The 288,358-nt window shown below is 34.0% G+C and overlaps 2 protein-coding genes across 2 annotated transcripts; one reads left to right on the top strand and one right to left on the bottom strand.

The window, feature by feature from the left end:
- Positions 1–66,655: 66,655 nt before the first annotated feature.
- Positions 66,656–198,881, top strand: LOC128216824 (voltage-dependent calcium channel subunit alpha-2/delta-3-like). The gene is made up of 34 exons (XM_052923505.1): positions 66,656–67,315; positions 136,565–136,646; positions 141,624–141,728; positions 142,928–142,987; positions 144,706–144,901; positions 145,185–145,316; positions 159,510–159,727; positions 160,835–161,002; positions 162,127–162,243; positions 163,896–163,974; positions 164,351–164,400; positions 164,520–164,624; positions 165,647–165,703; positions 167,679–167,759; positions 168,537–168,629; positions 171,796–171,879; positions 172,619–172,693; positions 173,163–173,224; positions 173,562–173,635; positions 174,121–174,169; positions 175,571–175,659; positions 176,212–176,308; positions 177,426–177,500; positions 178,049–178,173; positions 179,184–179,401; positions 181,319–181,455; positions 184,428–184,509; positions 185,965–186,017; positions 188,055–188,104; positions 189,168–189,441; positions 191,292–191,359; positions 191,962–192,101; positions 194,821–194,907; positions 196,914–198,881. The coding sequence occupies exons 1-34, from the start codon at positions 67,185–67,187 to the stop codon at positions 197,007–197,009; spliced, it is 3,609 nt and encodes a 1,202-aa protein (XP_052779465.1). The 5' UTR covers positions 66,656–67,184; the 3' UTR covers positions 197,010–198,881.
- A 69,353-nt stretch (positions 198,882–268,234) lies between these two features.
- LOC128218419 (uncharacterized) lies at positions 268,235–283,555 on the bottom strand. The gene is made up of 6 exons (XM_052926084.1): positions 283,291–283,555; positions 281,994–282,066; positions 281,611–281,790; positions 281,153–281,275; positions 269,777–269,894; positions 268,235–268,681 (listed from the first exon to the last, which is right to left on the bottom strand). The coding sequence occupies exons 1-6, from the start codon at positions 283,546–283,548 to the stop codon at positions 268,429–268,431; spliced, it is 1,005 nt and encodes a 334-aa protein (XP_052782044.1). The 5' UTR covers positions 283,549–283,555; the 3' UTR covers positions 268,235–268,428.
- Between the last annotated feature and the right edge of the window lie 4,803 nt (positions 283,556–288,358).

Genomic DNA, 288,358 nt, shown 5'->3' with positions numbered 1-288,358 from the left:
TTTCTATTTTTAGTCACATTGAACTTAGTTTAATGTTAGGATTTTCATCCCTTAACCGTTTAATGCAATGTCTAAAAGTTATCATTAAACATAGTTGATTTTCAAATGTTTCTATTTTCGGCTGCATTTGATAGTGTTTCTTGGATTTTAGAGATTTCCAATTTCCGCATTTAACAGCTAAGGGTTTATCTGAAGATGTGATTTAAATGCATTTTCTGCATGCATTTTAAGACGGTCTTACTGTAAAACACCACTAAATTTTCGGCCAAAGAGGAATCTTTCATTGGTTTATTAACCAAATTATTTTATTGCCTGAATCAAACTCTTATGACCCGGAGCCGAGTTCTCCTAAAATATTCCTTCCGTCTTCAGGGAATCATGGAACAATTTTTTATGTTTCTATATTATCAAACCAGTCTATTTTTTGTGATACTCTTTAGTCGCAGGCGATGTCAATTACGACCTTGGGAAATAGATGTTCATGTGCGTCCATTGAAGCAATATAGCATATCATACTGGAAAAAATAGCTGGGTAAGGGAAACAGTAATTTTGAAATAGTTCATTCCAAGTTTAGAATAGCATATTTATGCTAGAACAAAATAGCTGTGAAAAAGGAACTCATTTTTATTGCAAAATAGGTCATTCTGAATAATATATATCATGTTTATCCTGAAATAAACAAGAGCATTTAAAGAGCATTCTAAATATAGAATAACATGTTTAGGCTGAATAAAAACAAAAAACATTGGTCATTATAGTGTTCTTTCTCATTATGGGATACATATAATGATAAAGCCCTTATTCATAATTAATCATAATTGTTTGATATTATTATTTTAGTGCTGCTATTTAAAGTGACATTCTTATTCAAAATCAATACATACACATGTTAAACAGACATAAATTTTGACTGATAAACCTTTAACTTCTTACTAAATGATGCATTTATGGAAAATATTAATTACTGATAACAAGATTGCAACTGTGTATCTTAACGCTGAAATCGCAAAAATATTAAATGATTGGTAAATGCTAAAATATTTACTGTGATCTACTATCATCTCGTACACACATTTCTTTCAAACTAAAACTCGGTTTCCCTCATAAGAACCTTTGTTTTTTGATATTTTTTCATCCATTTTGGTATATTAAAATAATTGTATTAATGGTGGTAAATCTTATTTGTGAGTAAGAGTGCATCTTTAAGTCTAGAGAATAACAACTCAAAGCAATTAAGGAATATATCGTACCACCCATGAATTGCTTCTTTCTGTATTATTGTGATAGATTATAAGTATGCATGAACACACAATAAGGTCCATTTATTTGGTAAATAAATAGTTAAAACCCTTAAAATAGCTAAGTGTTCGAGATTAAATTTTGTCTACCCTACAGCCTCTGCTAAAATATACCATTCCACTTGATTAAAATCGATAACGATTATACCAAAATAAAGGTGCGGCAGATATTCAAAATATAATCCCATACCATTCGACAGTATAAAACTTCGAACGCTATGTGAATTTTAGAACGGGAACATCTCCAGCAGACCAAAATCACATATACGCGTATATTGGGTGTTTTGTTTATATACCTTTGTAGAATGGATGCATCAAATGCTGCTTCATTATGCAGATGTGGACCGACATATGTCAGTTTATTAGGGTCCAACAATGCTGTTCCATAAATAATTTATTTACTATAAAACATTGTCATTGTATTGGCTGTTTAGTTGTCAAATTAGCACAGAGGGATCGTTCTGAATAATTAATATGTTTCGAAGCTTTTTCTCAAATTAGGTATTGAAAAAGCCTTCTTCAGCTGAATTTCATCAATTAGGAGAAATGAAAGTAATAATCAATCCAACAAAATATGGGAATGTTATGGTATGTTTTAATTTTACGTGTGTAAAATCTAACTTTGAAACTATCTTTTAAACGATAAAAAATGCGACGACGAGTTCATGTTTTGGTTAAAGTTTGTGTATATACTAACACAAATAAATGGATAGATGAGACACTCAGTACATGCTTACAATCGTTATGATTTTAGCGGTCCATGTAATACTTTGTTTACTTTTCACTAACTGGGCACTGCCAATATTTTATCTATCGCTTTTATTATAAAAAATGATAAAAGCTGAATTCTGATTTAGTGGAATTAATGTATTGGAAGACTTGAGAACTACTGCCTGATTATTGGAAATTATAATGTTGACCACTAACTTGTGTCAAACTAACTTCGAAATTTTCAAATACCTACAGCAACTTTCATTAGCTTAGCTTACAACTTTTCAGCGATTTCGCTGTTGCGTGAATAGTTGATTGTCATTAACACGCGATAATATTTTTTTTTGTTTTAATGTCAAACTATCCATCTCTGTTGTTTAAGTCCTTATGGACTTTTGTTGTTAAAGGTGTTGTTTTTTTGGGAGGGGGGGGGGTTCTAGATTATACCGGCGTTTGTTCGCACCCCACTTATACCTTGCATACCCATTCATTCTTCGTGAACATGTGTTTGATTTTTGAACCATTCTTCTTGAACATGTGTATATGTTTTCGTATTCGTAAGACCCATAATTCGTAAACATGATATTGTGTTGTTTTTTTAGAAGCATTATTCGTGAACATGTGTGTTTGTTTTTCTGAAGACATACAACAACAACAGTTATTAGAATGGGGATGTCGTTTGGATGGGCTGACGTCAAATATTGGTCTCCGCTTAATAACTAAGCTAACATTGATGGATAGTAATGAAAGTTGTGTGTAGGTAGGCTATGTGAGGAGCTAGAATTGTGTTGCTTTTAGTAGAGGTAGGGTTAAGTTCAAAAGTACAATGAGAGAAAGAGGGACTTAACCAATAGTCACAAATTCAAACAAAAACAAACCTGTTTAGGGGCACAAGGCAAGGTACCAAAAGACCAGGTAACAGTAAGTTGAAATAGAAAATGGTTTCCATCCAATACATTAAGTAAGAATTGATGGATAGTGATGAAAGTTGCCGTGTAGTTAGTTTATGTAAAAAGATAGTTTGGGATTTCTTTTTTAAGGGGGAATCGAAATCAAAGTAGCTGTTAGTAAAATAGATTCTGCCCAATAACTTAAGTTAATAGTGATTGAAACTTTAAACATGAGATACATAACTAGATAATTTTTCAGTTACGTCCCTTCTTGGTATAGTTACGATAATTTAAGGCTGTTACTTTTTTAAACTAATACAAAAAATATGTGGCATTAATTTCTGATTGCCAATATTAAGAAAGGAACTCGACGCATCGCGGGGCTTTCACTGTAGGAAATTAATGCATCACTCTGTGCCTTGGATACTAAGTTTTTCATCATATTTATATTTTCTCATTGATTGTTCACATAGAGTTTGAAAACAATACCATCCTATTGATTTAAGTTTAATGCACAATAACAATTCCTCGTTTTCCTAAAATTTGATTTTGCCATACACATACAAACGTATACACACATGTATATGTCTAACAAAATTCAATGTATTATGAAATGTTCGTTGCCATATTGCATTCTATAAAATACTATATATAGGTTACTTTAGTATTGCACTCCATAATTCTGATTTTAAAACCATGTCACAGACATCTCCATAAGCTAAATACCAGAAGTTTTAATGCTTTCCTCACAGATTTTATTTAAAGGGAGTTGTATATGTTCTTACATTGCATTAAGTTGTCATACATTAGCTGTATAAAACACACTGATACTAGTATTTGAGCCCCTGAGAAGAAATAACAATCTCTGAGAGTTCCCTTCAATCACATTAGAAATGGATCCCTAATAAAGTTTCCAAATAGAGAGCAAATGATGTATTCAAAGGGAAATAATCCTGTTATAAGGACAGTCCAATGGATTCGCTGCATAACAACCATTATTGATACAAATAGTTGAGACTCTGAGAAGAAATTACAATCTCTTGAATATTTCTCTTTAATCAGATTTAAGAATGGATCTCTGATTACTGCTCGTCAGCTATTCTTGTTCCTCATTGGAAACTATTGCAGGGGGCGGAAGCGGTAAGGATGTAACACCTTCTTTTACGTATGTCACTTAAAACCCTTTCCTTTTAACCCTCGTGGTGCTGCTAGAAAAATTGATAGAGTCGACCGAGATTGATCCCTTGGCCCTAATTGACTATCGGCAAAATCAGAAAATCAGTCAAATGTTGATTTCTTGTTTGAATTTTCTTTGACAATTAGAGAGTCTGTGTTCCCTTGATAGTGCTCAAATGCCATGTGTACGCTCTTAATTATGTAATACATTGTGACAATATACTATCAAAAAAGTTTTAATATTGGTTAATAAACCAACATTCCATGTAAATAGATTATAAACAAAGGTAAATCTCTGACTATTGACCGAAAAAACATTTAATAAATGTATATTTGGGTTTCTGCAGGTAGCATGGACAAATATTTTTGACTATTGACCGACAAGCCGTTCAATAAGTGTATAAGTATGTATGCCCAGGCAAAAAAGGTCACATTCAACGTTCATAAGCGCCATTCACTCTGCAGTCGTATTGCATGTTTCACTTGAAATAGTTCATCAACTCTTGATTACCATTCCATCTACTTTTTCCTAATCAGGCAGGGGATATCAATTCAAGAAATTTGCGTGTTCTCCGTATAATTCCGCTAAGTAGACTAATGCGTTAACATAATCTAGGTTTTGTAATGAATTATATTAATTCTTGTCTTAACTATTAAATATAACATTCAAACTTAAGAAACACAATTTTAATTGTCTCTTTCCTAAAACATAAATATGTTTCCTAACGGTTTAAAATACTCATTCAATGTTTTCAGTTTGGACGCCGCTTTGATGGACTATTTTTAAAGACACGAACTATTTCCGGGCTCTTATCCGTTTTATAGTGTTCCAATTGTGTTTATACAAATCTGTGTCTTAACAACTTGTCTATTTGTCCCAGTGTGATTTATATCCACTTATTGCTGTCTTAGCAATTCACCTAGCTGAATCAGACTGTTTGAACTGTTTGAACTGAACTAATTGTATAAAAAAAGACATAATTGAGCCAATTTTACCCGAGATTACCTTTTACCTCTGCGACAACTTTGCAATTGAATTATTTTTCAGGACACCACAACTTTTGATGTAAGTCATGAATATTTTGGAAGAATACATGCCCTTCTTTGCCGTATTCGATATCCGATTCTTTCTCCAAAGGCCATACGCTGTTTTCCTCCAAAATAGAACATCTGAAATTTCCAAAATCTCACAAAAAATAATTGATGAATATGATTTATTAGGATTTTACTACATTTTATCCCAAAATAATTAAAAATGTATTACAATAGCTGATACACATACCCTGGTATATATCTTGTTTTTACAGTTCCAACAAGTCAGAACCAGACATTATACTCAATAAAATGTATAAAAAAGTAGTTGATACAACTTTTATCATCTTACAAAGTCTATCAAAAAGATTTCTTATAATTCCGCAAAAATACCCAACTGAAAAAGGAAGAGTTTACAATAAAATTGCAGATGCGTTTCGGAGTTAAATTACGTCATGTGTAACTATGGTCAAATGATTGTAAAAGTTGGTTATGGATAATTTTCATTTTTTCTGAAATATTGTTTATCTCGTCCGCCGCAATAAGTCCCATGAGGAAAAAGAGATATTTCCAATTGTTTTGCATCATTTCAGAGTTCATTTCAAATTGTCTCTTGTTGTGTTTTCAATCCAATTACATAGATAACTTTTGAGTTTGGCAGTTTTTCAAAAAAAGAAGAAGGTTTTGTCATATCATTGGTTTCAACTTTTGTGGCCGTGTTTGCGTGCAACCTGTGTTTAACCTTGGCCATTCAAATGAAACTTGGTATATATGTTGCCAGGGACAGAACATATTACATATGTTACCATAGACAATACATACCATTACACATATTGTCAGAGAAAATATCTGCACATTACACATGTTGCCAGAGACAAAACATACACATTAAAGATGTTGCCAGAGACAATACCCACACATTTAACATATAGCCATACACATTGCACACGCATACACATTACACATGTCGCTTGAGGTAAAACATACACATGTACAACAACGTAATGCTGGTTTAAATAATATATTGCATATTTCTCGACTAAAACAATAGACAGCCGGAAAGTTACTACAACAGCCAAATATTACTAAATATCTTGATACTATATAATTTTATCCACTGTGTTATTTGATTGATGTATTATCTATACTCCAACAGTTATTTCTACCAAAACCTAAGAAAATTGAACTGTACTGTAAAAGCCTTTAAAAATATTTTTTCATATACCTCCAACATTATCAAAATCTGTAATATATTACTGGTTTGAGCCAGTTACACAGATTTAAAGTATATTGTTTGTGATTATGTGTTTAGCCATTGAGTATTATCTCATAATTGATGTATCAGATTAGCCTCAGTATCCGAATTAAGATTGTTAACAACGCATTATGAGCGGGTGTTTCAATGAAATTAAAAGTGATCATTTTAGGTGTTTTTTACGGTTATGAAGATAAGAAAGGAGCAGTCTTTAATTTATAGAAGTTGATGTTTGCTTGCTCACCTTTTTACACTCAGTTGACGCTGGTTCTATATAAGGTCCTAATGGGCGAAAAATTAAGCATGATTACTTGATGTTTATTACTAATCCATTTAAGCTGATGGGTATAATTTTGATTATAAATACATTCACACCGTAGGCAGACATTTCGATTATTGTATGTTCCTTTGATGAGTCATCCCTTTGATAAAGATCAAGGGAAATAAGACAATATTCAGCCTTTTATAACTGAATATAATTGGGGAGTTTGTCGGCATCTGATTTTTCTCCGGAACGTCCATTCTAAACAAAGGCGTTCTCCACAAATGTGGAAGAAGCCTTAAAGTAATGTAAGTTTCCATGCTTATTTTCCTCGTAAAATTGAAGGCATATTCCCTTCAACTTAAGAAGCATTGTGTAATACATGAAAAAATGTACTTCATTTCAGTAATAACTATGGAATGCGTATAGTATCATATTTCGGTGGCATTTCATTACATTGCTCAGTGATGCAATATTCACTGCATATCATGGAATGTTCCTCATTTTCTATCCTGAAGATCAATCATTTGTTTACTTGCAAATCGGTTACCGAATCTTCGCGCCTGCTAAACACCAGCTCCACCACTTATTGGCGCAGCACAGCAAATCGTCTGTCGACAATTTCTCGTGCAACTGTGCACTTTATGTGCCCTACCATAAGTGTATATGTAAACATGTCATCTATGACGGCCATATTTGAAATTTTACTTGACTGTTTTGCTTTGAAAGAGGGAGACAAGGAGATGGTTAAGATATATTTCTTTGAGCTTAAGTATACAACATATCAATATCATTAAATAATCAATACAATATTAGGACAGTGCCAGGTATTAGCCGCATTCCACCCATTGCTGATACAAATATTTGAGCCACTCAAAATAAAAGACAATCTCTGAGATATTTCCCTAAATCAGATTTGAAAATTGATCTGTGATTGCTGCTTGTCAAGTACTCTTGTTCCTCGTTGGAAACAAATGGAGGATTGGAAGCGGTACGGTTATAACTCTTTCTATGTCTTATGCCATTTTTTCAATTGTTTCGCTCTCACTCTCGTGTTGCTGCTATAAAAATTGATGAAGTCTGACCTAGATTGTTCCCTTGGCCCTAATTGACAATCGACAGTCATTCAATTGTTGATTTCATTTTCGAAGTTTCCTCTGGTTGGAGAGGCTTTATGCTCATCAGAGTGCATGAGAAATCTTAAGCATTTATGCACACATTTAAAGAATGTGCTAGGGCGTTCGGAAAGTTTTTGGACATTTTCTATCATATTTTTATTTCTTGACATTTTTGTGTCATCTTTTCATTCAAATTATGCATACACTTATTCTTTCAACTGACATCCGGCATATTCAGGCAGTCGTTCAATTTTTTCCTCTGGTAAGGGAGAGCCTGAATCTTTTTAAGAGTGTTTCAGAAATAAAGCATATACGTTTATAGCTATAGAATGTATTAAAACTTAAGCAGATTAAAATGTCTTGAATAAATCACGCTCTCTTTATTTTGTAATACATTGTAAATACGGAGTTAAAAAATGCTTCAAAATAAAATATAATGATATTGTGATAAAATAACATGTGATGGAAACAATAGTAAAATTTGAACTATTGACTGAATCTTGTATTGTATATTGACACGGATACCCTGGTAGGAATGGGTCCCTATAACCTCTTTGGTGAGAGGCAGACATCTTAACCACTGTACTCCCGACAAAAAGCATGGATGTTTGTCCTCGACAAACTGTAATCGTCACTTGTAAGCTAAATAAACTGTTTCAACAAGGCCAGAGAAAACTAGAATTTGTGTAAGCAGGGAAACAATTTTACAAGTACATGGCTCATTATTACGAATATTTTTCGAGTCAAAGTCTGGATTCAGGCTCAGAAAAAACAGTTTTAATTAAGGTTTGAAATATTGGTTTGAATGAAAATGCAAAAATAATGTTATTAATTGTTCAATATCAAACAATAATGAAATTCAGCAATTACTTATCAAAATTTCTCATCACAAGAAGAAAAATTACAACGATATAAAGTTTTGCATTTGATACTGATTTCGGCCTTGAGACTGAACTCATGACTCCGGGCTTACTGTGTTTGGCCAATTTGGACATCAGTTGTCATATCAATCATTGGTACATATTGTTTAGTCAAAACTGATGCTCTTAATTGCATGGTAAGAATCGTTATAAGAAGAGCTTGATTCTTTTAAATCATTTTATTAATGTGTTATACAGAACACATTTTACAGATGTGTACAAAATAAACTATATTGAAAATATTCTGTTATAGTCTAAGTCTCAAACAGATTGTGGTCAAAACGTTCGTCTTCAGTGTTAGTTTGAGTTTCAAAAAGCAAAACTGCTTATCTTCAAATTATTATCTTCGGGCATGGTGTTCTGTACCCTACGCTATGATAAAATTTGTCAACATTTTAAAAGGAGGAGAAAATGCTCCCAACAAAACAACAGAAAGTCGGCCGTGTGTGCCAGTGTCATACACTCTGAGATAGCATTTCTGGTAAATCCTTTAGAAGATGTGTCATGCGCATGAATTTTTTTATCTTCGAGAATGTATTCGCTTTGTTAAAGATGTATTTTTTTCAAGACAACCAGCCCTCATCTGGTCTTTTGTCTGTCCAAAAATGTGCCAATACAACAAGGGGAATAACTCGCCTTTTTATGTTTCATTAGCCAGTGTTGTTCCAACCTTCCTATACATGCGCATATTGTATGTTGAAACATGTGTAATAAGTTTCATATGAAAATCTTGAACAAGTTGAGTTATGGCCAAGCTTAAATGTATTTTCTTCAACACCAGGAATTCCTCGGTAAAAACAGATATATTAAAGTTTCAACATTTTTGTCGTATCATAGGTTATATCAGCAATTTTGTAAGAAATGATGGTAAAAGCTTTGTCTCTTGGTGGTCTCATAAGGGTTTGAAAGTGTATACATGATATATCATTAAAGGATTAATTTATGATGATGTATTGTTTTCTTAAAGCAATTTATGCCTTTTAGTTTCGTAACGCCGAAAACAAAACTATTCTGTTTCAGGCAGCGGTCTCAAATATACTAGGTGAGGTAAGTGTCATTTTTGTTATGTTTTGAACCATGTCAAAACTGGAAAGCAAGACTCGAATACTCACCATTTCATTTCGGAACATTGTATAATTATAAATAAGTACCGATTTTTATTGTAATGAACGCAAAAGGTGAACAATAACTAAAAATTGGATATCAGAGTTTATATTTTATCTAGGTTCGAAAAACCCCTTTAGAGAAAGGTGTTTGACGATGTATGTTCTAAGATTACTCAAATTGGACTGGCGTGAACAAAAAAGGTCCAGACCGGTAAATTGTAACTTTTTAGAAACCGTTGGTTCCAAGCCCACTCTCGCACGTTATTAATTAATATTACATCGAGTAGCAAAGCTAAAGTAGTTCTGTTCACTAGTCTTAGTGTCAACACTAAAGACTAAATTAAAACTTGCTGCATCGACATCTTCCATCACGCACGTAAGCAACAAATCAACTATATATATATACAAACAATGCATATGTACATGACATGATCACTATAAAGTGGAACACAAAGATCTCATGCTAGCCATTATTGTATAAAGCCAATATTAAAGGCTGTTAAGAAATGTATATATTTCCTTTTCCTATATACTGTTGTAAATGTTTCATATTTCGTGCGATCACTTTTTTGTAGTCTTTTTTAATTGAGTTTATTCTAGTTTATAATTCTCCAAATATTCGGGAAAATAAATATTTTTGCAATGATTTTATTTCATGTCTTGATAGATTCGTGAACTATTGTGAACTATTGTGAATGTATACAATCCTTTGAAAATTACAGGGATATGCCCAATGGTCAAACAATGAAACACGGGCCCTGTTTTAAGACACACGGTCCTACACTATCGTTCATCGAAATTTTTAATTTGTTTTTGATTATGTTTGTTTGGATTTTAAAATGTAGTTTAAAAAAACTTTTAATATTTTTACGAAGGATACTTTGACAAGATTTTCAAACAATCTAAGCAAACGTTCTTACAAAAAGCCTGCTAAAATAAGAAAAGCCTTTCTACTCTATATGTTTTTGGGCATGGTACCACCAGACCGCACAAAACAAGTGCTTTGCCTTATCAATAAATGTTTGGCTAGCCGCCTTGTAACGGTCTAACAGGAGCTTACTTGGGCTTTATACATAGTTTATGCGTACACAACCTCACACTTGTCTCAACAGTTATCAGTGACTGAAAAAATAAAGATATAAGCCTAATAGGAAAATCTTCGCTAAGTTTAATGAATCTACAGCTACTGCCTGAGAAATTCAATGTGGTATCTGGATATGGCAGCATGACATGAGACAGACGTAGTGTTATGACAGGCCTGGTAATTACATGAATGTTGATAATGTCAATGCCTGTCTAGGAACGTCCAGCAGGGATTGAAAAAGGTTTCTCGTTGATGATTTTTTTCTTGAAATAAGACCAAAATACAATCTTGGAAGAAGTTTAGACATAATAATGCTATAGTGTTTGACATAAAATAGGTGAGGTATAATGTCACGTTAATGATGTCTGTTAAGCCATTGGCCGGTTGCCATAGCAATTATTTCAACTTGTTGTGGCATCTTGGTGAGAGTTTTCTGTTAATCCATCGGATAATTCAACAATGTGTTATTTGTTTACAAAATATATTTCTATTATTATACAAATCATTACTTATTTGACGGGTAGCGACCGATCAATATTCTTGATGCAATTCACTACATAACAAAGGTTTTTCTACTGAAGCCTGATTCATATAAGTTTAAATATGTCTTCACACTGGTTTGGATGTGTTGACTGGTCTGTTTTCGAAGGAATAAATTTAAGAAATTGTCGGCCTCAAATGTCGTCTGCACTTGGCAATAATTCAACATCAATTTACAATATTTAAATGAAACAGATTGCAAGATACAATACAATGCGAACATGTACAGCAAGGCGTATTACTCTTGTTGTAATAACTATTAAGTTAAGCAACTTTGTTGACTTTTTTTGCTTTGGGCTTGGTTTAAGGTATCTGTTATACAAATAAGATTGTCATTTTAGAGATATGGGCGGTGATGTTAAATGTGGATGCTTGGTAAAATGTGTATTTTATGATTCGAACGGGTATTGCTTGTTAATCACAAATATGTTTAATAAATGACCAAACACAAGTATTCTGCTGCAATACCTTACACCATTTTTAAGGATCCCTAATAGTGTAAAGTAACAAGACTTGCGTTAAAATTACTTATTCAAAGTTAGTGTTCTGTTGCAGGAGCTGGTTGAGTTAATTCGAGTCATGAAAGCCGCCCAAGATGCAGCAAAGGCTGCAAAGTAAGCCCATCTTACTGCGGACATGTACACGACCAACTCCTGGCAAGAATTGCGCGAACTCATTTTCCTCAGCGCGACTCATTTTCCCTGTCGATGTCACCATAATGCAACCATATGTTTATACATGTTTGATTTATATCGTAGTCTTACCAAAATCATTTGTGAACCATGATTAAAGTTTTGGTCTTAGATATTTTCATACGATTTCCTTGAGTTTGTATTTTCTTTTCTTCCATTTAACCACATATGTTCACAAATCCTGTAAATCTGAATGAGAAACAGGCAGAGTTTTCTGAGTTTCCCCCAGAAGGAGATTTTATCTCAGTTTTTCCTATGCCAGTCGACCAAGCTCCTTTTTTGTCAAGCATGTTGTTAGCTTGATATGATTTGCTTATGCAGCAAGTTCATGCTATTATGTTAATCAGTTTCCCAAGTTCTTCTCTGAGACTTCCCTAAAAATAATACTGAAAATAATTGATTTTGTTGTTTTCAAGAGGAGGTTATAGAATGGTCTCGAGGGAAGCTGACTATTATAAAATTTAGACTTTGAAACGAAACTTTTGTAAAATAATTTTTTGACAATTTGTAACAACTACCTTATCCAAGATTTTTTATAAATACACTAATAGATGGAACAACTTGACCTGATGAGGCTTATATATTTAAATTTAGTTATTACTGATAAATGATGGAACAAGTGTGAGGACATCGCCATGATACATTGAATAAGCATTCAGTAGACTCCAGCACCAGATATGCTTTTATCACATGCTTACCCTTGTTTTCCGTGTAATAAACCCATTACGGATATTTTTATCTCACACATGTGTAAGATAACATATCAGATATTTCTATTGGCTAGACTTAACACACGCGACCTAGATATCCGTCCGCATTATTTGTAAACGAAATGGTTTAAACGCCAACAAAACCTTACCTCAATAATGAAGCTTTAGGACTTCCGGGAGACAAATGGCTAACGAATCATAGTGCCAGAAAGCATCCTTTTCGAAAACTTTCTGATAACAATGTTTCGCCAACCAGATAATGCAGATCACTAGTCACAGAAATATCCAGTCAGTCAACAAATACAGCCACAAACAACACGAGAACATTTCAGACATCTCCATCTTGACACAGGCAATATCTGCTAGCTGTGGTTGTGGACTTGCCCGACTACCATTCCATATAGGTAACCAGCCAGTAAAACTCATTAAAGCATCCGAAAAAAGAAAGAAAAGTAGGCCCCAAGTGGTCAATGCGTTAATTTTGCCGGTCAGCCGGGCAGCTAGAAGAGTTTACCGGACGAAGAAGGATTTTCGGGCCGGATATTTTTTTTCCGGACGAAGGAATATATAATTTTACAGAATATTTGTTGTATTGCCAGAGGAATATGTTATTCGGCGGAATATTTTTTCCTGGCCTTTGGTATATTTTATTTGGCTGGATTTTATTTTCTGGCCGGAGGTATAAACTTAAAACATCCGGATTGTTTTTTGGCCCCAACTATTTATTTATTTCCAAGCCGTTTACCTGCCAAGTCTGGTACTTACTAGAGTGGAGTAGGCGGAGAACCACCCAGTATGTGTCACCAAACTGGAAAAACTTTTGAACACATTTAAAGCACATCCAAATATAGCCCAGAATTATTGCATGTGAATGTGGTTTTAACGAGTTAGCGTATTGTGCCCGTATGATGACCTTTATGGGATGGTGGGTGTATGTGTCCCCTACAACTCCTTCTAAGAGCACCTCCGCCTTCTTCACTCTAGTGAGTGCTCAACCCAGCCCGAAAACAGTTTTTGTGATGATTGTTGTGGAAGTGGTTCGAGTTTTGGAAGTGGTTTAAACGAGTTAACGAGTTTTTTTTTCAGTACGGTGGCCTATATGTGATGGAATGTGTAGGTGTCTCCTACAACACCTGTTTGGTAAGAGTTACTCTGATTGTTCAGATTGCTATTAAATATATCATAGACAGCGCGCGTTTGTCTGACACGCGTCTCTTGTTATATTCAATAGCCATATGATGCAAATATTACCTTCTATTTCTAATATTGTTTGAAACTACAAAGGTTTCATGCTCCTGGCTGGTATATATAGGAAAGGCCGTGATTGGTAAGTACAGATACGGCGTTTCGGAAATTCGAAATGATCTACATTTTAAAAGGTCATGAAACCTTGTATAAATACTCAAAGGAACCTTTATTAAGCATCATATCTGTTTCTATATCGAGAATTGGAGACATTCTAAGGAATCTCTATAGATTTAAAATCTGGGTTTTGAACCGACGCGTGTATTGATAAATTTACTTTGAGCGATTGTTTTGAATGTGTGTAACAGTAGACTAGTAGAATTGTGTTTTAACATAAACATATGTACGGCAAGTGTGATTATCACAACGAACACATTGAGGCAGGATACAAACATCCAGGTGATTTGAGCTGCAATGTCTGGTTACTCAGTTGGTAAAACACCTGGCATAAATGCAGGTAACATTAAAGTAAGTGATTGAATTGCAGTTGTCTGGTAACTCAGTTGGAAGAACACCTGGCCAGCAAGTAGGTTATATCATAGCGATGTAAACTGCACGGGTCTGGTAGCTCAAATGGTAAGACCATTGATCATCAAGCAGTTTAGATCTAGGTGTTGTTCAGAGCTACAAAGGCCTGGTAGAGCAGCTGATAGATGAACTTGACTGCAAGAAAATTTGATCCAAGTGTATTGAGATGGAAGTAGGATCCAGGTGAATTTGTAGCACAGTGGCCTGAAAGAAGGTTAGACCCTAGTGTTGAAGCCAAGTGCTATTATCTGCACGCGTCTAGTTACTCAGTCGGTTGAACACTTGGCCTGTCATCAGGTTTGATCCAAGTTTTTGTAGTTGGATGGATCTTGTATTTCAGTTGGTAGAACACATCGCTAGGTTTAATCAGGTCTGATCCAAGTGTTGTAAGTGATGTAAGTTGCACGGTACTTGTTGCTCAGTCGGTAGAACACCAGATCTGCATGCGGATTTGATCCAAGTGCTAAAAGCTGCACGGGACTGGTAACTCAGCCAAAAGAACACATGGCTTGGAAGCACGTTTGATCCGAGTAATGTGATCTGCACGTTACTGGTAGTACAGTTGATTAAATACATGTCTTGCAAGCAGATTAGTTTCCAGTGCTTTAAGCTTCACGGAACTTTAAGCTCCGTTCGTAAGGCCTTTGTTCGGCAAGCATTAATATCCACGTGCTGTACGCATTACGACACTAGTATATCAGCTAAAAGAGTGTCTGATCTACCAGCAGGTTTGATCCAAGTATAAAAAGCTGCAGGTTTGATCCCAGTGTATTGGTAGCACAATCTCCTGGCCTGCATGTAGGTTAGACCCACGTGCTATAAACTGCACATGACTATTAGCTCGGCTGAGAGCGAACCTGATATGCAATCACGTTTGGTCCAAGTGATGTAAGCTTCAGGTGTCTGGTAGCTTAGTTGTTAGATCACCTGGCCTGCATGCAGTTTAGTGTTATTAGCTTTACAATCTGGTAGCGCAGTTGGTAGAACGCCTGCCATGCGTTCAGTAAACGCGTTTGCGACGAACGTTTTCTGTTTGGTTCCCCGCTTGCACTGTATGCGCTGGGTTGCAGCAGAGATACAAAACAACACGCTCGGCCTACTGAACGCATTACAGGTCAGCAAACAGGTAAGAAAAAAAGATCTGCACAAGACTGTTAGCTCAGTTGATTGAACACAAGACATGTTAGCAGTTGTAATTCATGTACTTTTGGCTGCACGTGACTGGTAGCTCAGCTGATGGAACACCTGGCCTACAGGCAGGTCTGATCCAATTGGTATGAGCTGCATGGGACTGGAAGCTTAGCTGAAAGAGCACCTGGTATGCAAGCAGGGCAGGTCAAAGAGCTATGAGATGTATTGGACTGGCAGCTTAACTGGTTAGGCCCTTGATATGCAATTATTTTAGATTCAAGTGTGGGGTAGCTGAACGGGACTCATAGCTTAGTTAATGACCTACACGCAGGATACATCTAAGTGATATGAGCACACTTATGAACACAATGATTTCACCCTCATACCATATTGTATATATATGCTTCGACGTACAAATGTGTGTTCGGCTCAAGATTTGTTTTTGTCTCGTTCACGTGCAGTGCTTTAAAGTATTGATCTTTCTGCTATGGTATTAATTTAACTAGTTTAATTGTTTTCTTTTTTCTATTATTGGCATAACTTTACTTTGTACTGCGGGTTCGGATGTTTCTATTTTGTGACATATGTACTGCGTGTCTAGATGTATCGATTGTTTGAGCTTCAACTGTGTACTGATTTAGTTTTCGTCTTTATATTTGGCTTAATTAAACCGAGCACTGCTACTTCGGGCTTAATCAAACTGTGTGATATGGTTTTTTTCTTGTTTAAAATTTGGGCTTAATAAGCTGTGTGCATTGTATTTTTTTTCTATTTTGAACTAAATAAACTGTGTGCTATGTTACTTATCTTGTTTTTTTTTCTTAAATTGTAAACTCGTGTCTTATTACTGACCACTTGTTGACACGTTCTGCGTAAGCTTAACTGTATTTTGCAGAAGTATCCATATGTTTCTAAGTGAGCACAGTTTAATGTTACCTGTACTTTATAATTGATTTCTTTATGAACGCAAATAATTGCGTTAGTTTCCGGATGTTTCTATTTTTGGTCCCAATGAACTTAGTTTAATGTTAGGATTTTCATCCCTTAACCGTTTAATGCAATGTCTAAAAGTTATCATTAAACATAGTTGATTTTCAAATGTTTCTATTTTCGGCTGCATTTGATAGTGTTTCTTGGATTTTCGAGATTTCCAATTTCCGCATTTAACAGCTAAGGGTTTATCTGAAGATGTGATTTAAATGCATTTTCTGCATGCATTTTAAGACGGTCTTACTGTAAAACACCACTTAATTTTCGGCCAAAGAGGAATCTTTCATTGGTTTATTAACCAAATTATTTTATTGCCTGAATCAAACTCTTATGACCCGGAGCCGAGTTCTCCTAAAATATTCCTTCCGTCTTCAGGGAATCATGGAACAATTTTTTATGTTTCTATATTATCAAACCAGTCTATTTTCTGTGATACTCTTTAGTCGCAGGCGATTTCAATTACGACCCTGGGAAATAGATGTTCATGTGCGTCCATTGAAGCAATATAGCATATCATACTGAAAAAATAGCTGAGTAAGGGAAACAGTAATTTTGAAATAGTTCATTCCAAGTTTAGAATAGCATATTTATGCTTGAACAAAATAGCTGTGAAAAAGGAACTCATTTTTTATTGCAAAATAGGTCATTCTAAATAATATATATCATGTTTATCCTGAAATAAACAGGAGCATTAAAAGAGCATTCTAAATATAGAATAACATGTTTAGGCTGAATAATAAAAAAAACATTGGTCATTATAGTGTTCTTTCTCATTATGGGATACATATAATGATTAAGCCACTTATTCATAATTAATCATAATTGTTTGATATTATTATTTTAGTGCTGCTATTTAAGTCTAGAGAATAACAACTCAAAGCAATTAAGGAATATATCGTACCACCCATGGATTGCTTCTTTCTGTATTATTGTGATAGATTATAAGTATGCATGAACACACAATAAGGTCCATTTATTTGGTAAATAAATAGTTAAAACCCTTAAAATAGCTAAGTGTTCGAGATTAAATTTTGTCTACCCTACAGCCTCTGCTAAAATATACCATTCCACTTGATTAAAATCGATAACGATTATACCAAAATAAAGGTGCGGCAGATATTTAAAATATAATCCCATACCATTCGACAGTATAAAACTTCGAACGCTATGTGAATTTTAGAACGGGAACATCTCCAGCAGACCAAAATCACACATACGCGTATATTGGGTGTTTTGTTTATATACCTTTGTAGAATGGATGCATCAAATGCTGCTTCATTATGCAGATGTGGACCGACATATGTCAGTTTATCAGGGTCCAACAATGCTCTTCCATAAATAATTTATTTACTATAAAACATTGTCATTGTATTGGCTGTTTAGTTGTCAAATTAGCACAGAGGGGTCGTTCTGAATAATTAATATGTTTCGAAGCTTTTTCTCAAATTAGGTATTGGAAAAGCCTTCTTCAGCTGAATTTCATCAATTGGGAGAAATGAAAGTAATAATCAATCCAACAAAATATGGGAATGTTATGGTATATTTTAATTTTACGTGTGTAAAAACTAACTTTGAAACTATCTTTAAAACGATAAAAAAGGCGACGGCGAGTTCATGTTTTGGTTAAAGTTTGTGTATATACTAACACAAATAAATGGATAGATGAGACACTCAGTACATGCTTACAATCGTTATGATTTTAGTGGTCCATGTAATATTTTGTTTACTTTTCACTAACTGGGCACTGCCAATATTTTATCTATCGCTTTTCATTATAAAAAATGATAAAAGCTGAATTCTGATTTAGTGGAATTAATGTATTGGAAGACTTGAGAACTACTGCCTGATCATTGGAAATTATAATGTTGACCACTAACTTGTGTCAAACTAGCTTCGAAATTTTCAAATACCTACAGCAACTTTCATTAGCTTAGCTTACAACTTTTCAGCGATTTCGCTGTTGCGTGAATGGTTGATTGTCATTATCACGCGATAATATTTTTTTTTGTTTTAATGTCAAACTATCCACCTCTGTTGTTTAAGTCCTTATGGACTTTTGTTGTTAAAGGTGTTGTTTTTTTGGGAGGGGGGGGGGTTCTAGATTATACCGGCGTTTGTTCGCACCCCACCTATACCTTTTTTTTCTTGCAATTTCGCTGTCATAGAGTACAAAAATGATTAATTAAGTGTTTTTAGATACTTAACGGGAAAACTTTTTTGGTCGAAAAATATGAGCGGAACCTTTAGGGGCTTAGTATTTAATACGGAAAAATGTAAGTACGTTTATAACTATGGTAGAGACTCAGCTAATATCTGATAAAACCCGGAGGTCCACACGATGCATAATTAAAAACAAACGTTATCCGATACCGACGAAATCCCTAACTCTACCACTCACTCACTCTACGCAAATATGCTAATAAAGAAGTTTGGGGAACATAGCACTTTGCCAAAAGTACCTGAGCAGACTCATTTTTGACGTTTTAGACTTGAAAAATAAATAAATAAATACTGAAATTTTCAAATGAAATTTCAAAGGAAGAAAGTTTTTGTTTTTTATTTAAATGTGATGCGAATGTAAAAATGTCAATGTTGTTTTGTGAAAAATCGCCGATTCCATGTGTCAATACTTGCTGTCTTATAACCTCCCTTTTCTTCACTTGAATATAATTATAGCTTTAAATCGAAATATGTTATGCGTAAATATTATTATTTTTTTAAAAGAATATTTAAATCAATAACTTGTTACTAAAATAATGATAATCATTAGGATTCCAAAGGAACAGAGATTTTTTGCATTAAGAAAGTCACGTGATATGGAAATTTCGGATTGACGTAGTGCGCACTAAAATAAGATTATTATTTCAGGACTGTGGCATGATTGTGATTGCGATTAATGCATCTGTTTTCATCAAACTTGGGGTTAACAAATGTCAAGAAGGAAAGATATACAAACGAATAAGTAAGTTAACATTTCTAAAACATACTGGATCTTTAAACAGATAGAAAATCCAACTATTTCATTTATTTTTGAAAACAACTTCCATTTAGTCATAAATTGGTTGTACATGTATTTAATAAGAGAGTTACTGAAAAGCCCACCTATGCGCACCAAGAAGGCTTATAAAAGGCATTCGAGCAGCACATGGCGGATCCAACGTTTAGTGGTAACATACTTGACTGTCAATCAAGGGGTCGCAGGTTCGATTCCCTGCCGCACCCCTAAAAATACTAATCGTCTTCCGGGCTGTAAGTTAATTGGGGGTCCCGTGTGACAGTGCTATACACTGGTGCACGTTAAAAAACCAGGGTAGCCATAACTAGGGTTACATTCTGTCTGTGCACTATGCTCAAAAATCCTACAATCTTATCGAAGCACTCGCCGAAAGGGCAAGGCCCGAGTGCGAGAATAAATGAGCTAAAACACACACTATTACACTAAACATTACGCCCGGCATGCCGGCTTAATTATTCAACATACCAAAAATTAACATAAACTGTTACTGATCGTTCATTGTGTGTTAAATGCACGTTTTACATTTTTTATTACTTTATATGGAGTGGCAAATGATTAGGAGTGTTAAAACTAAGATACTGATGACTGGAACCCTTTAACAAATGTTGAAATGCGTTCAAACGTGTCTTTGAAATCAAGGATTTTAAAAAGTGTTCATAACGGATTCAACAGAAGGTTTAAAGGTTAATTTATCCATTGAGTTATGTATCAGTTCTTGTGGGAAAGCGCTTTTGATGTCAGTTTTCTAATTTCTTCTTGACTGTAGCGGCATGACCACATCCAGGTTTTTTATGATTTAATCGTATTGTTCCATGCATTTTCGGTATTTAAGAGTAAAATAATTATAAAATATGTGTTTTCAGATACAATATCGTGAAAACACTGGTCTAAAACAACGTGAGTGATTCCGTTTAAGGTCACACCAAAATGAATTTTTGGATATTTTGCATGTGGGTTAGAGTCTGGGCAACATCAATTACTTTAGGAGGTGTCATGTTCAATTTATCCAGTTTAAAGCAGCAACAATAAAAACACTCTGGGGGCCTTAGAATTCTTTTCTACATAACTGGTATGAGATATTTGAGACTCTTAATATAACGCCATTTTTGTCTGCGGTTACCCGATCGACACTGTTTAATTAGCTCAACTCAAACAAAGTTTGGACGGTATTTTGTTCAGAGAGGCGTTCGTAGCCAATGGACTATATTTTTTTTAAATAATGAAATCAAACACCTGATTACCAATTACCAAAATTATGGGTATGGTAACCGCAAACCATTTTGTTTAAATTGTGGCTTAATGCCAGATTAATAACTCGAATAATTGTTTGTTTTGAAAATATCATCCGAAAGAACAAATTCCACGGTACAGTTGTTTTCTTCCTCCTATTAATTTACTTATTGCGGTAAAGTTTGTTCATAAAAAACAAATTACAGTAGCATCAACAATAATGTCTTTCGAACATATGTATACTTTACATGTTATCATTGAAGTAGATAACATGTTTTGGTGATCTACATGCACGTTTATCTTGTATTTTTATCGCACCGACTTGATACTATGCATCATTATGTTTTTGTTTTGTTGTCAGGCAAAGCTAAGTGTATGCTTAAGCCAAAACGCTCATGAACGTCTGTGGACCTCGATTATAACCAACGCGTCCCATTCCCGTTAAAATTGTTTAGGTCGCGTGACTCTATTATTGTCAGTCACTTTTGTGAGAATTGCGTTGCCGAGAATTGATAGGTTGTGTTTCAATAAATTTGTCTGCCTTCAAACAGTAAATAAACATTAAGTGTGACAATCGGAACACGTCGAACATTATCCAACAGCTCGGAAATAAATAACCAAAACATACTACATAATTAATGTTTTTATCTTTAGAACACAAAATAATACAACAGCAGTTTTGGGGGAGATTCATGAGTCAAAATCTACTAGCATTTCTTTAATAAACAATTGCTATGACTTACTTTCATAGTATTTATTTCGTGCATATTTACAAGTATCAGTTTGACATGGTTACTTTTTGGAAGCTGTAGTTACAACCGTAAGTATCGCAAATCGAATCTAGTATCGCAAGATCTACTCTTTGACATAAACTGGTAAAAGGAATTAATGCACTGGTATTACACAATTGGAAAAATGTTTATTTGCAATTTGAAATTGTGCGAATTAAAATACCAATTTATTTTAATGCGTTCATACCATTGCAATGTTAATTTGAAAGCAAGCCGATCGTTTTTGAAAAAAATAATCACGCTGAGGAACCGAGGTGAATACAAACTTATAGATAATTACGTAGAAAATGAAAATGCGGTTATTTAATGAAGTGACATTACTAGTCAAAACGTCTTCAGCTAATATCGGGTTCCATATAAATAATTGGACACTAGCAAAGTTTTGCGAGATGAAAGCAATGTTCATACATCGTACATACTTATAGGTTTATTAGTTATTGTTAGAAACTAGCTAATATTATTAAAAATAAAACAATTTACATGATCTAGTTTTAGGTTTCGACAGGTACAGATGGGTTACAGTTGGAGGCCACTCAATTTGTTTTGGCTGTGAACAGAATATAAAAAATGTAAAATCACTGTTCTTGGGCTTACAGGCTTTCAACGCTTTCAGCGTATTTATTTTAAAATTATTGAGACCACCAAGAGAAACCAGCGACAACATTTATTTCATACCATTACTTTCAAAAGTAATTTCAAGATAGTCATGTAAACATTTGTAATACCTAAAACAAAGAATGCTCAAAATATTTTCTGTCATTGATGCTTGTAGTCTAGAGTGTCAAAATTATTAAATCAACATGAAATATATAGCACACTATATGAGCACTCATTATAACCAGCAACACTTTTAAAATGATTTCCACAACAGGTTATACTGTCATCCTCACAGAATAATTAATTATCCAAGATTCAACACATGTTATAGCACTGGTGAAGCTTTTATAATTTGTTAACTGTTTTAAGGCGCACAGAATAGGCTGAGGCAGAACATTTTTAATGCATTATTCTTTTAACTCTCTTGACATCTATCATCAAAACACGAAGAAGCGTTCAGCGTTTTGTTATGCATTCATATTTCCCATTAATGGCTACGTGGTCACAAATTAATATACTTGGAAAAGCGCAAAAAGTATCTGTATCAAATGCTTTTTTGTTTTAATCATTGATTAAAATGAGTTGAACATAATACTGCATTTAAATCATTAAGTATCATAATAATATTTTTATATTAAAGAAAATAATTAAAAACATTAATATTTTAGGCATCAATCTATATTGTTCGCGCCTTTAAAGACAATTTTTTATGTTGACCAAATTTCCTTATATCTTATTTGCCAAATGAGATTTTTCCAGAACACACTTATAATTCTTGAGTAACTAACTCTTTTAACCAAGGTATATCTTGTTTATTCAAAACTCCTATAAATGGAATTATTATACAATTCTAGAACAATTTACACAAGTCGAGAAAAATGCATGCTTACAATATCATAGTTTACTTTAAGGTAAGACCTCACATTCGGAACACCCCCGCAATTTCTAATCGAAAACAATTTATGTTATGAACAGTTAACAATGTCAGAAACCTTAACATCTAACTACGTCGCAAGAATCAGATAAAATTAACGACTTTACTCATTGGGATCTTAATTATTTATGCAATAAAACACTTCACTGGCAATCAGATTAAAAATAATAATACAAAATACACGTTAAAACACTGCAATTAATTATTATTTGTATGTAACATTTTACTAACTAGTTCTACTGATGTTTAGGCATACATCGAAATTTGTTTTTACGATAAAAGATAGCAGAGGTATTCTAAATGAAGCCAATCATTATTAAGATGCAAAGAAGTCTTAATACATTTGAGATCTTAACATCGTGATTATTTCTATGTCTCAATTATATTGATTTACCAATTAAATAATTTTTGCAACGATTAGATATTTTAATAACACTATAATGACACTACTGTTATGATGTGATATATTAAAGGGAGGGAATGAACTATTAGAGAACACAATTCCTTCATCATGAAAAGCTCTCGCTGAAAAAGAAAAAAGTAATCAATCTTAACATTTCGTAATTTCAAAATGATTTTTATCAATAGCAATTTCTTGTTTTGTATCTAAACCCAGATCCCAAATACACGCTTCACGACGTTATGTTATGTAAATTACGTTCTGAAATTAGGTGGACGTCACGATATGATTTTAACGAGATTAGTAATCCATTTACACTGATGGGTATTTATTTGAAGATGAACATGTTGAGACCCCAGGAAGACGTCTTGATTCTTGCCTTTCTTTGGTGATGTACTCCCCTATTTTGAGATCAAAGGAAATATGACAATATGAAGCCTTTTATTACTCTCTTTATTGGGAAAGTTTGGTGGCATCTGATTCGTCTCAGAAATTTTCATTTTATACAAAAGCGTTCTCCCCAAATGAAGATGTAGCGTTCAGGTTATGTAATTTCCAAAGCTATTTTTCCTCGTAAATTATAAGGTACATTGCCCTAGATGTTGGGCTATAGATACAATAGTGTACTTTATTTAAGAAAATATATGGAATATTAGAAATATCATCTTTCTGTTAGCATGTCATGCTATTGCTTAGTGATTTAGCCATCAATGCATATCAGGTCCATTTCTCAGTTTTTCCTGAAGATCAATAATTTGTTTACTTGCACAACAGTTGCTGCATCTTCGCGCCTACGAAACGCCAGCTCCACTACTTATTGTGGTGCCCTTTTTGTGTCCTACTATAAGTCTACATTTAAAAATAGCAACCATGACAACCGTATTAAAAAATGTCATTTAACTTTTGTTTGCTTTAAAAACATCCAATATATATTATGTCCATCCTTGCACATTTTCAAGTGTTTTTCATTAAGTGCATGATTTTCTACCAAGTTTCACAACTAGAGTTTAAATGACACATTTAAACCCGAAAGAGGGAGACAAGGAGATGGTTTTGATATATTACAATAGCATTAAATAATCAATATAAAAGTTAGTAAAGTTCCAGGTATTGGTCGCATACCAACCATTACTGATACAAATGTTTGAGTCCCTCAGAATAAAAGACAATCTCTGGGATATTTCCATAAATCAGATTTGAAAATTGATCTCTGATTTCTGCCCGTCAAGTACTCTTATTCCTCATTGAAAACTAACGGAGGATTGGAAGCGGTAATGTTATAACTCTTTCTTTACCTCATGCATTTTTTATCTTTTCGCTTTCATCCTCGTGTTGCTGCTATAAACAATTGATGAAGTATGACCTACATTGTTCCCTTGGCCTTAATTGACAATTGGCCTAATCAGAGAGTCATTCAATTGTTGATTGCTTGTTCGACTTTTCCTCTGGTTAGAGAGGATTTATGCACTTAAGAGTGCTTGAGAAATCTTAAGCATGTATGTACATATTTAAAGAATGTACGAGGGGTGTTCGGAAGTTTTTGGACAATTCCTATCATATTTGTATTGCTTAACATTTTCGTATGATTTTTTTTGTACCTATCAACTATTCATTAAAATTATGCATACACTTAAGTAGCACGGACAAATAGTTATGACCATTGATTTGCAACCCATTCAATGTTTTGTATATGCAAGCAGTATTGACTGCTGACACCTTTACCGGTGCGCAATTCTTACTCTGGTAGAGATGGGACCTAAAACCTCTTTGGTGAAAGGCAGACTTCTTAAACACTGTACTCCCGACAAAATGCATGGATGATTGTCTTCGACAAACAGTTATTGTCATTATTCTAATTATTCTTATTCACCAAATAAATTGTGTTTAGAGCATTACTCGGGATCTGCCAGAAGGAATTGATGGAAAATCAGAATAATTAAGACGGATGGTAATGCTCACTTGTGCATCTTGCAAGGAGTATTTCTCCTTAGCATATATTTCCACATTTTTCTGCACTTGTCAATTTTTAAGCATAAAGTCAATAGTTCTAGTTCAAGTTCTAGTTAAATTTTAGGCAGTATTTGTATCGCTGTATCTGTGTCTTTGCTATATCAAGTATATCAACAATGCTGTACGAGTATGTTCGATTTGAAATAATTAATAGTACTTGTTTTGATACTACTTTTTGCGCATATTTATTTTCATTAAATCATTGGAAATTTCTTGCATTGATTGCAGCTTCAAAAGCTTTCTGTAGAATTTTATTACAGTTTCAATAAGTGCCAATTTCAGGTCTTGGAAAAACTAAAACATTGTAATTTGCATTTAAATGAGGTTTTCTAATTTTCAATTAATTTATTTGTTTTATATTCCAATTACATATGTTGAAATTGAAAATGATTTGCACGACCATGCATGCATTAAAATGAAGATGATTATAGGCTGTAAGAAAGGTAAGGATATTATGCATGTTTTAATTGCTGTGCTCAAAGGTATTTTATGCGCATCTGTGTATTTGATGAAATTTACGAGATATTGTCACAATAATCGTGTTAGGCTTGTTGATACACATGCAGGAATGTTTAAACGTGTATGCTAAATGAACCTTTTCACCAAGCCCAGAATAAAACTAGAATTTCAGCAAGCACGGAAAGCATTTTACAAGTGCATGGCTCATGTTTACGAACATTCTCATGTCGAAGTCTAGACTCAGGCTCAGAAAAAATAGTTTTAATTCAGTTTTGAAAGATTGACTTTAATGAATTCGTTTTACATAAATAAATGCCATTGATTGTTCATTTTCAAACAGTAATAAAATTCAGTCATTACTTATAAGAATTACTCATCTCAAGAAAAAATATTACAATGATATGTTTTGCCAATTTTGACATCAGTTGCCATATCAGTCCTTGTTCCATGTTGTTTCGACAAAACTGATGCTCTTAATTGCTTTGTTAAAATTGTTATAAAAAGAGCTTGATTGGGTTAAATCATTTATTAATGTATTATACAGAACATATTTTACAGATGTTTACACATATTTCGTCAAAATAAACCATATCGAAAACATTCTGTTACAGTCTAAGTCTCAGACAGAATGTGGTCCCAGGGCGGCTTGTATTAAACGTTTGTCTTCAGTCTTAGTTTGTGTTTAAGACTCTAAACTGCTTATCTTCAAATATTTATCTTCGCGCAAGGTGTTCTGTGCCCAATGCTTGGGTAAAATTTGTCAAAATATTAAAAGGAGGTAAATGGGCTCCTAACAAATCAATAGAAAGTCGACCGTGTGTGCCAGTGTCATACATTCTGAGATAGCACTTCTGTTAAATCCTTTAGATATGTCATTCGATTGACAAAGTTTATATTCGAGAATGTATTCGTTTTCTTAAAGATATATTTTTTCTAGATAACTCTGTGTTGCATTTATCAGCACCACAGATGGAAAACCAGCCTTCGTCTGGGTTTTTGTCTGTTCACAAATGTGCCCATTCAACAAGAGGAATAACTCGCTTTTGAATTTTTATTAGCCAGAGTTTTTCCAATCTTTCTATACATGCGCATATTGTATGTTGGAACATGTGTAATAAGTGTCATATGAATATGAATCTTGAAAAAGCTGAATTGTGGCCAAGCTTTAATGTATTTTCTACAACACCAGAACTGCCTCCGTAAAACAAATGTTTTTATGTATCAACATTTTTTGTCGTATCATACTCCAAAGGTTATATCAGCAAGACCTTTTAGTTTCGTTACGCCGAAAACACAAATATTCTGTCTCAAATATGCAGGTGAGGTAAGTGACATTTTTTTTGTAGCAATATATATGAAAAAAGCTACAGAAAGGCGCGAATACTCACCATTTCATTTCGGAACATTGTGTAATTATAAATAAGTTCTGATTTTAAATGAACGCAAAGGGTGAACAATAATTAAAAAAATGGATATCGCACCTCTAGAATGAAGGGGTCTTGCAATGTAGGGTCTAAGATTACTCAAATTGGTCTGGCGTGAACAAAATAGGTCCAGACCGATAAATTGGGAAATATTATATTTTGCAATGATTTAATTTCAATTCTTGATAGATTCGTGAACTACTGAGAATATAAATAGTCCATTGAAACTTACAGTGACAAGCCTAATGGTCAAAAAATTAAACAAGAGCCTTGTTTTAAGGCACAGGTTAAGGTTAAGGCCTATCAAACATCTAACGAGAGGCACACGAAAGAACACTTCAGTCAACAAATGCATCAAAATAGTTTGGAACCCTACCCGTCCTACAGTATCGTTTATCGAAATATTTAATTTGTTTTTGATTTTTTTTGTTTGGATTTTAAAATGAAGTTTAAAAAAGACTTTAAATATTTTTACCGAAGGATACTTTGACAAGATTTCCAAACATTGCAAGCAAACGTTCTTACAAAAAGCCTGCTAGAATAAGAAAACCCTTTCTACTCTATATGTTTTTGGGAATGGTACCACCCTAACCGCACAAAACAAGTGTTTTGCCTTATCAATAAATGTTTGGTTAGCCGCCTTGTAACGGTCTAACAGGAGCTTACTTGGCTAAGTGAATCTACAGCACTTTGCCTGAGAAATTCAATGTGGTATCTGGATATGGCAGCATGACACGAGACAGACGTGGTGTTATGACAGGCCTGGTAATTACGTGAATCTTGATAATGTCAATGCCATTCTTGGAACGTCCTGCCGGGAGTGAAAAAGGATTGTCGTTGATGATACTGTTCTTCAAATAAGAAAATAATGACCATGCAATCTTGGAAGAAGTTTAGACATAAAAATGCAATAGTGTATGACATGAAATAGATGAGTTGTAATGTCACGGTAATGATTTCTGTTCAGCTATTGACCGGTTGCCATAGCAATTATTTCAAGGCATCTTGGCGAGAGGTTTCTGTTAATCCATGAATAATGCAACAATATGTTATTTGTTTCCAAAATATAGTGCTACCATTGGGCAAATCTTTGTCTGATTGGTAGCTAGCGACCGATCAATATTCTTGATGCAATAAACTATATTACAAACGTTGTTTAGCCTTAAGCCTGATTCATATAAGTTTCAATCTTTCTTCACACTGGTTTGCTCCTGTTGACGGGTCTGTTTTTCGAAGAAATAAAGTCAAGGAATTGCGACCTCAAATGTCGTCTACACTTGGCAATACCTCAATATCATTTTACAATATTAATATGAGATTGGTACACATATTGCAATGCGAACATGTACAGCAGGACCCAACAATCATTTAGCAATAAATATTTAGTTACACTTGGTCTGTTTGTCGACGAAATAAAATGAAGGTATTGCCAATTTCAAAAGTCCTCAACAAAGACTTCAACTTGGCAATAACTCAATATTAATCAACGATATCTAAATGAGACTTGGTACACAGATTGCAAGATACAATACAATGGGAACATGTACAGCAAGGCCTAATACTGTTACTGTTTTAAATTATTATTTAGTTATGTCACTTTTTTATAGTCATAGGTGGTGATATTAATATGGGTGTTTGGCATTAGTATTTTATTTGATTTGAAAGATAAATATTCTACCATATACCTAAAACTCTTAAAAGTATAAAGTAACCATACGTCCAACAATCACGCAATTGTTCATGGCAATGTGTGAGAGCATCCCTTGTTGATTTGAATAAATAACGTTTCCTTATGCAGTAAAGTCACGAAACAGGAAAACTTTCTCGCTTAACGAGCAAAACTGGTTCAGAATAACACCTTAAACGACACGTGCACCTACCATACCATTTAGGTCACCACTTTGGGTAAAGTCGTTCACTCGTTCATATCACTCGCAAAGTCTGTAAAACAACTGTATTCACTAGAATAAAGTAGGCGGTGTACCACTTACTACTTTTGGTAGGGGACTTGTCCAACTACCATTCCATATAGTTAACCAGCCAGGTAATGTTCATTAACGCGTGTAAAGCGATCTAAAAGTATGCCAAAAATGGTAGATGCGTTATATTAGTCTGGCATCCGGATAGCCGGACAGCCGGACAGCCGAAGAGTTTTCCCGCCGGAGAATGATTTGCGGGGTATATTTTTTCCGGCCGAAGAAATATATAACCCTATCGAACATATTTTATAGCCAGAGGGATATTTGCCGCTGATTTTGTTACTGGCCGGCTGGATTTCATTGCGTTGAATCCGGACGTATAAGATTTCCGACGAGGTGTTGTATTTTGGCCCGAACCTTTTAACAAAGTCGTTACCGGCTGAGTCTGCAACCCACAAAGGTGAAGTAGCGGAGAGCCGCTTAGTATGTGTCGCCGAGCTGGAAATACTCATGAACTCATGAAAAGCACATCCAAATATTGCCTCGATTTATCGTAAATTTTGAATGTGGTTTTAACGAGTTTGCATGTTTTGCCTGTATGAACATCTGTTTAGGATGACAGATGTTTATGTCCCCTACATTCTTACAAAAAATTCCGCCTACTTCAAATATAAGAAATAGACCCAGTCCAAAACAGGTTTTGTGATTATTTTTGTGGAAGTGCTTCGAATTTTGGATTTAACGAGACAACGAGTTTTTCCAGTTCGGTGACCTATATATGATGGAATTTGTATGTGTCTCCTACAACACCTGTGCCGTAAGTGGTACTCCGATTGTTCATATTGCAAGTAAATATATCCTTGTCAACGCGCTTGTCTTACGAACGTCTTTTATTATATTTTACCGCCATATGATGCAAATATAACCTTTCTCTCTCTAATATTGTTTGAAACTACATAGGTTTCGGGATCCTGTCTGGTAAAATTCATTAGTACAAATATGGCCTCTCTGAAATCTGCAATTATCTACATTTTAAAGGCCATGAAAGCTAATATAAATACCCCAAGGAAGCCTTATCAAGTGGAATATTTTTTCTATATCTGGATATGGAGACATTCTAAGGAATCACTATAGAGAGTTCGGATTTTAACATCAGTCTTTTAACCAAAGTTTATATTGAAAAACTTCTAACTTGGGCCAATTTTCTAATAATGTGTGAGTCAGGCTGAAACAATTGTGTTTCTTCATGAACACATTACATTACATTACATTACATTACATTATTTTTTTCAATAGTCAGTAAAAATATTTCAGTAATTAAATCATTCGATTTTAAATGTTGATTCTGTATGGCTAACATTCGGGAAAGTGCGATTTGTTTCCAGCGGTAGGAGTTAGAGTTACAATGATGGTAGTAAGTTGTATATTTCATAACGCAAATGAGAAACACATTGAAGTAAAATGCAAATAACCAAAAGCTGTGAGCTGCAAGGTTTGAAAATTCAGTTCGTAGAACACATGGCCTGCAAGCAGGGTACATACTTCTTGATTTGAGATGCAGTATTCTGGTAACTCATTTTGTAGACCACCTGGCCAGCAAGCAGGTTATATCCAAGTGAAGTGAGCTGTACAGATCTGCTTGCTCAATTGGTAAGTCCATTTATCAGCAAGCAGTTATGTTCTATGTGATGTTCAGAGCGACAGAGGCTTGGTAGCGCAGCTGATAGATGACCTGGACTGCAAGCAAAGTTGATCCAAGTCTATTGCGATGCAAGTTGGATCAAAGTGTATTGGTAGCAAAATTAGTAAAACAGTTGGTACTTATTTTGTTTCTATTTGGGCTTAATAAACCGTGTACTATGTTACTTATCTTGTTTCTTTTTTGGGCTTAATTAAATTGTGAACTCGTGCCTTATTTCTAACCACTTCTTGACACATTCTGCGTTAGTTTAACTGTAATCTGTAGAAGTATCGGTATGTTTTAAGTGAACACAGTTTAATATGACCTATGCAAAATAATTGATTTGTTTAGGAACGCAAATAACTGAGTTTCCCGATGGTTTTATTTTTGGTCACAGTTGACAGTGTTTAATGGTAGGGCCTTTATTGTCCATTAACCGTTAAATGCAATTCATAAAATTTATAATTAAACTTAGTTTCAAAACGTTTCTATTTTCGGCTGCATTTGATAGTGTTTTTTGGATTTTAGAGATTTCCTATTTCCGCATTTAATAGCGGAAGTTTTTTCTGCAGAAGTGATTTAAATGCATTGCCTGCATGCATTTTAAGACTGTCTTAATGTGTAAGAACACTTAATTTTGGGGCATAGAGGAATCTTTTATTGGTTTAACCAAAGTTATTTTATTGCCTCAAACAAGCTCCTATGACCCGGAGCCGAGTTTTCTTTTAAATATTCCTGCTGTCTTAAGGGAACCATGGAGCAAAATTATTATCTTTCTACATTATCAAACCAATCTATTTTCTGTGATACTCTTTATTCGCACGCGATGTCAATTACGACCCTGGGAAATAGATGTTCATGTGCATCCATTGAAGCAACATAGCATATTATATTGAAACGAAAGAGCTGAGCAAGGAAAACAGCCATTTTGAAATAATTCATATCAAGTTTAGAATAGCATATATTATTCTGGAACAAAATAGCTAAGAAAAAGGAACACATTGCTATTTTGAAATAATTCATTCCAAATAATGTAATTATTTCATGTTAATCATGAAAAACTGATCTTAAAAAGAGAATTTTTAATATAGAATGACATGTTTATGCTGAGTAAGGAAAACATTGTTGTTTTTAGAGTTCTTTCTAATTATGGGATGCATGTATACTAAAGCTAATTAACCATGATTGTTTGATATAGTTATTTTACACGAGCGGGTATGGTAGATGCTTTTTTTGTCCCACCTTAGTTAAACAAAATTAAGTAAAAACGTATTTTTTGCTGGAACTCTTTTGTGCGTAGTGAAAAAATGCGTATGGGCATGTGATATTTCGTGGTTGTCATGGATATGCGCACAGAGATACTGATTATGTTCTGAGGAGAATGAAACATTATTTCTTGAAAGGTGCGTGAATTTTTTTCTGGTGACATTTGAAGCGAGAAGTATTTATTTATCTTTCTAAGTATTGCCACCAGACAAGGTGTCTATGCTGCTACAGACGACAGCCTTCAAAAAGGGAGGTAATTACAATACGATAACCATTACGGGTATTTGTTTTATCTTTGCCCGTGTGCAAGATAAGAATGTCTAGCATGGTTGTTTGGGAGAAATGAAAGTATTAATCAATCCAACAAAATACGAGATTGTTATAGTATATTTTACAGTTTACATATGTGAAAACTAACTTCGAAACTTTAAAAATATATTTTAAACGATCAAATAGATGACAGTCGATTTTATGTTACGGTTAAAGTTTGTGAGAATGTACTTACGCAAGTAAATGGTTTGATGAGACACTCAGAACATGCTAACAATCGTTATGATTTAGTGCTCTATTTAATATTTTGTCAACTTTCCACTATTAGGGCCAGCCAATATTTTATCTGCAGTTTTTCATTATAATATGATAAAAGCTGACTTCTGATTTTAAATTAGTTGAATAAATGTATTGGAATACTTGAGACCTACTGCCTAATCATTGGAAAAATATAATCTTGTCCACTAACTTGTGTTTAAACTACCTTCGAAATTTTCAAAATACCTACAGCAATGTTCATTAGCGTAGTTTACAACTTATCAGCGATTTCGCTGTTGCGTGAATGGTTGATTGGCATTATCACGCGATGTTATCATTTTTTTTGTTCTAATGTCAAACTATCCATCTCTGTTGTTTAAGTCCTAATGGCCTTGTTGTTAAAGGTGTTGTTTTTTTAATGGTGTGTTGGGGGGGGGGGGGGTTCTAGACTATACCGGCGTTGGGTCGCACCCAACTTATACCGTTTTTTCCCTGCAATTTCGCTGTCATAGGGTAAAAAAAATGATTAAATAAGTGTTTTCAAGTGCATAAATGGGAATACGTTTTTGGTCCAAGAACATGAGCGAATCCCTTTAAGAGCTGAGTACCACTTAGGATTAACAAGGGGAAAATGAAAGTACGTTTACAACAATGATAGAGACTCAGCGAATGTTTGATAAAACCCGGAGGCTCACGCGATGCTTAATTGAAAATAAATGTATTGGAAATACCAACAAAATCCCTAACTCTACCATAGACTCACTATATGCAAATATACTAATGAAGAAGTTTGGGGAATATAGAGACCCATTTGTGACGTTTTAGACTTAAAAAATAACAAGAGAAATACTGAAAGATTTTTAATGAAATTTCAAAGGAAGAAAATTAAGCTTTCGTTTCTAATATAAATGTGATGCAATCATTTTCGAATGTAAAAATGTCAATGTTGTTTTGTGAAAAATCCCCGATTCCATGTGTCAATAATAGCTGTCTTGTTACCTCCCGTTTGTTTAGTTGAATATAATTATAGCTTTCAATAGAAATATGTTATGCATAAATATGACTATTTTGTTCAAAAGAATATTTACACCAATAACTTGTTACTTAAATAATGATAATTATTAGTATACAAAGGAACACCGATTTGTTTTGCATTAAGAAAGTCACGTGATTTATAAATTTCGGAATGACGTAGGGCGCACTAAAGTTAGATTATTATTTCGGTACTGTGGCATGTTTGTGATTGTGATCAATGCATTTGTCTTATCAAACTAGGGATAAACAAATGTCAAGAAGGTAAGATATAAAAACGGATAAGTAAGTTAACATTTCTCAAACAAACTGGAACTTTAAACAGATAAAAAATCCAACTATTTCAGATATTTTTGAAAACAACTTCCATTTAGTAATAAATTGGTTGTATTAAATAAGCAAGTTATTTAACAGCCCACCCATGCGCAGCAAGAAAGCTTATTAAAGAGATTCGAGCGGCATATGGCGGATCTAACGTCTAGTGCTAACATACTTGACAATCAATCCAGGAGTCGCAGGTTCAATTCCCTGCCGCACAACTAAAATACTAATCGTCTTCAGGGGTGGACGTTAAATCGCTATACACTGGTGCACGTTAAAAAAACCCAGGTTAGCTATAACTTGGTTTACATTCTGTCTGTGCACTATGCTAAAAGACCTAAATGATTTAAACAAGGCCCGAGTGCGAGAATAAATGAGCTAAAACACACCGTTCGTAACAGTTTTCTAACTTCCTCTTGACTGTACCGGCATGGTCACATTCAAGGTTTTTTTATTATTAAAATGTTTTGTTCCATGCATTTTTGGTATGAAAGAGTAAAATAATTATAATACAATGTCTATGTGTTTTCAGATGCAATATCGAGAAAACAGTAGTCTAACACATGAGTGATTCCCATTTATGTCACACCAAAATAGAGTTTTGGATAATTTGCGTGTGGGTTTGAGTCTGGGCAACATCAACTATTTTAGGAGGTGTCATGTCCAATTTATCCAATCTAAAGCAATAACAATAAAAACGCTCTGGGGGCCTTAGCTTTTTTCCACATAACAAGGAAGAGGTATTTAAGGCTGGTACTGTGAGGTCATGTTTGTCTGCGGTTAGCCGATCGACTTATAATAAGCCCAACTCAAACAAGTTTTATCCGTCTGTGGTGTTTAATGGTTTCCTGTATTTTGTTCGTAGCCAAATGGTGCATACTGGAGGGCCAAAACTATTTTTTACATCACGAAATTAAATACAAAATTTAAAATTATCTAAATTATGGTTCCATCCACTTTTTATTTACACTTGAAGTAATATTTAGATAACATGTCAATCTTAATTACTAAGAATGGGTGGATTGAGCGAAGCGAACCCTTCTTAACCATTATGATATCGCTTCAGGTACTAAATGACTTAGACTTCAACCTCACTGACACATTGGGAACGCCCATTCAGACATGGGGAGTATGTATCGGATGGGTGGCAGTAGGCGGACCTCTCAACATTAATGATATTGACCTCATTAGTCGGCACCCGAAATGCGCCGACCATATTTGACATTGTCCTAAATATAGATTTTACATAGGGACCAGATCATGAATTGCAGAAGAATGCAATTGATATTTTCCACGTTGCACCATAAAATAAGAAGTACAGTATGTTTTAAAGAATGAATACTTGAATTGATAACGAAGCCTTTAATTATAACGGCCCTGAATATTATTATTATTTAAAATATTGATTTTAAATACCATCTTTTCCCCGATTAGATAAAGGTAACATGGTACTTTAACCATTTCCTATATGTTTTCAATCTCCTACGTAGAAATCTCCCTTAACACGCAGTGATAAAAGTAGCTTTGAAAAAATGGCATTTAACTTGTTTGTTTTGCAAATGCCATTCAGAAGAATAAATTCCAGATTATTCTCTCAAAAGGTATAGTATTGTGACGTAACAGCCACAGAACTCTCTAAGTGTTCACTTAAACTGTTGGAAGTCTTTAAGTTATTAAACAACAACCGTTCGAATGTCAGTTCTTTATTGTTCAACGTTCTTTCTAAGTATAATAATCAAGTCTAAGTACAGCATGACATTTAAGGTAATCCCGCATCCTAACTGCCGTCCATTAAGGACCCAAGGCCGCGTTCCTTGCCTTGCCTAACCCTCTCTGTCTTTTTACATCCAAAATCATCTCTCTTATACTAATTTGTGGTCTGAATATGACAGCTTTACAACTCAAGCAATACACGTTTTTGTAATTAACATTTTGTACATTTGTACCAGGTCGGCTGTCAACCATTTTCATATTCAAATGACAATCAAATATGCCCTACATTACTAAACATACAGTATGTAGACACATATCCATTTAATTAAATCTTAATTATATCTTAAATATAACGTATTACGTCACATTCTATACGTAACTCTGTTACGTGACATTATTCCCCCCTCCCCCCTCATCAATTTGTTAATTGCAGTAAAGTATGTTCATAAAACAAATTACAGAAGCATTAACAATAATGTCTTTCGTACATATGTATACTTTACATGTTATCATTGAAGTAAAAAACAACCTTTTTTGGTGATCTACATGCATGTTTTCTTCTATTTTTATCGCACCTACTTGATGATATGCATCATTTTTTCTTGTTTTGTTGTCGGGCAAAGCTTAGTGTATGCTTCAGCCACGACGCTCATGAAAGTCTGTGGACCTCAATTACAATCTATTTCTTTTAAACCCGTTATAAATTGTTTAGGTCGCGTGACTCTATTATTGTATGTCACTTTTGTGAGAATTGCGTTGTCGAAAATTGATAGGTTGTATTTCAATAAATTTGTCTGCCTTTAAACAGTAACAACCATTATATGTGACAATCGGTGCACCTCGGCCATCATCCAACAGCTCGGAAAAAAAATGGGTCTTAAGAAAGTCCATCATGGCGGCAGTAACAGTGTTGTATATGTTTTATTTCCTGAATGTTTGAAGAAGGAGAAATAGTGACATATCACCAGTCCTGAAAGTTCATTTTCGAATTTTCCAAAGAATAATTAAGACATGAATGAAAATCATTTATTTCAGTATATTGTTTACGTTATCGAATGGGACTATTTAGCGTTATAATAATTGAGTTAATCACCTGCGACTTGAAGAATACCTTGGAGTTACTTTTCCTTGGAGTAACGTGAAGTTCAGCAATCAAGAAAAATATTGAAAAATGCAAAATGCTTATTTGTCAATTCCAATGATATGAGAATTATCAGCTTATGTTTTTAGATTATCTGATAAATCTTGGTAAATGACGGACACACATAATCCATTCCTAAATCGATTAAGAAATCATTGGAGTTTTGGAAAATTCTCATGAGACAAATTGATAAAAAAAATGTCCGAAAAGAGAAGCGGGAAGAAGCCTGATTTTGGCGACTAATATACATATGGAGTTGAAGGACACCAACTGATACTATTGCAAAAAAGATCATATATCAATATCAACTAGTGTTTGTTTTATTAATGATTGCTGTGACTAACTTTCAAAGTGTTTATTTTGAGCATATTTATAAGTATCAATTTGGCAGGCTACAATTGGTAACAGATCGAGGTCACTCAGAAAAAAATCTGTATTCAATTTTTATTGCCTGTACACAGAATAAAAAATGGAAAATCACGCTTCTCGCGCTAACAGCCATTCAACGCTTTCAGCGCATTAATTTTGACATTATTGAGACCACCAGGAGAAACCAGCGACAACATTAATTAAATAACATTTCATTCAAAAGTAATTTCAAGATAGTCATGTAAACATTTGATATACCCAAAATAAAGAATGCTCAAAATATTTTCTGTCATTGATGCTTGTAGTCTAGAGTGTCAAAAGTATTAAATCAACATGAAATATATAGCACACTATATGAGACTCATTAAAACCAGCAACACTTTTAGAATAGTTCCCATAACAGGTTTTGATGTCATCCTCACAGAATAATTAAATTCTATCCAAGATTTAAGACATGGTCTAGCATTGGTGATTTTTTTTATAAAGACTAGTCAGCTGTTTTAAGGCGCACAAGAGAGGTTGAAGCATGACATTTTATTCTTTTAGTTTTAATGCATCATTTTTTTTTCGACTCACTTGACATTTATCATTAAAACGAAAAAAAAACCCATATGATATGTGTACATAAGTTTTTAAAGACTTTATACGTGGTGTTTATCCATTTATAGCTACGTGGCCACAAAACGCCAAATTAAAAAGGGCAAAAAATATCTGTATACAAAGCATATCCTTTTTGTTTTAAAAAATAACTCAAATGTGTTGAAGATAATAATGCATTAAAATCAATAACTGTCATAATTATATTTGTGTATCAAATAAAATAATTATAAAAACAATACTTGTTGGCATCAACCTATATGGTTCGCGCCTTTAAAGGAACTTTTTAAATATTGCTCAAAGGTCCTTTGGTGATATTTACCAAATCCGTTTTTCCAGAACGTGCTAAAAATCTCTTCAGTTACCTTCTCTCAAATAAAAAAATCTTATTTATCAAAACGACTATAAATGGAATAAATATACAATTCGAAGACAATTTACACAGATCGAAATAAATACATGCTTTAAATTTCATAGTTAATATCGAATCAACTCCATTATGTATCATCGAAACAACCTTTTTTGAGATAAAACCCTATGGCTAATATAACTCTCAAAGCAGGTGTTTCAACTTAAATAAAATGTCATTATTTTAGGTGTTTTTTACGGTTATGAAGATAAAAGAGAGCAGTCTTTAATTTCTTGAAGTTGATGCTCGCTTACTCACCTGTTTCACCAATTATTGCATGATTTCTTGGATGATAACTGATTTTTATTACTAATCCATTTACACTGAGGGGTATAATTTTGAGGATAAAAATATGCACACCATAGGGAGACATTTAAATTCTTGCGTTTCTTTGATGATGTCCTCCTTTGTATTAAGATCAAAGGAAATATAACAATATGCAGCCTTTTATTACTGAATATAGTGGGGGAGTTTGTCGGCATCTGATTAATCTAAGAACCGTTTATTTTAAATTAAGGCGTTCTCCCCAAGGTCAGTAGTAGCCTTATGGCAATGAAATTTCCCGTGCTTATTTTCCTTGTAAAAGTAAAGGCAAATTCCCTCAAACCTAAGAAGCAATGGGCTATACATACAATAGTGTACTTCATTTTAGTAAAGCATATGGAATGTTTATAATATTATCTTTAATGTAGCATTTCATGCGATTGCCCAGTGAGTCAGTCTTAATTGCATATCAGGTCCACTTCTCATTGTTTTCCCTGAATATCAATCATGTGTTTACTTGCACATCAGTTGCCGCATCTTCGCACTTATTTAACGCCAGCTCCACCGCATATTGGTACTGCAAAGAAAATCGTCTGTCGACGTGGTCAACTGTGCCCTTTGTGTGCCCTACCAAAAGTGTATGTGTAAAAATGGTACCCGTGACGGCCATATTGTAAGATGTCACTTGACTTTTGCTGCTTTGAAAACATCCAATATATATTATATCCATCCTTGCACATTTTCAAGCTTTTTACATGAAGTGCGTGATTTTCTGCCATGTTACACTGTCCAAATGACAAAATTAATCCTGAAACGGGAGACAAGGAGATGGTTTATACATATTCTCAACTTAAGAACACAACAATACAATATCATTAAATAATCAAAACTAAAGATCGGACAGTGCCAGGTATTAGCTGCATTTCATCCATCACTGATGCATATATTTGAGCCCCTCAGAAGAAAAGACAATCACTGGGATAATTCCCTTAATCAGATTTGAAAATAGATCTCCGATTGCTGCCCGACAAGTACTCGTGTTCCTCGTTGGAAACTTATGGAGGGTAGGAAGCGGTAAGGTTATAACTCCTTCTCTATCTAATGCCTTCTAATACCTTTTAGCTTGCACCTTCGTGCTGCTGCTTGAAAAATTGATGAAGTCATAGATTGTTCCCCTGGCCATAATTCACAATCGGCTTAATCAGACAGACATTCAATTGATGATTTCTTAAATACTGAATCTCCTTAAGAGTGCTTGGGACAATTGAAGCATGTACGTTCATATTCAAAGAAAATTAAAACCTAAAGCAGATTATAATTAATTGATTACACTTTCTTTATTATGTAATACATTTTAAAATAACTCAATTAAAAATGCTTCCAAATTAGTTATAATAATATTGTGATAAATCAACTCGCCATGGAAACAGTTATTAAACAATTGGTAAATATTTGACTATTGACCAAGATTCTTTTTGTTCATTGATATATTTACAGGTCGCATGGACGTATAGCTATGAATATTGACTTGCCGGGTTTATGTTTAAACGTTTTGACACTGAGCATGTTTCTGTAGCTTTTTGCATATATATTGCGACCCATTAAATAATGTATATTTATACAGCAAGCGCAAACACTTTTAAGACTATTGACTTACAAGCCATTCAATAAGTGTATATTTATATATCACAAGGCAGCAACGGCACATATTTTTTTGACTATTGACCGAAAAGTCATTCGGTCAATGTGCACATTATTTATCTACCTACAGCCAGTGCAAATAGTTTTATCTATTGACCGGCAAGCCATTCAATAAGTTTAATTTGTGTTTGTACAGGCGGCAAGGGCAAATAGTTAGGCCTTTATAAGCCAAGCCATTTGAGAGAATGTTAATGTATCTGCTGACAACAAGGGTAAATGGTTTTGAATTTTTACTGGTAATCAATTAGTGTATATTTATTTATCTGCACGCCGCGAGTGTAATAGTTTTTACTTGTGATCGACAAGCCGTTCAATAAGTGTATATAACAGGCAGAAAAAGCCAATAAAAAAGGGAGCATAGAAAAAATGCTGAAAAGGGAGCGCCAAACCCTGGCTAAAGTTCTCATTGTATCATTCTCTACCTGGCGTGGACAGAACCAACAACCTCTCGAGTGGGAGGTAGACAACTTTACCACTGCATCAGTCTCACCCTGGTCGTGATGGGACTCAAAACCTCTTTGTTGAGATGCAGACATCTTAACCATTGTACTCTCAACAAGAAGCATGGATAGTTGTCTTCGACAAACTGTCATTGTCACTATTCTAAGTATTCCTATTCAACATACAAATTTTATTTACAGCAGAACTCGTAATCTGCCAGAAGGAATTAATTGAAAATCAGAACACTGTTATGTTCACTTGTGCATCTTGCAAGAAGTAATACCCCGGGGCACATATTTAAATATTTTCTCCACTTCCGAATTTTAAGCATAACGTCGTCAGTTTTCAATTTCTAGCTTACTTTTAGGCAGTATCTTTATCGCTGTATCTGTGTTTTTGCTATATCAACAATGCTGTACGAGTATGTTTTATTTGAAATAATTACTTGTTTCGATACTACGTTTTGCTCATATTTATTTTCTTGGTTTATTCAAAAGTTTATGCTTTAAAAGTTCTGAATAATAATTATAAATACATACTACATTTTAAACATGTTTTATCAAATTGAAAGTTGCGACATGAAATATATTAACAGGAAATCATTGGCTATTTCTGTTTGTTTGCAGCTTCGAAATGTTTCTGTAGAATTTCATAAGTGCCAATTTCATGTCTTGGAAAAATAAAACATTGTGCTTTGCATTTAAATGGGGTTTTCTTATTTGTCATGAATTCAATTTTGTATTCCAATTAAATGTTGAAATTGGAAATGATTCACACGACCATGCATGCATTAAAATTAAGAATATTAAATGTTGTAAGAAAGGCTAGAATATTATGCATGTTTCAATTGCAGTGCTTAAAGGTATTTTATGCACATCTGTGTATTTGATTTTTTTTGGAGATATTGTCACAATCTTCGAACTAGGTTTGTTGATACACATGCAGGGATGCTTAAACTTGTATTCTAACTTCACTTTTTCAACAAATACAGAGAAAACTAGAATTTGAGCAAGCACGGAAAACATTTAATAAGTACATGGCTCATTTTTACGAACATTCTCAAGTCAAAGTCAGGACTTAAATTGAACACTTAAATTGAGTTGACTGGCTTTATTTAATTCGCTTTTGATAAATGAATGCCATTAATTTTTCAATTTCAAACCGTTATAAGATTCAGCCATTACTTATTAGAATTACTAATCACAAGAAGAAAAATTATAATGATATGATGTTTTGCCTTTGAGACTGAACTCGGCCTTGAAACTGTTTGAACTCATGGCTCCGGGCCTACTGTATTTTGCCTATTTGGACATCAGTTGTAATAACATTCCTTGGTCCATTTTGTTAAGTCAAAACTGATGCTCTAAATCGCATTGTTAAAATCGCTATAAGAAGAGCTTGATTGGTTGAGTCATTTTATTTATGTGTTATACATAACGCATTTACAGATGTGTACACATATTTCGTCAAAATAAACCATACTGAAATTATTCTGTTACAGTCTAAGCCTCAGACAGAATGTGGTCCCAGGGCTCTAATAAAACGTTCATCTTCAGTGTTAGATTGTATTTAAGACTCAAAACTGCTTATCTTTAAATTATTACCTTCGCGCAAGGTGTTCTGTACCATACGCTTGGGTAAAATTTGTCAAAATTTTAAAAGGAGTGGAATGGGCCCCCATCAAATCAATAGAAAGTCGGCTGTGGGAGCCGTGACATACACTCTGAGATAGCACTTCTGTTAAATCCTTTCGAAGATGTGTCATGCGCTTGACAAAGTTTATCTTCGAGAATGTATTCGTTTTGTTCAAGATATATTTTTTTCAAGACAACTCTGTGTTGCAATTTTCAGCGCTACAGACGGAAAACCAGCCTTCATTTGGCTTTTTGTCTGTCCAAAAATGTGCCTATTCAACAAGGGGAATAACTAGTTTTTTTATTTTTTATTAGCCAGAGTTGTGAACCTTTCTATACATGCGCATATTGTATGTTGGAACATGTGTAATAAGTGACATATGAATATCTTGAACAAAGTGAGTTATGGCCAAGCACCAGGACTACCTCCGTAAAAAAGATGTATTGATGTATCAACATTTTTGTCGTACCATACTCCAAAGGTAATATCAGCAATGTTGTGAGAATTTAAACTGGAAATGATGGTAAAAGCTTTGCCTCCTAGTGGTTTCATACGGGTTTGAAAATGTAGATATGTCAGATAGAACATTAAAGGATTAATTTATGATGATGTATTATTTTCTAAAAGTAATTATGCCTTTTAGTTTCGTTACGCCGAAAACAAAAATAACGGTCTCAAATATATTAGGTGAGGTAAGTGTCATTTTTTACTGCTTTGAACCATGTCAAAACTGAAAAGCAAGTCGCGAATACTCACTATTTAATTTCGGAATATTGTGTAATTATAGATAAGTACTGATTTGAAATGAACGCAAAAGGTAAACAATAACTAAAAACTGGATATCAGAGTTTATTTTTTATCTAGGTTCGAAAAAACCTCTAGAGTGACGGTGTTTTGCCATGTAAGGTCTTAGATTACTCAAATTGGTCTGGCCTGAACAAAATAGGTCCAAAATTGGTTCCAAGCCCACAATCGTGTGTTTTTAATTAATATTACATCGAGAAGCAAAGCTAATATAGTTATGTTCACTAGTCTTAGTGTCAATATATGTATGCAAAAAGCTACAGAAACATGCTTATGCTCAACACTTGACTAAATTAAAACTTGTTGCATCAACATTTTGCATTACGCACGTTAGCAACTATATATATGCACATATATTGCATATGTACATGGCATGTTACTATAAAGTGGAACACACAATTATCCTGCTTTTCATTATTGTATAAAGCCAATATTTATGGCTGTAAATGTATCTCTTTTTGAATACTGTTGTAAATGTTTCATATTTCGAGAGATCACTTTTTCATAGCTTTTGTTTTATTTGATTTGTTTTTTTTCAATTTCGCGAATTTTAAAATTCTCTTCGCGATTGTAAAATAATTTGTAAACATTAGGAAAATACATATTTTGCAATGATTTAATTTCATTTCCTCATAGATAAGTGAACTACTGAGAATATATTCCATTGAAAAATAGTTTGAAACCCTACCCTTCATAGACAATCGTTTTATCATAATTTAAAAAAAAATGATTATTTGGGGTGGATTTTAAAATGTAGTTTTAAAAAACTTTTAAATATTTTATACCGAAGGTTACTTTGACGAGATTTCCAAACATTCCAAGCAAACGTTCTTACAAAAAGCCTACTAAAATAAGAAAAGCCTTTCTACTCTATATATTTCAGGGCATGGTACCACCCTTACCGCACAAAACAAGTGCTTTGCCTTATCAATAAATGTTTGGTTAACCGCCATGGAACGGTTTAACAGGAGTTTACTTAGGGTTTTATCTAGTTTATGCGTACACAACCTCACACTTGTCACAACAGTTATCAGTGATAAAAATAAAGATATAAGCCTAATAGGAAAACCTTCGCTAAGTTTAATGAATCTACAGTAATTTGCCTGAGAAGGTCAATGTCGTATCGGGATATGGCAGCATGACACGAGGCAGATATCGTGTTATGACAGGCCTGGTAATTGCATGAATGTTGATCATGTCAATGCCTGTTTAGGAACATCCAGCAGGGAGTGTAAAAGGTTTTTCGTTTATGATACTTTTCTTGAAATAAGGAAAATATACTCATACATTCTTGAAAGAAATTAAGACATAATAATGCAATAGTGTTTGACATTAAATAGGTGAGGTTTAATGTCACCGTAATGATGTCTGTTCAGTTATTGACCGGTTGCCATACCAATTATTTCAACTTGTTGAGGTATATTAGCGAGAGTTTTCTGTTAATCCATTGAATGATTTAACATATAGTACTATCTTTTGGCCAATATTTATTTGATTGGTAGCAAGCGACCGATCAATATTCTTGATGCAAATTAAAAAAAAAACTTGAGATGAAAGCATTGTTCATATATCGTACATACTGTTATGAATCTAGCTAATTGTATTAAAAATTTAAAATACATCTTTTTACATGATCTATTTTTAGGTTATTACAGTTACATATCAGTTACTGTTTGAGGCCACTCAAATTGTTTTGCCTGTGAACATAATATAAAAAAGTAAAATCACGCTTCTCGCGCCTACAGCCTTTTAACGCTTTCAGCGCTTTTATTTTGAAATTGTTGAGACAACCACGGGACACCAGCGACAACATTTATTTAATAACAAATTCTACAAAAGTAATTTCAAAGAAGTAGTGCATACATTTTTATACCTAAAATAAAGAATGCCAAAAATGTCTTTACTAATCCTTGTAGTCTAGATTGTCAAAATAATTTAATCCACATGAACTATTTAGCACACTATATGAGCGCTCATTAAAACCAACAACACGTTTAGAATAATTCCCATAACAGGTTATAATGCCATCCTCACAGAATAATTAAATTCTATCCAAGATTTAAGACATGTTATAGCACTGGGGAAGCTTTTATAAATTATTCACTGTTCTAGGGCGCACAATATAGGTTGGTGCAGAACATTTTTTCTTTCAGTTTTAATGCATTTTTTTTGTATTCGACCCAAATGACATTTATCGTATTTAGATAATTTTAAAAGCTTTATATATGCTGTTATACCATTTAGAGCTACGTGGCCACAAATTCCCAAATTAAAAAAGGCACAAAAGTATATATATACAAATCATATGTTTTTTGTTTAAATCATCCAATTCAAATGAGTGAAACATAATAATGCACCAGAAACAATAATTATAACTTCAAAAAAATTGCATCAAAAACAATTACTATAAATATATCAATTTTGGCATCAACCTATAAGGTTCGAGCCTTTAAAGAAACTTTTTTAATAGAGCTCAAAGGTCGTTAGATCTTATTTGCCAGATGAGATTTTTCCAGAACACACTTAAAATGTCTTTAGCAACTTACTCTCAAAAACTAGATTGTCTTGTTTATTCAAAACGTTTATGAATGAAAATAGTATACACTTCTAAAACATTTTACACAAATCCAGATAAATGCATGCTTTAAATATCATAGGGGAAACATAGTTAACTTCGGATCACTTCCACCATTTCTCAACGAAAAAATCTTATGTTATGAATGGTTTACAATGTCAGAAACCTTAACATTTTATTACGCTGCAAAATAGATCGCGTAGTAATTTCTATATATCAGTTAAACTTAAGGACTTTACGCTTGGGGATCTTAATTATTAATGCAAGAATACACTTCACTGGCAGCCAATTAAAATAAGTAATAAAAATGACGTTTAACACTACAATAGAGTATTACTTATATCTTACATTTTACGAACTAGTTTTGCATTTGATGTTCTCCTTCCAAAACATTAGTATGACTGTAAACTGTTTAAAATACACATTAAACGTTTTCGGTATGGGCGCCGCCATGATGGACTTTTTTTAAAGACCCAAAATATTTTCGAGGTCATTTCTGTTTTTGAAATGTTCCGATTGTGTCTATACAACTCTGTGTCTTAACAACTTGTCCATTTGTCCCAGAAATCAGACTCCTGAGAGATTGATATCCACTTATTACTGTCTTAACGATCAGCCTAAGTTAATCAGACTGTTTGAACTGTTTGAACTGAGCTAGTTGTATAAAAAAGATGTAACGGAGGAAATTTTATCCGAGATGTCTGTGACAACTTTGCATTTGAATTATTTATCAGGACAACCCAACTTTAGTTGTAAGTCATCAATATTTTCAAAGAATACATGCTCTTCTTTGTCGTAGCAGATACTTGCCTCTTTCCCTAAAGGCCACACACTGTTTTCTTCCAAAATAGCCTCTGAATTTCCAAAATTTCACAAACATAATTGATTAATTTACTGATTTGTTAGGTTTTTACCCCATTGGTTCCCAAAATGTTTAAAAAAAATATTACAATAATTGAAAAGGCCCAAGTCTTGTACTTGTTTTGTACACTTCCATGCAAGTTTGAACCGGAAACATCCTCAATAAAATATATAATAAAAATATATAATAAAACTAGGCAGATTATCAACTTATAAAAACTATTAAATACATACTTACAAGAGATTAAACGTGCACAAGTACAACAAGGCAATGTAGACTTAAAAAATTGTTGCGTTAGTCATCTTTTCCGCCTTTAAAGCAACAGACGACCGTTGGCGTTAATTCCAAGGCGCTTTTGAAACATTTGCTTTCATTGATGAAAGTTACCACAACAGCCAAATATCTATGAATGCCTTGATAATGTATAACTTAATCCACTGTGTAATTTTATTGATTTTTTTACGAATTTTCCAACAGTTATTTCTACCAATACACTTTTACAGTGAACTGTACTTGAAACACTTTTAAAAAAAGATATTTTCATTTACCTCCAACATTCACAAGAGCTGTAATACATTACTAGTATTTAGTCTGTAGCACAGATTTAAAGTTATTGCTTGATGATTATGTTTTCAGCAATTTAGTATTATCTAATAATTAATATATCAGGCCCCAATTTCTCGAAACTTCTTAAGCTTAACAGGCTTAAGTCGCTTATTTCAATTAGTCAAAATACATACTGAAAATGGATTTTGATAAATGAAAAATGGTTTATTCTGATAATTATACAGATTATTTCAACATAATTTCTAAAAATTCTTGAAGAAGTTAATATAACACATTTTATAGAACTACAAAAATAGTTAGATTAGCTTAATCCTGTTATAAGGGACTTAAAAAGTTTTGAGAAATTGGGGCCTGATAAGTCTATGTATCAGAATTAAGATTGTTTGAGATAACAGTCCTAATAAAATTGTCATTGCAGGTGTATTAATGCAAGTAAAGTTTGATTATGTAATGTGTTTTCTGCGGTTATGAAGATAAGAAAAGGTCAGTCTTTAATTTATTGAAGTTTGATATTTGCTTTTTCTCACTCAATTGACGCTGGCTCTATATAAGGTTCTTATGGGCGAACTATAAACATGAATGATTGGATGATACTTGATGTTTATTACTAAGCCATTAACACTGATGGGTATAATTTTTATGACAAAAAAAATCACACCATAGAGAGACATTTCGATTCTTGTGTTTCCTTTGTGATGTCCTCCCTTGGATCAAGAACAAAGGAAATATGACAAGATGCAGCCTTTTATATCTAAATATATTGGGGGAGTTTGTCGGCGTCTGATTCATCTCAGGAACAATCATTTTAAACAATGGCGTTCTCCACAAATATGGAAGTAACCAAAAGGTAATGTAATTTCCTATGCTAATGTAGCTGGAACGCAAAAATATGACAGACGTCTCAAAATTGACGTCAGTGGCATATTTTGAAAACTCGTAGATTCAAAACTGTTCCGAATATTGAAAGAGTAAAAACAGTCCCTAACTGGGCATATGCTCTTCTATTCGAATACCAATTTTCAGACAGTAACTCGAAAAAAAATTCATAGTCGCGTTGCACTTTAAATAGCACAATGTCCTTATCCTCGTAAAATTGAAGGCATATTCACTTAAACATAATAAGCTTTTGGCTATACATACACTTGTGTACTTCATTTAAGAAAAAATAATGAAGTGGTTTTAATATCATCTTTATGGTAGCATTTCATGCTATTGCTCAGTGTTTCAGTCTTCACTGCATATATGGTCCATTTCTCATTGTTTTTCCTGAAGATCAATCATTTGTTCACTTGCACATCAGTTGCCGCATCTTCGCGTCTACTAAACGCCAGTTCCACCAATTATTGATGCTGAAAATAAGCAGATGTCGAGAATTCCTTGGTGCAACTGTGCCCTTTGCGTGCCCTACCATAAGTGTGCGTTTAAAAATAGCAACCATGACCACCGTATTTAAAAATGTCACTTAACTTGTTTTTGATATTTTTCTTGCTTTAAAAACATACAATATATATTTCGTTCATCCTTGCACAATTTCAAGGGTTTTTTGCATCAAGTGCATGATTGTCTATCAGGTTGTACTACTAGAGTCCAAAAATGACACAATTTAACCTGAAACGAGAGACACGATGTTTTGACATGTTGTTGAGCTTAGGTAGACAGCATTAAAATAACATTAAATTATCAATACAAAAGATAAGTCACTGCCAGGTATAAGCAGCATTCCACCCATCTCGGTTAAACATATTCGAGCCCTTCAGAAGGAAAGACAATTCCTGGGATTTGTTCCTTAATCAGATTTAAAAATGGATCTCTGATTGCTGCTCGTCAAGTACTCTTGCTCCTCGTTGGAAAGTAGTGGAGGATATGAAGCGGTAAGGTTATTACTCCCTCTTTGTCTTATGCCTTTTTCGCTTTCACCTTCATGTTGCTGCTAGAAACATTGATGAAGTCTGACCTAGATTGTTCCCCTGTACCTAATTGACAATCGGCAAAATCAGACAGTCATTCAATTGTTGACTTCTTATTCGACTTTTCCCCTGGTTAGAGTGGTTGAATCCCATAGAGAGTGCTTGAGAAATCCTAAGCATGTGTGTACACATTCAAAAAAGTATAAAACTAATGTAAATTAAAATAAATTAATAATACTCTCTTCATTATGCTATATATTGTGAAAACTCAATTATAAATGCTTGAAAATCGATTATAATGTTTGTTTGTATATATTTATATTTGCAGGCAGCATGGACAAAAAGTTTTGACTATTGACTTGCAACTTATTCAATGTTTTGGATCTACGAACTTGAAGCGCAAACAGTTTTGACTATTAACAAGCCGTCCAATAAGTGTACAATTCGACGAATTTCTAACTGGCCATTATATAAAATATGATGCTATGCGACATTGTTAATCACTAAATCTAACTTTTGGTTAATTTTGTATTGTACATAACAATCTATCGATTTACTTAAAGAAAACTTATTCATGTACTAAATCATCCATGCGGAACGGTATGTGCAAAATAGACTATGTGCTCGAGTTTCTTGTGCACGGCATGGTAGTTGTCGAATATGGTGGGAATAAATTCATTTGGGATTGTCTTTTATGAAAAACATTAAAATATGGCGAGAATGAGCAACGCAGAACGCGCTTAAGCCGTCGGAATGATTCGTGCCGGCACACCCATTGGACGGGTATGTTACGCGTCGTTATAAAACTTGCAATATGTGGTTTTTTTGTTATTAAGTGCAAAATATTGACACTAGTTTATTATACTATTATTTTACTAGATTATATTATTCTGTAGGTGATTTTCATTTACGTAAAACAGTCGTAAACAATACCACGGGTGGTCAACAATACATTCCCTGTGTCATACCTGACTGACCAATCATACAATGAAATACATTGTATCTTATTAACTTTCACTTTTGAATCAACTCTAAGTCGATTTTATTATTTTTCAGGTTGCAAGGCTTTTTAATAGGCGACATTTCAGTATTGAAACTATTTGGGCGAAATTCGTACAAACCGGAAGTGTAGCAGATCTCCGACGACGCCCCAAAAGAAGAGTGACGACTCCCCAACAGGACATTCAAATTGTCAAAGACCACCTTCAGGATTTTTTTACCACGGCAGCGACGACGGCCCGTAATACAGTGGGCAGACACAACAGCGCAATCCACACACAGACAGTGCGCAATCGCTTAAGGGCCGTCGGCTTGCGGAGCCGTCGTACCCTGTGGGTTCCGATTCTTAACGCAAGACACACGCAGGCAAGATTATCGTGGACAAGGCGACATTTGCGATTTACAAGGGCGGACTGGGCCAATGTTTTATTTGTTGATGATACACGCATCACACTACGTTAGAATGACAACTGTCTGGTAGAATTGGATAACTTCGGGGGTGGTTCCATTATGCTGGACGCTGGAGTGTCCATGCACACGAAAACTCCAATTGTACCCATTCAAGGAAACATAAACGCGATGAGGTATAAAAATGACGTCATTCGGCCGGTTCTTCTACATCATATCCGTGCCAATCGCGGAATGATGTTGGCACAGGATAACGCACTATGTCACGCGGCTAGAAGCACACAAGTTATGTTTGTAGCAAAAAAAGTGCGAACACTCCAATGGCCTGCATAAAGTCCGGATTTAAATCCGATCGAGCACGTGTGGGACCTTTTGAAGCGCAAGGCGCGTACCCAGCCGCTGCAACCAAATCTCAGGGTGCTTACGCGTGTTATTGATCTGATTTGGGCAGCCATTCCACAACAGTATCTTCACAGATACATTATATCAATGAGGAAAAGGTGCCTCGCTGTAATTGCCGCAGCAGTTGGACATACAAAGTATTAAAACAAAATCAAATACGACGTGATTTAGTCTTGCAGTTTTTTTTGTTTTAAGGCTTTCAATGGTAATCCTCTCTGTTAAAATTGTTCCCGTGATCATATTTAAATGAAGTTTTGTTCTACGTTTAAGGAATAAATCGTATTAACCTTATAAATGGTTGTTTGTATTTTTCTCCGAATACTTTTCCTAAAATATGAAAAAAAAACTAGGTGGCCAATTAGAAATTCGTCGTTGTGTATATTTATATATCACAAGGCATCACAAATTGTTTTGGCTACTGACCAACAAGGCATTTAGTTGCTGTACATATAATGTATCTACCTGCATCAAGGGCAAATAGTTTTAACTATCGACCGACACGCGATTCAATTGATTTATGTATGATTTATGTATATACAGCCAACAAGGGCAAATAATAAGGCCTTTTGGCCGACTAGCCATTTACGGAAAGTTTATTAATCTGCAGGCAGTGAGGGTAATAATTTTGACTATTCGTTGACAAGCCGTTCAATACGTGTATATCATATATTAACAGGCAGCAAAAACCAATACAAAAGGAAGCAGAGAAAAATATGCTGAAAAAGGAGCGCAAAGCGCTAAAAACAGTTGTCAATGTATCAGTTTCTTCCTAATGAGGATAGAACCCAAAACCTCTTGGGCGGGAGGCAGACACCTTTACCAATGCACCAGTCTGACCCTGGTGGGGATGGAACCCAAAACCTCTTGGGTAGGAGGAAGACAACTTTACCACTGCACCAGTCTCTACCTGGTGGTGATAGGACCAAAAATCTCTTGTGTGGGAGGCAGACACCTTTACCACTGCACCAGTCTCTACCTGTTGGTGATAGGACCCAAAACCTATTGTGTGGGAGGCAGACACCTTTACCACTGCACCAGTCTCTACCTGTTGGTGATAGGACCCAAAATCTATTGGGTAGGAGGAAGACAACTTTACCACTGCACCAGTCTCTACCTGTTGGTGATAGGACCCAAAACCTCTTGTGTGGGAGGCAGACACCTTTACCACTGCACCAGTCTCACCCTGGTTAGGATGGAACCCAAAACCTCTTGTGTGGGAGGCAGACACCTTTACCACTGCGCTCTTTATCAAAGCATGGATAGTGTTCTTTGACACACTGTTATTGTCAATATTCCTATTATTCCTTTTCACCAAACAAATTATTTCTAGAGCAGAACTCGTGATTTGCAAGAAGGAATTGATTAAAATCAGAACACTATAGATGGATGGTATTGTGCACAAGTGCATCTTTCACGAAGTATTACTCCGGGGCACATATGTCCACAGTTTTCTCCACCTGTCAATTTTTAGCATAAAGTCCTCATTTTAAAAATTCTAGTTTATATTTAGACATTATATGTAATGTTTGTCTTTATATATCAACAATGTTGAACGAGTATGTATGACTCAACAGTAATCAGGGGTTAAAAAATTTAAAATATAAGCTTAATCGGAAAACCTCATAGTTTAATGAATCTACAGTTCTTTGCCTGAGAAATTCACGAGACAGACGTGGTGTTATGACTGGCCTGGTAATTACGTGAATCTTGATAATGTCAATGCCTGTCTAGGAACGTCCTGCAGGGAGTGAAAACGATTTCTCGTTTATGATACTTTTCTTTAAATAAGAAAAATAATAATCATTCACTCTTGGAAGAAGTTCAGACATAATAAAACAATAGTGTTTGACATGAAATAAGTCACAGTTATGATGTCTGCTTGTCGAGGCATCTTGACGAGCATTTCTGTTAATCCATTGAATTATTCAATAATCAGTTATTTGTTTAGAAAATAAAGTACTTTCATTTGGCAAATCTTCATTTGATTGGTAGTTTGCGACCGATCAATATTCTTGATGCAATTCACTGCATTTAAAGGTTGTTTCTACTTAAGCCTTATTCATATTAGTTTCGATCTGTCTTCACTCTAGTTTCCTCCTGTTTACTGGTCTGTGTTTCGATAAAAATAAACTCTAGGAGTTGTCGACCTGAAATGTCGTCTACAAAAACTTTAAACTTCGGCATCGCTCAATACCAATTTGTGATATTCCAAAGAGACTTGGTCCACATATTTCAAGATACAATCCAATGCACACATGTACGTCAAACCCATAACTCTTATAGAAATAATTATTAAGTTATGTCACTTTTTTGACTGTTTTTGTTTGCTTGGGGCTGAGTTTAAGATATCTGATATAGAAATAAGCTTGTTATCTTTAAGGACAAAGGCGGTGTTATTAAATTTGGATTCTTTGTGAAAGCTTTTTTATGATTTGAACGGGTATTGCTAGTTCATCAGAAACACTTTAAATAAATGACCAGTTTGAAAGATAAATATGCTGTCTCAATACCAGAAATCATTTTTAATGATTCCTTACTATTTAAAGGCAACCACTAAATTATTCATCTGATACGTTAACTTGCGTTAAAATAACTTTTTCATGATACGTGTTCTGTTAAAGGATCTGGTTAAGTGTTTCAAAGAACACATCTGTTTGTAATTCGTTTTTTATTAGTTGAGCTTATTGCATATAAAACATCAATTGGCAAAGTTTCTGCGAAATTGTTTGAGCCACAAAGTAACAGTTCGTAAATACATTGATGCACCAACTCGCAACTAAATTACAGAACAAATAATCAATTTTTGGCAAATAATTAGTGCATCCTATTACTAGAAATGTGCATTTGTTTGAATATAGTTTCCTTATGCAGTAAAGTCACGAAACATGAATCATACCTCGATTAACGAGTAAAACTGGTTGAGAATACCACCTACTACACCATACAGGTCGCCACTTTGGGAACAGTCGTTTACTCGTTCAAATCATTCACAAAGTCGGTCAAACAATTGCGAAAAGATCCGTTGTCCAGCAGGCTATTTTATTAACTAGCATAAAGTAGGCGGAGTACCATCTACTGGCTGTGGTAGGGGACTACAATTTCATATAGGTAACCAGCCAGGGAAAACCCATTAACGCATCCAAAGCACTCAAAAAGTAGGCCTCAAATGGTAGATGTGTTAAGAAGGGCATCCGGACAGCCGGACGGCTGGAAGAGTTTTCCTGCTGGGGATTGATTTTCGGGCCGGATACTTTGTTTTCGGTCGGAGAAATATATAACCCTACCGAGCATATAGTTTAGCCAGAGGAATATAGTTGCCGTTGATTTTTTTCTGGCCCAATGTAAAACGTATCCGGCTGGATTTTATTTTCTGGCCGGATTTCCGACCAAATGTTGTTTTGGGACCGAACTATATATTTGTTACAAAGCCGATTACCGGCCGAGTATGTAACTCACTAGAGTGAAGAAGGTGGAGAACCACCTAGTATGTGCTGTCAAGCTAGAAATACTGGTGAACGGGAGAAAAGCAATCTAAATATAGTTCCGGATTATCGCAAAATATGAAGGTGGTTTGGACGATTTTGCGTGTTTTGACTGTTTGATGATCTATATAGGATAACAGGTGTAAATGTCCTCTACATTCATACTTAGGGAAATTCCGCCTTATTCACTCTAGTGAGTACTAGACCCAGACCGAAAACAGTTTTTGTGATTATTTTTGTGGACGTGGTTCGAATTTTAGATTAAACGAGACAACGAGTTTTTCCAGTACGGTGACCTATATGTAATGGAATGTGTATGTGTCTCATACAACACCTGTGTCGTATGTGGTACTCCGATCGTTCAGATTGCTAGAAAATATATTATAGTCAACGCGTGCTTGTCTTACGGACGTTTCTTGTTACATTTAAAAGCCATATCATGTAAATATTACCTTTCTTTCTCTAATATAATTTGAAACTACAAAGGTTTCAGGATCCTGTCTAGCATAAACAGGAAAGGTCGTGATTGATTAGTACAAAATAGCGTCTCTGAAATCCGAAATGATCTACATTTTTAAAGGCCATGAAACCTTGTAAAAATACTCAAATGAACCCTTATCAAGCAGCATAACTGTTTTTATATCGGGACAGGCAGACATTCTAATGAATCACGATAGAGAGTCCGGATCTTAAAATCAGGCTTTTGAATCAAAGCCTGTATTGATAAAATTCTAACAGTAGCAAATTTTCTGAAAATTTGTGAGTAAGACTAGTTCAATTGTGTTTTAACTCTGACATTTGTATTTTCAAAAGTCAATAAAAATATTGTTTATCAGTAATCATATCATCTGATCAGTTAGAGACTTTAGATTTTAAATGCTAAAACTGTATGACTGACATACGGGAAAGTGTTATTATTTTCCAGTGGTATGAGTTTAAATGACGGTAGTAAATTTTCTGTTAAACATTATTTTCGAAACACATTCAAGCAGGTTACATATATGTAAGTGATCTGAGTTGCAATGGTCTGGTAACTCAGTTTGCAAAACACCTGGCCTGCAAGCAGGCTATATCCAAGTGATGTGAGCTACTTTGGAAAGGTAGCTCAATTGGTAAATTTTTTGATAAGCAAGCAGTTTAGATCTAGGTGTTGTTCAGAGCTACTGCGGCATGGTAGCGCAGATGTTAAACAAACTGGACTGATGAGCTATTGAGATGCAAGTTTCTAGTGTTTTGGTAACACGGTTGGTAGAACATCTGGCCTGCAATTAGGTTAGATAAGCTTGATGTGGTATGCATAGGGCTGTTAGCTCAGTTGAAAGAAGACCTGACATGTTATCAAGTTTAATCCAGGAACTTCGAGTTGCACATGGCTGGTATCTTAGGTTATAGAGCACCTGGTCTGCAGACAGGTCGGACTGGAAGCTAAGCTGATATTGCACCTGGTCTGCATGTAGGTCAGATCAAAGTGCTATGAGAAGTATAGGATTGGTAGGTCAGTAAGTAAGGCCCTTGATCTGCAAGCAGTTTGGATTCAAGTGATGGGATGCTGCACGGGACTCGTACCTTAGCTTTTCATCTCGTACAAATGTAGTGCTTTAAATTCTTGACGTTTCTGTTCTGGTCTTGATTAACTGTTAAAGTGCTTTTATTTTCTATGTATTCTATTGTTGGAATAAATTTACTATGTTCTACGTGTCTGTATATTTCAATTGTGTGACCTGTGTACAGCATGTCTAGATGTATTTATCTATGGAGCTACAGCTGCGTACTGCTTTGGTTTTCATCTATTTATTTTGGTCTTAAAATCACTGTGTGATGTGTAAGCTTTCTTATTTCTAATTTGGTCTTAATTTAACTGTGTGATCTGTTAGTGTTTTTGTTTCTATTTGGGCTTAATTTAACTGTGTGCTATGTTAGCTATCTTGTTTCTATTTTGGGCTTGATCTAGCTGTGTGATATGTTTGTTTTCTTTTATTATTTTTTATATTAGTTTAACTTTGTGCTAGTTAGTGTTCTTGTTTATACTTTGGGCATAATTTAACTGTGTGCTATGTTAGTTTTTTTGTTCATATTTTGGGCTTAAATTAATTGTATGCCATGTAAGATTTCTTGTTTATATTTTGGGCTTAAATTAAAGGTGTGCTATATTAGTTTTTTTGTTTATATTTTGGGTGTAATTAAATTGTGTACTCGTGTCTTATTTCTAACCACTTTTTGACACGTTCTGCGTTAGCTTTATTGTTATCTGCAGAAATATCCAAATGTTTCTAAGTGAACACAGTTTAATGTGACCTGTTTGTATTAATTGATTTCTTCAGGAACGCAAATAAATGTGTTAGTTTCCCGATGTTTCTATATATGGTCACAGTTAACTGTGTTTAATGTTAATATCTTTATTGTCCCTTAACCGTTTTATGCTATGTCTAAAAGTTATCATTGAACTTAGTATATTTACAAACGTTACTATTTTCGGCTGCATTTGATAGTGTTTCTTGGATTTTCGAAATTTCCTATTTCCGCATTTAACAACTGAGGTTTTGTTTGCAGATGTGATTTAAATGCATTTTGTGAATGCATTTTAAGACTGTCTTAGTGTATAAGACCACCTAATTCTCGGGCATCAAGGAATGTTTTATTGGTTTAAGCAAATTCATTTTATTGCCTAAATCCAATTCTTATGACCCGGAGCCGAGTTCTCTTAAAATATATTTTCCGTCTTCAGGGAATCATGGAACAAAATTATTTTTGTTTCTATATTATCAAACCAATCTATTTTCTGTGATACTCTTTAGTCGCACGCGATGTCAATTACGACCCTGGGAAATAGATGTCCATGTGCATCCAATGGAGCAATATAGCATGTTATACTGAATAAAAATAGCAGAGCAAGGAAAACAGCCGTTTTGAAATAGTAAATTCCAAGTTTATAATAGCATGATAATACTTACACAAAATAGCTGAAAAAGGAACATATAGTTATTTAAAATAAGTCATTCCAAATAAAAACTATCATGTGTATCCTTAAAATACAGCTATTTTAAAAGAGCATTCTAAATATCGAATTATATGTTTAGGCTTAATAAAGAAAACTTTGTTTATTTAAGAGTCATTTACAATGATAGGATACATATACTACTTTAGCCACTTAATCATGATTTTTGGATCATGTTATTTTACTGCTGTTATTTTGTTTAGTTAAATATTATCTAACACGAACATTCTGCTGAAATGACTAGCTTATAATACTTTACATACATCTATAACAATTGTTTTCGCCTCCGAATTATAAAACAATGGTTTTGACCACATACGTAAAACAAACGACGTCATATAACCGAATATGACAATGGACAATATCAACGACGTCACTTACGAAATACCATTTTTTTCATGCTTTTTGATAAAATATGGGGTTTTACAGTGAAATAACAACAGTGAAAATAACAATTTGATATTTTCACTGCAAAATAAGGAGCGAAATTATCAACTTTCAGAACCACTTTTAAAACCCTTTGTCAAACAGAACACTTCACGTTGAGCCAGAAAATGTTAGCAAAAAAATGTTTACAATTTAAAGAAATGTTTAATAAATTTAAATAAATAACGTTATATATTTGGAAATTAACAACTTACCATTTATTACCTTTTATCCCGTTTTTAAACGTTTTCTGCATCTTAAAGCTGATTGAATATTCGAACATTTGCTTTCATACCAAACAAATTACAGACGAAAACAACTGTTCGAACATAAATATAGTTTTATATCATCGTTCAAATGTAGTTTGAACTGTACGTAAAACGAGCTTCCCGGAAAGTTTACACAACAATTTACAGATAATCTGATATTTTTTTTACCCCACCCACCCCTCAAAAGTTGTCAACAAACTAACGTGGCAGTTACTCTTTACCTGGAAAACAAACCTATTTTCAAGCGAAGCAGACTGGTGTCTGACAGTAAGATGACTGAATATCCATGTATCATGAAAAACAGTCTAAAACTAAGAAAAATATTTAAAATCCAACGATTATCCGCATTTGTTTTGCTAACCCATTTGACCTTCCAAATTAAGTAATGTATTAATTTGGCTATGTATTCATGCCCCGCTTAAAATTAAAGTGTTTTCTTTATTTATTGGAACATATTTACAGTTATAAAACTTCATTGATTACGGTTCATAAAAGCTTTGCACTAAAAAACGAGCGAATAATAAACTATAAGAATAAATAGCAGAGAACTTTATATCAACAAACCGGAAATAGAAAAGTTGACAGCTATAATTTTGCATGAGGTTCGCCCCGCGGGAAGCGGTGTAAATAACACCCTTTTCAAAAAGGGGGAAATTAAGAAAAAAAATAAAATAAAAAAACTCCGAAAATAAGCATAAAAGAAACAAAAAAAATGTTTATTTTAGTGTAAGATCGTATTTAATTTAACTCGTGAACATATGTGTTTTTATGACACTCATGAAATAAAATACATTCTTACACTGAAATAAACAAATATCCTCTATATATTTCTTATGAATAAAAGAAAAAGAGAAATAAAATTTAATGCATATTTCAGTGTAAGATCTAAAAACATTTGACCGATCGTTCATCATATGTGATATTTTTGAGTTTTGGTTTCAACGAGGTCAAATGAATTACGACCTTACGCTAATGTGAATCAAAAAAGAAGATCGCCACCGCTGATACTTTACATGTTTACTTTTAACTCATGTGATAATTGTATTGTTTTTAAATCACATCGCATTTTCCATGCCTTACTCTGTTTGTATCGCCTTAACGCAAGAAAAATATAATCAATACTTTTATATCCATTTTGAATAATTATTCATTACGATTAGATAACAGCAGTATCATCTGCAGATGAATATTTGTTCTTAGGAAATGAAAACGACAGCATATTTTTGTACGAAAAAATAGCTGATTTGTGTAACGTCTTATATGATTGGTTAAATGATGTCTCCCTTATCCAATCGGAGCGTTGTAATTGAATAAACAAAGACGTCACCACTCCTTGCGTGTTATACAATATGAACGTCAAGTTTTATCTGTACTGAGTCCAGGGCGATAACTACTCATTGCAATTAAGGAATATATTGATACACCCATGAACTGTTTTCTTTCTTTGTTATTGTGAAACGTTATTAGCATGCAGTAACCAAACAAAAAAGGACCATTTTTTTTTGGTAATTCCCGACTAATAGTCCTTTGAATAGCTTAGCGTTCGATATTATTTTTGTCTACCCATCCAGCCTCTGTTTATATATACCATTCCACTTGATTCGATAACGAATATCCCAAAATAAATGTGCGGCAGATATTCAAAATATAATGCCATACCATTCGGCAAAATATAACTTCGAACATTAAATAAATTTTAGATCTCGAACATCTCCAGCAGACCGAAATCACACATGTGCATATAAAGGGTGTTTTGTTTATATAACTTTGTTGAATGGATGCATCAACAGCTGCTTCATTATGCAGATGTGAATCGACATATGTCAGTTCATTATGGTCCAGCAATGCTGAGCCATTAATAATTGATTTACTATATAACCGTTGTCACTGTTTTGACTGTTAAGTTGTCAAATTAGCAGAGAGGGGTCGTTCTGAATAATTAATATGTTTCGAAGCATTTCATCAAATAAGGCATTGAACGAGCCTTCTTCAGCTGAAATTCATTAATTTGGAGAAATGAAATATTTATCAATCCAAATTATCACGGGATTGTTATTGTATATTTTATAGTTAACATGTGTTAAAAATATCTTTCAAACCATAAAATAGACGACCGTCGATTTATAAATGCATTTTATTTATCAAACTTTGGGTTAACAAATGTCTAAAAGGTAAGATATACATACACAAAAGTAAATTTACATTACTGGGCTTTTGAACAAATAACAAATCACCATTTGTCATTTATTTATAAAAACAAGTTATATTTTAGGTATGAACGCAATTGGGCTGTTCAAAGCGTGTGGAGTCCAAATATGCGTTCATATCCCAGATAATGGCATCAGAACTGCAATTCATAACTTATATTTACACCAAAATTATTTTATTCAAGAACTGTTAAAAAATCATTTTATTCAAGAAAACCTACCAGTTATTCTTTTTACCCATTCTGAAAATAGAACGACCCTACTGCAACCGGAAATATTTTATCAAATGACGTCACAATAACGCGGGATAAGATCAACCATTTGAAATCATTTTTAAACGTAAAATTGAAACTCTTAAAGCAACAATACATTTAACATATCATAAATTAGCACATGCTAAAATGTTGATTTATATTTCACGGGACTTGCTGACACATTATGAAAAATAACAAGATCAACACTTTTCATATATATTATAATGCGATTAATTGCCATCTGAACACATCCGAAGATGTTGCGTTGATCGAATGATAACCGCAATCGACGAAAGGCAGTTCATTTAAGGAATGGAAAATGAGTTGTAAATATTTATTCATAGCTTGTTTTATTTAATGAGCCAGTGTTTGAAGAACCCACCCATGCGCACCAAAATGGCTTATAAATGGCATTCGAGCGGCATGTTGCACTGAACACCATTCCCGGCATGCCGGCTTAATCATTAAAAATACCAAACGTTAACACAAACAGTTACTGAATGTAAGTGTTTAGAAAGATAAAGATCTTTTAAGCGTCTCGTTCATTGTGTGTCAAATGTACGTTCTTTAGGTTTTTGATTACTAAATAATGTGTAGCAAATCACAAGGAGTGTTAAGACTAAGATGCTGACGACTGGAACCCTTCAAGACATGTTGATATGTGTTCAAATATTGTCTTTGAAGTCATAGAGTTTGAATAGCGTTAGTAACGGGATTCAACAAAAAAGTTAAAGGATAAATTATCCATCAGCTTATGTATAAGTCCTTGTGTGAAAGCGCTTTCGATGTCAGTTTTCTAATTTCTTCTTGACTGTACCGGCATTATCACAACCATATTTTGTATACTTTTATCAAACTGTTCCCTGCAATTTTGGTATCGAAGAGTAAAATAATTATACTATATGTGTTTTCAGACGCAATATATTGAAAACAATGGTCTAAGACATGAATTATTGCCTTTAAGGTCAAACCAAAATAAAATTTTGGATAATTTGCATGCGGGTTAGACTCTGGGCAACATCAACTACTATTGAAGGTGTCATGTTCAATTTATCCAGACTAAAACAATAACAAGAAAAACACTCTGGGGCCTTAGAATTGTTTTCTACAGATCTGGTATGAAGTATTTTAGGCTGTTACCGTAAGGCCATGTTTGTCTGCGGTTACACAATCGACTCTGTTTATTTAGCCCAACTCGAACAAAGTTTTAATGGTCTGCGGTGTTTTATGGTTTTCAGTATTTTGTTGTTGTTTTTTCTGGTGATCTACATGCATGTTTTTCTTGTATTTTTATCGTGCCGCCTTGCTGCTATGCATATTTTATTTCTTCTTTTGTTGTTGGGCAAAGCTCAGTGCATGCTTAAGCCCAGACGCTCCTGAAACTCTGTGGACCTCAATTATAACCCACGCGTCCTATACCCGTTAAAATTATTTAGATCACGTGACTCTAAATACTGTCTGTCACTTTTGTGGGAATTGCTTTGTCGAGAATTTATAGGATGTGTTTCAATAAATTTGTCTGCGTACAAGCAGAAAATAAACATTAAATGTCATTATCCATCAGCTCGGAAATAAAACGAGTCTTAAAAAAGTTCCATCATGGTGGGGTCCATATTGTAACAGTTGTGTAGGTGTTTCAGTTTGTCAACGTTTGAAGGAGGAGAAATTGTGACGTTATACCGGTCCTGAAAGTTCAATTTCGAAATTGGCGGAGCATAGTTAAGACAAAAAATTTAACAATTGAACTCAGTAAATTGGTAACGTTATGAAATGGGCCTACTTAGCGTAATGATAATTGAGTAAATCACCGGCGGCTGCACCACATTTTCGTATATCTTGAATCTTATTTACTAGTTATTTTCCGAAGCTTGCCGGAGATGGCAAAGTTGTTACAATATTATGTGAGTAGGTACAGGGCCTTTTCATCAACAAGTTTCTGAATTATTATTGAAAATTGGATAAATAGTTCAGCAAAACAGAATGGCATAAAGAGAAAAAAGTTTATTTGTCATCTCATTCGAAATGACAAATACACATCTATTTTCTGATCTTGATTTTTCGACGAACACCAAACATATTACTTAATGACATGTGTTATCTTTGGAACACAAAATAAAAGAACAACAGTGTTTGGGAAGATTTATGAAAATATGGGATTGTTTGTGTGTGTGGAAGATAAAAGAAGGCTGATTTCGGCCACGAATATACATATGAGGTTAAAGGGACTAGACACCAGATGATAAAACTGCAAAAAACGAAGATCATTTATCATTATCAACTAGTGTATTTTATAAACAAATGACTTACTTTTTTAGTGTTTATTCTGTGCATATTTGTAGGTATCAGTTTGAGAAGGTTACTTTTTGACTGGCTGAATCTACAATTGTCAGTACCGCAAATAGAAATCTGATATCACAAGATCTACTTTTTGACATGACAGGTTAAAATAATTAATACGCCGGTGTTACAAAATGTGAAGTATGTTTCAAAAAAGATATGTGGTTTAAATAGTGCGAGTTAAAAGACAACTTTATTTTAATGCCTTCATTTTATTGCAACGTTAATGTGAATTTTAAAGCAAGCCGACCTTATTTTAAATAAATCATGGCGAGGAACTGACGGGATTATATACTTACGCAGAAAATCGAAATGTGTGAACTAAAAGAAAATCTTAGCCTACGACAAAAGTCAAAGCGTCCTCAGGTTCATATATCCTACATACTTATAGGTTAATCAGTTACTGTTATAAAACTAGGTAATTGTATTAGAATACATCAATTCAACTAATCTTGTTTAAGGCAATGCCAGCCACTTTTCGATATCAACACATTTTTGCATTCGATTTGTATGGCCTGTGAACAGAATATAAAAAATCACTGTTCTTGCGCATACAGCCTTTCAACGCTTTCAGCGCTTTTATTTTGAAATTATTACCGGGTAACCAAGAGAAACCAGCAACAACATTTATTTGATAAAATTTAACAAAAGTTTTTTTCAAACAGTAATATTAAAGGGGCTGTACTCCGTATGATGAAATAGCGAAAAAAAGAGAAAATTGTCGAAAACTGACATAAACTTGGTATTGATGTGTACAATGCATTGAAACAAACTAACTTAAGTACCACATAGTTTACAATTAATTTATTTTTAGCAGTTATTTCCTATTTATCCATTTAAAATATTACTAGGTATGTCTACCTAATAGAATTCATTCCTTATGGGTGATTGGCTAGTCGATGTTATCACGTGAATTACCAAGTAAGGTATATAGCTTAAATATTTCACTAGTTTGGTGTAAGACTTTGTAAAGCACAGTGGATAACAACAGTGGACTGCAATTTTGGTGACACGGGTTCGTACCCGGTCTCCGACTCAATTTTATTTTTTCCATTTTTTTTATACAATTATGATATCAAAGAGTAAAACATTCTATTAAATAATTGTCCTGAGATTCGTTATAGAAAAAAACTGTTTTTGGTGCAAATCTGGTGTACAGTCCCTTTAAGAACATTTTTGTACCTAAAATAAAGAATGCTCAAAATATCGTCACTGATCCTTGCAGTCTAGAATGTCAAAATAATTAAATCCACATGAAATATAGAGCACACTATAAGAGCGCTCATTAAAACCAGCAACACTTAGAATACATCCCACAACAGGTTAAAATGCCATCCTCACAGAATCATTAAATTCTGTTCAGGATTTAAGACCTCTTATAGCACTTTAGTTTTAATGCATTTTGTTTGTATTCGACCCAAATGACATTTATCCTTGAAAGCTGCACTCTCACAGATTTACCGTTTTTTCCAACTTTTTTATTTTATTGGAATAAGCAAATTTTTGCGTAAATATCTGCAAACCAGTGATAAAAAATTGTTGACAAAAGATCAGATCGCATATTTTCGTATTTTCATTCCAAATGTAATGGTTTATGACTCAAACCGTTACTAACGTGTAAAGAAAAATGCATAAAACATCAATTTTGGAGCGGAAATATGAAAATCTGCGATCTGATCTTTTGTCATCAGTCTTTTATCACTTATTTATAGATATTTACGCAAAAATTTGCTCGTTCCAAGACAAACAAAAAAAGTTGTTAAATCTTTCAATCTGTGAGAGTGCAGCTTTAAACAAAAAACAACAACAACATATGCATATGATATGTTTACATAATTTTAAAAGTTTTTTTTATGGTTTTATTCCATTTATAGCTACGTGGCCACGAATTCCCAAGTTGAAAAGGCGCAAAAATATATGTATTTTAATCATATGTTTTTGTTTTTTTTGGTTTTAATCACTAAATTCAAATGAGTTGAACATAATAATGCATTAAAATCAATAACTGTGATGATAATATTTTTGTGTTATCATCTTTTTTTAAAAAATAATACTTTTGGCATTAATATTTATTGTGCTCACCTTTAAAGCTACACTCTCATAAATTGAACGTTTCTACAACTTTTTTCATTTTTTGTCATGGAACGAACCAATTTTTGCGAAAATCAATGGAAACCAGTTATATAATAAAATAGATGGTAGTTTTTTATAATTAATTTCAAAAACTGATGTTTGATGCATTTTAAAAACCGTTAGTTAAACCCTAAAACATTCATTTTCGAACGGAAATATGAAAAATTACGATCTGATATTTTGTCAGCAATCTCATATCATTGGTTTGCAGATATTTATGCAAAAATTTGCTCTTTACAAGAGAAAAAAATAAAAAAAATGTAAAAATGGTATTTATGTGAGAGTGCAGCTTTAAAGAAACTTTTTTAATATTATCCTTAGATCTTATTTGCCAAATGAGAGTTCTCCAGATATAAACACATGTACTTTACTCAACATAAATATCATACATTGCAATATTTGCCAAATTAAAAAAAGCAGAGCCCAAAACGTTTATAATGTGAGCTTTAAATGTTTATAATAGTTCACTCCGCTGCAGTTTGACGTCGTTATCAATGTTTATTTTTCACCATCTCTGACGTCTTATGCCACATATGACCCTGGTGTGCACGTAACCGATATTCAACACACCTTCGGCATTCATTCAACCATTAGAGAAATCCGAGCCCATTTGACGTCATTGACAATGCTACTGAAGCTACACAATAGACCTCCCGACAATAGACAGTATTGACGCCAAATCCGTAGGTGGCATAACATCCTGAAAGAAGTGCAAATAATGTACTGCTTATACATATGCTAATGCACCAGCCAATTGTAACCACGCCCCCACCGGGGGTAAACCGAGAATAGCGGGGGATTTGGGCCGTGTGTTTACGTTTCAGGTGGCCCCGCAGTGCCGGGTGAATGCGGTGGCTTTCTTTTCGCGCAAAAAATAACGTGGAATGGGCCTTACCTAGGATGTCCCCGGGGTGCGGGGCATTTGGCGGGGATTTTACCAGCAGGTTGTCCCCGCAGGGCGGGTTTTTACCGGGGATTGGCTGGACCGAAAGTGAAAAGCCCCCGCTATTCCCCGGACCCTGGGACTATATTATGATTGCGGGTTTATTACTCAACTCAACGTTTCTCTGGCTATCGATGACCGATCTTCCCATAATGCCATACCTCCAGCAGAGAAAGTTATAACAACATAGCCTCGTCCGAGCAGAGGCGCCAATCGTCAAAGGCTTAATTAAAAACATGTCATCATTTGTTTATTGGATTTTGTCCGCCTTATATTAAGATATAAGTGAGAGAAAAAGGGATGTTTTACGTGTAATAAAACTCATATAGAGCGCTCTGGCAGTCGAGTTGCCTGACTCTTGCAGTATCGATGCTTAGGTGGTACACATTGACATTTCATTGGAAATGTTAAGGCAAGCATTCACATATTTTGCGTATCGATAAACTAACACATTGATTTTCATTTGTTTTATTGGATAGCTTGATAGCGCGAGCGTGTGGATAAATGGAAGTCTCGCCGTTTGGTGCTGTACGTACAAACAAAACATCAATGCCCAATTATGACTGGATTCTACAGCCAATAATGGTACTGTTATGTGCTGCAATCTCGGAGTTTCTTCAATATCAGAGTGGATAAATAGTGGAGCATGGGAATATTGAAGCTCTTTACAGTGGAGAAATCATTTGCAGTAGGCTTAATCGTAGATTAGTAGTGGAATAGTCGTTGTTATATTGTGCGTATAATAGTGTCCTTGTCGGAATATACTCGCGGATCTATTCGTTATTGGCACTACAATTTCCTAGAGAAGACTCATAAGTTATTAATACAGGCATTGTTTTCCCTCGCGTTTTATGGCTTTTGTCCCACAGGTCTGACCAATTATGTAGATTCTCTGCGTTGTTTCGGAGAAATTGCTCTAAACCTTGCGAGCTAGATTATTTCAAATTGTCTTCATATGGAGTAATATTGTAGAGTGTAGAGAAAGTGCACTTATGTGTTAAGCATGCTTGGATAATTACGTGGAATTACGTGAAAGACATCAGCATTATGTCTCGTTTTCCGTTGAGGCCGGATATGTGGCTGACCGGATGTCTGGCGACCCTGCTGCTAGTGCTGGCGGCCTTCGTGGTTAGTGGCGATCTGGCCCCGGATGGCCGACCCACCATTAGTGTCCCGCAGTAAGTTTCTTGAGTGCTTGTTTATATGTTTGTACGTATGTATACATGTATAAAGGCGCAGTCTAAAGACACCTTCGAGCGTCCATATGACATGGGACCGGTCTTCATTATGTATTACTTAAGATGGAGAACGCGTCTGATCATCTCTAGTAGGGATGATATTTAATTTCTAGATAGCGACTCCAAAAGTTCTAATCTTGACTTCGATGGTTGTTTTTTTTCTGATCAGCGTTATTGATTGTAAGATATTATACAGATGTATATACTATAGGGAACTGTGAGTTGTGTATGACGAGTGAAAAATTACAAGCACAATTACATATTCAACAAACAACATTCATAAACAACGTTACTGTATGTTTTGTAAATGTCATGCTTTAGAAGAATATCACTTTATTTAAATTTGTTTTTGTTATGATTGCGCCAGAAGATAGTACCTTAAGAAATAGTGTCATGTGAGACAAAGCATATATCAGGTATTATAACTTATTGTTTTTTAATAACAAAAGTAATATATTTAAGACTCACATTTATTCACTCTTACTTAGGCCTAAAAATCTTTTGGTTCTGATTTCCCGGTCCTACGTAGTTTGTTGGTTAAACAAAAATAATGAAAAAAATAATGAAAAAATAGTGTGTGTACGTGTGTTTAAAGTTGTTTAAAATTTATTCTCACTTTTACACTGTCAAATATTGATAATAACGTTCTTACATACAGTCGAACCCCGTTGGCTCGAACTCGCTTGGCTCGAATTCCTCGTTGTTTCGAACTAGATGTAGAGGGCCGATTTATTTATACTGAAGGTTAACAATCCCGCTTGGCTCGAATTTTCCGAGGCTCAAAGTATTTTCGCCGGTCCGCGGGAGTTCGAGCCAACGGGATTCGACTGTATAGTCTTTTAAAAATGAGCCTACCTGCCCTACCTGTTTTTGGACAAGATGAAACTCTCACCATTCTTTTTTTTTTTGGCTCTTTGTTAATTCGTTAATTACAGCTCATTATCATATCGTGTATTGACGTGCAGAAACATCGCACGCCATTCTTCAGTCTGTTCAATATTCAAAATGTTCAGACTGAATTAGAAATATCCATAAATCAATATCTTACAATGCATCAGACTGAATGTGAAATGTCCATAATTCAATAAGTTAAAATTCATCGGACTGAACGCAATATGTCCGTATACTAATATGCTACAATGCATCATACTGAACGGGAAATATCCATGTTTTCATTTATTAAAACGCATCAGACTGAACGGGAAATATAAACATTTCAATATGTGAACATGCGTCAGACTGAACGGGAAATATAAACATTTCAATATGTTAAAATGCATCCGTCTGAACGGGAAATATCAACATTTCAATATTTTAAAATGCATCAGACTGAACGGGAAATATCCATATTTCAATATGTTTAAGTAATTCAGATTGGTATAGACATATCCCTATTTTAACATCTTAAAATGCATCACTCTGGACGGGAATTATTAACATTTCAATATGTTTAAGTGTATCAGACTGATATGGAAAGATCAATATTTTAATATCTTAAAATCCATCAATATAAACGGGAAAAATCAACATTTCAACATGTTTAAGTGTATCAGACTAAACGGGAAATATCAACAATTCAATATGTTAAAATGCATCAGTCTGAACGGGAAATATCAATATTTCAATATGTTCAAATGCATCGTACTGAACGGGAAATATCCATCTCTCAATATGTAAAAATGAAGCAGACTGAACAAGATTTATATATCTTTCTATATTTTAAAATGTATCAGACTGAAGGGGCAATATCTATCTTTCAATATGTTAAAATGCATCAGACTGAACGGGAATTATTTATCTTTCAATATGTTAAAATGCATCAGTCTGAACGGGAAATATCAATATACTAATATCTTATAATGCATAAATCTAAACGGGAAATATCAACTTTTCATTATGTTTAAATGTATCAGACGGAACGGTTAATATCCATAATTTCAATATGTTAAATTGCTTTATTGTCGTCTGCTAGCATGTCTGAAAATGTTATCTGCTTTTCTGAAAAAGTAAGACAACAAGACAATCAATCAATTTCAAAAAGCAATCCAAGACTGTGATGAAAACATTAAGAAAACACCATAAAAACTGTTGCTGTTGTTTGTTTTCAAATAAAATAGATCAATTTAAGTATTCTGTTATTTAGAAGCCGAGATCCTTTTAAGGGATGCTAAACAAAAGACATATATCCACGCGATAAATTACGACATACATCCAATGTATTATTGTTCAGAGAAAGCTGGAAATATAATAGCGCAAATTGTTTGTTGTAAATAGTGTTCAAAATTATATTTTGTCCAAAGGGATAGCAGTATTTTCCATATGTAATGTACATTCATTGAGTTTAACAGCAGTCAATACTTTTTTTATTTTAATCATGTGACCCGGTAGAAATAAACAGAGGCTGGACCAATTGACGAACCATGATTTTGAACACTAAACATATAAAAATGATTATTAACAAACAATACCTATACCTATGTACTGAAGCGATATGATGAAATAAACATTTCGGAATCAATGAAAAAAATGCCACCTTTTAGTACTGACAATATGTTTCTTATCTGTCATAAGTTGAATTTACTTCAAGATCAGGTCAATGAATTACCACATAATGTCCCAGGGCGGTATAAATTATCGATCTCATTTGTTTTCTAGTAATTTGACCAGTATCTTTATAAATTTAATCAATATTGTCTGGCTGGCCTTCTTCATTGCTTTGCCAATGTTGTCGGTTATAAGCTTTCATAAAGTATCAATAATTTGTATATATCCCTAATAGTATAATATAACTATTCGATTCAAACCCTGGCGTACCATTGCCGTCGGTGTTTAATAATTTAAAATTAATTTAACAATCTTTATAATGACACTTCAGGGCTTCTAGTATAAATTATAATTTTGTTTGTAATTTTCGTAATGGATTTTGCAAGCATCCATATTTGTGATAATTTTATAGTTGATAAAGTCAAAAGTCAATTAACATATCTATGATATAGTTATTAACAGAGTACCACTGAAGAGGATGCATTGGGTAGTGGTGTTCGTCCTCTATTTCTTTCAATTAACAATTTCGAACAAACCCAGATTGTTGTATGTGTACTTTTCTGACATTCCAAGGGAGTTTCCAAATACTTTAGGCATTCATAATTTATAACCACGTATTTTAATATGATGTCATAGGTTCAGCAAAAGCATTTTGCAAGTTGTTGCATTATTTGTAATTTTCTTTCAAAATATCCACTGCTGATATTGATCTTATCTAACTTTTGGTAAGCGAATTGGCAAGCTCATTGGGCAGAATCTATGCTTTTATAATGTGTTAAATTGTCATTACCATAAAGTGTCTGGCTGAGAAATGTAATTACTGTTCCTCGAATGTTCCACAACCCTTGTACTAAAGACACTAACGATGCCTATTATACAAATATTACTGTGTAACGGTATGTGATACAAATGTTTCTTTATTTAGGTAAATCGTTACATATGTTCCTTTGTTAAGGTACATCGTTACAACTGTTCCTTTGTTTAGGTACATTGTTACAGGTATTCTTTTTATTAGGTACATCGTTTCAAATGTTCCTTTGTTTAGGTACATCGTTAAAAATATTCCTTTGTTTGGGTGCATCGTTACAAATATTTCTTTGTTTAGGTACATCGTTATAATTATTCCTGTGTTTAGGTACATCGTTATAATTATTCCTTTGTTTAGGTACATTGTTACAAATATTCCTTTGTTTGGGTGCATCGTTACAAATATTTCTTTGTTTAGGTACATCGTTATAATTATTCCTGTGTTTAGGTACATCGTTATAATTATTCTTTTGTTTAGGTACATTATTACAAATATTCTTTAGTTTAGGTACATCGTTACAAATATGTCTTTGTTTAGGTACATTGTTACAAATATTCTTTTGTTTAGGTACATCGTTACAAATATTCCTTTGTTTAGGCACATCGTTACAAATATTCCTTTGTTTAGGAACATCGTTACAAAATATTCCTTTGTTTTGGCACATCGTTACAAATATTCCGTTGTTCAGGTACATCGTTACAAATGTTCCGTTGTTTAGGTACATCGTTACAAATGTTCCATTGTTTAGGTACATCGTTACAAATATTCCGTTGTTAAGGTACATCGTTACAAATGTTCCGTTGTTTAGGCACATCGCTACAAATATTCCTTTGTTTAGGTACATCGTTACAAATGTTCTGTTGTTTAGGTACATCGTTACAAATGTTACCTTATTAGAATCATTGTGCAAACTTTATGTACTTTTGTTACCTTGTCTTAAATTTATTTTGAAAAATACAAAGATGATTATAGAATCTCATAGAAATTAATGATGGAATCAAAAGAGATATTCTCTGCTGAAAACGAAATTATTTTAATTGTTTTGAAATGTTTCCTTTTAACCAAAGTTCAGAAAGTATGAGTACCACAATGTGTTTCGTAGATGCCCTTGATTTTGACGCGAAACATAATAGATCGAGTGCCCGAAACATTGTTAACGTTAACAACATTGTTAACTGGGCGTTTTTAACATTTAGATATTTAATACATTGAAACATTTATGGACACACTTTTGATATATAACACTTTTCGCAAATACTGAGACAATTTTTTGAGCTATGATTTTTCTCGTAAATATATTAATTAGCGAAACATAAAATAGTTCATCTTAAATGTTAACAAAGATGCCTTTAATAACTTTGATAACTTTAACAATAATCAGAATCATCAGCCGCATGTGTTTTTTTAAACCAAACCTTCGAAATGTTACGTAAAAAATGATAATAATTAAAAGCGCGGCTTCTTTCGTAAATAATCTTTGATGTTGTTAGGAAGAACTGTCATTAACATATGCCCATCTATCGATATATAGGTTACTCTACTTAGTCGATTTACCATTACCCTGCTATTGGAATTCTGGATTGCTTTACATCATGAATAATTGAACATAATCGAATAAGTATAGGACATATGGAAATATACAAGAGCCAGTCTGGCATTTTTTCCTGAATATTCCTAGGGCGTTTTTGTTGATACCAAACCAGTTTCAGTTTTGGTTTCTATGGTTCCTGCAGTTTCAAAACCGGTTTTGAAAGTTTTGCTTAAAGTAACAAATACATGGTTATGTAAACAGTTTCAACAACATGGCGGATTTACTACATGTAGCCATTGTTTCTAATTATTAATATTACCTCTTTCATTTAGCTTTCTCTCATTGTAAGGCATTGTTTTAAAAAAATAGTGAGTGTCAACAAACCTAGTTGATCACTTTCCGCCATGTTGTTTTCAAAGTAAACTAGTTTTCAGATGGAACGAACCATTGAAACCGCCTCCGGTAGGGGTTTCGATAATTTCAAAAACCGGTTTCGGTTTTCGTTAACAAAACGATTATTCTGGTTTTTTTTAAACTGTAACAACAAAAACACAGTTGGCAAAACCAATATAAAAACGATGTCTATCCATTATGCATTCAAATTAAGAAATGTGTTCTATTATTAGTATGAAAAGATTCGACCCACAAAGGTACCTTTTTAACACACTGTCCTCTCGCTAGCGCATACTTTATAATGGATATATATATATATGTTTATCTATCTTTAAAAATATTTTGATTTTGTAATCCGTCCAATAAATTTCTCGTAAGAAATATTGTGATTTTTGGTTTGATTACTTGTCCGCTTGTGAATGTTTAAGCTTTGAAATATGTATACTAATGGAAATAGTGTCTATATGTATTGTTAATAAACTGTATATCGTTCTTTTAATGTGCTGGGCGATCATGTTCAATCTTTTAAACTATAGTTTCATGTGTTATTGGTGAAGAGAAAAGCAAATAACGACATATGTTCGTTTCACCATGCACACATATTGAATGGCAACTGCAAGGGATTAAAAACTTTATAATCTAGTCTTGTAAATTAATAATACAATGAAAACCACAAGTAAGTCTCAAGTTTCCGACCGTTTGTGCGTTACCAAGCGATAGTACAACATTGTTTTGTCTGTGATTTAACGCTGCTCGATAGCATTTATCAACCGGTGAATGTTGTCATTGTGCAGTGTTGCTTGTAATATGTATACAAATATTTCAGTCCTTCCAATTGTATTTGTTAACATATCGCTCTCAGCTTATTTTATGTATGTTTACTATCTTGCACTGACTTGAATGTTTTCGTTAACTTTGTACATGCATTCATTATCGTGTGTATTTATATGTGCATTTCTTGACGTAATGAATAAACTTTCTATTAATTCATCGATATGCTGTATATGCATAAGCTAATAAACATTTTGTTCTGTTCTGTTCTGATAAAGTTAAGTAAGACTTGTCCATTACTTGTTTGGTTGTTATAGAGGTATGTTTAGAGGACTCAGATCAGATTCATTTTCCCATTGGCCTGTTTCCATGTAGTTCATTGATTGTAATTACAACCATTCACAGATCATTGTTTGTTGTTCACACATTGTGGGAGAAAAAGTCACACAAAGGATTACAAGAAGGTCAAGTCAAGTCCAATCAAGTCAAGTTTCCTTTATTTCATTCATTTCATTACAAGCATGGATAATGAGGTAATATAATATGATACATATCACAAAGGCAAACGAGTGAAATGCATACTAATACATATATAGATTTGAATTTTTACATTACAATAGTTGGACAGTGTATTTCATAAATATTAAATTGCCAGTGTTATCAAGTTAAATTCTTGTCACACACATAAATGATTACATGTAAATGGATACATGGAGGGTCAGAAACATATCATAGCAATAATGAAACAAAATGGCTAATATTTTGAATCTATCAACAGGCATGTGATACAACTAAGGTAATATGAAAATGATGCAATGGAGCTATTATATAAATGTCAAAAGATATATAATATTGAAAACATTTGTGAATCAACATATACTGTGCCCCTTTAAACTTTAATCAAAGAATAAGCCATGCCAACATTTTATTGTTTTGTTTCTCCATACTGTTTGTTTCTGTATTCTTTTAATGCAAATGATCAAATGAATTCAGGTGTGGATAAATAGATTAGCCTTGTAAAATTTCTCACCGACACAGTGATTTGTCGGATGGACAATTTCTCTATCAGAATTAACTTCAGTTTTTTGGTTCACCCGAGTTTCTGGTCAAAGGTCAATCTGGTCTCTACTTCACCTTTTTCTATGAAAACGTTTTAATATAGTTTGTTTGTATGATTAAAATGATTTCCTTGTATTTTAGAGAACAAAACTTTTATCTTTTAAGGCACTCAATACGTTTCTTAATGCAATGAAGTGATGAATGCATCAAGAACAAAAACAACTGATATTAACATTGTTGAAAATATAGACAGCAGTTCACTCAAACTATTTTATATTTCGGTAAGACACCATATTTGATTCCTTAAGGTTGTTTAGATTGAACGTATTGTAAATATATTTCAATTATCAGTTGTATAACTATGATTAGTGTTAACATTTTCTGATAGTTCAGAAGCGATCATGATAACTTCAACACATTATGGATTCCGCGAAAAAGGGTGATCAACTGTATTATGGACCTTGTTTTAATATTTAGTCATTAGCAACAGAATTACTAAAATTAGGTTTAACATATTCTGCAAGTTCACAAACAATATTGATAACTTAATATCAGTGAACATGTTATGTGGATAGAGCCGCTTTTTTGTACCGACATCTGATGGAAGATCTAGTGTTCTTTATTTTCATAACTTGCATTTGTTTCAGGAACATGTCAGTTCATTACCACACGCTGTCCTGGGACATATTGTTTATCGATCTCAGTTATGTTCTAAGAATTTGGCCACTATCTTTATAAGATGAAAAAGTCAGCAGAATGTTAGTGTTGAAATCGTCATTTTACTTTCCCAAGAACATGTTGTAATTACAAACTCTTGTATCGCTTGCCTTTTAGATAAATTAACCGTTGTCGTTGGTTCAGCTAATTAGATATCAATTATTTATTAGTGGTCATCGTTATATATGTAGTTATACGAAAAGACTGTATCTTTTCAAGTTTTCCAATACAATTACTTTAGTAAACCAGCAGTCAGCCGTTATTGATTTCAATCAGATAAGCAGGATCTTGGTAAAAGGTTTGGCTACTGGGTTCGTAAATGCTGATTCAATTGCGTTATAAGATAAGTTGATAATTTCATAACATTATGGACTCCGCGAAAAAAGGTGATCAAGTATATCATAGACTTGTGCTAATATTTAACCATAAGCAAAAGTACTACTATAATCAGGTTTTACATCTTCTGCTAATTCTGAAATGACATTGATAACTTAATATCAGTGAAAAGGGTGATTAACCGAGGATAGTGCCGCTTTTTTGTACCGACATCTGATGGAAGATTTTTTGTACCGACATCTGATGGAAAATCAAAAGTCTTCATTATCATCAATTGTACTTGTGTTTTAAAACAATGCCAATTTATTACCAAACTGTCCAGGGTATGTGTAGTATATCGATCTCCTTTATAGAATGTTTCCAATATCTTTATGGGATGAAAACTCAGGAGAATACTCGTTTTATAATCGTCATTTTACATTCCCCAGAACATGCTGTAACTACAAACTCATGCCTCGCTTTCCTTATCGATTAATTAACCTTTGTCCTTGTTTCAGCTAATCAAATGTTTATAATTTATTAGTGGTCAACATTATATATATTATCCAATAAAAAGGCAGAGGTTTTTTTCAAGTTTTCCAATACAATTGTTTCAGTACACTAGCAGTCAATGTTCAATTCTTAATGCTTATGTGTTGTAACTGCTTCCAATGACTTATTTTTTGTTATTTATACTTTAGCTATTATCTTAACTTTAGTGTCAAAAGAATGTATATTAATTATTGTTATACTTATTTCTGAAATGTGTCTCTGTTTGATAAAACACCATAACATGGTGTAATTAAAAAAGCAGCAGCGGTCTGGAAAACGATTGAAAGTATGTACGTACATGAAATAAATAGCCTGGCGACTGTTTCGCGTTAAACAATTTGTATTTTGTTCAAAGGATTATTTGGATTAACTAAAAACAAATGGTTTGATGCGAAGAGAAGTATAATTATTTATTTTTCAAAAAAAGTAGTCTCCATTATATTGCGTACATTATTCAGTCATTGAACAAGCCACTATTTTTACTTACCGCTTTATTTGATTAAAATTAAAAACGGCTGAATGCTGATAGACTGATATTCATGTATCTACTTTAAAACTTTAAATACTGCCTTCTCCTTGGACAAACTTTAAAGTTGACCACTAAACAGCATCTTGGTTATCGGTAATGCTACAGGGCTGATCCGAGCTGTCTCAATTGCTTTATGAAAAAATATCCTAATTGAAGTTATTGCCTTGTTACGGTCAGTGAAAGTATTTCACTGCACGAAGCAGATATTCTTTTATAAATATTCATCTGAAACTTTATCTGTGTTCACCCATTGAACACGTTTCAAAGTAAAAGCCACTACAGTTTTTATAGTATTATGTTTCCATACTGTCTGCTTCTCGTATTGTTTCAATGGAAATATTCAAATGAATTTAGGACAGATAAACAGAAAAGCCCAGCATACAACTGTCACAACCTAAGTGCTTTGTCGCACTGACAATTACTGCTATCATGATTAACGTTTTAAATGCATTATATTTTTGTTCAACCAGATTCCTATGCCGAGTTAAATAATTATGGTCTCAACTGAGTCGTTTCGATGAACATGGTTAAATATTGTTTGATCTCGTGCTCTTTTTTCATTTCAGCGCAGAAATACGATTCATTTTTAAGACACTTAATTCGTTTCTCAAAGCAATAAAGTGATGAATGCCTCCAGAACAAAAACAGAAAACAATTATTATCATACTTGAAAAAATAGACAGTAGATTACTCTGAAATCATAATGATACCCTTATAACATTATGGAATCCGCGAAAAAAGGTGTTCAGCTCTATAAGAGTCGCTGTGTTAATATTTAGTCATTAGCATCAACATTACTATAATTAGGTTTTACATTTTACGTTTTACATTACTATAATTAGGTTTTACATTTTATGCAAGTTTTGAAACGGTATTGATTAAATCATATCAGTGAAAAAAAGTTATCAACCTAGAATTGAATTGCTTTTTGTACCGCTTTCTGATTGAAGATCTAGAAATAACCATTTATAGAAACAGCCACACTTTTATCTGAAAGGGCGTGACTATAAAACATCTCTTATTAAACTTAAAGCTAACCTAAAACTTGGCCAGGCACTGTTTATACCTTTCACTTTACCTCATTAAAATCAATAACGGCTGACTATTGATTTACTGAAATAAATGTATTGAAAAACTTGAGAAATAACGACTTCTCGTTGGAAAAAATAAAACGTTGAAAACTAATCACTTTATGCCTCTAATGCATGTTCGTAAATAAGAGGAAACTGTTATCAGTAATTCCAGTTAGTTTATCAGGGTCGGTATTCAATATTGGACTTTATTGGATCCTAGAACGATGTGTGTTTCTAATCGGATCTCTTGTTATAAATAACTGACCAATAAAATGAATAAGGTCTATAACGTATAACATAGCATCACCTTCAGTTCAACAATGAATACCACAAAAGAACGCTTATTCAATTTCTTTTAAGAAAAGTGCAACCCTGAAGCAAAAACTTCATGTACGCATTTACCAACTTAGATTGGTCTAGATTGTTGCCAGCACTCGACTTTGTAAAACCAGCCTTTGTTAATTGCAGCCTTTTTATTTTGTAAATGTATAACTAAAAGTTAACAAGTTTAATTGGCAAAACAGCAGCTTGGTTTTGGCTATTCACAAATTCACCGAGATTATGAAATACCGATAATTTACAAAAACGTCGGCCTCAGTATGCTTGAAGTCGTATGATAAAAGCAAACAGAAGATTCTCTAAAGCCAGTTATCCCTTTGGACGTAGTCTGTTTCCGATAATCACTTAGTCATGTTAAATGATTCAGTATTATAAAAGTTCTAAATATAGTGTTAACTCACGTGCAACATCGATTTAGGAAATTAAGAAAACCCTGATTTTTTATAAAGCACGCGGAGAACAGCTAAGAATTAAAGATTAGGATGCGGCTAAATATACAATTAGATTTAAAGCCACCTAATTTATTATCATAATTTAATTATTTCATAAACCTACACACTTAAGTATGTTAACATTATATTTTGTCGAATGAGAAGGCAGTATTTCTCAAGTTACGCGCTAAACTACCCGATCAATTCCTCCACCTTGCCAGATAAACGTACTCAATCCATGACACGAACCTAGTGTTTTCTTTATAATGTCACACTGTTTTGTTTTATAGCATAATAGCATGATAAAGTGATCATAATAATGGAATAAAGTTAAGGAGGATATAAATTATGGCGGATACATTCAAGACCCGTTTGGCGTTTATACTGATTAATCGCAGTAAAGTAGAAGTATTGGACCAATGGAATTCTCTCTCAGACAGTCTTTCCTCAGACTTATTCTTATGTCTCATCTCCGAATATTTGCTTAGATATGTTGAGTTTCAATTAGCATTAAGAGCGATCTTATTTTTGTTTTGTTTTTACGGCCAAAGATGTATAGCCATCAATTATTAATATACATATACATGCACATATTGATTTCGATAAATGATGGAATTATTTTCTACGTGAGTGTTTTGGTTTCACTTACAAGAGCAAATTGTCAATATTTATGAACAGAAAAAAAGAACCTTTCATGATATCCAAGAAAAAGCCATGCCTATATTTGATAGTGTGTTTTTCCATACTGTCTGGTTCACGCATTCTTTTAATGCAAATATTTAAATAAATTCAGGACGGATAAACAGAAAATGCTTTGTCGGATCGACAATTCCTCAATTAGAATTCACTTTATAAATGCATTTTTTGCTCAGCCGAGTTCGTAGTCCGAGTTCATTCTAGTCTCTACTGAGCCGTCTCCTACGAACACGTTTTAATGAAGATCGCTTGGGTGGATCAAACTCTTTATTTGTATTTCAGAAAAGAAGTTTTATTCTAAGACACTGAATTCATTTCTTAAAGCAAATAAGTGATGACTAGCTTAATGACATAAACTCACAAACTGTAATTGTCATATTTAAAAACATACAAAGGAGATCACTAAAACTGTTCTATAATTTAGCAAAACTACCAATTTGTATCCTGTTTAGAAAGAGCGTATATTTAATATTTCCCCATTAGCAGCTGTAATACTGTTATTATTTTCTGGTAGTTCTGAAGATAATGATGACTTCATAACATTATGAAATCCGTAGAAAAAAGTGATATACAAAATAATAGTCTTCGTGTTGATATTTTGCCATTAGTAACAGTACTATAATTAGGTTTTACATCTCCTGCTAGTTCTGAAGCGAGATTGATAACTTCATATCCGTTAAAAAGGTGATTTAACTAGAGTAGAGCCTCTTTTGTACAGACATATGATGGATGAATATGTAAGGAGAATTTTCGTTTTAAAATTTGTATTTTTACTTTCCGCAGAATATGTTGAAATTACAAACTCTCAAGCTTGCCGTTTAGATTAATGAGTTGTTGTTGTTGTTTCAACTTATTTAATACTAATAATTCATTAGAGGTCATCATTATTTATATTATTCAATGAAAAGACTGTATGTTTATCAGTTTTCAAATTTAACTATTTAAGTTAGCCAGCAGTCAGCCGTTTTTGATTTGTATTCGATAGAGTAGGCTCATGGTAAGAAGTTTGGCTATTGGGTGTTCCCTTGCTGTCTCAATGTCTTTATAGGAAACTTTTCTTATTTTAATAACCACCTCGTAACCGTCAGTGAAAGGGTAGTTCAATGCAGGGAGCAAATATTTTGATAATTATACTTATTGAACATGTATCAAGGTAGACGCCATGCAATTATCATATATTGTTTCAAATTAAAAGCTTCTCGTGTTGTGGCAATGCAAATATTCAAAGGAATTCAGGATTGATAAACGAAAAGCTCTTTATATTACTGTCACATTCTAAGTGCTTTGTCGGGTTGACAAAATCACAATCAGAATAAATTAAATAAATGCATTTTTGTTCATTGCATAATGTTCATTATTTGGTTATAGCGACTGCTTAATTTCTTTTTCAGAAATAAATGTTTCTCTATTAAGACACTAAATGCGTTTCTTAGTTCAATTAAGTGATGAAGGTATCATGAACAAAAACTGAAAAATGCTTTTATCATACTTGGAAAATAGACAGCAGATCACTCAAACTCTTCTACATTATAGCAAAAAATACCATTTGTATCCTAAGAGTTGTTAAGAATGAGCGTGTTGTAAATTTTCCTCCATTAGCAGCTGTATTACTATGATTAGTGTTAACATTTTCTGATAGTTCTGAAGCGATAATGACAACTTCAAAACATTATGAATTCCGCGAAAAAAGGTGATCAACTTTATTATAGACTTGTGCTAATGTTTGGTTATAGCATTACTATTATAAAGTTTACCATCTTGTGCTAATTCTGAAGCGATATTGATAGTTCATTTCAGTTACAAAAGCTGATTTACCGAGAATAGAGCCCCTTTTTGTACCGACATCTGATGTAAGATTTAGTTATCCTTTTTTTTTAGATTGCACTAGTTTCAAGAGCATGCCAATTTATTACCAGACTGTGTCCCAGATCGATGTAATATATCGATCTCATCATGTTAATGACAACTTCAAAAAAATATGGATTCCGCGAAAAAAAGGGTGATCAACTGTGTTATAGACTTGTGCTAATATTAAGCAATTGGTTATAGCATTTCTATGATTAAGTTTATCATCTTCTGCTTATTCTGAAGCGATATTGATAGTTCATTTCAGTTACAAAAGCTGATTAACCGAGAATAGAGCCCCCTTTTTATACCGACATTTCATGTAAGATTTAGTTTTCCTTTTTATTTTAGATTGCACTAGTTTCAAGAACATGCCAATTTATTACCAGACTGTGTCCCAGATCGATGTAATATATCGCTCTCATCATGTTCTAAGAAAGTAGCCACTACCTTTATGGAATAAAAACTCAGAAGAATATTTGTTTAATAATCGTCATTTTACTTTTCACAGAAAATTCACAACCTCTTGTTTCGCTTGCCTTATTGATAAGTAAACCGTTGTCGTTATTTCAGCCTATGAAATGTTCATTATTTATTAGTGGTCAACATTATAGTGAAACGGTAGATATTAACAGCTGCTGGCCCAGTTAGTGGGTAGTTTACACTATATGGTATACAGTGCTCCAGTCAGAATTTGAAAAGGGTGGGCTGCTGGGTCAGAAATGACGGTAGATACTAACAGCTGCTGGCCCAGTTAGTTGGTAGTTTACACTATATGGTATACAGTGTTCCAGTTAGGATTTGAAAAGGGGTGGCTACTGGGTCAGAAAGGGCGGTAGATACAAACAGCTGCTGGCTCAGTTAGTGGTTAGTTTACACTATATGGTATACAGTCCTTCAATCAGGATTTGAAAAGGGTGGGCTGCTGTGTCAGAAAGGGCACTTTTGATGCGCATTGAATGAGGCTTTCATGGGACAGCTTCAAGGGCCAATGTTAAATTCTGAATGTGTATGTGTTGTAACTACTTTCAATACCAAAAGTCTCTCGTTAATACTTTAGCAAATCTCTTTACTCTAGTGTCAAAATGACATGTATTTATAATTTTTATACCTTTTTCTGAAATGTGTCTATGTCAAACAAAAGAACACACACTGCAGGGTGTAATTGAAAATGCAATAGCGATCCGGAAAAGGGTTAAAAAGGTGCTTGAAAAGGGCAAAAGACTGCCCCACCCTGCTTTTTAGGCCTAGCGGGAGCACTGATGTAGACGATTTAAAGCTTAACGTTTGTAAGCGTGTACTTAAACCAAATAATTGGCTTTGCGACCGTGTCGCATTAAACAATTTGTATTCTTTTCAAAAGATTGTTAGTATATACTTACAAGAAATGGGTTGATGCGAAGCAGTGGTATAACCATTTAATTTATGTAAGTACTTACAAACAATCTTTGAAATAAAATAGTCTCCATTGTATTGCGTACATTATTCACTGATTGGACCCGCCACTGTTTATATGTATTGTTTTATTTTATTAAAATTAGATACGGCTGAATGCTGATTGACTGAAATTCATGTATCGGTAAACTTGATATACTGCCTTCTCCTCGGAAACAATATAGAGTTGACCACTAAACAGGATCTTGGATAAAGGTTATGTTCCAGGGCTGATCCCTGCTGTCTCAATTGCTTTATGAGATAATTTCCTTTTGGAAGTAATTGCCTTGTTACGGCCATTGAAAGTGTATTTCAAAGCACGGTGCAGATATTCTTTTATAAATATTTATCTGAAAGTCTATCTGTTTTCACCCTTTAAACATGTTTCAAATTAAAAGCAACTACAGTTTTTTTTATAGTTTGTATTTCCATACTGTCTGGTTCTCCTATTGTTTCAATGGGAATATTCAAACGATTTCTTGACAGATCAACAGAAAAGCCCTGCATACAACTGTCACAACCTAAGTGCTTTGTCGCATTGACTATTACGCATTCAGAATTAACTTATTAAATGCATTTCATTTTTGTTTAGCCGAGTACCTAGTTCAAGGTCAATATGGCCTCAACCGAGCCGTTTTCATGAACATGTTTAAATGTTGTTTGCTCGCGTGTAACAATGTCTTTTTTATTTCTGAAAAAGCTTTCATTTTAAAGTCACTAAATTCGTTCATAAATGCAATAAACGAATGCCCCAAGAACAAAAACTGGAATCGTTATTATCATACTTGAAAAAATAGACAGCAGATCACTGAAACTCTTCTTTAATTCAGCTAAAACACTATGTTTGTACCCCAAGAGCACTCTAGAAAAAGCGTATTGTAAATATATTTCACTGATCAGATGTATTACTATGATTAGTGTTAACAATTTCTGATAGTTCAGAAGCGATAATGACGACTTCATTACATTTCGGATTCCGCGAAAAAGGTGATCAACTGTACCATAGACATTGTGTTAATATTTAGCCATGAGCAACATAATAACTATAATTAGATCTTTTGCTAATTCTAAAGCGATACTGACAGCTTCATGTTCGTGAAAAAAATATGATTAACCGAGGATAGAGCCCCATTTTTGTACCGACATCTGATATTAGATTTAGCTTTCTTTTTTAAAATCAATTGCACTTGTTTCAAGAACTTGCCAATGTATTACCAAACTGTGTCCCGGTTCGGTGTAATATATCAATCTCAGCAAGTAAGAACAAAGCCCCTATCTTTATGGAATCAAAATGTCATGAGAATATTCGTTTTATAATCGTCATTTTACTTTCCACAGAACATGCTCTAATTTCAAACTCGTGTCTAACTTGCCTTTTAAAATTAATTATTCGCTCTTGTTTTTGTCCAGCCTATTAAAAATACTAATTAATTAGTGGTCATCATAATATAAATTGTTTTACGAAAAGGCTGTATTTTCTCATGTTTTCTAATTCAATTACTTAAGTAAGCCAGCAGTCAACCGTTATTGATTTTAATCAGATAAATCAGGACCTTGGTAAAAGGTTAGGCTACTGGATTTGCCACTGCTGTTTTAATTGTTTTATAAGATAATTTCCTTATCAAAGTAACCGCCTTCACAGTAACGGTCAATAAACGTGTGCTTCATTTCACGGAGAGGATATTCAGTGATGAGTATTTATCAAAGACGTCATCTGTGTTCACTCATTAAACACGTTTCAAAGTAAAATCCATGCAATTATTTAATAGTGTCGTCTGTTCCACACTTTCTGGTTCCCGTTTTGTTACAATGTAAATATTCAAATGAATTCAGGACGGATCAACAGAAAAGCCCTGCATACAACTGTCACAACCTAAGTGCCTTGTCGCATTGACAATTTTGCATTCAGAATTAACTAAATAAATGCATTAATTTTTTGTTCAGCCGAGTACCTTGTCCATGGTCAATATGGTCTCAACTGAGTCGTTTTCATTAACATGGTTAAATGTTTCTTTGTCGCGTGAACCAATCTTTGTTTGTTTTTATATTTCAGAGCAGAAAAAGATTTTATTTTTATGAGACTAAATTCGTTTCTTTATGCACTAATGTGATGAATTCACCAATAATAAAAATTGAAAACTGTTATTATCATACTTGAAAACATAGACAGCAGATCACTCAAAATTTTCTATATTTCAGCAAAAACACCATATTTGTACCCTAAGGGCTCTTTAAAAAGAGCGTATTATAAAATGTTTTCCATTTGTAGCTGTATAACGAAGACAGCGTTCATATTTTCTGAAAATTCTGAAGCGATATTGATAACTTCATAGCATTATGGAGTCCGCGATATAAGGTGATTACCTATATAATAGTCTATGTGTTGATATTTAGTCATTAGCAACTACATAACCTTAATCAGGTTATACATTTTCTGCAAATTCTGAAATGGTACAGTATTGATAACTATGTATCAGTAAAACTTATGATTAATCTAGAACAGAACCGCTCTTTTGTACCGACATCTGATTGAAGATCTAGTTTTCTTTATTGTCAAAACTTGCACTTGTTTCAGGAACATGCCAATTTATTACCAAACTGTGTCCCAGGACGATGTTGTATATCGATCTCATTTATGTTCTAAGAATTTGGCCACTATCTTTATGGAATGTAAAAAGATGAGGAGAATATTATTTTTATAATCGTCATTTTACTTTTGTGCCGCTTGCCTTATTGATTAATTGAAGGTTTTCGTTGTTTTAGCTAATTCAATTTAAATATTGTATTTGTGGTCAAATTTTATATATTGTCCAATGAATAAAGCTTCTTTTTTCAAGTTTTCCAAAACAATTATTTCTGTTCGCCAGTGATCATCCGTTATTTGAATTGGACAATATAACACGTTGACAAATTATCTCTTTAAGCGTTTAATGCATTTTCGTAAATTCGTGGGAACTTTTTCAAATAACAATTTGACGAAAAATGGTGATAAAGATTATGTTGAAATAGTTTATCAGGGTCTATAATCAATATTGGCCTTATGGGATCTAAGAACGATGTAACTAACCGGATTACTTGTTATAAATAATTGACCAAAAGAGTGAATAAAGTCAATGATGTATAACAATTGCATTAACTTCAGTTCTATATTGTATCCAAGAACGAGTATTGGGAAGAATATATAACTGCAACCTTAAAAATAATTGACTTCATGCACGCATCTACCAACGTAGATGAGCCTTTATTGTCGCAAACTCGCGACTTGGTAAAGTCAGCCTATGTTAATTGCATTCTATTTATTTTGAAAGCGTGTTTCTAAAAGTTTACAACTTAAATTGGCAAATCAGCATCTTGGTTTGGGCCATTTACAAACTCTCTGAGAGCATGAAATACCTATAAATTAAAAAAAACCGTCGGCCTCGGTTTGTATGAAGTCGTTAGTTAAATGCAACAGAAGATTCTCCAAAGCCAGTTCCCCCTAAGGAAGCAGTATGTTTCCAATAATCACTTATTCATGTTAAATGATTCAGTATTATCGAGGTTCTAAATATAGTGTGAAGTCACGTGCCAAAATCGATTAAGGAAATTACAATAAAAAATGATTATTAATGAAGACATACTCTATCCATGATACGAACCTAATATTCTCTGTAGACTGTCAACTTGTTTTGCTTAAATGCCTTACTAAATGACTCAGTGATCATATTGGAAAAATGCAATGATATATGGCTAATATATTCAAGAGCCGGTTTGGCGTTTATTCTGATTAATCGCAGTAAAAGCAGAAGTATAGGACCAATGATATTTTCTCTCAGACACTATTTCTAAAGACTCGTTCTTATGTCTTATTTCTGATTGATTGATTAGATATTTTAAGCTGTAATCAGTTTAAATAACGATCTTATTTGTGTTAGTGCAGCCACGGAGGCAAAACCGTCCACTATTAATATACATATACATACACATATAAATGAAATTGCAAACAAGACCAGCAATTATAAATAAATTTATACATAAACATGTACGTAATATTGCAGACAAGGAGGTAAAACCATCATTTATCAATAAACATATACATGTTATTGCATACAATGAGGTAAAACCATCATTTATTAATAACATATACATGTTATTGCATACAAGGAGGTAAAACCATCATTTATTAATAAACATATACATGTTATTGCATACAAGGAGGTAAAACCATCATTTATTAATAAACATATACATGTTTTTGCATACAAGGAGGTAAAACCATCATTTATTAATAAACATATACATGTTATTGCATACAAGGAGGTAAAACCATCATTTATTTATAAACATATACATGCTATTGCATACAAGGAGGTAAAACCATCATTTATTGATAAGCATATACATGTTTCTGCAGGCAAAGCTGTAATTGCAATATTCTTTTATAAACATATACAAGTTATTACAGGCATGGAGGTAAAACTATTATTCATTAATAAACATATACATGTTATTGCAGATAAGGAGGTAAAACCATCATTCATTAATAAACATATGTACATGAAAAACAATATATTGATAAATGATGGTTTAATCTCCTTGTTATAAGAACAAGAACAAGAAACGTTCATGATATTACGTAAAAGCCATGTCATTACTTTATAGTATATTTTCCACACTGTCTGGTTCTCGTATTGTTTCAATGCAAATATTCAAATGAATTCAGTACGGATCAACAGAAAGTTTGTCAAGTAGAATTCACTTTAAAAACTCATTTTTTTGCTAAGCCGAGTTCCTGGTCCGAGTTCATTCTGGTCTCGACTGAGCCGTTTCCTATGAACACGTTTTAATGAAGATCGCTTGGGTGGATCGAACTCTTTATTTGTATTTCAGAAAAAAAGTTTGACTTCAACACTCTGAATCCATTTCTTACTGCAAATAAGTGGTGACTAGCTCAACAACATAGACTGACAAACTTTTATTGTCATAGGTGAACATATAGAAAGGAGATCACTCAAACTATTCTAGAATTAAGCAAAAAAAAATCTGTATCCTACAGGGCCCTTAACAAAAGGCGTATTATATATATTTCTCTATTAGCAGCTGTATTACTATGATTAGTTTTTTTAACATTTGCTGGTAGTTCTGAAGCGATGACGAGGACTTCAAAACATTATGGATCCTGCTGGAAAAGTGATAAACTATATTATAGAATGTGTATTGATATTTAGTCATTAGCAGCAACATTACTATAATTAGGTTTTACATTTTCTGCTAGTTCTGAATCGATATTGATACATTCATATCAGTAAAAGAGGCGATAAAACTAGAGTAGAGCATCTTTGTACTGACACCTGGTGGAAGATTGAGTTTTCTTTATTATCATAGATTCACTAGCTTCAAGAACATGCCAATTTATTACCAGGCTGTGTCCCTGGACGGTGAAATATATCGATCTCATTTATGTTCTAAGAATTGAGCCACTAGTTTTATGGGATGAGAAAGTCAGGAGAATATTAATTTTATAATTGTCTTTTTACTTTCCACAGAGCAAATTGTAATAACAAATTTTTGAATCACTTGCCTTATAGATGAATTTCCCGTTGTCGTTGTTTAAGCTTATTAACACATCTATTTATAAGTGGTCATAATTGCATGTAGTGTTATACAAAAAGGCTGTACTTTTCAAGTTTTCCATTACAATTTATTTAGTTAGCCAGAAGACAGCCGTTATTGATTTAAATCAGATAAGCTGGATCTTGTAAAAGGTTTGGCTACTGGGTTTGTCACCGCTGTTTCAACTGCTTTATTAGATAATTTCCTAATCGAGGTAACCGCCTTATATAATCAGTAAAAGTGTATTTCATTGCACGGAGCTGATATTCTGTAATGGATATTTATCTAAGACTTCGTCTGTTTTCACCCATTAAACATGTTACAGAGTACAAATACAAATAGTGGATGTCCCGTCATTTTTAATATTCTATTTTTAGGAATAGCCATGATTTTATCATAAAAATTGTCCAGAAAGATCCTGACTATCAAACTTGAATAAATAAAAAATAAAACTACCAACCAAATTGACCAGCCACTGTTTTTACCTATCGCTTCACTTGATTTGAATGAATATTAGCTGACTACTGATTTTATTGAAAAAAATGTATTGGAAAAAAATGACTTCTCGTTTGACAAAATAAAACGTGGCCAACTAATCACTGAAACGCATTTTCGTATATTAGAGGGTTCAATAATCATTTATTGTATTTCTTCGTCACACACTTATTCAAAAATATTATTTTGATAACTCGCGACTTGGTAAATAAAGTCAGCCTCTGTTAATTGCGGCCTATTTGTTTTGTAAATATATTTCTAAAAATTTACGACTTTAAATGGCAAATCTGCATGTTGGTTTATGCCATTTTCAAATTCTCCGAGAGCATGAAATACCTATAAATTACAAAAACGTCGGCCACGGTTTGTTTAAAGTCGATATATAAAAGCAACAGAAATTTCCACAAGCCAGTTCTCCCTTAGGACATTGTCTGTTTCCGATAATCACTTAGTCATGTTAAATAATTCAGTTTTATCAAGGTTATAAATGCAATGTTAAGGCACGTGCAAAATCGATTCAGGAAATTAAAATAGCATATAAAACTTACTCCATCCATGACACGAACCTAATATTTTCTATAGACTGTCAACCTGTTTCATTTTATACCCTTACTAAATGACTAAGTGATCATTATGGAATAAAATCAAGGATATGTGGCGGAAAGAATCAAGAGCCGGTTTGGCGTTTATTCTGATTAATCGCAGTAAAGTAGAATATATGGGACCAATGAAAATACCTCTTAGACACGCTTTCTATGGACTCATACTTATATCTTATTTCTAAATTATTGATTAGATGCGTTAGGTTCAAGCAGTAACAAGATAGTTTTTGTTGTATAGCAGCCAAGGAGGTAAAACCGTTATTTATTAATAAACATATACGTGTTATTGTAGAAAGGGAGGTGAGTCCCATCATCATAAACATATAAATGAACATGTTATTGCAAAAATGAGGCAAAAACTATTATCTATTAATAAATATATACATGTTTTTTGCAGAAAAGGAGGTAAAAACCATCATCCATTAATAAACATATACATGTTTTTGCAGACAAGGTGGTTAAACTATCATCTATTAATAAACATGTACATGTTATTGTAGAAAATGAGGTAAAAACCATCATCTATTAATAAACATATACCTATGTTTGCAGAAAAGGAGGTAAATACCAATATAATATTAATAAACATATACATGTTATTACAGACAAGGAAGCAAAACAGTTATTTATTAATAAACATATACATGTTATTGAAGAAAAGGAGGTAAAAACCACAATTTATTAATAAAAAATATACATGTTATTGCAGACAAGGAGGTCAAACCATCTTTTATTTATAAGCATACACATGCTTTATGTCACATCCAAGCTGATGAAACTACCATCTTTTAATTAATACATTCATCTTATTGCTGACAAGGAGGTAAAGACATCATTTATTAATAAACATTTACATGACCGTATATCAATAAATTATGTTTTTCGTCCCTTTTGACAAATCATTACAAATTGTAAATGTTTATAAACAAGAACAATTTTTTTAATGATATCGTGCTGCTTCCGAATTCAAACCAACTATAAAGTTAACTTGATTAAAAAAATGTTTTTTTCTTTTAAAATATCGTTAAAAGCAACAAGGTATAACCAAAATTGATATATGCCAATATGATTCTTACCGATATGTGCATATAAGTTATTCTATTTAATACTCCTACTATCAACCTGATTTACATTCGGAACTCCTCGGCCATTTTTTTTCAAAAACAACCTCGGATGTATGCAGGTACATCAGTTGAAGTAGTTCGTAAAATTTTGAATTATATCATTAATTAAATGTAGTGTTTCAAAGTCACAAAGTTTAACTGCTAAATAAAATTACTACGCGATCTACTTGCAGCGGACTTAAACGTACCACTTTTTGAGTATGTAAACCGTCCAAATACATCCGAGGTTGTTTTCGATAAAATGGCCGAGGAGCTCCGAATGCCTGATTTAGTGTTGTAGACATCATGCCTGACAGCGTGAATAATTGATCATACTGGAATAAGTGTTGGATACATTGAGCCTTTCAAGATCAGGCCCCAATATCACGAAAATACCCAAGTCAAATCTCAAACTCAATCTCAACTCATTTTACCATAAAACATCAAAATTTATTGAAAAAAATATATAATTTTGCACATTTTAAAACTGCATTCTATCATTGAATATGTTGATTGAAATCTTTGGTCTAGATTCCAAGGGAAAAATATTCTACAGCCAAAAATGTACTTGAGTACAATTCATTGTCTTTTAACAATTACTCAAGTATATTTTTTGTTCTAAAATTAGTTTTCTTTGAAATATTGTCAAAATATTTCGAAAACATATTCTATGAGAAAATGCATTTTCAAAAAGTATAAAAACATACAAGATTTTGAATCATTCTATGCTTTCATGTGGTAAATTGAGTTGAGATTGAGATTGCGACTTAACTTGAGCATTTTCGTGATATTGGGGCCTGGTCTGACATTTATTCTGATTACTCATAGTAAACTAGTGACAGGGGACAAATGAAAATATGACAAGAGAACAAACCTTGTACAGAATACTAAGTAAGAATGTTTTATATGCAATGAGGTTAGAGACAATGTATTAAAATTATGAAATGACGCCTACATGGGAAAGCCCAGTAAATAACAGGGGCGGATCAAGGAATTGACTTTAGGGAGGGGCTTAACATACAAGCATTTGACATGCGACCCTCTCTCAGAACTGAAAGTAATATCGTTTAAAGCGTTGGCAGTGGAGAGGTTGGGGTGTTTCGTCAAGAACATTCAAACAATTCCTGCAAAAATGGTGCATTTCTTTTTTACCTTTTTTTCCTCCGATAAATATAATCGATAAACTTCGACGGTTTAAGGATCCGCTAGTGGCTTAAAACTATTATAATTATAGGCAGCTCGGGAATCATAGCTGCGTTGTATAACGAGTTATTTAATATTTAGATGAGTTAAAATATTTATGATTAAGAAAAGGCGGACTGAGCGTAGCGAATGAGCTCTTCTGAATCAATAACATTTTAATTTAGGTCATTTAATTGACTTAGAATACAACCTCAGTGGCATTCACATTTAGAACACAAAACCTGACGCAGGGATACAATGTTCTCAATTAAGCACTAATTGATCACAAATTCGTATTTTCAATTACACAAAGCTCATATAGATACCATCATGCCATTATAAACGAATAAGATGGAAGGTGCGCTTAACTTCGAGAGGACAAAAAGGGTCTTATAAAAAGATTTTTTTTTTTTTTTAAAGTATGCTGTGCATGGAATGTGCGTTTTTTTCTGTTGTGTTGCTATGAGTTGTGATAAAGGCATGAAAGTCGGAAATGTTTCCTGGCTGTCAATCCGTAAATTGTACTTGTTTGATTTGTCAAAATTAGGCCACTTTTTGGCTATCAGCAACATACAAGGCCATCCTAAGCAGCAAACAAAGTTACAAATTGAGAGGTTCAACTAATGCACATTCCGAAAATATCATGCTTTTAAGAAAGAAATGCACTTATTCTTGTCGTAATTGAGCGCAGCGGCTCCATTATATTCAAGAACGCTATGTTTCGATTCGATAAAAACAATGCCCGCACAACGTAATAATTGATATAATAGCTATCTAATAGAGGGTCTACGTCAAGGAATTATAAATGGGATATTTAGCAGATTGTCATCAAAATGCATTTTCAATACATTCATCATTAATGCACGCAAAAGTATTACTTCTAATGGGTTTCTTTTAGAATCATTCTGATAGTGGCTCAAACACACCAATGACTTTCAGTAAACATTATCAGCAATGTTTGACATTTAGCGCGAGCATCTACATTATTGTCGCGTGGTACTACTTTAGAATTGTTATGTGATTGCATTGCCGTATTATCACGTGCTATTACAGCAGTATTGTCATGTGATAGTATTGCAGTATTGTCTTGAACGAATAGCATTTTTGTCATCTGATGAAATTGTATTATTAATAGTATTACAGTATTGTCATGTGATAGTAATTGTAGCATTGTCACCTGATAGTTTTTAGTATTACCACGTGATAATAATGTGATGTTACTAATGCTATTAAAAACTTTAAAACATTTAATAATTTAATAATAAACTGATCCATCAGGACATATCTTTAAACCCAGATTGTATTGAAAAAATAGTCAATGAATATACACTTTTCTAGAATACGAATGAAAGAAGGCAATTATGATTCACGCTATCAATCTTATATTGAGCAATATAATAGATGACATTTAGCATATCGTACTATTAAAAGAAATAAATGAGGAAAAATGATATCCTACTCTCAAAACTTAATAAAGATAGTTCAAATAAAAGATATGATACTAATAAAACGTGAGAAGGTGCGGAGGATGCCGCATACATATACATACATGCGCAATATATTTCAATTGTTTAAACTATTTTTGATATTAATTTTAGTTTTCCTGTTATTTTTAAACCATGGTAGGGTGCGGGGATAGCGGAGTATACGTGTATACCGTTAATGCTACCATACTGTATGGTTCTGCAGATGAAATATGTTCGAATAAAACGATTATCTGTTTCTGAATGTCGAGAAAATCTTTTCATTTACCTTTTTACCAAAACTATCTTTAAAAAAATGCAAAACACCCAATAATATAGATGTTGTTAAAACTTTGAAAAACCGTCAGCGAGTTAAGTCCGGTCGTTAATATGTTTTTTTCAAAAACTTTTAGAATCAAAGACACTGTTATTTGGGAGTTTGTATTCCATTCAAATGATATCAGATTCGTACCAGAATGTGTTAAACCAGATCTCGTACAATGTTACAAAACGATTCTCGAATTGTTCATCCGTAATGTGAAAAAATCACAGGGAATTTATATTTGACAGGGAATTTCCGTTTGAAAATCACGACTCTGTTGTATACCAATAAACAAACGATATGTCTTCAACACTCTGCTGGACACCTTTTAATGCAAACACTTATTGCATTTTACTGAAAAGGATTTACAACACTTAAAGATTTAGAGTTTGTTCGTAAAACTAAAATTCCACCTTCAGTTTCAGTTGCGAGGATCTATCTTTCAAAGTTATTTCCTCTAATAAAGGTCGAAAGCATACATTTTGAGTTTGCTTGGAACCCCCCTGTCAGTTTTAAATTGATTTTTATAACAAGATAAACAAATTGTATACAGTTTTATTTGCGAGTTCCTCCCCGCCCATCCCCACCCACAACACAAGACCACCATCTCGCGTCACATCGTGCCAACGCTACATATAATGTTGTAATAACCCTTTTAACAATAGTTATAAAATGAAGTTTACACTGATCGAACCTAACTCAGTTTGCCCAGAATCAACAAGATTTTGCCGACCTCCTTACAGGTCAATTCTAATGTAATGCTCCATCGACGCAACGTGAATCTAATAGCATTAATGTTTTACAGCTGCGTTCTCACAGATTGAACGTTTTGACAACTTTTTAAGTTTTTCTCTTGGAACGAGCTAATTTTTGCGAAATCCACAGAAACCAGTTATACAAGACTGGTTGCCAAAAATAAGGTAGAGATTTTTATAAGTTCAAAAATTGATGTTTTATGCATATTTCTTAAACCGTAAGTAACTGTTTAAGCCATAAAACATTATTTTTCAAACAGAAATGAGAATTTCTACGATCTAATTTTTGTCATCAATCTTATATCATTGGTTTGCAGATATTTACGCAAAAATTTGCACTTTCAATGACAAAAAATAAAAAAGTTGTAAAAATGGTAAATCTATGAGAGTGCAGCTTTAATATATTTAGCCAAGTTTGTTAAAATGCCTCTTTACAGACATCATCTATTAGATTTAAAAAATAATAGTGATAGTACACACAATGGAAATGCAGTTTAGTGTAACAACCACATTTAAAATGTTTTAGTATTTTACTGTACACAGGTTTGATGTTTGGTCAGTAAGCTTGACAAATGTTCAAACCGGATACTCCGGACCCCCCCCCCCCCACACACACCTCCCAACAACACAAAACCACATTCTCGCATCACATCGTGCCAACGAAAGTGTTTCATATAATGTTGTAATAACCTTTTTAACAATCGTTATAAAATGAAGTTTACACTGATCGAGACCTCACACAGTTCGCGACCTCCTATTGGGTCAATAATAATGTAATGCTCCATCGACGCAATGTTAATCTAACAGCATTAATGTTTTAGATGCTGACAGGGAACATACATTCTATACCGCTTTGAATCACAACCGACAATTAATTCTGGAATAATCCGTTTCCTATTACCAATCGCATTAGACCATTATAATCCAGTAGTTGATGACTCCGTATGGAATCCATTACAAGAACAAACATGAAATATCACAGTTCGTGACCAGATTCATGCTAACTTCACATTTCTGACTAGGATGTCATATTTCTATGCATAATAGCATGTGTTATTTGGTGATGTCATGTGATGCAATTATCTGAACGTTAATGACCAAGTTATTAATGAAAAATATGTTATTTTGCGGAAAATGTCTGCTGTTTGTAAATACAACTATTAGTTATAGTGTTTGCGTTTTGTTTTGTTTAAAAAAGAGCATCTTTGGTCTAAGTTGTCTTTTTATGTTTGTGCATCCATCGAAAACAGCCTCAGATGCATTTGGGCGGTTACCAGTGTCAGAACTCTTTTCATTTAACTACGCTCTCAGTAGATCTTGAAGTAATTTCAATTTAGCAGTTATTGTAAGTACTTTTCTTTTATGAACCATTTTTGTTGCAATAAAACACTTCACTGGAAATCAATTGAACAAAGTTACACAAATTATACGTTAAAACACTACAATGAATTAAAAGTATTATTAATAATTTAACGAATTGCTTCTACTGATGCACCGGCATACATCTGAGGCTGTTTTCGATAGAAGAGCTGAGGTGTTCCAATTGGTTTTGGCACAATATGCGTTCTTTTGTTTCTTTTTTCCTCCGGCATAAGGGTCATTTGAATATTTGTATAATGTGGGAATCCGACAGTCTCAGGAAAAGCGCCTTCATAACAATTGTTATTATTGATTATATTTGTACCGTTACGACAAGCAAATACAACAGAAAAGGAGAAACCAGTAACAAACTTAAAGCACCAGCAACATCTATATACTTTTTAAGTTTTAATAGTTTTACAAAAGTAATTTTAAATAAACATTAAAGTACCTAGAATAAAGAATAAAGTTCAAAGTCTAGATGTTCAGACAATTTACTAAGTCTAGATGTTCAGACAATTTAATAATCTCTATAATATCATAGCTGTTTAATAACATTTTAATTTAGTTTATTTAAATGAATCTAGGTCACCTAGCATTTTAACTAGATTTCGAAACAATGGACAGCCTGCGCTCATTTTTTTGGCAGCTTAGGCATTTTGTTGATATATGTTGGTACAAATGTTGGGTTTATTACTTACAGACTTGTTTAAGGTGATTCTAATCTTTCATACTCAAGTTGTATCATGAAACAAAGACGAACATATATAATAAACCCATTTTGCATCTCTCAAGATCCAAACAGTTTTTTTGTTATATGCTTTCTGTTCATTTTTTTAAAAATGTTTTTCACTTCTTATGTTCACGAGGTGAACTATATTGCCATCTTTTACTAAAACATACACATTTTCTTTATCATATATGCCAAAATTTGAGTTAAAGTCATTTAATTACTCTTTTCAGGAAAACGCGTCAAAATTGAAAGCTTAACGTCATTTTAAAAATTATGACCAAGCCATGTATGCACTAAGGGGTGATTTTGAACAGAAAGCGGGCTAAAATTCTAAAACAATGAAAATTATCAGCTTCACATCTGTACTATTTCAAACAGTAAAATATCAATTTTAAATCAGTTATTGAACTCTATAAACTACCGAAAAGCATATAATACTATGCGATTAAAAGGCATCAAATATCCACACAATTGTACATCAGATACCGTAACTTTGCTTTGGTTTGTGTTCATTTTCCCAAGTGAACGCGAAAAGCAATCCACTGATTTCAATTACTGCCATTGACAGAATTTGGTTGGTATCGAATTGCAGAAGGAAAGACAAGTGAATGATAAACGTGGTTTGCTATAGGAGTCTTGTATCAGCGGTGAAAGCGAATAACATAGTATTTTGCAATTCTTCGTGGTTATATAAAGTTGATTTGTATTGATCATGTATTTGTTTAGTTGTGGTACACACGAGAGAGAGAGTTTCTAAATAGTTTTAGGTAACCATCCATCATAAGATGCAAAGATGTGTTTTGGCATGTTTGATTTTAATGTCGAGATCATTTCAATAATTAATTTATATTCATTAGCAAGCTTTATTTGCACGTATTGCCTCTTTGAATATCACGATAATGACGCTACTATTACAATAAGAATATTAAAGGGAGGTAAAAAACAGAACTTTAATATGATAACATTACAATATTATCAATTCGTTTCTTAATTAACAAAATGCATAAAACAATAACTATGAAATGATACAACTATGATTCAATGGAAACTACAGAAACAACCCAGAATGGAAAAGGCTGTTAAGGGTCTAAACGACAATGAATCATAACACCACATACACAAATACAAACACCACATACACAAATACAAACACCGCATACACAAATAAAAACACCACATACACAAATACAAACACCACATACACAAATACAAACACAACATACACAAATACAAACACCACATACACAAATACAAACACCACATAAACAAATTAAAACACCACATACACAAATACAAACACCACATACACAAATACAAACACCACATACACAAATACAAACACCACATACACAAATACAAACACCACATACACAAATACAAACACCGCATACACAAATACAAACACCGCAAACACAAATACAAACACCGCAAACACAAATACAAACACCACATACACAAATACAAACACCACATACACAAATACAAACACCACAAACACAAATACAAACACCACATACACAAATACAAACACCACATACACACATACAAACACCACATACAAACACCACAAACAGACCTCAAAACATCAAAATAGGTGTACAAAAATAAATAAATAAATGGAATTATAGCCTTGGAATGGTAAATGATACACCAGTTCGATGGCATACGATTCTACTGGGTGCTTGAACTAGTTCTTATGGCGATTACCTTACACTTGTCCAACATTTATCAATAATTACTAAATCAAATATATAAGCTTCATAGTTCCAAAAGTAGCGGGGTTTTACTTTCATTTATTTCCTTGATATATCGCTTTTTCAGTAGCATTAATGTTTTGAATGGATGATTGGGAAATCAGACATTGCTTTCCAACTATTACCACAATCAACGTCTAATCCTATCATGTATAGTTTCCAATTACCAATCACATTAATGCATTAGCAGATGGCTCAATATGTATTATGGATTTTTTTATCTGAGCTGATGTCTAGCTCGATTGCAGTTTCAAATTTTGTCTTGACATAATGTGCCTAATTTGTATGCATCATTTGGTGTAATTTTATAAGTCTTACATGTGTCCTTTGGTGTCATCTTATAAAACTTACATTCTATGGAGTGACATTATTAACTTTACAGGCGTCCTATGGTGTTATCTTATTAACCTTGAATGTGTCCTATGGTGTGACCTTGATTTATGTTTAACCTTTTGTTTAGAGTAGTTTGAAGTTTGACCATGTGCATGCGTCTTGTTGTTGTTTCTAGTGTTCGTTTTACAGAAATCATTATAATACTTCGGCTATAACCAATATATCAATTATATAGATCTAGCTTGAGCGAGGTAAAGAGTAAATTCTAAGTGTTTTTGATTGGACTGTAAACATAACTGGCCGATAGACTGAATGGAATAACTTAGGTTTATCTAGGGATAGCAATACTAATAAGATTGATTTCTGTCTGTTACAGACCCTTAATGTTGGAATTGTGCATATCTGCTCACATAAGGACAACAATGGTTGTAATATACATGGTCGCCTCGTGTATGACTATACACTTAGAATAGAACATTGAATTAACAAGGAGATAAACATACTATGCCGTTAAGAAACTGTCTGACAACATGTACACTTGATCACAATTTGGCAAGAATTGGACACAAAGAACTAGAACAGACTGGCATTAATTCTGATTAATCATAGTAAACTTGTGTTGCGGGACAAATAAAACATCCTCAGATCATAATTCAGCCAGATCTTTGTTCTTCGACTTGACCTTATTTCTCAAATTCGTGCCTGAAAATATTAAGGTATCCAGTGTACACATAAGGTTGTCGATAGCTATGATTTCAAACTGTTATGCCTGGTTATCCATTCGATGTTGGTATCTTTTGAAAAGGGTTTTCTTATTAATAATTTATATGTTTCCTAATTGACCAAAACACTCCACAGCTGAAGTATTGACAACTTACATATTTTCTCATTATTGTAACTGAATTCCAACGTAAACGATATATTTTGTAATATTTAAAGGCTTAAAAAAGTTCTAAGGTTAGTTTTGGTAAAACATACTCATTTATTTTTTCTGTTCTCTTGTGTTTTGATGAGTTTTATTATATGCTTTCCTGGGGTTAATAGAGATTTATCTGTGAAATAAAAATGGTAATTTACTGTTTCAAACAATAAACAACCATTATCTTTTTTTATTTTTCACTATTTTGAAATTTCAGTCCACTCTCACTTATAACTCAAATTTAACCGCTCTTAAGGGCGGCAGTCAAGTTCAACGACGTCACTCCCGAAATGACGTTACATCCTTATACCATTTTTCGCTCTTTTTTGAAAGAAAAGCAAAATATTACCTTTCATTTCATATACTTTTAAAGGAATATAACAAAAACAAAACGTTTCAGCTTGAATTTGCAATACCTTACACCTTGTGATCTGAAAAAAACCCTATCTCTTTCGCCACACTCATAAATAAGACTTTTTTAACGAAAAGCATAGGTTCTAAAACAGTTGTGTTTGTAATGTTAGTTTTGTTATTACTATCGTTGTTAAGTAAAAGTGTATTACAACTAAGTTAGCCAACATCCTTACATTTACTTATCTCTAGCCATAGAGACAGGGCAAGACTATGGTTAATATATGTCTAACTTGGATCTAAGAGCGATGCAGCTAATCGGATTACGTATTATAAACAGCGGGCCTAAACAGTAAATGCAATCAATGATGTATAACAGTAAGATTTACTTAAGTTCCATATTAAATACTGCACCTGAACTGAACCTTTTCATTGTATCTTTAAAATGCTTTAAAGGGTTTTCGAAATAAATGTCATGGAAGTTTACTAGGCTGAAATGTAGTGTCGCAGGTTCCATGTTTAATTACACTCTATGATATTCTGATTTGCAATTGCATGCACGAGCGTTTTGTCTTTGTTGAAATGTTGATATTCGTCGTCTTGTTTTCTTTACTATTGTCATTAATGTTGTATTTCAACTATCAACTGTCCACGAACATTACTGTAGACACTAGGCCCTTATAAGACGAAATAATTACGTCAAATCAGAATCTCGTCCTCAATTCATTTTACCAAATAGCATGGAAAGTTATTAAATATCAAATATATTTTTACATCTTTTTAAAGCACATATTATTATAGAATACGTTGATAACCGCCTTTGGTCAAGATTCCAAGGGAAACAATATTCCATAGCCGGGCGTACAATCGCTTTTGTCGCTGACAATATTTTTCGCCATATTTATAATAGAAGTCTATGACTTTTGTTGTAAAGGCATGTCCGTAGGACTCAGGACGGCTCTTGGATGTTGGCATTTCCCCCTAAGGGAATTCTCTCCATGCAATCCACTGATTGTAATAACGGAAATTCACATATCACTTATTGTTGTCAACAAATTGTGTGGAAGAGATCAAGTGATGGATTATAGGAGGATGAAGTAGGACTATGTCAGCTTTGTGGGATACCATGTGACACAATCTCTCTTGGGGACCTCTAGAGCACACCTCTAGTAGAGCCTTCTTAATTAATTAAGGACATGCGGAAACTGATTTATTGTCAAATTACTTGCTGAGAATACAATATATGTTTTTTTCCCCGAAAGGATATTTTCTCTAGTAGAAGTGTTTTCTTGCGTTATTGTTGTTTTATAAACCAGGATCAAAACTTATATCTATTCTTTTATAATGAATATTTCTACGAGAAACAAGAACAATAATGACAATAAACCTTTAAGCTATGTTTAACTATGCATGGAACAATTTTATCGGTAATTCAAACATCATCCTAAGAGATCATATCTTAACTAAAAGAATATCAAATCGTTTTAATGTTATTATAATGAAAATATTTTGTTTCAATATTTTATGAAAATTTTGGACTTAGTTTTGTATTAGTCCACAGCCATTTGTATAATACTGGATAAATTGTACATGGGTGATTCTTTGTTTTATGGGTTTAGTTTTTTTTGCTTTATTTTTGAGTTAATTGAATGCTAGCCAGTATAAAAAATGAACAAAAAGTTGAGGAAATTAAAAAATCAATATGCTGCCATGTGTGACATTTATGCATATTATGAGAATTAAGGTAATTGAAAAAACGACTCAAAATCTTTATTAAATCGGCCCCTGCATTTTTAAATCAAACGTCTTTTTTGTTGATTTTATAACATTATTAACCCGAATGGCATATATCTGTGCTTCAATCGTGTCTTTGCGAGGCGCTCATGTTGACCTATATAGCTTTATGTATTGATTCTTCTTAACACTCTGCAATTATAGAGCATCATTAATACTTATTGGACATATATAGCTACAAAACTGGCATTTATTCTGATTGATCATTGTAAAAGTGTGCTTTATGTGAAATGCTTAACTCTAAAAATTGACCTTATTTCTGAAGTCGTTCCTAAGACTATTTTAGCATCGAATTGTTCACTTCAGCCATTAGGATGAAGGGGAACCAGATTGTACCGGGTCTCGATTCGATTTCTTGCTAGTTGTTGGTGTCGTTGTTGTTGTTCTGTATGACATGCATCTTAAATCAAGCGGCTGCTTTCAACTTTCGACCGTCTACAATCATACTTTGACTAACATGTGCACCTTATTTAAAATCTAGTGTAATATGAAAAAAAAGTAGAGCCTGTTTTGTGCAAATTTCTATTTCTATTGATCAACATTTTATAACGAAAACGGTTGTGTGATATGCAAGTAAGGTAATTTAGTTTGGTTGAAACAATTCTAAATATAATGTGATGGTTATTTTAGAATAAAGATCTAGATAAAGCATGTTAAACACTGAATGTGCTTCAAAAAGAGAGCAAATGTAAGATATTGAATCAGGTAGTGAAGTTGAGCTTGAGAAATACCCTGTTTTTTGTTATGAAGCAAAATAAAATGTTGTTTATTTGATGAAGAAGGTTTGAAAGATATCTAGGAGTGATTCTTATATTTAACCGTGTACTCATCGAAGGTGCAGAAATTCAAATGGAGGCACAAGTCAAGTGCCAAATCATCAATGAAATAGAGACACAAAAGTATATACACTAAATACCACAGACAGACCAATTGTGGATTTAAATACAGACAATCAACATTCTAAACCTGTTGTTCAGAAAAAAAGGTTTAAAAAGGAATGTTTTCCCCTTGACTTTGAGAAACTTTCCCCAGGGGCTTAGTGTCCATCCAATCATCGGATTGCAATTACGGTCACTTACATATCAATTATAGTCGCCAACAAATTAAGAGGAAGAGGTCAAGAGTAGGATTATAAGAGAATAAATAGGAATATGTCAGTTTTGTAGAAGGAACATGATGTGACACAATCTCTCTTGATGTCCTCTAGAGCTTACTAAATTAATGAGGAACAAATCGGGATATAGAAAACGATAAATCATCGAACTACTTATTGAAAGCAAAACATATTTTCTGTAATTCCAATAGTTCTTCGTGTGCTATTCTTGCAATTTTCTACTAGGATCAGTGCCGTCATCTAGTTTTGTGAATTATACTCCTTTATAACGATTATCACTAAAACCAAAGTAAAAAACAACAACATTAATTATGATTTAATTGTCATTGTAAGGCTAGGATTAAACTTGTTCGGGGGTCCTCGTATTAACATTGCAAAATATTTTTTCAGTCATTTGACAAAACAAAGTCTGTGCCATTGTAGGTATAGCGCATTGTTACCAGATTGAGAAAGAGAACAATGGTTCCTGTTTTTCTTCCCGATGTAGCGAAATGAATTCTTTTGTTATGTCCACCTTCTGACTGGGAAATAATTTTGTTATTGCAATAACACCAATCCTTTCAATGTTTGACAGAAAACAACGATAACATGCATACTTTTTCTGTGTTTGTGACAAGAATCGACCTTACATTAGTATACGTTTAGTTTCCAGTTACCAATTACATTAGGGCATTCCGGGTAATGATTGATAAAATGAGTTATTGTAAACAAACATTTTGTGTTGTTTGTCATTCAAACTGAAACAGCAAATAATTCATGTATTTATTTAAAATACAATTTACATGTTTTCAAATTTCTTTGCCCTAAATGTATTCGCCTTTGCGACCGAGCGTTCATTATGCATGAACGTACGAAGAGAAGAAGAAACAATAATCAAATACAAGAAGGTGGTGTGGAGTTGTATTAATAAAATCCAGTCATAGTTCTAATTAATACTTTCTCCAAATTTCAAATAGTACATATCTAAGGCATCAGTAAGATAATTAAAACAATAATGCTGGGTTTATTTTTAAGATAAAACAGAAACACAGAATGAAAATATAAAAACGTGTCCATAATGTCATTTTTAGGGTATTTGCCGGTGTTTGTCATTTAGTTTTATGTTTCATGGTGTGTCGAATTGACATGTTAATGATGCAGTCACGTCCATCTCTGAGCGGAGAGGGGGATTTTATCAGGTTTTTATCACCAATATCATCTATCTGAACGTCTTTGCAGTCTCGTTATTTTAAGTGTGTATTCCGTTTGTCGAAGTTAATCTCTAAAATGCAGAACGCATTCTACACGATCAATTTTCAGGGGAAAACGTGATTGAGATTGATAACCACAAATCGCCTAATTTCTTGCAAGTTGTTTTGTTTGTACCTTTGCATCCAATTCATCTTGATTATAAACGTATACTTAACAAAGCAATGTACGCATTCTAAATATTGTGACTGTTTCAGGGTCAACAGATGTACAGAAATCAAATATAAGTTGAAAACATACCGTAGGTATATAAAGTTGCTGATACAACTCCAGTGCTAACGTTGAAATATTTTTTAGAATCATTGTTAACTTTCCTTTCGTATAATGTGCTAAATGGCATGATTTAAAACACATTTCAAGAACACACAGCAGAACTCAAAATAAAAAAAATGTGCAATGAAATCAATTTTCATGAGAAATCTCGTTTGAGGTGGATAAGTTAAACATGCCAAATTTCTTGCATTCCCCAAGAATATTTGTGTTTACTTTAAAATCCGACACATCCGGGCCCTGAATGTGTGATTGGACACTTAATAGAAGTATCTACACCATTTCTGGACTGTTGGGCGTCAAAACAAATAGACCATTATTGTGAAACGTTCAGTATATGCTGGTTTAACCCAAGTGTTTTCTCTGATACGACAGTAGCCCCATAAACGACGTGTTGTTTTTCTGGCTATTAGCATGTATTAGTGTGCCATTCAACACAGAGTTTATCACGTATGAAAAATCGATCAAATTAATCCAATTTTAGGCCTATTCCTTAATTTTAATGATTTTTTTTTAAACACGTACTAAATGTTCTTTTAAGAATCATTTTCAATCTCGCATTTGTACTTTGTGGCTTTTGAGACAAATATCATGAACGCAATGCAATTTTGCATTCCTGACAAGATACTTAGTCTTCATTTTATCGCAAAACGTTCTTTCTCGGCATTTCCTTGGAGAATAACATATGCATCATTTGCAGAATTAATTTAATATATCTATCTGAACGATAATGGTAGGGACTCGTCTGTGAGATTTCAGTATTTACACGGGTGCGAAACAGTGGCTCCGGCTCTTTTAGCTGTGTATAAAAAAGAGCCAATGACACTTCCGAGCTAGAGCAATAGAACGGATATCATTATAAAACGTAAGTATGTCTCGTTATTTTATCTAATATCACAATTATGAGGGCTTATTTGAGAAATCGGGGAATGCAGTGTCATATAGATATGTTTAATCTTCACACGTATTTCGGTAATTTTGTAAACATATTGTTTATGGAGTTATAAAACCGATTCTCCCATCAAACGCACGAGTGTTAACAAACGGAATTAGAAATTTTCACCAATTTTCAGCTGAATTTCACTCCATAAGCTTACATTTAAGATAAAACTGGTATTATCGAGTGCTTTTATTTTGTCACGAATAAAAATGACCGCCTGTTTACCGGAATAAGCAGGTTTATACTCTTTTTCTTGGTTGAGCTGATATTAGATAAAATAACGAGACATACTTACGTTTTATGATGGTATCCGTTCTTTAGTTCTGGTGGAAGTGTCATTGGCTCTTTTTTATACACAGCTCCTAAAAGAGCTGGAGCCACTGTTTCGCAGTCGTGATTACTGAACAACTAATGATTATTTTTGTTTTGTCCCGTACTTCTTTCATTTAAGGAATGAATTGCGGGGTTGATGTTATTATCGGGGTATGAACGCAATTGGGCTGGTCAAAGTGTGTGGAGTCCGAGATAATTACCGACTATAACCGGAAGCTTTTTTTTCAAATGACGTCACAATATCGCGGGAAAAGATCAACCACTTGAAATCACATTTAAACGTAAAATTCAAACAGTTATGGCAACTATACATTTAGAATTTAAAAAATAAGACTTTCTAAAGTGTTGATTTATATTTAACGGGACCTTCTGACACAATACAAACAATAACAAGGTGAATAGCTTTCATGTATATTGTTATGCAATGAATTACGATCCGAACATATCCGAAGATGTTGCGTTCATAGATTGGTGAACGCAATTGCCAAAAGGCAGTTCATTTAAGGAATGGAAGTTGAGGTGTAAATATTGTGAAGTACATTCATTAGCTCATCTGTTTTTGGAAGAAAAAATGTATTGTCATAGCTTTGTAGTCGGCGTCGATGGCACAGTGGACAATAACATAAAACACTTGACCATAACATAAAATACCTGTTCAAGATATTCACGTGGTGAACAATGCTAAGAACATTAGGAACAAGTGTAGACAAAATACTGTAACGCTGTTTGATGTGGTCGACATGTCCGAATTCGCTGGGTAAACACTGGTTGCACGGTGTTTTTAAATGATATTATTTAGTACTTTTTTAACATATTTCTTTCACTTTGATACTAAACATGAACATTATTGCTGTATTTGAACTATAGCAGCTAACTTATTTGTAAAGTGTACCTGATGTACACATATTAATATATGCTACTTACCTTTCTCAATATAACACTCATTCCCGCAACCTTGGTCTTAATCGTTTGATCATTCAAAGTCATCGCATCATGATAAAACCAAGCAACTTTCATTTTCAAACAACGCGATGAATCACTTGACTTGAAAAGGCAAGTTTTTCTTCCGAATGCGATATCAAGTTTCAATAAAAATCAAATGAGAAACCTTTTTTTTCTAAATAATAAATCTTTACCTCGATACTTCGTAGCAGCGCAATTGTGAGTGTGAATTGTGTTGGGCGCACTATGGAAGTGTTTGGTTTCCAAGGGAATGAATTATATTTATGTTCCTTGACACTACAAACATTTGATCGCTTTTCTTAAGTATGTTTGTTGCGGTTATATTTGTTATTATATTCTCATATTAGTAAATTAAACTAGTAAAGCTCAAGTCTTATTAGAAAAAATGCAGTTGTATTTGTAGTTGTAGTTGTTAATCTTCCAGAGAATAAAATATTTAATCGTTATCAACGATGACGTAAACAACGTTATCAACGATGACGTAAACAGCGTTATCAAGGATGACGTAAACAACGTTGTTGATTGTAACAAAGTTCTGAATAATTTGCCCAATAAAAATACAGTTGAATATACATTAACAAGACCAATAGACAACCACTTAATTAAGAACCTGGTTTGAGGTACATAGTTAATGCCTTGAATACACCAAACGCTAAAAGATAACAATAACAAACTAATTTTCAATTAATGATACAATTGAGAGTATAATAATGAGCCTGAAAAGAACCTGATTAGAGAAATAACACTATAATACATATGTTACTTTATATAGTAAACAGAGACGAGCACGTACATCCCTTATGCCATTTTCGCGACATAATTATGGCCGACGGAACATTGTTAGACACGAATTCACCTTAGCAAAACATTTTTAACTATTAGTGCAATGGAAGTGCATTTAGTTTTACCATCAATGAAACCTTCAGTGTTTTAGTAACGAGTAAAAGCGGAGACCTACCCAAAGTTTTGTTGAACCGGGTCAAAACCATAAGCAGAGAGACAAAAAGTTCTTTTTTGAATTGTTTCTTTTTCTTCTGCTTAGATTTTTTTATTATTCAAGTGAAATGGCAAAGGTCATTCAAATCTTAGGCAAGTTTCTTATGAAATTGCTCCTACGCTTAATCGACCCTATCTGTGCTCACATATTTAAATGAACGTCAACAACCGATGTAAAAACAGGAAATATTTAAAGAATGGAAATATCCCAGTTGCTGGCTGAAAACACCATGTGGTCAACCATGTATCATTCTATAAATATCTTATCTTAAAGAGTCTATGATAGTGCCGTGTACGATTTGTTTTTAACAAACTACTGAACAATCGGCTCAATGGTTCAATATGTTATTGTATCTGTTTAACATCAACTTTACATCACTAAGTCCCTTTTGATGGTGTATAATACCATGTTAGCGGCGTTAAATATCAGCCAAATCCAATGAGAACTGAACATATGTATTGTCATTTCCAGTTGTCTTTAAAAATGGTTGCAACTCCTTCAAAGAGCAACCCTATTCTATTTGAACCCAATCCATAAACGTTAAAATGAAACCATATTAGCTTTGATCAAAGTAAATCACCTTTTAATAACCACAGCTAGTTTCATAATTGTTATGTGGTAAATACAAAAAGTTTACGTTCATTAAGGGCGTGTTTAAATGGTTTTAATTATTGAGACGACCATCAGTATTCGAATGTGTTAGATGATAAAACCTGCGATGGCCATTATTAAGACTTATCAAACATGTGCATGACACGAGGGGCTAATAAAAGTGTAGCTTATCTAAATAGAAACCCATTCGCGACGCAGTTGTTTTAATGAATTTCTACAATAATCAGATAAGTTCCCTTATCATCCTGCAAATCTTACATCAATGTCTATTTTCGAAATCCATAAAAATGCGTGCCAATGCATTTTAACGTCTTCCTGAGAAAATAACAATGTTATGTGTTATGTATTGATCAGTTTATTACCAGGGTTAATATAACATGTTAAGGAGCAATTACTCAACTGCGCTTGGGGAGAAGATTTAAGAGCAAAGACGGAGAGAACAGTCATTTCGCTTAAATTATGATAAGACGAGAAAACGGATGATCGTTTAATGGGTAGTGTCATTGAAAGCCATAGTTTTATTTTCTAAGATCTATGTTGTTTTTGAGTGATTTTTTTGCGGTATTTTGTTTACGGACTTAAATTTAGTAATTTGAGTGTTATAGCTGTCTGGGATAATATAATATATATAATAATATAGTACATTCGGATCACTAGTCGATCTTTTCATTAAATTACGCTTGATAAATTGACGTTAGACTCAAACGCGTTTACGACAAATTGTATTCGTATATAAGGAAGAATAATTGTTAGCTAGAAACAACATTTCTTTGGCGAAAGGATTTCTGTAAATAAGAGGCATTGCTGGTAACTTTAAATATCTTGCTTGTTTCAAAAGCAATCAGAAATGCTATTTATTTCCTGCTGTTTACCAACATTGCCCCCTCGATCTATTTATCCAACATTCACAGATATTTCTTTATACTGGCTGACATTCTTGTAACATTGTTATGTCGTATATAAAGCGGCTTAGGTTTTAAGCTGGATTACAAGTATACACCCTTTTGCTTCACTGTTGGTGATAGTTTTGAGTTATTTATACCCGAACTCGGGCAATGGCCTATCGGCGAATGCTCCGGTAAGATTGTTTGTCATATTTGTTTTTTGGGCAAACAGTCCACTGACAGAATGTAACCCTGGTTAGAGCAAACCTTGTTTAACGTGCACCAGTTTATAACATTGTCACACGTGCCCACATTTAACGTCCCTCCCCGTAGACGATTAGTATATTGTGTGTAAGTTGATGTGCGTCAAAGAATCGAGCCTGCGACCCATTGATTGACAAAATGAATATAGCCAATAGACCACGGATCCGCCACAAGGTCCCATGGTTCACAAGTAAACATCTTATTTGTAAACCGTCTTACGAGTATTTACCTTTCTGGTCCACTTGTTTACGAGAGGATATGGTAAAAGAGCTTATTGGACCATTGGTTTACGAATAGATACCGTTTTACTCCGCCGGTCTACATGGATATATCATATTTCTGATAAAATGAACCGTGCATCCTCGCACGACAAAGCACTTATATCCAGTAAATTGCCCTCCTTTGCTACAGGGCCCTAGGGATGTGTTATGTATTGATCGGTTTATTACCAGGGTTAATATAACATGTTAAGGAGCAATTACCCACCGGTGCTTGGGGAAGACGTCTTAAGACGGAGAGAACGGTCATTTCGCTTTAATAACGATATGACGTGAAAACTTATTTTCGTTTGAATGGGTAGTGTTCATTGCCAGACATAGTGTTTTTTATTAGCTATGTTTTTATTACTGATAGGTGTGTACTGTTTTTTTTTGTTAATGGACAAACATGTAACACTGAGGTGTTAAAGTTGTCTTGGATGATACAAATAGTGCATTTGGATCACTAGTTCATTATCTTCATCAAATTAAGCTTTCCCGATAGACATTAGATTCAAAAGCGTTAAAGACAAATTGTATAATTAGCTTAGAAACAATGAGCTAAAAACAACATTCTATTTGCGAAAGAATTCCTGTCATGTCAGTCGTTGCAGATAACTTGTAATATCTTGCTTTTTTCAACAGCTATCTCAAAACTATTTTTGTCTTTCTGTTTACCAGCATCGGTCTGTTCTATCGCACGTTCTCAACATTAACTCTCTATTGGCTGACATTCCTGTGACATTGTTTTGTAGGACAATAAACGGCATTTTCCCAGAAAACCATGGGAAAACTCGATACATGCTAATATAACACCAGCGGAATCGTTACACTCTATTCACGTTGTCAAAGTTACACATCGTTCCACAAGTAGCATCATTCAATATGAAATAAACTATACTATTTATAGTATATCTTGTTTTAAGAATGGAAATGCTATGGTAAACCTAACACTAAAAATATCAATTATATGAACACAATATGAGCTAGCATATTTTTACTGCAGTAGAGAAAATGGCAATTATACAGTTATGTTTATACGTGAAGATGATAGCCGAAAGTTTTAGCCATGAGTGAACTCCTAGTTCACTGATTAATGAAGGTGGTGACTCCATCATCCATCGATACATATATTTCGATGACTGTAAATAATGGCTCGTATGAATGTGTTGTTAGTATGACGTGTGTCTCGTTGGTAAATGTTTCGCTAATGGATCTGTCCCTGTAGTTTTCATTTTAGTATAAATCCCAACCCTTCCTGAACTTCATATTGTGTTTACCTCGGATAATCTCTTTGTCCATTGATGTGAAATGTGGTACATTTTGTGGTGTTTTAACAAATCGGACTTCAGTCGACCCGTTATGTCTCAAAGTTGCTTTGCTCAATTTCTATAACTTTTGGCCAACTGGTTGTAGATACCCTATTTGACCACGGGTTTACGAATATATATCCTATTCGTCCACTGGTGTTTGAATAGATATCCTATTGGGCCAGTGTTTAAAGAAACAAAGAATTCATTTTAGTCTACTTTTGTTCGAGTAAACACCCTATTGGTCCACTGGTTAACGAGTAGACACCCTTTCTGTCTTCAAAAGCTCCTTGTCAGTACGATTTAGACAGTACATATGCTAATACATATATATTTTGATATCCGAAAATATATTTCATGAAGTTGTAGAATGTGTTGTTGAAAATCTCGCTAGGATGTGTTGCATTTTCGTTTTATTGTCATGATGTACATAAATGTCAATGTAAATGTCCCCTCCACGTCGATTTCGCTTTGGTTACAGAGTGGCTTTTTCAGGCTTTTATTACCAATGTCTTCTTATTGAATTAAATGTCGTACTGGGCTCGTGATATAATGTGGTTCTAAAATATTTCGCTTGCCAAGGCGTAATCAGAAATGCAAAACATTTCTCGCCCAATATCAAGTTACAAGAAATACGACCAAGAGGAAAAGCTCTAGAACAATAACCTGATTTATATGAAGACTTTCTTTTGAATTTTAAATGCTGCTATTTTGCAGTTTTCAATGCTGGTTTTGTGAAACGGGAACATTGTTGGCTGTTTGGCATTATCGATTGAACATAAATGGATATAGATATAATACCTTAATATACTCTTAAATAAATCCAACTTTTCTCCGACCGTGTAAATGCAGTAACCTTAATAATTGACTGATGGACGAGTCGCTGCTGAAGGTTTTTGAATTTGAAATTTGTAGTGAGTGCACAGTCTCCTATTTGTCCTGACAGCAACCATCGACGGAGAAAAATTTACTCGTATATAATATTTACTGCGTATTTTTATATTCCTGATCTAAATGTGGAATATAGTTCTATTAATAAATGTTATGTTCCGTTTTAGTGCCTTTTTTTTCATCGACACATTGTTTGCTCGCAATCATAACGGGAATCAATCGTCTAGCATGTTGACTTTCAAAATGTCAAAGAGGCTGTTACACTTTGCGTCTTAAAATTAATGGTTATTTAAAAAAAAAAATGTTGACAAGTGAGACAATAAATATTTTCATATAATGAACATTGCCATATGTTTAAAGTGTAATACTAATAAAGATGCTTGTAGGATAAACTTACTGACAAATTGAATTGATATCAAAAAGAGACAAATAGTGGGTGATTTGCGTAGCAATTCTTGAAATATTAGCAGTTATGTTGATGTTGATACAATGCAAGAAAATATAACTTTTAATTTGTTCTTATGAACAATCTAAAGTTTGCTTGAACATACTTTTTCCAACAATTATCGGATATATTTAAAAAATTCATTAAGACTTTAGCACTATTTGTGGTGACATCAACGCAGGGTTTGTTACAAAATTCATTATTCATGTATATGTTGTGTTGTTTTGTAGGGTTAGTCAATTCGGAGTTCCTGGTATGCTGTTATGCATCATGCTATTACAATAGACAAATAAAGTATTCAGAATATTCTTTTTCTGTAACAGCAACAACAAAGTTACATAAAAGTTGTATAAGACCAAAGTAAAGCTACTTTCTTAAGGGCGTAAAACGGTGACAATGCATAACTAAAACACAACTGAACGATATAAATGGTAAGTATTAATTTTTATTCACGGATAATGATTTATGACATTCTATATGTGAGTTTATTTTTGTGTAGGGAATGGTTCAATAAACTATGTGTCGTGAGGCGCACACCTTTTACCGCAATACCACTCTTACCCTGCGTATTTTGTATCTTAACACAGTCTGAATAAATGTAAAACTGTACGCTTTTAGAAAATCTTGTGTAAATCGTTTTCACATAACACAGTTATTCTGCTTTCTATTGGATTCATTTCCATATTTGCCTTTAAGATACGATAATCCGAAAGTGTCAGGAAAATCATGGCATCAACTTATTGTATGGATTATATTTGTACAGTAATGCAATTGACCAACGAGATGACGCATATACTTTCCAATCTCTTTTATAATCTACTCAAAGTCAAAAAAGGGTCATTGCGCAATTTATTTAAACACAAACCTTTTTTAAATATTGATTGAAAACATATCATTTCATGTTTCATTACTGTTTCCAGTTTTCATCTTAGCTAAAAGTGATTTCGCTACAATGAGAAATTCATTTATTTGTTTTATGTTCTTGGAGTGCAAAAGTTGTAATTCAAATGTTCCCTGCATGCGGTTGAATGGCAGAGGTGCTCTCTTTATAAGGCATTAATCACTAATGTCCCCTGATTGAATTTCTTTGCAGTCTCGTTTATTTTGTTGTTTGCTTCACATCAAGTGTGTTGATTTTAGGGATGCAAGATTGTCTCTTATGTATACCCCCGCTGACTACTATTGTTTCGCAGAAAAATCGTCGGATTTCATCCATCATGATCCATTGTTTGCAATTTGAATAACATCTTTGCAATGCTGGTGTAATTGCATTTTGAATAACATCCTAGTAATGCTGGTGTAATTGCATTTTGAATAACATCCTTGAAATGTTGGAGTAATAATATGGGCAACTTAAAGAGTGACTGTTTAATCGACTTGTGATTTTTCATTTCTTGTTCATCGGGTTTAAAAAACCTTTTGAGGAAATACATCTTAATTTCAAAAATCACTTTTAGTCTTTTCTTATGTGTGTTGCTTTAACAGCAGGGTGAATTGAAACTGAATTTTAATTTTCGAGGGATTTTTTTATAATTTTTCAAGATATTGTTTAAAAATATTTTTAAAATTAAATATTTAAATAAGCATGATAATATATGATAATATATGCACATGTATATGTGTCACTACTCTTTGAATACGTAGAGAATGACTGATATTCCATTGCTTAAAATTAACGTGTACAACCAACATATCTGTCTTTACAAACTCATCAATATAAAAGTAACACTTAGAGTGCCATAGAGAATGTCTGAGAAACCGTTCATGATGGAAGCATGATATAAACATATACCTATTTTTTTGTTTTAAAAATATTTTAAGTTAATGACATATACAAAAACATAGCATGGTTCATGCTTGATGTTCTCAAATATCGAATTAGCAAAATGTTGCGAATCAGTACGTGTACGTGTGTTTTTTTTTCTGTACACTACGTCATCCAGAAATGTGTTCTTTTTACAATTTCAGAAGAATATGAACGATAGCACGAGGAAAGAAATAATTTAAATATTAGTAATCTTTCAATAATAGGTTTAAAGTGATAGATCGCAAACAACTTTTTAATCGCTGCTGCAACTTTTACATATAATGTGTAGCTACCCGTCCATGAATACATACGCATCTTGATTTACAATCACTCTATTGATAATGTTCGATACGTCTTAAATTATTTGTAACGAACATCATTGCATTGCTGTTTATTAAACCCTGAACGAGTACTTGACTTATCATGCATGTGCATATCACTCGGAATTAATAACACTTCGCCTTATCTAGAGAAAAACTCATTCGTGACGCCGTTATTTTAATGAACTTTCGCGATAATGCATGCTCCCTTATCAGGCTGCAAATTTCCCATCAATGTTTCATCTTCTTTAGAATCCTATATAAAAGCTGCTCAGCGCAGTTCAATGTCTTCCTGGTCTCATAAACTGTCTGACAACCAAATCAAATCCAGTAAGTTGCCCGCTTGTGTTACAGGGCGTTGGATATGAATTATATATTGATCCGTTTATTACCAGGTTTAATATAACATGTTAAGAAGCAATGACTAAACGGTGCTTGCTGAAAAAAACTCAGAGCAAAATGTGAGTTCGCTTTAATAATGTTAAAATGAGGAAACGATTTCTCGTTTAAAAAGTAATTATGAATAAGAGAGACAGCATTGTATTTCCTGATAGATTAGCTTTTTTACTGGAATGTAAGCGTTCTGTTTTTATTGATATTATTATATGACATAATAAATAATTCGATTTAAATATTTGACCATGTTGAAAATCCCTATCTTGCCTAATGACAATCATAATGAAGTACTCATATCAAACAGAAGTTGGAGAAAACACATGTACCATGGCCTATTGTGTAAGAAAATTAAATCTAAACGCTAGTGCAGGGCGTCCAGTGGAAACTTGGTCAACCTCGTTTTTGCAAAACATCTACGTTCGGGTTGGGATGAACATGAATTGCCACTAGGTTACGGTTAGATAACCTGTTGGTCCACTGGGTTACGGTTAGATAACCTGTTGGTCGACTGGGTTAAGGTTAGATAACCTGTTGGTCCACTGGTTTACGGTTAGATAACCTGTTGGTCCACTGGGTTACGGTTAGATAACCTGTTGGTCCACTGGGTTACGGTAAGATAACCTGTTGGTCCACTGGGTTACGGTAAGATAACCTGTTGGTCCACTGGGTTACGGTTAGATAACCTGTTGGTCAACTGGGTTACGGTTAGATAACCTGTTAGTCCACTTGGTTACGGTTAGATTACCTGTTGGTCCACTGGGTTACGGTTAGATAACCTGTTGGTCCACTTGGTTACGGTTAGATAGCCTGTTGGTCCACTGGGTTACGGTTAGATAACCTGTTGGTCCACTGGGTAACGGTTAGATAACCGGTTGGTCCACTTGGTTACGGTTAGATAACCTGTTGGTCAACTGGCTTACGAATCTATATTTTATTAGTCATCAGGTTTACAGGTAGATACCCTATGGATCTACTGTTTTACATGTAGATACCCTACCGTTCCACTGAGTCACGGATAGATATCCTTTTTGTCCACAGCTTAACGGATATATAACTGCTTTACATGTAGATACTGTACTGGTCAACTGAGTTACGGGTACATATCCTTTTGGTCCACTGCTTTACGGATGTTTACCCTATTGATCTTCTGCTTCACAAGAAGAAACCCTTTTGGTCAATTGGTAAACGGGTAGAAGCCCTATTAGTCAATTGGTAAACGGGTAGAAACCCTATTGGTCTACTGCTTTACGAGACGAAATACTATTGACCAACTGGTTTAAGAATACCCTATAAGATACCCTATTTCACCACGGGTTTACGAATATATGTCTTATTAGTCCAATGGTGTTCGAATAGATATCCTATTGGGCCAGTGTTTAAAGAAACAATGGCATTTTGGTCTACTTTTGTTCGAGTAAACACCCTATTGGTCCACTGGTTAACGAGTAGACACCCTTTCTGTCTTCAAAAGCTCGTGTCAGTACGATTTAGACAGTACATGTGCTAATACATATGTTTTTTTAATATCCAAAAATATATTTCATGAAGTTGTAGAATGTGTTGTCGGAAATCTCGCTAGGATGTTTTGCATTTTCGTTTTATTGTCATGATGTACATAAATGTCAATGTAAATGTCCCCTCCACGTCGATTTTGCTTCGGTTACAGAGTGGCTTTTTCAAGCTTTTATTACCAATGTCTTCTTATTGAATTAAATGTCGTACTGGGCCCGTAATTTAATGTGGTTCTAAAATATTTCATTTGCCAAGGCCTAATCAGAAATGCAAAACATTTCTCGCCCAATATCGAGTTACAAGAAATACGACCAAGAGGAAAAGCTCTAGAAAAATAACCTGATTTATACGAAGACTTTTTTTGCACTTTGAATGCTGCTATATTGCAGTTTTCAATGCTGGATTTGTGAAACGGGAACATTGTTGGCTGTTTGGTATTATCAATTGAACATAAATGGATATAGATATAATACCTTAACATACTCTTGAATAAATCCAATTTTTCTTTGAACGTGTAAATGCAGTAACCTTAATAATTTACTTATGGACGACTTCGAAAGTTGAAGTGAGTGCACTATTCCTTAAACATTTGTTTTCTTTAAATATATGACCTAGGAATAAACAGTCTCCTATTTGTCCTGACAGCAGCCATCGACGGAGCAAAATATACTCGTATATTATATTTACTGCGTGTTTTTATATTCCTGATCTAAATGTAGAATATAGTTCTATTAATAAATGTTATGTTCCGTTTTGGTGCCTTGTTCTTATCATCGACACCTTCTTCGCTCGCAATCTTAACGGGAACCAATGGTCTAGCATTCCTAGATATGAATGGCTGTTTGCTTTCAAAATGTCAAAGAGGCTGTTACACTTTGCGTCTTAAAATGAGTGGTTATTTAAAAACAAAAACATGTTGACAAGTGAGACAGTAAATATTTTCATATTATGAACATTGCCATATGTTTAAAGTGTAATACTAATTAAGATGCTTGTAGATGACTTTTCCCACATATTGAATTGATATAAAAAAGAGATTAATGTTGCGTGTTTTGCGTAGCACTTCTTGAAATATTAGCAGTTATGTTGATGTTGGTACAATGCAAGAAAATATAACTTTTAATTTGTTCTTATGAAAAATCTAAAGTTTGCTTGAACATACTTTTTCCAACAATTATCGGATATATTTAAAAGTTCATTAAGACTTTAGCACTATTTGCGGTGACATCAAGCAGGGTTTGTTACCAAATTCATTATTCATGTATAGGTTGTGTTGTTTTGTAGGGTTAATCAATTCGGAGTTCCTGGTATGCTGTTATGCATCATGCTATTACTATAGACAAATACAGCATTCAGAATGTTGTTTTTTCTGTAACAGCAACAACAAAGTTACATAAAAGTTGTATAAGACCGAAGTAAAACAAACCACCATCGTGCTACCCTCTTAAGGGCATAAAACGGTGACAACGCATAACTAAAACACAACTGAACGATATAAATGGTAAGTATTAATTTTAATTTACGGATAATGATTTATGACATTCTATATGTGAATTCATTTTTGTGTAGGGAATGGTTCAATAAACTATGTGTCGTGAGGCGCACACCTTTTACCGCAATACCACTCTTACCCTGCGTATTTTGTATCTTAACACAGTCTGAATAAATGTAAAACTGTACGCTTTTAGAAAATCTTGTGTAAATCGTTTAAACATAACACAGTTATTCTGCTTTCCATTGGATTCATTTCCATATTTGCCTTTAAGATACGATAATCCGAAAGTGTCAGGAAAATCATGGCATCAACTTATTGTATGGATTATATTTATACAGTAATGCAAATGACCAACGAGATGACGCATAGACTTTGGAATCTCTTTTAGAATCTACTCAAAGTCAAAAAAGGGTCATTACGCAATTTATTTAAACAAAAATATTTTTTAAATATTGATTGAAAACATATTATTTCATGTTTCATTACTGTTTCCAGTTTCCATCTTAGCTAAAAGTGATTTCGCTACAATGCGAAATTTATTTATTTGTTTTATAATCTTGGAGTGCAAAAGTTGCAATACAAATGTTCCCTGCATGCGGTTGAATGGCAGAGATGCTTTCTTTATAAGACATTAATCACTAATGTCCTATGATTGAATTTCTTTGCAGTCTCGTTTATTTTGTTGTTCACATCAATTGTGTCGATTTCAGGAATGCAATGTCTTTTCTCTTACGTATACCCCCTCTTACTGATATTGTTTCGCAAAAAATCGTCTTATTTCATCCAACATGATCCATTGTAAGAATTTTGAATAACATCCTTGCAATGTTGGTGTAATAATATGGGCCACTAAAAAAGTGACTGTTAGATTCATTGACTTCTGATTTTTTATTTCTTGTTCAACGGGTGTAAATAACCTTTTGAGGATTTACATCTTATTTTTAAATACACTTTTAGGCTTTTCTTATGTATGCTGCTTTTACAGCAGGATGAATTTAAACTGAATTTTAATTTTCGAGGGATTTTTTTTATAATTTTTCAAGATATGTTAAAAAATATTTTTAAAATTAAATATTTAAATAAGCATGATAATATATGCACATGTATATGTGTCGCTACTCTTTGAAAACGTAGAGAATGACTGATATTCCATTGCTTAAAATAAACGTGTACAATCAATATCTGTCTTTACAAACTCATCAATATAAAAGTAACACTTAGATTGCCATATAAAATGTCTGAAAAACCGTTCATATTGGAAGCATGATATAAACATATACCTATTTTTTTGTTTTAAAAATATTTAAAGTTAATGACATATACAAAAACACAGCATGGTTCATGCTTGATGTTCTCAAACATCGAATAAGCACAATCAGTACGTGTACGTGTGTTTTTTTCTGTACACTACGTCATCCGGAAATGTGTACTTTTTACAATTTCAGAAAGATATGAACGATAGCACGAGGAAAGAAATTAATTCAAATATTATTAATCCTTCAATAATAGGTTTAAAGTGATAGATCGCAAACAACTTTTTAATCACAGCTGCAACTTTTACATATAATGTGTAGCTACCCGTCCATGAATACATACGCGTCTTGATTTACAATCACTCTATTGACAGTTTTCGATACGTCTTAAATTATTTGTAACGAACATCATTGCATTTCTGTTTATTAAACCCTGAACGAGTACTTGACTTATCATGCATGTGCATAGCACTCGGGATTAATAACACTCCACCTTATCTAGAGAAAAACTCATTCGTGACGCCGTTATTTTAATGAACTTTCGCAATAATGCATGCTCCCTTATCAGGCTGCAAATTTCCCATCAATGTTTCATCTTCTTTAGAATCCTATATAAAAGCTGCTCAGCGCAGTTCAATGTCTTCCTGGTCTCATAAACTGTCTGACAAGCCAATCAAATCCAGTAAGTTGCCCGCTAGTGCTACAGGGCCTTGGATATAAATTATATATTGATCCGTTTATTACCAGGTTTAATATAACATGTTAAGAAGCAATGACTCAACGGTGCTTGCTGAAAAAAACCTCAGAGCAAACTGTGAGTTCGCTTTAATAATGTTTAATTGAGGAAACGATTTCTCGTTTAAAAAGTAATTATGAATGAGAGAGACAGCATTGTATTTCCTGATAGATGTGCTTTTTACTGGTATGTAAGCGTTCTGTTTTTATTGATGACATAAAAAATAAGTAGATTCAAATATTTCACCATGTTGAAAATCCCTATCTTGCCCAATGGCAATCATAATGATGTACCCATATAAAACAGAAGGTGGAGAAAACACATATACCATGGCCTATTGTGTAAGAAATTTTAATCTAAACGCTAGTGTAGGGTGTCCAGTGGGAACTTGGTCAACCTCTTTTTTTGCAAAACATCTACGTTCGGGTTGGGATAAACATGAACCGCCATTGATCATATTCATAATACTCATAATCTATATCCATCAAAAAATCTCTTTTTAGCTTGTCGTAATGAATAAACGTTTGGTTGTCTTGAGCATATCATATTATATAGCAGTTGTTGGATTGATTGTTTAAAAATGGTTTTGGTTTAGGATTTAGCACTGTTTTGTTTTATTGGGTCACATACCACAGGGTTTATTTCGCGAGATCATTTATTTTTATTGCGTGATGTTTACTGGAATACTGAAGACGGATTTCCTCGTCATAAATCACGATTTGTGCATTACAGTTTATTTCTTTTGTTTTTGTTGTCGTGAAAGTGTTTTCGAATAATGCTTCGTCTGTTTTACGATCTCAGTTGCTGTGAACACATAAGAGCACAAAAGTCAAACAGTTATTTCGCTTTTAAAATGTTAAGTCGAGAAAAACATTATCGTTCCAAAAGTAAGAATCAGTTTGAGAGGCAGAGTTTTTTTCACTTATCAGCGTGCGTGTTGTGAATGATGTGTGTGTTCTGTAAATGTTTATTGTCATAAATGTCGTTCTTAGGTGTTCTAGTAGTCTGGGATGTAATGGAGCATCCTAATCACTCGTCGATAGTCTTCAATCATATTCGCTGTTCCACAAGACGATAGTCTCAAAAGCCTTAGAGGCAAATTTTATCTAATTTTATTAAAAACACAACTTTCAAATTGTCCTTATTATTAACCTTAAGTTTATTTCGACTTGAAGAATATGTATCAAACTCATTATTTAATGAAGTGTAAATACCTTTAAATGGGTGCATCGTATTAAAATGGTGTGTTTTTGGCACCTCATAGGCATGAATACAAATTTTGCATGTCCTTGTATAAGACTAGCGCAACGCACTTCAGTTGACATTGGAAATAAGCTTAAGATTTCGGTATTGTCAAGAAAACCTAGGCATAAGTTTATGATATAGATTATGTGTTGTGCAACAATATTATTGACAAACGAGATGATGCGAATATTTAGGATTTCTTTTAAGAATTTTTTCAAAGTCAAATAGGTGTAACTGTGCAAACGTAAAAGAAGCTTATATCTTTATCATGCTTTCAAACAATTAAATTAATTTTGGATTTGTTTGATGTATTTTGATCGTTTTTTTTAACTAGGAGTTACTTCGTTGCAATGTAAATCTGATATTTGGTTAAGTGTAGTTGAGTGTAAAAGCTGCAATATAAATGTTCCCTGCACGTCGATTTCACCGAGGACTTAGCGGGGCTTTTATTAGGCTTTTATCTCTAATGACATCTGATTGAACATATTTGCGTCGCGTAATATGATGTGTTCCCAACATATTTTGTGTCGATTTCAGGAATGCTGGATTTTCTCTTATGCATAACACGTTCCAAATGGATTTCACGAAATTCTGTTTCGCAACTTTTTGTTTGTTTGTGAACATTTCTTTACATTCTCTGGTTTCTGTTGTTTTTTCCCAAACATTCATAAAAACAAGTACAATGTTGTAAGTTGCAACTATACAACATGAATCATTCCATATCATCAAAACCGGTTAATTTTAGACCTTTTTTACAACAAATAATGAAAAATGAATCTGAGAGAAGCACATTTTCTTAGCGTTCCTATGCACCTTGAAATATATTACTTCCCTGTGATTATCGAATTAAATAGCAGACAATCGATTTCTTTTGAATCACTTGTAAAATAGAAAAACACATCATTTTGAATGTTATCGTTATATTGAAATACCTATTATGTTTGATATTACCAAATATCTACTTTTCAGTGAATCACTACTTGAAAGGGCACGCGTGCGCGGACTATTTTGTTAACTAGTTATGTGTAGATTTTGCTTTTTCAGACACATATGTACGATATGTACGATATCACGAGGAAAAAAGTTAATACCAGTATGAGTACGAGTACATGCATACGTTTAAAAGTGAAATCCCGCAAACAACTTCTTAATTCCAGCTGCAATTTTGACATAGATATGTAGGTACACGTTCAATTATACGTACACGTTTTGCTGTGCAGCCAATCTGTTGACACTGTTCGATACGTCTTTAATAATTGGTAACGAGCATCATTGCATGGGCGTTTATTTAATTCTCAACGAGTATTTTATCAATTAAGTGCATGACACTCGGAATGAAAATAACTCTGCCTAATTTAAAAAGAAACACATTCGTGGCGCAATTATTATTATATGATTCTCTAATTATGAGACTTGATCCTGTATCATCCTTATATCCAACATCAATGGCTCATCTGCTTTGGAATCACATATAAAAGCGTGCTAGCGCATTTAAATGTTATCCTGATCTCATGACTTGTGCATCCTTGTCTTATATATAGTAAATTGCCTGTCTTTGCTGCATGGTCCCGGAGATGTCTTGAATATTGGTCCGTTTATTACTTGGGTTAATATAACATGTAAGAGAGCAATTACCCACCAGTGCTTGTTGAGGGCACCTAAGGACAATGTCGGAGAGAACGGTAAATTCACTTTGGTAACGATAAGCTGAGAAAACTTATACTCTTTTAAATTGAAAGTGTTCATTGAACAACAGAAATGTTTTTCTCATAAATCTGTTCCTGGCGCGATTTTTGCTGGTTTGTGTCAATCGGAATAGCTCGGTCATTATTCAACAAATATTACATCTGAAATAGTACATCACTTACGTTATCAGATAGGTTTACGTCTTTATATGTGTGTGTGTTGATTTATTTACAATATTGACACTTAATATCGTATTCAGGAGTTAGAATAGTCCGGGATGATGAATTTAAACTATTCTGATTGTACATCGATATTCTACACTTTACTAGGAATTTTTGGTTAACGTCGGGCATATACTGGTACTGAAATACAAGGCTAATACAAAAAGTTATTGCGAATAACAGCATGTTACAATATATGTAATAGCGTTTTTTAACTGTAGTATAAAAATCACACAAATTGTTGTGTTTTGCATGTTTACTTCCTCTGTAAATTAAGAATCTGAATCAATAATACCATGAAAACTACCGAGGCACATTCAGTAGCAAATCATCTATCAAAGATCAAAGGCACAAGGCTAAGGATGTTCAGACACTGAATTTACCACATACAGAACACATATGATTCATAATCTGTTTTTCAGTCAATGTTGAATGTCAGTTGAGTGGAAATCTTGGTATTCGATGGATATTCTGTAAATGTAGCATGTTTGTTGTACTTCAGTAGGATCTTTCTCTCAAAATGAATGTATTCCATCGGGCCAATTTCCTGTCAGCTTTCCAAAGTCCTAGTCGTTTTCTCTGACTGACCCATAAAATCGTCTAGATATATTCCATGACATGTTCTCAGTATTTACTTTATTTTGGCTAACATCCTCGTCGTATTGTCAAGTCAAATATCACATGGAATATCCTTTACCTATTTATTTTGGCAAAGGCAGCCCCGACACATTTTAATGTGACGTCGAAAGGTTTGTTGTTTGATCGTTGAAAGGGGTGAGACTTTTGCTATATCTGAATAAAGTGTTTTTTAACATGTAGGACAAATGTGACTTTGTCAAAACGCTCACATGACACCAAAGCAGGAGTTCATTCCCTTTGAACAACTCTACTTGTAACCGTTGACAGCGTTTCACCTATATTAACTGTCAATTATCAACCTAGTTCAAAAAGAAGATGCCATTTTAAGGAAACAAAGTATGCTTTGCATGCTTTCGAATGATCTTTTTTCGTTCAGAATACAATTATGATATCACAGAAACATCAAAATTAAAACTTTACTTATACAGCCATGCGAATAAGTGACAGACAAAGAACAGACAAAGTTGAAATGCCCCAAACGGTTTTACTGTCATACATTTTTGGATTTTTTTTATATTGCAACATGTGGTAGAAATCTTTGTACCCTCTGATATATATTGCGTGTTAAATGTACAAAAACAAAACCAGCATTTACAATATGTTGGCCGGATGAAGTATGTAAACCCTGAACTAACGTGATTTAAATTTCAGCGGTTTATTGGTTAACGATAGAATGTGACTTTTTTATGACTGATTTCATTCATATTTCGTCCTGCAAATTCATTAAAAACAATTGTAGTTATAAATATCATTGTACAAACTGTTCGGTCGTCTTTCTGTTTAGTCGTGTTTGTCTTTAGCACGCGAACATTTAAACTATTTTATTTTATTTATAATTTGAGCAACCAATTTCAAACTCATTTTCCATTCCCGAAGACACATGCGCATTAAATATAATTTTGTCATTTTCAATTCCCACATTGGTAAATATCTTGTATTTAAAAGTAATATTTATTATCTGTCGGATTTGTCTGGCAGTTCATTGTTTTCCTGTCAAGAGTTATGCATTGTATAATTTTCTATATAAAGCGACAGTTTAAATAAAATCATTCAAATATTAGTATGACAACAAATCCTATTAGAATCCCCGCGGAGGTTTGTTATATGTTTGATTAAATTAAAAATAATCCTTATGGCAATAAAATTACTTTTTGATGTTTGTGCTTCGGCAGATGGTTTAGGGTAAATGAAAATAAAGTAAGGTGGAAAAAAGAATTTTTGTTTCAGGTTTCATGCAAAAAAATATGGTAGGTGGCCGACACATTGTTTTCATCTTTTTATCTAAACAAATTATTTCTTGAGACTTTTCTGTTACCCAAAACTATAAATAAAATGCTTACGAACATCTGAAAATCAGTATATGCAACGTAGGTATTGTTAAAAATAAAAAATACTCCATCTTTTTACTTTTAAATGAAAAGAAATAAATCAAAATTATGAAAACAATTCAGGGCAATGCAAACTTTAGGTCGGGAAACCTGAGCCAAAATTCATCTTGTTTATGATAATGAAGGTCACATTACTAAATACTAAGAGTCACCTGTATTAATACATACTAGCAACACTCAGAATGTACCCCGTGCGTACTAAATATTCATATTAAATTTTCATATGACATGTGTTCCTACTGAAGAGTGTAAACAGAATAGATTCGGGTTAACGCTCATCATAGTATCAACATTGGCGTATAAAACACGTAAATGAATAAAAACACGTAAAAACGAGTATAAAATCCTCAACCCTTGTTTTTTCCACATGATATTTGTTCAATGCTTTGCATCGAAAGTGGGTTTACAACAACGCCCATATAATAAATAAAGAAATAACGTACGTCATTGTTACTTAAGTCACCTGTATAGGTATATAAACAAGGCCGAAAATGTCCTCACTTCGCGTTTTAATTTCTCACCATATTTTTATGAAATTTGTTGGCATTGAGCAGTTGAACATCCAAAAGTGTGTACATCACAGATACAGGTTTGCTTAAATCAAATAAATATCAATATAAATACAATCTTGTAAAAACAGTACCAAAAGGCGGTTTTCAAAGCCTATTATGTTCTCTCAGAATCATCACTCCTTTCTAAGAGTTATCAAGCGTGTAGTATCGTTCTAAGGCATTATTTGTAAAATCATTCATTCGAATTCAGCATTCGTTATGTTTTTTTCACCAAAGATAGGACAGATATATAGCCCTTTAGGATGTCACAATCGATCTCAGCTTGTATTGTTCTTGCTATTATGACATCACTTCATATTCTATTTGCTTAAAAAAGGTGTAAACATTGAAGATGTTCTATTTCATGGTGATAAAATGCAAAAACACATTCGGATAGTTGTTGCTTTGTTGGTAATATTGTTTAGTTGCTTTGTGTGTAATCCTCGTGATACAGCTTCTTGTCATTTGTTCTCTTATTGGTGTTACCGTTTCGCTTCAGACTGTAATCAATTGTTGGTTTAGTGGTGATATCCTTTTGAATCAGCTTTTTATCAATTGTTGCCTTACTGGTGATACCCTTTCGTTTCAGGTTCTGGTCATTGTTTCTTTATTAATGATATCCTTTCGCTACATGTTCTGCTCAACTGTTACTTTGTCAGCGATTTTCTTTTAGTACAGCTTCTCGTAAATTTTTGCTTTGTTAGTGGTATTAATTTGTTATGTCTTGCATAGTGTTTTTATTTGTTGAGCTTTGCAATTTGTCTTTCAATTGTGTTTCGTGTGAAACAAGATGTTGTATTAAAGTAAAAATATGTTTAACTGTTTTTATCTTCATGCATTTTTCGTCTGATCACGAAGGCTTACTGCAAAGTGAAAGCTGTCGTAACTTCTTTCCATCTCTTCTTATTGTACCCAATGTATTGCACTGTTGACCGACTATATCTCAGTTCTGTTTTGATACAATATAACTTCCAACAATTAGAACAAACAGAACGATTAGTCTGGCTCAAACAAAACTATTATAGTGAGAGTGGTCTAGTTTATAGATGTCCGCCTTTTAATTAAAAAGTTGTGGGTTCGAATCTCATCACGTAAACTTACTCATGGCCACTCTTTATATCGCACTTATTTATCGCCGCGGAAGCAAGATCGATACTGATTCATAGCAGCTTATAGATTTCTTCACATTCGAGCATAGACTGAATAAACTTAAACAAAACAATGTAGCTCTGCAATTACTTATGCTTAACATGTAAATTGATCCCTGATGAGAACATTCATTTATCTGATTTATTAATTTGGAAACGATTTCATGGACTATAAGTATCTATCATGTGTTTCCAGTACGGATAGAAAAATCCGACCCGACGGCACGCGCGTAAGCCGGTAACGAGACTTGCCAAGTTACCGGTCACGCAGCGTGCCCGAGGGTAGGATGTTTCGATCCGGACCGGAAGAACATGATTGATATTTTTTCTAGCATACCTAAAATTGTAGTTTTGACGAAAACTTGACGTAGTAAACGCACTTTTGTGCATTTCACCAAAAAGCGCGTGCGACCTTGTGTACTGACGTCATAAAGCGCAGTGATTTTAAATATTTATCGACGTCACATAGTTCCTGTAAAAATCTCGCTTTTGCGATAATTTATTTTCAAGTTTTTAATTAATAGTATTGTACACATATATATTTTTATTGCGCTTTATTGGAATTGCATTATATACTTCCTAAAAACTTCTTAGGAAGGATTTACCCCATTGCTGCTTGTTAAGATCAGTTATTTAACGTATTTTACATAGGTCAACAACAATTAGTTTTTTGAACTGGTTGAAATTAACTTGAGTTTTTTTTACTTACTTCTATAAACAAAGACCAAGCAGCAACTTACAGATATTTGTTTAAATTACATTTTATAAATCCAAGCCTAGAATAGTTCCAATTGTTGTTAGCGTTACTTATAATTTTCGGCAAAAAAGAGCATTCTCAGTCACATTTTTAAATAATGATAAACGATAGTAGATATTGGAAGTCTTATTATCGGCTTAAAATGATCATCTAAATAAGCACATGATCTCAATATGTCCGTCCAAACTACTTGATATGCATGTTTTAAACCAACACATATGTGATGGCAAATGTTGTCTTACTCAAGTAAAGAAGACGCAATTGTTCACAACCTTGCTATCAGATATGAAACGTCTCCGATATGTCTGATTGCCGAGAAAAAACCGATTTCCTACATACGCCATGATAACACTATTGGACTTCATTCGCAACATACTTGGTATAATTCTCGCCTCTATTCGTTGCGAAGACACTGTATGGTGTTCAAACACCCACTTCTTCTTGTATTGTGATTAGGAACATTTTGCAAAATATTGACAATGCTTAGAGGTAGCAGACACTTAAGTACAGAAATGTTATTGTTGATGCCATATTACTTTGGTGTCATTTAAAAGGAGTGTTTTGATAAGACATAGAATACGTCTAATGCCCAAACTTACATCTTAAACAAGAATTGTCAGTCATAAAGAAGTATATAGTCAATCACTTCACGTCTGGCTCAGTTTAAATAATAAGCGAATATTGGCTACACCAGCTGCATGCATCATGTAGCCAATCATTCATTCATTCAACATATGTTAACAGCTTAAATGGTATGTTACTCATATGGGATCCCTTGGCAACCGGATGAAATCACAAGCTTATTTAAGTGATAAGCGTTTTTAAGAGTTAAAGTTGAACCGTTGTACAAAGCTGGACCCGAAAACGATTTTTTGATTAATTTTGTACTCTGTATCTGATCTTACGTGGAACGTTTAAATTGAATGTTGATGATTTACTTTTGGATCAGATTTAATCTTTTGTTTTTCATTTTACAAGAGACAAGACGTTTTGAAGAGATGAAGCTTTATTTGCAGATTGCAATGATATCATTAAAAAGACTCGCTCATTGGATCAATTTGTCAAGGTAATGCATCTGAAAACACGTATTTCATAACTATTATACTCTTTACTTCCAAAATCACAGAAAAGAAAGTACACCTGAGATGTAAATACTATTAATCATAACCCCACAAAGACTTCTACAACAGTTGATTGATATTTTGACTTTGTTTAAATACATTGATAACATGAAGTGATAGTCCAATTGATTTATCACTCTAGAACGAATTGTTTAATCCCGATCATAACGGTATTGAAAACAATTGATCTTCAAAGACGATATTGAAAGAAATATCAGCTTTTGATGAATGATTGCAGCTGTGAATATCTAAGAATCATCACTCCTGGTGATTTTCTACATTTTATATCACAAACGGAAAGATTTTACAAAGCATAAGCAAGTCCTAATGATACCCGAGACCGAGAAAATTTAACACTAACATATACTTAGAGGCAAACAAACCAGTCTACTGCAATTTGTATTTCGTGCAATATATCGTTATGATAACGCAATTCTCGTCTACTGTCATCTTTCAAAGCTTTTAGATTTTCTTTCCTAACATGCTTATGAAAGACAGATTACGTGCTTATTCCTAGAATGTAGAAATATTCTTGATTTCATCGAGCAATGAAAAACGCCTACACTCTAACCGCTCGATGGCAAGAAAAACATGTGGCTCGCTTTACAGTATATATTTAAAGGACAACAATAAAAGCCGCTCATTGCGTGTGAATTACTCATTCCTTTATTTATTGTGGAATTATTGCTGAATCAGCGTTTTTGATTGCATGACAATTTATTTTCAAATCGTGTACTCTTTTAATGTTTGTCAGGACATATTACCATGGTAACGTCGCAATGTCTTCCGATGGACGTGAATGATATGCAAAACGCCATTTGTTCACGGACAATATGTAGGGCGGAAAATGTCCCCGAATCGTCTTGCGGTTGACTTGCATAACGTATTCTAGCAGCCTTAGTGACGGCGACATCTTACAATCCTCACTTAATACAACCTTTTATTTCATGTTTTGCTATGGAGTCTAGACTCTTAGTGGTGTTTTCACTCTCTTTTCTTTTTTGTACTAAGAAAGGTTTGATCAAGGCATTTGTCCGTCTGTTCTCATGGTTGCGTTGTTTATCTTTGTTTGGTCAATTAAAGAGAAGGAACGTCATTTGGGTAATAAGGTCGGATCGGAATTCTTATACTACCCAGCATTCTGTTTTCTGTTTATGTCATTGTTCTTTTATTGATATCTTAAACTTTAAGTATTATTCATCCTCTCAATTTGCCTGTCAGTAAATATTTGACCCCTGATCGATTTATGCTATTTGATCATCTGCTTTACAATGACTTACAATGTAGACAAATTCATGTTGAATAACAACAGCTATGACCTTTAAATTTGAATAGGACTGCATATTGTTTTACAACCCATCGTTTGTTTCTATCGTTTATTCTGCATGAATGCATTGGAGCACGCGAGTAATTGTCAAGAGGCGCGATAACACTATTGCGTTCATACAGGATAAAGGCAAGACAAAATCGATAAATGTAATTATAGTTACATTTTGAATAACTAGTGTTAGGATTAAAAGTTTGCAGTATCTTCTGCAATTGAGGATTTGTTTTTAAATGAATGTAACCGACAGCAAACGTTTGTACAAAATAATAAAAAAATATAAAAGAATAGCTGATTTTGTAATGTGGTTTATCATTGGTATAATGACGTCGTTCTTATCACTATGAAAATAATCATTGACGTTCTTACATGTTATATAATATTGCTATTTATTAGCAACGCTTTTCGAATTAAATTCTCATTAATTTATCTGATTTACTCGTACTGAAATTTGTAAAAGTGTTGATAGCACAGGTGCTGGTGTGTGCACTAACTTATTGAATATGTTTATGCTATTATTAGGTTTATATCAACATTTGCGTATCAAATACATAAACAAACACAACTCCTGTAAAATCCAGTACCAAAAGACGGTTTCATCCCAAACCCTTGTTGTTTTTCTCAGAATCACCATTCCTTTCTGAGAGTTGTCAATCGTGTAACATCGTTCTTGTCCATTATTGGTAGAATCGTAACTTCGAATTGAACATTCGATTTGTTTTGTCACCAAAGCTATATGGCCCTGTGGGAGGTTTTTATCGGTCTCATCATTTCTTTTTCGTGTAGTTGATGACTCTTCCGACATTTTATTTATTCGCTACATTTGGCTTCAGAAGAAGTGTAAATAATGATGATATTCTATTTTACCTCGGTCAAAAGCAATTACACATAATTGTTCCTTTGTTGGAAATATCCTTTTGGTATGGCTTTTTCCATTATCTGCCGATATTCTTACGCAAAAGATTCTGGTCAAATGTTTCCTTATTGGTGATATCCTTTCGTTACAGCTTCTGGCTAATGTTTCTTGGACAAATGTCTCTTTATTGGTGATATCCTTTTGTTACAACTTCTGGCTAGAGTTTTAATTATTAATGATATCCTTTTAGAACATGTTTTGGTCAATTGTTCATTCTTTGAAATATCCTTTATGGTCTAAGTTTGTTTCGTGTTATGCAATTAGCCCTTCAATTATTTGTTTAAAAATAGTTTATATCTAATTTTAAATAAAATATATTTAAAAAATGTTTTTAATCGTATGCTTCTTTTTGCTGATCATGAAACTCAATGCAAACTGCAACATTGCTGCATTTTCTCTCCACCTCCTTTAGTAGTATTCAATTATTTACATTGTTGACCGACTCTTTCTCTGTTACGTTTTGACACAACATAAATTCCAACATTTAAAACACCAAAAAATATTCATCTTGTTTATTAACAAATCGGTCAGTACCTGTTTTTAGGGCGTATAGTCAAAATACTGTTTCGGTGAGAGTGATGTAGTTGATCAAGAAGTTGTGAGGTCGATATCCACCATGGGAAGTTTTTCATGGCCTCTGTAAATAAACACTGCCTGAATTCTTGCACATGAAGTAGAAGCGAGAGAGATTTATATCAGAGTTCAGCTGCTTTCACATACAAGCTAATATCAATTAATTTAAACCAGTGCAATGATGCGTTGCAATTAATTTTCCTTGCAATATTAATTGGTCCCTGGTGTTTTCCATTAATCTGAGTTCTGGCTTTGGAAACAAATTCGTGGACAAATTGATTGGTGTGATTTATACTATTGCGTTTTTTTTTGTCTTAAAAATGCACTCTTACTTTAAGGTTTACCAAAACTTATACAATTGGTTTGATATACCAAAAAGGATGACTAAATGTCATCAATAATGTTTCCTATGGAAGATATCAAGATAAATTTGAAAGAAAGGTGCAGAAAACCTTAGTGGACTATAGTAGATCACAGTTAATCTTTTAGCCTTCACCAATCATTTAATATTTTTGCGCTTTCTGCTATTAAATACACTTGTTATCAGTAATTACGAATTTCCACAAATGCATCATTAAGTAAGTTGTTAAAGGTTAATCACATAATATTTATATTTGTTATACATTTGTATGTATTGATTTTGGGTAAGAGTGTCACTTTAAACTAATTCATGAAGTGATATGAACCCATACATACTCCTTATAAAATACATAAATTGTTTACAAAAATAAACATATAACCATCGATTACATAAAAGGTATATATGAAATTGAAACAAGAAAGAAATATACTTGTTTTCAATTGAAACAGTTATTCTTATTCCAATAGAAACACTGTTGATGTACTAACAAACTTACAATCAGGATGTAAAATAATTATGAACTATATCATTCTAAGGGATTGTCAATTATACTATATGCAATCAACCTACTTTGATGAATCTACTAAACTTACAATGTTTGGCGACGCTTTACTAAGATTTACATGAATATACTTACACAAACTAAATGCAATTCAATTCCTATAGCACCCTTAGCAACAAATAGTGCAATATAGTCCAGTATAGGAAATGGTATTGTTACAATGACAAGATAAGTCGGGCGGTTGACTTGCCTAAACGAACTCTTATAGACGTTATGATGATTGCATCGGTCATTCTAAATACCATGCATCCTTCTATTTCATGTCTTGCTATCTTGTCTAGACTTAAAGCTTTCGTTTTAATTCCCACTGCTTGTTTTTTCCCTTTTACGAAGGGAAAATGTTGTCTGGGCCGTTGCCTTCTGTTTCTCATTATTGCGTTGTTTCTCTTGATTTTGATCACATGTCCGTCATTTATAGGTTTTCTAAATATAAAAGAAGACAATTAATTAAACAAAGACTTACATCAGACTAACATCTACGCTCCTTTTGTATAGTTTAACATTTTGTTTGTATAAAACAGATAGTCAAGGGTTTATGTCACATATTGATTGTTTTTGCACTAACGGGTGTCTTTCGCTTAAGAAACTCCATCCTGCCTGCATACGACAAAAACCAAAATGATAACCCTTTTACCTAGCTTTTTTGTTGTTGATGATCCCGTTTTTGTTCCATTATTGAAAATTTAAGTAAATTGGATTATGGTTCCGATTGACTACTGATATGTACCAATGCCATATTGTTGGTCTTGAGATAGTGCAATGCAAGATAGATCATTATATGACCGATTTCTGTAGACGAAATAAAGGGCATATATACAAACTGTAATAACTTTACGTTAAAGGTATGGTCGATCCTTTTCATTTGCATAATTGTATTAATTATAATCAAGTAGTACCCTTTCAAATAAAACCAATACACATATGGTTAGAACACATCAATAACACATCACCAATAACTATTGGGCCGATTGTCTCATATGTTTGTTAAAGTTATAAACATGACAAATGACAACTTTTAAACGTGAATTATGTTAGGATGCTTTTGCATTCTTATGAGAACAGAAAATGATGCGCATCCCCGGGACTTTTGGCATAGAAGAAGCTACGCCACTGAATATGATACATCAATCCTTATTAGCACGATGAAGTCCATTAAATAGAATTTCCGGGTCTAGGAAATTAATTTCCGCATAGATGTTTGAAAAACCATAAACATAGAAGCATAACATGTGTTCCCTCTTTATACAGAAACAAATCCAGGGGCTATTTCGTTTCGTTTGCACTGTATTTTACCATATGCTTATTTTTTTAAGGCTTTCTCCATTAACCACTTTCCATCAAATAAATATCATTTACATTTCACTAATGGCACTTTTTAAATACATTAGCTGTACTGCAGAAGCAGAGATCGCGAATCGAGCGAATTTTTTTTCTCGGACCTAGGCTCTGTTTACTATGTACGAACATGCTCGTTATCACTTCATTCGCGCTGATTAAGTCTTTTATTCAATCTGCTTCTAGAATCTGAACAAATCAGCCTCAAAGGAGAGCCGATTGTGTCAACAATTCCCTTGTACGCTAATGAAGTGTCATTTATCTCTATTTGCGGCGCTGTTAGCCCTGTGACCATATATCAATGCAGTAACACGAAGACGCATATGGTCTTTGTATGTTTTATACAATGAAACTGGTTATTTTGTTCATTCCTTCTTGCGCAGACAGGTTCAATAGAACGATGGCACATTCTTACCAAGCGTAATAAGAGGTTTGGAGTGTGAAATTGATAAACGCTGCCATAGGTTGAATAAAGACATGCCCAAGCGCAAAGTGTAAAAAAATATATATCGCATTGAAACTGATTGGTATCAATTGAATCACATTGTGAAGATGAATCTTTTAATTGCTATAATTGAACCATACGAACAAAAACGTGTACGTCAACAAGTTTATAAGGTTCATGAACGAAATGTAAGGTAATTTTGATCTTGAGGATTGAATTTCATTTCTTATTAGGTGACATTATATAGATATTAATGAAAGCAATATATAAGTAAATATTTTTGAAGATGATCAATATATTATGTAAAACATGTTGAACCGCTCTTCTCCCTTTAATGTAAATATGTATGATATTTGTTTTGATTTTTTATTATTTTTATGCATTTATTTTTTGATACATACATATATGAAATTATCTATATCATGGACGATTCTCATGGGTCTTTAGTAATAAACTATGAACCTATGACGTTTATAATTATTGCTCCAACAAGATAAGGCCCCAATTTCTCGAAACTTCTTAAGCTTAACAGGCTCAAGTCCCTTATTTCAAACAGCCAAAATACATACTGAAAATTAATTTTGATAAATGAAAAATGGTTTATTCTGATAATCATACAGATTATTCCTAAATAATTTCTAAAAATTCTTGAAGAAGTAAATATAACACATTTTATAGAACAACAAAAATAGTGAGATTAGCTTAATCCTGTTATAAGGGACTTAAGAAGTTTCGAGAAATTGGGGCCAGAACTGTTTCGTTGAACAAAAGCAGAATATTTGGAAAGGTTTAGCACTGGGAAGATGAACTCATCAGCATCAAAACTTCGCTGACATTTCGACGATTCCATTGTGATCCTGACAGTTATGAGCTGTTATAAGATTAAGCTTTTAATAACGAACGACATTACACATTATTGGAAAGCTTAGGTTTTTGTCATGCGCTATCTGTACAGATTCAACATTAATACCACGTCGCATTAACTGTCGGTAATGGAATATAAAGCTGCATTGAAACTGTTCAATATGTTTGCTTTACACGTCTTCTGTTGAAAGAGTTGCTTGTCTTTCTTGTCATTAAGTTCAAAGAAAGAATGCGTCATTATAGCTTTGCGAAAGCTAGGGTAATTATCAATCCAAGAAACCTTCGTCGCTTTCATTTCATAAGGATGTATTCTTAGAAACTTAAAGTTGCAAACGGAAATTACCTTCTCACATCAATCGCTTTCACAATCAGTAAACTGCAGTAGCCTGTTTGTAATCCGCAAATTAAACTGCATGTATACACTATGACGCGTCTTCCAGGGCTTTTTGAACATATTTATTAATTACGTTTCTCCTTAAAGGTATTTCAGCGTGATTTTTCTCGTATTTGGCCTTGCCCCTTATACATTTTATACTAAAGGGCTTACATAGTAGCATTATGTGCCTCTTGATTGGTATTTGTTTAAGGAATGAATTGCAGGGTTGATGTCATTATCGCGGTATGAACGCAATTGGGTTGGTCAATGTGTGTGGAGTCAGAAGGACTCCACGCGTACTTTGACAAACCCAATTGCGTTTATATCCCCGATAATGACATCAACCCCGCAATTCATTCCTTATATTTACACCAATAGTTCATTATTTCATTCAAGAATTGTTAAAAAATACTTCATTTCATTTAAGAAAACCTTTCAGTAATCCGTTCTTACCCATTCTGTAAATAGAACGACCCGACTATAACCGGAAACATTTTTTTCAAATGACATCACAATAACGCGGGAAAAGATCAACCACTTGAAATTACTTTAAAACGTAAAATTGAAACACTTCTGGTATCAATATATTTAAAATATAATAAACTAACACTTTTAAAAATGTTGATTTATATTTTACGGGACCTGCAGACACAATACAACCAATAACTAGATCAATAGCTTTCATGTATATTGTTATGCAATGAATTGTAGCATTATGTGCCTCTTGATTGGTGTTTGTTTTGTATTGAACCTTGTGTCTTTAAACATGATCTTGATTACAATGTATGCTATGGTGCTTGTATTGTAGCATTTTGTATGTTTTGTTTGTTGTTTGTTTGGGCTTGACCCTATGCATTCAATCAGGATATTGGTTACATTTTATGCTGAGGGGCTTGTATTTCAGCAATTTGTATATATTGTTTAGTTTTTGTTAGTGCCTTTTACCGGAATCTTGGTTATATGTTAGGCTATCGGGAATTTCTCAATTGTAACTACTCGGTCCTCGTTGGCAAGCCGTTCTCTATGTGGCCCCGCTCAATAAAGATTTTATTCGATTAAAATCGTTAATTTAGATGTATAATTTATATATTATGATATTTTTTATAATTGTTACTGTTTTAAAATTATAGGCAGCTTTTAACTCCAAATCAAAGGGCTTAGACACAAATTCAACCACTTTGACGTTACGTCCGGATACATTTTTTTAAGAAGACAACAATGACCTGTCATTTTATGTACATTTAAGGCATAAAATGAAAAGGAAAAACAACGCCATGATTTTGCCCTTTATGACGTTGATAGAGATTTAAGAATATTTTAGATACGATTATTTTTTTATTGAAACGGCATAGTTATGTTTAACCCGTTTCACTGTAATTATCAAAACGAAAATAGCCTATGATGTGTGTACAGATAGAAATATAAGCGATATTTTGGCGTTTTTCAACTTGGGTATTTATGGCCACATAACTATTAATTGAAAAACATATCTATAAATAATAATAGTTTATGTCTGTATACAAATCATATGGTTTAAAATTATCCATTAAAATTAAAAATACGTTTGCATGAAATAAAATTGTGCGCCCTTTAATACTGATGCTTATTTGAGTATTATGATGCGAGCTGGAGTCTGCACGTTCTATTTTGACAGCTAAGGCGCTTTTGTTTGCTGGGCAGTCTTCTGTATTGTATACTGCGTGACAAATAGGTATATGCTATTGTTTAAGAAGATGCTACAGAGTATAATCTATGGTATTTTTGAGCGTTTCTTGTTTAAGACGGTGCCGTAAATGTTATTCTACGATTTTTAAGGTGTATTATCTTATATTACAGGGTGTTGCAATGGTCAAGGACACTAAGCATACAGCTCAAACGGCTTACAGAGGGTTCAACAGCCTTCAACAACATCAAACAGGTAATTAAGTACAGTCTTTATAATCCTAACTTTATATATAGGTGTTATTATGACAGGACAATTTTTAACGTCGAGTTAGGTGTGTAAATGCGTATTAGCCGAGACCGCGTAGCGGTCAAGATGGATGAACGTTTATACACCGAACATAATGTGATGCATGTCGACAGAAAAGCGACTTTCAGTAAAATTTCTTTCGTTATGTATCTCCTTTGGTTTCTTCCAGGTTTAAACCCATCGCTTTTTAGCTTAAACCAACAAAAGTGCACTTGCACTTTACACGACATTTCCCGGAAGTCACAATGAATAACATTAATGATTTGTTGATTGTTTGTAAACATATTAACAAATCAATGCATTTATTAACAAATATAGAACGTTTCTGAAAACGAAATGTTACAGAATAGTTATTAACTATGGTAGAACACTTGAACCAGTCTATACAGTCAATACATGCTACTATGTTGAAACGAGTTTGGAAAAAAGACACAGGCGTATATTTCAACACAGCGTGCTCTATTTTCATTGTCGGATATAACAAAATGGATAGGTAGAAAGTAAAAACAAATAGCATATACTAAGCATGAATGTGTTGCATTTATATATCGTATATATCGGACGTCCATATTGAGTTCAACTCGGCTATATTTCATCCTGTTGTCACGTCATAACAATTAAAATTGCACGATGTAAAAATGACGTCATGAAATTATGAGTCTTTTGAGTAATTTTGCAATGATGTTCATGAAAAGGGATGATTGGACTTATAGCCCTCTTAAATTATCCAGTATGTGAAGACACATATAAGCTTATGCCTCTCAAGCGATTCAGTTTCCTGGGCTCGCCCTCGAAACCGTACGTAGATCCATTTACGTTACGCAAATATTATGTTGTAGAGATTTATAACTCTTTACATATTTCTCTTGAATGTTCGTGTTTTTAAGGGCATGAACAATTTACACCAGTCTGTTACGGATGTGCAATTGAATAGTTTGGAGCACTACTTTGAACTTAAACCCCCAAGAATGTCCCGATAAAGGATCATTAGGATATTTCCAGCATTATTGATATATATATATATCCAATGTAGAAGCATTAAGACAAATTAACATTGAGATGCATCCCTGAACAACCGGATGCTCGTCCGGGGACTGAAAATTGCCAGCTTCCCTTTGTTCATATGTAAATCTATGCTGAGTAATGCGCAAATGGTCACGGGAAATCTCAAAATAAACGAGACCTAATGAGCGGAAATGGCGATAATGGATTCCGGGCAACTGGCGTCACTCGAACTCTTCCATCACTGCCTCCCATCAGGATAAGGATAATGGATGGATGTCGAACTGAATAAACGAGACGTGTCTTCCAATGACAGATGATGAGACACGAATAAGTAATAGTATCTGATGCAGACCATGTGCATGCACATTGCAATGCGAATGCGAGCAGCTCTGCGTCCGATATGTTATGCGCTAGAGTAGATGCATATTGAAATGCATATTGAAAGATAAATGAGAGCAGCGCTGCGTCCGATATATTATGCGCTAGAGTACATGCATATTGAAATGGATATTGAAAGATAAATGAGAGCAGCGCTGCGTCCGATATATTATGCGCTAGCGTACATGCATATTGAAATGCATATTGAAAGATTAATGAGAGCAGCACTGCGTCCGATATATTATGCGACTAGCGTACATGCATATTGAAATGCATATTGAAAGATAAATGAGAGCAGCGCTGCGTCCGATATATTATGCGACTAGCGTACATGCATATTGAAATGCATATTGAAAGATTAATGAGAGCACCGCTGCGTCCGATACGATGCGACTAGTGTGCATTCGTATTGAAATGCATATTAAGATGCGAATCTTAGTAGAACTGAGTCCGATATGTGATGCGACTTAAGTATATACATATTGAAATGTTTACCTCCGTATTTAACTAATATACATTAAATTGTAATTGCATTACAGAAATTTGGCATTATATAAGGTTAAGCATTATTATATATTTTAAATTTTTGTTTAATATGTTGAATAAACGGGTTCTATTTTAAAAGCAGTTTGTCAGTGAGTTTATTCCACCAACAAAATATTTTCAGATGATATAACGGTATTCGATGAAATTTTGTCGGTATTAAGAGGAACATATATGACTGAACATCAACGGCTTTAGGCATTTCAAGGAATAACTAAGCTTAAAATAATAGAAATGAAACAGAGAGCAGAGTTCAGTTCAGCCTTTAGATTAGAAGAACATTGAAAACGAACAAAAAACACGTTTACTTTATTTTAAATGGTTGTAACTTTATGAATGGAGCCAACTTATTGGCCGTACGACGAAGATATCGTAATGTCAAATATTTCAGATAAGAATGCACCAATATTTCATAATTTATATTAAAGTAAACATGCAAATTAAAATTATTTCGCTACCGTGCTCATAAAAGGAAAGGTTTCGAATTAAAAATCATTAAGATTTAGGACTATTAACTCATGCGACAATTGTGTATTTCCGTATGATCACATGACATTTCCTGTTCCGATTGTATTACAACGTTGACGTATTTTCTATCTAGTCCCTTCCCATCATAAAACCAAACGCAATACATATCGCAAAACAGGGTTGTCTGTGTTTCACTCCAGTGCAATATGGCCGTCTTGCTCTCTGCTGACATCACATCAGCGTATCATTGTGCAGTGTTATGACGGCATAAAACGAAAAATGCGTTTGAAATGACATTTATTGAAATAACAAGTGTCTTTTGAGTAATTTAACAAGTAGAACATTTAAACTGACATTCTAATTCAAAATCAATACATACGCATTTATAACAAACATAAATTTTGAATGATAAATCTTTAACTACTAACTAAAAAATGCATTTATGGAAAATATTAATTACTGATAACAAGATTGTCACAATGATTTTAAAAGCCGAAACCCAAAAATATCAATTTGATTGGTGGATGCTGAAAGATTTACACTGATCTACTATCGTTTCATATGGTACTAATACCGTGTTTCCTGCATATTTTTTCAAACTAATTTCGGTATCCTTTATAAGAACAATTGTTTCGACATTAATTTATCCTTTCTGGTATATTTAAACATTCTCATTAATTGTGGTAATTCCTATCTTTGAGTAATAATGCATCTTTTATAGAAGAATTATTAGTGCTGCGTTTTGATCTGGATTGACGTATTGGACTCTGGTGGACGTTTGCAGATTTTGAATTCACTCAGTTTGCGCCGCTCGAAAATCGAATCAGCAAAACTCCATTGGCCTCGAATAAAAGCTCCAGGTTCAAAACGCAGTCCTCATAACCATATTAATTACACTTGTGAGATATAAAAAGGAAATGACGTGATTTCGCCAAGCCTTTTTAGCCATTTTTTCAAACTTTAAATTGGAAAATCGGCGACGAATGTGTCACGTGATTAACGTAATCGTTCATGTGTTGCCATTTAATAATTATGATGAAGTGGTAAGTAAGCAATAAGCTCACTTTATATCTGTTCCGTGACAAATTCCGTATGTGTATGTATTTAAAGGCAAGACATGTAAGATCCTATTTTGAAACTCAACTTGACTGTTAAAGCTGCACTCTCACAGATTTACCATTTTTACAACTTTTTATTTTATGTCTTGGAAAGACCAAATGTTTGCGTAAATATCTGCAAACCAATGATAAAAGAATGCTGATAAAAGATCAGATCACCGATTTTCATACTTCCGTTCGAAAGTTAATGTTTTATGGCTTATACCGTTACTAACGGTTTAAGAAAAATGCATCAAACATCAATTTTTGAACTTGAATATAAAAATCTGCGACCTAATTTTTGTCAGCAGTCATATATAACTGGGTTCCATGGATTCGCGCAAAAATTGGCTCGTTCCAAGAGGAAAATTGAAAAGTTGTCAAAACATTCAATCTGAGAGAGTGCAGCTTTAAATGATTCCACTGATTAAATCTGAGTTCTGTTTCATAAAGGAGTTTGGTAACTTCATTAAATATTAAACTGAAAAATATCATAGCGTCATTTTTTTCTCTATTTTTCAACTTCAATTTCATTTGAAAAGCTGGCTTAAGTTTAATTCACTCAAATATGTAGCACAACAATGAAACAATGTCACTAAGATCATTCAAATTAACGACTTAAAGGGGTTGCACTCCGTATGATAAAATAGCGAGAAAAAAGAAAATTGTTGAAAACTGACATAAACTTGGCATCGATGTGTACAATGCTTTAACACTTACCAACTGAAGTACCACATAGTTTACAATTTATTTAAGTTTAGCAGTTATTTCGTAAGATCATTCAAATTTACGACTAAAATCGACTAAGATCTATATTGGTGGCAACAACTTCAATGTTGGCTGACACCATATCCAAGGCCTGTTGCCAAAACATTAAATGGAATCTGCATATGGAGCTCTTGTTGTCGTTATAAGCCATCTCTGATTATATTTGGGAATGACAGACAGGGAAAAGGTTCTCAACAATGGACAGGAGTCTTTTAATCCAGCGAACGACAACATGCCGTTAGATCGCGACTTTCAGAGGAACAATAAGTGAATATAAGAATATGTTTTTTAAATGTTTATCCAAAGCTAATTAGCCAACAGGTCCTTTTCAATGACCATCTTAGATACAACTTAATTTGAAAAGTGAAATCTAAATATCTTGATTTGACTGTAAAGATAACTGGCCAGTACAATGGATGGAATAAATGAAGCATATCATTGCAAGTATATGAATACGGATTTTATACTGCCCTAGAGAAGTATTTTAGCAAAACCTTTTGTTTCATAATGTACCTCATTACATCGAAGAATAATTCATTCGAATATACCAGTTAACGATTTGATCGTTGATGGAATGGCTCCAACATTCTTGCATTGTCCTGCTTTTGACTTTTCTTTTACAAAATTAAGTCACATTTAATCATATCATCGATCTATTTTGCAGCTATATCATCGCCATTCAAAGTTGGAGGTATCCGGCGGAAAAATCATCGACGAAATTGCTCAGGACATCGAACAGTTGCTCAATCATAAGGCAGAAGCCGTATGGGTAAGTTACCTAAGGGTTATCCTTTTGGGCTAGTTCGCACTCAAAAGTAAAAAACGATCATTGCATAATCATTATTGAAAAATTATTGACCAACCAAAAATGTGTTTTGGTTTCTTTAACCAAACCAAAGACTTAACCAGTGTTTTACAATTCGCTGCAACAGTTATAAGTATCAAACTTGTTATTTCTTTGGGTATGATAAAATTAGCTTAAACATGTATTTTTAGTCAATATTTATGCAATATTTTCTATCCAAATCAAATACTTTGAATGTGAAAACTTACTACCTGAGTCAATTATAATAAAACTGGATAAGTAATCCGTAGGTTATCTTTTGAATAGTTAGCACATGGAAGCAATTTAATTGGTCAGCAGTCATTATTGAAAACGTTTTGCCTGAATAACGATTTTTAACCGATCAAAGAATTAACCAATGTATACAGGGTGCTCCAGCAGCCAGAGACCAGTTGTATTACAGTGGTTATTTATTTTGTTTGATCAAAATTAATAGAAATGTTTTTATGAATTGGCCAATATTATCCCATTTTTGCCATCAGTCAACCAAATCATTGAATAACATCAACTAGCCAAAACATTACCTTTCAACGATTCAAAAGTTTATACAACTGGCTCCAATTTGTATTAATACACTAATACATGATTTGGGTCTTCTAATGGAAAATGTTTTATACCTGATTTATCAATGATTTATACCAATCATATTTTTGAAAACATATATAAAGTAAAAAGCAAAAACTTTATGTTTAAAAAAATATATAAGCATTAATAGAATATTATTTGCTAAAGTGACTAATTAAATCTCACTAGACGGCCCAGTCATGTTCCAATTTCGTATTTACCTTTTGCGTTTTATCTTTATTAAGGATTGTTGGGATAAGAGTGAGGTTTGTGCACATAAACTGGTTAAAACCCCCAGTAAATTTACATTTTACTGTCCGTTCCAAAGCGGTACCTAACAATTCTTGATAAGCATACCTATTTTTTATATATATATATAGTATGTATGCACTGTGCTGTTTGTGGAGTTTTGTGTTGTTCTTCTATGTTTCTTGTTTGTGATTTTGTGTTCTATGTCTTTGGCGTTTGCCCAGCGCCACTAAACAGGGTTAATGCTTAAACATTTTGCTACTGAACTTGTTTCTGTAGCTTTAAGCATAAATATTCAATGTCTATTGCAGGATCTGGTTAATGAAGCAGAGGGTATATACGAAAACTACACCGCCGATGATGATCTTAATGTAAGAGCATATTTTGGAAGAACTTTATTCTTGACATTCTAACTTTGGCGTTTTTGTCTCTACTGTAACCTTTCCGGTTTCTCAATGATTTAGCTTATCGGATCATCGTGGAAAACAGTGTTCGATGTATCATGTTTGCTGTGGTCATCATCACTTGTTTTTTTTTTCCGGTGCAAAACCTTTTGTGGTCTATGTATTTGGCGTTTACCCTGTGCCAGTAAACGGGATTTATGTTTAAACTTTTGGTAATTGACATCTAGTTACTAATTACTATTACTTCAGATAAACACATCAGTTCATTTTCCTTCATTTCCCTTCAAAATTATGATGGTCATGTTGTTCATAGCACGATTTAATATGTCCTTTTTACCATTATCACCATGTCCCTCTCCAGCAGCACCCTGTCATTTTCTAATAACTGGATGTAATCCTGTTATGAATGTATTGTGATGAAGCAGGGTTTTTTTCCAACAAGACATTGACATTGTGTGTATCAAGTTCCTTGAAAATGACCGACATTCATGGTTTATGAATAAAAAACGCGTTCATGAACTTAAATGACTTAAACTTTTGTTGATGTTTTTTTTGAATATTCTTTTACATATTTTTTTTTCCTAAATATCATTTCGAATGATCTGGAAATAATATGGGGTCACCTAAAATCCAGAATTTACATAATAGTCGAGAATGTGATCAGAATCTTAAGAGCCTCACAGCATTTTTTTCCGTATCTGGATGATGAATTGTTTGTTATTCAAATTAAATTCAAACATGGCTTGCATTTAGAACAGTATTACAGTATTTGCGTATTTGTAATGATGCACTGAGGATTTTCTATTAGCAATTGGCGACAGAAACGTATGCCAAGAAGCTATCGGATTAATTTCAAAAGTTAACGGTTGAAATTCTTATGATTTTTAATTAAAAAAAAACACGGGGAATAATTGGGCCATACATATCAGTGTGTATCCGTAATTGCTTATAATAATTTGCATTTAAGTTAAGCCATCCATAAATAGGATGCAAAGATATGTTTACTTAGTGGGTTTTAGATATTTGACTCGAGATTATTATATGTCTAACTTAAATTGACATACCATTATTTCATTTTCCCATGGATAACCTTTTTAAATAACACCATAATGAAGCTATGATAATGATATGATATATTAAAACGGATGATAAAACCTTTTGGCCAATGACTATAATGAATATCCATGTCTGTAAGTCCTTAATAATAAAATACATTTAAGGTCAGCCATCCATCATTAGGATTCAAATATATGTCATTGTATTTTTGATATTAGAATCAACACCATAATGAAGCTGTTATTATGATATGACAATGAAAGGGAGGTAACAAAACACATTTCATACTACTAATATAGAAATGTTATTCATTGATTCTCTAATGACAAAATGTCTATAAAAAGTAGCTATTGGTAAAAGCTATAAAATTATTAAATCTTAACATAATGTAGCTTTACCATAAAACTTTTTTCAACGATATAATTAGACATTGGATCGGCGTCAACAAGACGCATAGCCGATTTTCCCTCTTAGTTTGATAACGTAGATTGCATGTTAAGAGATAAATGTTTTCCATTCCCTTAACCGTATTCGACTTTACATATCCCTATTGCGCGATAAGATTGTCCGTCATAGTTTAGTGTTATAAGATTATTTTTGTTACGAATTTCGTTAACTATCACCCGCAGTACGAATACATGAACGCCAAGAGTGTGCGGAGCGAGGAAGAGGTCCATGTAATGTCGGACAGTGAGCACATGGGGGTGTCGGAGATGGTTCTGGAAGCCCCTACTCTCCCACTCAGTCCCGACTCCAGGTTCAATAACATGCTCGTGAACCACGAGAATAGCACAGTCCACGTGCCTACGAACGTCTATGACAAATGTAAGTGTAGTGGTTTTGAAAATTATCACTTTTTCAACAAGGGCTATTTCTTTTTATCATCATTGTGAACATTCCAATCTTAACTGGTACGGATGTTGAAGTGGTACATTTGTGATAAGAAGTGTTTCGAACCAGATTTGAGACATATGTACCTTTTAATCACGTTGTTTATATAGCCCAATGTACGGTTGAATATAAAAATGGCTTTTACTCTTTTCTAACAAACAAAACTATTATCTTGTATGTTCATTTAACTTCCAATCAACAATTCGGCTATGTTTAGTTCCACGGATCGTTAACGGCGCTTACTGGACAAGCAGGCTGGATACAACCTTTAGGGGGAACTTGCAGCGCATCCCGACCATTAAATGGCAATACTTCTGTAGCTCAGATGGCTTCTTCCGGGTGTTCCCAGGTAAGCAAAGTGTGTGTATATGAAACACAAGTTTAAAATTTCTTGAATACCATCTTAGAGGTATACTAATGCATTTAAACTTGTTGCGTACGGTGCACAACATGCTTTTCTTCCGAGTGCTTCCAAAATCTAAGTGAATTAAGGTTATGAGCAAATTTATTCGTTTCAATATTGAACAATCAAAATTGGCTGTTGGCTTAGAATCACCTTTGACTACTACAAAAATGGCATTTCATATGCCTTCATATTTCGAATAAATTCTGGTCCGGCGACACTGACGTAATGCCTTATTTTCATTTCAAAACAAGTTATTACATCATTCAAAGACTTGCTGCCAGTAAAGCAAGCAAAAACATTTAGCACTTTTAAAAGCAAAGGTTCATATTTCAAGCACTTTTAATGCAAAGGGCATTAACTAAAGTACTTGTAATGCAAAAGGACCATAATTCAAATACTTATAATGCAAATGCCAATAACTCATAACTCAAATATTTATACTGCAAATGGATATATTTCAAATACTTGTATAGCAAACGACTTTTGTACCTTTTGCATTGTTTGTATTGTTCAAATTCAAAACTTGCTGTATTTGTCTACCACGTATTTCCTATTAAAAAGCATCGGTCTATGTATCTGTATTTATCGTGTGACTATCACATGCTAAGCATACACACATGGAAACCACTATGTACTATTTTCAGCTGGTAAACTTAAATGAGACAGACACGAAATTATTTTTTTTTGATCATGTAAATTGATGAATTATCGGCCTCAAACTAGTTCTAATTGATAATTCTAGATGTTTTGATGAAATACTGTATTTGCCAATTTTGGACCACGGGTCAAGGTCGAAATATAAAAAAAAGCTTTCAACTGACTCTGGAACAGTGTTTGATATATTTTCAATTCTTTACCTAATATTGGTATTTAAATTATCAAAACAGATACGATGAGGCGTTTCTCGACATTCAAATAGCTGCAGAAATGTAATGTTAAAGTTAATTTGTAAGTGGTATTGTCTGGAAGATGACTACAAAAAATCTTTATTTTAAAATGTCAAGTATCTTCCAATAGTTCATGAAACCCGATAATATGGCATGAAAACTGCCAACAAAAGATCTCCCTGAAAATAGATTTAATATAAGGTATACTCGTGTGTGATTGTTTCTGGAATCTATATTATAGAATTGAAATACTTTGAAGTTTTGTTAACCTTTTTTCTGTAATCGAAATTAAAGAAACTGAGTTTCAAATAGAAACTATGATATTGATTAGGTAGGGGCAGTACCAGGATAGTGTTTGACTTTTTCCTACTAAACATATTAGAGAATAATTGGTATCTTAAGAGATTTTATTAAGTTGTAGTGAATCTGTACAGGGTTCTAATGGCGATAACAAACGCCAGTATTTGTTGTATATAATTAATGGTGTAACGTAACCGTGTGAATATATTCATGTACTTCTAGTTGATAACGAGTTTTGTCCCTTGTATAAAATTGGCCACTGTTGGTAATCTTTGGAATTAAACTGTTGTTTGTGAATTCGTCTCGATTCTTATTTAATGGAGTAGTGGCAGCGGTGTCAATACGGACAATCGCCTAACGAACATTTTCTTACATAATTCAGTAAATTGTGAATCCTCCAAGCATAGGAAAGACGAGGCAGTTGTTGCTTAAACTGTAAACGTAACATTCAACAGTTTTTGAAGTTCCATGAACCATGGCTATTCGTGCGCCAAAACAGTGGTCTTTAACCAAGAATGAATCTATAACATATTTTGAGTCTTGGCGTCAGAACCTTGAATACACCTTGTCACTTGACCCACATTTTGCGTAGCCTGGCAAAAAACCCCAATGCACAGCCTCTTCGTGGTTTCGAACCTGATGGTGAGAACGCACCTAAAAGACGTAAAGCTGAGCAAAAGGCAACACATCTTGACTTAATGCTGGGGCAAATTGCTATCTTTTGTCCAATTATATCTCGAAACACAAATTGTTAAAAATTCTGTCTCGGTTAAGAGCATTTGGCAATCGATCCGCCAACATTACGGATTCCAAACCTCTGGCTCTCACTTCTTAAACTTTGCTGACATTAAACTGGAGACTAACGAGCGTCCCGAACACCTTTTTCAGGGATTGACTAGTTTCGTAGAGGACAATTTATTAAAACATGATAGTGATATTCAACACCACGGTGTTGTTCCTGCCGATGATGAAGAGTTGAATCCTACCCTAGATAATTTTATTGTTTTAACCTAACCTGGCTCAAACTTATTCACCCAGGTTTGCCGGCTCTTGTAAAGTAACCGTACGGTACTGAGTTGCGTTCAAGGACAATTGCGTCCATAAAGCCTGAAATTTCTCAGGCTCTACATAGTCTGTTAGATGAGATTCACAGTGTTAGTGAGACCGAAATTTTGCGTGGTGCAGCGTTTCAACCCAAAAAGCCTGTCAAGCGCCCCGTCACGTGCCCTCTATGCAAACAGGCAGGCAGAAGTCGATATGATCACTTCTTAAGTAGTTGCAAGTTTCTGCCGGACAGTGACAAACAATGAAAGCTAAGGTTAGATCTACTGGTACTGATGACAAAGACAATTGTGGTGAACCCGACATTAGTGATGAAAGTCAGGATAACAATGATGATGAGGTGTATTCACTTCGTGTTGCCCCACTTTCTCGTCGTGTCGGTACTAAACAGTCACCTACAATGAAAGCATTCGTTGGTGCAAATGCGTTAACAGTTACACTGGATACAGGAGCTGAAATAAATATGATAAAACAATCTGTTGCTAAATTCATCAATGCTCCAATCAAGAAAAGCAACCAAAGTGCACTACAAGCAGATGGGGTCACGCCTCTTTCCATTTTGGGTGAAACGCGTATACAATTGGTGAGGAACAATGTTAATCTGGCTTTAGATGCCATCGTCGTCGACCAACTGGATGTGGATATCTTGGCCGATATGCCATTTATGGTGTCAAATGATATTTCTGTTAGACCTTCTCAGTATGAGATCAAAGTTGGTAGTTCTGAAATATTGCACTGCGGACCAAGAAATACCAACCTATCAACCAAGGTTCGTCGCGCTCAGGCCTTCGTGCTTCGTGCATCTTCACAGTCAGTGGTTGTCTGGCCAGGAGAGTCTACGGAAGTAACAGTCCCATCGGAACATGATCCCGAGGCCACATTTGCTATCGAGCCCAGACATGATCTCACACATTCTGTGGACAACTGGCCTGAACCTCAAGTAACTGAAGCTGCGTGTGGCAAGATACGCATTATGAATAACACGTCAAAACCTCAATTACTGCGAAAAAAGGCTCACGATTGCCAGGCGTACATTATCACTTCTGCTCCTACCAAACCTGCTGGTGACATACGTATACCTACAGCTTCGTGTACTCCTACTTCGAACAAATACTGTGAAAGAATTCAACTAGATCCTGACAATATCCTAGATGGGACCATACATGGAAAGTTTGTTTCATTGCCTGAGTTCAGTTCAGTGTTTGCACCTGATATTAATGGTTATAATGGGACCTTTCGAAGCAAGAGTAAACATGGGTCCAGTACAGCCTCCCTAACGTAAGGAGAGAGTACCCCAGTACAGTAAAGATAAGCTGGTTGAACTTCAACAGAAATTCGATGAGCTAGAAGCCAAAGGGGTGTTTAAACGACCTGAAGATATCGGTATTACTGTTAAGTACATTAATCCATCCTTTCTTGTGAAGAAGCCAAAAGGGGGCTACCGCCTCGTAACAGCCTTCGCGGATGTCGCTCGATAAAGCAAGCCTCAACCGTCACTTATGCCAGACGTGGACTCGACACTACGCACAATTGCCCCATGGAAGTATATTATTGTTTCTGATCTCACCAGTGCGTTCTACCAGATTCCACTTTCGAAGGATTCCATAAAGTACTGTGGAGTAGCAACTCCCTTCACACGGATCAGAGTTTACACTCGGTCTGCAATGGGTATGCCGGGGTCCGAAACTGCCCTGGAGGAGCTTATGTGCCGTGTTCTTGGTGATTACCTACAGGACGGCATTGTGGCAAAGTTAGCAGATGACTTATACTGTGGTGGAAACACTCCTCAAGAAATTTTTGATAACTGGAAACGAGTTCTCAATGCCCTTGACAAGTCTAACCTGAAACTTTCACCTACGAAAACCAATATCTGCCCCAAATCCACAACCATTCTTGGTTGGACGTGGTCTCAAGGTTACCTGTCGGCTAATCCTCACAGAGTACATTAACTTCTTGTCCACCGCCAGAAACGGTTCATGGTATGCGATCATTCATTGGTGCTTATAAAGTACTAGGCAGGGTACTTCCGGGTGCATCCAGATTCATGGCTCCCTTGGACGATGCAATAGCGGGTCGGTCTTCTCAAGAGAAAGTCAATTGGAGTGAGGAATTACTCGCTCATTTCAAGAGTGCCCAGAAGTCACTTACTAATCACCAAGCTATCTTGATACCACGGGCCTCGGATCAGTTATGGATCATTTCAGACAGGTTCGGTTGTCCAACGTGGTCTTGGTGCAACATTGTACATCATGAGAGGCGGCAAACTGTTTGTAGCTGGATTTTTTAGTGCAAAGTTGAGAAAACACCAAGTAACCTGGCTCCCATGCGAAATTGAAGCCTTAAGTATTGCCGCTGCAGTAAAACATTTTAGTCCATATATTGTCCAATCAAAAGTTCACGTTTTTGTGTTAACAGATTGTCAGCCTTGTGTCCAAGCTATTGAAAGACTGTATCGTGGGGAGTTTTCAGGCAGCCCTCGTTTGACCTCTTTTCTTGCGACAGTCAGTCGGTACAATAAAAGTGTTCGACACCTAGCTGGTTCAGCTAATGTTCCATCAGACTTTGCTAGCAGAAATGCTTCTATGTGTAATGAAGACAATTGTCAGATCTGCAAATTCATAGTGGAAGCTGAGGATTCTGTGGTAAGGTCAATACATCTGAATGATATTCTGGACAATACATCGACGTTACCATTCACAACACGGTCAGCTTGGATTGACATACAGTCTGATGATCCTGATCTTAGGAGAACACATGCTCACTTCAAACAGGGGACCAGGCCTTATAAAAAACTAACAAACATCAAAGACGTCAAACGTTACCTCTCTGTAGCGACCATCTCAAAAGATAATTTGCTTGTGGTTAAGAGAGACGATCCGTTAGTCCCCTCAACTGAACAGATTATTGTGCCTAGGTCAGTTATTGACGGCCTTGCTACATCTCTCCATATCAAGCTCAATCATCCGTCAAAACACCAACTTCTGCTTGTTATGAAGAGACATTTCTATGCCTTGGACATTAGTCGAGCAGATGAGAGAGTTAGTGAATCATGCCATACATGTGTGTCGTTGAAAACTTTCCCAGAAAGTCTCATGAAACAATCCACTGAGGATCCTCCTGAAACCGTCGGTATCTCATTTGCAGTTGACATTTTGAAACGCAATAGGCAGTTGGTTATGGTTCTAAGAGAGACTGTAAGTGCTTATACAACTGCTTGCTTTGTGGAAAATGAAATGCATGATACACTGCGAAATGCTCTGTTAAAGCTCATGTTGGAATTACATCCACTTGATGGTCTTTTCGCTTTGATTCGGTGTGATCCCGCCCCGGGCTTTGTTGCTCTTGATGACGAAACCCTTAAAAGTGTTCGCTTGACACTTGAAGTTGGTCGTATAAGAACATTAACAAAAATCCTGTAGCTGAAAAGGCTATTGCTGAGCTTGAGAATGAGTTATTGCGACTTGAACCAGGCATTGGGCCAGTTACTGAATACAGTTTGTCATTCGCTGTGTCTCGACTCAATTCGAGAATACGGAAATGTGGCTTATCCGCGCGCGAAATATTAACTCAGAGAGATCAGTTCACTCATGAACAAGTTCCTCTTTCTGATCGAAACATCATCTTAGAAAAACAAAGGTGTGACAATCATAGTTTCAGTGAAAATTCTAAACATGAATTGGCTACGTTTCGACACACTCCGGACATATGTGTGGGAGATCTTGTGCATCTATACAATGACAAAAACAAAGCTCAAAGTCGAGATAGGTACTTAGTTGTGCGAGTTGATGATAGCTGGTGTTACATTAAGAAATTTTCTGGGAATCAGTTACGATCTAATTCCTACGAGATAAAACTCTCAGAATGCTATCGTGTACCCGGTCAGGTCTTGGAACGTTTCACGCACACAGTGTGCCCATTTCACGAACACGAAAGTGATTATGATGAGGCTAAGATTACTTCAACTGAACCACCGAAGCCAGTAGCTATTCCTGATACCCTAAGACGCCCGGCATTGACACTGCATAGTCCTCCCGCTGAAGATCCTGATGACATTCCATTGTTTCTTGGTTCTATTGACAGAAGTGATGTTGAGTCTAGTGACATTCCTCACTCTGAGGTTCAGACACCGTCAGAATTTAGTTCGAACACAGAGCCTAGTGTCACAAAGAGGCCTCAGCGTGTTCGAAAACAGTCTAATTATCTAGAAGATTATGTTTGTTCATAGACAGAGATTTATGTGTGATTTATTACCTTGTTCTGTTTAAATAATTTGTTAAATGTCTCATATAAGGTTGTTCACTTGAAATTACCGTTTATTCTATAACTTTTAAAACTACTCTGTTTAAAGTTGACGAACAGTAACATCAATTGTGGAAGTATTGAGTTATCATTTATAATTAAGCCCTCCTTTGAAAAATGGACAGAAAAAGAAGAGAGGTCGCGCCAGTATTTGTTGTATATAATTAATGGTGTTACGTAATCGTGTGAATATATTCATGTACATCTAGTTGATAACGAGTTTTGTCCCTTGTTATAAGATTGGCCACTGTTGGTAATCTTTGGAATTAAACTGTTGTTTGTGAATTCGTCTCGATTCTTATTTACTGGAGAAGGGTTGAATTTCAAATGAAACGACGGTACTCTGAAAGCAAAAGTTAACCTTGAAAGTGATTGATTCTTTCCTGAGACCAATTGCAATACGAAATTAAATTTTTAACTTAAATATAAGATCAGAATGACAGTGTTTTAATTGGACAGTAGCACACATTGACAAATAGACTGAATATAATCAATGATGCATGTCTAAAGATAATGATTATATTGAATATTGGCTCTGGAAATTAAATTAGAGATTTCTGTAGTGCTGTTATGTTACTGATTTTACTGTGTAGTGATAAAAGAATCCCATTGACAACGGCTCAACATGGCCATACAGGTTCTTATTCGTTTTCAGTTCAATTACTTAAATGCTCAAATCAAATGAGATGAGGAATGTTTGGGCTGTAATATAGCTGCAATAAAATTAACGACAATTTAAATTTGTCCTGGAAGATGACAAAATTAGAACTCGATTTAATATAAGAGGTTGGATGTCTTTCGATAGTTCACCAATCCTGATTAAACGACATGAAAATTGGCTTAAGCAGATTTCGATCGATTCAAAATTATATTATAATATTGACAACTTAAGCGCATTTACTTTAAATTGCGTGGTCGTTCCTTGAAGCAATATTAAAGAATTGAAATCTTAACAGGTTTTGTTTGCTGTGTAGTTAGGTTTCTAATCACGGTAAAAGAAACTTAATATCAAATGGAACGTCAATAATGACTAATGACTGAATAAAAGCAGAACCTGGTTGGTGCTTGCCTCGTTTTTATGGCCATATTCGAAATACACCTAAAATATTAAGATAGGATTAAATGTCAGAATGCAAGTGATTTGATTGCACAATAATAAAGTAGAACAATAGACTGATTGTAATCAATGATTTAAGTCCAAAGACTGAATATCTGCCGAACGAAGCTGAATTAGAGATTTCTGTTAATCTACTATTTAAGAGTTTGTATTGTTAAGCGACAATCGAAACTGATTGTTTTTATTAAAAACGGATCAATATGACATTATAAGCATGGACATTCTAAAACGGTTCTGGTAAAGGTACTCGCACTTACAAAACAAATTGAATGAGTCATTGGCATTATAATAGCTGAAATCAAATTACAGATAGTTTGGAACTTGTTTTACTGGAAATATTACACAAATAAGTACTTCATGCATTACAAGGAGTCGAGTATCTTCAAACAGTGAACGAAACCCGAAACGACGTGTTATTTCATCGAAGTTATATGTTTTACTCTTTATGAATGATTACATAATGCTCTCCCGTCATTCAATTCCAATAAAATTTTATTATGTTGTCTGGGACGGTCTATACACTACTTAACAGTCAAGGGTTCAAGCTGATACCCAAGTTTCGTAAGGGAGAAGTTGTTCTCTAATCGTACGTGTATGTATCGAGTTAGGCATGCTATGAAAATTAAAACAAATACATAATCCTCTTAAAGATGGAAATAAAATTCTTACGTTAAAACGTGACATAATTCAATATTTTGTAGAACAGAGCTTGAAATATATACTTTCAATTGATAAACATTGGCTAGCAGAAAGTGCACTTAACTTTTAACACATTGAAAGGGCTAAACTCAAATAACGGTAATTTGGCAGACATTTAACATAGAATATGATAAAATAAGATGTTAAATCATTTAAAGAAGTCATATCACGACATGCAAAATGGCAACAAAAGTAACCGATGAACTCAAAAAAGTTTTGATATTAAGTAAGTTAACGCATAGGTATAAGATAATAGCGTAGATATTCCTAGGAGAAATATAGTTTACAACCTGGGGATTCAAACAAACGTATTTACCTGTCTTTGTTATTTTTTTCATATTGCCTGACTGGAAGTATACGCTGGTTTTAAAGCAAAGTCAGCGCCCTCTTTAAGTATGGAAGAACCTTAAACCTTAACTTATCTGTGTATCACTCAAGGGACATAATAAGAGAGAATAACAAAGAAATAAAATATTTGGTTAAAGCCGGAATTGAAATTCTAACGTAAACGATCGAATTGGGTGACAACATTCCAATGTTTGTAGAACAGAGTTTGATCTGCAGTCACATTTTTATCATTCAAATACAGTTGCAGTACATGCACTTATATCCTCCAAACAAATGAATGATACATTTCTTTCCATGTAAATTGCTACAATCAAATACAAACTAATTACTGGCAAGATGAAAAATATAAAGAACTTCATTTGTTTTAAAAATATTTTGAGACAGTTCACTTAAGCCGATTATATAACATTCAAAACTGCAACATACGATCTCGTCGGATTGATCAGTTTTAATATTGACTAGTTAAACCCTGAAGCTCAAAATGGCGTGGTTGTTCCTGGCAGCAATATTAAAGAATTGAATTTTTGTTAAGCTGTGTTGTAAAGGTTTCTTATCGTGATAATAGAAACAAATGGAAACAATCATGTTGATTGCAGAAAGAAAGCCTGGAGAGCGTTCGATTTGTTGAGATGTCTGTAAAGCTGCATTGTACTGCAAGGTCTATAAGCGATAATAGAAACTGATTTTCATTTCAAAATAACTCAAAGTAAGCTTTCATACATACTGATTTTCATTGTAGGCACTTAGATAATCCAAATACATGAGAACAGGCCTTTTTGCCATTAAATTTGCTGCAATAAACTGACAAAAAGCTTTGTAATCAGTTTACATTATGTAGTGGATAGTGCTACTATTGACTTGTTGAACTCACATGCTTGAAATTGAATAGAATTTCCTTTGAAGCAATATAGATCACTCTCTGGAAAATCAAACAGAAAGCACTTCATGTAATTCTAGAAACATGTTTTTCATTTTGTCTGGGACGAACTTAATGCTAGCTGAACATGGAATTAAAACAAAGTCATTGTCCTCTATTTCTTTGGGGGAAGTTATATGTTAATCTTGAAATTTTCTGCGTATCAATCGAGTTAGACAATCATAGAAAAGTAAAACACATAAATAAAACTGAAATGTACGTATTCAGTTTATGAGCATACTGAACAGAACATTAAATCAAATTCTAAATTTAATTAAGATGCATTCAAAACTATTCAAAATGATTGCAGTTAAATAAAAGTTCAGTTCGAATTCGTTTCACTTATAGAATGACAAAAATAACAACTTGTCTAGAAGATTAAGTTTAAGAAGTCAAATATATCCCGTTAGCTCATTAAACTCGATTGCACGACATATATATTGATAACACGACAACTCGTGTGACTCAATGAATTTTATATTGACAGGTTAAACACTCAGGCCAAGAATTGCGTGATTGTTCCTTAAATCAAAATTAAAGAATTCAAAGACCTTGGAGAGCCATTAATATTGATTTATCTGGTTAAGCTTAAAATCTAAGACACCAGTCAATTCATTTATTGCATTATTTTAATCAATGCATACTATTTAAATTAAAGGCTATTATGATATAACGTGGCCTTTTCGACGTCTAGTATCACGTCAAATTCGTTGTGTTGGCATGAATCGATTGAGGCCTACGCGGCCAGCTCGTCAGCAAAATACCCCTCTAAATATATAACTACTAATTTGTATATACTATATTAATTGCACACAATTAAATGCACGCAATTGATTGATGACGACAATTCCGGAAAAAAAAGATTCCTGGAAAGGTCGTCAAAAAGCTTTGTGAAGTTTGCAGATTTAAATAACCAGTAGCGCTTTGAAACATAGACTTAGTCATCGGAGGTACATGTTCAAAGAAATATAACGATAGGATATGAGAGACGGATGCTTTTTTGGCGACCTGCATGTATTCGTGTCGACCGTGAAGGCTATTGCGGTCTCGACAAATACCTTTTTACAAACCGAATCGACGTTACAGAAATGTAAGAAATACGTCCTTTTATATAAAATCTCTATGTTTACGTCAAAACATGACCAAATAATTATTCCAATGCCTTAAAAGTGTCGCTTATATTCGTTCAAAGTTTTGTACAATCATGTCATTTGTTTTTCTCTGGAAACAAAAACAGAACCTAAAGCACTGATTTATAAAAAATAAACCAAAACTGTTATCCAATCATTATTTAGCATTGCAACAGCTGATCTCGCTGGGTTAAATAAATTATATAATGATTGGTTACAGGCAGAACATTCATAGTGTGCGATCTGTTCCTCGAGGCCATATTAGAAATTGAAATCTAATAAGATTGCTGTAGGGCTCTATTGTATGAGTTTCTAATCGCCTTAATAGAAACTTAATTTCAATTGAAGTCGGCTAAATGTAGTCTTAAACATGGTTCCAAAAGATTTATTAGTCATAACTGTCTTTTGAGAGTGTAAAATATCAAAAAGGCCTTGCAGGAAATACGTTTAATTTATTACCAAATTATAACAAAAGCATATTCATTGTCCTCTTTCATCAGGGATTAATCTTTCACTCACGGCCATGGAATATACTTATAATCTGTTGAGTTCTTGCTTTTCTGTATATTAAATTTAAGGGTATGAACTCACACTTGAGACTGTTTATAAACATGTTCCCAGAAGATAGTTAAATTGACAGTTCAAGTTGTGACAGGTATTCTAAGGTTATCGCTGAAAATCAATATTTGACATCATTGAAATGTGAGAAGAAGGAGGTTACTATTTATCAATGTCCCAAACGTTTTGATACAGGTACCATCCTGGTACCACCAAACCAGTTTGTAGTTAGTCCAACAGTTTGTAGAAAGGGCATGATTTACATTTAGTTTGCTAAACCTTATTATGCAGCTACCGACCTTATTCCATCAAACCTGTCTAAACATTAACTGTTTGTAGACAGAGATTTATATTAAATCGTTATTATACAGCTACCGACCTGAAAATATTAAATGTCTCCCAGCATGAACTGCTTATAGACGAGTTTGATATTCAAACGTCATTATAAAGCTACCAACCTGATATCAAACCTTTTAAAACAAAAGAGATGAGGACTTTCCTGATTTTAGAATTGCTGCAATAAATAAAAGTTTGATTAGAAAGTCATTTTACTGGAAAGATATAAAACCCCTAATGATATGAAAAACTCGAATGTCTTTAGAAAGTTCACTAAACCTGATAACACAAAACGCGAAATGGAAACAATCTATCTCGTTTGACATTGGCTGTGAACCACAAAGGCTAAATATTGTGTTTTAATTAATATGTGAAGCAATAAATGAGAAGCACATGCTGATGATATTATTGAAATGCTTTATTGTGATATTTTTAATCGCTATAACGGAAACTGAATTAAACTTGAAACAGGCCTAGTGTGACCTTAAAAAGGGTCCCTCAAGATTAGGTAGTCATTAATATCCTCTGACATTACTTTGAAATTGAATGGATTTTTATAGGGAATGATTAAAGCATTATAACACAATTGTTGACTATTTATTGTTTGATAATGGCAATTATTACCCATGAAATTATGCACTATAATGACAATGCGTTTGAACAGAATTACTACATAATCGTTGTTTTAAGTTACAGTTTTAAGTAAAAAGCTTGCATTGTTCCCTGAAACAGTTTAAACAAACAAGTATGATTTCAAAATTGGTTAAACGCGAATAACAATACTACTAAAGTAACAATGCTTTAAAATCGACATGTGTACTTACTCCGGTTTGGCTTGAATGCCCATGGTCGTTGTCGACACACTTCGATTTATGTTTTTGTTTTAAAATGGACTAGCTTCAGACTATATTAATTATTTTTATTGACATAGCATATACGAGATATATCAATACATGTCTTTATGCCAATAACAGGTTTTATTTGACAAGTGTAAGATCGCAATATATTTAACCGAGTGGGCACCAAAAGATACGATTAAATCTTCATTGAAACGAACCCTGTCGTGTTAAAGATATCAAAACGTTTCTGTAATGATGACATTTGTAAAAAAAATAAAGCTCTGACTAAAGACTGAATTATAAAAATGTGGAGATTTGATGTTGTATTACTCGTTGGGTTATATCTTCCTAAAAAACTCTTAAAATTTGAACATAATTACATTTAACTTGACACTAGGGCGACGCAGTGTTAACGACGTATCGCTCTTTCACAGATGTGATTAACGGATTGCTTAAAAGGTTTGCTTGTCAAGAAAGTGCGATGCCTTTTGACAAGGAAAAAACGGATCTTATCAACGCGGGGTTTAAAATCGTTTTACTCGTATTATTGTATTTGAAATAACTTAAAATCTAAAAAGGAATGACACATTGCGCGTTTAACAATTGAATGGTAACTGTACCAAATATTAAAGAGGAGCAAAAGTTTCAAATGAAACCATGACAATATTAAAATAAAACGTTCAAAAATATGTCCACTCGGAAGGGTTATCAAAGACATTATAAATTTTGAACTAATGCAGGATATAAAAAAATGAATTATATAATAAAAATAATATATAATACCTTCATGATTCAAGTATAATACAGTATTTTTAGAGACAGTTCAATTTTACGGTGATAACGATGATATAAAGTTCAAATAATAATAATAACTATATTCTAGCTCCGTTACTCTTAATTTTTTTCAACTGCAATCTGATAAACAATGATAAATATTCTCGGAAACTATTTAACCCTTTTTTTCCGCACACACATTATTTTCAAATGGAACCAAAATAATATCGGGCTACCAGGCATCAACACTTCGCATAGTTGTGGGTCGGACTTTTCAACCCAACGTTTGGGGAAAGGGTGTGTGTGTGTTGAAAGTCTTTCTCCTACAAGTATATCAATGCACAATTCCTGCCAGACTGGAAATTCTGTCTTCATTCTATGGATGCTAACTTAGCGTCTATTTCATTTTCATCAAAAAATACATCGGATGGATATGCATTGGACGGATTTCAATGTCAGAATTCTTTTCATTTAACTACGCTGGTAGTAGACCTTGTAGACTGGTCGTTCAAATTTCGCAGTTAAAGCAAAGGACTTTATTCTTAAGTATTTATGCAAATATACACTTCACTAAGAATCAATTTTAAATTCAAAATACAAACTTATCACACTAAAAATTTTTTTTTTATTAGTATTGATTTTAAGAACTACTTATACATGTGCATCGGTAAATATCCGAGGTTGTTTTTGATGGAGACTGAGCGATGTGTGTTCGATTGACTTTTGATGTATTTGTTGCTATCTAAGTATCGTTTCTATGGAATGTATTGACGTGTTGCGTAAACTTTGTTCAACAGAAAAATACTTTAAAGTGAAGTTTCAATTTGATTTAACAAAAAGGTTATATATCATTGTTTCGTTGCACTTTCAGGAATGAAATGGCCTCGGAACAACGAGGCAAGTGGTATCGATCTATATGATTGCCGCGTACGAACGTGGTACCTTCAAGCAGCCACCTGTCCTAAGAACGTGGTCATCCTGTTGGACGCCAGCGGTAGCATGAAAGGTCAGCGCATGATCATCGCCAGCAGCACCGTGAAACACATGCTTAACACGCTGGACGACGATGACTACTTTAACATTATCCGGGTGAGTACAAGACCCATGTTAATAAAGATTATGAATGTGCATTTGAGACTCAAGACTAAACAGTACTTCTATTGTACTGTATAAATGCAACTAAGAGGGCACCTACTTCATCTATGACTCCTAATGATACATGGCTTACCATAATACTAGTTCCCGAATGTGCAGACTATTAATTATTCATTGATACAAGATACAAAACATACCTCGATGGAATATCGTATGAATCTTGATTAACCCATTTATTCAATAATATAATGGAAGGTAATGGAAACTGCTTGGACAGGCTAAACACATGAAACGAGATAACTCAACGCCATTTATAAAGAATATTATTTGTTATATCTCACCTCCTACATAAATAACGCTATCCGACTGGTCAAGAGCGATCACTTAGAGGGGATATATAATCCATACACCTCTTGTAATCAAAAGTGCTCGGTATAATGAAGATCCGCTCTCGCGTTGTATAAAACTACTTAGGGTTTATATCTGATATTTCACTATAAAAAGTTGAAGAAATTAGAAAAAACAACAACAACTTAACATGTCAATAAATAATGAATACCGGTCCTGTCATAAAAAAGATACTGTCTAAGTCATTACATCATTCGTGTATTCCAAAAACGTCTTATTGATGTTCTTCCATATGATTTTATGCGCATCGTAATGCGCAATAGTTTCTTGAATATGTCAAGCAATCGTATATTTTTATATGAAATATGTGTCTGCATGTAAAATGTAATTTACTGTCAGCTGAGAATTAACATAACTTGTGATTAAGTTACATTATAAATGTTGTTTTTGACAAAATAACGAGCATAATTACTCCAGTTTCTTATAAATGGATAATATACTGAATAGTGTCCATACTTGAGCAAATGGTTTTTTACAAAAGTGCTCCGTGTCAAAATGAGTAGTTTTTTTTTTTTAAATTGCATATTAAAGGCTTCAAGTATTTATAAAAGCATTTTCAAATATACCTTGAAAACAATAAATTTACTGGCTTGTCGTATATGTTATATTGTTAGCATTAAAAATTTATGGATTTAATATGCTCCTGAACACAAAAAGCCTTTATATAATTCTACATGAAAATTATCTTCGCAGTTCTCCGACAAAGTGGAATATGTGGACCCTTGCTTTAACGGCACCATGATGCAGGCCAATGTACGAAACAAGCGGAAATTACAGCAACTCGTGGACGAAAACACTGACACGGGAGAGAAGGCAAACTTCGGGATCGCCTTTGAGGAGGCATTCCGACTTCTCAATCAAGTAGGGATAAGCTCGTCTAATAGGAAAGAAACAAAAGCAAACAGTTAAAGAATGGCGAAGCGTTTATACGTCAAACCTTTTGCATATGATAAATCCATTTCTGATCTCAATTGACGAGCACAAAACATCTCCGCCAGCATTCAGTATTGTTCTTATCCCTTAGATACGCCTCAGTTATTCCAGTCAGGAGATTGGCCAGTTTTCTTTGCAGTCAACATTTGAAACAATACGATCATTTTTCGTCGAAAACATCCGCGGATGTATGGCGATACATCAGTAAAAGTAGTTCGTAAAATTTTATATAATAATACTAATTAACTTAAGTGATTTAACTTAAAATTATGTTGTATATCTAAGATTGCAAATGAGGTGTATTATTGTATTTACAATTGAGATTCACGAGAGGAAAGTCATAAGATTTAACTACAAAATTGAAATAACTGCGCGATCTACTTGCAGCGTAGTTAAATTGAAATATTTCTGACATTGTAAACCGTCCATATTCATCCGAAGTTGTTTTCGAGGTAAAATGCCCGAAATGTGTGCCCATATGCCCATGTGTGCAGTCCAATCAAAACGCTTGGATTCTAATATAACAGTTAATTGAAAATAAAGTGGATATTGAATACAGCTCCTGGATCCGCTAAAATATTAAGTTTAGGTACTAACACTGCGATCGACAGTGATATTTAAGAATGACTATGAGTTTTTTTTTCTTTTTTTATATCGACCATATTTATCCGTTAAATACATCGTGCTGAAATGGGGAAATAAAGAGTGTATATAAAAGAAAAAAAATCAGTACAAAGAGTCCACAATTATCTTTGTATTTGTATCACTGTGAGTTCGAATCGCAACAAACAGGAACAATTTGAATTTATATATTGGGGGCTCTGAAAGTACTTTCGCAGACATTTTTTCTGAATAATTATTAATAAAACTATCCACTTAAACACGATTATGTGTTGTTATTCCGGGACATGAAATAAATAAAAAGGACATTAGAAATTATTATTGTAAAAGGCATTTATTGTCAATATGTAAAACGTGTTATCTATTGGTTATGCTGTCAATATGTAATAATTGGTTACACAACCATTTTATATATTGTCTTATTTACATAGGAGCGCTATGAACGCGGTGGTCGGCCGCTGTGCAACAAGGCAATCCTTCTCATCACGGACGGCGTGCCAGAACATTACGCCCATGTCTTCCAGGAGAACAACTGGCCTCACAAATCGGTAAGAGATATGAAGAAATAGACCAATTTGTACTCGCTTATCCGCTGTAACAAGCAAGCGACGGATGAAACCTTTCCGTATTTTATGGTAATAATCTGTTTTAAACCGTCATTTGGCGAGATAACACGGTAAGCGACGGATTAAACTATTCCCATTTGTATTCAATATTCCGGTTTTAACCGTCAATTAGCAGGATAAAACGGTAATTAGCGGGATATAGCTATAATCCCAATGTACTCGTTAATCCGGAATTATCTGCTGTATTAAACAGTAAGGGCTGATTAATCAACTCCCAATAATACAATTAAAACTAAAGGGACCATCCCTGAAGTCAAAACATAAATATTTACACCTCAACTTCCATTCCTTAAATGAACTGCCTTTAGGCAATTGCGTTCATCAATCGATGAACGCAACATCTTCGGATATGTTCGGATCGTAATTCATTGCATAACAATATACATGAAAGCTATTGATCTTGTTATTGGTTGTATTGTGTCTGCAGGTCACGTCAAATATAGATCAACATTTTTAAAAGTGTTAGTTTATTATATCGGTACCAGAAGTGATTCAATTTTACGTTTAAAAGTGATTTCAAGTGGTTGATCTTTTCCCGCGTTATTGTGACGTCATTTGAAAAAAATGTTTCCGGTTATAGTCGGGTCGTTCTATTTACAGAATGGGTAAGAACGGATTACTGAAAGGTTTTCTTAAATGAAATGAAGTATTTTTTTACAATTCTTGAATGAAATAATGAACTATTGGTGTAAATATAAGGAATGAATTGCGGGGTTGATGTCATTATCGGGGATATGAACGCAATTGGGTTGGTCAAAGTACGCGTGGAGTCCTTCGGACTCCACACACATTGACCAACCCAATTGCGTTCATACCCCGATAATGACATCAACCCCGCAATTCATTCCTTAAATAAACCCTGTACAAGACAAAGGCCTTAACGACATTGATTAAGAGACACAAATGTAAAATAACCTCATACACAAATACATACGCAAGAACTATATCACACACGCGTCAAAATAGCATTACCGATATATGATAACCGCCACAATTCCTCGATGAAAACACTTGCAATTCAAACTAGGAAATGGCATATAGAATAATTGAGAATAATTGGTTATTTATGCAGCTTATCACGTTTCAACCGACAGTAGTTGTCAATTTAACCGCTCAATACATACGTAAGCCCATCGATACATATTATATATTATTGTAATAATTTATAATTAAGTGCAAAATAAAAAATAAGCACAATCTGTGTAAGCATCAGCTTGAATATTAATCAACTTTGTTGATATATACACATATGGGTATGATATTTTGGGTATGTAAACTTGTCACGTAGGAATTACTCACATAAAGCGAAAAACGACATTTTACTTACAAACCCTCCAGAAGGCTATAGCCCGTATTGTTAAATGCATTTATAATATAGTATTTTCAAGTAAATACAAAAAGACAAAATGCCGAATAAGCATAAACACGATGGTTAATCCAAAACTCCCGATGTAATAGCTTAATACACATATGTAAATAAAGTAAAAAGTTGTTAGTATTTCTTTTATATTTATATAAGTTTTTTCCAATTCAAAACAGTCATATTACAAGAAAATGTCAATGGATATTTTTAGACGCGGGTGTTTACATTCCTAATTGGACGAGAGGTTGGTGACGTCAGGGAGATTCGCTGGATGGCCTGTGCAAACAAGGGTAAGACCACTCGGTGTACACACGGCTGATTTAAGAAAAAAACACGGAATAATATGTAAACTACGGATATAAACAACTTGAAGATGAAAGTATAGAAATTAAATTTATCAACGTTTGGTCTTATCCGAATTATATTCATGGGCGTTTTTTCGCCCCTTATCCTATAACTAATTGTTATGACAATTTGTTTTGTTATTCTCTGAGCATATGAACAAATATGAAATTATTTAAACATAGTTTATATATCAGTACAACAATGTAGTAATAAACTGTTCGAAAACATTCAAAACATAATATCACAATGCAGAAGTTGCATTTTTTTGTCCAGCATCTGTTAAACATGTGTTTACTCCAATGTCACGATTGGTTATTTCAGGTTACTTTTCACACATTTCCACGCTGGCAGATGTTCAGGAAAACGTACAGGTTAGAATACACTCAATCTACAGGACACACGTAATAATTTTTATGTCATATTCTATAATACCTAAAAACGTATACTTAATAGTAATAAAACTGTAATTTGTATTTTTCTCTGAATCCAGAATTACATCCGCGTGCTGAGTAGACCCATGGTGATCAACCGTTACCACAACCGCATCTGGACATCCGTCTACCTGGACCACATGTCTGCTCTTAATCGGAAGGAGGTGAGAATGTTGAGGCTAAGACTTAACCATACTTGGCTAAGTTTTATCTTTTACGCTTCTACTTTTTTCCGGGATTATTTAAATAAGTGTGAGATTGAGCCCGGAAAAAAGTTGCCCCTCCCCCACAAAACAAAAAAAAATAACATCGTTTCGGTGCCAGTTCCAAGGCGGTACGAAAATAGTCCTTGATGAACATATAGGTTTCTATATTATAAATTGTGTATGTTGTTTGCGGATCTTTGTGGTGTTGTTCTGTGTCACTGGCTTTGGAACTGTGCCATTGAACGGGATTTATGTTTGAGTTTTCAACAGCTGCACAGTGTTTTATATACATATTTGTATTTGTTAAATTTGTAAGTATTGATATATGTTGGGACAAGCGTGATGTTATGGCCTTACAAACTACTTAAAGCCCGAGTGTTTCAGTGACCTCGTGTTTCATTGACCGTTCCAAGGCGAGAATCCCATCATAAATCGATAAAAAAAATTGATGCCTGTGCTATCTTTAGTTGTACTTTTATTTGTGCACGTGGTATTAACACGTTTGTGTCTTTAGTTCAGAGTCGTTTTTATAATTTCCTTGTGTCTCTAAACAGGATAATGTTTTTAAGTTTCGACCACTTGGCTTATTCCTATTGTATTCATTGCTATATTCCAAAAAGGTAATGTTAAATTGTTAAGACAGTCACAAGCTGATAAAGACGGGTTCTCTTACTTTTGTCCTGTTTAAGAGACTTCTGGTCAATTACCTTACCACAAGACGATTGTACCATGTATTTTGTCAATGATGAAGAGGAACTGTATATTTATATCTACACTTCAGAGTAGCTTTTGTGTTTTACTTGACTACGTTTCAAAGCATTCTACAAAGAATAATGATGTTCTAATTTTATAATTACTGAGAGTTTTGCTTTAAACCAGAAGAAGTTTTCATATATTTAGCATCTTTCGCTACATATTTTCACATCAATTTGAATACAACATTAAATTATTCAACGCAAAGAGTATTTGGAATTTTATAGGGCCTTCAGTTCATGACGTCCGTATCGATCCCAGTGCTGGACATGAAGAATACTACAGTAAGTAGCCTATTAGTTTATCACAATGCATTTTAATGTAGCAGGCGTAACGTTAGTAGCCTATCAGTTTTTCATTTACAATTTTAGCGTAGATGGCGTATTTTTAGAACACTGTCCCTGTATTACAAATGCAATTTAAGCGAAAGTGTAACTTTTTAATATAAGTCCGCGTACAATATAACAAGCAAGGGTTGTTTGTTGTTGTATAATGTCTACGTCTTTGTTTTTCCCCAAAACATCATTTAGCATTTTGAGCATTTTTGCGAATTTCACATTTAATAAAAACGAATCATGAGATGTATCGCAAATTTAAATAAATGAATTAGTAATTTAATAGAAATAGCTTTATTGTCTATTTGTGCGAAGGAATATCCATAGAACGTTCTTGAAAGGAATATAGTTCGGCCTCCTGGTAGTGTGAAATACATATATGCGAAAAGAATTTCGAGATTTCATCATTTTATCGTGTATCCAATCACTTTTTTTGGACACAATACTTTTCAACGAGCGTATAGTATGAAAATGTTTCGATTTATTTTATTTTCTCTATATCTTTTTTGAAACTTACATTTCTGCTTATTATGTTACACTAGATATTGTAATCAAGATCAATTTTCAACACACGCCGAATATTGATTCTAATTTCTTGATCTTACGAATATTTAAGGTACATGTACACTTGTACACTTGTACGCGTTGCTTAGATGATCCCGACCATTATACTTTGCGACCAAGTAGAAATCATAGAAAATCCTTACGGGTAATGGAATTATCGAATTTACATGTTTGATGTTGCCGACAAATTTAATTTCGTACAATAGCGTTACTAATGAACATCTTCGAATATTTTTGGAATGATCGACTGAGACTAGAATTTGTACTCTACAAACGCTGAAGAATTAAGTATTCCATGCGAACTCACAATCATTTTTAATTAATAGTCTATACCGTAAGGATTGTACACCATACATGACGAACCTGCACAAACGACTGTTAACATCGTTTAGAAGAACGTACATGGGAAGCCTCTTATATACATATATACATTTATATAATTATATGTGGGTCCACCTTGATAGTTATGTCATACTTGTGTAAACATTTGTAATAGAAATTAAAAAAAAGATAAGGACGTAATATAATAATTCAACTTATAGATGATGTCTTGATCATTTTGATATAGTTAAAATTTAACACACTTGTATGTAGAAAATTCTCTATATTTATGAAAATCTTTTGTGAGGTATGTTCCTGTGATGTGCCCCAAACCACCCATACCATAAACGTACGGGGAAATGAAAGGTCAACACACACACACACACACACACACAAAAAAAATAAAATAAAATGGGAAGCCTCTTTAATGAATGTAGTCCTCAAGTCACATTGTTGTTGGAGAAGAATAGATTGGTGTTGTAAATGTGCACATTGGTGTTGCAATTGTCATCATCGTTATGTATGCATTGGTGTTGCAATAGTACACATCGCTATGGCATACATTGCTATTGCAAGAGTAGAATTGTATATGTTAAAGTACGCATTGGTCCTGGAAAAGTACAGATAAGTGTTACAAAGTGCACATTCGTGCTGCAAGAGTACACATTGTTGATGCAAGATCCCATCAATCAAGAGTCCACATTAGTGCAACTGGAGTACACATTAAAAGAGTCCGAAAATCAAGAGTCCACACTGTTGTTGCAAGTGTAAACATTTTAAGATTCAAGCAAGAAAAGTCCACATTGATGTTGGTTGATGAAAAAAAAACACGTCTTTCTTACATTCGAGTGTTCGCTGTGCTTCCAAATGGTCGGTATTGCATCGATACCCCAAGGGAGCACATATGCTTATAATACTAATATAGTTTACCATGCCATTACGATATTATATCTCATATGTATTTTTTGTTTTCAACTAAGGAAAATGACCAACTTATATTGTAAACAACCGTATAACAGTTATATTTATTTGTTTACAGCTTGGAGAGGGTCACCTTCTTGGAGTGATGGGAACGGACATTCCGATCGCCTCCTTGAAAGACCTTGCTCCAACATACAAGGTAAGTTGCAGATAGAAGCGGCATCGTTCATTCTTTTGAACTAAAGTTATCAGAAACAAAACATTTTATAAAAAATGAACATGTAAACATTCATTATTTCTGTATTTTGTCTCACGAGGTTTATTTTAAATGCGTAAACTTTCGGTGGGAAAGCGTGATGTAGCTTTTCAATAAGATGGTGCGAAAAATCGCTTATCGTCGCCTTTCTATCGAAATAAAAAAAAAACTGCAAGAAACATAGATATTATTTTACAAAATCTGCATAAAAAAACATTGACACTTTTGCAATTGGATGATTGTTTTAACGATAAAACGCTTTGACAGAGCAACCGGTATAAATAGAGAGGTATATAAATGTTGTAGGGATTGAACAAATAATCATGCTCATCATGCAACAAAACTTTGTCACTGAATGCACTTTTTGTGTAATACATAAAACGTGAACGAAATAATCTGCAGCAGTTTTAATGATTATAAAGCTTTTATTATTGAAGTAAGTGATAAAAAGTGTTGACATCGAAACGTAAACACAAACTAAATCTACTCGACTTCCACTTACATATAAATAAAAGGTTTAATTAATAGACTAGTCTGGAAAAAACCGTTCAGAAGTAAGTGTTAGAAAGTGTTGGCGTCGAAATAGGTATATGAAACAACACTTATAACGACAAACATTTAAGCTCGGGGCAATCAAACCTTTATTACTCAAGTCAGTAATAGAAATTGTTGAGCTCGAAACTTGTTGTACTTGTACCAAAATCTCGCCTTTTACTTCAGCTAGGGGCAAACGGATACGCCTTCGTTATCAACAATAACGGCTACGTTTTGCTACACCCTGACTTTAGGCCGTACCGAAAGAGTCCCAAAACGGTAAGTTGACGCCGTAACGTACGACCATCACCTACGTTGTAAATGACAGTTTCTTGTGGTAACGTAGAACTGTCGTTCGCTTGTACGCGTCCCTGCTTTCAATGTTACATGTAGATAATACAAACTCTGTCGCCTCGTTTCGCACAAACTGTTTTAAATTCTTTGAATAATCGTGTTCAATGGCTATTGGTATAAATTATGTTCTTTCAATATCTATTCTCGTAATCAATGAAACAATAATGTTTAAACCCATTTACCAGTAATTAAAGTTTACATTTTGCCAAAAAAAAGAGTGAATTATGATTTATTTCTACTCGGTCAGAATGGCGAATAAAAACATTCTATATATTAGCTAACACAATCTCATATTGGACATTTTCAAAATTAATATCTTCTTATGTAACATATTTAGTTTTAATTGATTAAAGTTATATATGAAGAAATAATAATATATAAAAATAACAATTAATACTTCTGTCGTTTGTATGCGTTTTGATAAGGCGTAAAAAACGACCGACACTTATTTCTACACGAACCTTCATTTGTCTGCATTTTTATGGATATGTTGATTGATTTAAGTAATTTTCTCCAGTGAACATTTTACCTTTTTTTTTACTTTAAACTTTTTACAATATGTTGTCCCCTGAGAATCCCTGATAAAGAGTTTTTGGCCTACTACATGTCCTACTTTTTAGCTTGATTGGCATTTAGAGCGATAGCCTTTACCTTCTAAACACTTGCTCAGTTTAGTCTTTACGACTGGCTTGATAAATTTAATTCTGCTGATATTCTCTCCCCATAATGTACGTAGAAAGCGAACGATTTTCTACTATTTCGCTTGCTTAAGAAACGCAATACTCTCTTCTTGACGTTATAAAAACAAACAATTTTCTACTTCTTCTCTTGTAGAAAAAACCTCAAACTACATTTAATAACGTTGTCGTATTACGTATTACTCTCTCCTTTACGGATGTAGAAATGTACAGTTTCCTACTATTTCGTTGTTTAAGAAACGCTAAATTACTTTTTAATTCTGTTGCTCTACTTTTTTCTTTCCGTATGTAAGAATTCAACTACTCCTTACTCTATTGCTTTGTATGTGAACTCTATCTCTATTGTGCGCTTTCCCTAACCCAATGGCTTTCATTGTAGACGGGCTTCTTCACGGTAACTGTTACAACATTGCTGCGTACTCTTCACATTGTCTTGTTACAAACGTCTTTTTTTCCGATCAAAACAGTCGTTTTATTGTCATAGTCTTGGTGTATACGTCGGTGCCTTCGTTTTATTGCCGGCTTCGTCATGGTCCATTTTTTTTCAATAAAACTTTAAACTCGATAAAATAACTTTTTATAGACCCACAACTTGTTATAAATGTTGCTTTAAACAATTCGAAACTGTAACGATATACCCGTTACTCAACTATTCAGAATTATCGAGTTATTTCCCTTTCAGCGGGGACAAGCGTTGGCGTTCGCACGGCGGCGCTTTTGTTTGTAATAAAGTGTGGATTTAATCACTAAAATGCAGTCTAGTTTTGAATATGTATGAGACGTGTTCCAAATAAAAACTGTAACATTAAGAATATCTAACTTTTGCCGACTAGACTGCGTTTTGACTTTAACCATTGTTTTATAATGAGCATTTTAATTTGTATCAGACATTTGCTATCATTTAGATCTTTATACTAAATACTGAATAGCTTTATGCTTGCAGCATGGCATTATAATATAAAAGCAATTACAACTTTTTTGCATTAAAGTTTGCAAATATGCTTTAAAAAAAGGAAATTAATCAAAGAAAAAGAAAGGAAATCTTAAATTAAAAACATATTCAATACTGGATTTATTTGGGGTTGTATAAGCTCGCACTTTTTTACATGAGATTTAAAATATGGTTAATGTCAAATCCATGGAGTGCCAATATAAGATCACCCGCATGTCTGAATTTGCGTTGTTATTTTTATCACAGTGCGTTTCACTTATTGCAGTGGTGTGAATAAAATACCTAACACGGGTGTTTACGATGGAGAATCAGGCCGTAGTATTTACTAATACAATGTCAATTTAAAAGAAAGATAGAAATGCAATTTCAAATATATCAATAAAAACATGATAAGCTCAGAATGTATTTTGATTAAATCTTTGATTTTTATTCTTAAAGTGGCGAGGCTCCTGAAAGTCAAAAATCGTTTCTTCACATCGAGAACGAAGGAAGGGGTACGATAAACGCACCGACAGTCAATATTTTATTTTAAAGGACCCTTAAATGATTCACAGCAACAAAACAGAAACCGATTATTTATAGTTTTTAATAATGCTCGGACTCTTTTTAAAGACACATTTGTTCTCGAGTTTAAGAGCACCTGCTCCATTACATTCGTGAAAACTACGCCTCGATTCTCAATCGTGTAGACACTTCCTTTTCTTTCACAACTTTTGAACGATATAACACACAGTTCTTCTAAAATCCTTATTGACGTTTTAGTAGATGTTGCTGAAGGAGTTTGTGATACGGTAGGTAAATAGCCTCAATCATGTGATGGATTTTTAGCATATATTGAGACCTTAAACACTTTGAGCATTTACAACTTGACAGGTATGTTTGATCAGTATTTGTTGCAGATATAATTTCATGACGTTTTTTTTCTTCAAAGGTAAAATATCATGAATAACATGCAAAACATTTAATGATTATGCAATGGTGAAATCCGTGTAATCATTATATTAAATACACCGGCAGCCATTTGTATAAAACCTTTGTACGTTGTCCAAAGGTAATATTTTGCCTTGTTTGCATTTTTGAATGATTTGATTGGTTGAAAGTAATTATTGGTTGAAATTAGCTAATCAGTAAACGTTTTGGTGAACTTTGACCCAAACCAAACGAATTAACCACTTTTATACAATTGACTGTGTTATAATGCTCCCTCTGAAAGCTGACACCTCTTGTAAATAAAAATTCGTGTAGAAAAAGTTATGCATCTTTTTAGAATACACTTATGCCATAATACTACACCATTTCAGCTAGGCCTTCGCTTTCGAACTATTTTACCTCACCTATAAAAAAGGCATTTATCGAAAATATTATAGAAAAAAGGGTACTTACCACTCAACCTTAGGACTCGCATATTTATGTTACTTAGAATGAATTTTTCTTTTTTCAGAAACAAACGTTCCTTAACCCACTATACCAGAATCTTGACATACTAGAAGTGGCGAACGCCGACAACAAACAGCAGTTCAGAGACGTGAGTTAACATACTAAACATTGTGTGATAATTAGAAGTCGCATATTCCCATTAGTTATTCCTACATTTGAACCATTTACTATGCAAATACAAATACGAAACAAAACATATTTAAATTTTAATAAAATTGACATTGTATATTCAATAAAACACAAGGAAACGGAAGTGTTTTTTTTTTTGCTTAAGTAATTTGGTGACCTCATATGATTCGGAATAATTTAAAAAAAACTTTTGCTCGGTCGTTACTTTAATGTAAAGTGAATTAGCAAAAATTCATAATGGTTTTTATTGAAGTTTGCTCTTGTGTTCATTAGTTTAACTAAGGTTTGACTGGTTAATTAGAATATTTGCAATCGGTCAAGTAAAAAAAACGTATACTTTGGTACAAGTTTTATCACTACACTTCAAACCGTTTCAAAAGATATCAAATTAATATGTGGTTAACCGACATCCAAACTCCACATAAATGGACATTTGATAATTTGAGTGGCGCCCCACTCAAATGCGGAGCATCTTATGGCGTGACATTTTGTTTCTGATCATTGTAGATGCGGCTATAATGTAATTAATGTTCATGGTTTGTCTTCATTTTTTCAAGGGAACTGTAATATTTTTTGTCAATAATAATGTGTTTAGAATATATTTTGTTAATTATATTATATTATATATTAAAATATATCAAATGCATATTTGCATCGCATTATTCATTGAAATTGATTAGATTAAGGAATATTTTCAGATTGTAGTGGAGATGTTGTCCACGAAAGGTGGAAGCAGTGATGAAGTGTATATGTGGACTTTCTATGACAACATGGTGGGTGCTTGACCCTTAAAACAACTCTTTGCTAGAAATAAACGTTATTTTTAATATTTGAAACTTCTATATTTAAAGCTTTGTAAGCCATCATTGTGTGACTCTAATCTCCATGTATTTGATTTTGCGTAAGATAGTTTGCTTACCCTGATATTTTGTCATTGTTGTTGACATGGTAGTATTCATCTACATTTGTATCGCTGTGATTTACCATTATCAATAGATATCTTATAATGCACCGTTTGTTCAGAACTTTGTTAAAGTAAAGAAAAAATGTTAGCATCTATCTTAATTAAAATATGCTCATTCATTTAAATCAAACAAATTCAGGTAAATATATAAAGTAGCCTCGAACCTCATTATAAACATTGCTGATCACAAATGTGCATAAAAACATGAGAAATTTAGAATTGAAAAACGATGGCGATAACAAATTATCTTAACAATCGGTCCTATGCTTGTGTTGTAGAAACGTATGGTAAAGAGGAACTACCAAGTTTACTACAGAAAGATCGCAAATACAAACTTCAGGTAAATTCCATCTTCGGTGGATGTTTTGGTCAAATTTATGGAATGCTGATGTTGATAATCATGGACTTGACGCACACAAATGTGCCATATGTGAAATTCCAGTAAATTGAAAATAAGTAAATTAATTATAATAAAAGTCAATCCAATATGGCTATGATATAAAAAAACGCCAAGTATATGGTGAAAATCTATACGAACGTTAAGCTATTCATTTGTTAACTTTGTCATGGCAACTAAAACTGATCAACTTACATAGTCTATGTATTTTCACATATATATCGCGTTATTTCATGCTTAACTAGACCAAAAATATGAAGAAAGAATATGTTTGTTGCAGCATCGGTGTTGCTCTGCCTCCAACCAGCCTCCTTAACCTGACTCTTGGTGCCATCTCTCCGAATGCCATCCTGAGTAAATATAATTTATACTTTTGTTATGCGATTTCAAATAACAATATTGGTTCAAGTTACAGTCTCTGAAAAAAATTGTCCCTGGTTTTACCCCAGTCGGTCGATTCTTTCAGTTGAGTAGCAAGACGTTAAAAAACACGAAAAAAAAATATGGAACACCTTTTCGACAATATGTATCAAAGTAATGAATAGTTTATTTAATAGAAAACATCGAGATGGTTGGCATCGTTCGTTGTCGTCGATTTTGTGATAGAAATCTTCATTTCGACCAAAACTATTAAACCTTTTTTATATAGCAAAAACACAGGCAACATGTCACAATGTTTACTATCGAGCTGTGTCTCTTGATTGCCCGGGCCTTCTCCATTCAACCAGGGTCTTTGTTAATGTTTTACCTGCTGGGGTTGTTCTTTTAGTGTACGTCATCATTATAAAATTGGTCGAGCGTTGGATACTCAATAAATAAAGCATGTGTTTGTTTTACAGATGAATTGACAGCTTGCTTTAATGAAAACAACGTTGAGATCGCTCCATGGTAAGATAAGAATCTTTAAGTCAAAGGTCGCTATTTCGAAATTGCTGTGACCTCGGTAAATACTTCGAGATAACAAACGATATTTATAAGCGAGCAATAACACATTCAAAACAGTTTTGCAAAACCGGAACATCGTTATAAAAGAGTTCGGCATAGCGAGATTTGACTTACAATGCTTTACGTCCTGTAGTAGGATTTACAATAAGGTGTTACTCCTTTACATTTTAATTGAGAAGATAATGATTTTGCATGTATATTGATTATACTATCAGAAACCGCTAGCGATTTGATACCGTTTTCAAATTATACTACGGAACGCAAACTTTAAAGCTAGTAGTTATTTAACGAAAAAAATACTTTATATTACTTTATATTTTTTATTCATTTTGTGGCCTTCCGAAACAATATTTCCTTTATTTTTTTTTTTTTTACTTTTTGGTACAGAAAAACAGTTATATAAATGCAATTTTCAACACCCGTTACATAAACTCATTGATAACCGAACGTAAACAGCATAGATTTTTGTAAGTTAACCTTTACGTTTGAAGTTTTCAACCTATAGTGTGCCCCTTTAAAAATATCAACCAATATTGTTTCCCATTTAAAAAAGCATACCATAGTGTGCCCATTCAAACTTGAAAATTATATCGCGCCTCCCTCCGCTTTAAACCCTTGTATTTAAACTAATCTAATAACATATAGATGTTTGCAGAATCCTTTTTAATACTAAGGCTTTACTTAGTGTATTTTTTTCAGAACCTTTTCTCGTATCTATAAATTCAATTAGACCGTAAAATGGACAAGCCAGTTAGCTCAATAACGTATGTAAGATGACTAGGAAACGTTCTGTAGCTGATCTCAAACATGTCACCACTTCCTACAGATCTGGTCTCTTGAGAAATGTCGGCAAAATATCTTGCTAATTTTGTAGACAGATGTTAAACGCCTTCTATCTTCTGTACATAATTAGAAAGTTATCCATTTCAGTCTGGATAAACGGGGTGTTATTTAATTCGGGACATCTTTCTTTGTTTTATAGCCTTGTGTTTCTTGACACAGACAACTAACCAATGTTTTTTTTAATAAAATTATTGATAATTTTTGAAAGTACGGTATTTAATACTACAAAATGATTTTATTATTTTAAGGTTTTTGTTTCAAGGTTTTTACTCTGGAATATAAATATCGCACCGAGTTGCAAAATTTAGATCGCCTAGATGTCGACGCCAATGCTGGGCCGATTTTGAAATCTAGACCAACTTGAGCCTTGCGCCGATATGGATATTAATATTGATATTTTATTCGCTAACCATTTAACCTTGAAAAGTTAAACAATAACGTTATTATTTTTCAATTAAACTATCAGAAGTGTAAAGATATGTTGTTGTTTTTGTTTTTCAGGCGTTATTGTAGAGACCTTGATCCCAAACTGCAAGGCAAAGAAAGAGAACAAGCCTTGCTTAAGCTCATTGAAAAAGATATTAATCTATGTAAGTTGCTATCTTTAAATTCCTCATTCTGAAAAATGAAATTGTAGTCGTTTTTTGTTTAAAATTTTGAATAATTGTATGTGCAACTTAGATCATGTTAAACTTTATGCCCCATTGACTTCATAAACTGTAAGGTCCGTGGTTAATAACACTTGATCCCATTCGACTTATCTTTCTGAGATCTTATAAATACCACCCCATATTGTTTTCCCCAATAAGATCCTGATTGTTTCTAAATTACAAGTTTATTCTCTTTGCCTGTTGAAGACCTAGAACTGAAGTGCATACATGTAGCCCATTGACATCGAAAACAAGAAACATCTTAATGTGAACTACTGGCATTCCGCATGGCTAGGGACTTGATAAAACATTAATTATGTTTTCAAGATACACAAATGTGGCGCCTCTTCTTTTAAAATGTTAACCTATCAAAAACAAACCTATGCATTAAATCACCGCGTTAAACATACGAGATTTGATTGGTCCATATCTCGGTCAGTACCTTTTTATGCAGGTACACTCAAACACCTAAATTGAGTTGATTTTTTTCAGGTGAGATACAGCTCCTGCGCGACCTGATCTATGACTATCGAAACCTGAGAAACATAAGTCTATTATGGGGTCAGCAAGGAGTCTCCTTTCCACGAACGTAAGTAGTCAGTCATCGCTACTCATGAAATTGACAACTTGTCGAGGTTGATTTCATTGGTGGCTATTTATAGGTTCAATGATATAAATATGTTCCATTTTAGCTCGTCTGTGTCTCAAAGAAAAATGTCGAGATATTAGGAATTCCTTGACGTCTGCTTTGGCGTCAGATGCGGCATCGTTTATTTAACTTGACCAAAGCCACAACCAAAAACATTTTAAGGTATTAAAATGAAACTTGCTAAGCATGTACAGCAATGCTCATTACTCTGGCTTTAATAATTGTTGAGTTATGCCCCTCATTTGGCGAGAAAAAACAACAACAACAGACGGGTGTTAGCATAAGCATTCGGTCTGTGGCGCTTTTGTTCAATTTCCAAAATACTACGATGTAGAAGTCAGTGTGGCTACTACACAAAAAGACTTGTCGCTTGTTGGCAACCAAACAATCTATTGGACAATCATACGATGATAAATGGTAAATAACCTAAAGCGCATGGTTGCATAGTTCCCTGGAGTCAACAAAAATGTTAATGTATAATATGGCTATGTTTTTTGCAATTCATTGACCACACATTATACGTGTACATTCCAAGAATAATTCATTAAAAAAGCCTCAAACGACGGCGGCATATTAATGTTTGCATAAGATGAAAAATGTGGTTTCAATTTTTCAAAAAATAATTAGTAAGGGAGCAATAAGGTTGTTTGGGGTAATGAAAAGTTCTCGAGAGCAGCCAATTATTTAAGCAATCACCCAAAGATTTTAAGGTCAGGCAAATAATTTAGGGAGCAGCCTATGCGTTCAGAGAGCAGCCATTGATTTAACAGAGCAGCCAGGAAGCAGCCATTTATTTTAGGAGGCAGCAACTGATTAAAGCAATCAGCTAATGATTTAAGGGAGCAGGCAATGATTCTAGACAGCAGACTTTGCATCATATTATATATATTTGTGTATTTTGTGGCATATCTAAAAAACTACTTTCCCGACTACATCATGCGTGTTTTGCGTTGGTGTCTATTCCAATAATCATAAATGCTTCCCTTAGTACAAAGAGGATTTAATTTCTTTTAAATTAAAACACGAAAGGATTGAAAACACACGCTGTTAATTTCAGGAGCGGTGTCCGTCTTGTATTCATTGGAACGAAGAACGGTATGACCAAATACGTATCCAACTCACCAGGTGCCCCGTAAGTACAGGCGCATGCGCATAAATATCTGTCCCCAAGCAAGAACCCGTGTCCCTATCTCACCTTTGAAGTATTGTCACCACCCATTTAGTATTGTAAAAGGATTGTTATTTCTCAAATAGCAATTTTTAACACACCCAATCATCGATTTCTTCCGATCACAATTTATTAAAGCTCTAAACTGTGTAAAAGTACAATTTCCGCCAATTACTTTATAAAATAGTAGTCAACAAACAATACCCTTATAAATGATAGTAAAAGAAAACATACCAACCATGCTTCAAAACTTACCAAAACTGTTTCACCAATGCCTGAACAAATGACAAGCTTATTGCCCATCTTTTAGGTCCCAAAGTCCCTTGTTTTCGTAATATTTACATTGCGAAAAGATGTTGGACTTTAATAATGTATAATCTTTACAATACTTTTGATAAACACTTTTTGTTTAGTATTTTTAGAGAAAGTAGGGAAATTGACTTTGGCTTGTAACACTTTAGAACGTTTGAAAAAAGGGGCCGGGTACTTGAAGTATTTTTATTTACCAACAGTGGTTTCATTCTAAACAACACGGATACCCTGGAGGCAGTGTATTACCGGCGAGCCATCGAGGGGGTGGAGCGTATGGATAAACAGCCGCAGTACAACTTTACATACTCTGTCCCTATTGGCAAAGGTTTGTATCTGTAAAAACGGAGTGTAATATGAAATTCTCACGAAAAAATGTCCCCACTGTTTTTTTGCATATACTGATATAAAATGGCATTTTTACAATACAAACGTTTTCACTCACCGTACACGACGTGATGCAGATCACCAGAAAAGCCTGTCGTAATTTTCAATTTATCATATACCCCACTTTTTATTCCCATTTTGTGTTTCTGATTCATTTTGTTTACATTTACCGGTACCCGTTAAATGCCCATATATGGAATTGCTTACGCGTATGAATATATGACGTACTTTTGTGTATTGAAGTCACGGGGCGTTACTCCAGCGAAACAAGTCAGAAGTGACATAATTCACTTTATTGAGCAAAATAAGAAAGAAATGTTTTACCATTCAGTAGAATTGCTTATACGAAAACGTTTGTTTAATGTCACAGCACACGGTTATTTTACGAGTATAAACTAATCGTCTTTGAATGGAGACGGCCACTATCAAAAATTGGTCGGAAGTGAATGTCCAGATGACGCGAATTTGCCTCCTTTTTTCTATTGGCAAGCTGCTCATGTTCATGATTATAAGTTGTGATCTTGGAATTGGCAAAGAAATAGTTGTCTGGTTAGATCTGAAGTGTTCATTGCTTCGTGCTCATCCTCATATTTCTTTGATTACCATGTTCCTTGCTATTTACATGCTCCTTGTGACGTGAGTAAAATTAGGTTATGTTATACCGCTAAATTTACACAGGTTAACCAGTTTTGTTTTTCAAGCTATTTTAAATTACCCGAAAGTAATTCATATTCTACACACCAACGTCCTAGCATGACACGAAATCAGAAAACAACAGTATGTTAATATAGATTTTTAATTCGCCTTGCTTTTAGGCACTGTTCAATATTGAGAAAGAAGTATAGAGGCATATAATTAAACGTTATAATGTATGAAAAGCTCTCAATGACACGTTCTTACACAGGAGTGAAGACTTTATTTTCGACTGAAAAACATTCATTTTTTTTACAGTATTCAACGCATCGTTAACAAGGGTCACTGTAGCCGTCCCAATAACACGGGAGGAACAGCATCTCGTCAACAAGTTTATTGTCGCTGGGGTTGTTGGTATGCAGATGACGTATGAGCTGTTTTATGACGTAATGAATAGATCGACGTCGAGAAGTGCCTCCTCTAGATTCTGTCCTCCAGGCGCATTGGACTGCGACATTGTGGCCTGTTGGAGTGGAGTGAGTTCAGATATAAATATTTTAATATTGACTAAAATAAAACAAGGGAGACTCAGGGCATAACGAGTATACAGTTTCTGCTTGGAGACGCACGAATCGAGGCCAAGAGCACTGCAAATAAAACGTAATGGGTCAATACAAGCCTTAACACATTAATATGACCACGCTCCTGTTCAAAGCCAAAAGGGTCGAGGCGAACCAAACACCAAACAAGAGACATATAATGTTATAATACAAGTCCTATAGCGTACAATGTGGCCAAGATCCTGTTTAAGACACAAGGATCGAGGGAAATCAAACACTAATTATGAGACACATTATATTACAACACTAGCCCCATAGTGTAAACTGTAACTGAAACTTTGTTTCAGAGCACAATAATCAAGGCAAAACAAACACCAACCAAAAGACACATACTGCTATCATAACAAGCCACAAAGCATTAAATGAAATCAAGATCCTGTTAAAATGCATGAGGATCGCGTCTTATAAAAACACCAAGCACGAGACACATGATGCTACAATACAAGCACCATAGCATTAATGTAATCAAGATATTGTCTTAATGCACGATGATCGAAGCGAAACAGACAACAAACAAAGACACATAATTTCACGGTACAAGCAAGCCCCATAGCATAAATGTAATCACGATCTTGTTTAAATGCACGATGATCGATGGGAAATAAACAACAAACAAGAGACACATAATTTCACAGTACAAGCAAGCCACATATCATCAATGTAATCACGAACTTGTTAAAATGCACGATGACCGATGGGAAATAAACAACAAACAAGAGACACATAATTTCACAGTACAAGCAAGCCCCATAGCATCAATGTAATCACGATCTTGTTTAAATGCACGATGCTCGATGAGAAATAAACAACAAACAAGAGACACATAATTTCACAGTACAAGCAAGCCCCATAACATCGATGTAATCACAATCTTTTTAAAGGTACAATAATCAAAGCCTCAGAAAAGCCTTCCATGAGACACCTGGTACGATGCAAGGGCCATAGCAGAAAATGTAACCCAGATCTGGATCAAAGTCACAAGAACCAGGGCCACACAAAGTCCAAACAAGACACATATAATTATACAGTACAAACCACATAGCGTAACATGTAACCAAGATCCTGATAAAAGACAAGGATCGGGGCAAAGCAACACAAAACAAGAGACACAAAAAATACAGAAAATACCCGATACTATTAATGTAATCACCATGTTGATAAAGGCACAAAGATGATGGCCTAAGAAGGGCCAAACATGATATGCATAGTTGTCACAATACAATGCCCCTTGCATAAAATGAAACCAAAGACACACGGATCGAGGATAAACAAACACCAAACAAGACACATAATGCTACAATAGAAGCCACATAGTATAACATGTAATGAACCACATGTTTAATGTTACATGGATCGAGGCCAAATAAACACCAAACAAAAGACACATTTCACAATACAATAGAAGTGCCATAACATACAATGTGTCTAAGATTCTGTTTAAAGTCACACGGATCGCGACCAAACAAACACCAAGAGGTACATAATGCTTTTTTACAACATATATTACCCAACTTAAACGAACATTGGGTAATTAAGTCGTTTAAAATGTTAAACAATTCAATTGTATAACGTGATAGAAAGATGGTCAAATTTGTTTTAATAGATTCAAAATTCAACTTTATATATAAATATAAAAATATATACCACTTCGAGATAAAACTATATGTGTAGATATATGAAATGATAATTCGGAATTTGAATACCTGTCTTATTGCCTGAAAAGTTATAGCAGAAATTATTGTTGTCTTTTCAAAGATTTTAAAGCTAATATCTTATTTAGAATTAAAAAAAATATATCAGCCAAATAATAAATCAGCACACTTTTGTTTACAGAAATTGAAGTGTTATCTAGTTGATAACCATGGTTACGTCGTCGCCTCAAAGTCGCCCCGTGGAGAGGTTGGAAAGTTTTTTGGTGACGTTGAAAACGGCGTCATGGCAGGCCTGGTTACGCAAGGCGTGTTTTACGGGTACGTTCTGGAAATTCGTCGGTTTAATTAAAGCTGCACTCTCACAGATTGAACGTTTTGACATTTTTTTTTATTTTTTTTGTCTTGGAACGAGCCATTTTTTTGCAAAATTCCATGGAAACCAGTTATATAAGACTGCTGACAAAAAATTAGATCACAGATATTTATATCTAAGTTAAAAAATTATTGTTTTATGCATTTTTTCTTAAACCGTTAGTAACGGTGTAAGCCTAATACATTCATTTTCGAACGGAAATATGAAAATCTACGATCTGATTTTTTGTCAGCAATCTTATACCATTGGCAGATATTTATGCAAATATTTGCTCTTTCCAAGACAAAAAAATAAAAAATAAAAGCTTGTAAAATGGTAAATCTGTGAGGGTGCAGCTTTAAAGGGGCACAATAAAGATGGATGCCAAAATATGTTGTTGTTTTTAATTTTAATCCATTATTATGATTTTTATCATTTGACTATAATGACCCTATCAAAAAACAGCATTCAATATGCGTATAGATGTAGAAAGAAATTACCATAATGAATTGGATTTTCTATTTATAGTTACGTTGCTACAAATTTCCTAGTTAAAAAACGATTAAATATCGTTAAAATAATTTAATCTATGCACAAATTATATGCTTTTCTTTATTTTGATCATTTAAGTCAAATCAGTTAAACATAATAATGCAATAAACTATGATTTGCTTTTTATCAACCTAAAGTGAGTCCTTTAAAGAATACATGTTCAGACCTTTCATCGAATAAAATAATTTGTTTCAAGATACGTAAATGCATAAAAATTGAATTAATATTGAGTTATAGAATAGACGTTATATTCTTTTACTAAACCTTTATAACATAAAAACGAAACAGTGTACAAAAAGGCTAGAAGACATCAGTTGTTAACATCATTAAAAACATCATTCAATTTGATCATTGTTGCTTTTTGTCTGGTTTAATGCTTCTGCAATTGCTATGAAAATTAAAGCATCAATTATAACATGTGTTGTGTCTGGTTCCATGTTTCTGCAATTGCTATGGACATTAAAGAATCATTTTTCACATGTGTTTTGTCTTGTTCCATGCTACTGCAATTGATATGAACATTACAGCACCATTTATCACATATGAATGTGTTCTGTTCCCGGTACAATGTTTCTGATTACCAAGATTGCAATTTTCATTTACATATAGCGTCATTTACAACTTGTGTTTTAGCTCACCTTAGCACGAAGCACTCCGTGTAAGCAATTATGGCCGTCAAATGTCCGGCGTCCGACGTCGACATTTTTTTTAAAAACTCCCCTTAAATATTATGGCCAATACCAATGATACTTGGTATGCAGCCCCAGGTTGTAGTTTTTTATCAAGTGTGTTCAAATTATGTCCCTGGGGTCAACAGTAGCCGCCTCCCATATATAGTTGGTTTTTTTCAATCTTCTTCTCTAAAACCACAAAACCTTAACTCTTGATTTTGAGAATGCAGCCTCATAAAGCCTTAATCAAGATTGTTCAAATATGTCCATTGGGTTAAAAATTAGCGCGCTCCGGGGGTCGCTAGTTTTCTATATAATTATATAATACAGTTTTGAAAATCTCTTTCTTGGAAAACGCATAGCCAAGACTTTTGATATTTGCTATTTAGCCTTATCTTTTACAAATACTGTGGTGAAAGTTGGCCGAGCTCCGAGGGTCTCATTTGTCTCCTGTGACCATAAGCTATGAATAGTAAAAATCTTTGAAAGTCTTCTTTTCTGAAACCAAAAGGCACAGACCATGATCTTTGCTGTGTAGCCTCATGTAGTTGTCATATACTTTTTTGTGCAAGTTCAAACGTTTTTTGTCCGTGCATATATTCGTCGTATGCTTATTAAACATTCATGATTCTAATAATGCCCCCACAAAGTGGCGGCATATAGGGTTGCCCTTGTCCGTACGTACGTCTGTCTGTCTGTCCGTACGTACGTACGTACGTCCCGAAGATTGTTTCCGATCTAATTCTTGAAAACCGTTTGTCCAATCCTCACCAAACTTTAAACACATGTTTGTGACCATAATATCTTGATCAAGTTCGATAGTCATGGAAATCGCTTTAGTCATTTAGGAGTTACGGCCCTTTTTTGCCAAAAATACTTCAAAAATATATGTTTCCAATCTAATTCTTGAAAAGTATGTGTCCAATCCTCACCAAACTTTACATACATGATTGTGACCATAATATCTTGATCAAGTTCGATAGCCATGGAAATCGCTTTTGTCATTTAGGAGTTACGGCCCTTTATTTGCACAAAAAGACTTGAAAAATACGTCCCGAAGATTGTTTCCGATCTAATTCTTGAAAACTGTTTGTCCAATCCTCACTAAACTTTAAACACATGTTTGTGACCATAATATCTTGATCAAGTTCGATAGTCATGGAAATCGCTTTAGTCATTTAGGAGTTACGGCCCTTTTTTGCCAAAAATACTTCAAAAATCATTATGGCTTATTTTCTGTGACAAAAAACCGAAGTGGGGGCATCCGTGTCCTATGGACACATTTCTAGTTTCCATATAGTAGTGCTACAGATAATTGGTCTGAATATTAAAACAAATGCTAAGCTCTCTTAGTTAAAGCTTTGTTTGGAGTAGGGAATGTATTATCCACACTACAACTGTGTTCACATTGTCTTGAAATATAGAAGTTGGTAGGCTTAATAGAATAAAATTATTTTGTATTTTCGTATGGTTGAAACTGATAACCATATAATATACCTTCTTATCAACCATAAACTTACACGGCAGCAACCTGCTTTCCAGGCAATCAGCAATATACTTAGTAACAACTTTTAAGTACGTCATTTAAATAAGGTGAGCGTTATTTTGGCCAATTTGGCCTTCTTATTGTTTCGTTCCAGACTACAGCAGTTGTTAACCACTTTTAAGCATCAATTATTACATGTGTTTTTTTTTATTTTTTATTTTTGTTTCAGGCACAATTTTACAGATTACCAAGCTATATGTGATATTACGGCGTTTGAGACGGAATCCAGCGCCGCATCTTTATTGCTCAATGTAGGTTGTCTTGGTTCATAATTTTAGTCTTTGTTTCATTGTGTCACCCATTCATGGACATACATATTGTTTCTTCCCTGTCCGTAATTCCATCCGTACGTCACACTTAATAACTGCAGAACACTTGGAACCAGGAATTACTTGGTACCAGGCTGGTAATGACACGTAAATGACCCCCATTGGATTTGAGATCAGAAGGTCAAAGGTCAAGGTCGAGGTGACCTTTAGGTGATTAAACGGTTACCATTTAATAACTGAATATCATTTGGTTAAAGGAACTTCATACTAGATATGCGAGTTTGACATGACTAGTTTAAGATCTAGTTTAAAATCCAATTAATTTTCAGATCCGTAGGTCAAAGGTCAAGGTCGTAGTGATATTGATGTGAAAAAATATTCGTTTGCAGTGACCTTAAGCTAAATATTGTTTTCGTTTAATAACTTAAGAACGCGGGTACCCATGAACTTCATACTTGATACACCCAGGTTAAACATCAATTTAACTGTTGGTTTGTCTCTAACTCAAGAGTGCAACATCAAGTCCATCATTGATTATTTCTCATATCGAACCAAACAATGGGGGGAGACAAGTGTCCGTCTCTAACACAAAAGTTTGATAGTACCAATTTTGTGTCCATTCCCAAAAGCACACCATTACTGGTTTCTACCCGGGAAGCGGATTTGTGAGTGATTTGATATCAAATTTAAGCTGTCTTCACAATGGAGCTAAAATAAATGAGTATGAACTTAATATATTGTTTTTCAGTTGTTCGATTCCTCCCTACTGTGGGCGTGTTTTGTTCGTTTCTTAAAAATAAAATTCACTTTTGACGTTAAGCCATGTTAGTCGCGATGTTATAGTCACTAATCGTTAAAAATCTAACTGCTTACTCTTGTTTTTATTTGTTAAAGGGGCTGTACTCCGTATGATAAAATAGCGAAAAAAAAAGAAAATTGTCGAAAACTGACATAAACTTGGTATCGATGCATTGGAACTTACTAACTGAAGTACCACATAGTTTACAATTAATTTATTTTTCGCAGTTTTTTCGTATTTTTCCTTTAAAAAGATTACTAGGTATGTCTACCTAGTATAATTCCTTATGCGTGATTGGCTAGTCGATGTTATCACGTGATATTACCAAGTTAGGTATATAGCTTAAATATTCCAACCGTTTGAGTAAGCCTTCGTAGCACAAGGGATACAACACTAGCCTGCATTTTTTGCGACACGGGTTCGAACCCGGTCTCCGACTCGATTTTTTTTACATTTTTTTGTTATTTACAATTATGATATCAAAGAGTAAAACATTTTATTAAATAAATATTGTCCTGAGTTTCGTTACAGCAAAAAACATTTTTGGTGCCAATCTGGTGTAAAGTCCCTTTAAATAATCAAACCGCGTTAATGCAAATATTATACAATTATTTATTGAATTATGCTTTCTATTTCAGCCTCTTAAAGCCTTAGTGCACACAATCTCGTGGTTCGTTGTCGAGATTGTCATGTAAGTGATTTTATCTCGTATGTTTTTCTACAAAATATTATTGGTTATGTAAAGGTTTGTTGTCGTTGCCGCTGGCGTCGTCGTCAAAGTTGGAACATTATAAACCTTTGTCTAAATTAGAAAACCGTTTAATATATATTAACAACATCGGGAAGACACACTGCCAGGGACGGTACAAACATATATAGCAAGACCGATAGCTCTTGTTTTATGAATAGTCAAGTACTGAACATATATTCTTGTACTTAATTATATTGAAATATCACTGTTTACAGTAAGGAAAAAATAAATTTATCTTAAACCTATTCAAGTGTATCCTTATTGAACTTAGAAATACTTTCATTAGAATTTGTTTTATTCATTTGGCTCCTATTCAATCGTTGAGGTATCATTTATAAAGCTAAGCAGCATTTGAATTGGCTTGATTTTGATATTATTTCGTTTCAATCCAAATACTTGATCAAGTATCATTTTAACGCATAAATCCTCGTTTAATTGGTTCGTTGTCATATTTATTAAAGCAGGAGTGTCTCTCCATGATAATTATTTGTATTTCACATGCAGTTTTATTAATTTGAAATTTTAGTAACGAAATACGACGTTTCATTGATAACTGTACTCATAAGAGACTGACGATTGTGTCGTATTCAAGCTGCATTCTCACAGATATACCATTTGTACACCTCTTTTATTTTTTTGTCTTGGAAAGAGCAAATCTTTGCGTAAACATCTGCAAACCAATGATAAAAGATTGTTGACAAAAAATCAGATCGCAGATTTTCATATATCCGTTCGAAAAATCATGTTTTATGGTACTAACGGTTTAAGAAATATGCATAAACATCAATTTTTGAACTTAAATATTAAAAGCAGCGATCTATATTTTGCAGCAGTCTTGTATAACTGGTTGCCATGGATTTTAGCAAAAATTGTCTTGTTCCATGGCAAAAAAAAAAAAAAAACTGTTAAAACGTTCAATCCGAGAGAATGCAGCTTTAATGTATAATGATATTCAATCCGGATGTATTACTCGTATGTTTTTTTAAAGTTATTTGAATTCATGAAAAATATGAAAAAATATTATATATAAAGTATATTATATGCAAAGCTAACTTAAATTAAGAATTGATCCTTTTTCGTACGTTCATTCAGTATAAACGCTCCGCCGTGGTTTTGCAAATACACGGAGCGTGTTGGAAAATTCACAATATCGCGGTCGACTGCATGAACGCTCGACAAATAAAAATTAATGTTTGTACTTGCATTTCCCCCTTTTCATTATTGTTTGTGGTTATAATGATTTAGGTTTTAATAAAAAAAAAATTGCGTTTATCAAGAAAAGTAAGAGCTTTTTTATTTCTTGTTCGACATATGCATGACCCAGGTCTTTATTGCAAAACTCTGCCAACTGTGTTCACGAAAGATTGACCGGTTTATGAAAAATTAACGCAGATTTTATGGTACCAAAAATCAAGTGTGAAATAAATATAATACAATATACTCGTCTTTATTTCATGATTTTAAAAATCATTATATATGCAAAAATTCTTTTATTCAACCTATGTATGTATACAATATGTCATATCACTCATGTTGTCATGATATGCATTTACAGATTGAACTAAGAGTATTTCAGCCAAATCTTGCACGTTTAAATGATTTGATTGGATAATGGTACCTTTTGGATAACTATTGACCAATCAATAAACATATTGCCTAACTTTGATCAAAGAACAGAATAAACCCATTTTATACAATTAGCTGCTGATAGTCGGCTGATCATAATTTCTAATCCAAGCTTATAGGATTAAAAGGGAAGTTGTTTCCATTGAATTATTTCCGATAGCTTTTGTATTGTGAACTGACTGTATAAGAAGCATGTGCGGAACTAGGGGGCCAGTGGTATAAAACTCGATATTGTATCAACTCCTTATCTTTTGGTTACTTTGGAGATGCAAGTAATTTGATCTAACTGTATACAATAAGCTGCAGGCAATAAGAGATTTAAAAAAACAAACAACATATTTTATATTGCAGCATGTTTGCGGAGTTCAGTGTTAGCAACTTCTTCAGTTCTGTACACTCACGTAAGTAAACTCTTAATCTAGCACAGTCGTAGTCTAGCACAGTCAAAAAGGATGTCTCATTCTCTTTTTTTCTGATTACAGTTTATGACAATCTATCACAATACCTAGGTACATAATAAACGTTACATTGTCATTCTTTTAAAGCAAAGTTTACGTTAACGTATTGCATCTGAAAACTTAAAGTAACGTTTCCTTTTCATTCTTTTAGAGCGAGTTGTTCAACAATATATTGCTATGTCTGAATACGCTTTTAACGTTGTATATTCTATCCCGACGTCTGTTGACGTTAATCGACGTTTCATTTTATTTATTTTAGAATAAAATGTAAACCAATCTATCGCAATGCCGAAATACGAGATAAACTTTTCTCCCACGTCAGATAAGTAGATCCAAACATTTGACCATGCTAGAAATTCTTATCTTGCCCACGGGCAAATATAAAACGCCCGTATGGAACTCCTTTTTAATGATCACCACATTGTAATAACCTCCCTTGTTGAAGACTGTCGTTTGTAGCATCATAGAAACCTTGTCTTGGTGCAAAATTTAGAAAGCTTATTAATTATTTATCGCTTCAAATGTCATCATAAAAAGGTTTTCACGCACCTTTCAAGAAATAATGCTTCACTCTTCTAAGAACTATTTAAAGACCTATTTCATTATTAACATAATCTGAATCACTGCGCGCATATCCATGATAGCGACGAATTATCACATATCCATACGCATTTATTTTCACTACGCACGAAAGAGTTTCAGCAAAAACAATAGATTTTTACTAAAGTTTGTTAATCTGAGGTTGGGGAAAAAGCATCTACCATAGCCACTCGTGTTGGATATGTTCATCCTAACCCTCGCGCAGGGTGTTTTGTTGCGGAATCTCGGTAAACCTCGTTTCCGCAAAACACCCTATGCTCGGGTCGGGATGAACTTATATTACACTCTCGGCCATGGAAGATACTTATATTCATCTTCCTTCATTTGGAGCGAACAAAAAGACAATATATCGAAATATATGACAATCTATTGCAATGTATAACATTTTGTCTTTTCTTTGTAACAGAGCTAGAGGAAATGGACTATGGAGAGTTTGAACATAATTGTTCAACCTTCCAGGCTGACTACGATTACGATACTCTTCGAGGGGGCGAAAAAATCATATACAATCAGCAACTTAAGCGGCTCTGTGAGCATGGTAACACCATGGAACAGGTGGTTGGCTTTCGGCCATGTCATAAAACGTTTACTCTTTACAAGGCCAACTTGGTGGCCTTCTGGTACAGACGGAGCAAGGCGGTGTCTGGAAATGTCTCCGGCTGCTCATTCCATGAGGTTGGGTAAGTAGGCTTAGATGTAAATACATCTTATCCATGATAATCACATACTCTTCCAATGTTCCAATGTTAACAATCAAACCGGGCTTGACACCTTTGCCTTTTAACTGGATGATGGTTAAAACTTCCAACATTGATCCCTGCGCCTATCAATATGAGTATGCTGCAGACCCTGATCCTTGCGCCTGTAAGCATGGATATGTTAGACTGGCTGTTGATCCCCGTGCCTGTAATCATGGTCTTGATTCAAAGCTTCGACAGGTTGCCTGGATCTTTATACATTTAGACATGATATTGGTGAAATGCTTCGTCTCTGGCCTTGATTCTTACACTTTTTAACATTGTCTTGGTAAAATGCTTCGGCCTTGTAGAGGACACATATAATTATGATACTGGTCGTTGTGGGTGCAACATGTAACAAGTGTCAGTACGGTGACAGCCCTGACTACGACTTCCGGCTCGCCCTATGGGAAACTACTTATATCCTTTTATAACTGTAAAACACTCATTTCTGAGGTTCTAAGGCGATGTTCGGAAATATCTGGGGCTGCTCATTCCATGAGGTTGGGAACGTTGGTTAAGATATAAAGATTTCCGAGCCTTAAATAAGCCAAAACTCTAATAGATCCAATGCCAACAGTAAATCATGGTTAAATATTTCGACTGATTTTGATCCTCTCACCTGTAATCATAATATTGTTTGAATACTTTGTTTGCTAGCCTTGATGCCTGGACATGTACACACGATGGGCATGATATTTTGCTTGTAAACATGATGCTGGTGTTTTTGTTCGGCAGCTGCTTTTGATCACTGCTCCTGTAAGCGTGATATATGTTACATTATTCGGCTTTTGGCCTTGATGCATGCTCCTGTAAGCGTGATATATGTTACATTATTCGGCTGCTGGCCTTGATCCATGCTCCTGTAAACATGGTATGTGTTAGATCATTCGGCTGCTGGCCTTGATCCCTGCTCCTTTAAGGATAGAATGTGTTACATTATTCGGCTGCTGGCCTTGATCCATGCGCCTGTTATCATGAAATGTGTTACATTATTCGGCTGCTGGCCTTGATCACTGCTCCTGTAAGCGTGATATATGTTACATTATTCGGCTGCTGGCCTTGATCACTGCTCCTGTAAGAATGATATATGTTACATTATTCGGCTGCTGGCCTTTATCACTGCTCCTGTAAGAATGATATATGTTACATTATTCGGCTGCTGGCCTTGATCACTGCTTCTGTTAGCATGATATGTGATATATCATTCGGCTTCTGGCCATGATCCATGCGCCTGTTAGCATGAAATGTGTTACATTATTCGGCTGCTGGCCTTGATCACTGCTCCTGTAAGCGTGATATATGTTACATTATTCGGCTGCTGGCCTTGATCACTGCTCCTGTAAGAATGAAATATGTTACATTATTCGGCTGTTGGCCTTGATCCATGTTCCTGTAAGCATTATATGTGTTACATTATTAAGGTGCTGGCCTTGATCACTGCTCTTGTTAGCATGATATGTTTTACATTAGTCGGTTGCTTGCCTTGATCCCTGCCCCTGTTAGAATGATGTTTTACATTATTCGGTTGCTGGCCTTGATCCCTGCTCCTGTTAGAATGATGTTTACATTAGTCGGTTGCTTGCCTTGATCCCTGCTCCTGTTAGAATGATGTTTTACATTATTCGGTTGCTGGCCTTGATCCCTGCTCCTGTTAGAATGATGTTTTACATTATTCGGTTGCTGGCCTTGATCCCTGCTCCTGTAAACATGATTCTGTTAAACTAATATGGCCCTTTAACGACATCTTGTCCCTGTAATTTCAATTATTTTATTTACAAATGTGTTTTCAGGAACTGTGACTATGATCCAATGAATCCTCCTAATCCAGATGAGGAAGGATGCACCATGGTTACAAAAGGTGTGTTGCATTGTTTTGTTTCTTTTAATCAGTATTGATTCCAGAAAGCTATACATAAACCATAGAACTGATAAAAAAAGACAAAAACACTTTACAATGAGTTGAAATTTATAAATAGCAATGGATTTTTTAGAAAATAAATCGTTATGATAAAAACAAATAAGAAATGAAATAATAACTTTGTGGAATAGTATCAATTAAGATAAGATTGCTTGCAATTTAGTTAATAACAAATATGCGGAGTTACTTTGTTATAAAACACTTGTGATATACAGAAAAATGTGATGAATATATTAAAGGGGCTATAAACCGTTGGATTAAATAGCGAAAAACAAAGAAAATCGTTGAAAACTGACATTAACTTGGTATTGATGTGTACAATGCATTGAAACTTAATAACTGATGTACCACATATTTTACAATTAATTCATTTCCGCAGTTTTTTCGTAATTTTCCATTAAAAAAGATTACTAGGTATATCTACCTAGTAGAACTCATTCCTTATGATTGGCTAGTCGATGTTATCACGTGATATTACCAAGTAAGGTATATATAATTAATTAAATAAGATTAAGCACGTGATAAACGATCGTTTGTTGCAGAGTGCCTAACGAATTGGGTGGCGTCACATGTAGAGGATACAAATATGGTGCTGGTCGTTGTCGACGCCACATGTAATAAGTGCCAAGACAGCGACACTCCTGACTACGACTTCCGACTCGCCCACAGGGAAATTACTTATATCCTTTTATGACTGTAGAACACACATTTCTGTGGTTCTATGTGCATGTTGTAAACCCAAGGGACTTGTGACGTCATTTCAGGTACTGCAGCAAACACATATTTGCTCGATTCAGAACAATTATTGTACATGTAAAGAAACCTTCTCTGCACAACATTGACTATATTTCAATACAAGAGATGCAATATTGAAATAGGTCAAGTTAATTCAAAAAAATGAATCGAGTAATTATTTGCAGGTCGCAGAACCGGAAATAGACGACCTGTTGATTTAGTACACTGACGTTAGGTCAAGTTGCTATGGAGTTGATAATTGTTTCAAAAACAAAGTCGTAAATCTTACACTGCTTAAGAATTCTCGGATACATCTCTTAATTTTGTTTCGCCTATAACGGGATTACGCATTGAATATGTATGCGAAAAACTACAGAAACAAGCTCAGTAGCAAAACATTTAAAACATAAACCCGGTTTAATGGCACTGGGTAAACGCCAAAGACTTAGACTGTAATAACAAAAAAACACAAACAAGAATTTAGGAAGAACAGCACAAAACTCCACAAACAGCACAGTGCATACATACTATATATAAAAAGCTAGGTATGTTTACCAAGGATTGTTGAAATTTACAATAGTCAGTCTTACGATCTTTATTAAAATAGTGCAATGTGTTGCATGAATGATAATATCTGTCATGTGTTCCCGTTCCGGATAGAAAAATCCGACCCGAGGGCACCTGCGTTGCCAGGTAACGAGGCTTGCCGAGTTACCGGCCACGCAGCGTGCCAGAGGGTCGGATTTTTCTTTCCGGAACGGACACACATGATAGATATTTTTTCTAGCATACTTAAATTACATTTTCATATGGAGAAAATACATAAAAAAGCGCACTTTTGTACGTATCACCAAAAAGCGCGTGCGATGATGTTTACTGACGTCATGACGCGCAGTAATTTGTATTCACTGCATACGTCAAGAAGTTCCTTCAGTATCACGTCTTTTAAGGGTTATTTTGTTTTGTTTTTTAAAGTATATTTTTGTAAAGTTAATGTTAATTTAACTCATCTATTTAAATCTCATAATTATGAGTACATAAAGTGTATTATAAAAGAAATTGAAATTATTACGTCACAGCGCGTGACTCATCTGGCATGGGGGGATGCCAGATGGAGTTTTCCAGCACGGCTGAATTCACCGGAAATACCTATCCGGTGTGCTAGAATATAAATTCCAGCGTTTGAATAATTATGGGCAGTTTTTCGTTTTTATGTTCGAACACATTTATTCCCATTTAGTGCCGATTTTTTTCACTCATTTTTTGGTACATAGTATGCATTTCTTCTTTCATCAATAGTTTCAGTCGTTGAAAATTAAGAATTCACAAAATTTAAATTATTATCTTGACATGTCTTCCTATACTCGTATATGTTTAAAGGAATAACTTCAACAATTATTAATGTAGTTTATTAAGAAACATTGTAAAATGTTTAAAAATACAGGAACATTATTTCGAGACAATTTCGGTATCATTTCGTAATCATTCTTTATATTATTATTTTTTCGTTCTCCATTCGTTATTTTTTGTCATCATTCGTTATCACTTTTATTATCATTCGCTAATAATCGTAAATCATAACAATTCGTTATGATTCGTTATTCATTATCATTCTTGTTATAATTCGCAATTAATCATTAATTAAAATAATTTTCTTATTATTTGTTTTTCGTTGTTATTCGTGTAAATATTCGTAATCATTCGAACTAAATGTAGAGCAAGTTCAATAATTCGACGTTTGGATACCTGGTGACCAATTATTTTTCCGTATCATTTTGAAGGTGTTGATAATAATGTGTTTATAACGCTGCCATCACTAATGCGTATTGTTTGTTTATTGTTCAAGTAAAGGTTTATCATTGAGGTCAAGATTCACAAACGGCTATCTCTTTGAGAATCGTTCCGTATTAATCACTTTTATAATGGAACATGTGCGCTAATTTTCAACGAAAAGTAAGGAATTTTTAAGATTTTTTTTTTTTTAAAAATCCATGATGGAACAGGAATGTGCATTAAATAAACCTTTTAACTTTCACCTTTTTGCTACTGAGAATGATGTCACTGGGTCCTGAATAAATAATTCACGAACCGAAAGACGAGTAACTATTTTCGATTCTAAGGACCTTTTGACTAATTTCACAGCATAATAAATCGTTTAAGAGTTTTTAAAAATGCGTTTTAGTGCACAGCATATTTGTTAAGATAATTTAGGAAAATCAATCAAAACAAACATTTTTCTGTCGAATTTAAGCATACCTATTCCAATATGTTCATATTTTACAGTTCGATTTCCCGTCGTCTCTATTGACTCAAACCTGCCATCTTCACACAATTTTGTTTGAGCGCTCGAACAATTTGGCCTGTTCAGAGAGTTACTCTCTCTCTGTGTCAGGGTTTTCAATGTGAAAGCGCTTAAAAAAGTTGAATTTCCAAATTGCTAAGAAAATGAAATTTAAATCTGATTCTTAATGCGGTTATTTTACACTGATTTGTTGAATTTAAGGCCTATTAAAGGTATTACAAAGACACATGCCATTTGATTTTTTATTCACATTAAGGTGGTATTATTCGGAAAATTGACTCGTTTATGATAAATATTGAGCTAATAGTAATAAGTAAATAAATCACCTATACATACCAAACTTTTTCCTTGACGATTCTTACATGGCGAGGAGGAAGTGTGTTCCGAGCGGCGGCGTCGAGGGGCTCACCTTCCACACCGCGCACACACGTGCACGGATACCAGTTCAGAGGTACGCACGTGATTTTGTTAGCTTAGTAACGTACATTACATCACAGATACCAGTTCAGAGGTACGCACTTGATTTTGTTAACTTAGTAACAAACATTCCAGCACGGATACCAGTTCATAGGTATGCACATGCTTTTGTTAGCTTAGTAACGAACATGTCAGCACGGATACCAGTCCAGAGGTATGCACATGCTTGTGTAAGCTTAGTAACGAACATGTCAGGACGGACACCAGTCCAGAGGTATGCACATGCTTTTGTTAGCTTAGTAACAAACATGCCAGCACGGATACCAGTCCAGAGGTATGCACATGCTTTTGTTAGCTTAGTAACGAACATGCCAGCACGGATACCAGTCCAGATGTATGCACATGCTTTTGTTAGCTTAGTAACGAACATGCCAGCACGGATACCAGTCCAGAGGTATGCACATTGTAAGCGACATTACGCACACACGTGCTTATATAGCAGTCCAGACACAGACGTGATTTTTATTAGCTTCATTACGCACAAACGTGCAGGGATACCAGTTCAGGGGAAGAAATTTGGTTTTGATATTACCATAACGTACACAAATGCATGGATACCAGGTATGAACGTGGTTTTGTTAGTTTCATTACGCACACACGCACACGGACACCGCTTAAGAGGTAATCACATAGTTTTGTAATATCCTTTACGCACACACGCACACGGAAAACGCTTAAGAGGTAGTCACATGGTTTTGTAATATCCGTTACGCACACACGCACACGGAAAACGCTTAAGAGGTAGTCATATGGTTTTGTAATACCCATTACGTACACACGCTCACGGAAACCGCTTAAGAGGTAGTCACATGATTTTGTTATATCCATTATGCACACACGCACACGGAAAACGCTTAAGAGATAGTCACATGATTTTGTTATATCCATTATGCACACACTAACACGGAAACCGCTTAAGAGATAGTCACATGATTTTGTTATATCCCTTATGCACACACTTACACGGAAACCGCTTAAGAGGTAGTCACACGATTTTGTAATTTTCATTATGCACACACTAACACGGAAACCGCTTTAGAGATAGTCACACGATTTTGTAATATCCATTATGCACACACGCACACGGAAACCGCTTAGGAGGTAGTAACATGGTTTTATAATACCCATTACGCACACCCACACGGAAACCGCTTAAGAGGTAGTCACATGATAATGTAATACCCATTAAGCACACACGCACACGGAAACCACTTAAGAGGTAGTCACATGATTTTGTAAAACCCATTACGCACACACGCACACGGATACCGGTTCAGAGGTAGTCACATGATTTTGTAATACCCATTACGCACACACGCACACGAGTACCGGTTCTGAGGTAGTCACATAATTTTGTTATATCCATTACGCACACACGCACATGAATACCGGTTCAGAGGTAGTCACATGATTTTGTAATATCCATTACGCACACACGCACACGGTTACCGGTTCAGAGGTAGTCACATGATTTTGTTATATCCATTACGCACACACGCATACGGTTACCGGTTCTGAGGTAGTCACATAATTTTGTTATATCCATTACGCACACACGCACACGGATACCGGTTCAGAGGTAGTCACATGATTTTGTAATATCCATTACGCACACACCCATACGGTTACCGGTTCAGAGGTAGTCACATGATTTTGTTATATCCATTACGCACACACGCACACGGATACCGGTTCAGAGGTTGTCACATGTTTTTGTAATATCCATTACGCACACACGCACACGAATACCGGTTCAGAGGTAGTCACATGGTTTTGTAATACATGTATCCATTACGCACACACGCATACGGTCCCGGTTCAGAGGTAGTCACATGGTTTTGTAATATCCATTACGCACACACGCACACGGATACCGGTTCAAAGGTAGTCACATGATTTTACAACATCCATTACGCACAAAACCACCCGGACACTGCTTGGGTTGTGTAACGGCAATTAACATTGTGATTTTCATTCCAGGAGGACCGGTTAAACTGCCGGGGCTGTTTCATAGTTCCAAGTGGACATCTTTTGGTCACCATCGTTTTGTTGTCCGCCTGGCTCCAACCGCTCTAGTCCAGCCTGCAGATGATAACTAATTTTATGATAACGCTACTGCCTTGCACTTATTATGCAAAAAACCTCTTGTTATATATATCAAGGCCTTTTTCACACCTTTTCTGTCAGGAGCTGTACTCCGAATCGAAATGTACTTATCTTTGCTATAAGTAAAAGTCGAACAAGTTACATGTACAATGGATGTTTATCTCATTTTAAGTTTTATATTATATTATATTTATTGATATATTCAAGTTGTTTCGATTTTTGTTTAACTATATGTAAAATAACAAAATTTTAAAATCTTTAAATTGTTGCTTTTTTAATTATTAAAGTATAGCAGGTTTTTTCGCATTTCTTTTTGAATCGATCAGGTGGCTTTTTAGGATGATGTGAAATATATTCACCAACAGCTGTTAATGTTTGAATAATGATGTCGTGAATTTCTATCTTCGTGGAATTGGCAAAATCAAATTTTGAAAATAGTGGACCTGTACAGTGCTTATTTGAAGCAGACTGTGGTGCCAAAGGTACTCATGATCAAAATCAGGACTATTTTCGTCAGAAACTATGACTTAAGTTTTGCTATTTAATAGGTTGTAATACCTAGTGTGATGATAGGGGCGCTCCCATATATCGTAAAACCCTGGGGTGTTTCTTTATATCGTTAAACCCCGTATAATGTAAGGTGTGTTCCTACATTTAGTTAAACCCCTTATTATATAAGGGTCGCTTCTTGAAATCGTATATCTCCTTAAAATTTAAGGAGAACCCCTTAGTAACGTAAAACCCTTTATAATGTAAGAGGTGCTGCCTTTATCGGAAATCTCCTTATATTGTATGGGGCGTTCTTTCATACATTTGCTCAATAATATGTATATATTTGAAGGTATTTTGCAAATGTATATCCTTAATTTATTATTATGAAAACTAGACAATATTTTGTCTGTTTTTTCACAAAGTAAATAACGTTTTTCATAAATCGCTCTTCTTTTTGTTTAAAATATTTCTGCGTACCATTTATTTAGTTGTCATTAAAACTTTTGAAAATGTTTGTTTTTTTAAATTATATTAATGAGAAACATCATGGTTTGTTTCTAGTATTCTAAGGTTATCGATCCATCATTAATAAAAAAAAACTCGTACTGGTATCAGTTTCATTTTAAACTAAGAATATGTAAAATTTGAATATTTAAAAAAAAACAAGAACTTTTTTTTAAATAGATAATTTGATACTAAACAGAATCAAATGAATTATGTTTATTACCTCCATTTAATATATTATATCTAAAAGTAGCCTTATTAAGGTATGATTCAAAAATGTAGTTCATGCACAAAAATGGTTTATCAATATAAATTAAACATAGAAATAATCTGTATGTGAAAGGCGCACATTATAGGTTGATTTTGTTTTGAATGCTTTATCGTGTTTTACTCATTTTACTTAAATCATCGAAGCAAGATCAGTGTATGATTTAGATACAGATATAAAATGAGTAATTTCTCGGCTCTTTTTAATTGCAAAAGGCTTGTCTGTATCTTTTGAATAAACTTTCTTCCTATGATTAAATAAATAATTTGCGATATCTATACTTTTTCTGTATCTATATTTGTCACTGTTTTATCTGTATCTAATAATATGCATTTATTATCATAAAAGTCCAATCAGTTAAACATGATAATGCATCAAAATCATCAACCTGTATGTTATAAATGCCAAAATAATAAAAAGTTTAATCATTATAATATTGCATAGAACTAATCTGGACGTTAATATCGTAATGATGGATGGCTGACCTTAGGTCACATTTGTTCACTTTTTGATATCTTGTATCTAACTTGTATATGTTTGCTCACGCATGTTGATATTCAATAAACGTTATTTTCCTATATTTTCTTTGTGTATTTATAACCTTGTGTTTGTACCAAAATATGTAAATGTCGCCTGCGTTAATTGGTAGATATGGAGGGATAACTGTAGGCTTGTTTTCATAATATTTACACCTCAACATCCATTCCTTAAAAATTTACACCTCAACTTCAATTCCTTAAATGAACTGCCTTTCGGCAATTGCCTTCATCAATCGATGAACGCAACATCTTCGGATATGTTCGGATCGCAATTCATCGCATAACAATTTACATCAAAACTATTGATCTTGTTAATGTTTGTATTGTGGAAGACGGTCCCGTAAAATATAAATAAACATTTTAGAAAGTGTTAATTTATTATATTATAAATGTATTGTTGCCATTAGTGTTTCAATTTTACGTTTAAAAGTGATTTCAGGTGGTTGATCTTTTCCCGCGTTATTGTGACGTCATTTGAAAATGTTTCCGGTTACATTCGGGTCGTTATATTTACAAAATGGGTAAGAAAAGATTAGTGAAAGGTTTTTCTCAAGAGAAATGAGGTATATTTTTTAACAATTCTTGAATTAAATCATGAACTATTGGTGTAAATATAAGTTATGAATTGCGGGGTTGATGTCGTTATCGGGGATATGAACGCAATTGGATTACGTGGACGTAATCACTGCATATTTTATAATGTAATATCCGTATTTCTAAGAAACAATGACGTCATTACCCGAGATTTGAATTTTAACGACATTATCAACACACCTAGTTAGTGAGCGCGCTCAGACATACTCATGGGCATGACGTTAAAGACGCAACAAAGCTTTGTTCTTAACATTGTGCTACCACGGGAATGACAACAACAGTAAACCTGGATTAAAGGAGCGTGGTTCAGCGAAATATTCCAGAAGTACTTGGGGTTTACCTTTTCGATTTTTATCATTTGTTTTATTGATAAGTTTCCTCAAGTCAATGCATACTTTGATAAGATTTACCTTTTGCGTTTTATCTTTATTAAGAATTGTTGGGATAAAAGTGAGGTTTGTGCACTTAAACTGGTTTAAACCCCCAGTAAATTTACAATTTACTGACCGTTCCAAGGCGGTACCTAACAATTCTTGATAAACATTCCCATTATTTATATATATAATTATATAGTATCTATGCACTGTGCTGTTTGTAGAGTTTTGTGCTGTTCTATGTTTCTTGTTTGTGAATTTGTGTTCTATGTCTTTGGCGTTTGCCCATTGCCACTAAACCGGGTTTATGTTTAAACTTTTTGCTACTGAGCATGTTTCTGTAGCTTTTTGAATGTATGTGTTTAAATGGCATTAGCGTTTCAGAGACCGTAAAATTAGCGTGGATGATTTGTTAAAAACGGACCAGCCATCAAGCACTGAACGCGGAAATCACAAATGCATTTTTCCGTGTGTTCTGTTTGTCGTGTCAGTTTATGTGTATGTGGTTTCTATACGTTAGTGCCTTTAGACCATTGCAAATTAGACCCTTGCATTGTGCCTCTAAAATTTTGTTTCTAATGTTCGACTGATGGGCCTGTTCTTGCTTGTTTTCATTGTATTTTTTTTTATAAAAAATATATTGATGCATGTTTAATCTGTTATTGTTATTTTGAAATGTTTGGTGAATTTAAGACATTAATTATGTATCTTGGCAGGTTCTTTGTTAAGTGGTTGTCTACTAGTCATTTCTCTGTATTTTCCACTGTATCATTAAAAGGCCGATTATTCAGAACTGTGTTACTGTCAACAGCGTTTTAAACGTCATCTTTGTTATCATACTTTCTGCTCAGGAATGTTAATGAATACATATTTTAAGGGTAACCAAGGATGCTGTTAACCACAGTGTTGTTTTGTTTTAAAAAAGCATAACAATCGGACCAATGTGTTATTGTGTCTGTTTAACATCAACATTTAGTTCACCAAGTCCAGCCAGTGTAAAATAACATCTTAGTCGGCGCTAAATATCACCTCGATCAAATAAGTACTGAACATATATATTTCCTTTTATTGATGTCTGAAGACATGGTTTTGGTTCCACAACAATATACAACTCTATTCTACTCGAACAACATCCATAAACGTTAATATGAAACCCAACTAGCAATGATGTCGTATAAAATTATAAGCACATTTCAATATCCAAAGCTAGCAAGTTTCATAACTGGTATGTGGTTAATCCGCAATACGTTTATGTTCATTAAGGGCATTTCCTAATGGTTTTAATGATTGAGACGACCGTCAGATTTTGTAAATATTGGATGATAAAACTTGCGACGGCCATTACAAGACTTATCAAACATGTGCATGACACTCGGGGATAATAAAAGTGTGTCTTATCTAGAAAGGAACTTATTCGTGACGCCGTTGTTTTAATAAATTTCTGAAATGATTAAGCAGGTTCCATTTCCAAATCTCACATCAATGTCTTCTTGCGATACAAATGCGTGTCAGTGCAAGTTAACGTTTTCCTGATAAAATGAACAGTGTATCTTCGCATGACAAAACACTTATATCCAGTAAAATGCCGGCTTTGCTACAGGGCCCAAGAGATGTGTTATTTATTGACCAGTTTATTACTAGGATTAATATAACATGTTAAGGAGTAATTACTAAAATGCGCTTGGGGAGAAGATTTAAGAGCAAAGACGGAGAGAACAGTCATTTCGCTTAAATTATGATAAGACGAGAAAACGGATGATCGTTTAATGGGTAGTGTCATTGAAAGCCATAGATTTGATTTCTAAGATCTATGTTGTTTTTGAGTGATTTTTTTGCAGTATTTTGTTTACGGACTTAAATTTAGTAATTTAAGTGTTATAGCTGTCTGGGATAATATAATATATATAATAATATAGTACATTCGGATCACTAGTCGATCTTTTCATTAAATTACGCTTGATAAATGGACGTTAGACTCAAACGCGTTTACGACAAATTGTATTCGTATATAAGGAAGAATATGTTAGCTAGAAACAACATTCCTTTGGCAAAAGGATTTCTGTGTATAAGAGGCATTGCTGGTAACTCAAAATATCTTGCTTGTTTCAAAAGCAATCAGAAATGCTATTTATTTCCTGCTGTTTACCAACATTGCCTCCTCGATCTATTTATCCACCATTCACAGATTTTTCTTTATACTGGCTGACATTCTTGTTACATTGTTATGTCGTATATAAGGCGGCATATAATCACTATGGCATAGGCAAACACAAAACATCTTAATGGAACACCGACTGAAAAACTACTCGTGTTGTCAAAGTTACTCAACGTTCAACAAGAGGGGTTTTAATATCTAATGAATCCAACTAATTATAGTATACCATATTGTGTTTCTGGAAATACTGTGGAAAACATTACACAAAATTGGTATTAATAACCTTTGCCATTTCAATATAAGTGTGTTAGCAAATGCTTAGTTCCTGATGGCAACGTATTCGCAGTACAATGTTTCTTGCATGACTATCAAAAGATATCAATTGTGGCTTATCAGAATGATCTTGGGATAATGAATGAAAGTATGTAGATAAAAATTGATAAATTAACTGTGAACACACGACAAGAGCGACACAAAAACAGCTTTGGGTTGTAATTCTGCTTGCTTGTGTCTCCTGAAATGTGTATCAAAATACTTGATACTGAATAAAAATGTAAAAGTGTTATGTGGGAGCGGTTGATAAAAGCACGTGTTTACTTGGTTTAGGTTTTAAGCTGGATTACAAGTATACACCCAATTGCTTCACTGTTGGTGATAGTTTTGAGTTATTTATACCCGAACTCGGGCAATGGCCAATCGGCCAATGCTCCGATAAGATTGTTTATCATATTTGTTTTTTGGACAAACAGTCCACAGACAGAATGTAACCCTGGTTAGAGCAAACCTCGTTTAACGTACACCAGTTTATAACATTGTCACACGTGCCCACATTTAACGTCCTTACCCGTAGGCGATTAGTATATTGTGTGTAAGTTGGTGCGTGTCGAAGAATCGAGCCTGCGACCCATTGATTGACAAAATGAATATAGCCAATAGACCACGGATCCGCCACAAGGTCCCATGGTTCACAAGTAAACATCTTACTTGTAAACCGTCTTACGAGTATTTACCCTTCTGGTCCGCTTGTTTACGAGAGGATATGGTAAAAGAGCTTATTGGACCATTGGTTTACGAATATATACCGTTTTACTCCGCCGGTCTACATGGAGATACCATATTGGTCCACTGGTCTAATATAAGACACCCTATTGGTCGATCGGTTTACGAGAAGACACCCTATTGGTCCACCGGTACACCCTATTGGTCCACTGGTACACCCTATTGGTCCACCGGTACACTCGAAGACCCTATATCCTATTGGACAACTGGTATTCGAGATAATACCCTATAGGTCCAATGGTATACAAGTAAAAATCCTAACGGTCCACTGGTTAACGGGAAGACACCCTATTGGTCCAGTGGTTTAAAAGAAGATACCCCTTTGGTCAACTGGTTAACGAGAAAATACCTTATTGGTCCACATCAGTTCTGTGTTAGAACATTTCCGATGTAATGTGTTACTTTTTATCTTAAACTTGGTTTTCGCATATCCGACAAAAGTATAAACTTTTATACTTTTATTATGTCTTTTATGTGCTGTCGTTAACCTTTCTAGGGTTAATGTTCTCGCATTTTCTTTTTATGGTCATGATGTTAATAAATACAAAGGTGAATATCCCCTGCACGCGGAATTTGCTTCGGTTACAACGGGACTTTGATCACGCTTTTATCACCAATGTCATCTGATTGAATTGGACGTCTTTTTGGAGACTCAATATCGAGTTCCAAGAAAATAAGACCAAGTGGAACAGATGCGGCAAAAGAGCTTGGTTTTAAACTAAAACTATATTTTGCACTTGAATTTGATACATTTCAATTTCTGGTACGGGGGAATATTGGCGACAGTTTTGCAGATGAGCATTGATAGATTAAGTTGAATACCGTAAGGTACTCTTGTTTAACCCCCAATTTATTTGACGAGGTGCTGTTGTAGTTTTGACACTTTCCATTTTCATGCGTGCCTTATAAGCATTGTCATACAATGAATGTGTCAAATATAAACTTAGATGATTGTAAGATAAACTCTCTCATTTTGACACTAAATTGTGTCTCGAATATAATTTAAATAAAACAATAATAATATGTGCAGTTTTGGGATGTGCTTCTTGACATAAGTTATTGGCAGTTATGTTGATGTTGCCTACAAAATCTACACTTTTTATTTGTTTACAAAAACAACCTATAGTTTGTATTGGCTTAAACATGTTTTTTCAAACAATTATTGGATGGTGTTTAAATAGTTTCATCTTGGACTTTTTGGTAAAATAACGCGGGGTTTACTACGAAAGAAACTTCAATTGTAGGTTGTGTTGTATGGTGGGGATAAAGGGGAAACAGAAACGTAGTTCCGTGTTATAAATCCTGCCCTTTTATGCGGCTTGTACTACCAAGAACACCTGATTGATTTTATTTGCAGGTTCGTTAATGATGTTGTCTCATACACATATATATTGTCGAATCACCCCACTTAAAATTCCAAAAACTGTATTACATCGTTAACATTTTTAATAATATAGATTCTATCAATGCTGGTGTGTTTATGTGGACCGCTGGAAAAAAGTAATTTTCAATTTCATAGATTAATCAAATACATTATTGTTTTCTTTGTGTTTTCAATTGAGTCTCGTTTAAATCAAAGTTGGTTGTTGCGTCATATTGATAGGGCTGTCATAGTCGGCTGCGTTTATGGCAAGGTGAGTTATAACTAAGTTTAATAGTTTTCCGATGATGCTTTTTAATTTTATTTAAAAACGGCTTATTTTTTTACTGTCTCCTGAAATTTAAATGCACTTATATGTTGCTACACGTTCATTACGAAGATAATGAGAACCATTCAAATGCTGTTGACAATCATTTTTAAGAACTACCTGTTTCACAAACAAATCGATATGAGAGTAGTACTGGAAGTGCCATAGGGTATGTTTGAGAAACCATTGCTATTGACAACCATGTACAAGAACTGTCTTTACAATCGGATCATTATAAACATATACTTCATGTTTTTGTTTTAAAACGCTATTGAATCAATGGTGAATTAAAGCCACAGTATGTTTAATACATTATGTTGCATCAAAATAATGTTCAATAAAGTTCAAATATATCTTACTTATACTGGATGTTGCGAATCAATTATTGTGCGAGCGCTGGTGGTGATGATTTGCACTACGTCATTAAGATATGTGCATATTTCACAATTTCAATTGTAACTTTAACATGTGCAATCGCTTGACGACAGTGACACGACTAATTATAAGTTAGCCTACAAGAATATGTTTTAAAAAGAATTCCGGAAACAACTTTCAATCCAAGCTGCAACTTTGATTAAAATGTAAGGCTTCACGTACACATATGCATACACGTCTTGTTTTGCAACATCTATTTTGACATTGTTCGATACTTCTTGAATTTTTTGTAACGAGCATTATTGCTTAGCCGTTTATTTAACCCTGAACGACCTCTTTACATATCGTGCATGTGAATGGCATTTGGGATTAATAACGCTCTACCTTAACTAGAATGAACTCATTCGTGACGCATTTTTTAAATGCTTATCTGCGATAAGAAGACACATTCCATTATCATCCAACATCTTCAACATCAGTTTGGTATATTCCGTTTGGAATCCCATATTGCCTTGTTTGTCGCATCAACTGCGTATCCTGATCTGACAAGCAAATCAAAACACTTTTATCCAGTAAATTGCCTGCCTTTGATACATGGCCCTAGAAATGTCTTGTATAGTGATCTGTTTATTACCCGGTTTAATACATAATGTTAAGTATCAATTATTAACCGGTCTTTTGGGTCGGCTAATTGACATAAATGTCGGAATAAGGTGTGGTAGTAGTCTGGGGTGTTAAAGTGTATTCCGATCACTCGTCGATTTTCTTTAAAGTGAAACTCTTATTCAAAACCAATGCATACACATGTATAACAAACATCAATTTTGATTTTTTAACCTTTAACTACTTACAAAATAATAAAATATGGTAGAAATACCGTGTTTTATACTCATTTCTTTTAAATTAAACTCGGTATCCGTCATAAGAACCATTGTTTCGACATTTGTTCATCCTTTTTGGAATATTAAAACAATATTATTAATTATGGCTAATCTTATTTGGGAGTAAGAGTGCATTTTTAACCAAAATCGCTTTCACGCAAGACGATAGTCTTACAAGGATAAAGACAATTTGTATTTGATTCTATGAAATGTTTAAATTTCAGACTGTCCTTATGTTTAACCTAAAGTTTGTTTTTGTCCAGAAATATTTTAAAACAGTTGTTTGAAAGTGTAAAAATGTTTTTATTAGGAATTCCGCACTGTTTAATTTAATTGGGTCAAACATCAGGGTTTATTACGAAAAAAAAAGATCATTTTACTACTGTGTTTATTGTTGGAGATAATGGAGTCGGAGTTCCTGATCATAAATCATGATTTGTGTCTAACAGTTTATTCATTCCATATTTTTTTTGCGTTAACGTACTTTTTTAAGTGATTTAATGCCTGTTTTATGATCTTACTTGCTAAAAAACACCAGAGAGAGCGGTTGTTTCGCTTAAAATATGTGATGTCGAGGAGAAAAAATATCGTTTAAAAAGGTAAGTACCCATTAGAGAGACAGAGTTTTATTTATTCCTAAGTGTGCGTTTATTTCAATAATATGTTTTAGGTATTTTGTTTATTGACATAAATGTCGTACTAAGGTGTTTTAGTAGTCTGGGATGTTAAAGTGCATTTCAATCACTCGCCGATTTTCTTCAATCAATTTTCTAGCAAGACTATAGTCTCAGCAGTATTAAAGACGAATTGTATCTGATTTTACAATCAGGTTGTCCTAGTGACTTTAACATAATTTTGAAACAGTTGCCGGATGATATATAAAAGTTTTCATTAAAACTTTAGCACTGTTCAGTTTAATTGGGTCCCTTATCACAGGGATAATTTCGCGAAAATATATTCTACTTTTATGGTGTTTGTTGGGTATAAAGAAGTCAGATTTTATTAATTAAGAGATGTGAGATACAGTTACCCTTTTCCGTATGTGTTGTAGTGAAAGTAGATTCGAGTAATGCTGTGAATGTTCAATGATCTAGAGACGTAAGCACCATAGTGGATAATTTTTCTCTCTTCTGATACACTAATTCATTTTTTTGTAAATGTTATTGACAGTGAATATTTGAAAAAAACGGCAAAAAATCATTCGTTTTGCTCCTAAATTACGTTCAGTCATTCAACAGTGTATGGCGTTGGCGTTACTACCTTGTTTTGTTTGTACGGTTAAACTGATAACGTCATTACCCCGAAAAGTTTAGAAATAAACACAGATTGAAAATTATTTGTATAGTAACCTTATTTATTAACATTCATGTATTCGTTTCGTATTATATTATGGTCATCTGTATTGTTTTCACACCTTTTCGGACATCGATATGATACTCATGAACAAGCCATTTTTCAGGACTAGCTCGTCAATTCCATTAGAACATTGGCGAATGGATCCGACGACCTATTGGTAAGAGGCGGACACCGATACAACAAGGGTCTGTTTAAAGTGTAACTCACCCGAAATGAAAATAAAATGTCAGTTTTACCACAAGTTTATCTACAAATTAGTATTTAAAAAAATATCTGTTGTCTTCTATTTCAATGGATTCAATTTAATAAAAATGCACATTATTCCCTCTTCTCAATTTTCTTTTTCTCTCAAATAATCCCTCATAAACACACGTGTACATTTTTTTATGCAATTCAAAATAAATCGTTGCAATCTTACAATATAAATCGGTCAATCAAAACTCAGTCTTTTTATTTTTTGTGACTTGTTTTAATTATAATTGAATTAATATAGTTTGTTAAATGACAGTAACTATTATGTTTGATGCTCTCAAATATACTTTAATCAGACTTGTTGCGAATCACTTCTTAAACGGTTACGTTTACGCGCGATTCATTTTGTGAAATACGTCATCTAGGTATGAGTACATTTTTTATTTCAGAAGACATGCACAACAGCACGAGGAACGAGATTAATCCCAGTATTATTAAGCCAACAAAAATAGGCTTTAAGTAAAAGGCCGCAATTTTTTTTTAATACCAGCTGCAACTCTGACAAAAATGTGAGGCTACATGTACAATTTTACTTATAGTTATACGTCTTGTTTTGCAATCAAAAAATTGACACTTTTAAATACGTCTTGAAGAAAGTTGCATGGTCGTTTTCTTAACTCCCAACTAGTATTTGGCTTATCAAACATAGGAGAGTTGCATGATCGTTTTCTTAACTCCCAACTAGTATTTGGCTTATTAAACATAGGAAAGGTGCATGGTCGTTTTCTTAACTCCCAACTAGTATTTGGCTTATCAAACATAGGAAAGTTGCATGGTCGTTTTCTTAACTCCCAACTAGTATTTGGCTTATCAAACATAGGAAAGGTGCATGGTCGTTTTCTTAACTCCCAACTAGTATTTGGCTTATCAAACATAGGAAAGGTGCATGGTCGTTTTCTTAACTCCCAACTAGTATTTGGCTTATCAAACATAGGAAAGTTGCATGGTCGTTTTCTTAACTCCCAACTAGTATTTGGCTTATCAAACATAGGAAAGGTGCATGGTCGTTTTCTTAACTCCCAACTAGTATTTGGCTTATCAAACATAGGATAGTAGCTTGGTCGTTTTCTTAACTCCCAACTAGTATTTGGCTTATCAAACATAGGAAAGGTGCATGGTCGTTTTCTTAACTCCCAACTAGTATTTGGCTTATCAAACATAGGAAAGTTGCATGGTCGTTTTCTTAACTCCCAACTAGTATTTGGCTTATCAAACATAGGAAAGTTGCATGGTCGTTTTCTTAACTCCCAACTAGTATTTGGCTTATTAAACATAGGAAAGGTGCTTGGTCGTTTTCTTAACTCCAACTAGTATTTGGCTTATCAAACATAGGAAAGTTGCATGGTCGTTTTCTTAACTCCCAACTAATATTTGGCTTATCAAACATAGGAAAGGTGCATGGTCGTTTTCTTAACTCCCAACTAGTATTTGGCTTATCAAACATAGGAAAGTTGCATGGTCGTTTTCTTAACTCCCAACTAGTATTTGGCTTATCAAACATAGAAAAGTTGCTTGGTCGTTTTCTTAACTCCCAACTAGTATTTGGCTTATCAAACATAGGAAAGGTGCATGGTCGTTTTCTTAACTCCCAACTAGTATTTGGCTTATCAAACATAGGAAAGGTGCATGGTCGTTTTCTTAACTCCCAACTAGTATTTGGCTTATCAAACATAGGAAAGGTGCATGGTCGTTTTCTTAACTCCCAACTAGTATTTGGCTTATCAAACATAGGAAAGTTGCATGGTCGTTTTCTTAACTCCCAACTAGTATTTGGCTTATCAAACATAGGAAAGTTGCATGGTCGTTTTCTTAACTCCCAACTAGTATTTGGCTTATTAAACATAGGAAAGGTGCTTGGTCGTTTTCTTAACTCCAACTAGTATTTGGCTTATCAAACATAGGAAAGTTGCATGGTCGTTTTCTTAACTCCCAACTAATATTTGGCTTATCAAACATAGGAAAGGTGCATGGTCGTTTTCTTAACTCCCAACTAGTATTTGGCTTATCAAACATAGGAAAGTTGCATGGTCGTTTTCTTAACTCCCAACTAGTATTTGGCTTATCAAACATAGAAAAGTTGCTTGGTCGTTTTCTTAACTCCCAACTAGTATTTGGCTTATCAAACATAGGAAAGGTGCATGGTCGTTTTCTTAACTCCCAACTAGTATTTGGCTTATCAAACATAGGAAAGGTGCATGGTCGTTTTCTTAACTCCCAACTAGTATTTGGCTTATCAAACATAGGAAAGGTGCATGGTCGTTTTCTTAACTCCCAACCAGTATTTGGCTTATCAAACATAGGAAAGGTGCATGGTCGTTTTCTTAACTCCCAACTAGTATTTGGCTTATCAAACATAGGAAAGGTGCATGGTCGTTTTCTTAACTCCCAACTAGTATTTGGCTTATTAAACATAGGAAAGGCGTATGGTCGTTTTCTTAACTCCCAACTAGTATTTGGCTTATCAAACATAGGAAAGTTGCTTGGTCGTTTTCTTAACTCCCAACTATTATTTGACTTATCAAACATATGAAAAGTGCATGGTCGTTTTCTTAACTCCCATCTAGTATTTGGCTTATCAAACATAGGAAAGGTGCATGGTCGTTTTCTTAACTCCCAACTAGTATTTGGCTTATCAAACATAGGAAAGTTGCATGGTCGTTTTCTTAACTCCCAACTAGTATTTGGCTTATCAAACATAGGAAAGGTGCATGGTCGTTTTCTTAACTCCCAACTAGTATTTGGCTTATCAAACATAGGAAAGGTGCATGGTCGTTTTCTTAACTCCCAACCAGTATTTGGCTTATCAAACATAGGAAAGGTGCATGGTCGTTTTCTTAACTCCCAACTAGTATTTGGCTTATCAAACATAGGAAAGGTGCATGGTCGTTTTCTTAACTCCCAACTAGTATTTGGCTTATTAAACATATTAAAGGCGTATGGTCGTTTTCTTAACTCCCAACTAGTATTTGGCTTATCAAACATAGGAAAGTTGCTTGGTCGTTTTCTTAACTCCCAACTATTATTTGACTTATCAAACATATGAAAAGTGCATGGTCGTTTTCTTAACTCCCATCTAGTATTTGGCTTATCAAACATAGGAAAGGTGCATGGTCGTTTTCTTAACTCCCAACTAGTATTTGGCTTATCAAACATAGGAAAGTTGCATGGTCGTTTTCTTAACTCCCAACTAGTATTTGGCTTATCAAACATAGGAAAGGTGCATGGTCGTTTTCTTAACTCCCAACTAGTATTTGGCTTATCAAACATAGGATAGTAGCTTGGTCGTTTTCTTAACTCCCAACTAGTATTTGGCTTATCAAACATAGGAAAGGTGCATGGTCGTTTTCTTAACTCCCAACTAGTATTTGGCTTATCAAACATAGGAAAGGTGCATGGTCGTTTTCTTAACTCCCAACTAGTATTTGGCTTATCAAACATAGGAAAGTTGCATGGTCGTTTTCTTAACTCCCAACTAGTATTTGGCTTATCAAACATAGGAAAGGTGCATGGTCGTTTTCTTAACTCCCAACTAGTATTTGGCTTATCAAACATAGGATAGTAGCTTGGTCGTTTTCTTAACTCCCAACTAGTATTTGGCTTATCAAACATAGGAAAGGTGCATGGTCGTTTTCTTAACTCCCAACTAGTATTTGGCTTATCAAACATAGGAAAGTTGCATGGTCGTTTTCTTAACTCCCAACTAGTATTTGGCTTATCAAACATAGGAAAGTTGCATGGTCGTTTTCTTAACTCCCAACTAGTATTTGGCTTATTAAACATAGGAAAGGTGCTTGGTCGTTTTCTTAACTCCAACTAGTATTTGGCTTATCAAACATAGGAAAGTTGCATGGTCGTTTTCTTAACTCCCAACTAATATTTGGCTTATCAAACATAGGAAAGTTGCATGGTCGTTTTCTTAACTCCCAACTAATATTTGGCTTATCAAACATAGGAAAGGTGCATGGTCGTTTTCTTAACTCCCAACTAGTATTTGGCTTATCAAACATAGGAAAGTTGCATGGTCGTTTTCTTAACTCCCAACTAGTATTTGGCTTATCAAACATAGAAAAGTTGCTTGGTCGTTTTCTTAACTCCCAACTAGTATTTGGCTTATCAAACATAGGAAAGGTGCATGGTCGTTTTCTTAACTCCCAACTAGTATTTGGCTTATCAAACATAGGAAAGGTGCATGGTCGTTTTCTTAACTCCCAACTAGTATTTGGCTTATCAAACATAGGAAAGGTGCATGGTCGTTTTCTTAACTCCCAACTAGTATTTGGCTTATCAAACATAGGAAAGTTGCATGGTCGTTTTCTTAACTCCCAACTAGTATTTGGCTTATCAAACATAGGAAAGTTGCATGGTCGTTTTCTTAACTCCCAACTAGTATTTGGCTAATTAAACATAGGAAAGGTGCTTGGTCGTTTTCTTAACTCCAACTAGTATTTGGCTTATCAAACATAGGAAAGTTGCATGGTCGTTTTCTTAACTCCCAACTAATATTTGGCTTATCAAACATAGGAAAGGTGCATGGTCGTTTTCTTAACTCCCAACTAGTATTTGGCTTATCAAACATAGGAAAGTTGCATGGTCGTTTTCTTAACTCCCAACTAGTATTTGGCTTATCAAACATAGAAAAGTTGCTTGGTCGTTTTCTTAACTCCCAACTAGTATTTGGCTTATCAAACATAGGAAAGGTGCATGGTCGTTTTCTTAACTCCCAACTAGTATTTGGCTTATCAAACATAGGAAAGGTGCATGGTCGTTTTCTTAACTCCCAACTAGTATTTGGCTTATCAAACATAGGAAAGGTGCATGGTCGTTTTCTTAACTCCCAACTAGTATTTGGCTTATCAAACATAGGAAAGGTGCATGGTCGTTTTCTTAACTCCCAACTAGTATTTGGCTTATCAAACATAGGAAAGGTGCATGGTCGTTTTCTTAACTCCCAACTAGTATTTGGCTTATTAAACATAGGAAAGGCGTATGGTCGTTTTCTTAACTCCCAACTAGTATTTGGCTTATCAAACATAGGAAAGTTGCTTGGTCGTCTTCTTAACTCCCAACTATTATTTGGCTTATCAAACATATGAAAAGTGCATGGTCGTTTTCTTAACTCCCATCTAGTATTTGGCTTATCAAACATAGGAAAGGTGCATGGTCGTTTTCTTAACTCCCAACTAGTATTTGGCTTATCAAACATAGGAAAGTTGCATGGTCGTTTTCTTAACTCCCAACTAGTATTTGGCTTATCAAACATAGGAAAGGTGCATGGTCGTTTTCTTAACTCCCAACTAGTATTTGGCTTATCAAACATAGGAAAGGTGCATGGTCGTTTTCTTAACTCCCAACTAGTATTTGGCTTATCAAACATAGGAAAGTTGCATGGTCGTTTTCTTAACTCCCAACTAGTATTTGGCTTATCAAACATAGGAAAGGTGCATGGTCGTTTTCTTAACTCCCAACTAGTATTTGGCTTATCAAACATAGGATAGTAGCTTGGTCGTTTTCTTAACTCCCAACTAGTATTTGGCTTATCAAACATAGGAAAGGTGCATGGTCGTTTTCTTAACTCCCAACTAGTATTTGGCTTATCAAACATAGGAAAGTTGCATGGTCGTTTTCTTAACTCCCAACTAGTATTTGGCTTATCAAACATAGGAAAGGTGCATGGTCGTTTTCTTAACTCCCAACTAGTATTTGGCTTATTAAACATAGGAAAGGTGCTTGGTCGTTTTCTTAACTCCAACTAGTATTTGGCTTATCAAACATAGGAAAGTTGCATGGTCGTTTTCTTAACTCCCAACTAATATTTGGCTTATCAAACATAGGAAAGGTGCATGGTCGTTTTCTTAACTCCCAACTAGTATTTGGCTTATCAAACATAGGAAAGTTGCATGGTCGTTTTCTTAACTCCCAACTAGTATTTGGCTTATCAAACATAGAAAAGTTGCTTGGTCGTTTTCTTAACTCCCAACTAGTATTTGGCTTATCAAACATAGGAAAGGTGCATGGTCGTTTTCTTAACTCCCAACTAGTATTTGGCTTATCAAACATAGGAAAGGTGCATGGTCGTTTTCTTAACTCCCAACTAGTATTTGGCTTATCAAACATAGGAAAGGTGCATGGTCGTTTTCTTAACTCCCAACTAGTATTTGGCTTATCAAACATAGGAAAGTTGCATGGTCGTTTTCTTAACTCCCAACTAGTATTTGGCTTATCAAACATAGGAAAGTTGCATGGTCGTTTTCTTAACTCCCATCTAGTATTTGGCTTATTAAACATAGGAAAGGTGCTTGGTCGTTTTCTTAACTCCAACTAGTATTTGGCTTATCAAACAAAGGAAAGTTGCATGGTCGTTTTCTTAACTCCCAACTAATATTTGGCTTATCAAACATAGGAAAGGTGCATGGTCGTTTTCTTAACTCCCAACTAGTATTTGGCTTATCAAACATAGGAAAGTTGCATGGTCGTTTTCTTAACTCCCAACTAGTATTTGGCTTATCAAACATAGAAAAGTTGCTTGGTCGTTTTCTTAACTCCCAACTAGTATTTGGCTTATCAAACATAGGAAAGGTGCATGGTCGTTTTCTTAACTCCCAACTAGTATTTGGCTTATCAAACATAGGAAAGGTGCATGGTCGTTTTCTTAACTCCCAACTAGTATTTGGCTTATCAAACATAGGAAAGGTGCATGGTCGTTTTCTTAACTCCCAACTAGTATTTGGCTTATCAAACATAGGAAAGGTGCATGGTCGTTTTCTTAACTCCCAACTAGTATTTGGCTTATCAAACATAGGAAAGGTGCATGGTCGTTTTCTTAACTCCCAACTAGTATTTGGCTTATCAAACATAGGAAAGGCGTATGGTCGTTTTCTTAACTCCCAACTAGTATTTGGCTTATCAAACATAGGAAAGTTGCTCGGTCGTTTTCTTAACTCCCAACTAATATTTGGCTTATCAAACATAGGAAAGGTGCATGGTCGTTTTCTTAACTCCAAACTAGTATTTGGCTTATCAAACATAGGAAAGGTGCATGATCGTTTTCTTAACTCCCAACTAGTATTTGGCTTATCAAACATAGGAAAGTTGCATGGTCGTTTTCTTAACTCCCAACTAGTATTTGGCTTATCAAACATAGGAAAGTTGCTCGGTCGTTTTCTTAACTCCCAACTAATATTTGGCTTATCAAACATAGGAAAGGTGCATGGTCGTTTTCTTAACTCCCAACTAATATTTGGCTTATCAAACATAGAACAGTTGCTTGGTCGTTTTCTTAACTCCCAACTAGTATTTGGCTTATCAAACATAGGAAAGGTGCATGATCGTTTTCTTAACTCCCAACTAGTATTTGGCTTATCAAACATAGGAAAGTTGCTCGGTCGTTTTCTTAACTCCCAACTAGTATTCGGCTTATCAAACATAGGAAAGGTGCATGGTCGTTTTCTTAACTCCCAACTAGTATTTGGCTTATCAAACATAGGAAAGGTGCTTGGTCGTTTTCTTAACTCCCAACTAGTATTTGGCTTATCAAACATAGAAAAGTTGCTCGGTCGTTTTCTTAACTTCCAGCTAGTATTTGGCTTATCAAACATAGGAAAGGTGCATGGTCGTTTTCTTAACTCCCAACTAGTATTTGGCTTATCAAACATAGGAAAGTAGCTTGGTCGTTTTCTTAACTCCCAACTAGTATTTGGCTTATCAAACATAGAAAAGTTGCTTGGTCGTTTTCTTAACTCCAAACTAGTATTTGGCTTATCAAACATAGGAAAGGTGCATGGTCGTTTTCTTAACTCCCAACTAGTATTTGGCTTATCAAACATAGGAAAGGTGCATGGTCGTTCTCTTAACTCCCAACTAGTATTTGACTTATCAAACATAGGAAAGGTGCATGGTCGTTTTCTTAACTCCCAACTAGTATTTGGCTTATCAAACATAGGAAAGTTGCTTGATCGTTTTCTTAACTCCCAACTAGTATTTGGCTTATCAAACATAGGAAAGGTGCATGGCCGTTTTCTTAACTCCCAACTAATATTTGGCTTATCAAACATAGGAAAGTAGCTTGGTCGTTTTCTTAACTCCCAACTAGTATTTGGCTTATCAAACATAGAAAAGTAGCTTGGTCGTTTTCTTAACTCCCAACTAGTATTTGGCTTATCAAACATAGGAAAGGTGCATGGTCGTTTTCTTAACTCCAAACTAGTATTTGGCTTATCAAACATAGGAAAGGTGCTTGGTCGTTTTCTTAACTCCCAACTAATATTTGGCTTATCAAACATAGGAAAGGTGCATGGTCGTTTTCTTAACTCCCAACTAGTATTTTGCTTATCAAACATAGGAAAGTAGCTTGGTCGTTTTCTTAACTCCCAACTAGTATTTGGCTTATCAAACATAGGAAAGGTGCTTGATCGTTTTCTTAACTCCCAACTAGTATTTGGCTTATCAAACATAGGAAAGGTGCATGGCCGTTTTCTTAACTCCCAACTAGTATTTGGCTTATCAAACATAGGAAAGTAGCTTGGTCGTTTTCTTAACTCCCAACTAGTATTTGGCTTATCAAACATAGAAAAGTTGCTTGGTCGTTTTCTTAACTCCAAACTAGTATTTGGCTTATCAAACATAGGAAAGGTGCATGGTCGTTTTCTTAACTCCAAACTAGTATTTGGCTTATCAAACATAGGAAAGGTGCATGGTCGTTTTCTTAACTCCCAACAAATATTTGGCTTATCAAACATAGGAAAGGTGCATGGTCGTTTTCTTAACTCCCAACTAGTATTTGGCTTATCAAACATAGGAAAGTTGCTTGATCGTTTTCTTAACTCCCAACTAGTATTTGGCTTATCAAACATAGGAAAGGTGCATGGCCGTTTTCTTAACTCCAAACTAGTATTTGGCTTATCAAACATAGGAAAGTTGCTTGATCGTTTTCTTAACTCCCAACTAGTATTTGGCTTATCAAACATAGGAAAGGTGCATGGTCGTTTTCTTAACTCCCAACTAGTATTTGGCTTATCAAACATAGGAAAGGTGCATGGTCGTTTTCTTAACTCCCAACTAATATTTGGCTTATCAAACATAGGAAAGGTGCATGGTCGTTTTCTTAACTCCCAACTAGTATTTGGCTTATCAAACATAGGAAAGGTGCATGGTCGTTCTCTTAACTCCCAACTAGTATTTGACTTATCAAACATAGGAAAGGTGCATGGTCGTTTTCTTAACTCCCAACTAGTATTTGGCTTATCAAACATAGGAAAGTTGCTTGATCGTTTTCTTAACTCCCAACTAGTATTTGGCTTATCAAACATAGGAAAGGTGCATGGCCGTTTTCTTAACTCCCAACTAATATTTGGCTTATCAAACATAGGAAAGTAGCTTGGTCGTTTTCTTAACTCCCAACTAGTATTTGGCTTATCAAACATAGAAAAGTTGCTTGGTCGTTTTCTTAACTCCCAACTAGTATTTGGCTTATCAAACATAGGAAAGGTGCATGGTCGTTTTCTTAACTCCAAACTAGTATTTGGCTTATCAAACATAGGAAAGGTGCTTGGTCGTTTTCTTAACTCCCAACTAATATTTGGCTTATCAAACATAGGAAAGGTGCATGGTCGTTTTCTTAACTCCCAACTAGTATTTTGCTTATCAAACATAGGAAAGTAGCTTGGTCGTTTTCTTAACTCCCAACTAGTATTTGGCTTATCAAACATAGGAAAGGTGCTTGATCGTTTTCTTAACTCCCAACTAGTATTTGGCTTATCAAACATAGGAAAGGTGCATGGCCGTTTTCTTAACTCCCAACTAGTATTTGGCTTATCAAACATAGGAAAGTAGCTTGGTCGTTTTCTTAACTCCCAACTAGTATTTGGCTTATCAAACATAGAAAAGTTGCTTGGTCGTTTTCTTAACTCCAAACTAGTATTTGGCTTATCAAACATAGGAAAGGTGCATGGACGTTTTCTTAACTCCAAACTAGTATTTGGCTTATCAAACATAGGAAAGGTGCTTGGTCGTTTTCTTAACTCCCAACAAATATTTGGCTTATCAAACATAGGAAAGGTGCATGGTCGTTTTCTTAACTCCCAACTAGTATTTGGCTTATCAAACATAGGAAAGTTGCTTGATCGTTTTCTTAACTCCCAACTAGTATTTGGCTTATCAAACATAGGAAAGGTGCATGGCCGTTTTCTTAACTCCAAACTAGTATTTGGCTTATCAAACATAGGAAAGTTGCTTGATCGTTTTCTTAACTCCCAACTAGTATTTGGCTTATCAAACATAGGAAAGGTGCATGGTCGTTTTCTTAACTCCCAACTAGTATTTGGCTTATCAAACATAGGAAAGGTGCATGGTCGTTTTCTTAACTCCCAACTAATATTTGGCTTATCAAACATAGAAAAGGTGCATGGTCGTTTTCTTAACTCCCAACTAGTATTTGGCTTATCAAACATAGAAAAGGTGCATGGTCGTTTTCTTAACTCCCAACTAATATTTGGCTTATCAAACATAGAAAAGTTGCATGGTCGTTTTCTTAACTCCCAACTAATATTTGGCTTATCAAACATAGGAAAGGTGCATGATCGTTTTCTTAACTCCCAACTAGTATTTGGCTTATCAAACATAGAAAAGTTGCTTGGTCGTTTTCTTAACTCCCAACTAGTATTTGGCTTATCAAACATAGGAAAGGTGCATGGTCGTTTTCTTAACTCCCAACTAGTATTTGGCTTATCAAACATAGAAAAGTAGCTAGGTCGTTTTCTTAACTCCCAACTAGTATTTGGCTTATCAAACATAGGAAAGGTGCATGGTCGTTTTCTTAACTCCCAACTAGTATTTGGCTTATCAAACATAGGAAAGGTGCATGGTCGTTTTCTTAACTCCCAACTAGTATTTGGCTTATCAAACATAGGAAAGTTGCATGGTCGTTTTCTTAACTCCCAACTAGTATTTGGCTTATCAAACATAGGAAAGGTGCATGGTCGTTTTCTTAACTCCCAACTAGTATTTGGCTTATCAAACATAAGGAAGGTGCATGGTCGTTTTCTTAACTCCCAACTAGTATTTGGCTTATCAAACATAGGAAAGGCGTATGGTCGTTTTCTTAACTCCCAACTAGTATTTGGCTTATCAAACATAGAAAAGTAGCTTGGTCGTTTTCTTCACTCCCAACTAGTATTTGGCTTATCAAACATAGGAAAGGTGCATGGTCGTTTTCTTAACTCCCAACTAGTATTTGGCTTATCAAACATAGGAAAGGTGCATGGTCGTTTTCTTAACTCCCAACTAGTATTTGGCTTATCAAACATAGGAAAGGTGCATGGTCGTTTTCTTAACTCCCAACTATTATTTGGCTTATCAAACATAGAAAAGTAGCTTGGTCGTTTTCTTAACTCCCAACTAGTATTTGGCTTATCAAACATAGGAAAGGTGCATGGTCGTTTTCTTAACTCCAAACTAGTATTTGGCTTATCAAACATAGAAAAGTAGCTTGGTCGTTTTCTTAACTCCCAACTAGTATTTGGCTTATAAAACATAGGAAAGGTGCATGGTCGTTTTCTTAACTCCCAACTAGTATTTGGCTTATCAAACATAGAAAAGTAGCTTGGTCGTTTTCTTAACTCCCAACTAGTATTTGGCTTATCAAACATAGGAAAGGTGCTTGGTATGAAAATCACTCTGCCTTATTTAGAAAACACGCATTCGTGACGCAGCTGTTGTAATTAGATTCTAAGATGATGAAAGATGTTCCCGTATTATCGTACAAATCCCACAGAAATGTCACATTTTCTTTGGAATACCATAAAAAGAGTGCCTGAGAAGCCGAAGTTCATATCTTTCTGGTCGCATAAACAAAGCATCCTGGTCTGACACGACACTTTTATTCAGTTAATTACTCGCCTTGCTGCAAGGCCCTGGATATGTTTTTGTATATGTTTGCGTATATTACAAGGGTTAATATAACTTGTTCAGGAGTAATTACACACCGGTGCGTGTTGAGAGCCATAAGGGAAATGACGGAGAGGACAGTCATGTCTCTTTGATAACGATACGTGGACAAAACACATACTCGTTTTATGGAATCGATTAAGTCTATTGAATGACATAATTTTCTTTTCTCATCAATCTCTTTCCTTCGGATTTTGCTGGTGTGTGTCAATCGGAACACCTCGACCATTATTCAACATATATGACTTCGGAAATAATAGTTTATGAATTGTTCGACATTTTACCATATTGAAAACGTGTTGTATGTGTTTCACTATCCAAGGAGCGTACCGAATTCATTAAGTGAGAGTGTATTGATTTATATCATTATACCTGTCTTGAAATTTCATTTTCAAGAGTCCCCAAAGCGTAATAAAGGCACGAATCAAATCATTCCAATCAGTACATTGTTATTCGAATCGGTCCACTTAACGTTATGATAACTAAGTTGATCGACAGTGGCCTCGTCACATTTTCGTATATCCTAAGTCCAATTTACAAGATTTATCCCGATGCTTGCCGGAAATGGTCGAGTCGTTACTTGTTAGCGTCGGGCATAAACTGGTACAGAGAAATTACATTTTATATATTAAGAACACTTTTGAACTGCCGTACTAAAATCAAGCAAATGGAAGTGGAAAGTCAATAAACAATCTGAATCAATAACACAATGGAATTTACAGGGACACATTCAGTAGCCAAACATTCATTTAATACCCCTAGAAAAGGCATACGGCTGGGAATTAACAGAGGCTGAACGTACCACAGACAGATCACAAATGTGTCTAAATCTCTTGAGCAGTAATTTTAAGTGTAGGCGTATTGGAAGTCGATGTATGTTCTGCAGACGTAGCATGTATGTTGTACTTCTGTAGGATTTTTCTGTCAAAATGAATTGATCCCATCGGTATGTTTCCTGAAAGCTATCAGATATTCTAGTCGTAATCTACGACTTATATCTTATTAGAAGGGAAAATCAATGAGTAGAAGATCCTACATGTTATTGAACGTGATGAATCTTATTAGAAGGGAAAATCAATGAGTAGAAGATCCTACATGTTATTGAACGTGATATATCTTATTAGAAGGGACAATCAATGAGTAGAAGATCCTACATGTTATTGAACGTGATGCATCTTATTAGAAGGGACAATCAATGAGTAGAAGATCCTACATGTTATTGAACGTGATGCATCTTATAAGAAGGGACAATTAATGAGTAGAAGATCCTTCATGTTATTGAACGTGATATATCTTATTAGAAGGGACAATCAATGAGTAGAAGATCCTACATGTTATTGAACGTGATGCATCTTCTTAGAAGGGACAATCAATGAGTAGAAGATCCTACATGTTATTGAACGTGATACATCTTATAAGAAGGGACAATTAATGAGTAGAAGATCCTACATGGTATTGAACGTGATGCATCTTATAAGAAGGGACAATCAATGAGTAGAAGATCCTACATGTTATTGAACGTGATGCATCTTATTAGAAGGGACAATCAATGAGTAGAAGATCCTACATGTTATTGAATATTAGGCGTCATATTACAAAGGACAATCAACGAGTTCAGGATCCTACATTTTATTAAATGTGAGGCATAATAAAAAAGGGACATTCAATGAGTATAGGATAAAATATGATGGGATATCTGATCTTTATTTTAACAATTATGTAGTCTCGTTTTAATTCAGATTGTCAATAATTTAGCGCGAAACTTTTTTTCGGAAACAATAAATTAAAAATACATATTTCAACGGAAAAAACTTACCTTTGGTCCTCTTTTGTTAATGATTTAATGAAAAAAAGGTGAAATCCAAAAGCTGAACATGAGGCCTGTGTCACCTGAAAGATCAACACCTAACATATATTAAACAAAAATTTAACGGCGTCACAAGACAACAAACATATTACACAAAGCAATACATGTTTCGAACACCGCCTTGGCACGGTCAGTGAAAACAAAATAGTACATCATTGGTTACCCGGCTAATGAGCGTTCAGCGCCGCCGTGCGGCGAACATTTTCAATACGAGCATGGTATAAGTATATGCCTCATTCATTGTATGTCCGGTGCTAGGAACCACAGTCTTTTGAAGGGAATGTCATATGTTAAAACATAACCTGTAAAAGTTTGAGTGACGTTCAATTCGCCATCCGAGATGTTCTGACATTTCTAAACTGCAGTGTAGATGTATTATGCTTGATCGTTAGTAAGAGTGACCCCGTTAGTAAATCGGAAGAAAAAAATAAATACTTTTTGGCAAATTGTCACTTGATATTTAAAAGGTTATATGATGTCCAGGCATGAATTCATTTCCTTCAAAAGACTGTACAAGAAACCGTTGTCAGTGTTTGACATATACTTAATTATTAATTATCAGCCACAATAAAACTGATCTGTCATTTTAGAAACACGTATGTGATGCATGCTTAAAAAGGATCTCTTTCGTGAAAAAATACTCTTCATGATTTCACAGATGTGTCAAAGTTGAAATTATGTATATCATACTAAGACAGCCATAATCCTATGTGACAGACACAACAGAAAACTGTTTACGTGTCTCAAATTGTTTTACTGTTATACCTTTATGGACTTATTTACTGATATTGCAACAAGTGGGTGAACTATTTTATACTTTAGTATAATAAAATTACCTTTTAAGGTCAATAGTTTTGTCAGTCGGTCGAATTGTGTTAGCCATTAGCCAATGTGATACATATTTCAAATGATATTAAGTTAAAGGTGACTTTTTATGACTGATTCAATTTATTTGTTGGCCTAAAAATCCTTTTAAACAACTGAATTTATAAATCTCCTTATCAAACGTTTCGATCGTCGTTCGATTTCTTCATTTCTTGTCTTTAGCAAGAGAAAATGTAAATGATTAAGGCAACCTTATTTCAACTGAACCTATTTTGTTCTTCCCGAGAACACATGCGCAATAAATAACGTAGTTTTGACATTTTCCATTAGTATCATACTTTCTCTGTCGGATTTGTCTGTCAGTTCATAGTTTATTCCTGACCAATTATGATTTGTAGCATTATTCATACAAAATACCGTATGTAGACATTTTTATATCTTAGCCTAATAACAACCTACAAAAAATAACAGTTACATTTTAATATGACCATTTAGCTCATTAACAGCCACGCAAAGGTTTGATTATATATTTGATTACACTTTTAGAACAACAATCATGATGGCGATATAATCGCGACTGTATTGTTGAGCTTCGACGGCTGGTTTTGTGAAAATGCACATATACTAAGTAGAGGAATAACGTTTGTCATAGTTACATAAATCACCTCTAATAAAGATTTGCAACGCTGTGAATGTTCCTCTTAGCGTTTTAAATTATCATCAATTTTATTTTATTTGTTTGTACAAAATATTTTTCATGATTTTATTTGATAATTCAAAAATGAGTTCAATGTTTCGCGAGTGATTCAAATCCGAATTCAATTGTCTAAACCATCTAGCTCAGATCAATTACTATATACTAGATTCTGTATTTTTTCGCATAAGTAACAATATAAAAATATTTGAATTTTCATTTACGTAACTAACGTATTTCGACAGAATGGATTATTCTCGGTCACATTTATTTTGTAATAATCAACTTTGAAGTTGTAATTCCAAGTCTAGTTTTACCGTCAAAATTAGCATTTTTTCCACATGATTCACGTTGTCTTGTCATCATCTGACAATGAAACCATTTTCTTTACATCTGATACATTTTAGTTTGTAAACCCATGACCGCATAAAACGTGAATGACTCCCTTTAAGCTACTATCGTTACATGATATCCGTCCTAAATGCAGGATGTGTCTTCTTTTGAGTGAAGTGACTTGGAAAATATTTTGTGATATTCAATCAATTCCGCATTCACGACAAATGGTCACAATATTGCCGTAGACAATCCAAGTCAACTAGAACTGAATACATATGTGATGGCGAATGTTGCTTATTAAAAATGAGGTATTTATTCACAGCCTTGTTACCAAGCCTAAAATGTCTGATAGCTGCCCAGCCAAGCGATTTGAAACATACGTCATGTTGTCACCATCGCACTGTCTTCGCACTATACTTGGTATTATTCTTGTTTTCTTGAGTTGTCTAGACACTAAATGGTGATTAAACTCCCACTTTTTCTTGTTCTGTGATACGGAACATTTCGGAAAATATTGATACTTGACAATTCTTAGATTGTTTAAGGTATCAGACACACAATGCATATATGAGTGTTGTTTCCTGGTGAGCCCCATATTGTTTTTATGTCTTTGAAACGGGGTCTTTGTATAGACGTGGATTATGTACAAATTATACTCAAATTGATAATATAAACAAAACAATTGTCTTAAGCAATTGCAGAATCAGTCATTTCACGTCGGGTAAAGTTTAAATAAAATCCAAACAAATGAACTACAATAACTACATTCACAATATAACTGTAATCTCATTCGTTTAACATATGTTTGTTATCAGCTATATGGTACGACAATTATATGAGGTCACATTGCGTTAAAAGTGAAATAGTTAACAATAACCCGGTGAATTGACAACCCTATGTGTGTAATGAATGTCTTTAAGAGTTTGAAAGTGGGTACTTTGCCTACGGCTTGAACCGAAGAGCCGTTTAAGGTTCATTTTTATAACTCTATATCTTATTGTTTTCTTTAAACGTTTAAATTGAATCTTCATGATTAAGCTCTGAAACGCAGTAATTGTGTTATTCAAATTTACAAGACATGTTGAAGAGATGTAGCTTAATTTGCAGATTTAAAAAGGGACAAGTCCGGGAGAAAAATGTTTAAATACAAACCCTGTTAAGAGGTTACATTGTTCATTGTACAATTCATATTTTGATGATTGCAGTCTGCTGTCATTTTTCAAAGCTCTTAGAAATTCCAGACATTTCATGTAAGATAGATTACTTGGTCGTTGAAAGAAAATTTTCCTGGATCTCAACAAACTATAAAGACCGCCTACACTTTTAGCACTGAATGGCAAGAAGGATATGTGGTTCTACAAAAATGTAAACAGAAAAACATAAAAACCTCTCATTCCGTGTGGATTGTTTATTACTATTAGTTAATTTATCATGGAATTGATGCTGAATCAGCGTTTATCATTTCTTTTGAAAACAATTCATCAGATATCTAAGTGTTGTTATGTTTGTCAAGACAAATTACCATGGAAACGTCGCGATCTCTTTCGGTGAATGGGAAAGATATCCAAAACTCCAGTATTATTCGAGTACTTGATATTAGGCGTAAACTATTGCCGATAAGCGGACATTATACTTGTCTTAACATATTCGGGTAGCCACAATGACGACGGTATCTCATATTCTTCAAACCATATACACTAATATGTCTTGCTATAGGGTCTAAACTATTATTGTTGAATTCACTCCAATTGCTTTCTCCTAAGTTGAAAGAAAACGCATTCTTGTCCGCCGTTTTGAATATTTCGGAAAATGAGCACATTCCGTTCTTACAATTTGTTCAACAAAAACACATTTCCAGCTATTTCAGTATAGGTAAGCTGTTTATATTTGAAACCGGATTGTGCTTGAGGTCGAAGCTTTAGGCTGCGCTGCGCTGATAGGGGACGTTTTCTCCTCAATACCTATGTGAAAAAAATACAGAAACAAGCTCAGTAGCCAAATATATCTTGCTTCATAATGTTCATGTTGAGACTCTTTAGAGTATCATTTGGGTATTCTTCTGTTACCCTCGTTGTTTGGTCCATTATTGAGAATGAATGTCAATGGGGTTATATCGGACTGCTAACACACGAAAAATTGGTATTAAGATACGTGCGCATTAAATAACACACTTTTCCCCACTTATATATTTATGTCATTGTTCTTTTGTTAATTTCTTGAACTTATTATTATTCATTTTTTGCTCGATTATTTGTAAGTTAATATTTTATCCCAAAAGTACCGGCTTAAGCACTTATTGACTGTGTATATGGTATTGCGAACTACTTGGCGGTATTGATCCTCAACCCCTGATTTTTCTATCATAACATCATTCCTTCTCGAGAGATGATACATGTGTAACATCGTTCTTTATCATTATTGGAAGAATCGTTACTTTGTATTGAGCATTCGATTTGTTTTGTCACCAAAAGGACAGAGATATAGCCCTGTGGGAGGTTATTATCAGTCTCAGTATTTCTTTCTAATGTTTTAACGAACTCTCAACAAGTCCATTCATCGCTACTTTTTCTACATATTGCTTCAGAAGAAGAATAAATATTGATAATGTTCTATTTGATGTCGATCAAAAGCAAAGGCACAATTGATCCCTTGTTGCTTTGTTGGTAATATACTCTTTGTACCCCTATAGATCAATTGCTGTTTTTGTTGGTAAGATCCTTTGGTTACAGCTTATGGTCAATTGTTTCTTTATTGGTAATGTCCATTTCCGTAAAACTTTTTGCCAATTGTTGAATTGTTGGTGATATCCTTTCTGTACGGCTTTCATATTGTTTTTATTCTGTTTTGTGTTATGAAATTCGCCTTACTATTTTTTATAACTAGAGTAGTTTTAAAATCGGTTGGGTAACACCTGGTATCTTTTTGCTGAAGATGAAAAATCATTCAAACTGCAACATTGTTGCATTGACAAGTTTTACTGTTCACATCCTCTCTACCTCCATTGAGCTACCTTCAATAGATTGACATTGTTCACTGACAAGTTTCCTGTTCTGTTTTGAAACAATACGAATGCCAGCAATTAGAACACAAGGCATGTTTCATCTTGTTCGTTTTCAAATAGGTCAGTACCTGTTTCAAGTGCACTCGGTTAAAACAATGTTAGGGTGGGAGTGTGTAGTTTAAATGGTGTCACCCTTACTAACAAATAGTTGTGAGATCGATTTCTACCTTTTTATGGCCTCTTTAAATGAACACCGTGCTAACTTCTTGTACAAGAAGGTGAGTCGAGAGTGATTCATATCATATTTCAGCTGCTTTCATATACAGGCTAAAACAAATTAACATCAAACACAACTATGTTGCGTCGCAATTATTGTTCCATAACAAATTAATTTGTATCTGGTGACATTCATTAATCTGATGTTTTGCTATAGAAAACAGATTCTTGGAGAAATGGACTTGTTTCATTTATACCATTACATAATATCTTTACGGTTTACTAATGGCTTTACTTAAAGACCTTATCTCTACTCAACAAGGCACAGATCGCGAATTGAGCGGACTGTAGTTGTTTTCTCGGACCCAGGCTCTGTTTAATATGTACGAACATGCTCGTTATCACGTCATTTGTGCTGATTAAGTCCTTTATGCAATCTGCTTCTAGAATCTAAACAAATAAGCCTGAAATGAAAGCCGATTCTGTCAACAATTCCCTTGGACACCAATGAAGTTACATTTATCTCTATCTGCGACGCTTTTAGCCCTTTGACCATATATCATTGCAGTAACACGAAGATGCATATGTGCTCTGTCTGTGTTATACATTGGAGCTGGTTCTTTTGTTCATTCGATCTTGCGCAGACAGGTTCAATATTGCGATTCCACATTATTACCAAGCGTAATGAGAGGGTCGGAATCTTTGATTGATATATGATGTTCGTGGCTGAAAAGAGTCATGACGAAGAGCAAAAGCAAAAACTAAGAGTACATATCGATTTGAAATCCAACTGATTCTGTATCAGTTTTATTACATTGTGAAGATGAACTATTCAATACCTGATGAATTTATACATATATTACATAAACAAGTTTAATTATGTGACTAAAAAATGTTAAATATGTCATTTCTTGAAGATAAATTATATTTCTTGTTAAAGTAGCATTATAATGTTATTTATGAAGGCAATATAGTTTCGAAATGGACCGAAACATAAGGTAAAACGGGTAACCCTGCTCTCCCCTCTGTGATGATATGTGCGATATTTGTTCTGAATATACGAGCTATGTATTTTAAAATTAAGTATTTGGTGTATATATTATATAAATATATATGTTCATATATTAATGAACTTATGTTAATCAGTTATGGAAGCCCATGGGTCTTTTGTAATAAACTATAAAATTATAGCGCTTATAACCGTTGCTTGAATTAAATCAAAACTGTTTCGTAGAATATCAGCGGAATATCTAGATTGCTTTTTACTTGCACTGAAATATCAAATTATCAGTATCAAAACATCGCTTCCATGGTAATAGATCCTGTCAAGGATGACAAGGGTAAGCTTTCAATAACGAGCGCCATTATACATTGTCTGAAAGCTTTGGTTATTTTCATGCGCTATCTGTACGGCTGATTCAACATCAAAACCACGTCGCGTTAACTGATGGTAATGGAATAAAAAAAAACTGCATTGAAACGGTTCAATACTTTCTCTTTAGACGTATTCTGTTGGCAGAGTCGCCTGTCTTTCTTGTCATTAGGTTCAAAGAACGTAGGCATAATTATAGTTTTGTGACCGGTAGTGTTATTATCAGTCCTCGAAAACTGCGTCTTTTCAATTCCTTGAGCATATTTGAGGATGTGTTCTTAGAACCTGAAAGTTGCAGACGGAAAAAACCTTTCCACATGGATCACTTTTATGATCAGTAATTCGCAGTAGCCGGTTTGTAATCCGCAATTTAAACTCCACATCAATCACTTTTATGATCAGTAATTTGCAGTAGCCGGTTTGTAATCCGCAAATTAAACTGCATATCTTCACTACGACGCGACTTACAGGGCTTATTGAATATATATATTGAGTGCTTTTGTCATTAACGGTAATTCAGCGTTATGTGTGTCGTATTTGTCCTTGACCCTTTTGCAAGATCTTGGTTAAATTGTAAGCTATGGGTTTTGTATTGTCGCATTTAGTTTCTTGTTTGTTTTGGCTTGACCTTAGTTACATTTTGTGCTATGTGGCTTGTTTGTAGAATTAAGTTTCTCTTGTTTGTAATTAGTTTTGACTTGACCCAAAGTATCTTGGTTATATTTTGTGCTTTGGGACATGTATTGCAGCATAATTTGTCTCTGGTCTGGTGTATGTTTGGGCTTCACCCTAGTCCATCTAATCAGTATATCGCATATTTTGTATGCATGGTGTTTGGGTTGTAGTTTATGTGTCTCTTGTTTGGTGTTTGTTTGGGCTTGACCCTTACGCCATTCAACAGGATATTGTTTACATTTTGTGCTATGGGACTTGTATTTTAGCATTAACTGTCTCTTGTTTTGCTTGGGCATGATCCTTGTGCCTTTTAAAAGGATAGTTTAGTCCAATGGGATTTTTCCAATCGTAGCTACTTGGTCCTCTTCTGCAATCATATTTCTAAGTGGCCCGTTTCAATCAAGATTTAAGTCGTAAGTTGAAATTTTATTATATAAAGACACTAGCAAGTTACGGATATTTCAATAAAATGGCTACGTTTTTATTTTCGGATATGGAAAAAAACGGATAGGCATATAAAAAATATAAATATTATATACCCATCATAAATCCACACGCAATACATATCGTAAAACCCGGACGTCCGTTAAAAACGGTTGTTTTTTATCCTGTCATATCAATTATAATAGCGTTTTGTAATAGTGACGTCTTAAAATCATATGTCTTTAAGTAATTTTGTAGAAATGGTTATACAAAAGGGTTATTAGTACTGCATATTGATCCTAAATGTCCGGAATTTCATATCCGATTGTTGGGGATTTTTAGAGATTCCCTTTCAAATCAGAATCTTAAAAATCTCGATTCGAATACAACCTCCCATATCAAAATGCAGCATGTATGGCCCTCTGAAATAAACCAGTTTGTAATGATAGCTTTAAGCTGTCACCGTCTCAGTTTCTTGGTTTTACCCTAAACACATTAGTAGGCCCAAATCTCACAAATACAGCTTTTCATGTTGCAACGGATATATGATTCATGCTTGTTAAATATTGAACAACAAAACTAAATATAAAAATTGATTTTTTAAAACATTTTTAAGTTGGTCCCTCCTTTTGCATCGCTGCCGGCCCTTACGATGTATACAAGAGTTGTGTGCTTTTTGGTTCACGGCCGACTTTGTTTTGTTGCACCCGATCAATAACTTCTGTTTTGCCAGTGGTCTATATATGTACCTGACCGTTATTTGATTCTCCGTTTCGATATTTTATTGCACTGGAAAGACAACTAAATGGGCCTTTTTATACAACACTGTTGTTAGCATTGACCAAGACAACGTGTTGACGCTTATAAGTGTAAAAATGATACACTTTTCCCTAAAAATAAGTTCCGACTTACCGACCCTTTTGGAGGCATACCAACGGCCCATATACGTTATTCATATGTAATGCGGTAGAAATGTATTACTTTTTACGGATTTTTTAATGTACGTGTTTTCAATGGCATGCAAAATTTACACCAGTCTGTTTTAGTACAAGAAATGCAACATAATAGTTTGGAGCACATTTTGGAATTACCGCCAACCCTTTTACAATATTCCTTTCACTTGTCCCAGTTTAGGCATGGTGTGGTATTTCTAGAGTTAATATGTATCTAATGTCGAAACATTAAGACATATTAACATTAAGATGTATGCCTGAACAACCGGAAGCTCGCCAGGGAACTAAAAATGTTACAGTTTCTCTTGATTCATATGTAAATCTATGCTGAGTAATGCGAAAATGGTCTCGACAAATCTCAAAATATACCAGAACTAATGAGCGGAAATGTCGATAATGTATTCCGGCCGTTGACGTCACTTGAACTTACTCTTCCATCACTGCCACCCATTAGGACTGGAGTAGTGAATAGGTGTCGAGCTGAATGAACGAGTTGTGTCTGCAATGACATACGCTGAAACGCTAATTAGTACTTATTTGTGATGAAGCTCATATGCATGCATATTCAAATACAAATGAGAGCAGCGCTCCGTCCTGGCCGGTAATCGTGTCCGGGTCGCCTTGGTGAGACGCCAGTGCCCATACAACTACGCTTTACCGGTCTAACATCCCTTTGTTTGCGTCTATACATCACTTCCCACATCAGAACGGTAGTTAGTAGGCGGGGATGAGCTATTCAGCACACTATGAATCACACACAGCAGGCAATTGTATAATTTGGTTACGTTTCCAGTTATGTCAAGGTATTCCAAAGTGCTAATTGATTGGTCAATAACTATCCAATTATAACAACTAACCAATCAGATGGTTGTAATGAGTAAACTTGCCAGAATAACCTGTGGACAACTACCAAGATGTTCTACAATTTGCTGTTGATGTCAGGTAGCCGAATAACAAAAGCCTGTACTCCTACCCCAGTTCAGAAAATTCAAATTTGTTGACATGCTTGAAATCCTTATCATGCCCACGGGCAAAGATAAAAACTACCCTAATTTAACTTCTTTATTTGTTGTTATAACGAAATTACCTCCTTTGTCGAAAACCGTTGTTTGAAGCACCAGAAAAATTAATGGACATATATTTATAGGCGATTTTGTTTTGCTATACAAAAAATGATTTCCAGCGAAACAACAACAACAACATAAATACTTGATTTTGTTAAACTGAGGTGGGGAAGAACAACTACCATGACCGCTCGTGTGAGATGGGTATATCCAAACCCGGGCACAGGGTGTTATGCGGAAACGCGGTAAACCTCGATTCTGCAATACACCTTTCGCTCGGGTTGTGATTAACATATCTTACACGAGCGGTCAGACAAGATTCTTATACATTAGTGAATGACATATAGAAATCTCATCAATTTGCTTTTAAAATAACACAATTTCTATATCGAAAAGCTCTTGGTGAAAGCTTCTTAACTATTAAAACTTAACATTATGTATCTTTAAAATTAAACTTATCCCTGAAATGGGTAATTTCAACGATACAAATATACATCGGGTCGTTGTTAACGAGACCCAGCCGAATTCCCCCCCCCCCTCAGTATGATATCCTTGATTGCATATCATGGATAAACGTTTTCGATTTAATCTAAATTTAATGTAACAGCTCAATATGACATTATTTCGTGACATTCTTGCAACTGACGTAATATACAAATTGTAAAATTTACATGTTTTTAATATATATATTATGTATTGCCAACTATGTATCTTTTGTTTGGCCTATCATTTAAATTTGAGGACAAATGTTTTGGGTACTCATTAAATGAGGTTAGACCTCCAGTGATCTTCTGTCTCATTGACAGAGATGACGGCATTCATTTCTTGAAGGGAACTTGTGATGGTCATGTCTGGGTTTTTTCTAAACGTGCATGTTGCTTTGTTAATGTATTGGCTACTCTTGTTTCCATTTTATCATTACAGAGTTATACTCAGTGATATAAAAAGTTCAAATAACTGGTGTGTCTTTTTTTCTAAGTACCCAGTTTGATTCCTGGTGTCCATATGCAATGACTTTTTCAAGTAAATGGATATTGTTTGCTGATCACGTATTTGTTGAACAAGACTATCTAAATAATAGATAAAGCTTTAAACTACCGTTATTTGTTAAGTTATTTCAGCTGAATCAGACGTCAAATGACTTTTATTACGTTATCTAAGGTTCACAATAACGTGACTGTATAGTCAATGATATTTTGTTTGTGCAAAGTGTTCTGAAAATCGGCGGACATTCATGGCTTTCATTAAAAAATAACGCGTTCATGTACCTTAAAGTACAAAAAGTTTGATGTATTTATTTGCAAGATTCCTAAACAAGAAATTCCTATCCAATGTAAATGAAATAATATGAATCCGGAATTCACAAAATAGTTGAAAATTTGACCGGTTATCATAAGTATCTCACAGCGATTTTTATGTCCCTGGTTGATTATGTGATGAATGTGTTTGGTATTCAAATTAAATTCAAACTTGGTATCAGCATTATGGCATTTGGATATTTTTAAAGTGATGCCCTGCGGAATATCTCACAATTTCCATACAATTGTCGACAGAAACGTATGCAAAGAAGCTATCTGATTTGAATTTTAATTTCAAAAGTGAACAGTTAAAATGCCCAATGAATGTGAAAAGGCAAACATGGGAAATACATTTCCTTGTGTCATTACTAAATGATAATTTTCATTGAAGGGAATCCTTGATTGCATATCAGGAATAAACGTTTTCGATTTAATCTAATGAAAATGTAACAGTTCAATATGACATTATTCCGTGACATTCTGTCAACTAACGTGTTATAAAATTGTGAAATATACATGTTTAGTTATATGTGCATTGCCATCTTTGTTTCTTATGTTTGGCTTATCATTTTTTTCAAATATTTGAACAAATTGTAGGTACTCATAAAATGAGGTTAGATAATGAGGTTATAGCTCCCTTCAGTGAACTACCGTCACACTTACCGTTCTAAGGAGGTGAAGCCATCCATTTATTATAGGGAAATTGTGAGAATATGTCAGTTTTTTTACTATACGTGCATGTTGCCTTGGTAATATATTGGCTACATTTTTTTTCCGTTTTATCGTGACATAATTATTCTCAGTAATATTATTTAAATAAGTTCAAATTAATCACAAGAACCTTTTCCTTAGTTAAATATCTAATTAGTTGTACACTTGAATAACTGACATAAACATCCCAGTAAAATTCTATTGTTAAACGCATACCTCACTTTAAAATTGACTATGAAAATTTGTGGAAATAAACTCATATAATACTTAAAAATACTTAAGATGTATTATGAATATCGATTAGTTGTCAATAAAATAAACAGTTAACAAATGCTACGATTATGTTTAATAAATGTAAATAGGGTTTGGAGAGGGCTGTGAATTTTCCGATAAGCCATAATGCCAGTCCATATAAAACAAAGGGCTATAATTCAATATACCAGGGTAGAAATACTTACAATGCAAAAGGCCATAAATCACTCACTTTTAAAACTGCACTCTCACAGATTGAACGTTTTGACAACTTTTTTGTTTATTTTTTTAACGAATGGTCTGTGTTCGGGGTCTTTGGTCATCTTGCATGTATCATACCTGATACTAAACACCCCAACCAATCAAAGACAGCTTTTTTATCCCCTTTATGTATTTAGTATACTTCATGATTCATTAATTGTATGAAACAGTCTCTCATTTCCATATGAAGATCAATACAGCATACTTTGTAATATGCTTCTCCATGGTATCGTTTCCTAGGGTGTGCACTACATTTTATTAGCAATAAGTTATCACAGTGTTCATAAATCATAATTCACAACTGTATACTGACAGTTTCCTGAATTAAGAAACGGTGATATTATAAATTAGTTTTAAATTTAATTGAAGGCAAACTCAGCGTTCTTCTTTCCTATGGAAGCATTTATTTGTTTAGCGATTCTTCCCCGCGTTACAATTGAGTTTGACATCCAAAGAAAAGCTTAATCATCTAATTATTGGATAAAAACCGTAATATCAGTCAAGGTTTTCATGCAGAATTTGTCATTTCGTTCTTAATAAATATGTGTCACATCAGCGTAACAAATAAATTGTTGGTCCTTATCTCGATTCAGTGTTTGCATTTTTGTGTGGGACAATATAAATCAAGGATTTTTTTTTCATTCAATTTACCTTGATCGATTCTGACGAATGCATCGAAAAACACCAAATACGTTTGACTCAAACTTTGAAGATCGACAGGAAATTGATATTCCGTAGATCACCAACATTGAATGATAACATTTACTTGCCTAACACTCAATTCTCTGTCACAGAAACTAGAGATAAAACGTTGATCGAGTATTGTCGAAAGTCTATTATTTGTGTCCGAGGTCGGTGATAATCGATTTCATTATTCCATAATCGATTATCGCTTATGTATTTCAAAGGGAAGTAACCGTGTTGTGTATGTACTGATTTTCTTTAAAACGGGAAACGGTACGGACTTATACGGGGTTATACGGCAATTTATTCTCAATTATTTAAGAATTAAGTTATCTGCTAAAAACATTTTACTAAATTATCAATTGTAACCTGGAATGTATAACAAAACAGCATATAAAACATAACTGATTGTAATATGTTTATTCATTTAAAGACATGTATGTACATACCAATATAGTTTTTGATATATTTGTAATATATTCACTTGTTCCGTTTCGATTATATAATCGATGATTGATCGAAATGGCTCGTCCAATTATTTTCGATGATCGATTATGACTTAGGTCCGATTTTCAATCCCTAACAGAAACTATGGAATGAATTAAGCTATAACCAGAATGCCAATAACACATTTTCACGGAAAGCAAGGAACACAGTTATGTACTAATATTATAGATAACAAAATAATTTAAACAGAGGGCTTAGTCAGGTTCCCGGTTTATGTAGATGGTACATAAACAACAATTACACAACTGAAATAAATGATTTATGTGGAAGTCAAATGAACAGCAGTATAGGGAAATAACACAAACAAAACCATCACTGATTTATTAGCCAAGAGCATGGCAAGTCTACTGCCGTATGGGTAAATAACACAAAGTAAGTTGCTGTTTTTTTATTGTCTAACACAGTTATTTTGCTAAATATTTCTCTATTTCTCAAGGCATATTTACTGCAGCATAGGAAATCAGCACACAATATATATCTGAGTTATCATGAAGAACTTAATATAAGTTCCCATTAATTTTGTTAATTAGAGAAAAAAATCTAAAGGCGATTGTACTGCAGCATGTGAAAGCAGCACACAAAAAACTGCATGCAGAACAAAGTGTCCTTTCATCACAGCCGATATAGAATAAAGTTAATAAGTATTTATCTGCAATTTAAATTCCCTCCGGAAAAACAACAAAAATACTGATTTATTATGGAGAACTCAAAAGACTTCAATCGAAGTCGAGCTATTTTGAATTTAATAAATATTTCTCTGCAATGCAAATGTACCACCCTGTGGGAAATTATACAAGTAATTAATGATTTATTATGAAGAAATGAACTGTCTTTCCTCTTAAAGAAAAATAAACCGCAGTATGTGAAAATAACACACAACATAATTGATTATTAACGGAACACCAAATTGCCTTTCATCGCAGAAAACAAAGTTTAAATCGAAAATATATTTCTTGAATGCATATGTACCTACGAATTGGAAAAAAACATAAATATTTATTTATAATGAAGAACGCAGTTGTCATTATATAGTTAACTTAAAGCGATAAAACGACATGCAAAATGGCATCAAAAGATCTCGTTGGACTCAAAACATTTGACATTTACTAATTAAACGCACAGGCTTACATATGTTTTGTTGTTCATGGACTCAATAGACTAAGTATGAATTGAAATAATATGTTTGTTGTTTTTTAACTGTGTTAGCTTATAATCGCGATCGTGAAAATACAAACTAAATTGCAATTATAAAGGGTAAAATGATAGATATAACCTATATAGTGTTTGACTCTATTTGGAAGCCATATTAACAAATTGAAATATTTTGAGATTTTGTTAAAGTGTCACTCCTATTTCAAATATGCACGTACACATACATATCTAAAATACATTTTGAGTGAAAAACCTTTAACTTCTTTGTAAATAATGCATTTGTGGAAAATATTACTTAATTACTGTTAACAAGATTGTAACCGTGTATTTAATAGCATAAAACACATAAACATTAAATCATTGGTAGGTGCTAAACTATTTGAAGTGATTAACTATCGTCATAAGGTAGAAATACCATGTTTTCTGCACCTTTCGTTCAAATAAAACTCAGTATCCTTTAAAAGAACCACATATTTTTTATATTTATTCATCAGTTTCGGTATATTAAAACAATTTATTATTTGTGGTACATTTTATTTGGAAGTAATAGCAGTAACTTCTGTTTCTAGGCACAATAAAGGCAACTTAATTTCGCGTGGAAACGATAGCATCAACTCCATTAGGTTAACGTTTGCTTCTTTCCTGGTGCCGTATTAAATATCAAACTAAAATTTAACTTTGATGTAAGATCAGAATGCATGTGCTTAAATCGGGCAGTACAATATTTAACCAAACGACTGAATGTAGAAGCATGTCTAAGAATTATAATTACATTGAATATTTGCTCTGGAAGCTAAATTTCAGATTTGTAATATTTTCTGAGTTTTTCGTAGTTTTGTTTGTCAGAATTGTTATTGTAAAGTGAAAATAGAAAATGAATTCTTATTGAAAACGGAAAAAAAACATACATGTATAAGAATGCCCATAACGCTGGCCATGACTCAAAAAATGTATCTGTAATGTAGGAGTTCCAATTGTTTAACGATAATAAAAGCTGATTTATCATTGAAAAAGTCTCAATATAATTTAAACACATAGAGAGTCCAAAACGGTTCCACTACAGATACTTTAATTCTCCTAACAAATGAGTTAACAACCGTTTTGGCAATTTTAATCGCTGTTATCAAATCAAATGTAATTTGTAAGTGTATGATAGTTAACTGAAACTGATTAAACGGCAGGCAAATTGGCAAGTTGTAATATCAACTTGGAAAACGCATTGGCTTCAAATTGCGTGGAAGCAATTTAGTTTACTGTTCATCATACAGAATAATTTACTGTTGTTAACTTCTGGGAACTATGATAATAAAAACTGAATTTCATATGGAAACGATAATATTGACTTACTAACTGCAGAACCTCGATAGTGCTTGACTTTTTAATAGTGCTATAATATATATTGTACAACTAAGAGATAAACGCATAGGCTAAAAATATGCTTTTATTTTTTTCTGGACACAACAAAGTTTACTGTCTGAGTATTTATACAGAATAGTTGACCGTCCTTTAATTCTAGTATCTATTTTGTTCATATTGTCTGGCTCGGACTCAACACTGGTTTAAAATTAGATTAAAAAGTAGTCAGTGCCCTCTTTTCCTATGAGAGAAGTTGTCTGTTGAACCTTCACTATATGTGTTTCAATCGAGTTAAACACACATAAGAAGTAGAACAAGTAAATAAAATATTTGCTTGAAGCTGGAATTAAAAACGGTTGCAATGCAGGTACAAATCTTTTCCAAAGAAATTAAAATGAGACAGTTCTCTCTTTTTAATGTGCATCAATCAAAGTAAAGATAATTACTCGCAAATTAAAAAACCGAGTGTATGATGTACAGAAATGCAACAGTATATCTCGTTGAATTCAACATTTTTTTTATATTGAATAGTTAAACTGAAAAGCTTAAAATGGCGTGGTTGTTTTTGGAAGCAATATCAAAGAATTGTATTCTGATGAGATTTTGTAAAGCTTTGTTGTATTGGTTTCTCATCGCGATGATAAAAACTGAATTTCAAATCGAAACAATAATATTCCTTGAGAAGACAGCCTGGGGAGTGTTTGCATTTTTCATTTAAGCCACATTAAAAAATGGTAAAAACATTTTTTCTAAAGCTGTATTGTACTGCTTATGAAAGCAATTATAATTGAACCTTTCTTTTAAAGGCTGCTAACTATATTTGTATTGTAATGGAAGCAATACAGTTCGCTGTCTTAAATTCAAACATAATGGTTTACCGTACTTTAATTCTAGTAACTATTTTGTTCATAGTGTATGGCTCGGACTATACACTGGTTAAAAAAAAACAGATTAAAAGGGAAAGTCAGCACCTTTTTTTCCATTGCGAGAAGTTGTCTGTTGAACCTTCACGTTTTGTGTATCAATCGAGTAGAGTAGAACAAATAAACAGCATCTTTGGTTGAAACTGGAATTTAAATTCTAACGTTAGAGCTAGAAATAGTTAACATCATTCGAATGTTGAATAGAACAGAATGTGATGTACACACATTATAAACTTTCTAATACGGTTGCAGTACAGGAACAACATTTCCAAAGAAATGAAATCAGACATTTCTATACATTTAAACTGCTAAACTCGCAAGTTGACAAATATAAAGAACCTGATTTATTAACCAAAACGAATATTTTTCGACAATTCATTTAAGCCGATTAAACGACGTTCAAAATTGCAACAAAAGATCTTGTTGGATTCAACAGTTTTTATATTGACTTGTTAAACTCAAAAGCTAAAAATGACATAGTTGTTCCTGGAAGCAATATCAAAGAATTGTAATCTTATGAGATTTTGTTAAGCTGAGTTGTAATGGTGTCTCATCGCTATGATAAAAGCTGAATTTCAAATGGAAAAGAATAACTGATACTACTTTAGGAAGAAAGCCTAGAGAGTGTTTGAATTTTTGAAGGAAGCAATATAAGAAAATGGTTATCATATGATTTTTTCCTAAGCTGTATTGTACCACTTATAATAGCAATTATAAATCAACCTGAATTTCATTTAAAGACAGCTTACTATGGCCTCACACACATACATATTATTATATGGTATTATTGCAGATACTTAAATTCTCTGAACAAATGAGAAGGGGCAATTTTAGACTTTAAATTGTCTGAAATGAACTTTTAAGTTAATTTGGAAGTCATTTTACAGGTAAACTGACGAAAAAAGAACTTGATTAACTTTAAGAATTCAAAGATATTCCGAAACAATTCCCGGAACCCGATTTAAAGACAGGCAAAGTGGCAATGGACTAACAATTATCTCTGGAGTTTCAACCAAAAATGCCTTTTCGACATTTAATACAATAATATATTTTCTCATACTGTCTGGGACGGACTTTTACTAGCTTAAAATCGAATTTAAGCAGTCAATGTCCTCTTTTTATATGGTAGGGTTACCTAATGATGATTACCTGTGTTTCATCTGAGTTAGACGTCCATAGAAAAAACAAATACATAAATCTTACGTAAAGCTGGAAATGAGATTCTAACGTTAAATCTTAAGTAGTTAATATCATTAAAAATGATTGTGCAACCGAGTTTGATATGAATTCAGTTCATGAACATTATGATACAGTCACAGAGCAGATACTTAAATTCTGCAAACATTTCAGACGAGAGGTATCAAGCAATTAAAAAATGGCTGGTGTAAAATCAAAGTTAATTTGGAAGTTGTTAAATTTAGTAGATGACAAAAACAGAACTTGAATGATATCTGAATACATTTATTATTATACCTCACTTTTGTCTGCAATGGTAAAATCCCATTACCCGAAAAAGAGATATATTGACAATCAGAAACATTTCAATCTTTTTGACACTTGACCAAGCGAAATTTTACTGTCAGGTCATGTGATCGCAGTGATATCTTGAATGTCATATAAGGGCAAGTAACTGCTTAAATATTTATATATATAAACTTAAGCACATCACCATAACTCTTGGTTATTGTACAGATACTCAAATTCTCCAAACAAAGGAATTTTGATCATTCCAATGGCCGCAAACAACGTAAATGTTCAATTTTATTTTATTTATGGATTTACTAAGGGGGACAACTATAAGAACTTGAATCACTTTAAGCAGTTGCATAAATTTTGAAAGTGCACGAAACCCGACTTAACATTTTTGTGTTTCCTCGAAGCTATATATTTTACTCTTTGGAATTCTAAAAGAAAGTAAATTTATTTTCATTCTAGTAAATCTTCTGTTCATGTCGTCTGGCACTGAGGATACACTTGTTTCAAAATAAACTTAATAGTTTCCTATATTACTATGTGAGAAGTTTTCTGTTGATCCTTGTTTTTTTGTGTATCAATGGAGTTAGAAATTCTTAAAGCACAAAAATATAATTTTTGATTAAAGCTGAAATTGAAACTCAATCTTTAAAGATAGAAATAGTTGACATCAAATGTTTGTTAAACAGAGTTTGACCACTATAATTCATACAGCTACAGTACCGGTACTAAACGCGTCCCATATGAAATGTGAAAAAGCAATCACGAGAAATGATGCGGCAGCAAAAATTCCTGTTGTGTCCGTCATTGCTCATAATATTTTGCATTGAAATCCATCAATTATTAGTATGCAAATTCGTGCTTATAATATCATAATTAATTTATTTTTATTAATTTTATGTTATATACATACATACATACATACATTTATTTTTACATAAACCTTACATTACATTTCACTATGTAAATATATGGAAAACAAATTTTTTAAATAGATTAATAAAAAACATTAAAATGCTTCATCAAAGCAGTTATCGGCCAATTGTCAATCACACATAAACAGTTTGTTAATTTGAATAACATAAGGTTCCGTTACTCGATCGATCAGCTGATTCGAACTATTTCGAACTAAAAAGTTCATGTTAATGTATTTGACAAACTGACCGTTGCTTGCAAGTCAATAACTTTATGAAAAGTATGTCCGTTTTCATTTGCTCAATGGTTGAGCAAATGTAACGTTTCGCACGTATTCATAAAAAGTGCCATATTTTGGAGTAACATTTACTGGTTATAAAGTTCTTAGTTTTTACCCTAAGACCAAACACATGAACACCAAGAGCATGTAGTGCGAGGAAGAGGTCCATGTAATGTCGAACAGAGAGAACACGGGGTTGAAGGAGATGGTTCGTGAGGCCGCACCCCGCCCCCTGCTCTGTTACGAGTCGAAGTTTAACAACATGCCTGTGAATCACGAGAATAGCACGGTCAAGGTGCCTACCAATGTCTACTAACAATACAGGTGTTCTGGTTTCCAAAAGATACATTTTTTAACGAAGTGCGATTTCTTTTTATCAGTTAACAGAAATGAAACATTGTGTTATTAACATCACCGTTGTTAACATTTAAATCTAAACTTGCAAATTTTCAATCATTCGGCTATGTTTTAGTGACACGGATCGTAAATGGTGCTTACTTCGATCACCTAAGAGTACTACAAACATGACCTCATATATGCCTTCAATTTTCGAGAAATCATGGTCTTGCAACGCTGACGTAATGCCTTTATGTCCATTCAGAAGAAATTATCACAGAATTCAAAGATTTTTGTTCAGAAAATCATGTGTTTTCCACTTGATAATGCATAATAACAAAGCACGTATACTGCAATAGGCCAAACTGCGAGTAAATGATAATGTCAGTGACCATACATCAAGAACTAACAAAACAAAAGGCCGCCTTACCAGAACTAATATTGGAAAGGGCCATGAATCAAGTACCTTTAATGCAAAGTGCCATAATTCAAATAATTATTACGCAAAGGTTGATAATATAAGTACTCGTTATAATGCAAGTCCGTATACAGGGGCGTAGCTTCCTTTAGGCACTGTAGGCACTGCTTACACATTTTACTCAAAAATGAAAAAATAAAGATTTCAAAAATGCAATAAAAATTGAAGGGTGAGGGGGTAAGGGGTATAGTGTCGATCTGTAGCGAACCCATCGAATATCAAAATAAATCCGTATTTAATTAGTTACACTTTTTTTACAAAAAATAAATAATCGAAGGTTTTCAGAACTGGTTCGAAGTAGTGTGGTAACGAAACTTCCAAGCAACCAAGGAATTCAGATAAAAATTGAGCGCTTGATTTTAAATTGTAACCGCTTGACATGGCCGACCAGGACACTCCATATCCGGATATTGGCGGTTCTAGCTTCTGTGCCACTGATTAGGAAACGAAGCGACGTCTTCTGATTGAAACCTGGTCGTCTTGTCTGTCCTACCCATTTCCATTCCAGTATGCCTACTGCATTTCTGTGTCATAATTTTAAATTTAATGCGTATGACCTTGCGACGTGTGAACAGCGCATGGCATAAAATAATTCGAACACTCATTATATTATAAGTATCTATCATGTGTTTCCGGTACTAATAGAAAAATCCGACCCGAGGGCACTCGCGTAAGCAGGTAACGAGGATTGCCGAGTTACCGGCCACGCAGCGTGCCCAAGGGTCGGATTTTTTTTAATTCGGACCGGATAAACATAATTGATAATTTTTCTTGCATATCTAAAAATAAAAAATAAAAATTGGGGAAAAATTGACGTAGAAAACGCACTTTTGTTCAGTTCACCAAAAAATGCGAGCGACGTTGTTTACTGACGTCATCGAGCGCAGTAATTTTAAATCACTATTAACATCAAATAGTTCCTTGCGTTTTTACGATTATTTATTTTCAATTTTCAATTAAAGTTTTGCATACTTATATATTTGATTGCGCTTTATTGAAATTGCATAATATACTTTTCATAAACCATACAATAAAAGAAATCAAAAGTGGCGCGTCGTTGCGCTTGACTCATCTTACTTGGGGGATGTAAGATGGGGTTTTTCCACCACTGGTCACAAGACCGGAAATACACATCCGGTATGCAAGAGCTTGTCATCGTTGGTTAAACGTCATGAAAATGAAACGTTTCGTATTAATGCTACCGCTCGAGCTGAAAGTTATCAAGACGTACACTTTGGAAAAAGTGATTCTATTAACAAGAAACTGTCGGACTCCGCTAGGACAGCAGTGGAGAACAACAGACATGTCTTGCATAGACCGATGGAAATAATAGTTCTCTGTACAAAGCAAAACATACCACTACGAGGGCATACAGAGGAAACTAGTAACTTCTACGCAATACTTACTGCATTTGCACACAATGAAATTCTGTCGGAGCACATAGCTAGAGCGCAATATAATGCCTAGTACACTTCCCCTGACATCCAAAATAAACTCATTGACATTTGTGCTGAACAGGTCAAGGAAAGGATTCTTAGCGATTGTCGGAACTGTCCATACTTTGCAATTTTTGTAGATGAAGTTACCGACTAATCAACTAAAGAACAGTTATCGCTGTGTCAGATTTGTTGTCAGTAATAGAGGAATTTTTGGGCTTCGTTCAGTGTGCCTCAGTCAAAGGAATTGAATTTTGTTCCAATATTATGTCATTTCTACAGGAAGCCGACCTTGATGTCTTAAAAGTTCGAGCGCCGTGCTACGATGGGGCATCAATCATGTCGGGGAAATATCGAAAGTTCAGGCTCTTGTTTGTGAAAGATGCTAATTACGTACACTGCAACGCTCATTGCCAGAATCTCGCGTTGGTTCACAGCTCCAATATTCTTTGTGTTCGAACAAATTGAGCAGCGAACAAAACTGCGTTTTTTGTGCGAAACAAGGTGGTCGAGTCCCGCCGATGCACTGGCGACGTTCAAGAACGCATAAGCACAGACATCGCTGGCACTACTGCATATTTACAAGGACATGGACGTCGACATTATAATGTTAACATTCGCTCCAAATAAGTGCAGGAAGCTAAACTTTTTCTGAAGCAAGTGTAGCCGGCCTTTGCTGCAAAAAGTTTTTGATTTGTACGATTTATATGTACATTGTAGTTCCGATTTCTTCTGATTACATTTATTGGCGTGGTCGATTATATATACATGTAATAAATATATTCTGAATACAGTACGGAGAGTTTTTCAATTAGCGTTAATTATGTTTTTTGTTGAAAGTTTGAACTGCTGTATGGAATATACTTTTCAGCTTGGCAAAATCTGCAAAATTATAAAATTTAGTTTCCTTCAAAATATGCCTCAAAAATGCCCCAAAAATACAGCTGCGGCGATATAGGATTTCAAAACTTTTAAGGGGGGGGGGTGCCCCGAACCCTCCAAGAACAACGTGGCCTACTCATTGAATTTACCAAGCTAAGCCCCTGGTATAAACCAGAGGGCGATAACTAATGCACTTATAAAGTAAATGGCCATAACCCAAAAAGTTTAAATACAAAAGATCCTGGAACTTGCAATGCAACGGGCCATAAATCAAGTATTTTTACTGCATAGAACCATAATTCAAATACTATTAAAGCAAAGGTCCCTAATTTAAGTACGTATAAAGCACGGCTATAATTCAAGTACTGAAAATACAAATGATGTACTGAAATGATGTATTTTGGTATATTGGCATTTTCCTGAATTAAGAAACGGTGATATTATAAATTAGTTTAAATCAAATTTAAGGCGAAGTCAGCGTTCTTCTTTCCTATGGGAGTATTAATTTGTTTTGCAATTATTCCCCGCGTTACAATTGAGTTTGATATCGTAATAAAAGCTTATTCTTCTAATTATTAGATAAAAACCATATTATCAGACACTAGTCAAGGTTTTCATGCAGAAATTTTCGTTTTATTCTTAATAAAAATGTGTCGCATCAGGGTAACAAATGAATTGATGGTCCATATTTCGATTAAGTGTTTGTATTTTGAGTGTGTCAATATAAATCAAGGATTTTGAATTTATCTGTTCGTTCAATTTACGTTTTTCTGACGAATGCATCGAATAACACCAAATAAGTAAAACTCAAACTTCGAACATCTACAGAAAAAAGATATTCCGTAGATCACCAACATTGAATGTTAACATTTACTTGGGAAACACTCAATTTAGTTATTAAAACATGTTTTTGACAAATAAATTTCAACTTCTGTGTCACAGAAACTATGATATGAATTTAACTTTATTGCCAATAAGTCTTTTTCACCTAAACCTAAGCTCGATGTTCACACCACTTGAAGCAAAGCACACAGTTATGTACTTATATAATAGATACCAAAATAATTCAAACAGAAGGCATGGGGATGTTAACGCTTAAAAGGAAATGGCACAAACAAAACCATCAGTGATTTATTAGGCAAGAGCATGGCAAATGTACTGCCGCATGAGTAAATAAAACAAAATTATCTATTTTTTATAAAGAACACAATTGCCTGTCATAGCAGTTCTGCAAAATATTTCTCTCTTTCTCGAAATGTACTGCATCATGGGAAAGCACAACACAACATTACTGTGTTATCGCAGCCGATATAGTATAAATAAAATACATATTTATCTTTTTCTCAAGACAAATGTACTTCAGTATGGAAAAGCACACAACATAACTGAGGTAACTCCATCGTCTTTTAGCGCAGCCGATAAAATATAACTAAATAATTATTTATCTGCAATACAAATGCCCCTCTGAATAGAAAAACAACAAAAACTACTGATTTATTATGGAGAACTCGAATGACTTCAACCGCAGCCGAGCTATTTTGAATTAAATAAATAATTATCTGCAAGGCGAATGTACTGCCGTGTGGGAAATTATGCAAATAATTAATGATTTATTATGAAGAACTCAACTGTCTTTCATCGCAGCCTTGATTTTAAATTGAATTTAATTTCAAATTAAGTAAACATTTTTCTTCAAGACAAACGGACCGCAGTATGTCAAAATAACACACAAATTAATTGATTTATAATAAAACACCCTTTTGCCTTTCATCGCAGCCGACAAATTTCAAATTGAATGTATATTTCCGGGAAAGCAAATGTTTCAACGAAAGGGAAAATAACATCAATAATTGATTTGTTATGAAGAACTCAGTTGTCTTTCAGTTTTTCACTTAAGGCGACGATGCGACATGCAAACTGGCATCAGAAGATGGACTCGATACATTTAACATTGACAAGTTAAATGCACAGGCTTATAAATGCGTGGATTTCCTTGAAACAATATTATGAATTGAAATAATATGATTTTTTTGTTAAAATGTGTTGTGTTTGTTTCAGATAAACACCAACTGAATTTCAAAAATAAAGAATGAATTTGAAAAGAAAAAGTTAGCCTATATAGTGTTTGACCTTTTTGGAAGCAATATTAGAGAATTAAAATATTTTGTGACTTTGTTAAGCTATGCACTTTAGATTTCTAAGCACGATAAAGCCAACTAAAAACCATAGTTTGTGCTTTTGTTCCATGTTTCTTGTTTTTGAATTTTTTTTTGTGTTCTATGCAAGCTAGATTACAGAATTGTAATCTTATGAGATTTTTATTAATCTGTAAGAGTGTGTATTATTAAGCTATAACAGAAACTAAATTCTAGTTGAAGAAGTCTCAATATAACCTTTTACACATAGACAGTCCGAAACTGTTCCAGTACAGATACTTTAATTCTCCAATCAAATGAGATAAAAGTCATTGTTGGCAATTAAAATGGCTGCAGTCAAATTAAACGTTAAATAGAAGTCGTTTTACTGGGTAGATAACAAAAATATTTATTTATTATAAGAAGTCGATTATCTTCCAAAAGTGCAAGAAACCCGAAACGACATATCAATTCCTAGATTAAATATAGTTTTGGAATTTGAGAGTTCATCTTTGATTGAAGCTGGAATTTAAATTCTAACGTTAAAGCTAGAAAGAGTTGACGTCATTCGAGTGTTTTATAAAACAGAGTGTGACATGAAGTCACATTATAAACATTCTAATACGGTTACACTGCAGGTATTAATCTTTTCCAAAGAAATAAAATGAGACATTTCTCTCCATTTGAACTGCTACAGTCAAATAAAAGATATTTACTCGCTAGTTGAAAAAGATAAAGAACCGGATTTGTTTTAAAGTCGAATATATTTCGACAATTCCCTTACGCCGATTATACGACGTTCAAAATTGCAACAAAAGATCTCGTTGGACTCAATAGTTTTTATATTGAATAGTTTAATGCAAAAGCTTAAAATGACCAGGCTGTTCCTGGAAGCAATATCAAAGAATTGTAATCTGACGAGATTTTGTTAAGTTGTTTTGTATTGGTTTCTAATTGCGATGGTCAAAACTGAATTTCACATGGAAATAATAATATTGCTTTTAGAAGACAGCCTGGAAAGAGTTTGAATTTTTCAATAAAGCCATATAAGAAAATAATAATCATGTGATATTTTCTTAAGCTGTATTGTACCACTTATAATAGCAATTATAATTGAACCTGATTTTCATCATAGCTAACTATGGCCTCACACACATACACATTTTTATATGGTTTTATTGCAGGTACTTAAATTCTCTGAACAAATGAGAAGAGGCAATTTTAGCCTTTAAATTGCCTGAAATCAACTTTAAAGTTAATTTGGAAGTCATTTTACAGGGAAGCTGACGAAATTAAGAACTTGATTAACTTTAGGAATTCGAAGATATTCCGAAAAAGTTCCCGGAACTCGATTTAACGACATGCAAATTGGCAATGGACTCAATAGTGTGATATTGACTAGATACACTCACATTTTTATAATTGCATTGTATTTCATTGAAGCAATATAGAATAATCTCTGGAGTTTTAACCAAAAATGCCTTTTCGACATTTAATCCTAGGATAAGTTTTCTCATACTGTCTAGGACGGACTTTAACTAGCTTAAAATCGACTTAAAGCAAAGACATTGTCCTCTTTTGCTATAGGAGAAGTTATCTGATGATCTTGAACTTTTCTGTGTTTCAATCGAGTTAGACGAGCATAGAAAAGAACAAATACATAAATCTTAGGTTAAGCTGGAAATGAGATTCTAACGTTAAATCTTAAGTAATTGATATCATCCAAATGATACCGAGTTTGATATGTGTTCAGTTCATGAACATTCACATACGGTCACAGTGCAGATACTTAAATTCTGCAAACAATTTAAAATTGGCTGTTATAAAATCAAAGTCAATTAGGAAGTTGTTAAATTTAGAAGATGGCAAAAACAGAAGTTGAATTATTTCAAGAAGTCAAACCCGATTATATGACATGCAAACTGGCAACACAAGATCTCGTTTATCTGAATACATTTATTATTATACCTCACTTTTGTCTACAATGGTAACATCCCATTACCCGAAAAAGAGATATTTTGACAATCAGAAACATTTCAATCTTTTTGACACGTGACCAAGCGGAATTTTAATGTCAGGTCATGTGCTCGCAGTAATATTTTGAATGTCATATAAGGGCAAATAACTGCTTCAATATTTAAGCTAAATCATGACGTGATTGCCTTCCTTATACACAAACAGCAGTGACGTCACTATTCAATATGTACACAAAATCTCAGACGATAGGAACTGTCGACAAGTTAACAGAGGACTTTTGTTCTAGATATAATTATTTTTATATGTTATATTTTGTTAACCTTGTTAAACTTGTTTAATTAAATGAATTAAAAACATTTTAAAACTTTTGTATGTACTTTATTTTGTTCGGTATAATAAAATAAATATCATATGGCAGCATGTGTGAGATTGATATTGTCAACCCTCGAATTTGTTTTGAAAGAGTGTTAAAAGCGATTATAGATTGCAATTGAAACCACTCAATATAATTATAGTAAAGCACATCACCATTGGTTATTGTACAGATACTTAAATTCCCCAAACAAAGGAAATTTGACCATTCCAATGGCTGCAAACAACGTAATCGTTCATTTTTATTTGATTTATATGTTTACTAGGAAGGGGAAAACAATAGGAACTTGAATCACTTTAAGAAGTTGCATAAATTCTGAAAGTGCATGAAACCCGAATTAACATTTTTATATTTCCTCGAAGCTATATATTTTACTCTTTGGAATTCTGAAAGAAAGTAAATTTAATTTCATTCTAGTAAATCTTCTTTTTATGTCGTCTGGCACTGATGATAAACTAGTTTAAAAATAAATTTAATAGAAAAACAGTTTCCTATATTACTATGGGAGAAGTTTGATCTATGGTTGTTCCTTATGTTTTCTGTGCATCAATGGAGTTAGAAATTCTAAGAGCACATAAATATCATTTGTGATTAAAGCTGAAATTAAAACTCAATCTTTGAAGATAGAAATAGTTGATACATCAAAATGTTTGTTAAACAGAGTTTGATCAATATTCAATTCATACAGCTACAGTACCGGTACTACGCAAACACGGGAAATGATGCGGCAGTAAAAATTCCTGATGTATCCGTCATTGCTCAATAATATTTTGCATTGAAATCCATCAATAATTAGAATGCTAATGTGTGCTTATAATATCACAATTAATTTATTTTCATTAATTTAATGTAATACAAATATACATATATTTATTACATAAACCTTACATTAAATTTGACTATGTAAATATATGGAAAAAAAACTTTTAAAATAGATTATTAAAAAAAAACATTAAAATGCTTCATCAAAGCAGTCATCGGCCAATTGTCAATCACACAAACAGTTAACCAATGCTGATATATCTTTGTAAATTTGAATAGCATAAGGTTGCATTACTCAATCGATCAGCTGATTCGAACTATTTCGAACTAAAAAGTTCATATAAATATATTTGACAAACTGACCATTGCTTGCAAGTCAATTACATTATGAAAAGTTTATCCGTTTTCTTCTGCTCAATGGTTTAGGAAATGTAACGTTTTGCACGTATTCATAAAAAGTGCCATATTTTGGAGGTAACATTTACTGGTTATAACGTTCTTAGTTTTTACCCTTAGACCGACAACATGAACACAAAGAGCCTGTAGTGCGAGGAAGAGGTCCATGTAATGTCGAACATAGAGCACATGTGGTTGAAGGAGATGGTTCGTAAAGCCGCAACCCCCCTGCTCGGTTCCGAGTCGAGGTTTAACAACATAATTGTGAATCACCACCAAGGTCAAGGTGCCTACCAATGTCTTCTAACAATATAAGTGTTCTGGTTTCAAAAAGATACATTTGTTAACGAAGTGCGATTTCTTTTTATCAGATAACAAAAATGAAACATTGTGTCGATTATTCAGAACTTTGTTAAAGTTCATAACGTTTTTAACATCATCGTTGTTAACATAGAAATCTTAACTTGTAAATTTTCAATCACCCATTCGGCTATGTTTTAGTGACACTGATCGTAAATGGTGCTTACTTCGATCATCTAACAGTACTACAAAAATGCCCTCATATAAGCTTTCAATTTTCGAGAAATCATGGTCTGGCAACGCTGACGTAATGCCTTTATGTCCATTCAAAAGAAAATTTCACATAATTTAAAGATTTGTGTCCAGACAATCATGTGTTTAGCAATTGATAATGCATACTAATTCAAGTACGTATACTGCATTAGGCAATACTGCGAGTAAATGATAAAGTCAGTGACCATACATTTAGAACTAACAAAACAAAGCCGTCTTACCAGAACTAATAATGGAAAGGGCCATGAATCAAGTACCTTTAATGCAAAGGGCCATAATTCAAATGATTATTATGCAAAGGGTGATAATATAAGTACTAGAAATTCAAAGGGCCATAATGCAAGTCCGTATAAACCAAAGGGCGATAACTAATGCACTTATAAAGTAAATGACCATAACTCAAGAAGTTTAATTACATAAGATCCTAGAACTTGCAATGCAATGGGCCATAAATAAAGTATTTTTACTGCATAGAGCCATAATTAGATACTTATAAAGCAAAGGTTCCTAATTTAAGTACGTATAAAGCAAGGACTATAATTCAAGAACTGAAAATACAAATGGCCATAATTCGTGTACCTTTGATTCGTATGATGTGAAGGGCCATTATTCAAGTATGTATAATACAAAGAGCCATAATTCCAGTGCTTAAAGTGGAAAGGGCCAAATTTCATTTACTAATAATGAAAAGGCCCAGTACTCAAGTGCGTATAAGGCAAAGAGCCATAACAACAGTACTTATAATACAAGGGGCCAAAATGCAAGTGCTTATAATGAAAAGAGTTGTAATTGAAGTGCTTTTCATGAAAATGACCATAATTCAAGTACTTATAATGCAAAGGGCCATAACTCATGTACTTATAATGCTAAGACCGCAATTCAAGAACTTATTATGTAAATGGCCACAACTGAAGTCCATATAATGCAGGTACTGACAATGCAACGTTATATAAAATGCTTTATTTTCATTCACTCTTATATCTGACTTACGTTTTGAAATGGAAATGTTTTTATTTTCGGATGTGTTGTATAAGGAACATATGTCGTTACGAAAAAGAATAATATGAACTTTACAGCTTATATGAAAGGATGGTCTTTCCCAAAAATACGGGCTTATTCTAGTCGGAAATGATAAATTTTGGTATATTGGCATTTTCCTGAATTAAGAAACGGTGATATTATAAATTAGTTTAAATCAAATTTAAGGCGAAGTCAGCGTTCTTCTTTCCTATGGAAGGATTTATTTGTTTAGCGATTTTCCCCCGCGTTACAATTGAGTTTGACATCCAAAGAAAAGCTGAATCATCCAATTATTGGATAAAAACCATAATACCAGACACTAGTCAGGGTTTTCATGCAGAATTTTTCATTATATTCTTAATAAATATGTGTCGCATCAGCGTAACAAATGAATTGATAGTCCATCTCTCGATTTAGTATTTGTATTTTGAGTGTGTCAATATAAATCAAGGAATTTGAAATTATCTGTTCATTCAATTTACGTAGATCGATTCTGACGAATGCATCGAAGAACACCAAATAAGTTAGACTCAAACTTCGAACAACTACAGAAAATAGATATTCCGTAGATCACCAACATTGACATATAACATATACTTCGATGACACTCTTTAGTAATTAAAAAATGTTTTTGTCAAATAAATTTCAACTTCTGTGTCACAGAAACTATGATCTGAATTTAGGCCTTTCTTATTTGATTCTATGTTTTACGAACACCGCCGCTCAAAAAAGCTCATTTTTGAAATAAAAATAAAATTGTGATTTCGTTTTTTTTATTTCCGCCGATGAAACTTTATCGCGGAAAATCATAAAAAGCAGAGGACATCGCAAAAGCTGTAAAAATATTGGTATGAAAAAAATTCATCGGATTCGCAGGCTGGTGATAAAAACCTGGTATCCGGTATCTGGAATCCCCCGGTATCCGGTATTACTGTCTGATACCGAATTATGATGATATCAGGGTTTATATCGGATCATAAATCCAAGTATCCACGGTCCGTTTTTAATTGCTTTTTGACAACCAATGCATACTTTAAATAACACGGTATGAACATAATCCGGTATCATAAACTGTGATAACGGCTTTTCTCGATATCGATACCTGGTACCGGGTTTTAGTTCACCCGGATAATCCTTTGTGGCAGGGTGACTTCCGGTTTATTTCCAGGTTATAACGAAGTATAATAACAGCGATAAATATGGACTAATTATCGTTCCAGGTTTGTTATTATTTATTTATTTTTAATAGATTTGTCATTTAAATGAGTTTATATTACATTATTTTGATATAATTTGAATGTCATGAGCTCTAAATCGCTTGACTGTTTACCTGGACAGTTTAGTTCTGGTGGGTGGGGTAGATGGTTCAGAAAAGACTGCGGTTACTATTCTAATTGGAGTTTTATTAATAACAAAAAATATCATCTATTCTAAAACATTTGTTTTGAAAATTAACACAAATAATACATTAGGCTGTTTTACTATCTGACAGTGATAATCTATAAGGAGGAATCTGTATGTTCATTACCAGGTACAGTATAACTATGTCATAGTCTTATGAATGAACATATATAAATCATCATCAATATAAATTATGATATTTATGCTGCTCTGTATGTTTTATTACTATGTAATAAAAAAAAATACTTAGAAAGAGTAATTATGTTATGCTGTCACCTTTGTAGTGTTCTCAGCTTCTGAATGATACTAGTTACTACATGTAGTAAGTTATGTTTAAACATTATGATGGCCACCGGACTAGTCACATACACCCAGGCCTGGAATTAAATCGGGTCCAGATTGTCTTAAAACCCATCCATAAATAAGTCTGAGAGAAACTAATATTTTTTATAAAAAATATACTTTTAGTGTTCCATTCCTTTCTTTACAGATATGATATGCTGATGTTATCTACTGAGACCATCACTTTCAATGAAGAACATCACTACAATCAGTTGGGCTGCTAGATTGGTAGCAACATGATGAAAGCTAGTGCCTGTTGAAACACTATTGTTGGTTGGGCATCTATTGCTTACTGGACCGCTATATTGGATGGAACATACGTGTTGGTTGAACAACAGTTATTATGAATGGTTGGACCGGAAGTGTTGGTTGGACCACCAGTGTTGTTTGGATTGCTTGTTGGACAGAATGTGTGTTTACAAAGTATAAAGAGTGATTAATGAAAATATGAAGTTAACTTGTCAGATAAAGCAAACACAAATGTGCACACACTTACATATTGACTTGACATTAAAATAGAAAATCATAGAGAATACATCATAGCTTTTGCTTTTCCAGAAATGTAATTTTATTTTTATTTTTATTTCCTCTTCGTACGACACTTCACAACTCTGGCCGTTCGTAAAACATATAATTAAAAAAAGGCCTTAGCTATAATAACTTTATTGCCAATAACTCTTTTTCACCTAAACCTAAGCTCGATGTTCACACCACTTGAAGCAAAGAGCACAGTTATGTACTAATATAATAGATATCAAAATAATTCAAACAGAAGGCATGGGGATGTTAACGCTTAAAAGGAAATAACACAAACAAAACCATCAGTGATTTATTAGGCAAGAGCATGGCAAATGTACTTGCCGCATGAGGTAATAAAACAAAATTATATTTTTTTTTATAAAAAACACAATTGCCTGTCATAGCAGCACTGCAAAATATTTCTCTCTTTCTCGACGCAAATGTACTGCAGCATGGGAAAGCAGCACACAACATAACAGTGTTATCGCAGCCGATATAGTATAAATCAAATTCATATTTATCTATTTCTCAAGGCCAATGTATGGGAAAGCACACAACATAACTGAGGCAAATGTACTGCCGTGTGGAAAATTATGCAAATAATTAATGATTTATTATGAAGAACTGAACTGTCTTTCATCGCAGCCTTGATTTTAAATTTAATTTCAAATTAAGTAAATATTTGTCTTCAAGACAAACGGACCGCAGTATGTGAAAATAACACACAAATTAATTGATTAATAATAAAACACCCAATTGTCTTTCATCGCAGCCGATAAAGTTTAAATTGAATATATATATATTCCTGGAAAAGCAAATGTACCAACGAAAATAACATAAATAATTGATTTATTATTAAGAACTCAGTTGTTGTTCTATAGTTCACTTAAAGCGATTATGCGACATGCAAACTGGCATCAGAAGATGGACTAGATACATTTCACATGGACAAGTTAAATGCAAAGGCTTATAAATGCGTGGATTTCCTTGAAACAATATTATGAATTGAAATATTTTTTTTGTTAAATTGTGTTGTGTATGTTTAAAAAAACACCAACTGAATTTCAAATATAAAGTGGGAACTTGACTAGATAAAGTTTTAAGAAAATTGAAATATTTTGAGATTTTGTTAAGCTATGCACATAAGATATCTTAGCACGATAATGCCAACTATATTTCACGTGGAAACGATAGTTTGTTCTGTTGTTCCATGTTTCTTGTTTGTGAGTTTTTGTTTTTGTGTTCTATGTCTTTGGCGTTTACCCTGTGCAATTAAACGGGGTTTATGTTAAACATTTGGCTACTGAGCTTGTTTCTGTAGTTTTTCACATAAATATTGGGTAGTGTTTGATTCTTTTCTGGTGCCATATTAAATGTCAAACTAAGATTTAACTTAGATTTAAGATGAGAATGCAATAACCCTGATTGGACAATAACAATAATTGGCCAATTGACTGAATGTAACAAAAGAGGCATGACTAAGGAGAATATATAAGGCGTGAGTCTTTTTAGTTCTGTATTTTCAGTTATATTAAATTTATGTTTACCATATTTTAATAGCATATGTGAGCTGAGCTTATTTCCTGAAACAAACATAGTACATAGTTATGATTAAATTGTAAATACAACGTATTAAAATACAAACAAAAGAACATGAGACAAAATACGCAAATACAGCAAGTTCCATTTATTTTATGTAGGTTATTTAAACCGTTAATATATTTAATTATATGAAACACAATATAAAGAAATTTACAATTCTTGTTTTACATAAAACACACACCTAGAATATAATCTCTAGTAGACTACATTACTGACATCGAAGACCGGTCTCTCAACTTCGACTACATGTTCTATGCTAATGCTGAAACATGCATGTTGATAATTATTAAGTTATTTGTTAAAATACCAGGTCAAATTCCAGCAGTATTAAATCTCAAATAACATTTTTTTAATCTCAATTGCAATATAAATAGAATAAATTAAAAGAAGCAAATACCTTTAATTTGATGTTTCGCTCCAAATTGTTTTTTTTTAATTATTTTGAGAAGTTTTCACGCCAGAAATCAGAAAATCAGAATGTTCACGAGAAACATTATTTGCCCAAAGTTCACCAAAAGCTTAAACAAAGACATTCATTGGTTAAAAATCCCCAAAAAAACATACAATCATTGGTTACTATAAATAGAAGGAATATTAATGATAAAAGCATTAAAACCTGTTTTAGAACCAACAATTCTATATTAATCAAATGACTGGTCAGGTGACCGGCATCATGCAATAACAGTTAACAGTAAACAATTATCAAGACCACATAATTACCGTAATTCCCTAATGATCACATAGGTAGGATTGTACGAAAATATTGACTTGATAAAAGCAGAGCCTCGATAGTGCTTGACTTTTTCATAGGGCCATATTCAATATGTAAGTAAGAGATTTAGCTTAAATTAAAGATCAAAATGCAAGTGCTTTCATTGGACGCTCAAGATAGTTGACCAATAGACTGAATGTAGTCAATGAGGTAAGTCTAAGTATTGAATATCGGCCAAAAAATCTGTATTACAGAATTGTAATCTTATGAGTTTTATGTAAATCTGTAATGTAATAGTTTGTATTGTTAAGCGATAACAGAAACAAGAATCTTTTTGAAGAAGTCTCTATATTACATTATTCACATAGACAGTCCAAAACGGTTCCAGTACAGATACTTAAACTCTCCAAAAAATGAGATGAAAGTCATTTTTTGCCATAAAATGGCTGCAATCAAATTAATCGTAAAATGGAAGTCGTTTCACTGGGAAGATGACAAAAAATAACTTGATTTATCATAAGAAGTCGATTATCTTTCAAATGTGCAAGAAACCCGTTAATTCCTTGAAGAAATATAGTTGTTATATAGACAAGGAAAACGCATAGGCTTAAAATAACTTGGATTGTAATGGAAGCAAAACAGAATAGTTTACCGTCCTTTAATTCTAGTAACGATTTTGTCCATAGTGTATGGCTCGGACTATACACTGTTTTACAAAAAAAAATATTAAAAGGAAAGTCAGCACCCTCTTTTACATTGCAAGAAATTGTCTGTTGAACCTTCACTTTTTGTGTATCAATCGAGCTAGACACACTTAGAGAGTAGAATAAGTAAATATAATAGCTTGTTGAAGCTGGAATTAAATACGGTTGCAATTCACGTGTTAATCTTTTCCAAAGAAATTAAATGAGACAGTTCTCTCCCTTTAATGTGAATCAATCAAAATAAAGATAACTAAAAGATAAGTTGAGAAACATTAAGAACCTGATTTGTTTTGAACAAGTCAAATATTTTCCGACAATTCAATTGAGCCGAGTATATGACGTTCAGAACTGCAACAATATATCTCGTTGGATTCAACAGTTTTTATATTGACTAGTTAAACTGAAAAGCTTAAAATGACGTGGTTGTGTCTGGAAGCAATATCAAAGAATTGTAATCTTATGAAATTCTGTTAAGTTGTGTTGTATTGGTTTCTCGTCGCGATGATAAAAACAGAATTTCAAATGGAAATAATGATATTGCTTTGAGAAGACAGCCTTGAGAGAGTTTGAATTTTTCAATAAAGCCATATAAGAAAATGGTAATCATATGATATTTGCTAAAGCTGTATTGTACCACTTATAATAGCAATTATAAATGAATCTGATTTTCCTTTATATACAGCTTACTATGGTCTCACACACATACACATTATTATATGTTTTTTTGCAGGTACTTAAATTTTCTGAACAAATGAAAAGAGGCAATTTTAACCTTAAAATCGCCTGAAACTTTTAAGTTAATTTGGAAGTCATTTAACTGAAAATAAGAACTTTATTCATTTTAATAATAAGAAAATATTCCGTCAAAGTTCCCGGAACCCGATTAAACGACATACAAATTGGCAATGGACTCAATAGTTTTAATATTGACTAGATACCCCCATATGTTTATAATTGCATTTCATTTCCTTGAAGCAATATAGAATACTCTCTTCAGTTTCAACTAGAATGCTTTTCCGTCACTTAATTCACGGAGCATGTTTTCGTAATGTCTGTGACGGACTTTAACCAGCTTAAAATCAAATAAAAGCAAACTCATTATTCTTTTTTATAATGGATAAAGTTATCTGTCGACCTTGAACTTTTCTTTGTATGAATGGAGAATCCATAAAAAAGAGCAAATACATAGAATCTTCGGTTAAGCTGAAATTGAGATTCAAAAGTTAAATCTCAAGTAGTTGATATCATTCAAATGATTGTAAAATCTAGCTTGATATATATTCAGTTCATGAACATTCTAATACGGTAACAGAGCAAATACTTAAATTCTGCAACCAATTGAGTTGAGGCATTTCAAGCAATTAAAAATGGCCACAGTTAAATCGAAGTTAGTTTGGAAATTTTTAAACTTAATAGATGACAACAATTAGAACTTGATTTAGTTCAAGAAGTCAAATATATGTTTTAAGTTCATAAAACCCGACTATATGACATGCAAACTGGCAACACAAGATCTCGTCTGACTTAATACATTTAATATTGTCTATGCAATCCATATTAGGAATAGAGGTAATATGAGATTTTGTTAAACTTTCTTGTGGATAGGTTTTTAAATCACAATTAAAGACAATGCATTTCAAATATAAACGAAAACATTGACATATATAAAAGCAGAACCTGGATAGTGTTGGACTCTTTCCTTATAACCATATTACAGAATCGATGTTTTAGGAGAAAATGTTAAACTGGATTTAATATGAAGAGGTTTCATATCGCGATAATAAAAAAATGATTTCATATTCACAATTAAAGAAAAAAAAATAAGAGGGTTTATTAAACTTTCTTGTTAATAGGTTTTTTAATCGCAATTAAAGAAAATGAATTCAAAATTTTGTTTAGATGTATTGGATGTGAATAGGTTTCATATCGCGATAATAATACCTTGATTTCAAATAGAAACGAAGGTTTTGACAACATAATGTTTACTTGGTTAGTGCTTGATTCATTTCTGGGGTCATTTGCAATGCCAAATTAAGAATTTAACTAAAAAATAAGATCAAAATACAAGTGTTCTGATTGGACAGTAACTGTATTTTACCAATAAAATGAATGATATCAATGAGGAATGTCTACGGATCAAGATTATATTAAATAATGGCCCGTTGGAGATATATCAATGAAATACAATATTATGATTTTTGTGTAAAACTGTATTGTAAGAGTATTAAAAGCGATTATAGAATATCAATTGCAATGAAACGACTCGATATGGCTTAAAGCACCATTCTTCTTGGTTATTGTACAGATACTAACATTCTTCAAACAAATGGCATTTTGGCCGTTTGAATGGCTCCAAAAAACGTAAAAGTTCATTTTTAGTTTGTGTATAGTTTTACTAGGAAGGGGACAAAAATAGGAACTTGATTCACTTTAAGTATTAAAATAATTTTTGAAAGTGCTCTAAGCCCGGCCAAACATTTCGGTATTTCCTCAAAGCGATATAGTTCACTCTTTGGCATTCAAAGAGAAAGAAATATTATTTTAATTTTATTTAGTATTTTATTCATATATTATCTGGCACTGAAAATACACTAGTTTAAAATGAAATCAAAAGTCAGAGTCCTCTATTATTATGGGAGAAATAAGTTCCTTATATGTGTACGTGCATCAATGGAGTTAGACACTGCTAGATCATGTTAATACAATCTTAGATTATAGCTGGAATTGAAACCCAAGATCGAAACAGTTGACACCATTAAAACGTTTGTTAAACAGAGTTTGATCAATATTCAATTCATACAGGTACAGTACCGGTACTAATCTTCTCCCACGTAATAAGATGGGACATTTTTCGTCGTTAAAATAGCTGCAATCCACTTAACGTTAATTACTGGCAAGATGTCAACAAAAAATATCCTCATTTATATTAAGAAGTCAATTATCTTCCGATTGTTCACTAGACGGATTATATGACATGCAAACTGGCAACAAAATATCTCGTTGGACACAATAAATTAAATTCTGATTTGTTACACGCACGGGTTAAATTTATAGTCATAATTACAAATTATAAATTATAGTTGTTCCTGGAAGCAATATAAGATAATTAAAATTTTGAGATTTTGTTTAACTGTTTTGTATAGGTTTCTCATTGCAATAATAGAAACTGAATTTCAAATGGAACCGAAAATATTGAATTGGGAAAGACAGCCTGTATAGTGTTTGACTATTTCATGGAAGCTATATAAGAAAGATACTCATATGATATTTTGAAAAGCTGTATTGTACTAATTCTAATACTAATAATACAACCTAACGTTCGTTTAAGACCGCTCAATGTGGCATTAAATTATCTTAACAAATGAAGTTAAGATAATTTAATAATCTGCAATAAGCCTTAGGCAAAGTTAGCCATTGAATCGGCTGAAATCAACTCGAAAGTTAATTTGGTAGTCATGTTGAAAAAAACACACATGATTTGCTTTACGAAGTCAAATATGTTCCTACCGTTCACTGAGGCCGATTATACGACATTCAAAGTTGTAACAAAATATCGCGTTGGAAATAATAAATTCTATATTTAACTAGTTCAATTATGGAGCTTAATATTTTTTCAATTTAAGAGAAATTATAGCTTGTAAATGCCTATTAGACATTATTTCATGAGTTTTGAACCGAAATAATAGAAACTGAAGTTAAATCGAAATTAATTTTATGTTTTCCTGTACATTATTGGAGCTTTTTGATTGACGTTTTATTTATTATTATAACTCTTATTTCCCATGCAATTTTCAACAAGAAGCATAAAGGTTGCACGTGTCTGAAATGAATCACTAGGCAACCAAGTTTTTAGGATTGGAACTTAAAGTTGCACTGAAGCCCTCGTGTAGCGCTAAATATATTGTACTTTTTAGCCGGATGTAAATTTCGAAGGAAAACCTTGAGGAAGTGTTATTTCTATGGTATCGATGTTGTTGACCTTTTCGTTGTGCACATACTTTCATCTTATACTTTTAGCTTGCCCATAACTCAAAAACAATTCAAGTTGTGCCATTTGAACTTGATATCCTGATTGTCAGTGTCAATATGCACACATATAGCATGGAGCTCTGGCTCTTACACTTTTCGAGTTATTCTCCCTGTTCGACTGAAAAAAGAACATACTAGCTTTGCGCTCGTTCCACGGAACATGTTTTACGAGTGTTGTTGGCATTACCGACACCATTCATGTAACAGAAAAATAAACGGAGACACACGCTTAAAATAACGATGTTGCAATAGTATATTGAAAATCACATCAATGTTTGTCACAGGCGGTGTGCCATCATATCCATTGCTATTGTGGTCATAACGATAAACTTATTTCCATTATGATACGGTTTCTACAATTGTCGAGCCTCAAAATAATTGAAGAGTAAATTAGGAACATACGTACAATTACATTGCTACAAGCTTATCGCTTATTTCTGCACCATTTAACATTTGCTTTGTACCAATCATTCTATCCAACCATAGCCCTGAGCAAATGAATGCGGAATATATTCCCCCCACCCCCTAGGCCAGCAAGAGTTTTCCCCAAAAAGATATGGGGGTTACTACAGAAGTATCAAATATAAATTATATTTTTCACTATTGGCCGATCTTAAAGGCAGCCGAATTCATATTAAAATATATTTATGTGACGGAAACGTATGCAGTATCAAAAAACAAAAAAGCATAGTGCAAAAACGGCTGAACAAGTTAAAAAAAAACAATCTTTCAATTGCTTGCTTGGATCGAACTATTATAAAAAAATATATATTTGGTCGGGTGGACGAAGTTGATGAATTTATTTATTTTTGATTTTAAAAGAGTAAGGAGGCTACTTCTTAAAAAATGTTTTTGTCGGTGTATAATTCATTGCTATTTCGACCTATGCAGTGGTTATGCTACCAAATGAACGGTACAAGTAAGACATCACTTATTATGTTTTATTAGATCATTTGCGCAGAAGTGACTGAAAGAGCATTGACTTTAATTGACGGATAAACAAAAATCAGTCACGATCAAACGCAGACTGCTACATCAAAATCAAGTGGTTCAGCTTAATTTTATAAACTATACATATGAATATTGCAACAGTTTAATGAATGCGTTTCTTTGTGTTGTCACTATCTAGCCCTTGTCTAAACGCAAAAGCTTGTTCAAGTTATCTCGGTCATTATTCTATTCGGAGCACCTCGGCCTTTTTCGATCGAAAACAATCTCAGAAGTATGCTGGCAAATCAGTAAAAGTAATTTGTTTAATCTGATATAATGGTATTAATTTATTTTTGTGTTTAAACATGATACTTGTAATTCAAATTTTAAATTGATTTGCCAGTGAATTGATTTATTGCAAAAATAATTCAGATTCCAAAGAAAAACGTCATCAAGTTTAACTGCTTAATATCTAAAACCGTTCATATACATTATTTTTGTTGGAACATGGCCAAGTTAGTTAAAAAGATGCCGTTATATATAGCACTCAGCACATTTACTTTTTTCATAATTTCCTGAAAGAAGAACGCTAAAAAAGTTCTTGGATTTAAAATTAGTTTGAAGTCAAATTAAGATAAGCTCTGACAAATTTGCCTTTAAGATAATACTTTAATAAGTCATTGTTTCTCAAAGCTCGACAATCTGACAGAGCCATAAACATTGATCAATCCGGTAAAGCAATAAATATAAGACAACAGTCAATTTTTTAAAGGATTTTTTTTGACATTATATAACCAGTGGTTCTTTTCTCTTATTTTATTTCGTAGACTTACGAAATAAGCCTGTAAACACAACCTTTTTTACAATATAGTTTCAACAACGATAAAACATCATTATTACAATAATGCAATAATACTATAGTAACGAATAAGAGGAATACAACTATGCATGTTTGTTCGTTCACGTCGGTTCATTAGATGGTAGTAATTTTGCCGGGAAGGTTAGCACGGGTAATTTGGTTAGATAAAGCGCCCCCTATATATCTATAAATAGCTCTCTCATGCGAGAACCGGAATGACCACTTGCATACTCAATAAGTACATAACAGATACATACACGACATAAAGACGATACATTGACATTACATTTACAAGACATTGACTACTATCACGCATTTGACTTAATGATGAAATGATGAAATGAACGGGTTGTTACATTACATTAATTAATCCATGTACCATTTAAGTATATATAGGTTAGTGCAATGCAAGCGGCCTTTCTTACGTCCTTTGTGTGACGTCGATTTAGTTGTGTGGTCACGTGACGGACAAATGTCGTAAAAATCCCATCCTATCGAAATATATATATATATATATATATATATATATATATATATATATATATATATATATATATATATATATATATATACACACACATTAAGCGAAACGTTTTGGCACACTTATGTTTTATTTTTCACAGTATTTACTTATGCATCAATTACACAGGTTCATTTTTTAAACATACTGTATTTCTTAAAAATGCCTCAACTATTGATTCGTGTTTTCTGTGTACAAAATGCACATAATAACTTATTGCGATTGATTTACGCAGTCATTTCCTGAATGTAAAATCCTGAAAATGTCATGTAACAGATTGGTGAAACCTTGGTGATTAAAATTATTAACAACGCTTTATATAAGGGAATTAATCAAAGAATGCATTTGATTTATGGAGTATCACAATGTGATGCTTTTCTGGCGACATATATGACGTCATGTACCTGACGTTTACAAACATACATCTGTCTCTACCGTAAAAGCTATGCGGTCTAGACAGAAGGTGCAAGAAATACGTCCTAAAATGGTATCCACTATATTTACACGACGAAACAGAACGAAATAAAACTTCTCATCCCTAAAATGTGTCTCTCACATCCAGCCAAGATTCTCACAAGCAAATCCGTTGGTTTGCAACTGGGTTATTGGACAAATGACAGAACACAAAACACCGCTTTATAATAAAAACGAAATGTCTTCCAATAATTATTCAGCATGCTAAATTGCAACGACATAATTATCTCGTTAGGTTTAATACAATATATAATGACTAGTTATTGGCAGAATCTTAATACTGTGTGATCCAATCCTGGAAGCCATATTAGATAACTTAGCTTTAATGAGATTTCTGTAAGGCTTTTTTGTGTGAGTTTACAACCACGGTAATAGAAATTAAATTTAAATTGAACGTGACTTTATGTTGTTCCAAACACGGTTCCAAAAGATTAAGAAGTCATTTAATTGTTTTAAAATTTAAAAAAAACCCTGATTATATATAAGCGTAGTCTGTAACGGAAAATGACGTATTTAGAATATAAGTATTATTACGCAAAGTCAGTGTCCTCTTTCATAATGAATTAAGTTTTAGTCAAACCCAGGTCTTTTGATCCACAGGAAAAATTTAAATGTTCCCGAACATAAAATATATAAAATAAATTTGTATGTTGTTGAACTGTGGTTAAGAAAAATTCATTTACCAGGCCACTCTTCTTAAATTCATTTCAACTCTAGTGCGAGTTTTTCTGAGGAAACTCGATATACCTCGTATCCGCAAAACTCACTACGTTCGCGTCGAGTCGAGCTTTTCTTATTATCTCTGACATTGAGTATTCTTACAATCTGTTGAGCCCTTGTTATATGTGTAACAAATGAGTTAGATATACTTAGAAAACCACAGCGGATGATTATGAACAGTCGCATGTCCTTATCAAGATTCAGGCTCGGAAACGAGTTTTTATCAAAGATCAAAAGTCATCAATTTTTCATTTATTTTACAATAAAATATACGTATGGTAAAACACTCAAAAAGGTAACTTAGTATAGCAATTGTCTCAATCAACGCTCTGTTAGAAAAAAGTACATTGAGATGAAGATTAGTATTTTTTTTATGTTTCCTCAAGGTAATTTAGTTTAATCATATGTTATTGCTCTTTTGTAAACAGTATTATTTTGCATAAAATTTACACGAACACTTACAATCAAATAAAACAAAAAGAACGAATACGTTGGGCTTCAAGTTATTACAACATTAGTTTCGGCCCTTCCCAGCGTCAATGTCGTAACTAGAAAAATGAGAAAGCGTTAATTTCTTTAGGAAAAAAGAAGAATTAGGTCCGACCAAAAGAGAAAAATAAAACAATGTTATTACATCCGAGATCATTTACATCGTGATTGAGGATGATATCAAAAGAAACGTTTCGTTAATTTTATGTACTTAATAACTTAATAAAAAGCACACTGTTTTGATCGACATTGTTATTTTCTATCCCAAATAATAATTTAGATGTACGTAATGGATGAAAAATTCGAGTATTTCGAAAAGATAACACGCGTTCCTCGCCGTATCTACTTCATTTAAAAAAATAATGTTCTGCATCTTCTGTGCCTTGTCCACAGTCACAAATAGGATTATCACAAAGAAAGTTTATGTGGAGATGTGCATTAATGTTGCTGCAAGCATTTCTGATTCTTGTATGGTGGATATTTGGAAGTTTGTCCCCGACAAGATAATATTTCGTAACAAGTGAGCCATTGTATGTAACTTTTAAACCTGCCTTAAAATCATGAAGCGTGCTACTGTTGCGAAGGTTAACCCAGTTACAACGCTAGCCGCTCCGTATTGCATTTTTCTAAACATTCCTTCTCATAGACGGCACAATTATCCACACCTAAAGATGAATATTCAAGCGAAGGTCGCAGAAACGAGATGAATATTTGATTTAGCGTTTATATTTTAACAACTTCATTGACCAAAGCACTTTAGACTGAGACTGATTTAATAAATTGGCTTATATGTCCGTGTCATGTTCTATTAGCTGTAAACAAAAGCCCTAAGTGTTTATTGTTGTGAAGAAAAATCAACAAGTTGGCCTCGAACACGATATTTGGTAGAATCTGATTGCACAGCGTTAAAAACATAACTTCTGTCTTTAGAGGATTGAACTGTACAAGCCATTGTTTTGCCCAATTTGAAATCTTTTTAAGATCGCTATTTATTGTAGATTCAATATGGCTGGTATCTGACAAAGAAACGGCTAGAAAGCTATCGTCTGCAAAGAGTCGCGTTTTACTTACAAGGGAGTCGGCAATATCGTTAACATAAATAAGAAAAAGAAAAAGCAGCGGACCAAGTACAGACCCTTGAGGTACACCAGCATTGACATGAAGATGATTGTAAACATATTTGAAGACAATACATTAAATTATCTTGCTTCACACAGCTTATTAACGTAATTGGTCGATAAAAGGACGGAAGGGAGGAGTAACATTGGCCAACTTCCAAGAAGCAGGATACAGGCAGTCACGAAGCGATTTGTTAAACAGTAATTGTAACGGATATGACACGGTGGCAACCATTTCCTTTAACATTTTATGACTTATGAGTTATGACATCCGGTCAACATGCTTTATTTATCACCAGATTGTTTAAAATATCTTTTACGTCATTTTCAGTAACAGGAATGACTTCTAGCGAAGTATTGCGTTTGCGTATTTGTTCGGGTAGAACGACTCCAGTTTTGTCAATATTAGATACTTGAGGTAAAGAAATCATTCAGTAAATTCGCTTTATCGCCATGCATGAAATAAATGTATTTGTTGTTGTATTTAAAAGTGGTGGAATAGCGTTCATATTATTTTTTCTTCTTTATCAACATTTTAACTACTTTCCAAATAGTGTCCCGGGTTTGTTAGACTTGCATCACTTGAATTGTCTTCAGTATTATTATAGAGAATTTCTTCCTTATTGTGTTTCTTCATATTATAAGCAGAATTCCGTATTTGTTTATATTTGTTCTAGTCAGCGACCTTGCAAGAATTTATCGCAGTTTGTTTCTGTCTGTCGCGTTTACGAAAAATTCCACAAATTGCTCAAGTAAACCAAGGTTTATCATAAGGTCGAATTGTTACAACTTTCGATGGAATACACACCCTTGCCAATTCTATAAATTCAGAAGTAAAAGTGTCGCATGCATAATCAACAGACAAATTTATAATAATTTTGGGATAGATTAGCAATGGAAAAAATGAAGTACATGGTGGCAAAAGATAAAGAAAAAAATCAGAAAAAAAGTGTTAGCACTTGAAATAAACAACGGTTTTGGTGATCAAATATGAATACAAAAATCAATATAGCCCAAAGTAGACGTCGTGCAATTGTTCATGCAAAGGAAAAACAATGTATTGCTCAACAATCAACTTCGCACACAAAGAAGACAGGGTTCACATATATATTTATTTCACGCGTTTCGATAGTATAGAGTGAACTTTTTGTCTATCGTGATACAAGAGGGTTATTACAGTAAGGTGCTGATTGATCAGTTGTTATGTGGCCATTCAACCAGTCGACTTCACGCCTTATACATCGTATTTTTACAATGACCTGAACACGTGTTTTTTTCGTGCAGCCAAGATGACTGATGATAATAGCATTTTATCTAGTTTAGAGAACATCATTTCAAAAAAATTAGAATCTTTAGGAAAGCGCATTTTGGACAAGCAACAAGAGTCGCAGTCACAGCTGTCTTCTTTCCAGGAGAATTTGGCAAGAAACCGATAAAATGGAAAGGTGGAGTTACACAAGGTCAGTTCTAAAGTTTTAAGCAAGATAAAAGAAGCCAAGGGTTTTCTTCAGGATTCTTTGACGAATAATTGCACAGAGCCGGCTGTTGATGTACACAAGAAAATATCAATGGGTACTGACATTTTAAATCATAGACAAAAGCTCATTTAGTTGGCTGATTCCTCAGACAGTGGTTGGAGGGTTGTTCAGGAGTATGAAGGTCACCCGTTAGCTGAAGACTCGGACGACGAAAAGAAAATCTACAAAGCTCAGGTTAACGCGGACCGGAAGTTGCGTCAGAAGAGACAGTCTCGGGGGCGTCGCTTTGCGCCATACGTAGAAGCCACACCAGGAATCACCAACGCTAGGGCGGAAGCTACGTGATCGATTCCAGTTGTCGGTGGGGGCACGCAGTCGAGGTGTCCGGGACTATGTTTTCGTTGCGGGCGCTCAGGGCATTGGAGGGCCGAGTGTACGGCTGTGATGCCCGGCGGTGGAGTCGCCACATCAAAAGAAAATTAAGTTCATTAAGTAAAGCTTTGTTGCTTTCGGTAGTAGAGCACTTTAGCGAATTGAAATATTTAAATTCAGTTGAAACACCTGTCGGTAGATTGAATTCATGTTATGTGCATTGGAAAGATGCAGATAGCAGGGAATATATTTTAGATGTTGTTCGGAATTACTATAAATTGCCATTTAGAGATGTTTCAAAATCTGTTTTTTTACGGAACGGGACCTTCTGGGCATCTGGAACGTCTTTGGGTTACCAGTTTCTGACGTTGATAAGTATCCTCTTACCGATATTTTCAATGCGGCCCGCATACTTTTTAACGGGAAATGTCTAGGTATCTCAGGAACCGCGCATGCGCGTAACTCCTGACCGGTTTTGTTCTTTAGGTTTTTCGATTCCCAATGGAATGCCACCGTCAGGGCACCTCTGACGAAAGTGTTGAATTCGTCAACAACGTTGTCCAAAACATTACAATGACGTTATTTTAAGACGTTACATCATAGGTGCCTACGTCAGCAAATTATAGATCACAGAGTACAAGCGTAATTTACGTGATTTTCTTTTGTATCAAGTGACCCGTAATTTTGATTACGTAAAATGCATTTATGATGAAGATATATGATGAAGATATAGGTGCATACGATATAACAACTGTACAACACAATATATTTGACTGAAATTACAATTTCTGAGTCAATGAAAAGTTGACCATTAAGAATGTAAAGCCTTTAAACATGTCTAAATCAAGTTCAGATATTTATTTTTAAATTCATTTATTTAAATGTACAATGATTTTAAGAATAAAATCACGCTTAAAAGGTCATAACAATAATACGTTTGAAGAAATCAGAAGGTTTTAAAATCAATCACACTTAAAGTTTTAACAAAGTTGAACATATTCAGGAGCTTCTTAAATACAGTCCCGGGTCAACAGGCACTATCCCATTATGCCTCCATGTCCTGACGACTGGTAATAACAAAAGTGTAGCTCGTGGTTATGGCCGTCTCCCGTATCGTCAGGGTGCATCCCGCTCACAGAGTCCTTGTTGGAATTGTCGGCATCGTCCCAACATACGAACAAGTTGGTAAAGCTCATCCCGTACACCGTCTGACATTTCCCTCCGTAACGCATCAGGACGAACGGACGGTCAGTAGGTAGAGTCATAGCCGCACTTGATTGTCTGTCGTTTCTGATAGCATAAGGTGTGTAAATTACGAATTAATTCGTACATATTTTAATGTAGTAATTATAAACATTATCATAAATATTATTTCAGCGCCTGTATTTGCTGGAAATTACATAATCAAAATCATTTGCAGCTATTTAACAAATGTGAGCATCGTTCATGCGGATGTGGGCGAATTAAAATATCCGACCACATGATAAATTGCGCCATAAATGCTACGTCGGAAGGCAATAATGTGCTTCGAAAGAAGACTTTAAACAAAGATAACTTCACTATTTTTTTACCATTTTAAATGAAACATAGCGCAGTCTACGCAGCTTGCGGAGCCCTGCCTTCGATCTTTTACCAGAGTTTGATTGAGAGTTTAGTTTCTTAAAACACTTCGAAAAACCTTTTCACAATACGGCCGTCTGACGGAGCACTGTCAAAACATTATTTCGGAAACAGGTTTGTCGAAGTGTTTAATAAAACTAATCACCTTATGAATTTTCGGTAATAAAACGAAGACGGGGCTCTTTAAACGGCATAGACTGCCCTTTGTTTTATTTAAAATGGTGTAGTATAAGAAAAGTTATCTTCGATTTAAGTCTTTATTTTAAGCAAAATGATGCCTTCTGACGTAGCATATATGACCTAATATATCACGTGGTATACACACATTGCTGAAGGCGAGTGTTGAATCTTGTAACGAGGATTCCCGAGTTATTGGCCACGCAGCGTGTCCGAGGATTGGATTATTTTCGATCCGCCCGACATACACGTGAATGATACATTGCATGTTTTCTACGTTAGATTTGAGAGCAACTAACGTTATGAGAGCTGTGTCATAACTGTTCACATAACACCAGTTCCCAAGAAAGTTTAAAACATTCTTATCTGTTTTGATTCTGCGCATCTTAAACGCTATTCTTTAAATTTCGTAGCCGTATACATGGAAAGAATGACAATATAAGTTAATGCAAAACTTTACGTTTAAGTTAAGTTAAATGAGTTAAACAAGATAATGCATTTAAAATAAATAAAGGTTGATGCATATTGTTTTTAATTTAAATTTAAACCATTTAAAACAGTTTTGAGGAGAACATATAGAACATTTGCCTGCAACAGTAATTTATTCTGGTGTCTCTGTCATATGAACCATCTGGTAAGATCCCGCCCTTATCGTTCGCGTTACTGCTATCCTCATCGTCCCAATATATGGACCCTTCAGAAAACCCTGGATTCAGAACAAATGTTTCAATACACACACATATATATATGTAGTACTAGTATATAAATTTATACAACACAGTGTTATAGATCAAACTAGAAGTTGTTTAATTATACAACGATCTGTTTCTGAACTGTGAATACTAAGGTCAAAGTAATTTTTAACTCTTGAGTAAGACACGTAATACCATTGCCAATGAATATTAAAACAATGCGTGAGAAGGTGAGAAAGCACTTAAATTTAAATGTACTTTGAAATGATCTGAAATTAAACTACAGTGACAATCCCAGGAGCCGAACAGTCAACCAAGATCCAGGCTTGTATCGTACATGTAAGCAAACATCAAACATCCTAGTAGCGTTACAGTTAACCAATATTCTGTATCAAGATTAGTAGCGTTACAGTTAACCATGATCCTGTGTAAAGGCTAGTGGCGATACAGTTAACCAAGATCCTGTTTAAAGCCTAGTAGCGTTACAGTTAACCAATATCCTGTTTAAAGCCTAGTAGCGTTACAGTTAACCAAGATTCTGTATAAAGGCTAGTAGCGTTACAGTTAACCAAGATCCTGTTTAAAGGCTAGTAGCGTTACAGTTAACCAATGTCCTGTTTAAAGCCTAGTAGCGTTACAGTTAACCAATACCCTGTTTAAAGCTTAGTAGCTTAACAGTTAACCAATATCCTGCTTAAAGGCTAGTGGGGTCACAGTTAACCAAGATTCTGTATAAAGGCTAGTAGCGTAACAGTTAACCAATATCCTGTTTAAAGGCTAGTAGCGTAACAGTTGACCAAGATTTTGTATAAAGGCTAATAGCGTAACAGTTAACCAAGATTCTGTATAAAGGCTATTAGCGTAACAGTTGACCAATATCCTATTTAAAGCCTAGTAGCGTTACAGTTTACCAAGATTCTGTATAAAGGCTAGTAGCGTAACAGTTAACCAATATCCTGTTTAAAGGCTAGAAGCGTTACAGTTAACCAATATCCTGTTTAAAGCCTAGTAGCGTAACAGTTAACCAAGATTCTGTTTTAAGGCTAGTAGCGTTACAGTTAACCAATATCGTGTTGAAAGCTTAGTAGCGTAACAGTTAACCAATATCCTGTTTAAAGCCTAGTAGCGTTACAGTTAACCAATATCCTGTTTAAAGGCTAGTAGCGTAACAGTTAACCAAGATTCTGTATAAAAGCTAGTAGCGTTACAGTTAACCAATATCCTGTTTAAAGCCTAGTAGCGTTACAGTTAACCAAGATTCTGTATAAAAGCTAGTAGCGTTACAGTTAACCAATATCCTGTTTAAAGGCTAGTAGCGTAACAGTTAACCAATATCCTGTTTAAAGGCTAGTAGCGTAACAGTTAACCAATATCCTCTTTAAAGGCTAGTAGCGTAACAGTTAACCAATATTCTGTATAAAGGCTGGTAGCGTTACAGTTAAACAATATCCTGTTTAAAGGCTAGTAGCGTTACAGTTAAACAATATGCTCTTTAAAGGCTAGTAGCGTTACAGTTAACCAAGATTCTGTATAAAGGCTAGTAGCGTAACAGTAAACCAATATCCTGTTTAAAGGCTAGTAGCGTTACAGTTAACCAATATCCTGTTTAAAGTCTAGTAGCGTAACAGTTAACCAATATCCTGTTTAAAGCCTAGTAGCGTTACAGTTAACCAATATCCTGTTTAAAAGCTAGTAGCGTTACAGTTAACCAATATCCTGTTTAAAGCCTAGTAGCGTTACAGTTAACCAAGATTCTGTATAAAGGCTAGTAGCGTTACAGTTAACCAATATCCTGTTTAAAGCCTAGTAGCGTTACAGTTAACCAAGATTCTGTATAAAGGCTAGTAGCGTTACAGATAACCAATATCCTGTTTAAAGCCTAGTAGCATTACAGTTAACCAATATCCTGTATAAAGGCTAGTAGCGTAACAATTAACCAATATCCTGTTTAAAGGCTAGTAGCGTTGCAGTTAACCAATATCCTGTTTAAAGCCTAGTAGCGTAACAGTTAAACAATATACTGTTTAAAGTCTTGTAGCGTTACAGTTAACCAAGATCCTGTTTAAAGCCTAGTAGCGTAACAGTTAACCAACATCCTGTTTAAAGGCTAGTAGCGTAACAGTTAACCAAGATTCTGTATAAAGGCTAGTAGCGTTACAGTTAACCAATATCCTGTTTAAAGGCTAGTAGCGTTACAGTTAACCAATATCCTGTTTAAAGGCTAGTAGCGTTACAGTTAACCAAGATTCTGTATAAAGGCTAATAGCGTTACAGTTAAACAATATCCTGTTTAAAGGCTAGTAGCGTAACAGTTAACCAATATCCTGTTTAAAGGCTTGTAGCGTAACAGTTAACAAATATCCTCTTTAAAGGCTAGTAGCGTAACAGTTAACCAAGATTCTGTATAAAGGCTGGTAGCGTTACAGTTAACCAATATCCTGTTTAAAGGCTAGTGGCGTTACAGTTAAACAATATGCTCTTTAAAGGCTAGTAGCGTTACAGTTAACCAAGATTCTGTATTAAGGCTAGTAGCGTAACAGTAAACCAATATCCTGTTTAAAGGCTAGTAGCGTTACAGTTAACCAATATCTGTTTAAAGCCTAGTAGCGTAACAGTTAACCAATATCCTGTTTAAAGCCTAGTAGCGTTACAGTTAACCAATATCCTGTTTAAAAGCTAGTAGCGTAGCAGTTAACCAAGATTCTGTATAAAGGCTAGTAACGTAACAGTTAACCAATATCCTGTTAAAAGCCTAGTAGCGTAACAGTTAACCAAGATCCTGTTGAAAGGCTAGTAGCGTAACAGTTAACTAATATTCTGCATGAAAACTAGTAGCGTTACAGTTAACCAAGATCCTGTTGAAAGCCTAGTAGCGTTACAGTTAACCAAGATCCTGTTTAAAGCCTAGTAGCGTAACAGTTAACCAAGATCCTGTTTAAAGCCTAGTAGCGTAACAGTTAACCAATATCCTGTTTAAAGGCTAGTAGCGTTACAGTTAACCAAGATTCTGTATAAAGGCTAGTAGCGTTACAGTTAACCAATATCCTGTTTAAAGCCTAGTAGCGTTACAGTTAACCAAGATTCTGTATAAAGGCTAGTAGCGTTAGAGTTAACCAATATCCTGTTTAAAGCCTAGTAGCGTTACAGTTAACCAAGAGTCTGTATAAAGACTAGTAGCGTTACAGATAACCAATATCCTGTTTAAAGCCTAGTAGCATTACAGTTAACCAATATCCTGTATAAAGGCTAGTAGCGTTGCAGTTAACCAATATCCTGTTTAAAGCCTAGTAGCGTAACAGTTAACCAATATCCTGTTTAAAGGCTAGTAGCGTAACAGCTAACCAATATCATTTTAAAGGCTAGTAGTGTTACAGTTAACCAATATAATTTTTAAGGCTTGTAGCGTAACAGTTAACCAAAATATTGTTTAGAGGCTAGAAGCGTTACAGTAACCAAGAACTTAATTAGAGGCTAGTAGCGTAACAGTTAACCAAGGTCATCTTTTGAGGCTAGTAGCGTAACAGTTAGCCGATATATTGTTTAGAGGCTAGTAGCGTAACAGTTAACCAATATCCTGTTTAAAGGCTAGTAGCGTAACGGTTAACCAATATCCTGTTTAAAGGCTAGTAGCGTAAGAGCTAACCAATATCCTCTTTAAAGGCTGGTAGCGTAACAGTTAACCAAGATTCTGTATAAAGGCTGGTAGCGTTACAGTTAACCAATATCCTGTTTAAAGGCTAGTAGCGTTATAGTTAAACAATATGCTCTTTAAAGGCTAGTAGCGTTACAGTTAACAAAGATTCTGTATAAAGGCTAGTAGCGTAACAGTTAACCAATATCCTGTTTAAAGGCTAGTAGCGTTACAGTTAACCAATATCCTGTTTAAAGCCTAGTAGCGTAACAGTTAACCAATATCCTGTTTAAAGCCTAGTAGCTTTACAGTTAACCAATATCCTGTTTAAAAGCTAGAAGCGTAGCAGTTAACCAAGATTCTGTATAAAGGCTAGTAACGTAACAGTTAACCAATATCCTGTTTAAAGCCTAGTTGCGTTACAGTTAACCAAGAACCTGTTGAAAGGCTAGTAGCGTAACAGTTAACCAATATTCTGCATGAAGGCTAGTAGCGTAACAGTTAACCAAGATTCTGTATAAAGGCTAGTAGCGTAACAGTTAACCAATATCCTGTTTAAAGGCTAGTAGCATTACAGTTAACCAAGATCCTGTTGAAAGACCAGTAGTGTTACTGTTAACCAAGATCTTGTTGAAAGGCTAGTAGCGTAACAGTTAACCAAGATTCTGTATAAAGGCTAGTAGCGTAACAGTTAACCAATATCCTGCTAAAAGCTAGTAGCGTAACAGTTAACCAATATCCTGTATAAAGCCTAGTAGCTTAACAGGTAACCAATATCCTGTTTAAAGCCTAGTAGAGGTACAGTTAACAAAGATCCTGTTTAAAGCCTAGTAGCTTGTCAGTTAACCAATATGCTGTTTAAAGGCTAGTAGCGTAACAGTTAACCAAGATTCTGTATAAAGGCTAGTAGCGTTACAGTTAACCAATATCCAGTTTAAAGGCTAGTAGCGTTATAGTTAAACAATATCCTGTTTAAAGGCTAGTAGCGTTACAGTTAACCAATATCCTGTTTAAAGCCTAGTAGCGTAACAGTTAACCAACCAATATCCTGTTTAAAGCCTAGTCGCGTTACAATTAACCAATATCCTGTTAAAAAGCTAGTAGCGTAACAGTTAACCAATATCCTGTTTAAAGCCTAGTAGCGTAACAGTTAACCAATATCCTGTTTAAAGGCTAGTAGCGTAACAGTTGACCAAGATTCTGTATAAAGGCTAGTAGCGTTACAGTTAACCAAGATTCTGTATAAAGGCTAGTAGCGTAACAGTTAACCAATATCCTGTTTAAAGGCTAGTAGCGTTACAGTTAACCAATATCCTGTTTAAAGCCTAGTAGCGTAACAGTTAACCAATATCCTGTTTAAAGCCTAGTAGCGTTACAGTTAACCAATATCCTGTTTAAAAGCTAGAAGCGTAGCAGTTAACCAAGATTCTGTATAAAGGCTAGTAACGTAACAGTTAACCAATTTCCTGTTTAAAGGCTAGTAGCGTAACAGTTAACCAAGAACCTGTTGAAAGGCTAGTAGCGTAACAGTTAACCAATATTCTGCATGAAGGCTAGTAGCGTAACAGTTAACCAAGATCCTGTATAAAGGCTAGTAGCGTAACAGTTAACCAATATCCTGTTTAAAGGCTAGTAGCATTACAGTTAACCAAGATCCTGTTGAAAGACCAGTAGTGTTACTGTTAACCAAGATCCTGTTGAAAGGCTAGTAGCGTAACAGTTAACCAAGATTCTGTATAAAGGCTAGTAGCGTAACAGTTAACCAATATCCTGCTAAAAGGCTAGTAGCGTAACAGTTAACCAATATCCTGTTTAAAGCCTAGTAGCGTTACAGTTAACCAATATCCTGTTTAAAGCCTAGTAGCGTAACAGGTAACCAATATCCTGTTTAAAGCCTAGTAGAGGTACAGTTAACAAAGATCCTGTTTAAAGCCTAGTAGCTTATCAGTTAACCAATATGCTGTTTAAAGGCTAGTAGCGTAACAGTTAACCAAGATTCTGTATAAAGGCTAGTAGCGTTACAGTAAACCAATATCCAGTTTAAAGGCTAGTAGCGTTATAGTTAAACAATATCCTGTTTAAAGGCTAGTAGCGTTACAGTTAACCAATATCCTGTTTAAAGCCTAGTAGCGTAACAGTTAACCAACCAATATCCTGTTTAAAGCCTAGTCGCGTTACAATTAACCAATATCCTGTTAAAAAGCTAGTAGCGTAACAGTTAACCAATATCCTGTTTAAAGCCTAGTAGCGTTACAGTTAACCCAGATTCTGTATAAAGGCTAGTAGCGTAACAGTTAACCAATATCCTGTTTAAAGACTAGTAGCGTAACAGTTAACCAATATCCTATTTAAAGCCTAGTAGCGTTACAGTTAACCAATATCTTGTTTAAAGCCTAGTAGCGTTACAGTTAACCAAGATCCTGTTTAAAGCCTAGTAGCGTAACAGTTAACTAATATCCTGTTTAAAGGCTAGTAGCGTAACAGTTAACCAAGATTCTGTATAAAGGCTAGTAGCGTAACAGTTAACCAAGATTCTGTATAAAGGCTAGTAGCGTAACAGTTAACCAATATCCTGTTTAAAGGATAGTAGCGTTACAGTTAACCAATATCCCGTTTAAAGCCTAGTAGCGTTACAGTTAACCAAGTTTCTGTATAAAGGCTAGTAGCGTTACAGTAAACCAATACCATGTTTAAAGCCTAGTAACTTAACAGTTAACCAATATCCTGTTTAAAGGCTAGTAGCGTAACAGTTAACCAAGATTCTGTATAAAGGCTAGTAGCGTTACAGTTAACCAATATCCTGTTTAAAGGCTAGTAGCATTACAGTTAACCAAGATTTTGTATAAAGGATAATAGCGTAACAGATAACCAAGATTCTGTATAAAGGCTATTAGCGTAACAGTTGACCAATATCCTATTTAAAGCCTAGTAGAGTTACAGTTAACCAATATTCTGCATGAAAACTAGTAGCGTAACAGTTAAGCAATATCCTGTTTAAAGCCTAGTATCGTAACAGTTAACCAAGATTCTGTTTTAAGGCTAGTAGCGTAACAGTTAACCAATATCCTGTTGAAAGCTTAGTAGCGTTACAGTTAATCAATATCCTGTTTAAAGCCTAGTAGCGTTACAGTTAACCAATATCCTGTTTAAAGGCTAGTAGCGTAACAGTTAACCAATATCCTGTTGAAAGCCTAGTAGCGTTACAGTTAACCAAGATTCTGTATAAAAGCTAGTAGCGTTACAGTTAACAAAGATCCTGTTTAAAGTCTAGAAGCGTTACAGTTAACCAAGATTCTGTATAAAGACTAGTAGCGTTACAGTTAACCAATATCCTGTTTAAAGCCTAGTAGCGTTACAGTTAACCAAGATTCTGTATAAAGGCTAGTAGCGTTACAGATAACCAATATCCTGTTTAAAGCCTAGTAGCGTTACAGTTAACTAATATCCTGTTTAAAGCCTAGTAGCGTTACAGTTAACCAATATCCTGTTTAAAGCTTAGTAGCGTAACAGTTAACCAATATCCTGTTTAAAGTCTAGTAGCGTTACAGTTAACCAAGATCCTGTTTAAAGCCTAGTAGCTTTACAGTTAACCAACATCCTGTTTAAAGGCTAGTAGCGTAACATTTAACCAAGATTCTGTATAAAGGCTAGTAGCGTTACAGTTAACCAATATCCTGTGTAAAGGCTAGTAGCGTTATAGTTAACCAATATCCTGTTTAAAGGCTAGTAGCGTTACAGTTAACCAAGATTCTGTATAAAGGCTAGTAGCGTAACAGTCAACCAAGATCCTGTTTAAAGGCTTGTAGCGTTACAGTTAACCAATATCCTGTTTAAAGCCTAGTAGCGTAACAGTTAACCAAGATTCTGTATGAAGGCTAGTAGCGTAACAGTTAGCAATATCATGTATAAAGGCTAGTAGCGTAACAATTAACCAATATCCTGTTTAAAGCCTAGTAGCGTTACTGTTAACCAATATCCTGTTTAAAGCCTAGTAGCGTAACAGTTAACCAATATACTGTTTAAAGTCTAGTAGCGTTACAGTTAACCAAGATCCTGTTTAAAGCCTAGTAGCTTATCAGTTAACCAATATCCTGTTTAAAGGCTAGTAGCGTAACAGTTAATCAAGATTCTGTATAAAGGCTAGTAGCATTACAGTTAACCAATATCCTGTTTAAAGGCTAGTAGCGTTATAGTTAACCAAGATTCTGTATAAAGGCTAGTAGCGTAACAGTTATCCAAGATCCTGTTTAAAGGCTTGTAGCGTTACAGTTAACCAATATCCTGTTTAAAGTCTAGTAGCGTAACAGTTAACCAATATTCTGTATGAAGGCTAGTAGCGTAACAGTTAGCAATATCCTGTTTAAAGGCTAGTAGCGTTACAGTTAACCAAGATTCTGTATGATGGCTAGTAGCCTAACAGTTAACCAATATCCTGTTTAAAGGCTAGTAGCGTAACAGTTAATAAATATCCTGTTTAAAGCCTAGTAGCGTAACAATTAACCAAGATTCTGTTTTAAGGCTAGTAGCGTTACAGTTAACCAATATCCTGTTGAAATCCTAGTAGCGTAACAGTTAACCAATATCCTGTTTAAAGCCCAGTAGCGTTACAGTCAACCAATATCCTGTTTACAGCCTAGTAGCGTTACAGTTAACCAAGATTCTGTTTAAAGCCTAGTAGCTTATCAGTTAAACAACTATTCTCTTTAAAGGCTAGTAGCGTTACAGTTAAACAATATGCTTTTAAAGGCTAGTAGCGTTACAGTTAACCAAGATTCTGTATAAAGGCTAGTAGCGTAACAGTTAACCAATATCCTGTTTAAAGGCTAGTAGCGTAACAGTTAACCAATATCCTGTTTAAAGCCTAGTAGCGTAACAGTTAACCAACCAATATCCTGTTTAAAGCCTAGCCGCGTTACAATTAACCAATATCCTGTTTAAAGCCTAGTAGCGTTACAGTTGACCAAGATCCTGTTTAAAGCCTAGTAGCGTAACAGTTATCCAAGATTCTGTATAAAGGCTAGTAGCGTAGCAGTTAACCAAGTTTCTGCATAAAGGCTAGTAGCGTAACAGTTAACCAATATCCTGTTTAAAGGCTAGCAACGTTACAGTTAACCAATATCCTTTTTAAAGCCTAGTAGCGTAACAGTTAACCAACCAATATCCTGTTAAAGTCTAGTCGCGTTCCAATTAACCAATATCCTGTTTAAAAGCTAGTAGCGTAGCAGTTAACCAAGATTCTGTATAAAAGCTAGTAGCGTAACAGTTAACCAATATCCTGATTAAAGCCTAGTAGCGTTACAGTTAAACAAGATTCTTTTTTAAGGCTAGTAGCGTTACAGTTAACCAATATCCTGTTTAAAGCCTAGTAGCGTAACAGTTAACCAATATCCTGTTTAAAGCATAGTAGCGTTACAGTTAACCAATATCTTGTTTAAAGCCTAGTAGCGTTACAGTTAACCAAGATCCTGTTTAAAGCCTAGTAGCGTAGCAGTTAACCAATATCCTGTTTGAAGGCTAGTAGAGTAACAGTTAACCAAGATTCTGTATAAAGGCTAGTAGCGTAGCAGTTAACCAAGATTCTGCATAAAGGCTAGTAGCGTAACAGTTAACCAAATTCCTGTAAGAGGTTAGTAGCGTAACAGTTAACCAAGATCATTTTTAAGGCTAGTAGCGTAACAGTTAACCAATATCATTTTTAAGGCTAGTAGCGTTACAGTTTCTGTATAAAGGCTAGTAGCGTAACAGTTAACCAAATTCCTGTAAGAAGTTAGTAGCGTAACAGTTAACCAAGATCCTATTTAAAGGTTAGTAGCATTACAGTTAACCAAGATTCTGTATAAAGGCTAGTAGTGTAACAGTTAACCAATATTCTGCATGAAGGCTAGTAGCGTTACAGTTAACCAATATCCTGTATAAAGCCTAGTAGCTTAACAGGTAACCAATATCCTGTTTAAAGCCTAGTAGAGGTACAGTTAACAAAGATCCTGTTTAAAGCCTAGTAGCTTATCAGTTAACCAATATGCTGTATAAAGGCTAGTAGCGTAACAGTTAACCAATATCCTGTTTAAAGACTAGTAGCGTAACAGTTAACCAATATCCTGTTTAAAGCCTAGTAGCGTTACAGTTAACCAATATCTTGTTTAAAGTCTAGTAGCGTAACAGTTAACCAATATCCTGTTTAAAGCCTAGTAGCGTTACAGTTAACCAATATCTTGTTTAAAGCCTGGTAGCTTTACAGTTAACCAAGATCCTGTTTAAAGCCTAGTAGCGTAACAGTTAACCAATATCCTGTTTAAAGGCTAGTAGCGTTACAGTTAAACAATATGCTTTTTAAAGGCAAGTAGCGTTACAGTTAACCAAGGTTCTGTATAAAGGCTTATAGCGTAACAGTTAACCAATATCCTGTTTAAAGGCTAGTAGCGTAACAGTTAACCAATATCCTGTTTAAAGCCTAGTAGCGTAACAGTTAACCAATATCCTGTTTTAAGCCTAGTCGCGTTACAATTAACCAATATCCTGTGTAAAAGCTAGTAGCGTAGCAGTTAACCAAGATTCTGTATAAAGGCTAGTAGCGTTACAGTTAACCAATATCCTGTTTAAAGCCTAGTAGCGTTACAGTTAACCAAGATCCTGTTCAAAGGCTTGTAGCGTAACAGTTAACCAATATTCTGCATGAAGGCTAGTAGCGTAACAGTTAAGCAAGATTCTGTATAAAGGCTAGTAGCTTAACAGGTAACAAAGATCCTGTTTAAAGCCTAGTAGCTTATCAGTTAACCAATATCCTGTTTAAAGGCTAGTAGCGTAACAGTTAACCAAGATTCTGTATAAAGTCTAGTAGCGTTACAGTTAACCAATATCCTGTTTAAAGGCTAGTAGCGTAACAGTTAACCAAGATTCTGTATAAAGGCTAGTAGCGTAACAGTTAACCAAATTCCTGTAAGAGGTTAGTAGCGTAACAGTTAACCAATATCATTTTTAAGGCTAGTAGCGTAACAGTTAACCAATATCATTTTTAAGGCTAGTAGCGTTACAGTTAACCAATATCATTTTTAAGGCTAGTAGCGTAGCAGTTAACCAAGATCATTTTTTAAGGCTAGTAGCGTTACAGTTAACCAAACTCTTGTTTAGAGACAAGAAGTTAAACAAGAACTTGATTAGAGGCTAGTAGCGTAACAGTTAACCAAGGTCATTTATTGAGGCTAGAGGCGTCACAGTTAACCAAAATATTGTTTAGAGGCTAGAATCGTTACAGTAACCAAAAACTTAATTAGAGGCTAGTAGCGTAACAGTTAACCAAGGTCATCTTTTGAGGCTAGTAGCGTAACAGTTAGCCAATATATTGTTTAGTGGCTAGTAGCATAACAGTTAAAAGGCTAGTAGCGTAACAGTTAACCAAGATCCTGTTTAAAGGCTAGTAGCGTAACAGTTAACCAATACATTGTGTAGGAGCTAGCCGCGTAATAGTTTTCTAATTTCCAGTTAAAGGTAAATAGCTTAACAGTTAACCAAACTCCTGTTTAATGGCTCAATAACCAGATTCTTAAACGTGCATGATTTAAAATAAAATTAAATAACTGAGGGTTCACCCTAAACTGTTATATTGGTATAATTTCATCGCATTGTTGTTGACAGTTTGCGCACCATTTGGACAGTTTCCGTATTTGAGTAGACAATATGACCCCCTTGGCCACTCTCGAGCGAAAGGTGTTGTTGAAACAGTCTTAATGCAAAACGATGTTTTTATGTTGTTGCTGGCGAAACTACCTGAAATGCAAACTCCCTGCATTAGTTTTATTTACAAAATCAGTCCTTTCATGATTCGATTACTTATAAATATAAAAGAATTTGAAGTCAGTAATAAACTGATCAACGGTATTTAACCCGATTTTGATATTTTCATTATATTTTCATCAATTTGAAACGTGTTATGTTCATGCCCAATATTTCGATGAATTCTTAAGTATTCAGTTTTGAAGCCATTAAGAAAATCTTAATAAATAAAATATTGATTTTTTCTACAACAACATTACCAAAATACTTACTTCATGGTCTTCTTTAAACCATCATAAACGCAAAAGACTAAGATACTAAATTCTTACCTCCAAGGGAACTTGAAATACCGCTGCTGTATCTGTTGCTAGGTCCACTATCTTCCGTATCGTAGTGCCTCCAGCCAGATTGCCAAGGCACTCTCGCGCCCGGACATCCCGCGGACGTCTCCATTAGTCCGTACGTACCTAGAGGCCACGTGACAGGTATTTGCAAGAGATGACCTAGAACTGGAAAATAGTGGTTGCATATATGTTGACATTCATTAGTTATTGCTTTATTTGGACAGGTATCAATGTGATATTATTCCGGTTTGTTTGTATTTTTATAACGATTTGGTAATCATCAAATCGACATTGAACAATATCTTCTTCACGTTATTCAAAAGCAAATTTTATAAAAATCGATTGAATGCACACGTTTATATAATTACCTAAATCGTTGAAAGGGTAATTGCCGGTGCATGATTGTAGTCTGACATTCGGGTCTTCTGCCACATATCCATACTGTATATCAAAATTGTTTGGTATTTTAAGTATTTTATTAATTTTAAATTATTTATTAATTCGTTTAAATGCCTTAGATGTCTGAATTGTGTAACGTTTGAAAGATTTAGTTTGTGTTTAGCAAAATGAATATTTTAATGCCTCGCAGTCGCATGACCATTTATTTTGTAAAACACATACTAATAACCCTTTAACTTGTAGATTAATAATTAATATTTAAGTGTACATTTTGTCTACTGACACAGTCTTTTTAAGCTTTCAAGTCAACTTAAAATCATTATACGCTTTAAAAATACCGCCATCCGATCGGACATAATATTTTTACACTAAATATCGTCATAAATTTATAAATTTAACCATGGTCAGGTCAAGTACAGCCATTTAAAAAGTATAAGTGCGTATAAAGATGCACTGAGAAGTATGTCAATCAGAAGAAAAAAGTGCATGAAGATAAATTAAAATAGGTTATTATTTCAATGATAACATGTTTGGTATAGATATGTCAGAAGGACATTATGGTTGATAATATTGTTAGAATAGTTTAAGGCCGGAATTACATATATTCTGTGTTTCCTAAGCTAATCCTCTGGTACAAACAAAATTATACAAAAATATACACACGTTATTTCGGAAACAATAGAGTCAATGGTCTAATACATGAATTTCAATAGCGTAAAATTCACCTTTTATTTGTACCGGCATGTTATGTGAATTCCTGTCTTTATATATTTGTTTTTGTTTTTTTGTGAACACATTTTACTCTTATGACTAAATAGAACGGGCTTAAAAAGTAATATATACATTAAGTGTATTATTCTGGAATTAATTTGGAATGCATTCTTTCGAATGGCATTTTCAAAACAACAATTAAGCCCAATGTTATTTTTTCAAAACTTGCTTTTTTGCTGCTCGCGAAGGGAGATTACTGCGTAGGAGCTTTAGAAACATAAAGGATATTGTAATTTTACCGTGTAACCTTCATCTATTTCGGGAAAAAATGGTATTTAAAATCAAAACTTTCAAAAAATGATTATCAGGGCTAATATAATTTAAGGTTTCATTATCAATTGAAGTGTAATTTTTTTTATAGAACCCATTGAACTTCACATTTTATCTTGCAACGTGGAAAAAATCGAAAGCATTGTTCTGCAATTTATGAACTGGTCCCTTAGATGGAGCAATGTTTTGAGTAATATTAAATATAATGAGAAATCGGATCCATACCTTGTTTTCAAACTGGATTACTAAGAACCCACTGTAACACCCGTGTACCTCTCTTACGGGTTTACAATCGAACTTGTTCATATAGCCGAACATGGTAGCGCCCGTTGACGCCTGGCTGTATACCGGGGTATAATCTTTGTAGTTACAAACACATGGATAATCCGCTACGACATTGACAAAACTTGCGCTGTAAATGATCAAAACTAAAACAAAGGATATCCTCATTTTTGCGCCATGGGTTTGGTTATGAGCATGCATGTCGTGAATGGCAAATCCTGGCGAGATATCATAGAGAAAAGCTTTACTTAAATACGTAAATGATAAGCATTTGACGTCATTTGCAGAACAATTGACATACAAATTAGAAACATTATAATTGATAAGAGTTGTGGTTAACATGGACAATTCGTTGCACTTATTATCCTGGAGATACGCCGCTAGGCCTGCAGACCTTTATAACTTTGACGAATCAATGCGCGCACGGGCGTATCAACTCCAGCGCTGGTACAACTGCGACGGTCATCGATCTTATTTACATTACCAATCTGCTCTTATAGCTACAGAGCTCAGTTGTGAATAAGCTGCGTTTTTGCGAAATTACGCAATTAAAATCATTGAAAAAGAAATTATTTTAATATGGACGTGTTTCAAAGGAAATATAAAAAGCAGATTACGCAAATAGTTTCAAAATCAACACGTAAAAAAAGTAAATACATGTACAGATATATATCTACTTAGAACATAAAGGAGACTGTATATATTTTACAGCATTAAGGGGACACTTTTATACTTTAAATAGTTTTTTTTTGTTAATAATCTATTACTGAAATGATCATTTATTATTCGTACAAGCTTTAGGTTTCTTAAATGAATATACAAAAACTATACGTTATGTGTGGTCATTGGTAATTTGGAAGTACGTTGCAGGTTTTAAGTGGACAGGTATATGTGTAGATCGGTTTATGAAGACCAGTGCATACATTATATTATTTGGAGGGCATTTAGGGGACCATCCATATTTTATAGCATAAGGGGGACAAATTGAAACCTTCATAGACAATATGATATAGAAGTTTTCATTTTTGTTCCTAATGAATCCCAAAACGATGACCAGTCGAAATGGGAAGATTGCAAGTTTCATAGGATATTCATTGAACATTCTTAACCGACTAGCTTGTTCATTAAATGCAAGTGAGCTTCAGTCACTTGGCCTGTGTATTTTGGTAAACCAAATGTCTAATGGTGACTTAATATTTGATATACTATTGTCAAAATTTGTTTTCAATTGAATAACATAGAAACTGTGAATGCCAACATCAGATGTTGTGCTTGTTAAAAAAATAAAAGTTTTCCCTGCACACGAGTGGGTAAATGTTTGAAAAAGATTTCAAAGGGAGGCGTCAAATTTTGCTAAAGTGATAAACATTAAATAGAGAAAAATATGCTTACTAAAATACCCTATTGGCATCAAAAACAATAGGGGTCATCTACTTGTCAATATCAATAAACTACCAAGTTTGAGGACACTTTTCCTAACCATTCATAAGTTAGATTGGACATGTTTTTGTCTAGAGGCAAAAATGGTTATTTGAAAGTAACAAAGGGCCATAAGTCTACTATACTTATATAGATTTTGACGGCATTAGGCATGCATCATTCCCATTCCTGTATATTACCCAATGGAAAGTGTCAATGACTCGTAAGACCCACCAGTATTAAGATATGGCTCCTGGAACTTTTCCTTAAAGAAATAGCTATTATTAAGTTCCGAAGAGCCATTATTCTGCTGTACATTAGTGGAATGCGACATCTTTTATCCCACCATTTCCCTTATCATAATTATACATTTTTTATATATTGTACACTTATATGGTCATAAAGGCGACCGCAATCCGGTTGAACTAGTAATGTATGTAGGAAAAATACAATAAACACTGCGTTGATTAATAATGGGCATCTATTTAAAATGCCATAAAATCAAATCAAAGTCAACAAGAATAAAGTGACAAGTGTTACGTTATGTTTCCCGTTATACAATATCTGGGTGGGTAAATCGCCCCCGTTATGATACACAGAAAAATACAAAGTTGTAAATAACGTAATATTATGGCAGTACATATATAAACAGGGAAATAATACATTTTGATGAAACACATGTAATAAAGAATCAAATGATACAAAGTAAAATGCGCGGTACCCTAGACAATCAAATTCCTTTTTTCAAGAGAAGAAGAGGTGGAGGAGATGGAGGTGGTGATTAGTTGAAAAAAAAATAAACCAAACTGTCGAACGCTTCTATTATGCCGAAGTAAACAAAGGAGAAGGTTGAAGAATCTGATTGGTTTACAGAGATTACATGTGAGGTCAAGTGAACTAATAAGCCCGCGTGCCTTCACAAATCTCCTGATTGGCTGATCGCGGTAAGCTGACTGATAAAGGCACTGATAATAAAATATTCGTTGCACAATGACATAACTTTAACATTAACATGGCGATTAAAACATTCAATTAAAGCTGACCCGATTTAAACAATTCATCAATAAAATAAATAAATGAAAATGTGAAAATGTGTCTTGGGAAATTAACATCATTTCAATGATGTCATAAAGATGAGCAGAAGACATTACAGCAGTAAAAGTTCTAAATTTAACGGTAAAAATATCAATAATTGTGAAAATGTTAACATAGTGAACTTTTTTTATGGCAAGTTTCTAATGTAAGTCTTGTACACATCTATGTAAGCTGACTGATAAAGGCACTGATAATAAAATATTCGTTGCACAATGACATAACTTTAACATTAACATTGACATAAACAAAAAACATGCGTTGCCGCATTAAATATATATTGCAAATAGAGACGTAAACCAAAATATAGTAATGTGATAGTCATTCAAGGTTTACGTTCAAAGCAATAGTAAAACAGTTGAAATACAATGGATAATCATTGAAAAGGGCGCATCGAAATGATGCGCAAAACGCACACATTGAAATATAGGCTGACCCATGTTTTGTAAATGGGAGCTGTACTCGCACAAAGAATGTACGAAACTGTCAGTTTGACACAGCATGTGAAGTGCGAAAATGTATTAAATATACCGGTAGGAATACCAGCATATAGAATAAAGAACAGAAGGAACTGTTCGACGCAACTTCTGGTAATAATAGTTGCAGTATGTAGGAGTAAGTATGACCAAAGAAAATACATTGGCCTAAAATAGCTGTAAACATAGACATAGAGCCATACCAAAATACTCAAAAACAGGGTGCAAAAAGTTGCTCTAGCCTCAAGGCAAATTTGCCTGCGCGTAAACTAAGCAAATGCCAGTGCGTAAACTAAGCAAATGCCAGTGCGTAAACAAAGCAATGAAGGGCAAAAAAATCAGGGTGTAAACGCATCATGTATACATATGAGCAAAACCGGCTGAGAACTAGCCGAATAAATAAAAGCAGCATACACAGACAAAATATGTGGACCTGTAGAGTGGCAGGCGGTGTCAAAAACATCCCAATGCTTACAGCCATAGTAATAAAATTCAACAACAACAAAAAACGACCGTTGATAACGGTAATGTTCAGGCAGAACTCTTAAAATGCCCTTGTGTGAATGAGCAAATGCTATTGCTTAACTAACGCGATGCAGATGCAAATAAGTAAACAAAATAATTTGCTGCCAGGGAGAAACGAAAAAACTAAGCTTAAACCACTTGTATATAGATATCCTGCCAAATATCGAATCCAGGCGAGCTTAATAAAAGGCATGTGGGTAGGTAAGCTCAAGTTTTAGCCCTAGCAATCAAATATGGGCAGATAACTGAAATGTATACGTATTTCATTGATAATTTGGCTTACCAACGGCAGATAGACCTCTTCATGGCGTCGATTATAGCAGCACGCAAATTGCTGGCGAACCGGATCTGTCCTAATTCCAACATGCCCGTGTATTTGTAGCCTATTGTCAATAACATGACATCAGACGGTAGCAGTGTGATAGTGGGTGAAAATGTTAAGTGACAGTTAAACAATTGCCCTGGAGTTTTTACCATGTTGAATAGATGCCAGGTACAATAAGTTAAATAATCTCAAACTGTGCACACAAAATTATGTTAGCAATCAGAAATGAAAACGAGACATGTATTTGTACCTGTTAATGGACAAACTGTTATGTTGGCAGGACTGGCAACAGCTAGCTGGCACTCTGTAAAATGGCGATTAAAACATTCAATTAAAGCTGACCCGATTTAAACAATTCATCAATAGAATAAATAAATGAAAATGTGAAAATGTGTCTTGGGAAATTAACATCATTTCAATGATGTCATAAAGATGAGCAGAAGACATTACAGCAGTAAAAGTTCTAATTTTAACGGTAAAAATATCAATAATTGTGAAAATGTTAACATAGTGAACTTTTTTTATGGCAAGTTTCTAATGTAAGTCTTGTACACATCTATGTTACATGTATAAATAATGAACAGGGAACTTCAGTTCATAAAGTCTGCAAACAACAATAAAATAAAGTGAGAAGTTGTGTACATACAAATTCCTCTCGCTATATATATAAACAAAGTTTGTATTATAATGAATTCATTCAGAATGAAGGTCTAGAGGTTAGTTATCATGCACTGGTAGAGGTTTCCCATCCTTGAGGCACTGAATATCAACCATGTCCCTGATGACCTTGGTTGTTTGCTGGTATGGCTTCAGGCACTTGACCCAGGTTTTACCCAACACTTTCTGCCGTACAAGTTGCCTTTCTTCAAAGACAAGCTTTTCTCTTAGAGGTGTAAGGTTTTCAGTCATAAAAATACCATGGCCCATACCTTTTCTTGCCGAATCAGTGTTTGACACTACGACTTTTAGAGAAGGAGTCCACCGGACTCCTTAATTCCAAAATCAAGGAGTCCGGCATAAAATTAAGGAGTCCAGGATAATTAGAACATTTATTCAAATTTATTAACTCAATGCTCCAGCTAGCCCTAAATAACAGGTTGGGACCCCCCCTGCCCTTTTCAAGTACCTGGCTGCCATTTTACTACACCCTGCTGTGCCCTTTTGTTTGCCAGTC

Source organism: Mya arenaria, chromosome 14, assembly GCF_026914265.1.
Source record: "Mya arenaria isolate MELC-2E11 chromosome 14, ASM2691426v1".
Classification (NCBI taxonomy): Eukaryota; Metazoa; Mollusca; class Bivalvia; order Myida; family Myidae; genus Mya; species Mya arenaria.
Note: the sequence above shows the minus strand (reverse complement) of the source record. Positions and strands in the feature narration are given on the sequence as shown.

Coding starts and splice junctions, on each gene's coding strand:
- LOC128216824 (XM_052923505.1), top strand. CDS start 67,185: ATGTCTCGTTTTCCGTTGAGGCCGGATATGTGGCTGACCGGATGTCTG. Junction 164,625..165,646: donor CTGCTCTTAATCGGAAGGAG/GTGAGAATGTTG, acceptor GGAATTTTATAG/GGCCTTCAGTTCATGACGTC. Junction 177,501..178,048: donor TCCAACTCACCAGGTGCCCC/GTAAGTACAGGC, acceptor ATTTACCAACAG/TGGTTTCATTCTAAACAACA.
- LOC128218419 (XM_052926084.1), bottom strand. CDS start 283,548: ATGCATGCTCATAACCAAACCCATGGCGCAAAAATGAGGATATCCTTT. Junction 281,791..281,993: donor TTACCCTTTCAACGATTTAG/GTAATTATATAA, acceptor ACTATTTTCCAG/TTCTAGGTCATCTCTTGCAA. Junction 269,895..281,152: donor ATACGGAAACTGTCCAAATG/GTGCGCAAACTG, acceptor TTCTGAATCCAG/GGTTTTCTGAAGGGTCCATA.